General features: G+C 42.6%; 24 protein-coding genes and 1 long non-coding RNA gene across 45 annotated transcripts; 12 read left to right on the forward strand and 13 right to left on the reverse strand.

The window, feature by feature from the left end:
* Positions 1-3,695: 3,695 nt before the first annotated feature.
* On the forward strand, positions 3,696-4,816 carry LOC108612321 (uncharacterized). The gene has a single exon (XM_018005200.2). The coding sequence runs from the start codon at positions 3,950-3,952 to the stop codon at positions 4,688-4,690; it is 741 nt and encodes a 246-aa protein (XP_017860689.1). The 5' UTR covers positions 3,696-3,949; the 3' UTR covers positions 4,691-4,816.
* Positions 4,817-7,107: 2,291 nt separating this feature from the next.
* On the reverse strand, positions 7,108-24,116 carry LOC108614753 (uncharacterized). Of its 3 annotated transcripts, none has more exons than XM_089466978.1 (3): positions 24,005-24,116; positions 7,496-7,957; positions 7,108-7,441 (listed from the first exon to the last, which is right to left on the reverse strand). In XM_089466978.1, the coding sequence occupies exons 2-3, from the start codon at positions 7,925-7,927 to the stop codon at positions 7,169-7,171; spliced, it is 705 nt and encodes a 234-aa protein (XP_089323104.1). In that variant the 5' UTR covers positions 7,928-7,957; positions 24,005-24,116; the 3' UTR covers positions 7,108-7,168. The 3 variants fall into 3 exon arrangements, with proteins under 3 accessions (XP_089323104.1, XP_089323103.1, XP_017864490.1); XM_089466977.1 differs by lacking the exon at positions 24,005-24,116 and adding an exon at positions 15,952-16,015 and having other exon boundaries at positions 7,496-9,251; XM_018009001.2 differs by lacking the exon at positions 24,005-24,116 and adding an exon at positions 8,787-10,001.
* Positions 24,117-28,525: 4,409 nt separating this feature from the next.
* LOC149269154 (uncharacterized) lies at positions 28,526-76,058 on the reverse strand. The gene is made up of 3 exons (XR_016269868.1): positions 73,204-76,058; positions 35,449-35,582; positions 28,526-35,268 (listed from the first exon to the last, which is right to left on the reverse strand). It is a non-coding gene; the product is annotated as an uncharacterized LOC149269154 (long non-coding RNA).
* On the forward strand, positions 62,152-83,842 carry tna (Zinc finger MIZ domain-containing protein tonalli). Of its 2 annotated transcripts, none has more exons than XM_018006726.2 (11): positions 62,152-63,633; positions 76,078-76,633; positions 77,053-77,223; positions 78,434-79,125; positions 79,191-79,309; positions 79,369-79,501; positions 79,587-79,800; positions 79,872-80,665; positions 80,756-80,879; positions 80,961-81,368; positions 81,510-83,842. In XM_018006726.2, exons 2-11 carry the CDS (start codon positions 76,091-76,093, stop codon positions 81,639-81,641), a joined length of 3,330 nt encoding a protein of 1,109 aa, XP_017862215.1. In that variant the 5' UTR covers positions 62,152-63,633; positions 76,078-76,090; the 3' UTR covers positions 81,642-83,842. The 2 variants fall into 2 exon arrangements, with proteins under 2 accessions (XP_017862215.1, XP_017862212.1); XM_018006723.2 differs by having other exon boundaries at positions 62,155-63,215.
* LOC108613337 (ATP-dependent RNA helicase DDX42) lies at positions 83,754-86,656 on the reverse strand. The gene has a single exon (XM_018006731.2). The coding sequence runs from the start codon at positions 86,487-86,489 to the stop codon at positions 84,096-84,098; it is 2,394 nt and encodes a 797-aa protein (XP_017862220.1). The 5' UTR covers positions 86,490-86,656; the 3' UTR covers positions 83,754-84,095.
* A 97-nt stretch (positions 86,657-86,753) lies between these two features.
* Blos4 (biogenesis of lysosome-related organelles complex 1 subunit 4) lies at positions 86,754-87,625 on the forward strand. The gene is made up of 3 exons (XM_018006738.2): positions 86,754-86,976; positions 87,040-87,111; positions 87,172-87,625. Exons 1-3 carry the CDS (start codon positions 86,899-86,901, stop codon positions 87,535-87,537), a joined length of 516 nt encoding a protein of 171 aa, XP_017862227.1. The 5' UTR covers positions 86,754-86,898; the 3' UTR covers positions 87,538-87,625.
* On the reverse strand, positions 87,576-88,431 carry LOC108613342 (uncharacterized). The gene is made up of 2 exons (XM_018006740.2): positions 88,273-88,431; positions 87,576-88,216 (listed from the first exon to the last, which is right to left on the reverse strand). Exons 1-2 carry the CDS (start codon positions 88,282-88,284, stop codon positions 87,713-87,715), a joined length of 516 nt encoding a protein of 171 aa, XP_017862229.1. The 5' UTR covers positions 88,285-88,431; the 3' UTR covers positions 87,576-87,712.
* A 526-nt stretch (positions 88,432-88,957) lies between these two features.
* galla-2 (MIP18 family protein galla-2) lies at positions 88,958-89,769 on the forward strand. The gene is made up of 2 exons (XM_018006741.2): positions 88,958-89,304; positions 89,365-89,769. The coding sequence occupies exons 1-2, from the start codon at positions 89,184-89,186 to the stop codon at positions 89,712-89,714; spliced, it is 471 nt and encodes a 156-aa protein (XP_017862230.1). The 5' UTR covers positions 88,958-89,183; the 3' UTR covers positions 89,715-89,769.
* OXA1L (OXA1L mitochondrial inner membrane protein) lies at positions 89,698-91,655 on the reverse strand. Of its 2 annotated transcripts, XM_089467782.1 has the most exons (4): positions 91,471-91,655; positions 91,296-91,408; positions 90,126-91,167; positions 89,698-90,063 (listed from the first exon to the last, which is right to left on the reverse strand). In XM_089467782.1, the coding sequence occupies exons 2-4, from the start codon at positions 91,377-91,379 to the stop codon at positions 89,843-89,845; spliced, it is 1,347 nt and encodes a 448-aa protein (XP_089323908.1). In that variant the 5' UTR covers positions 91,380-91,408; positions 91,471-91,655; the 3' UTR covers positions 89,698-89,842. The 2 variants fall into 2 exon arrangements, with proteins under 2 accessions (XP_089323908.1, XP_017862226.1); XM_018006737.2 differs by having other exon boundaries at positions 91,296-91,653.
* A 467-nt stretch (positions 91,656-92,122) lies between these two features.
* On the forward strand, positions 92,123-128,936 carry form3 (FH2 domain-containing protein formin 3). The gene is made up of 12 exons (XM_018006719.2): positions 92,123-92,872; positions 113,321-113,724; positions 113,800-113,974; positions 119,213-119,246; positions 122,381-122,528; positions 123,030-124,051; positions 124,127-124,477; positions 124,546-124,925; positions 124,985-125,296; positions 125,363-125,627; positions 125,818-125,951; positions 126,012-128,936. Exons 2-12 carry the CDS (start codon positions 113,542-113,544, stop codon positions 128,117-128,119), a joined length of 5,112 nt encoding a protein of 1,703 aa, XP_017862208.1. The 5' UTR covers positions 92,123-92,872; positions 113,321-113,541; the 3' UTR covers positions 128,120-128,936.
* On the reverse strand, positions 117,712-118,918 carry LOC108613344 (trypsin I-P1-like). The gene is made up of 3 exons (XM_018006743.2): positions 118,596-118,918; positions 118,258-118,531; positions 117,712-118,180 (listed from the first exon to the last, which is right to left on the reverse strand). The coding sequence occupies exons 1-3, from the start codon at positions 118,883-118,885 to the stop codon at positions 117,818-117,820; spliced, it is 927 nt and encodes a 308-aa protein (XP_017862232.2). The 5' UTR covers positions 118,886-118,918; the 3' UTR covers positions 117,712-117,817.
* Positions 128,612-131,144, reverse strand: msl-3 (male-specific lethal 3). Of its 2 annotated transcripts, XM_018006736.2 has the most exons (7): positions 131,012-131,144; positions 130,686-130,864; positions 130,308-130,621; positions 129,968-130,235; positions 129,332-129,831; positions 129,183-129,267; positions 128,612-129,119 (listed from the first exon to the last, which is right to left on the reverse strand). In XM_018006736.2, exons 1-7 carry the CDS (start codon positions 131,111-131,113, stop codon positions 129,068-129,070), a joined length of 1,500 nt encoding a protein of 499 aa, XP_017862225.1. In that variant the 5' UTR covers positions 131,114-131,144; the 3' UTR covers positions 128,612-129,067. The 2 variants fall into 2 exon arrangements, with proteins under 2 accessions (XP_017862225.1, XP_017862224.1); XM_018006735.2 differs by having other exon boundaries at positions 129,968-130,621.
* Positions 131,145-131,212: 68 nt separating this feature from the next.
* BBS1 (Bardet-Biedl syndrome 1) lies at positions 131,213-134,414 on the forward strand. Its single transcript, XM_089467781.1, has 6 exons — positions 131,213-131,347; positions 131,602-131,929; positions 131,995-132,230; positions 132,289-133,123; positions 133,177-133,686; positions 133,750-134,414. Exons 2-5 carry the CDS (start codon positions 131,650-131,652, stop codon positions 133,644-133,646), a joined length of 1,821 nt encoding a protein of 606 aa, XP_089323907.1. The 5' UTR covers positions 131,213-131,347; positions 131,602-131,649; the 3' UTR covers positions 133,647-133,686; positions 133,750-134,414.
* Positions 134,415-134,560: 146 nt separating this feature from the next.
* Positions 134,561-135,164, forward strand: Acbp6 (Acyl-CoA binding protein 6). The gene is made up of 2 exons (XM_018006745.2): positions 134,561-134,716; positions 134,783-135,164. Exons 1-2 carry the CDS (start codon positions 134,708-134,710, stop codon positions 135,020-135,022), a joined length of 249 nt encoding a protein of 82 aa, XP_017862234.1. The 5' UTR covers positions 134,561-134,707; the 3' UTR covers positions 135,023-135,164.
* A 905-nt stretch (positions 135,165-136,069) lies between these two features.
* Positions 136,070-137,433, forward strand: Acbp2 (Acyl-CoA binding protein 2). Of its 3 annotated transcripts, none has more exons than XM_018006744.2 (3): positions 136,070-136,196; positions 136,877-136,909; positions 137,040-137,433. In XM_018006744.2, the coding sequence occupies exons 2-3, from the start codon at positions 136,895-136,897 to the stop codon at positions 137,286-137,288; spliced, it is 264 nt and encodes an 87-aa protein (XP_017862233.1). In that variant the 5' UTR covers positions 136,070-136,196; positions 136,877-136,894; the 3' UTR covers positions 137,289-137,433. The 3 variants fall into 3 exon arrangements, with proteins under 3 accessions (XP_017862233.1, XP_089323910.1, XP_089323911.1); XM_089467784.1 differs by having other exon boundaries at positions 136,121-136,200; XM_089467785.1 differs by lacking the exon at positions 136,070-136,196 and adding an exon at positions 136,294-136,312.
* Positions 137,434-139,009: 1,576 nt separating this feature from the next.
* Positions 139,010-147,893, forward strand: melt (ventricular zone expressed PH domain-containing protein melted). Of its 4 annotated transcripts, none has more exons than XM_018006728.2 (10): positions 139,010-139,110; positions 144,003-144,156; positions 144,225-144,476; positions 144,530-145,346; positions 145,414-146,207; positions 146,270-146,513; positions 146,639-146,805; positions 146,874-147,002; positions 147,074-147,355; positions 147,414-147,893. In XM_018006728.2, the coding sequence occupies exons 2-10, from the start codon at positions 144,052-144,054 to the stop codon at positions 147,669-147,671; spliced, it is 3,048 nt and encodes a 1,015-aa protein (XP_017862217.1). In that variant the 5' UTR covers positions 139,010-139,110; positions 144,003-144,051; the 3' UTR covers positions 147,672-147,893. The 4 variants fall into 4 exon arrangements, with proteins under 4 accessions (XP_017862217.1, XP_017862219.1, XP_017862218.1 ...); XM_018006730.2 differs by having other exon boundaries at positions 146,657-146,805; XM_018006729.2 differs by lacking the exon at positions 139,010-139,110 and adding an exon at positions 139,133-139,994.
* Positions 147,894-148,164: 271 nt separating this feature from the next.
* corn (microtubule-binding protein cornetto) lies at positions 148,165-163,358 on the reverse strand. Of its 2 annotated transcripts, XM_018006720.2 has the most exons (10): positions 162,408-163,358; positions 152,653-153,518; positions 151,486-152,588; positions 151,092-151,431; positions 150,993-151,033; positions 150,664-150,935; positions 150,410-150,610; positions 150,172-150,343; positions 149,410-149,637; positions 148,165-149,345 (listed from the first exon to the last, which is right to left on the reverse strand). In XM_018006720.2, exons 2-10 carry the CDS (start codon positions 153,503-153,505, stop codon positions 149,094-149,096), a joined length of 3,462 nt encoding a protein of 1,153 aa, XP_017862209.1. In that variant the 5' UTR covers positions 153,506-153,518; positions 162,408-163,358; the 3' UTR covers positions 148,165-149,093. The 2 variants fall into 2 exon arrangements, with proteins under 2 accessions (XP_017862209.1, XP_017862211.1); XM_018006722.2 differs by lacking the exons at positions 148,165-149,345; positions 149,410-149,637 and adding an exon at positions 149,660-149,806.
* Positions 163,359-163,767: 409 nt separating this feature from the next.
* On the reverse strand, positions 163,768-168,416 carry Bre1 (E3 ubiquitin-protein ligase Bre1). 3 transcript variants are annotated; one of them, XM_018008610.2, is made up of 5 exons: positions 168,313-168,416; positions 167,909-168,216; positions 166,527-167,841; positions 165,533-166,443; positions 163,768-165,476 (listed from the first exon to the last, which is right to left on the reverse strand). In XM_018008610.2, exons 3-5 carry the CDS (start codon positions 167,694-167,696, stop codon positions 164,369-164,371), a joined length of 3,189 nt encoding a protein of 1,062 aa, XP_017864099.1. In that variant the 5' UTR covers positions 167,697-167,841; positions 167,909-168,216; positions 168,313-168,416; the 3' UTR covers positions 163,768-164,368. The 3 variants fall into 3 exon arrangements, with proteins under 3 accessions (XP_017864099.1, XP_089324887.1, XP_017864101.1); XM_089468761.1 differs by having other exon boundaries at positions 166,527-167,706; positions 168,313-168,415; XM_018008612.2 differs by lacking the exon at positions 168,313-168,416 and having other exon boundaries at positions 166,527-167,706; positions 167,909-168,235.
* Positions 168,417-168,508: 92 nt separating this feature from the next.
* LOC108614229 (uncharacterized) lies at positions 168,509-180,297 on the forward strand. 2 transcript variants are annotated; one of them, XM_089468766.1, is made up of 3 exons: positions 168,509-168,937; positions 178,704-179,957; positions 180,019-180,297. In XM_089468766.1, exons 1-3 carry the CDS (start codon positions 168,880-168,882, stop codon positions 180,186-180,188), a joined length of 1,482 nt encoding a protein of 493 aa, XP_089324892.1. In that variant the 5' UTR covers positions 168,509-168,879; the 3' UTR covers positions 180,189-180,297. The 2 variants fall into 2 exon arrangements, with proteins under 2 accessions (XP_089324892.1, XP_017863734.1); XM_018008245.2 differs by lacking the exon at positions 168,509-168,937 and adding an exon at positions 176,109-177,626.
* Positions 168,985-172,800, reverse strand: Tektin-C (Tektin C). Its single transcript, XM_089468767.1, has 4 exons — positions 171,819-172,800; positions 170,386-170,597; positions 169,801-170,313; positions 168,985-169,741 (listed from the first exon to the last, which is right to left on the reverse strand). Exons 2-4 carry the CDS (start codon positions 170,556-170,558, stop codon positions 169,162-169,164), a joined length of 1,266 nt encoding a protein of 421 aa, XP_089324893.1. The 5' UTR covers positions 170,559-170,597; positions 171,819-172,800; the 3' UTR covers positions 168,985-169,161.
* Positions 172,944-185,744, reverse strand: S6k (Ribosomal protein S6 kinase). The gene is made up of 10 exons (XM_018008247.2): positions 185,043-185,744; positions 182,672-182,712; positions 181,867-181,993; positions 181,676-181,807; positions 181,399-181,532; positions 181,146-181,337; positions 180,972-181,062; positions 180,658-180,906; positions 180,483-180,590; positions 172,944-175,329 (listed from the first exon to the last, which is right to left on the reverse strand). The coding sequence occupies exons 1-10, from the start codon at positions 185,139-185,141 to the stop codon at positions 175,015-175,017; spliced, it is 1,488 nt and encodes a 495-aa protein (XP_017863736.1). The 5' UTR covers positions 185,142-185,744; the 3' UTR covers positions 172,944-175,014.
* Positions 185,745-185,805: 61 nt separating this feature from the next.
* Positions 185,806-187,103, forward strand: kri (uracil phosphoribosyltransferase krishah). 3 transcript variants are annotated; one of them, XM_089468768.1, is made up of 3 exons: positions 185,806-186,153; positions 186,215-186,747; positions 186,952-187,103. In XM_089468768.1, exons 1-3 carry the CDS (start codon positions 185,927-185,929, stop codon positions 186,960-186,962), a joined length of 771 nt encoding a protein of 256 aa, XP_089324894.1. In that variant the 5' UTR covers positions 185,806-185,926; the 3' UTR covers positions 186,963-187,103. The 3 variants fall into 3 exon arrangements, 2 of the variants coding, with proteins under 2 accessions (XP_089324894.1, XP_017863737.1); XR_016270056.1 differs by having other exon boundaries at positions 185,807-186,153; positions 186,215-186,841; XM_018008248.2 differs by having other exon boundaries at positions 185,807-186,153; positions 186,215-187,103.
* Positions 187,017-188,068, reverse strand: mad2 (mitotic arrest deficient 2). Its single transcript, XM_018008249.2, has 3 exons — positions 187,829-188,068; positions 187,587-187,733; positions 187,017-187,516 (listed from the first exon to the last, which is right to left on the reverse strand). The coding sequence occupies exons 1-3, from the start codon at positions 187,899-187,901 to the stop codon at positions 187,107-187,109; spliced, it is 630 nt and encodes a 209-aa protein (XP_017863738.1). The 5' UTR covers positions 187,902-188,068; the 3' UTR covers positions 187,017-187,106.
* Positions 188,069-188,343: 275 nt separating this feature from the next.
* vn (membrane-bound neuregulin protein vein) lies at positions 188,344-224,249 on the reverse strand. Of its 5 annotated transcripts, none has more exons than XM_089468765.1 (6): positions 220,463-224,249; positions 193,504-193,681; positions 193,287-193,414; positions 192,910-193,018; positions 191,505-191,608; positions 188,344-188,562 (listed from the first exon to the last, which is right to left on the reverse strand). In XM_089468765.1, the coding sequence occupies exons 1-6, from the start codon at positions 221,913-221,915 to the stop codon at positions 188,495-188,497; spliced, it is 2,040 nt and encodes a 679-aa protein (XP_089324891.1). In that variant the 5' UTR covers positions 221,916-224,249; the 3' UTR covers positions 188,344-188,494. The 5 variants fall into 5 exon arrangements, with proteins under 5 accessions (XP_089324891.1, XP_017863731.1, XP_089324888.1 ...); XM_018008242.2 differs by having other exon boundaries at positions 191,559-191,608; positions 220,463-224,248; XM_089468762.1 differs by having other exon boundaries at positions 188,354-188,562; positions 191,513-191,608; positions 220,463-224,247.
* Positions 224,250-263,785: 39,536 nt separating this feature from the next.
* Positions 263,786-266,122, forward strand: LOC108614401 (uncharacterized). The gene has a single exon (XM_018008513.2). It carries the CDS (start codon positions 264,333-264,335, stop codon positions 265,761-265,763), a length of 1,431 nt encoding a protein of 476 aa, XP_017864002.1. The 5' UTR covers positions 263,786-264,332; the 3' UTR covers positions 265,764-266,122.
* The last annotated feature ends 1,980 nt before the right edge of the window (positions 266,123-268,102 follow it).

Genomic DNA, 268,102 nt, shown 5'->3' on the forward strand with positions numbered 1-268,102 from the left:
AAAATTATAGAGACATTGAAACATATAAAGATTTCTTGTATTTTAATCTGAGCTTATATTCAATTTTTCGTCTCGCTTATATACGCGAGAGTCGCATAGTTCGGCTTCATTTCTATGCAAGTTTCTGATGTATTTATTCTGTGTTCCGAAAGGAGCTATCATCGATCTAATAGTTGTATGCATTATGCTTAACCCATCAGCTTCCATAACTCCGCTAGTTGAAGGCCGCAAGCAGCTTTACCTCCACATGCGCAAATAAATTAAGTCTTTAATCAAATTCCATTTGTTTTATTAGATCTGCCTCGGCTGGCTCATATGATTGTTCCGACTGTCAAGTCCTTGGCATCGCCCGTTACTGCTGGCCAACGAAATCTGAATGGGTTAATCGCATTGTGCTTGACAATTACGAAGCCAAGCAAATGCTTAACAATAAGCGAATAATTTTTCACATGACATGCAAATTTAAGATCGGCAAGGCAATTGGGCAGCCGGTTTAAGCTTTTGTGCAACATGTTGCATGTTGCACGTTGTATTTGGCCATTCGGCCGAACGCATTTTACCGATCAGCTTGACAACGGCCACGCCAAACGGTCAATGAGCCATGCAAGCACATGCATGTACATGCTAGATACTGCCACAATCACAACAGCAACAACAATCATATATATATATTATATACATATATAACTCTATAAAGCTATACGATTTCTATGCTAATCGAATAGCAAACGCAGACAACTGAATAATGAGTTGGCCGCTTGCCGTTTGACTTACATGTGTTAACAGTATTTACTGTTTGAATGCCCTGTAATTGCTGCGGTTCCAGGGTATCGAAGACTATGGCGGCTGAAAGTAAAGTTGAGTTTTTTTTGCTAATAATATATAATTGCTAATATATATAAAATTTTATATATATTTACATACGTTACACTAAATTCATATAAAGGCACAATTATAATATTGTATACAGGGTAAAATTACAGCTGCGCACTCTCTCAGCCTAAGATAAGCTTGTTTTAGTCAGGCTTAACAGGTCAGCTACAGTGTGTTGTATTTAAATGCCAACTGTTTCCAGCTTGAACCCTATATAAACTATAGTTTAGATCGCATTCATGACATAAGTAAAGCTCGTTGAGGTGCGCATATTTAGGGCTCAGCTATCGCAACAAGTGAATCGTTTGCCACAAATTGTTGCAACAGCAACGTGTCACGATCCTAGCGCCCAGAAATCGCAGAGAGCAAAAAAAACGGACAGAGCGACAGACAAATGAAACGTTTTGAAAAGCTGCCTCACATGTGAGCCAAAGGTGCAGAGTTATGGTTATGGCTATATGAGCTTATAAGTGCTAAAAACTAAAGTTAGACTCGACCAACAGATGCCCTGGAATGGGAAAATTATAAATAAATAACAGAGTTCCAGGCTGTGCAAGGCATTGAAGGAGACAAAATAAATTTCTTAGTATAGATCAAATAATTGCTTATGTATTTCAGGGTATTCTGGTTATCCTCGTGCTATGTTTAATAGGCCTATCAATAATAAGCCCCGGAATAGCTAATGTTAAATATGCAGCAAATATATTTAATGCATCCATAAAGCATAAAGCAGCTTTGCCTGCTGTTGCATTACGGGGTATATCACTAAATGCAACACTTGCCACCTAACAACAATCGCTTGAAAATCGGCCACAAATGAGCTGCGCGAACGACTGTCGAAATTGTGTTTGGCTATAAAACTAACCACAAAGTAGGAGCCCAGCTAGCGAATTGGACAGACTCTGGTGGTGGCTGTCATAAAAGCCTTCAGTCATATGGAAGCTGGGAGCCGCTGGAAGCTGGCTTGCCACAGGTTGCAGCCGAGCCCAGCAACATTTTGTGGCAATTGCAACTTTATTTTGCTCAAACACAAAATATTTGAACGTCGTCAGAAATGTCAGCGTGGCAAAATTTAATAAACAGCAAGCAGACAAACAGACAGGCAGCATTTTTTTTATTTTTTGGCCATGCAACATGTTGCATAAAACACAAAAAAAAAAAAAACTTAAATACATATATAAACATATATGTATATATAGAAAAAAGGCAGTCAAAATCTGACAAGGAAAATATGTTGCACGCGTCGCTGCTTCGATTTTTGTTAAATTTTTCACATTCCCAATTTGTGAGCTGCAACAGATAAAAATGGGGTGGGCAAGCCAGGTTGAGGGGTGTGGCAAATACATATATGTGTGTGTGTCTGTTTGTTGTGCACCCAAATATTCCCACGATTCATTTATTATGCGTGCCTTGCAATATATTATTTAATTGAATTTATTTGCTTGAATGGAAATGCAAAAAGATAATGCCAAAATAAATCATTTATCAAAGTGCTTCACTCTTGCTGTTGTCTTCAGTTGCTGTCATATTTATTGGCAATACAAATTGATTAATTATCGAACCCAATGCGCTAATTGAGAACTTTCTTGCCTGCCCGCATGATCGATCGCATTTCTCATTCGGTTGCACGCTGCGTATGCGCAATGCGCAGTGCGCAAGGACAACGCATGCAGCGTAACTCGCTGCAGTAGCCGTCTGCTTGGGCTGACATCATTAACCATGTCAGGGTCAATCGCAACGGCTCTTCAACTCTTCTCCTCTCTCCCTTTCCCCGCTCGCTATCCACTAGCTCAGCTTAGCAAACACTCATTAATCATCTGCCCTCATTGATCGTCGCGACTGCAGCTCATTCAAGAGCTGTCCGTGCGCCAAAAAGTGATTGTTTTTGCTTATTACATAATAGCGCCGGCTACCCACAAGAAAGTGAAGCAAAACAAAGTGAAATAAGTAAACAAATAAGTGAGAAACATAATGAAGCTGGGAGTACCCTAACCAAAATGGAAGAGCATGTAGCTTTAGTTGAGGCACGATATTAAAGGGAATTTATTTTTTGTAACTGAATTTGTTTCCATAAGAAAATTCCCTGTATTTGAAGTTGTTGATAACATAAGATTTTTTAATTATCAATTAATAAATTATACATTTTTTTCTTTAGTTTCAAATATTATTGGAATAATTTTTGTTGGTATTGAATGGTTCCAATCTCTTATATATCTTGCAGGCAGTATATCCTATAGCATAGGTAATATTAAGCTCTAATTAAATTATTTTATTTTTTTTTTTTATTTTTGACTATTTGATTTTGTTGCTAAACTGTGATTATCTATCGGACTTGCGATACTGTGTAACAAATTGTAAAATTAGCTAATACATTTGGTATTTTTCTCCCCCGTTGCTCTTATATATCAAAGGCACCCAGGCCAGTATCCTACTTCAGATTTGTTCTTGAGAAAGGCAACTTTAAAGCACTTTTCACATTCTCATTCAAATTTTGCCAAGGTACCCCAACTAATATTAGTTCCAACCCCGATCCCATTTGGTATTACCCCAAATAAGCTTCATCTACCATAAAAGCCACTTCACATACTCTTTTATATTTGGTCCCTCTTGCAAATTGTATGACATAATCAAGCAAACCCTAACTCAAATCAAAGCAAGGCCCACTTCCAAAAGTGAACCAAAATCGTAACAATTCGTGCAAATGGAAGCAGCTCAATTGACTCTCTAGTTACGAGATGCGAATGATGCTACGAGTGCGTCTCTATAGATGGGACAAGAGTATCTCTCTCCGAGGGCGATGCTTTCGCTTTGCCTTTCCACCTGCCGTTGCCGTTGCCTTTGCCTTTGCCTGCTGGCCACTTGAGCAAACACCAAAAGCAATCTGTTGGTTGTTGTTGCTGGCGTTTGCTTCCGGCGGCAGCAGCAATAGCAGCTCGTAAACGAGGATGGAGGCGTTTAAGTTGCACATAGCCAAGGCCAGAGGAGCACCTCTATAAAAGCTGTCGATTCACATGGTAATGGCATCAGTTCAGCTCTTTAGTTCATATCAACCAGATCAGATCAGCCAACGATCACTATGAGAGTCTTCCTTTGCTTGCTGGCGATTGGCGCCGTAGTCAACGCGGGCTACATTGGCGGTGGTGCTGGCGGTGGCGGTGCAGGTGGTGGCGGACATGGACATGGACATGGTGACTCTGGCGGCGGACCCGAAGTCAAAGTTATCAAAATAATACACGAATCGTCGGGTGGCGCAGGCGCTGGCGCTGGCGGTTGGGCAGCAGGAGGCGGCGGTGGTGGTGGCTGGTCAACAGGCGGCGGCGGTGGCGGTGGCGGCTATGGAGGCGGCTCTCAAGGTGGACAGGATGTTAAGATTATTAAAATCATTACGCAGCCCTCAGATGGTGGCTATGGAGGTGCCTCTAGTGGTGGCTGGTCTGCAGGTGGTGGCTCCAGTGGTGGCTGGGCTGCTGGTGGAGGCGGCGGTGGTGGCTGGTCGTCCGGAGGCAGCGACACCAACACAGCTGTAAAAATCATTAAAATCATCACAGAAAGCGGCTCAAGTGGTGGTGATGCCGCAGGCTGGTCCGCTGGTGGTTCAGCAGGAGGCGGTGGTGGCTGGTCTTCGGCAGGTGCGGCAAGCGGTGGTTGGTCCTCGGCTGGCTCATCAGGCGGTGCCGGTGGCTGGTCGTCGGGTGGCCCTGCAGCTGGCGGCTGGTCCTCGCCAGGTCCTGCCAGCGATGGCTGGTCCTCCCAGGGCGGCGGCGGTGCCAGCGCCGGTTGGTCCTCTCAAGGCGCCGGCAACGGCGGCAGCTGGTAAAACTTTGCTTAACTTGTGATAAGCTCAAATCTCATGCAATTTCATCTCTCATGCGCCTCAATTCATTAACTTTGTCTTATTGCTCGCCCTATTTGTTGAATAAAAAACTCTTTATAATTTCCACAATCAATATTTAACTGAAGAGAGGCGAAAAATCGTCTCAAACTTTTCCATTTAAGGCATCGAAAAAGAGAAAAGAAAAACTGCATTTGAAAGTCGCAGACAAAGGAGAAGGCAACCAAACTTTGTCTGCCTCTGTCTCACTCCCCCTATTTCTCTCTTTTTGCCATATCTATAGCTTAACTTAAAAAGAGAGAAAAAGAAACACACTTAAGCGTAAAGTAATAAAATTCAAGCAACCAAAAAAATGTCGAAGAAAAAAGCAGAAAGAGCTGAACGAAATGAAAAGAAGAAAAACCAAAATAATAAAAAGGAAAATATGTAAAATATCACTTTGAGGCGGCGCCAAGGATACCAAGGATACGATGGATACGAAGGAGCCTCACACTTAGCCAGCATAAAGGCCAAAAGTGCAAGAAAAAGCTTTTGCCTCGCGCAGAGGGCATCGAGGGGTTGTCTGCACACTGAGCGAGCCGGGTCAGGGGAGGTTGCTGGGGGCCACGAGTTTTTTCTTCTTGTATAAAAATATTTTCCATATAAATCTAACAAAGAACGTGTTCGGGTTACTTGATTAGGCGCCCAAAAGTGTGCAAATTGTGGGGGGCGGGGCGGCAGAGCGACGACGACAATGCCAACAACAGTTGCAGGAGCCACAGCAAGAAGGGAGACAGAGAACGACTAGGAAATACCCTGTATGGTTTGCTCTACACTAGAATAGAGCAGTTGGATATAGAAAAAAGGAAGTATAGACAGTTGAAATAGACATATTGTGAGAAAGAATAAAAGTTAGAAATTCGTACATGTTAATACGCGCCCGTTACATACTCACTCATACAACGGACATACCCATAATCTTCTGAGCGAAATAGGATTGGAGGAAGTGTGTATAGCTTCGACGACTTCTCGGTTTCCTTAACGCTTTCAAAATAAATACTTATATAGAAATAAAAGAGAGCTAAAAAAGGAAGGCGCAACAAATCCAATTTGTTGTTGTCGCACCCAGCACCAAGCCCCAACCCCCATCTCCCTACCACCCACCCTGACGCCCTCTCTTTGTTGTGTGAGTGGGAGTGTTGAGCGCAAAGTGGGCGCCAGCTTGGTTTCTATATTGATTTATTACTCAATAGCCCGAAAGGAAGTGCGCTGTATATTATTTTGGGAACGATTGCGCAAAGAATTTGATTTGTTCGACGAGAAAATTTGAGAACAACAAAAAAACAATCATTAAAGATCGATACACGCCGTTAGATCTCATCCACAAATCCAACTTGTTGCGCTGAATAAACAAACAGGCGCACACAAACACACATAATTTACTTAATATTTGCTGCTATATATACCATATATATCTATATCTACATATATATTTATATCTCTCTAAAAGTGAAATCCGAATATGTGAAATTATTTGGCTGAGTTTATGGAAAATTTTCCGAGCACAAAATGTTCGCAGTTTGAATTGTTTTATTTGTGCTTTGCTGCTTACCAAATTTGTTATTATTTTAATTTTAATTTTGTTGATTGATGTTGTTGCTGTTGCTGTTGCTGTTGCTGCTGCTTTTGTTGTTGCACGTGCAACGCCAAATTGCGTGTTTGCCAAACAACAATAACAACAAAAGCTAAAGTTAAGTTATCCGTGGACTCCTTTTATATTGACACAAACTGTCTCCCTCTCTCCCACTAACTCTCTCTTTCTCTCTCGCTATCTTCTCTCCGCGTGTGTGCTTAGCTATGTTGACAATGGGCGCGTGTGCAGCGGCAGCATCGTAAGCACACTCAATGAGGCAAATGCAAACAGTTTACGCGACCCTCGCTGAAAATTCTTTTTAACCGTAGTCTTAGCCAACCCCAAAGCGAACAACTTGGGAACAATTGAAAACACTTATCTTTATATAATTTCAATTCAGACCGAGAGTTGACAGAGAGATGAAAGAATTAGTTTCGAGTGGCTGAAAAGCCCGACCAAATGATTATATCTCTAAACAAATAATAATCAATCGGTCAATCAGACTGAATAAACAATTGATTACAAAGTGAATATATATATTATATATACATAATAGCTGATTAATTTCGCATATCACTAAGTGGAAATTTGATAGTCTCGTTCAACGACTGATTTAATAATTGACGCAATGTTTGACTGGTTGGAGGCTCTGTACAATCAAACCTTAGATTGCACAAAGCCTCCAACTAGTCTTGTCTTATATGCAGTTCAGTCTGACAGATCAACACAATGACACAATAACTGACAGATCGGACGGAATTTCTGTCGTTGATTATCCCAACAAATAAAATTCTGTAAAATCATATTTATTGATCAATTATATTATCTACAAAATCAATTCAAAGTCTATTTCAATTTGGCATCTTCACCGAATTGAACTCGAGTTTGTTTAGCTGGCCCAGCACCAAAATCTCCTCGATGGCCTTTTTGGCCAGCAGCTTGTTCTTCTCGTCCAACTTGCGATAGGATGTGGCCCAGCCCTCGGCATAGATGGCAGCCTCGTCTCTTGAGCAGTGGCTGACGCTGGACATATGCAGCGGCTGCAGCTGCTCCGCAGGCGATGTCTGTTCTAATTGCGCTGGTTCTACAGGTGATCCACTGGAAGTCTGTAGCACGTGATCGAACTAAGAAAGGAAGTAATCTTTATATATTTCTCACCTTGCCTGTAATATACTCACAACTTTAGTTTCCGACTCGGACCAGTGATCCATGTCCTCATCGTCTTTAAATTCATTCATCGACTCATCCGGCTTATCCCAGATGCCATCCGTGGTTTCCGTCCCAGTTGCTTTGCCTACTTCGTCATACAGAAATGTCAATTCATTGAAGTACCACAAATGTGGCACATACACCTTGTTCATTTCCTCGTTGTACTCCACTTTACGCAGTTCGCGCCTGAAGCAAGTTCGAATCCCATTGATCTTACGCCGCATGGTGTCCATATTGGCTTTCCCATCGATTTTCTTATAGCACTGCAGCAATTTCTCATACGCTGCCTTTCTCTGCCTCTGATTCTTGTATTGCTCGTCCGATACTCGCCATAGCGCTGGCAATTGCCGATATGTATCGAAGAAGTCTTGCCAGCGATCCGTTTGCGGTATGGCGGTCATTGCAATCACACAGCCAGTAGCGTACTAAGCCTAGCAGAGAGAGCATTCGTGAGAGAGAGAGAGAGAGAGAGAGAGAGAGAGGGGGGCAGAAACAGAATCAAACATGTTCATGTTTGACGCTCTCAGCACACAGAGACGCTTCACACACGCATGCAACTTAATGCCAGGCCTGTTTGGCTTGAGTGCAACATGATGGACTGCAAGCCTATGGACGTTGTCAAACATGCTGCAAACGTTTGCTGCTGCTGCTTAAAGAGTGTGTACGACCGTTTGACAACGCTGTTCAATTGTTCGTCTTAAATTCCCTCTTAAATTCCCCTGTTTTTGTTATTGTTGTTGCTGCTGTTGTTATTGGCGTCGCATCGTCGTTCGTTGTCGAACGTAGAGCCATTCCGTCTGGTCGTCGACACTTCCAGCAGCTGAAGCAGCAGCAGCAGCAGACGTGCGTCGCAGTCGACGCCATTAACGTCGCGACGTTCGCCTCATCGATTTGGCGGCATCGTCTTCTTCTTCTTCTTCAACTCTGCATGTTTGTCGCCAAGTATTCAAGCACACACACTCACACGCACACGCACACAAGCAAGGCAAAAGAAAAAGTTACTAAAAAACTATGCACGAGACCAAAATGAGCGCAAAAGCACAAACAAAATATTATTACTAATTCATTTTGTTATTTTGTTTCATTGCACCCTTTGCTTATATCGCGCTGTCGCCCACTAGCGGCGCGTCGTCGCGATGTCGCCTTGCTTCGCCTACCTCTCCCTACCCCCCTATATAAACGCTCTGGCAGTCGATTGCACTTTTGCACTTCATTGCATTAGCCCACACGCCGTGCTGAACGTCTCTCACTCTCACTCACTCTAACGCACTCTCCTCATTGCCATTCGTTGACTGTGAGCTTTTTGTGCTGTTGTTGCTTTTGTTGTTGTTGTTTCTGCTGCTGCATTTGCTTTGTTTTCGTTTATCGTTTAAATTCTTTCAGGTGGCCGCTTTGCGATTCTTGCGCTTTTGCCGCTGCGGGGAATGTCTGGGGGCCCAGGTCATAAGTAATTTATCATCATACAATATTGAAGTGCGTCGACGCCGACGTTGACGGCAACTACGACTGCTACTACGACACCGACAGCGACAGCGACAGAGACAGCGACAGCGGCATCTGTCAATGCCAATCAGTTGTAAATGATATGACTGACCGATTCTTGGGACTTTCCTTTCCAACTATTGTCGTTGCTGTTGCTTCTGCCGTTGCTGTTGTCAGGTGGTGCCAACTGCCAGACACCGAGTTGACTCCACAACAAAGGAAATCGATTGCTTGAGGAAATGTCTGGTAAACAAATTAAGTGACCAAAGGGCATTATTTATACTGGGCGTGTGTTTAAGAACTTTAAAACGATATTTGATTATTTTGTAAATACTATTTGGATAGCTCCTCTAATTACACTACCGAAATTGTTGCAGGATTTACAAATTACACACACACACAGATGCACACACACGCACTCAATCAGAGACGCACATACACTCAATTACAGTGCAAGCTGCCCAGCAACAATGGCTCGACAGTAAAATGCGATTTCCGACCAAAAAACTTACATTCACACACACACACACATATTTATAAAATTGTTTTTTATTTTTGTTTTTGGGTCTGTGCCTTGTGCTTTGTTTTGTATGTGGGTCATGTCCTTATGAAATATTCAAATGTCCTGAATTAAGCATTTCTGCCATTTCCACTCCTTTTTTATTGTTTGTCCAATTTTCCAGGCTAGCCTCAACTCCCCCTGCTCCTGCTTCTTCTCTCTAGCTTACTCTCTCTCTCTCTCTCTCTCTCTCTCTCTCTCTCTCTATCTGCCTCGGTCTCGCTCTGCAGTTCCATTGTAAAACAAATTGTAAATGTGCCTGATTATGTGTGCGTGTGTGTGTTTGCAGTTGTGTGTGCGATTCAATTTATTTATTGAAAATTTGACCAAACATGCTTGGCGAACAGAGCGAATGCAGACAGAGAGTGAGTGAGTGGGTGAGATAGAGAGAGAGAGAGAGAGAGAGAGAGAGAGAGAGACAATAAAACAGAAACGCATAAAAGCAAATAAATTGGTTACATTTGGTTAACACTCAAACACACAAACAGACAGACACGCACACGCACACGTTTGTGTAAATCCGCAACGGAAGTTTGCTTTTAAATCGATTTTGATTGATTTTTCTCACTGCCAAGCAAAAATGCCTTTTGGACAAAAATCAAAATACATGCCCGCATGCTCTATAGGTGTGTATATGCTCTCTCCACATGTGTACGTGTGTGTGTGTGTGTGTGAGTATAAATGAAATCAAATTGTAAATAATCGAGTCGGAATCGTCGCCTGTTTGTATTTCGCCAGCCCTTTGGCGCTTTTCACTTGAAATCCGTTTGGCAAAAAAAAAAGAAAATACAAAGAGAGAGAGAGGCAGAGAGAGAGAGAGGGAAATCAAGAATTTAACAACAGATCGAAAACACGAAATACAAATATTTTTACTAAAATTATATTCAATATGGTTGTTGTTGTTTAACTTGGTCGCTCGCAGCTCGTTATTTATTTATATTTATTGAATGTGTGTGCAACGCTTTATTTCAATATCGTAAAAAAATGTGGAAAAAGGAAAACAGAAAGAAAAAGAAAAAAAATAAACTAAAAGCCAGCACTTACATTTTTAATACAAAATCAATAAATATAAAAATAAATAAATATATACACATACACGCATATGTACGTATGTATGTGAGTCCATATATTAAAATATGTTGTTCCATCTGAGTGCTTGTTTGTGTGTGTGTGTGTAAGACACTTTTTTATGGCTGCGGGCTCATAAAAAGCGCATAAAGTGGCTTTAACATAGCATAAAAAATGCAGCCAAGAGTGCCAATAGTTAAGCCAGTGTCGAAGAGAGGGGGGAAAGTAGGAGTGGCCGAAAGAGATATTGGGCCAAAGGTCAGTGAATAAAGGAAACTCTCCAACCTCTACGAAGCTCTATCTCTGTCCCCCCATTTCACTCTTCTCTGTTTGGGTGGTCCGATTTGAATAAAATATTAAGCGATAAGAAAAAAAATGAACATGTGACAATAGACGTATCACTAGAAGGTGTGAAGGAGAGAGATACTAAGTATATGAAAGTATGGAAGTATATAATGTATACATACTTCCATACTCTCATACTGCTTTTCAGTTATACACCCAATCATACTTTCATGCATTCATGCCCAAAAGCATTCTTCATTTAATAAGATTCGTATAGAAGAGCGAAATAAAATAAATTATCAATTATTAATTATTAAAATATTCTTTCTTGAAAGTTACCCTGGACAAGGCTGACCAATGCAATAGATAATGAACGCCATTCTCAAGAGAGTAAAGAGTTTCTTTGCCAATTGCATAGTTCTCAGTTGCTAAATGTCTGTTGCTTAAATATACATATAAATAATTATTCCCTTTTAAATTTTATGAAATTATTTTCATGACAACTAATAACAAAATTAAGTAGCTTTGATATTAGTAAGCTTTTAATTTACCATTTCCACATGGGAATGAGAATCTTATGAGCTTTCCTTATCTACATAAGAAAGTCAGTCAAGCATGTCCATAGCGACGTGCAGTAAGTCGTAATTAAAATATCGCACCCATGCTAAAAAAGATTGCCAGACAAAATACCCCATCTGTTTCCCTCACGCACAAAATAATCTTTAAGCTTGCTTTTTTGTTTTTAATAAAAAGGTCTTTACAAATATGTTAAGCTGCTCAGGCAACTTCCATCAAGACCTTTTCGACACCCCTGCACCCAGCTTCTCGTCTCCCATCTTCCCTCAGCCCTGCTCTTCGGTTTCATAGCTCAATTCCAACTCGATTCGTCCACGTCTACAAATCAGGAAAGCGTATCGCGCACGTGTCTGCAATATGCATTAGCACCAAGTAATGCCCATTTTAGCCTTTTCCCGCTAGATTCAGCTTGTTCTTAAATTCACTGAGCAGGCCAATGTAAAAACATATTTCTTTACTTTGAAAATGTTAATATTTGCAGTTTGGTTCTATTTCTAAATACAATATATAATTAATATATTTTTTAAAAATATGTGTATAAAAAATTAAACAAGAAGTTTTCATTTAATCATTTATTTATTGTGCATATTTGCACTTTTCAATGCATATTTTACCCTTAACGACCATTTACCGGAGGACACGGTGGCTCAATGCACGAGATAATGAATGCGATCGCTAGCCACGGGAGAAGACCAATTTGCTTGAACTGCATTTTGCTTGATTCGTTGTTTTAACAATAACATTTTCCTCACCGTCTGAGCCTCTTTTATATCAAACACAGTGTTAAAAATCGCATTAAGAATAATAAAGCGATTTTAACCGTTTTGGAGCTTTGCCAATCGAATTCTTCTCAGTTATGTAATTTGTCTAGCTTAAGCGTGAAAATATTTCTTCTCTATCTATTACAAAACACGTAATTTAAATATCACCTATCTGAAAATATAATTAAGTTGCTTCGATATAAACACACTTCTTAGCATCACAGAAGTAGAGTCACAAAACAGAATAATACTCATTTTAGCTTGATAGCAGTTGAGTAATCTTTATTTCATAACTACTCCAAATTTTTGGAATTCTCCCTAACAGTTATGCTATTTCTTACATAGATGCAACATATTTCCTTTCAGCTTTAATCCCTCGCTTTAATCCATTGTACTTGATACTTGCTTCATGATTCTAGCCACACAAGCAGCACCACACACAGCTACAACCACCGAGAAAAGACTATATCTGTTTAGTATTGATTGCAGAAATCGAGACTGACCAACCCTCGAGTGGCTGAAAATTGATTTGGAAATCTTTTGAAGAGTGGTACACAACATTTATTTTCCGGAACATCCAAAATTAGAAAATACAAAGCCTAACCTATGCATACGCATACATATGGTATATATAATCATGTTTGATCCATTTACTTGCAGTCCTTCATGATCTCCCCAATGGCGAATGGCAAAGTTTTGGTCTTGATATAATCCAAATGTCGAACGGCATCAGTGAATTCGCCCATGGATAGTGGGGGCACTGGTTCGATATCCTTATAGATCTTTGATTCGATTAGTATCAATTGAAAATTGATCAAGTCCACAGCTGATCGCATCTCGTCCACATCCACATTGATTCTATTGTTATTACCGACACGTTTATTCGAAGTCTCGATTTTACTTTCTTTCTCCTTGAGCATCTTCTGCTTCCGCAGATTGAGGAGCTTCCTCAAGAGATACAATATTGGCAAGATTATGAATAGCAGCCCATACATTTTGGTTTGACTAATCCATTCCAGCATTTTGGCTGACGTTTAGAAAATATACGAGTACATATGACTGGGTAAAAACTACTAAAACAATTATTCAGCTCCATCGAGCTATGTACTACTAAGATTATAATTATGTCAAAGAGTACTAGATCGACATTATATAGGAAAACAATGCCTGCCGCTTTCAATTAAGTAAAGCGTATTCAATATGATATTCAATAGGATACACTTGTTCCACTCTGACACAATTCTGACTTTTCACATAAGCCGCCCCACGCCGTGTGCTCCTCGCTTCATGGCTCCCTGGCTCCGTACCCCTTGGCTACCCGGCTGTTCGGCTGCTTGGCTCCTGGTGTGCTGCCACTTGCCCCAGTCACTCGCCTGGCAGTCAACCCCTTATGCGACACGAAACCAAATCCCCGACCCATGTCCGGAACGCAAATAAACGATAAAAGCGCAGTCGTTGCGAGTAACACTAACAATAAGTAGCGAGAGGCGAAAATGAAGGGGGCAAGGCGTGGAGGTGAGCCGAGACGAGGCGAAAAACGAGGCGAATGCCGACAGGCGTCGGCTGAGAGCCGAGCGAACGAACGAACTGTCGCACTCGCCGACATACTCACTCACTCGCTCACTCGCTGTTGGGCCGGCTCGTCCGTCGTCTGCTCGCTGTTTGGCTCGACAAACGCGGGAGTTGCCTGGGCGCCCAGCAAATGCAGCAGCTGGATGTCTAGAATTTCACAAGGGATGGCAGTGGCAGAGTGTAAATGACAGAGCGAGAGCGAGAGCGAGAGAGAGAGAGAGAGAGTGCGCGCCAAAGTTGAAAGTTAAATTGATTTGAGCCGGGTGGCTATGGCCGAAGGGTTGGCTTGGCTTTGGGCTTGGCTCCACACACACACACATACAAATGACTTTCAGCATGTGGAAGCCGCTGCTTAGCGTGTTTCCTGCCATTAGATGGCGCCACGTGCGCAGTGAGAGAGCGTTCACTCGATGTGTGCTCTCTCTCTCTCCCTCTCCAAGACACAGGCACACATACACAGACACAGTTTCGCCTGGCCGCTTGGCTGAAAATGAGGCGCAAATTTTGTGGCAACCAAAAAAAGGTTCAACAAATGGTTTGGCTCGATACCAAAACCGAAGCCGTAACCGAAACTCCTCACATCCCCTGTCCCCAGCTCCCAGTCCTAAGCTTTCAGCCCCCACGTGCCACCCACTATTTAGTAATGACACAAAGTTGTAATGGACGAGGGGCAGGCGGACGTAGCTTTTGGTGTGCATAAAAACGTGTGGCATCATTTTTCAGGCTGGCCAGGGGGGGGCGGTTCAGGGTGTTTTCTGGCTTTTTGGGCGCACAGCAATGCACGCAGCTGAGCAGCAGGAATCCCACTGAAGCGGGGCGTCCATTATGATGCCCATGCTCCTCCAGTTGGCTGGCTCTAGCGCTATCTCTGTCGCACGTGCAGTCGTTTGAAAATTATGTCAACGAGCTCTGTTGATTTTCCATTTTGCCTGCTTTCATTTTAGCCTGCTTCCTGCCTGCCGTTCGCCCTTGTTGCTGCTGCTGCTGTTGTTGTTGTTGTGCCATTTGTTTTTGTTGTTAATGCTGATGTTATTTGGCATTTGCCGTTGCCGTTGGTGCTTTTGTTGCTGTTGTTGTTGTTGCTTTTGCTTTTGCTTTTACCGCCGCCTGTCGCTGGTTAATTACATTTTACAAAATTTGCTGTCAAGTAGTTAAGTTGGGTTAAGTCGAGCGCGCAGCGCAGCGCAGCTGACGCCAGCAGCGACTGAGCGACTGGGCGGGCGACTGTGGCTGTTGTTGTTACGGTGGCTGTTGTTGCTGGTAAATTTAATATTCGATTTTATAATTTTTATACGCTGACCTTTTTGCATTTGTGGCATTTTCTTTTTAATTATTTATGTGCGGACCGTTTTGGCTGGGTAGGAGGGGCGTAGCGCTTGTTTTGCTCTGTGGCAAATTAAACGAAAATCGACATATTTAATTATGCAGACAGGTGCCTGTAATGCGGCATTGTAATACAATGCTCGGGGCAGGAGCCGAGGGCATAAAGAATTAACTAGCTGAGCCAAGGCATTAATATTTCCATTTCCACAGCTGAGCTGTCAACCACTCAGATTAAGAATTTAATAGGACAGAAATCAACTTGAGCTGAAATAGTTACATACACACACACACACACACACAGATAGACTATCACACAAGACAGCTTTCTAGACTCCACGTAATTCCAGCAGCAATAAAAACTTTCATATAATTTTTTACTGCTGTATGGATGTGTGTGTGTGTGTGTTAGTATGTGTGTGTGTGAAAAATTCAACAAAAATATTTTTAAAAGCTCAAGGCAAGCAACACAGACGTTAAGTAAAAAACTGCACTCTTACACTAAAGTAAGAGAGAGATGCATTTAGGGACAGAAATGAGAAGAGAGGGAGATAGCTAGAACAAGTAAAAAGGACAAAGAAAACAGTAGATAAAGAAAATGTACAAAAAATCATAGAAAAATAACAAAAGATAAATTTAAATACGACTTGCGAATTATCTATAAGAGAAAAGTAAAGTAAAGTATTCAAAATATATATAATATTTTAAATAATTAAATTATATAATAAATTTAAAATATTCCAATTTATATTAGCTTTAATTAAGTTAAGTTCAGCTTATCTGCTTGCCTAGTCGTCTATACCTGATGTGTCCTGTTGCGCTAGGGCATGAAAGCTTGGAGAGCAAAAGACAAGCAACGAGACAAGCTAAAATGAAAAGAAGGCAAAGAAATAAAAAAAGTAAATAAAAAAGAAGGAGAAAAAGAAAGAAAAAAAAAACGTTAGCGCAAAATGTTACGCTTGCATTTCAGCCGAAGAGAGCTTGAGGGGGCAGCTGAAGAGAGGGATGTACAGCGTGGAGTGGGCTGAGGTGGGATGCGGTGTTATTTGGGGAATTGTTGGCCTGGTGTTGGAGAGCATGTGGCTCCTACAATGACAGCAGAGGCAGCCGAGTTATTGTTGTTGTAGGTGTTGCTGCTGCAGCAGCAACAGCCGGCGAAGGACGACAGCGATGAATGGGAGATGGACGAGAAGGTAGAGCAGCAATAGCAGCAGCAGCAGCAGCGATAGCTTGATGTGGAGCAGCAGCAGCACGATGAAGGCATTAAGCTGCTACACACAAACACACACATACGTGCACCCACGCAGATGGCAGACATTATGGGCAGCAGAGGCGAAGGATGCGTTTGCCATGAAATACGCACACACACACACACCAACACCCACACAAACATACATATACACACCCACACACACATAAAGAACTTGGCAAGAAACTTGCGCGGCTTTTCACAACGGGAGGCAACTGGCATATCCATGCCAAAGCGATAGAAGAAAAACCCAACCAGCCAGAGACACACACTCACATGAATGCACACATACACACACGCACACACACATTGGCACTCACATGCCAGGACAAAATGGCAACATAACTGTAGTGAAAATGTCAAGAGAGAGAAAAGATATTAAAACGTATTTGACTTCTGCGAGTTTGCGGATGAGGCGAAGAAGGAGGCAGAGAGGGAGAGGGAGAGGGACCTGAAGAGAAGACGCAGACGTAGACGAAGGACATGAGCAGGATGTGCGCCAGTGTGGCACAATGAAAAATATATAAAGAAGCCGCACACACAAACACACTCACACATACATACATACACACGCACACACTCGTGTGCACATACAGCTTATGACAAAAATAATAAAAATGGCTCAAGAAACGAAGCAGCTGAAAAGCAAAACGAAAACAGCGTAAAAATATAAAGCAAAGTAAAATAAAAGTGAAGCAAAAGCAAAAAAAAAAATAAAATAAAATAAAAAGCGAAATACAAGTATAAAAATGAATTTTAGATGACAGTCAAAGTGCTTTTGGAGCGCCGGAGGGGTGCGGTGCGGTCCGAAGGTTTGTCTTTGCAGTTAAGCAGACGAGTAAATGTTGTCGTTATTGTTGTTGTTGTTGCTGCTGCTGCTGCTGCTGCTGCCGTTGCTGCTGCTGCTCCTGACGAGGCTGTCGTGGCTGCTATTTTATACCAAAGACGTTGGGAAAAACTGTGAAACGGGGCGGTGGGCAGTGGGCGGGCCTGGGAGCAGCAGCAGCAGCATTGCATAGCAGGAGCAGCAGCAACAGCAGCAGCGGCAAAAAAGTCAAGAGAAGCGACAAAAAGTGGAAAGTTTTATGGGCAACAGCAGCAAAAATTGCAATATACCATGGCGAGGACTACGACGAGGACCCTCCTGACGTGGATTGGCCATGTGCGTTGGTGGGGCAAGAGCCGCTTGGCTAGCCTTGTTCTCTGCGGGGCTGAGGTGATGAGGCAGCTGCCTGATGTTGATGGCGTTGCCACTGCTGAGGCACTGACAACCAACACGAAAGCTGAAGACAGTGGCGCATCGAGAAAAGAGAACTGAAGGGAGTTTGCTCTTTCAAATGAAAAATCGCTAGATTAGCTAAGGTAGCAATCGTATTATTGAGGATGAAGATGAGAAAAACAACAACGAATTAAGCATATTGTAAAATAAGCGAAAAGGCTGAGCATATAAGAAAGAGGTAAGAAAATCTAAGAAAGCAGTCAAGAAACAGTTCTATTGGGCAGATAGAATAGATAATGTTAACAAGTACCCAAGGACGTTCAAGGACTACCCAAAGATACATCAAAAACAAATAAATATAGCCAATATAAATAGCTTTATTTAGCACAATACGCCTACATTATAAATAACTCTATATACCACCTAGCTATTTTAATATAAATAGATTCCAGCTATGTTAAAATAACCCGACAAGTCATTCTCCTTTCTGCCATCCCTCTGCAAAAGTCAATTAGCCTGCGCTCCTGACCTCTGCTCTGGCTGTATATACATCGATACCAACACTCATGCCACACACATAAGCTCTGGCATTCACTCTGGCAAACACTTCCCACACCCACAAAAAAAAAAAAAAAAAAAAAGAGAAAAAGAAAAAATGAGAGACACAAAATGATTTCGTTTCTTGGCACGAGTTTGGGTAAAACTTCGACAATGCTGATGGGGAAACGTTAGCAGAGCAACTTACAAATTAAGGCTTAAATAAGATGCCGTCATCCCAGCCAACGTGCCCCCGCTCTTTCTCCAGGGACTGCGCTGGCAACATATGTTTGTCAAAATCCCTCAATAAGTATATTTCCCAGCTGCAGGAAAAAACCGAGAATGGTAAAAGAATACAACATAAAAATAAATCATACGCCTCATCAGGCCCAGAAACGAGCCAATACCGTAAACATTATTCAACTGCAGCGCACGACTGGCAGCTCCATCCGACCAACTCCAAGTCACCCACCGCCCAGCCGCCTGCCCGCCTGCCCACTTGCCCGCCAGCCCCTACCCCTGGCCGCTCATCCTTGTGCCTGGCGCTAATAAATGCTTATCGAAGACGCATAAAGCGAGTAAATTCGCAGCCATTAAACGAGCATAAAACTCAATGCCCGTTTGGGTACTAGGCTACTAAAATGTGGGGGTCGACAAATCAAAGTACAAGCAAAACAGCCCCATGAAAATCCGTCCCAGCCCCAATCCCCCCTCCCTACTTTGACACTCCCTAAGGCCGCAAAGAGCTGTGAAATAAAACCAGGCAAAGCACCGACAACGGCTACAATGAAACCCAAAGCGGCTCCCAGGCGATTTTAATGCGGGTTTGGCGTTACGAACTGAACCACCCAAGGCCCACCCAGAGCCACCCGAAACCGCCCAACGTTGACAGCATACAAAGTAACTTAAATCGAAACAATAAAGCGGCAACTTTGTTCGAGCAAAAATGCAAAAAGGAGCAAAGCATAAAAATGGGGACAGCGGGCAGTGATCGGGCAGATGCTGAAAGGAGGATGGCGAGATGGTGGCAAAACTTACCAAAGACGGCGAGAAAAATGACAAAAAAAAAAAAAAGACGATGAAGAGAAGAAAAAACATGGAAAATGCGCAAATAAATGAATGAATAAAGCGAGCCAAGGCACAGAGCAGCGCAACAGCAGCAGAAGCTTCTACAAAGAAATTACAAAATTTCAGAGGAGAAAGAGGTCCACAGGAGCAGCAGTAGCAAAGGACTTGCATGATAATAGGGAGAAAGAGAGAGAAAGAGAGAGAGAGAGAGAGAGGGAGGAAAAAATATTAATAAATCGCAGCTACTGGAATGCTTGCAGCTACTCGACAGTGGATATGGCCAAGTGCTCTGGGGGTGCCGCAAAGTGCGCGTACAATGCGGCGTATGCGTAATATGCCAAGTGCTAAAACAAAATAGCAGAAAGCAGCTAAAAGTGCTGTGCAGATAAGTAGCCAAATAGAAAATTGAGGAAAAATATAATAAAAACAAGTAAGAAAGCTCCAGTCGAGACTGCTCGACTAGGAGATACCCTGAACCCTCCAAGCTGATATTCTAATCATTCTGCACTTCTTTTATGCACACATACATACACATGCATCCACACGCACACATAAGCCTGCGCTCTGCTAACTGCGCAGTAAGCAGCGACTGCGCTTGGGCTGCGCTGCAGTGTGGTCAATATTATGAGAATTTATTTGTTAAATAATTTCTTTTGTAGACATACGATCTTAATGAAAGTCTCTAGTATTTGTCTCTAGTATTTGAAATACGCTTTTTACAAAAGTGAGGGTGAGGGGGTGAATTTAAGGGTGGGGGTAAATTTTAACAAAAACCGAAATTGTATAAATTGCATATAAGCATACATTAAAAATTTGGAGACTCTAGCAATAAAGGTGTAGAAGATATAATTTTATAACTGGTTTTCGATAAGGTTTTTTATCGATAAAAAAAGATCGGGATGAGTTAGCGATTTTTAATGATAAACTTGATATGCGCTCTGTAATTACGGACATTTTAAAAAAAATTTGAAGTCTCTAGCTCTTATATCTTCTGAAATCGACGCGTTCATACATACATACGGACGGACGGACGGACGGACGGACGGACGGACGGACGGACGGACAGACAGACGGACAGGGCCAAATCGACTCAGCTCGTCGCCCTGATCAAGAATATATATACTTTGTGGGGTCTGCCACGCCTCCTTCTGCCTGTTACATACTTTTAACAAAACCATTATACCCTGATTTCCCATTTTCAATGGGTTCAGGGTATAATAAATATAAATTCAGAGATAAATGGAAAGATAATATTTGGAAAGATTTTAGATTATGTTAAATATATTTATAATAGATTTTATTTCAATAGATAGATTAATAATCTAATATGTAGATGTTTCAAATAGATACATTAATAATAATTTTATATAAATAAAATATGAAAATAAATAGAGATATAGATATTTTAAGAATATATAAATGGGGGCGATCTGTACAGATAAACAGGAATATAAGTAGACAGTAGATAAACACATAGATTTTCAATAAACCGGTGCAAAATAATCAGATAATAAATGAATAAATTTTATTCTCCCCAATTTTAACTCGCCCATATATATACATATATCCATAGTAATCTATATATAGCTGCAGCTAATCTTACCCTAACTTTCAATTTGATTGAACCACTCAGCTGCTTCATCCCATTTAGCTCAAACCAAACGTTATTCAATATTCCAATTGGTTAAACTGAATTGAACTAAATACAAAATATTGCCCATCTGTGACATTAGTGGTACGTGAAGGACTTGTTCACTATTTCGAGTGCTACAAAAATAATTGATCAAATTTCGAGCCCAATTCCATTCGTGGTGTGGCACTTGAGTTTGAGTTTGAATTGAATTGAATTCAATTGCCGGCCACGCTCGATGGCTCAATGCCCGTGAGCCCAATGACCGCTAATCATAAGGATAACACCTAATCAACCGCAGAGCGGACGCCCACAAAATCGAAACCGAGAGGTTTTGCGCCCAAAAATTAAATGAAACGTTGATAAGGCGCAAAAGGGCGCACTAAACGATTAAATCGAATGAGCGAACAAATGAGTGAGTGAGTGCCCCGATTGCCCTTCATTCAGGCATACACTCGCACACACCCACAAAACACATCAGATATATACAGTCGTACATTCATGCCAACCCCCCCGGCAACACCCTGTGCTTGCGCTGTGGACGTGCCCGACTGACTTTCGGCACAAGTGCGCAGCGATGGCGAAAAGTGAATTTTCCGCCGTGCGGTTGTCAGGCACGCAGCGGGAATGACACTGGTAGGTGGGTGGAGCGGCCTTCTGGTTCAGGAGGTGCAGCAGTGGCGGCGGTAAGAAATTGCTAGCTGAATAATTTCAGCAGCGACGCTAACAGCAGCAGCGACTGCGACGGCAACTGCGAAAGCATAGCTATCAAGCATGTCAGCTGCGAGAGTGTGAGCGTGGCCAAAGTCAGCTTAAAGCGCGACAGAGAAGGAGAGCGCAATCGAAGCGAATGGCCAGACGAGACGAGACGAAGCCGAATGCTGCATTGGGTGCTCGGCACTCGTGTTCGGTTTGAGTGCGAGGTTCGGTCAGGCAGACAATGTTTTTCACGTGCCATTGCATGTGCGCACACACACACACACAGCTAGTCGCACTCATACAAATCACTTAGTGTGTGTCTGTGTTTGTGTGTCTGCCTGCGTGCAAGAGAGAGCAGCACGCGTTTTACTGCTTCTGAGCGCCTGATCTGCAAGCAGCGTGTTGCGTTCGTGTGTGACGTTCTGTGCGGCTAACTGATTGACGTTGACTGCGATGCCGACGCCGCTGTTTTGCTATTTGTTGCCGCCACGCGATGAGTGAGAAAAGACTATAGCGGCAGAGAGGGCGTAGGAGAGCGGGCCAAGGGGGCGCACTTGTAATTGTTGTTGCTCTGTCCTGGTTCGCTCTCTGTTTGCTTAACTGGGCTTGATTAGATTTTCGAGGTTAGATACATTACGAATTATTCAGCGCTCAGTGGGTGGCAGCACCAGCCCCTTGCAGCCGTTGTCCCTCTCACTATGCAGGGTCTGCCACTTGTTTCGCTGGCTGGCTGGTTGGCTCCTGCGAGGGCTGTTTATCGAATTTCTGACCAGAAATTCTTTGATTGTGTTGTAATTGTGTTATCCTTGTTGGAACGCCGGCTGTTGCTGTTGGCTGTGGGCTGTTGGCTGTTAGCTGCCTGCCACTGTGGCACGTAGCACATAATTGTTACTATTAATATTTCATTGGGTGGTTGCTTCGGGACATTTATGGACTGTTTTTCCTCGCCTTTTTAGCAGGGGGGTGTGTGTTTAATTAATCGACTTGCTGGCACTGAGTGCCAAATGTTCCTATTGTTTTTTGCTCGCCAGTCAAAATATTTGACTTGTAGATGTGGCTCTAATTGAGTCCCAGTCTCTCTGCCCTATCAGTGGGCGTAAAAGTTTTTATCGCTGTTGTTCTTCGTGTTGCTTTTGCCCATCTGGCGTTAACTTCACTAAAATGATGTAAACCTAATTAAATTTCCAATAGCAAATGACGCTGTCCGCCCCCAAGCTGCCCCGCCCCTGCCCTAAGATTAGCCAAAGAAACTTTGACGCAGATAATTGCGGCATTGCGTCATGCACAGCAAATTTTCCACAGAACGTTTTCTGAAATCTATTGAGCTTTTAGTGGATTCTGGAAATAAGTAACAAACAAATAGGTGGGCTTCAGTGGGTATAGATAACTGTAAACTGAATTGGCCATAATTCCATGAAATGTATATGAAGATAAGATATAATATATCATATACATTTACAACGTATATCCTATATTCCATCTTATGTCTTCTATCTTCTATTTTCTATCTCCTATCTTCTATCTACTATCCACTATCTAAAATCTAGTATCTACTTTATGCTAGATCATCGATTGCTAACAATGTGAACCAGAATGATCGATATGTGAAACCAAGGGGACAGCTCATTCCCCACTTCACAAACTCACACACACACATACATAGAGAGGACAAAGATGCTGGGTCATCGTCGACTGTCGACTGTCGTCTGTCGCCTCTCGTCGGTTCTCGGTCGTCGGTCGTTATCCTCATTGTCAATATCGAGAAATTTTTACACCCACGCACACACACAAGCGCAAATTGAATTATCCCCAACAAATAGAGCTTGAGCCGGAGTGTGTGTGTGTGTGTGTGGGTGTCTATATAGATGTGTATGGTTGTTGTTGCTGTCGTTGTTGGTGTCAATTGGGTGTCTGTGCGCTGGCATGTTGTGCTTTGTGTTGTCTTGGATTGTCTTGTGCTCTGTGCTGAGTTCACTCCGTGTATCTGCGAAACGTCAAAGTATCTTAATTAAATTTCATCCCTTAGCCAAAACGTAAAAATGTACAACAATTTCACGTAGTCCGGGACTGACTAATAGACAATTTACGCCCACACACATACAGAGACTAGCAAACAGTCAAGACGCGACACAAAATGAAACGTTGAATGAACTGTGCGACAAGGACACTCCCCACAAATGTCCTAACCCATTGGCCGTAGACACGAGTGCACGAAATACAATTTCGCAAACAGTTACACAAACACGCACACACACAAAGGGACAAACAACATGCCGTTTAGCAACACTGCCGGGCAGTGTGGGGCAATGCCAGCCAACCAACTAGCAGTCAACTGTTATACCATTAAATAAAGTTGGCAACACTTAATGCACAACGACAACAAAACCAACAACTGACCCCCCCGCACCCGGCCAAGAGGTTGGGGCTGTAGCTGTAGCTGTCGCTTTACTTACTTGTTGGGGGAGCTCGAAGAGGGCTGCAAAACGTTTACCGATTTGTTGCTAATATTAAGCAGCCAGCCAAAGCGAAGCCTTCACTTTGAAGCACTGACATGAAACTCGACACAGAACCTATAAAATATGTAATGCAACAACAACAACAGCAACAACGACAACTTCACAACTGTTTTCGTTTAGACACGTTTATACGGTTGCCTTGATGCTGAAAACATATTAAACAATTACAAAAGTTTCAAATAAAAGTTTGCTGGCTATAATCGGTTTTAAATCTAAGTAAACAGAAAGCTTCAGCTGAGTAGTTGTGCGGCAACTCTAGTAGATCCCATTGAGACTGCTCTGTACTTATATTTCACTTGAAACCTTACAAATTTGGCACTTAAGCATCTCACTTATTCCTGGCTTTACTCCATTCAGTTTGGCTTATGGTAGAAATGGTTCTTACTCTGCACAGTATTGTATCATGTACTCTAAAAAAGTGAATCAAATCTGCTTAATAATAATAAGTTTTCAAATACTGTAAAACTGAAATGAATCTGGCAACTCTGTTCTTGGACTAAATATTCCATATACACTACAATTTTTGATAGACTATATATAATATGGACAGCATAAATGCAAACAAATTTAAGTTGAATAAATTTACTATAATAATATAAGCAACTGTGGTAACCCTGTTAAAATAGACCCTACCCGTATTAATTATTTTGCGCTTCTATTTGCATACTCAGTTAATTAGAATGCGAGCTAATTGACTTAGATTACATGTAAAGCGTTGTCACCTGGCAGAAAATTGCAATAAGTGTCGCATAAACGAGATAATATTGTTGCATGTATTAGCTCTATATGTGTGTGTGTGAGTGTGCCTATGTGTGTGTTTGTTAGCCATTTGTTTTTGTCGCTCGCCTCTGGCATACGTCTGTATGTACATATAAACATGCCACGTTAGGCGACGTGCCAAGTTTCATGTGCAACTTCGTACCCTAAACAACAGCGAGCGAGGCGAACCACCCGACAGCAACCGACCCAAGCGATCCACTCGAACCACCCAGTTACTGGCTCCATCCAACAATTTACTACATATGCAGCGACAACAAAGCGCATGAATTTGTTGCCAGTTTGTGCCACCCGCAGCTGTGATGGCCACTGCGCTGCCTCACACCCACTCGCTTATCAGCCCCCCACTGCCCCTCGGACACCCTTCAACCCATTCGCTACGCCCATGTCGCCGACTGTCCATGCACCGCAATTTGCGCGCAACAGCAACAGCAACAACAATAGCAACAGCAACAGCAACCAGCAACTGTTGGGCGACGCGTGATATCCTTTACACACAGACACAAGCCACGCCCACCGCTGTCCGACGCCCACAATCCTGCTGCTGTCCGGAGTTTTACTTATCCATAGGAAGCCGGCACTCACAGCTACCGTTCCGAATTGAATTAAACTCAAACTTTTACCAATTTACAAAAGCAACAGCAGGCAACACAGCAAAAAGAAAGGCCAACAGCAGGAGGTGGGCTGGGTGGTGGTGCGATGGTGGTGCTGAGACGACGGTGAGGTGGCTGGTGGTGCAGCCAAGCAGCATAAGTGATGGGCAGGCAAGGAAGGCTGGCAAAGTTTTCGTTGGCAAAGCCAAGTCGAAGCTTATTTTCTGCAGCGCCTTTTGCCTTTTCGTTCTTTTGCCTATTTTCAGACTATTCTTATGCCACGCCCCCATTCCACGTTGTGCTTTCTTGTTGTTTCATTTTTCATATACCCTAGGCATTGTTGAAAGGAGCGCTGAGAAACTGAACTAAAGATAATTATTTTTCCATTTTCTTTATACGGATAAGAATGGATTTTATAGATTTATTTTTGTAAAGCTTATATAGAGAATTGTAGAAAGTATGAAAAACCAAATAGTTCTCATGTGAATGATTCAATTTTTATATATTATATTGCAGCATATATGTATATTGCCTTGCTCCATTTGAAAACTTTTGAAACCAGAACACTTCAATATAATTATTTGCATGACCAGCTCCATTGTGAGCTCAGGATATATTCTAGTCGAGCACTGCCCAATCTGGAGCTGTTATTTGTGTTTTCTTTTTTGTATATTTTTTGTACTTTTCCTCTTGCTGAAACACAATCTGTACCGTAAAAGAGCTTAAACCCTGTCAAGCCACCCATTAAGAGCCAGGCGCACATTTTGCGTGCTGGCATACCAACACACAAGGACACACACACATACACTCACGCACACAGTGAGCGAAAGAGATAGAAACTCTAGTCGGCTGTAGCTATATCCTGGCAAAGGACAACTATGACCGAGCTTTGGGGACGCAGAGACATGGCTAAGTTGTTTGTAGTTGCTGTTGGGGATTGTTGCTTTTTTCGGTTACTTTTGTTGGTTTTGTCCTGCTGCTATTGCTGTTGTTGCTGTCGTTGTTGTTGCTGCTGCTGTTGCTGCTGTTGTTGGAAATTATAGCATGTCCTTTGGACTAGCATTGCTATGGCTTTTGGCTACAGCACTGGGCGCCATTTGGTAGTAGATGGAGCAAATTGTTGACTCGCTTGTGCTTTGACTTGCCCCGGCTCTGTGGCTATATCACTCTCCCTCTCACCCTTACGCTCTCTCTTTCTATCTCTCTCTGCTTTGCTGTCTCTCTCTCTCTCTTGCTGATATCTGTCTCTATTTGTGGACCATGGCCGAAATGAGTGTCCATGATTTCAACTGTGGCACAATGTTTGTCATCTGCTGAAATATAATCGAATCGAGCAGCCAAAAAGCGTACAATTTGAACAAATTTAGTAGCTAAGAGAGACAGAGATATTGAAATGAAATGAAATGAAAATGGCTGTGGAAACCACGAAAATGGGCAAAGCTGAGGATGAGCTGAGAGCTGAGAGACAGATGAGATGAGTGGATAAGATGCGATAAACGTAAGCAGCTAAGGGCTGCGAGCTGTTAGTTGATGACGTAGGTGGAGAAAGAAGCTAAGCGTTTTCAAAGATCTTGATTAAAGCAGCTCATGATTCTATGTGTGTTTATGAAATAATGTTACATATATAAATAATAATTATTATCTTATTATGCTACATATTAAATTAGAATACACAAAAAAAAAAAAAAAAAAAAAAAAAAAACTATTAAAAAAATAAATAATAGACGGATTTCGAAAATTCTAATCTTGAAAATAATCCAGGGAAACCTAAGTACTTAGGTACAGTTAAAGAATCAAGCTAGAGAAAATAACTATAAAAATCCGAATAATTCTTGTAAATAAAGTAAAAAGACAAATAAGTAAAAAATTTATAATATATTTGAAATATAAAGCAAAGGACAATTAATTAATTAATGTATTGTTGTATAATTGAGCTAATTACATAAAAATACGTAATTATTGCTATTACTAGCAATGTCATTACTCTTATAATTCCAAGTACAATTATTATAATTAATTACTTTTATTAGTGTTAATCATTTTCATTATTTATATTACAATTCAAATTGCACTATAATGATAAGTGATAGGCAAAATAATTATGAACAAGTAGAGACAACCTAGAAGAGAAACATAATAATATAAATTTCTATAACAATCATCTGATAGAACTCAATCGCAATATAATTTGCTAGAGAAATAAGAGCTTACCATCGTAATCAGCATTCCAAAAAATTAAATATATGTATATAAATATACAAACGAGCAGCGTTGAGAGACCCTCAAATATCATCCACAAATGTTTTACCCAAACCCTGCTTCCTTTTGCTTTACCGCCCGCCGCTCTCAGTCTCTATCTCCCTCTGTCTCTCCCACTCTCTCCGTTTCACCCACTCTTTGCCGGACACCAAATATATAATTTTCCAGCCATTTTGCTCACACCACGAAACACCGCAATAGCCCAGCTGGGTGGTCATCATTCTGGCGACCAGGTCAGAGTCAGACTGTCAGACGAACAGACAGACAAACAGACAGAAGGACAAAGAAAAAGTAGCTAAAACGAAAAGTTAATAGAGAAAGCAGAAGCGACAGCAACAGCAACAGCAACAGAATGTGGGGCCAAGGCAAAGCAATGGATGGAAATATTGTCAGACTTGGGTGAAGGGGCGATTGGTGTAAGAGGGTCTTTTGGCAGCAGCCAAGTGGACAGACGAGCAGACAGTCAAGGCGAAAACTCACAAAAAGGTCGTATATACAAACACATATAAAAGTATACATACATAGATATACATAGATATAGATGGAAGGACAACGGACATTGGGATGTTGGACGACGGTCAGCCCCAAAGTTGAAAATGTACAAACAAATCGAGCAGACATACGAGCAGTAACCGAACTGTAGTATCGGGCAGAGAGGACGAGCGAGCGACATGGCGGGAGTGGGGCAGGGCGATGACGACGACAGACATCGAGAGCAACAAACAAACAAATAGACAAACAGACGTTGACCCAAAAGTTGAAGTGCAGATCTAAAAGCACCAACAGACAAACCAACCACCGAGCCACCCCAACCACCCTCGCACTAGCAGCGCTGCCCCCGCTACCCCTCGACACAATTCGCCTGGCTAGACCCAAAAGTTTGATTTAAGCTCTAGAACTTTTTGGGTGCGCTACTCGAGTATATCACGCATACGCACTGTGGCCATGATAGCTGCGAGTGGCTCTGCGTGTGGGTGTGTGGGTGTGTGTGTGTGTGTGTGTGTGTGTGGGTGTATGTGTGTTGCTGCGTATTTGTTGAATTTAAACATTTTCCCAACTTTGGGCTGCTGCTAGCAAAAGCCAAAAGTTTTCCCAGCAGCAACAAAACTTGGCCCCAAAAATAAAAAGAGTTTATTGCTGTCGGACTCGCAGCAGAAGCGATGGGCGGGAGGCAGGTAGAGGGGCCGACGGCGGGAGGGGGGTGTGTGGCTGCCATTGCCGCTGGCAGCATAATATTTTCTGCTAACGCAGTCACTTTTCATAAACTTTCGCAAGCAACAACAACAGCAACAATGAAAACTCAAACAACAGCAACAACTTGTGGAAATGTTGGAAAAAGGCAGCCAGCAAAAAGGATTATAGAAAATTGCCAGCAATATGAGCAGAAAGTGTGGGCAGCCAGGGGCTGTTAGACACAGCGGGGCAGGGGCCACTCTGAGTGGGTGCTGGTGTGGGCGGGGGTGTAGATGTAGATGTGGGTGTGAGTGTGGGTGTGGGTGAGGGTGAGGGTGTGGGTGGCTGCTTTAAGGGACGCTCGTCTGCCTGCGCATATTGTCAACTGTTGGCGTCGACGAACGGCAGAGCGAAAACGACAACGCATCAACGTTCTCGTCATTGTTATTACGGCCCTATGGCATATACATCCACACCCATACCACACAAGCACACACACACACACTCATACACAGACTGATATATATGTGTAGATATCGCCAGCCATACCCACGCACAAGCTTGAAAGCCGTCAACACAATGCTTGGCTTGTAGCCGAGAAGCGCAGCCAACAATGGGTGGCACAGTGGGCTGAAAGTTGTAATTGTAGTAATCGAATTTAAGAAATGTATATTATTATTATGTAATAATGGGATAAAGTTGACAATACTTGCCTGCTTAAGTAAGTAAAGACAAAGAAACAAACTAAAATTATTTGACATATTTTTGAAACTACTCTGACATATATTATTTATGCTAAGCTAATGTTTTCTTTTATATGATTTATATGCTACATTTTGCACCACTATGCGCTGACAGCGAAGGTCGTTTAGCGTTGATGACTTGACGGCATCTGACAGAGACGCGAGCAGAGCGAACGCTTCGAATTGTGGGTGGGATGGGGGTAAAGGAGATTATGCCCTGAGGGCGCGGACTTGGCCTGGGCAACCATAGAGTGAGAGGCATGGGCGGGCTGGTTGAGTGGGATTCGTCGGAAATTTTCAGGTTTTGATTGTGTAGTCATGTCAAAATAATAGTCAACTTACATGCCACAGCCGCAGCAGTAGCAGCAGCAGCAGCGGCAGAAGCGGCAGCAGCTGAGTTGGTCGCCAACCCCCGTCAAGAAAAAGCTCGCATTACACTCAAAGAGAGGGAGGGAGCGAGACAGAGAGAGAGAGGCAGGCAACTGTGTGTGAGAGAGGTGGAAGATGCTGCTAAGTGGCTGGAACTTGTGAGTTCCTGTGAGTTCCTGTGGTTTACTTGCTCATTGCTTCCTCCTTGTTTTTATATTTTATATTCGGCTCGGTCTGCTCCTCATTTGCATGGCGTGTGGCTTAAAATGAATTTGCGCATATTTGGCATATTATTTTACAGTTGCAGCCAAAGGACAAGCTCTTGACAAGCTGCTGCGATTTTGACGGGTAGCTCACACACACACACACATACGCTTAGAGGATGCTGCATATGTGTACAGCCCCTGCCTTGTCCTTGCCATCGGTAGAGTCCTTGCAACCCCCGAGCTGAGCTCTGATGCCGCCTGCTACTCACGGCACATCCCTCGCTTGTATTATTTTCTTTTGTCATTCTGCCTGCTGTATTTATACATGTATATGTATATATAGACGATTTTTCCTTTTGTATTTGTATAATTTTTTCTGTCGCCTGGCATCCCCTGCTAAATAATATGCAGCAGCCACCGCCACCTTACAGTGGGACAAAAAAAGCGCCCAGCCATTGTGTGCCGGCCCAACTCTCTTGTAATGCCATTGTGTGTGTGCGCGTCTTTTTTTTTTCCTTGCGTTTTTTCATTTCTTTTTTTTTTTTCATTGCTGTAACTTTTGGCCAACCTCCTGCTCCGGCCTCAGCTCGAGCTCCAGGTCCTGCGTCTCCTGCTACTTTGTCAGCCTGGCTTGCCATTTTTATTGTTCTTTGCACACAACTTCATTGTAGCCCACTTTTTGGGTGGTTTATTTTTATGGCTCCATATCTGGGCCCTCTGCCCGCTCATGCCACCGTTTGGTGTCTCTCACGAGTCGTTGAATTTTTGTGCTATTTGCCGGGCTCACACCCACAAACAGCAAAAAGGATCTGCGCCTGACCCCATCCTGCGTGCAGGACTCACTGTTTCTGCGCTTTCTTCTTGTCTCCCTCTTTGGTTTTGACTTTGATGAGATTTCATTTTTTTTTTTTTTGAGGTTAATCCCTTGTAGTGCCAGGACCAAGCGCGTCAAGTCCAAGTTCTTGCCGTGGCTTTGTCTGCACGTCTTCTATGCGTGTCTTCGTGTGTGTGTGTATGTGTGTGTGTGTATTTGTGCGTGTGGGCGATTATTCTTGGCGTGGAGTGGAAAATTAGTAAATGTTGAAAACCTTGCTGTAGCAGCAGCTTCTCTACTTTGCCTGCAAGCATCCTCTTTGCCGCGCTTGACTGGACAATGGGGCGCAAAAGGTTGGGCGTGGCACGTGCGTCGTTTTTTCATGCCTTTGTTTTCGCTTTCGTTTTTTTGTTACCTTTAACCGTTTGCCTTTGCTTTGTTGTTGGATTGCATGAAAATTAATTTTCCTAGCTATCAACTGCTGCTGACGTTGAAAGCAAAATGCTTTGTTACGAGTAGCTGCAGCTGAATCTTCTTTAAGATGTTTCACTTTGCCACCCCAGCTGTGGCAGTAGCAAAAGCAATCGGTGTTTGAAATATTAATTGTAATTTTCGACTTGGATTGGGTTTTTTGATAGGACTTTTGAGTTAGACTAGACGTAATTATGACTGAAACTTTTAATTGGATTGTTTTACATACTCAAGAGCTTAAGTAAATATATTTACTGATAGATTTGAAAATAATAAAGCTTAACACTGCCTCTGATATACTTTTACAGTCAACAGAGTTCAAGTATAGAGCCTCACGAATCAAATTCCTCAAATCGCCAGCTCTGGCGGATTGCATAACAAATTTGTTATTTTAAACATATCTGGGAACCATCAAATGCATATATACATTACATATCATTGAAGTTTTCTACCAAGTTGCAGCGGTGCAAAAGACCAGCAAAGTAAATGCAGTCAACCCCTTGAGTTGGCTCGTACAACGCTGCGTATACTTAATATGCGACTAAACACGCGCAGCTTGATATTTATGACGATAAACCTGAGCGCTGAGTACACACACAGACACTATACTATACACAAACACACGCATATGCAACCCACACACACACACAGCCATTAAATGGCAGATATCCTTTTAACACTTAAAGCGGTGAAAATATTAAAAACAAAAACCACAAAGCCAACAACAACAGCGCACAACATTTTTATTGATAAACGCGCAGACATGCCAGCACGCTTGCCACGCCCCCTCTCTCTATACGTGTGTGTGTGCGTGAGTGTGTTTGTTTGCCAGTCGTGTCCATGCCGAACCGCAACGCAGCTCAGCGCAAGTGTATAAAATTATGAAACAGCTCGCACCGTTCGCGTTGTGTCCCTTCTCACCAGCAAAAAAAAAAAAAAAAAAAAAAAAAACTTTCCACTTACACACCTAAGCGCCCAACCGCTGCACCACAATACGTATCACTGTGCCTGCACAGTGGTGCTTATAGACTACTTTGTTGTAAATGTTGCTCAACTTCTTAATGAATAACTTTTCAAATGCAGAGTTTTTGCTTTGATTTTATTTTCTTCTCTTAGCTCTAAATTTTTGTCTAAGCATCTCAATATTTATTTATTTAATGTGAATAATTATAATTATTCTTATCAGAGTAGATACTCTCAGGCATTCTCCTATATTTCTCCTGTTTTGCCCCACTGTGCTCCACTCATGTTCGTCCTTGTCCAGGCCCTCGCATACATACAAATGCGCTGCTGCTGCTGCTGCTGCCTTCTGACATGGTTCCGGCTTGTTTGTTTGGTTTATTTTATGACCATAACCGACCAGCACCACCCACACCCAACCGACTGCCTGGCCGCCCAACCGCCCAACCACCAAACGGCCGAGCCAGGCAGTTCCAACTATAATACACAGCCGTGCCTACTATGCAACAACGTGAAGGCACACGAGGCGCTGCAGGCGTTGTATTGTAGATATATATGTATATACAGAGATATGCTTCGTGTGTGTGTGTGTGAATATGTATGCCTGTGTGTGTGCGTATGTGAGTTAGTTTAGTAGCTTTTGCCGCCTGTTTGACTCGGCTGAAGTTTCAGCGCTTCACTGTGTGAGGTTGTTGCTGTTGTGTTTGCGTTTGCCACGCATATAAATTGCGTTGCTCTAGCTGTTTACAAGTATTTGTGTATGTGTGCGTGTGTGAGTATGTGTATGTGTGCAGCTGCGCTTAGCCCGTTTGCTGTGCCGTTTTGTAAGCCAGAGCCAGCTTAAATGCCATTTGTATGCATTGAATGTTGCATGGCCAGCCAGGAGACGTGGCGAGACGTGGTGAGACGAGTCGATGTTGCCGACTTGCCGCACAGTGGTCCATCATGAGCTGAACTCTGGGAGATCTGTCTCTTTGTGGCACATTAGATTATTTTTTCAGTACATTCGGGTTAGCACTGGAGCTGGCAACTTTCGTCTGCCACAATTCTAGTTTCAGCTGTCAGCTCAAATATGTTGCATATGATGTTTGCATTTTCCTTTTGCCATTTATTTCAACTCATTTCAAAATTGCTAAACTTTCGTGTGTGTGGGTGTGTGTGGGTGGGTGTGGGTTGGTGTGGGTGAGTGCTGGACATGTGACAGAGGTCATAAGCTGCTGCATCTGCAGTGAACCTACAGTTGACCTCTCCCTTGCACCTGCCTGACAGCCGTTACTGCAGTAACTTGACATACATGATATACTCACATGAATAAATATTAGAATATATAAATATATATGTACGTAAATATATATATATATTTAAATATAAGAAACAAAGTTAGTTTCTATAAGATTTTTGTAAATTTGTCTTTATGAAAATTTTTCATATATCTAAGGTTAACATGGTGAAAGTAATAAAAGCAATCAAACTGAATATAAGAAATAAAAGCAATACTTTTCTGATTTTTTTCTGAATTTAATAAAAACAACAAAATCTTTCATAGCAAAACGCTTCTTTTATAACGAAAATATTTAATAATATCTTACAAACTTTTCCTATACTTGAATATTTATACATATAATATTCGATAAGCTATTTCCTCTTTATTTTATCAGAGCTGATTGTCAAGAACTCTATTCTTATTTGAACAAAAGAAATAGTTCTCTATACTTTTGATAAAAATCTCTCATCTAAATCCTTGCAGCACGAGTGCTTTACTAGAAAAGGACTGCTGCATATTGGCTGCGTTAAGTCTTTTCCGGGAAATGGAAGTTTCGCCCACTCAGCTCGAAGTTTGGGCAATTTATGATGGGGTTCAATCGGTGAGCGCCTTAATCGACAGGCTGACTCTACTTGGTTAAGCAGGAAACTACGGGAAAGCATGAATTATTGTTATGATTAAACTAAGAGTGTGCCGGTGAGGGTGTGCGGGTGTGTGTGCTTAGCAACCCCCAGAAGACCCAAAAAATAAAACAATCCAATCTGTAGCCAAGATGTAGCCACTACCCCAACCCCTAAGTCGTGTCCATCTTTAACCCAACAGCAAGTCAAGCAAACGAATCTCGTACGTTCCATCGACCATGCCCACTTATTCTATATTTTACTTAATGCATTCTCTGCTTATCCTTATTTTTATTAGTGTTTCAATATTCTTTTTTCACTTTGCCTGGTTGCGTTTCTCTCTGCCATCCGTTCAGCTGTCTGTCGATTCAGCTCACTTTGCTTTGGTTGCCTTCGAGTCGTGGTTCTGGTCCCGGCTTCAGTCCTGGCTCTGGGGCTGGCTCGTTTCAGCCATTAAATGGACAAATGAGGGATATAAAACAATTCGCTTTGGCTTCCTTTTTCGGTCTTCGAGTCCTTACAGTTCTTTCTCTCCTCTCTCGCTTCTCTCTCTCTCTCCTCACCGCTACTCTATTTTATTTTGTTGTTTTTCTTTTTTTTTTTTTCTTTGTTTCTTTTTCTGCTCGCCAAAGTATTTTATTATTATATGTATTTCCTTTTTCTTGTAGACCTTCTGGGTTGGTCACTTTATTTGTACCTTGCCATGGGGTGGGGGTAGTGCGGGCATGCAAAGTGCTGGGCATATCCTTTTTGGGGCCATGTCCTGGCATGGCTGGCGGTCGGGATTTATGCTCAGTTGTTGGGTGTTTCTATTTGCCTTTTGGGTGTGTTTGCTTACACGGCAAATGTCGGTACGTCCTTTCGTGTGTCCTGTTTATGTAATCGCCCACATTAGTTTTTTCGCCTTGCCATGTGCTCAGTCCCGGTGTTGGTTCTACAACATTTGCACTCACTTTGAAGACGCCAAAAGCGGAAAAAGAGAAGATATATATATATATATATATACCCAGCTCAATAACCAAAAGATTTGGCCTAGCTGCGAAGCTCATTTATACTCGCAATACTGGCGAATTCGTATCCTTTTTATTTCCACTTGCCAAGCGGAAAACCCGAAAAAAGAAATGAAACTTACCTTAATTCTAATGTCCACTCTCTAGCTCTCTCTCTCTCTTTCTAACTCTCTCTGTCTCTCAGTGTCACACCTTCTCACTGGCGTTGCTTCATTTTCCGTTTACTATATTTTCTTACTTTACTTGCTGTCCCGCACTGGCGCATGGAAAATGAAATGAAAATAGAATGATACTCATTAATTTGATAAATCGCGGGCACAGCTGAGTGCATGTACCGTTATATATATGTATGTATATATACATATATACTATATAGAAAGTCCTCTCGCACTGTACAGTCAACGCTTTGCTCGCTCGCTTTCGCTTTTGTTGTTTAATAATGCTCGCAGATTTTATAAATGACCACGTTGCAAATGAAAAAGCAAAGAAAAAAGAAAAGAGGAAAAAGCTGACCTTTAGCGCAAATAGGAAGCTCTGCTCAGCTCTGCTCCAGTTCCTTTTGCTCTCCAGTACCTTTATTCTATCTTCGCTTTGTGCGCGTTGATTTCTCTTTTCGTCCTCATCATCATCATCATCATCTTCGTGATGTTTATGATTATCAGCTTGAGCGGGAAATTCTGCTGAATTTTTAAGTAATTTTTCTTGGTTTGCAACGCCCACTTGGAAAACATTTTCCACGGCACGCCCCTTTCCCTGCGGCCACGCGCCCATAACTTGAATTTAGCTTCGAAATATTTCGGTGCCTCCAAGCATTCAGTGTCGTCATGGCCATTTATTTGGGGACCCGAGCTTTTATTAGCACACATTTAATAGGGTCACGCGTGTATTTGTTGGCCTCCCATTGACCCAGCCCCCGCCCGCACCTACGGTGTAGGTGTTTTCGTTCGTTTCTTCTGGCTGCCTTTTTTATTATTATTAATTTTCCAGCAAGTTACATGCACACAAAACAAAATAAAGGCAGGACAACAAGAAACAGTGGCAGGCAGCAAGTTAGGGCTGGGCTCAAGCCGGGCGCGATGGTCGCGGGGGAGGGACTGATGGGTAATGGGTGGGCGGCTGGCACGAAAACAACGCAATGCGAAAGGACACTTCAATATGGAAAACTGAAACAAAACGTTGAGTGTAGCTTCTTCAAATGAGGTCACTTTTTGCTCTGCCTTTGAAATAGATGGAAATATTTGCGGCATTACCTAAATGACCTCTGGCGAGGAAATCAACAGAGGTATAAGAAAGGATGGATGTGCCCAGGATGGATGACGAAAAGGAAGAAAATATCCTAGATACAGTCATTCAATAAACCAAACATCAAATGCCTTTGAATAAACAGCTGAATAATGCCTATTAAAATCATAGAGAGATAATTTTTACCCAGCTCAAGCACATTTCGAGCAATCGATAGCTGATTGTCGATAAATCTATATTCAAATGTCTTCTACTATACTAATGCCTATCCTCCATGCTCTAGAGGGTATCTGCAAGTCATGTAAACTGCTGAGCTGCCTATATGTACGGCTGATTCGTCGGTGCCCATTAAGTGAATACGAATCGAATTGAGTGTATTGCACACTTAAAGTCAAAGTCTAAATGGCCTTGAAAACAGTTGTAGCCATCAGTAATGTCGTCTGCAAACTCGACTCGACTTCACTCGGCTCGAGAATCGCGGCAAGCCTTGCATTCGCTGTACGGCTGCCCGGTGAATCTGGCAAAAGGTGCTGGCGAGCTGTAAAAACAATGTCTGCACAAGCTTATTTGCATAGGCATCGCATTGCAATACAAAGAATTTGGCGTCCATTACGAGGAAATGTAATACGAGCGAGCACATGACGTATACGCAATGGTGCCAGAACCAAAGCGGACAGCGGCACCGCCAGCACTTGAAAGCCAATGGATGAAAGTAAGTCTGCAGAGCGGCTGCTCGTGATGACGTAGTTGGCGGCCAACTGTAATAACTGCTACCTGGCACCGAAGCGATAGCAAAATATATAAAACAAAAATATAAAATAATCACAAAGCTTGGCCAATACGGCCAGACAAAAAAGTTGGCCAGTTGTCCGGTTGCCCACTTTCCAGCGAGCAGTTGTTAACGCGAAGTCATCGCGTTAAGAGCTACTACAGAACCGTCAGCTCCTTAGCTATACTTCAGACAACGTGGCGTATGCGTAACGCGTGCAAGTTTTAGTGCAAACTATGATGCATAAGCCCACTGCTGAGCCAACAGCAACAACAACAGAAACAACAGCAGCAACAACAACGACAACAACAACAACAGCAACTAATAGCAATTTAAAGAGCTCTAGCAATACCAACCTATTCACCTTCGATGCCCATCCCTACTTCAGCTTTCCCATGGAACCCTACACCTCCTCCAAATACGGTTCACAGGTGCGCGAACGCAAAATCGATCGTTGTCTCAAACAGCTGCAGGAGGCGCTCAAAATTAGCAAGTAAGTGCCAGTGCGCTTCACATGGAAGCTATTTTTAAGAAAACCTATTAATTCAAACATATATTATATACAAACATATATTATACACCAGTTGAGGAATATCTGTTCAATAGACGTTTCACACATTTATTTAGAAGACTGATTTATTTAGAGTAAAGTGTTATATTCCATAGAATTTAAATAGTACTGCTGTGATAACTGTTGCGGTGAGCTGAGAGGATTTGCTGAGTAGACTGATTTCAATGCACAATCTTTTATATAGCGTGCATTGCTGATTCTTCGTAGATTCTTAGCTTACCCTAAGTTAATTGCTAATGAGCTGGGATACAGTGCTGCCCTGCAGTGCTGTACTGTATCCCAGCTCATTAGCAGGTTTTACTACTACTCAAGTCTAGTATGTTAACTAATACATTGAAATTAGCTAAGTCACCTTATCATATTATATAGCTGCTATAGAGATAGTCCATTAAATAACAGATATACATATATTGCGCAAGATATCTTATTTTAAATTGAAGCACCATACTACTATATCATATGAATGATTGATCAAATTATGAATTTTCGTATGAGAGCTTGATTTGTTCTTCATAATATAACAATTTTTATAAATAAAACTTTAATAAATAAAAACTTAAATCAGACAATTATATGTGAACGCAATAAGATCAGGTAAATATATTTAATTTTTTTAATATTTTCATGATAAGCAAACATTTCAATTCAGATAAATAAAATATATCATGAGGTCCCTCAGAAAACTTAAATAATAAATTGCTCCACTTACAACCTACTCAAGCAAAGAAACTTATATGCGAGTTACTCTACTATATAACATCGCTAGAGATAATCATGATATCATGGTATCATCATATACATGGCACTAAAATATCTCTAAACACACTCACAATCACTACTCCAATTCGTTCGCATCTTTATCAGAAATGCAGGCTTGAGTTCTGATTCATCTTGCAAGTCAAGCGCTTTAATTGACAAATAATTAAAGCGAAACGCTTGCCAAATATGCCTTTTAAGCAAATATGTTTGGGCTTAAGAGCTTAAATCAATGTTTACATGCGCCTCGGAGACAGCACTTGCAATATAACTAATTCGAGTTGGTTTTATTTAATAATTAATTAATTGTAGTCATGTCAATTGCAAAGAGAGCTGCAGAATGCAACTGAACAAGTGCCAAGCGAATGAGCCAATAAATTATTTAAACAAAAACTTAATTTTTGGTTGCGGCTAGCCAGATAACAAGCATGGCCAAAAGGAGCAAATGGATTAGGCCAGCTCAAGCTAGAAATTTCACTGCACACACACACACGCGCGCATGGCGTATATATATGTATGTAAATGTATGGGTATAAATATGTCTGGCTGCTGGTCTTGTGGCAGCTGCCTGTGGCATTAGCATTGCGAAGACTGTAACTAATCACAAATGATAACATTTGCATGTGCAGTCAACACACGCACACACACACACACACGCACGCGCACAGCTGCTATGTGTCTGTGTGTGTGTGTAGGTGTTTACTATGCATTTATGATTTTCGGCTATTTGCATACTTAAGTGTGCAGTTATTACCTTGTTATTCCGTTATAAATAACAATGGCCATCATGGCATGTGTGTGTGCATGTGCGGGTGTGCGTGCGTGTCCTGAACTATCTGTCATTGGCAATTGCATAAAGCTGCTTGAAGCTGCTCAAGCACTCGGCACAAAAACATCTTGTGCATAATTAATTTCTGTTTATTTAATATGTTTTAATTCATTATTGATTCTAAGGCATCATAATAATAATGCAAACAGCATTTCCCGGCGGAAATGCGATAGCAATGCATTGCCTTCGTTATCTATTTCGAATTTGATTTTCAATATACGCCTTAGAGTTTTTATTTAATTTCGTATTTTCAAATATCACTCATACGCCATGTCTGACTGTCATTGACTTGCTTTAAAGCTTTAACAACTGCCACACATTTGCGCTGTGATACATTGCAAAAGAATGTCATCAAATGAAAAAGAAACAAAAAGCAAGAGAGAGAGAGAGAGAGAGAAAGGGAAGCAGAGAAAGGGAGAAAGAAAAGCGCATAACAAATAGTCACATTGTGGCTTTAATCAGTGGCATTTAAAATGAAAACATTTAATCGCATTTGCATTAATTTGCCATATGCAAAAAATATGCGAGCAGGACAAAAAAATACAATGGCAAATGAAAAAGTAAAGCACTAAATAAATAAATTGAACGAGCGACAAATTAAATAATAAAGATTACACACACACACACACAGTTGTACACACACATACGCATACACCTCAATATTTCAAATGTTGATTGAATTATCACATTCTATGCAAATCAATATATGAAATTATGTTTCTCTTTTCCTCTTTTTGATATATGCAGAGCTCAATATATCTGAAATATATTTCACTTAAATTGTTTTTATCATAAATTGTTTTGGTCATTTTTTGTAGTTGAAAAAAAAAGAAAGTAATACTAAACGGGTGTAAGTGACTGTATAATGCTCGTGCAGATTATAAAAAAGACCGCTGAATGGAAGTGTACGAGGTTGCTGCAGTCTCATGAGAGAGGCAATAGATCAAGAGACTAAAAGTCCATAAGATTTAGCAGCCCATCTGTGTGAGAATTGAGCTTGGATCGTAATACAAATCTGTGTGATCCCAGCTGTCAAACTTGAACACGTTGCACCACTTCCAATAGAGAGGACTCATAAACATTGCGCTCAATCTATAAAATAGCTCAACGGGAATCCACTCCACACTCAGGTACGCCAATGAACGAACGTATATAAACTTTGAAAACTGCAAGCGATATGCTCTCTTTACTGCACGATCGAGCATAAAAAGTGCATTGATCGAATTAGGAATTCCCTGTAAACACTTAATGAGCAAACTCTTAAAACTGAAACGGTGTATATAGAGATGATAAATGTATTAAATCAGACAGATGTCATTCGATTTTCAGACTGTACATTTGATGAAAAATGTGTTCAATTCGAATCTCTCACCCAAATGTCCCCACACGAATTATTACAGAGTAAATAACCAAACAAGTCTATTAAATTAAGTGTGCAAATGTAATATTTTATGCCAAATGCCAAACAAAATTTACAAACCGATAAACCATTAAATTTATGCTGCAAAGTCGCCGCTAATACCTCATAATATTACCATAATTTTCATGATATACTCGAAAAAAAAGTATTTTTAATAAACATTGCGTAAGAGCAGCGGGGATTCCATATTGAAATTAAATGTAATTATTAACTTTGCAAGTATTAATGAATTTTATAACTTTTTACTTATTTGAAATATGTTAATTGCACGAAATACATTCAGTCAAGCAATCAATCAGTCCTTCAATTATTTATGAATGCATAATCTAAATCCTTTGGTTGTGAATCAATCACTCAATCAGTCAGGCTGACTCAGACAGGCAATCAGTCATTTAGTCAACTTTTACTCTCAGTCATTTATTAGTTAAATCACTCAATCAGTATGTCAATTAGTCAGTCCATTATTGGGTAATAGCCCAACAATCAGTCTGTCTGTCAATCCGTCTCCATCATGCAATCAATCATACATATGATCACTCACTCGATCACTCAGCTGAAGCTCTTTGATAAATTCAAATGAATATACATACATATGTACATATGTGCTCCATAGCTGGATAACTAATCCAAATCCAATGGGCAGCTGAGCTGATCCAAAAACTTAAGATTCGTATAAAGCATTGCGCATAAAATTAATGTACTAATTGATGAGGCCCTGATCTCAATACGCAAAATAGCTCGACGAATTATCATCGGCAATGCAAACAAGTTGAAATTCAATTACGAAGAGACGGCAAGCAAGAAGACACTGAGAGAAATAATTGTGAGGCATGCGAATGAAACAAAGCGAAAACAAAAGCGAATGCAAAGGGAAGTGTGTGAGGAGGCGATGGTGGGTGAGCGGGCGAGTGGCGAGGGAGGGCGAAGCAATAGCAAATATAAGTAAATAAATAAACTGAATAAACTGAAAATTTATTGAAGAAATACGCGAGCCACAAGCGCACAAAAGCCAGCGCCACAGATGATGAAGCACTCGATGGGGATTGCAGGGAGAGGTGGGGACGAACGATGTATGTATGTGTGTGTGTGCGGCAGAGTAGGGTATGCGGCGACATCGCGATACGCGACCAAAATCGGCGCGCTGTCGATAAAAGTGACTTAAATCTCGCACCCGCAAGCGATGACGACAATGGGCGATGGCAGCAATTAGAATAGAGTATGTATGTGCATGTATGTGTGTCTCTGTGTATATGTAAGCAAGTGTATATAGGTGTGTGTGTCGAGACAGACGCTCAAGGTTGGCCCAGTCCCAGTCCCAATCGCAGTCGCAATGGCAGTACACGGGCCTATGCCAATGTATCTGTATCTCTAGCCATGTATCTGTATCTGTATCTGTATTTCGCTGTGTGAATACACAAGCCGAGCGACTTGTGCCCATGTGCAGTGAGCGATTTCACAATATTTAATAAATAATTTCATAATTGTTTTGCTTTTGCGTAAAATTCAAACGAAAGAGGCGCTGTACAGACTGTACTGTGAAGCTGCTGTACAGTGAATGCTGCCACAGGGAAGGGGAACAAGGTGCTATGGCACGCACTTTGCTGTTGCTGCTCCTTCTTCTTCTTCTTTTGGCTGCCCTCGTCTGCTACTTTGTGCTTGCTTTTCAATGTATAAGCACATAATTTAAATTTAGGTTTTTTTTTCTTCATTCGCTCTGTGTACTCAATTAAAAGGCAAAACAACAACTACAACAACAACAACAATCACAAAAATGGAAAATTATTCAGAGAATCTTTTGGATTGCCCACCCGAAACAAACGCCACAATTAAAAGATTTCGTTTATTTTGTTCTGTTTTGTTTTCGTTTTCGTTTTTGTTTTTCGTTCGCTTCTGTCTTGGTCAAAGACAAATTTGCTTGTCGCTTGGGGCTGCTCTTGGGGTAGCTAAGCAACCTCAAAGACCCACTAAAACCGAGCCCCAAGCCAAACGGCGAAAACTCTCGACTTTACGCCATTAATGTCTCTAATCTATTACGGCCAAGCGCGGGCATTTGATTCCTGATTACAAGCTAAGCACATTAGGCTTGTGTGTAGGCATTGTCTACAGACGAATTGATTATTTACAACAGACCCAAGCCGAACCAGAACCATTGAAACCAACGAACCACAAAGTCAACTGAACCATATTTAACATTTCAATCAATTCCCAAAGGTTACAAATCAATTCCGAATTTGTAAGGCTAAAAGTTAGTTATAAATAGAGAATCAGTGGACATGAACCGAACTGAAACTTGAACTCGAGCTGAACCAGATTGAAGATGAAACTAAAGGCAATCAGTTAATTTTTTTACTGTAAACTAAATAACAGACCGTAGTTCCTTAATGTTGTAGCAACGTAATAGTTATGAAGCGAACCTATTTAAATGAACAGCAATGTAGGAAAATCCAGATTGGACAATATTTACTCCGAGCTGCAAGAAGATCAAGGCAGACTATATCTATGTAAGTCAAAGCAACTGGAAACTGTTAAGCTTTTAGAAGAAAATATTAGTACTGATGCTAAGCAATTCAGATTTCTGTCAAGTGAACCTATTTATGTGAACACGGCTGTCGATTAAAGCACTGCTCGCTGCAAATACTTTGTTGGCCATATATCGCACTTCTATTGCGTACTATATATATATTATGTGAAATTTATATTAAATCCAAGTATTTTTACCACACACATACACACACACACTCTCACACAGACTCATACATATATGAATTGATGTTTGTTGTTGCAATATGTAGACTTTATAATGGCCCAATTTTATTTACAATTTTCGTTTACTTAACGCATTTAATTGGCTTCGCTGCTCCAAGAAGCAAAAATACTCAGTTTTCCGCAGTCTTCCAGCTCACTGCGAGAATTTTCTCTATTTTATTCATTCAAAAATTTATCTGTTGGCCTCACAAAAAAATGTAAAAAATGCAGAAGAAGAATAAGCGATTTGTTTATGAACATTTTTACTTGCACACGCTTCGTTTTTAATTTTGTATTCTTGGTGTTTGGTTCTTTATTTTTGTATTTTACTTAATTTAACTAGTTTGCATTTGGCAAAACAGAAATTGATTTGCCTTCGCTTTGATATGGAAAATATTTTACAAATAAATTAAAGCCATCTGGCATTAACGCCCACATGTGGGCCCTATATGATCGGAATATCGATAAGATACGTATGGGGTAATACTTTACGAGTACAGGATATGAAAAGAGTCGTGATCAATAAAAGAAAGAGCAAGAAAGAGACAGATACACCGAGAGAAAGAGAGAGTGAGAAAGAGAGAGAGAGACTGAGATGTGGAGAGTCGTAATACCCATTGTAAGTGACTTCCGGGTTATTCTGCTGTTGCCTTTGCTGTTTGTATTTTGATTTCAATTAAATTCCAGGCGCGTAATTTAGTTAATTAAGTCATTTCAATCAGAGACGTTGAGCTTGTGTCAGGCGGGAGCAACAAATCAGACTAGCATAAGAAACAATCAATGAAAACGCTTGCATACCATAAATTATAGAACAAATTATGCAAATCACAAGGCATTTGCCTAAACAAAACACAACAGAAAAACCTCCAAGACGACGGCCTCAAGCCTCAAGCAAGAAAATCCAACGACAACTCGTCGCCAATTGGAATTAACTGCAGCTCACTGCAAAGAAGGAGAGGAAGTGGGGAAGTGGATGTGGATGTGGAAGTAGGGACGGGCAGGGGTCAGCTGGCAGCCAAAGGGTTGCGGAGGAGGTGGCATATTAAAAAATCAAGTAGCAACGCTATGGAGAGAAGTGTTCGACTAACTTAAACATTTCGTTTTTGATTTAATTTGTATTACATATAATTTTATTTTATTAATATATATTTTAATATTGCAAACTTTAAAGATTTCCAAAATCTATAAAGAAACAACACAGTCAGCTTGGAATATAAAAAGATTCATTGATAAAAGATTCATTTACTTTAAAGCATCGACCCCGCCTCCCTCCGCCTGATACACACACACATTGGTAAAACTAATATACCCTACTAGCCCTTGCGTGCTGTGTATGTAAAAAATATGCCCGTGGTCGAACGAATATCATAAACAAAGCATTTGAGGACAGACCGAGAATGGAAGAGCGGGCATTAAACGTAGCTTGAATATATGACGAGTGACTGACTAACTGAGTGAGTGCGTGTGAGTGCACTGCGAATGCGTGTGAGTGCATTGGAAATGAAGGCGACTGCACTCGGCAACAGCTCAGCAGAGCTCAGTGCAGCCCGGCTCACGGCCAGTTCTTATGCATGGCGTCACCCGCTACGAGGCCCAACTATGAGACAGCGCACAGTCGGAGGTCCCCCACTTGTTCATGGTGGAAATTATGTGTTTATTATGTTAATTAATCGATTTAATTAAAGATCAATACAGTTTGACAGTTGACAGCAGAGGGCGTACAAGGCGTGGCGAAGGGGCCGACTGAAAAAACGAACGGTAATCAGCTAATTGCATTAAAATGTGCAACAATCTGATCGATTTGACATAATCTGTTGGTCGGTGCATATGAAATCTGTCAGTAGCTCGATACTATTAGTCTATTAGGAATGAGAAGTAATGCGATTGGAGAATTAATGAGAATTGTATAGAGAGGTGGTATTTCACGAAGGAAATAGAAATAAGGGCATAGCGAATGAAAGGGTGACACTCATACTTTGAGAATTGCATAGAAGGGTGACTCAAGAAAGGAAAAACGAAAAATGTAAAAAAATAAATGAGGAAAAATTAGCAAGGGAGATGTTTAATAAATATAAGTATATAGCTTAAGTACGACGAAATGAAATCATATTTCAAATGAACATAAATCCTTAACTCCTTCGGCAGTTCATAAAGTTATAAGAATCATATAGAAGTGCGACATATGTCTAAATACGTAACAGAAGTTTAAATAAAAACTAATAGAACTAATTTAAGTTGTAAACACATTTCACATTTCAACCCCTTCATTAGACAAGGGCTGTTGGAACTAATAGAATATGCCTACTTATAAGCAATTCGTTGACATAGATAGAGAGAGATATATAGAGAAAGAGAGGATCAGCACTCGATTGATATTTGCTAATCTTAAGGCTCAACCAAATAATTGGCATATCAAATTCCGATTTCTATATGAATCAATGCTCGCAGTAGTTCATAAAGCGCAGCCACCCAGTCGACCCAGTCAAAAGTCCATAAATAATGTTTGTCAAACAATGGCTCTCAGGCTAACGGGAATCCGATGCGCGTAACCCAGGCGCGGAACCCGAAACGAACCGCATAAATGGCAATAAATGCGCACTTAAGGGTTAGAATTTAACCAACTGATATGAGTGTATGAGTGTGTGTGTGTGTGTAAGAGTGTGTGCTGTGCGTGGAGTGTACTCGCCAAACAGATTGCGGCCCGCAGCGGGTGGTCAGCGAGAGAAGAATAAGGCAACAACAACAACAACAAAAACAGCTACAGCAAACACATTAGAAATACATAAATTCAAATGGCTGCTGATGGCAATTGTTGTTCTTGTTAAAGTTGTTGTTGCTGTTGTTATTGTTTATGTAAAACATGCAATTTCGATTTGGCATATAATTTTTTAATACTCGCATACGGCCATATTGTATGCCCACTCGCGCTGTCTCGCTCTAGCATGAGGGCCGCCCGCTGACTTTACGGGTGACAAAAATGTCAAATGCGTAAATGTTAAGACAGCAGGAGCTAAAATAAAAGTAGACACAAAGTGAGACAGAGAGAGAGAGAGAGAGAGAGAGAGAAGGAGAGAGGGAGAAAGGGAGAGATGGTGGGGGGAGTTGGGAGGGGTGGCTGACGCAAGTCAGGCAGCTACAACACTTTGTCTCAGTCATCGCATCCGTCAAAACAGAGACTCAGACTCAAAGAGAGCAGCATGAAGAGCAACAGGGAGGGAGAGGCAGAGGGATAGCGAGAGGCGGTGAATTGAGGTGGGGTCGGCTACCGCTGACGCAAGCCAGGCTACAGCTACAACAACTTCGTCTCAGTCGTCTCGGCAGCCTCGCAATCATCAGCTACTCATGCCCAAAACTTCGACTCAGACAGCAGAGAGGAAGTCGAAAGGTAGCGGGTGGAGGAGGGGCGGTTGAGGGTGCGGAGCGAGTATCGTCGCTGCTCAGACAGTAGCTAGAGCTATTTTCTTAGCCAGAGCATTTTCATATTCATGAGGCGAACGCCGCAGACGCCTGCTCCAACCACTCGTCCCAGTTGCGTTCTCATTATCTCAGCTTGACGCTCAACATTTTTATGCGTCAAAAATTGCTGCGTTGTCTCCTTTAAGATGGCTGCCACAAAGTGCGCGGCACAGAGTGTGCGGCGGGCGGGGGCAGTCGGTGAGGTGGGAGGCATATTTCACTGCACGTGTCAATTGAAATGAATGTCGCCTGGCGTCCCGCTGTCCGGCCCCGCCCCTTGGCTCAGGCCAAGTAACAATACAACTTTGTATGACTAATCTTTGGCGTCGTCGCCGTCACGACGAGCAAAATGCCAACAACATCAATAAACAGCTGAGCGACGGAGCTACGCGAACTTGAAAATTATGGACTCTAAAATACCCTGTGGGAATGCTAAACTCATATAGGAAGATAGTTTGGGATTTTAATTACCTGAAAATGATTGCTGACAGAGTTTGATATTCATTGATGTGTGCTGTTTTTATAAGTAGTTGACTAACAAATACCCTATCTAATCAATCAATCAGTCAGCCAATCAACAAGTTAGCTAGGAGTCTCAGTCAACCAATTTACTTGCTCTTTCAAGCAAATAATCAATCAAGCAATGACCTAGTCAATCAGCCAGTTAGTAACTCTGACTAAGTAGGCTTATCAGTTGCCAATCACTCGCAAAAGGTCAGCCAGCCAGCCAGTCAATCACCTACTCATTCAATCAATCAATCGATTAGCTAACCAGTCTAAGCTCATCTTTCCGCTAGGCATCAATCAGTTTTTACCATCATCAATCAATCAGTCAGTCAGTTTACTATTCAATCTCTCCACTAATCAATCAATATAGTACCCTGCCTAGATTTCAAATAACATCCATTCCCATTAAGCTCTTCCAACTGAGCCCAGAACCCACATACCCCACACAGCCATTACGCAGAGGGCAAACCCAATCATAAACTCAAATAGACTTAAGCCATATGCGAATGGTTGTTGTACCCCAGCAATAATGTCGATTGATTTTGCATGGATGCCACCGGTCAGCCAGAGGCGGGGTGGGAGAGGGACGGGGTGGTCGATTGGTTACGCTCGACTGAAGATGGGGCAGGTTCGGGGTCTGTGCAACTGCAACACCTTCGCACCACCACAGAAGGCAGCAACAAAATAAGTAACGAAAACCGAAAACCGAAAGCCGAAAAACGAAAACGAAAATTGCGTCGCAATATGAGGGCAAATAAAGCCCTAAAGACACCCTTAAGCGAACCTCAAGTATTTACATTTGAATTTCACACAAATAAACTCGTCGCTCGATAGTCCTCGTTGCCGTTATCCTGTGTGTTGCCCGTGCCGTTGCCGTTGTTGCATCCCTTTTTGGCAGCAAAATTAATAATAACAATAAATTGAAAATGGCAGCCGCAGTGGCAGCCAGCCAGCAATAGACTTGCAGCGAGCCCCCCTCAACCCTCTGCGCCCATGCACAATTGTATCTATGTTGCTGTTGTTGTTGTTGCTGCTGCAGACCGAGTGTGTCAACATTTTTGGTGGCTGGTGGTTGACGGCTTGCAATTGCAGTTACATTCACAATAGAGACAGGGCTAAAATTCAACCACCGCCCCACCACCCGCGCCCGCACTCAGCCCCCCCACCACCCTCAATATAGACGGCAGACGGTGACGTTTTGTCTATTTGACACTCTTGTGCCTCAGTTATGCTTTTCATATTGATTTTCGTGCCTCGACTCGCTGCAGCAGCAGCAGCAGCAGCAGCAGCAACTGCGACTTGTGTTTGTGTATTGAATTTCAAATGAATCGATTGCCTTCAGTAAGTGTGTGCGATTGTGTGTGTTGTTGCTCCATGTGCCTTGTCGTGTCGTTCTCCTTGCCGCTACCATTTCCATGTTTTGGGTGTTATTTGTGTTTGCTTTGCATTGCATTTAATTAACTTTTATGCGCTTTTTGTTTCTTTCAAGTATTTTCAACTCACAGATACAATATCTTTTAGAGTCGCGCGTGCCCTAACGCATACGTATTTATCTCCATGCGTGTGTGTGTGTGTGTATTGTTTTTTAATGTTATCGCATTACTGGCTTGAGCTGGCTTCCATTTCAATCAGTGTGACATCATTTAGCAGTTTAGCACACACACACACACACGCAAAGCTGCCTGCCACGCCCACTTTTGCAAAGCATACGCCCCCTGTTTAATTGCGTTTGCTTCGACAATTTCCTGTGCCTCGCAAATCTGTTTCATTTGCCCAAAACTTTGACTTTCGTTACGCTTAATTTTGTTTGGACGCAAATCGCTTCAAAATCGCGCGCCGCAGGCCAAAAGCATTCGTCAACACTTTTTGGTCTAGAGATTTTAGGCAAATTTTATTAGCATGTCCTGAGGCCCAAGCACACACATACACACACAGAGAGAGCGAGAGAGAGAGTGAGAGAGAGCAGCTAAAGCTGGGTCTTCAAGGATATAGGCAGACAGGCGCACAGCAGCCGTGACGAGCGGCACAGAACATGGTTAGAACACAGGAACCGTGAGGTTTGACATTTGTGCTGACGCGCGAACGTGTGCACAGCAAGAGGAAGAGAGAGAGGGAGAGAGAGAGAGGTAGAGATACAGAGGGAGAGAGGTAGCTGCTTGTTGTTTTGCTTGTTGGGCTATTTGCTGGGGTTGAACTTGCGCCGATAATCTCGATAATGAAGTGACTTTGCCTGCATGGTCATGCATCCTTCACACACACGCACATCCACACTCACACACATGCACGCTCATACCATATCCTTGCTTCAACTTTGTATTTGTCTACGCTTTTGATATCCGGTTCGCAGTTTCGCAGCGCCTTTTTGTACCCGCCTTAAGTGGTGGGTTTTATTTTCCTTTTCTCTTCACAATTTTTTTTTCCAGTTTTTTTTTTTTTTTTTTTGTATTTATATTTTTCGATTTGTGATGTATTTTTGCTTTTGTCGTCGAGACTTTTGACCATTTGCACGGAAACTGAATTTAAATTGGAAGTTTTTAACCCCAGCGTGCGATAATCTTGCCCACACAGACCCAGAGCCCAAGCTCGAGCCCGAGCCCGAGCCCGTGTCCGCCCCAGCTCCAGCCCAGCCCGGCCTGGCCTACCCCCTTTGGCAAATTGTCGATAAATATATGTACATAAGGCCCAACCAAGTACAAAACCCAACAAAAAAGCAAAATAGAAACCCCCTAGAAACAACAAAAGCCTCTGCATATTTCTCCACAACAAAAGCGTCGCAAATGTTCTTTTCAGATTCTATTAGCAAACAAATTCGAAGCACTCAACGCACCAACGAAAAATGTCTGCGGTAAACATAATGGAAAACCTTCACTGATAAACATTACCAACACTGCGGTTGCGCTGTCTGTCATCGACAAAATAAAAGGCTCTTTACCAGCACTGATCGCCGCTGAAGATACGAGGCGATCCTCTAAACTGCGCGACGTCAAACTAGTTTGCAATTGAAGGGGCTCCTAACCTAGGGTTTGTTTGGAAACTACCTAACCGAAATCACTTCCTACTATGCCTTTATAATAGCCAAGCGATACCCTGTAAATTGTCATATGTTATAGCGTATACTCATTTTAGATGCGGTTGGGAATAAATGCCGTAGACTTCCCTGATATTCTTTACTAAATACCCTAGAATCTTGAACAGTATGTAAATGAAAATCTTTCTTTCTCTTACTGTCTTAGTTTTGCTAGAGTATGGTAGAGCATGTAAATATATATCTTCCGCTATTGAATACCCTGCAAATCATAAAATCCATTTTAAAGTAAAGTAGAGGGTAAAGCTTGACATATTAAAAATTATATTCTTTTATGTGTTAATCAACCGAAATCCCTGTAGTAATACTACATTAAATTGAAAATTGCTTTCAGCTAAATACCCTGTCAATATAGATGCCAAGGCTAACTTGATAATTGTCAAATGATGCTTATCACTTCATGGAATATTCACAACCAAATACCCCGTAAAATTTTGATTTGCTATTAGTAGAAAACTAATGGCATTCAAAAATTATTCATCTGGTTGTCTAGGCATAATTGAATAGCATAAACAAGAGAATTATGGAGTGCATAAAATTAGCTTTCGTTTGATCTGCTTCACTTTATAATCTACTTAGGCAGTATCAAATATCATGTAGAGACTGAAATCCCAAAGTGCTCTATGGGCTATGGAACCCTCGGGCGAGGATTAGGCCTGCATCACAGACAAAATTTACAATTCTCATTCCATATTGCGCTCCTTTGGATTGTAGCGCACGTTCGATAGTCGTTATAGCTGGGACCTGACTGCATATGCTTTCAGCCCGCTCGTGCGTTGCTGTTATTGCTTTTCATATTTTTGCCTACGTTTTGTTTTTTATATATATATTTTTTTTCTCCATTTATTTTTGTTGTACATATTTTATTTTCAATTCAGTTTTTTGTTGTTGCTGTTGTTATTCTGTATTTTTGTTTCGGCTTTTGCGTTTTGCGTGTTTAACCCTTTGAGGTTACATTTGGCGTGTGTTTTGGGCTTCTCCCCTCCTCCCTCCACCCCTTCGATATGGCTGTTGTCTGCGAAAAGTGAGCAAAAATCAGAAGGAACAACCAAATATGAAGAAAGAAAAAGGTTCGCAGTTTGCGTTTACGCAGAGAAACAGCCCCGGCCAAATAAAAAGGATTTCACAACAACAACAACAAGCGAAGCTGATGAAAAGTAAGAACTCAAATATATATGTGTGTGTATGTATATGTATGTACATATGTATATAGTCATCGTTTGGCTGGCATATTTAATCACAAACGATGACGCAGAAAAGTTCAAAGCAAGGAATTATGTACCCCAAAATAAAAAGGCAGCTCCAGCTACAGCTACTCTGCTACTGCTACAACCGACCAACCAACCTTCCGACGTACCTACCTACCCTATAAAGAGACTATTGTGTGCCGGGGTTAACTCACTCGAGTGTGGGTGCCCGAGAAAAAAGCTACGAATTAACCCTTATGCGACACGTTTTGTGAGTCATATGCACTCGCATTTGTCTCTCGGCTCTTCTATTATGATTATTATTGTGATTATTGTGATTATTGTTCAAAGAGCTGAACTTTGAACTGTCTAAAGGGTTGCAGCAGCTACCTAAGCAGATGCACACAAGATCTTCTTTAGCCGGAAGTTCAGGTAGCAAGATACACTGTATAAGACTACCAAGAGTAGCACTCGGCACTCGGCACTCGGCAGTTGGCAGTCGACAATCGGCAGCGCAACAGGATGCACATTAGAACCACTAAATGTCCGCTAAATGTTCGATCAACCACCAGGCAAACAAGACTCAAGCCACAGCCGGCTGAGGAGTCACAACAAGAAATGCAGCAGTCGAGCGTAAACAACTGTATAATACTCATTCGTAGATGAGCTCTAGAAGATATGATGTTTACCGATGTCCTGCTTAACCAACAGTAAACCTTTTATCAGAAAATCTATATACTCGTTTCTTTTCATAAACGACTATAAAACAGAAAACACATCGTAGATCTTCTAATATGAACATTGCCTCTATATAAGCAGAGTGTTCAAACTAATATTCCCGTTTCGAAACCGAAATGAGTATAACAAAGCGAGCTACAGCATGATCAGCAAACAATATTCTCAGCACATAGATAGTCACCCGAACAGACAGATGAACAGCAAGTACGATCAACACTAATATACCCCTTTGCAGCAAGTGAGCGAGTATAAGAAGTCAAACAACAGCGCGAACAAGCGCATTGTCAGCTCATTGTCAAGTCACAGAGAAACAGACAGCTGGGGAGTAATGCGGACAAAGCCAATATACCCTTTGCTCACGCCGTGAACGAGCATAGCAGCCCCGAAGAACCGCGCGAACAAGCTCATTATCAGCGCATTATCAACGCACAATTATCATATGTAAAGTGATATAGTGACTATGCGACTTGAGCATGGAGAGTGAAGAGAATTGAGGAGAGCTGAGAGCTGAGAGCTCGAAGGACTCGCCTTGAGCTGTTCGGGTTCGCAATTGAAATCCTTGACATTGTGCGGCGTTTCCATTGAAATTGGCAGCAAATTATTTAGCTCGCATCGCTGAATGCCAAAACGTTTCGGTTGTTGTTGCTGTTGTTGTTGTAGCTGTTTCTAGTATCTTGTATCTCTGGCATCGGGTATCTGGGTATCTGAGTATCTGGTATCTGGTAGGTCGGTTGCTCGGGGCGTTGTGTTTGTGCACGCACTTTTGGGCTGCGGTTTATTGGTTTGTAATAAGCTCTTTGAAGTGTTTAATTGAAGCTTTTGTTGTGCAATTAGGCGCTAAAGTGAAGAGAGCGAGTCGTGAGGAAGAGGGAGACGGAGAAAGAGAGATAGCGGAGTAAGGGAGGTAGTGAAACAGCCGAGTCGAGGTGTTGTCTATTGCCAATTGCTACCGACTATGAATGGGCACTTTAAGTGGAACGCTGAATGAGTCGCCGGCTGACGCAGGATGACGCAGGATGACTGCGAATGGCGCTGTGAATGAAGCCAGTCAGTCACAAGTGCTTGGCTACGCTTCACTTTGCTTTGATGTTCTTCACTTTGTTTATTTGGCTGAGCGAACGTCGTAAGCGGAGCGCGGAGGGGCGTAGCATACTTAGTCATTATTATAGTTATTTTTAAGTCGGCAAAATAATGCTGCATGTGATTAACCAAAAAGTCAATAGGCGCCCTCATACACTATGTGTGCGAGCCAAGTTAATGAACCAGACAAAGTTCAAGTGGATGTCGAGCATGAGCTTGATGTGAAAGTGAAAATGAAATGTTAAACAATTGTGATTTCAAAGCACATATGAGAAAGATATAGATATAAAATTTAAAGTAAGGGATGGTAGATGATTGACTGAGGGAAGATTTAACCAATGCGGATTGGGAATTTTAACAGGATATATGTTTCATTTTACAATACCTAATTAGAGCCTTATCCTACTTTACACAATCCAAGCTGACTCAGTCTAAGGCGCTAATCTATTAGAATTCCGATCTAGAAACGACTTTGCTGCTGATCAGGCTTATATTGACTTTCTAGTCTCTATCAAGCCTCCTTTTACCCATTACATACACTTAAGTATAACTAATATACCCTCATTACCCCTGCTCAATAGCTACAGGGCATATCAGCTCACCTTGCAAAACGATCTTCAATTTTTTTCTAGACTGTTCTCGATGGCTGTTCAATGAAATCCCTAGCTGATACCGCATCATTCACTAATGCTGTCTTACTTCCTTTCACAATTCACTAGCTGAAAAGCGGAAAATAGAATTTTCAAGCATGTTGGCAAAGAAAAAACGTCGCTCGACAGATCGCAAATGGAATTTCGCTTTGGTAAATTGGCTGCACACACAAAAAAAAAGTGTTGAATGTGGCTCTATCTATAGCGTTGCATATGTGTGTGTGTGTGTGTGTGTGTGTAAGAGTGTATGTGTGTAGTAGTAGTATTAGTACAAGACTGCTTAAGTTCTTTGTTCTGGAAGATCATTTCCATGCTTTGCCTACTTGGCTGCATTGTCCTATTTCTGTCTGCGGCAAAATCAGTTTTTTTTTTTCTTCAGCTCTGCTTGATGCACTCCGAGATACAAATGTATCTCAACATTTACGTGGAGTGTGCTGACTGTCTACAGGCATGTATGTATGTGTGCGTGTGTGTGTGTATTATTATTTATCATAGCCGCATTTTTATTTTTGTGTATCTATGGAATGCAGCAGGCAGAGGCGAAGGCAAAGGCAAAGGCAGAAGCAGAGGCAGAGGCAGAGACGGAGACGGAGGAAGGCAAGCAGGCAGCACTCGCAATCGGACTGCAACTGCTGGCATTCGAGTATCTTCTGGTTACGCTGCTGCTGTTTGGTTACAGATACAAATACAGATGCAGATACAGATACAGATACAGATACAAATACAGATGCAGATACACTGAGAGCTACACTCAATGCAAGTCCATTGGCCGAGTGCCGGGCTCAACATGCAAACGCCAACAAAACACCATTATCATTGACCGATAATGATCATAATGATCAGCAGCATGATCATCATCATGATGACGATCATCATCTGGCGGCTGTGGCATCTGCGCGTACTTGTGGATCTCGCTCTGTTTGTTGTTGCTGTTGTTGTTGTGTTGTACTTGATTGTGGCATAATTTCTCGCTCTGCTCCCCACACACACACACTTATACACACCCGCTCTCTGCCTCTCCCTCCCTCCCTCTCTCCCTCTCTCAGTTGCTCCATAGCTTCGACCATCAGGCAGCGCATAAATTTTTTATTTGTTTGGTATTCATCTTATTTCGTTTAATGTATTTTTATTTTCAGCTTTTGTACATATTTTTTTTCTGCGTTGCTTCTTCTTCTTCTTTTTCAACTGTTGTTTTTATTTTTTGTTCAGCTTGTTTGGTGTTTTTAAGGTAATTTTTGTTGTTGTTTCTGCGTATAAGTATTATGCGTGTGTGTGTGTTAATTTTGTTGTTGTTGTTGCTGTGTGGTTGACGGGTTTGTTTCAGCTCGATTCAGTCATTCAACTATATAAAGCATTGTCGCTTCTTTGTTGTTGTTGTTGTTCGTATTTCGTTTCGATTTCATTTATGTATGTACAACATGTTGTTGTTGTTGTTGTTGCTCTTTTTTTGTTTGCCTCGACTGGAGTGTTGTGTGGGCATGTGGCATCCACTTTTTTGTTGTAAATGCATTGAAGCAACTGCATGAATAATTATTAAGTTGTATGCAAAGCGTGGGAGAGACAGAGAGACAGAGAGATAGAGAGAGAGAGAGCGAGAGAGAATTAGAGAGAGAGGGTGGCAGGTATAGGGTGCTGAGAGGGATGGACTTGGAGGGCAAGCAAATGAGTCAAAGACTCACAAATTGTCGCTTGACTTTTATGCCCATGTTTATTTACTATCTACTCTAGTTTTATGAATTGAACTTATTTATAGATAAGGAATATATATTTATAGATCTAGCTATGCACAAGAATGGATTTAAGTATGTTCAGAGGGCGACAAAAATCTGTTGGAATAATGAATATTCTCATGATTTAATTTTCTAACAAAAATTGTTTTACTATAACAAAAAATATTTATTATAACATTGTTTTTTTTTTTTTTTATAAATTAAAATAATATTATAATATCATTTTTGTGTATAGCGATTTGATATTTAATTTAAATATAATATAAATAATTTTATAAACTCCTATTTTTTATTTATTAATTCTTTTTAAATATTTATTCTACAAATTTGTTTACAAAAAAAAAAAAAAAAAACAAAACAAAAAACAAAAACCTGCTCGTGTATGTTAAAGTATTGTTTAATACTATTCATAAATTTCATCAACCTTCAAGTAAACTAGAAACCTAATCTCAATTAGCACAGCTGACTTAAAGATACAAATGTATCTAAAGCAAATGAAGTTCATGTGCGCTACGCCACAGGCAAAAACCTTCACACTTAAACTGACTTAAATAATTGTATTTAAGGGGCTTTTAAGCAGTTCAACCACAGCCTCTATATAAATAATTATACTTATCAATAGAGCTCAGCTACGTTTCTTCGTTTTCCATTTTCCAAACTCCGATTCGTTTACCATATCAATTTACCCAGCACACAAAAATCCGTTTAAAATGGAAACAGCAACAACTGAACATGAAATGCAACAACAGTAGAGGAAATCTTCCACACACACACACACACGCACACAGACAAACATACAAACACACACACATACACAACAATTCATTCATACCCGAAAACCCAGAACGCTTGCAGCTCGAGCAAGATAGACCGAGACGAAGAGAAAGAGAGCGAGAGGGAGAGAGGGAGGGTAGTCCATGGCAGACAGAGAATTCCTTGAGACTCGCTTCTTCAGCTGCAGTTGCTTCGGTTTTGGCTTCTTTTGTTGTTATGCTGTGTGTTGTGATATTTATGTTTTCATCAAAAGGCAGCCAACAATCAAAATGCGCTGCACTTCGCTTCAACAGACACACACACTCACACACACACAGCTGCAGCTATGAACAGATACAGATACAAATGCAGATACAGCTACGGCTATGGCTGCAGATACAATGCGCACAGGTACATAAGGCAGCCACATACTTGCATATGTACATACATACGTATCTATATCTGTAGGTATGTACAACAGATACAACTACGACAACAATAACAACATCGGCCGACAGAAGGCAACGCTTTAACCTCATATTTATCCAACAGATACTTATAGCGCAAAAAAAAAAAGAAAAAAAACGTTGACGACGAACAACGACGACAAATGCAAAGAAAAAAAAAAAACAGAAAAAAACATAAGCAAAAGCAAGAAATGAAGGCAGTCGTCGCTCCACCTGCCCCGCCTCCTGCCACACTGTTTCGCTCTCCCACTCGCTGGCTTTTGTATGGCAACCCAAAAAAAATAAAAGAAAAATTGTACAAAATTATTATTGTTGTTGTTGTTGTTGCTGTTGAGCATTTCTTCAGAGGCAGAAGAAAAGAAAACAAATTTCAATAAAATATTATTACGCTTACGTTTATCGAACAGGCCAGGCCAGGCCAGGCCAAGCAGCTGGCAGAGGGACGAGAGCGGAGGCGTTGTGTATCTTACAGATACTCATAGCCAGAGTCTCGCACAGGCCAAGTGTTCATTCGATAGTCGCCAAGCGTTATAAATAAACCATATCCATCAATTGCTTAACTCAAAACAGCGCTAAAAGATACAAAGATACGTGTGCGTGTGTATCTGCTTGTGTATGTGAGATACAGATACAGATACAACCAAACAGCAACAAGAACAACAGCTAAACGCCAAACGGCACCCAAATAAAAACAACAGCAACAGCAACAACGTCAAGAAAATCGTCAGGCAGCTAGCTACGTCGACGTCAACGCCGACTTCGCCTCGACTGATAAAATGTATGAAAGCAACAACACAAAACGTACAAAAAGTACAAAATAAAGCGCACAAAAGAAAAAATCTCAAAGTATCTGCCGACGCCACAGTCGACATCGCTGCCCCTGTAACTGAAACTGAGCGAACATCGAACATCGAACCACCGAACGTTGGCAACGTCGCGTCGCGTCGCCCGCTGCTGTTGCTGCTGCTCGTTGATTTTCTTCTGTCGTTGCCTTTTTTTTGTGTTATGCTGCACACACTCACACTCACACACACACACACCCATACTCATACACTTATACACTTACAGAGTGTGCTGCTTCTTTCACTTTGTATGGGCAGGCAGCCAAAGCACTCAGCATAATTTTTTGCACGCTCTTTTCTCCAACGTCGCTCGCTGATTATTTTGCCAAACATCTGCGAGGCGGCAGCGACGCTAACGTCGGCAGCGGTAGCAGCAGCAGCAGCAGCAACAGCGATGCTCTCGACTTGCACGTGGAAAGGTGTTTGCCTCAAACCTACCAAACCTACAAACGAACGGCAACAAGAACAACAAGCATCGTCGCATCGTCAAGCAAAGTTCATCGTTTACTACTGCTGCTGCTGCTGCTGCTGCCGTTGCCGCTGGCATCTCTCTTCACGCTGCTTACGCATTTTACTATCCAGTCCACCACCCCACAGCAGAGCACAGCGCAGCAATAAAAACAACAGTTACACAGCAGCACTCACTCACTCGCTCACTCTCTCTCTCTTCGTCACTCTCTGTCCCCCATGCTCTCTCACTTAACCGAGGCAAAAATGCGCAACATATTTGTGACTGACCGACGCGACGTAGAGAGCGTCAGGCTAGCTGGTCGACTGACTGTCTGACTCTCTGACTGGCATTGCCACCCACCACCCTGCGCCTGCTGCTGTTACCTCTGCCAGCGTTAGCGTCAGCGTCAACGCTAACGTTGTCTGCTTTTTCATTTTACTTTGCCATTTTTTTCTCGTTCACTACTATTTTCACGCTGCTGCTACCAACTGCAATAGTAGTTGTTGTTGCTGTTGCCGCTCTTGCTACATAATTGATTTTAGTGCTGCGCTCTCTCAGTGCTGCTGCTGCTGCTGCAGTTGTTTGTTGTTGCTGCTGCTGGTGCTGCTGGCAGTTACTTTTAGTGTAATCTCAACAGTTGCTGTTGTTGTTGCTGTTGCTGTCATTGCTTGGCCTGTGAGTGTTCTTCCAGCAGCAGCAGCAGCAGCAGCAGCAGCAGCGACAGCAGCAACTTCTTCCTCTCCTACGCCGCCTACTCTCTTCCTCCTCTCCCACCCATTGCCTCCTCCTTTAGCGCTTTCGTCGCTTGCTGTTGGCTCTGGGTTTGGTTTTGTGAAAACCAGATTTTTGTCGTTTTATGCATTAAATTGTTTTTACAGCCGCGTTTAATATACAGGGTGATGCAGTACGGGACCTCAACATTTGATGAAAAGTCAATAAGACAGTTAATTTCAAGTGCATTAGTAACATATTAATTATGATAGTATTCACATCAATTAACTAAATAATTAAAATCGAGCTTTTTAAAATTAATATTAATTATTCGGCATGAATTTTGAAATCACCCTGTACACTTCCACATCTGCCTTGTTTGAGAAGTACCCTGTATATGAAACAGTTTAAGCGCTGTTAATCTTTCCACCCGGCATGCTCTCCCCCTGTAAATTTCCATCTATTCTCTGCTTGAGAAGCAAAGTTTTTTTTTGTGGACCGTCCTATGCACCCTGTATGTGAATCGGCTCGGCTCAGCTCGCAGTCACAGTGACAGGAAGGCACAACAGGAACAACACAGCGCACAACGCATAAGCAGCCCATGACACATACACAATGACAGAGGGGGGACCGAACAGGCCAACAACCAGCAGCAGCAGCAGCAGCAATAACAGCAACAACAACAGCAACATCGCATTTACACAGATACGGATACAGATACTCGAACCTCCCTCGCCCGCACACGTGCATAAGGCTGACGACGGCCTACAACGCAATACACTTCCTTTTACACACACACACACACACACACAGCCATGGGCACGCACGCACACACACAGAGGCAGGCCGGCAGAGGCATAAGCATAACCCAATGAAGCTGCCATCATCGCACAACTGTCGACGTTTATTGTTGTTGTCGTCTTTGTTGTTGCTGTTGTTGTTGCTGCTGCTGGCTCTCACGAAGACTTCCTGCGCCAGGACGGGCTGCGTTTCCTTCTCGCATTGAAATTATGACAAGGACTGCCAAAAATCGACGCTGAGCGGCAGCAGAGAGCAAAAAGTAAATGGAGAAAAAAAAAACACCATGTTAAATAAAATAAAACATAATTTTATGCCAAAGCAACAAACACATTAACACTGCCAGCGGCAGCGACGTCGTCGTCGACGTCATCAATAAATCGCACGGCCAACCAAGCGAACGACCCAACAATCCACCCAACCACCCACCCAGCCAGTCAACACAGCACAGCACACAAAAGCTTACAAGCAACGCACACAAATATACAACGTTCGTTCGCTCTCTTTCTGCTTGCCTCCCTTTCTCGCACACACACTTGTTCGCACTCTCTATCTCTCTCGCTCTCACTCTCTTCCTCTCTTTCTCTGTCTGTTTGCCACCTCCAACAGCGGCGCTGCGCTCGTTTGTGTTTTGAAAATTTAATCTCGATATGGCAACAAATATGCTACAATTTCATTGAGATGAACACCCGATACGGCTACGCCGAAGCCGAAGGCAAGAGCTGAGCCGAAAGCCGTTGCCGAAGCCGAGCAGTAGCCGAAGCTTGGCTGCTTGGGTATGCATTTAATTCGCAGTGAATTTCTCACGCTGTGCAGCTGCTGTTGCTCTCCGTCAGTGTGTATGTGTGTGTATGCGAGAAGTGTAGTAAATACACTACTACATTTTTCTGTGCTAATTGAGTGATAAATTGGGAGTGGATTTTGGGCATGATTCGACGTTGCTGAGAGCGCGACGTGAGCGTGAGCGCGTGAAATGAGAGTAACTGTGAGTGAGAGAGAGAGAGTGTGCACATGCTTATGTGTGTATGCCTGTATGTGTATGTGAAGTGTTGTGTGCGGCAATTGATATGCTCAGATTAAATTGTTAAATGTTTTTTTATTCGGGTAATTAAAGTATTTCAATTTTGCGGCCACTCGACGAAACGATTGGGCGAGTGAGTGTATCTGAATGAGTGTGCTTGTGTAGTTAAGCAGATGGTTTGTTTACTCACAAATATCTATATATATTTTTGTACTAAATTGGTTAATTTAATTTGCGAATACAAATAAAAGCTATAAAAGCTCAATTACTAAGTATAATGTCAACGTTTAAGAAACAATTAATTTGCATTTAAATAATGCACAGCCAACACTCAATTTGCATATGTAAGCCGCCTATCGAGTGTCGCCAAAAATTGCGCCCCTGGCTGCCGTAAATCATTCAAATATCAACCACAAATCACAACAATTAAGACAAATGTGCTGAAAAATCTACTTAACGCTACCCACACACACACGCACATAAACAGTCATGCATATAGACGGATAGTAGCGTGCTCACACAGATACAATCATAAACACACTCGCAGAGGCTTTCAAAACAAACCCAATAAATGTCAAAGCACACAAAAAAGTAGTAGATTCTACTACGCTTTGCGCTTTTACGCTAAACGTAGCAATAAACGCACGCAAAGAAGTCAAACAAATTGACATACGTATAATTATTATTTTACTTAAGTGCTCGCGCGTCGTCGCCCCTTAACAGTCAAATGAATACCAAACACAGCGACCTGAAATAAATCAAGCGCGCGCGAGCGAGCGAGCGAGCAAGAGAGATGGCACAACCCGAGAGAGAGCCGTCAACTGTACCACGCGCAAATGCTCGCAAACATGTTCGCTCTCTCGGGCAATGCAAGCGTCTATGGCTGTGCACGAGTGTGTGTGTGTGGGTGCGAAGGTAGCGCCGCCATAGCAGCAGCGACAGCGAACAACGAACAGCAGCAGCAGCAGCAGCAGCGAACAGCAGGCAGCGAAACCCGAACAGCGAGCAGCGACAGCAGCAGCAGCGGCCATCGCAGTTCAGTCAGTTTCGAGTCGTGCCACGGTCAGCGTTGCCAGCCCAGCTTCAGTTCCTTTCTGGCTGCCGTCGAATGTTGTCGTCGCTCGGTTGAAATACGCGCAAGCATCAAACGCGGCAAAAAGTTAAAAAGAGAAAAATACGTCAAAAAGCGTTCAAAAGCAAAATAAACACAAGAATTACGTTTTTTTCCACCAACCAAACAACTGTGTAGTATTTAAAAGTGTATTAAATATTGTTATTGAAAATACTAATGAGAATATTAAAAAAAAAAAGAAGTGACACAAACAACTTTCAGAACAAACACAAATTGAACAACAAATAAACAAAAGCACATTTCTGGATTAAGTGCTCAAAAAAAGGAAATAATTAAATAAATATAAAAGTTCCTGTTGCAAGTCAGTCAACAACAACAACAACCAACAACTACAGCAGCAACAACAACAACTTGGATTACTACAACAACAGTATTATTAAACAAACAAACAAACAACTAGCACAAACAAACAACAAGAAACAAATTATTTGCAACAAGTGCAACAAACAACAACAAATTTGTTTCGAATAAAATTAAGCAACAAGTGCAAAACAAACAAACAACAAAAGTTAACAACAAATTTTGCTAGCAACCAAAAAAAGAAAATTTTTAAAAAGAGTTCAAGAAACAACAACAAACAGACGCACGAAATGTGAAAGCGTAACAAGAAAAACAACAACAACAACAAAAGTTAAAAACAAAAAACCAGATTTTAATAATCAAATCATCAGAAAAAAAGTGAAAGAAAAAGTGCACAAAAAGTTAAAAATAAATAAAAAGAAAACAAAACAACAACAACAAAACTTTTGCCAAAATGTCGCTGAACCTTTGAGCAAAGCAAACAAAAACAACAAAAAGTAACAGTTGAAAACAAACAACAGCAAACAAACAAGAAACACACCGTGTCGAGTGTGCTTAGATGTCCATGTTATTTGTTTGATGCCATGCAATTGATTGTTGACAAAATTCCCATGTATTCCAAACAAACAACGAAGCGCAATTCCAAAAAGTAAGTTCAATCAAAACAACAATATCATCCGCCCCCCTGACCACGCCTCCACGCATACAAACACTCTAAGAACAACTCTGAAATCAAGTGAAAAGTGAATCCAAAGTTTAAAAACAAAAACAAAAATTAAAAAAAAGAAAGAAAAGCAAAAACAAATACAAAAAGCAAAAGTGAGCATAAGAACAGCAACAACTACAACAACAAACAGTTAAATCGTTAACAGTTAGCGCTGATAAGCCGCTCAGCGAATACAGCAATAGCAACAAGAATAAGAACAACAACAACTACAACAGAAGCAGCAGCAGCAGGCAAAAGCAATCGCTGGCTGCGCTGCTGCTCTCCTCTGCCGCCACAGCAACAACAAGTGCAGCAGCAGCAGCAACAACAACAACAATTCGCACAATAAAGCAAAACTTAGGTAAAATGTCTAAAAATAAATTCCATTTAAAACAACAAAAATAAAGAAAAAAGTACTTAAAAAACTGAGCAAAGACAAAAATAAATAAAAAATATTTTACTTTACCTTTTAATTGTATTTTTGCCAAAAATAAATACCTTAAAAATAAATTCACGTAGTGTATAAAAAATATTGCTCGAAATGATAATAATAAAAAGAATAAATAAACAAAACAAAATTTGCTCAAATTTTTGTTAAATAGATAAAAACAAAATAAAATAAAATATATATTTAATTGTTGTGCTTTGAAAGGAATGTGCTTTTGTTTTTAGATATTTTATGTAAATTTTGTGTGACTTTTTGCTTTAGTTGTTGTAGTTTAAATTAGCTTTAAGTGATAAGAAAAATTAACAAAATTAAGTAATCTATATTAGTTGTCAATATGTATGTGTATATTTAAAGCCTTTAAGAGTTTTTTGCATTCAATGGATTTTTCCTTCACTCAAACAAAAAACAAAACGGTAAACACACATAGAGGGAGAGAGAGAGAGCGGCAGCTTTACATCAGCTGTGTGACAGGCATAATGCGTGGCTTTGCCCACTCTTCGCCCACTCTCCCTCTCTTTATTTCGCCTGCTGCTGCTATTGCTCTCAAACTCACGCACAGCTGACCCATAATTGACTCAAACGCACGCACACACACACACACACGCACACAAACAACTCAGCTTGCACGTACGCCAAAGAGCGCAGCCAGCAGGCAAAGGCAGTATGTATGCTATCTCTCTCACTCGCGCTTTCAGCCTTAGCAAACATTTGCCATTGAGTGCACAATTTGTAGCGACCTACTGCTGTTGCTTTGTTGTTGCTGTTGTTGGGCTGAGCATTTTTTCTAAGAGTTTTCCATTGAACTATTTTCGTAGAAAGAAGGCAACACAAAGTTGCCAAGATAGAAAATTTTCCCAAGACGCGACGATCCGCTTGCCTGCCCGCCTCTGCTCAGCGCAGCGCAGCTCCGCTCAGCCCTTGCAACAACAGCAGCAGCAGCAGCAGCTCGGCAATGTTTTTGCCCAAATTCAGTTTATTGTATCTTTTGTAACATGGCGCGGGGAGCTCGTGAACAAAACAACAGCAACAACAACAAAAAAGGTCACTCGTCGAAGCATTACACACTCGTCCCGTCTTCGTCTTCGTCTTCTTCTCCGTCTCATCTCGTTTTGGGTCTGCCTTTGTTTCTATTTCTATTTCTCTTACCCACTTCCATATCCAATCGCCTACCTACGCCTTTCTCTGTGTGGCTCGTTTGCCGTTTTTTCTGCCCTCGTCTTCGTCTTCATCTTTTATTTTCTTCTCACATGCCACGCATATTTCATACACACACGCGCACACACTCTCACACGCTTGTAATTCATCATCGTAAGGGTCTTTACATAGCGATCTTATATGTAGCTGGGAAGTGCAGGCAAATGCCGGCACAGGTAAGACAGAACCTTAACCCATTTGCACGCACAGGTAGCCAATAGAGAAAGAAAACAGAATAAATGGAAAACAGTTGGAGAACCAAGCAGAAAATGGCCAGCTTAGCCAGAAAATCGCTGAAAAGTAGCACAGAAATAAATCACTTGACGCGTTCACTGGAATGCAATGGAAGATTCTTGGAAATCTTATGAAAAAATACCCAAAAAAAAAAAACATATTCACAGTTCTTACAAATAATCAAAATACAGCAATAAAAGACAAATAAATTTGACAGATTTGATTTAGTTTAAATGGTAAATTAGGATTTAAAATAATTAACAAACTAATTTTAGTGGAATACAGTGGAATATTCGAGAGAATATTTACTGAAAAATATAATTTATTTATTTTTTATAATTTAAAATATGAAGATAATGAGCTAGAATTTGGATATTCATCAATTATTAAAAACTGGAAAGTAATATATAAAAAATATGTGGAATGTGGTAGAACATTTTGAAACTCTTTAGGTTGCGTTAAGCAATTTGTTTGCTTAACAAAATTTATGGACTGTAGATGATATATGTATATATTAATTTAAATAACTGAACAGTTAGGCCATAATAAATAACTGGGAAATGCTTGATGATATATAAGCAATTAACTGAGAATTCCTGTTTGACTATCAAGATTTAGAAAGGCATAAAAACCAGAGATTATTAAAAGCTCATTGGAAACTAATTCAGTGCAATGCACTGGAAAACTCTTCAAATTATATCAAATTAAAATGTACTTGAAAATTGCAAAATTTCTATTGAAAACTGTGAAAAATGAACTGAAAAATTGATCTCAATTGTAAGCTTCAAAAATCTTGTAAAAGTCTCTTACAACAATTAACACCCTGTTAATGCGGCGCATGCACAACACCCCCTGATAGTACCCGCCAGCGATAACAATTTAAAAAACAAAAAAAAATAAGTGAAGAAGAGGAAGATAAAAAGTAAATACAGCAAACTATGCGACACATCAATCAACCACCAAGGCAACCAAATCACAACCCATCAACAATATACATAAAGCCCATAAACCAACCACCAGACGGGCAGACGAACCGAAAACCGAAAACCGAAAAGGACGCACAAAGTAGCTGTTTTTACCTTCCGACTTCCTGTTCGAGCCTTTGGCAATTTTCACACGGGAAATAAAAATGCGATACAATTGAACGAAGAGCAGAAAAACAAAACCTAAACGCGGAAAACCATTTGCAAATCGCAAAAAAAAAAAAATACATATATATACTTATATATGTGTGTATAATATAATAATAACAAACAACCCCCATGGGATATTGGTTAGATGCAAAGCGAAAGATCAGCAGAGAGCGAACACACACACTGGCTCTCTCAGAATCCTACTCTCTCTCTCTCTCTGAGATGTCTCATTAACCCTAGAGAAACAAACATTCGGTGCGTTTATTGCTTTATCGAGTCCGCTTGCACTTATAAAAGTGCCTTTAATAAGTGCGTGCTATTATTAATAAACCCATCAGTGAAACGGGGGCTGAAGCGAACAGCAACAACCCTCAACAACAACACACACACGCACACACATACACACACACACAAACAAACAAAGACAGGGGAAAGCTCGAGTCCATGACAATAGTTACACGTGTTAAGCAAAGCAACCCCTGAACCGCTGTGAAGGTCAACGCTTGTCTCGCATATCTAATTGCGAAATTTTTTGATTGCGCTTTAATGGGTTAAGAAGCTGACTTTTGACTCCGACTCCAATTTCCATTTACAATTCCAGTTCCGATTCCGATTCCGATTCCGTTTTCAATTGAGATGCGCCGTTTTGATCACTTGATTTGTCGTTTTATCATCGCATACCCATACGCCTAGTTGGCGGCTGTCCCCAAAACACCTTGAAGAAGTCACATGATAAAAACTAAAAACACAAACCATATTTAACGACCCAATTAAAAGGCAGCCAACATTGATATCAGCGCAGCGCAAAACAGAACAGAAAAGAAATCTATATGTATGTATGTATATGTGTATGCTTAAAATGGAAAAACAGCGAGAAACCGAAATATTTTCAACATGTCAGCCATAGATAGCACACGGTTCCAGTGCTCTAACTTCTCCGGTTCACTATAGCTAAAATCAAAGGTAACCAATTCTTATCAGCGAACGACAACAACAACAACAACAAATTATAGAGCAAAGTGTTGTTTGTATACCCTGCGGATATGTAAATGGGCGTTGATATGTTGTTTTAGTTTTCGTTTTTCTATGAAAGAACTCCAATATAAGTTTCAAGGGTATCTATAGTCAAAAGACTATAGATAAGAAGCATATACCTAAATTACTATAATCTTTATCTATAAGTTACCCAAATGTATAGGGTATCTGCTGTACAATCATTACCTTCTATCAGTTCGAGCTGTTTGCCTTTCTGTTGACAGCCAGACAGAAACGCGTTCCAGACAATGGAAATTTTCTATGCATTCTAAACCTTAGCCTTGCCCCCACCCCCTTGCGAGGGGGGAAACCCATTTTCCCACTTATAGTTCCACTTGTCGGCCTGACATATTTCATTTTGTTTTTCGCTCAGGTATGCAGAAAATTTGTTGCCTTATCGTAGCGCTTATCGCCGTCTTGCCGTCCGTAGTTCCCATTGCCCATGCCCCATTGCCATCGCTGCGTCGCTCTTCGATTGTCAACGGCTTTTTGTGAATGGAACTTGAAAGCATTTATTGCTGCTTGGGCGATTACATTACGAAATCGGAATGAACTCGAACTCTGATTTACGGCCGGCGAAATGAATGAAATTGGCCAAAGAAGTGCAAGACCTGAAGAGGTTGCCGAAGGTGATCTTCAGTCGAATCTAAATTAGTCAGGTGAAACAGATTGATGAATTGAGTCACTGTAATTTATAATAGTTAAATAGTTTTATTTCAGATATATAGCCTGTATAATATTGATACTTATCTAAATTAATTCCTCTTAGCTTCCGCATATTTGCGCCTCTCTTTGCGCTTCTCACATATGCAATAATACGGCTATGCTACTTCAAGCTTAGTTTAGTCTAGGCAAATCCAATCTTTCTTTGCGCTTCTCTCCACCTTTGCTATGCAGCCCTCTCTCGGCGCTTCTCTCTTGGCATATGCGAGGCCTACGTTTCTCATGCCTGTTGTCTGTTATCTATGCGCTTCTTCCAACTGGCTGCTATCTATGCGCGCTCTTCCTTGCGATTCTCATGGCAGAGCTGATAGCTCTGCGCGCACCGCTCTCTGCGCTTCTCAGCATGTTCAGTCAACACGCTTATCAGTTGATTTCCTCATGCCACACAATTTTCTAGCTGCTTCGTTTTGGACTATCTTTAAATATTTAGTGTGGTTATGCGAGCAAGTTTTGTGGTTTATTTTCGGAATTTATGGCACAAATTTTTGACTTGTTTCGCTTTGTTTCTTCATTTTGTTGTTGATTTTAGTTTTCTGTTTTTGTTTTTTTCTTGGATTTTTGGGGCTTGTTTTGTTTGCTGTGTTGCAGTATCGGATTGTTGTTGCTTTTTAGCTGTACTTCAGTAGACATTTTTTTGTGTTGCTTGAAACTGGTTTTCAAGTACGACGCCAGCGTCGGCAGCGACGTCAACGTCGCCAGCTTTGTCGATTTATGCGTTGAGTTTTTCGTCGTTTTTATTTTGCGCTGTTGCAATTTTTGCTTTGTTTTATTTTAAAATGTGATTTATGTATATTGTTTATGTATTTTGTTGTTATTGTTTGTTGTGCGCAAAATACTTGAGCAAAAATTATTGCAGCTTCTTTTTTGTTGTTGTTGTTGTTGTTGCCATTTGGCTTGTCGCTGACAGGCTTCAGCCTTCGATTTATTTTTAATGTTTATGTGTCTCTAATTGTTTATGCTTTTTTTTGCGCTAACTCTTGTACAATACGCGTCTGCTATTACCTCGGCTTCATCATCTGCTTCTTCTGTCGATTGCATTTAATTAGCGATTAGATAAACAACAAAAGTACAAAATACAAAACAATAAACTTTGCTTTGATGACGTTTGACGTATTATCCAATTCATACAGAATTTGTCGTGAGCCACAAGGCTGTATACATACAAACACACACAAACGCACACACACACCTACACACCTTTGCCCTGCAACTACAACAACAACAACAACAACAACAGTTTGCTGGCATAAATTTTGTTTCAGCGAAAAAACTGACAGATAAGATAGGCAGCGCGTATAACTAGAAACTAGAATTATAAAAAGAAAAAAAAAAAAAAAAACACGAATGGGAATATAAAAAACCAAAGTAAGGTGTGCAAAATTGTCGCTGATTGATAGTTGAAAACAGGTGAGGACAGGTGAGACCCGGACCAGGTATGGTTAGTTGAGCGCAGAACTGGCAAATGGAACTGCCGCAGAGCCATGGCGACTCTTGACTGTTGACTGTTACTGACTGATTAGCGCGCGTTACAAGGCGTTCTTTTTTTTTATCGCAACACGAGCAGACGAGCCAGCCATTTGGGGTTACAACACAAGGACAACAACAGCAGTAGCAGCAGCAGCAGCAGCAGCGGCAGCAACAATAACCAACAACAACAGCAACTGGCAACAATAACACAAACACAAACAACAGCAGCAAAATGCAATTTACAAAGTTTTGCGAAATGCAATTTTGTTTTATTTATGCGTTTGCAACTGAGCAAAACGGCGCAGTTTTAGATATACATTTAATTTATATGTAAAGTACAGTAAAAAGAGTCTATAAAGACTTTGTATTCAATGACAATTGGGCAAAGTTGCAAGTGAAAGCATTGTTCAGGCTTTAAAAATGAAAGGAAAGGTAAAGAGAGTTGTATGTTAAACAGGCAAATATTTAATGTAAATACAGCTACAAAATTAATTGGAAAAACAATTTAAATAAAATTATTTTTTATTTTTTTTAAATATATTTATATATTTAAAATTTAAAATTAAAAAATATGTGTAGAAGCATTTATGATGCAACTAAATTATCATCTTGGCTCCCAGAAGTATGTTATAATTTTTAAATATTATATTATTTGAATATATATATAATTTCTTACATATATGCTTTTATTTTGTAGTTCTGTTCATTTAAGCATATTATATATAAAATATAAATATTTCTTTTATATATAAAGTTTGATCAGAAAGTGATTTTGTGCCACTGTGCACTCAATACGTTTAACAGTATTCATATACGATCACAATTGAAAGCTTAAACATGCTAATTAGCTCACTCACACACATACACACACATTGGCGCACACACATTCACAAACTATTGCCTGTCATAGAAAGCAGCTCACATTGCGTATACGCAGCGTGCAACATGATTTGTTGCTAGCGTATAGCCATTGTTTAAGCTAATGTTGCCGTTGCTGTTGTTGTTGTTGTTGTTGCTTTTGTTGCCGCTGCCGTTGTCTACAGTTGCAGTTGCCAGCAGCTGCTGACCAAAGCATTCAAATATTGCTCATACCACATGTGTAACACAGCCTGGCTACAGTGCGAACAAAAGGCAACAGGCAAACAAGCCGGCAAAACATTTATAAAAATGAATTTAAAATCGACAGGAAAAATGCAACAACGCACCGAAATTTAGAGCCAATATTTTACCATAGCAAGTGGAAGGGAGAAAAAGAGAGAGAGAAAGGGGCGAGTGTGCAGGGTTACATATGAATATGCTTTTCAGCTTGTGTTGTTGTTGTTGTTGTTGTTGTTGCTGGGCTGTTGCATTATTTGCATTGGATTTTTAATCAAAAAATGTGAGCCTTTTTTCAATTTCTTTCTGTTCGGAAGTTTTTCCTTTTAAGCCCCCCCTCGACCTCGGGTCGAACAAATAAAAGCCACATGGCATTTGTATTTGTGCTTATGTTTGTGTTTGAGGGTTGCTCTGCGGTGGTTGCTGCATGGAGTCTATTATGCTGATTTATTTTTATTTTTATTGCAATTTATGATGAAACGATGAGCGCATGAGTGTGTGTGTGTGCGACTGTGAGTGTGAGTGTGAGTGTGCATGCGGGCCTCTCGAGTCGAATTCATTGGCAAATAAATCATAAGACGGAGAAACTTTATACGAACGCAGCAGGCGCTTGGGCGCCAAGTAATTCACTCAAAATGAAACCATAAAAGCGAACCGGCAGCAGGAGTAGAAAGAGAGCGTATGGCGATTTCTGTAACTCGAGGCGCCTGCCAGCCTTATGATGTCCTGCTGTGTGTGCCACCCAAATAGTACTTTAAGGCGATGGATGTGTAGCAGCGGCTGCAAAAAAAAAAGTGTTGCATAGCTGCAGGCGCCGCAGGCAAATGCAGAAGGGGGAAAGTGGAAAGGCAGAGTGGAAGAAGGCAAAACTATGTAGAAGCCAAGGCAACCTGAAAGCAAATCCACAACAATACCTCGCCGCAGTGACATGCAAAAATTGCAAACGTAAAAAGCTCCTGAAAAAAACTCCACAAGCAACAAAAAGCAAGAAAAAAGCAAACAAATTTCAGCAAAATGCAATTCGATAAAGGCAAAAAGCAGAGAGGGCAGAGAGACAGAGACATGGATTGGGTTTTCGGGATTGCGATGCGGTTCAGTTTGGGTTTTACTGGCAGCTCAGCATTAAACACCCTTGGAAACAACTGTCAAACGCATTTCAAGAGGGTATCGGATGCAGCAGCAGCAACGGTAACAGCAAGGGTAGCTGGCTATCGGTTATGAAATGTGGAGGCATTGTATGAATGCTTCCCTTCCCCTTCCCCTTCCCCTTCCACTCCGCCCACTCCATGCACTCATTCACTTTGCTGTCTGTCGTTCAGCATTTCGCATATGATTGGTTTTTACACCAAATACAGGGCATAGCTCTCTCTCTCTCTCGTCCTCAGTGTGTGCTTGTGTGTGTATGTGTGTGAGCTGGCTTTTTTAATTGCCTTACGATGTTTTTCTCTGTGTCTGCTGCTGGTGCTGCTAGTGCTGCTGCTGCTGCTTCTACTGTTCTGATGGCATTCCACATTCCAGATATATATCCCCTTGTTCGTCATCTTTCATTCAAAATTTATCGAATATTGCTCATACGTCGCGTAGTACACGCTCGAACAAGCTCTGGCTCCACTCTATTGATAGCAGAAACTTACACACACACACACAGATACCGAAATATGTATATGTGTATGTATGTATGTAGCCTCCGTTCGTTTGTTTCACGCACGTGTCTGTCAATTTTTTACGGCTCTCTCCCTCTCAATCTATCTCTCTGTCTCTTTTGCTTTCCTATTTTGTTTTGCTTTACACGCGCCAGCAAATGTCGTCTATAAAAAGCGCACGACAACAGTCGCCGAATCACAACAATACGATAAATAATACAACAACAAAATATATAACAAAAAACTTTTGCACTTATTTTTCTACATAAACATACATACATGATCACACACATATGTATGTACATACATATTTTTTTCGCATAACAAACATTTGCCAATCATGAACTCGAGCCAGACAATATGTGACTATATATTGTGCAATATTTCCTCAGCTCCCTGCTCTATCTCACTCTCTCTCTCTCTCTCCCTCTCACTCCCTATTTGTCTGTCTCTTTATCGCACTCAGTCCACTAATTCATCTAAGCCCCCAAACCCTGTTTGGAGCATATAAAAAACACATATTTCATTTGACTGCTGACATAATCAACCCTCTGCTCAGACAAGCCTCCAACCACAGCCACAAAAAATGAAAATAATAAAAAACAAAAAACAAATTCGCATTTAATATTGAAAATTCGCTCAAAATTCCGAAAAAGTCGACTGAAAAAAAATCAAGCCCAGCTTTTGTCGTTGTACTTTTTTTTTTTTTTTTTTTAACTACGTCTCGGAAAACACGCAAAGTTTGAGCGCTTTATATGGACGACACCTAACATCCCGCCCCGCCTCGGTCCGCCCACTTTGGCAGCCATCAAACAACATAAACACGGAAATCAGACGAAAAAAAAAAAAAAAAACAATTTTATGACCGCCGCAAATTGAAATGCGCGCAATTCACAATTAGCTAAGAAAGAGCGAGTGCGAGAGTGAGCGAGCGAGAGCGAGCGAGCTAGTGGGATCACCTCATGCACAGATTTCCATCTGTTCGCTTCTTTGTCTTTTTTATTATCTATATATTTTCGGTTTATGTTTGTCGCGTTCTTTTTATCTAATCAATAAAGAAATTTATATCTAATCAACGTACGAAACAACTACGAAAACTGAACTGAAACAAAGCACACCAACAACAAGTGCCAACGGCGTCATCAGCTACACACACACATATTGACTCGCTCATATATATATGCATATTGCGCTCTCACACTCTCCTTCTCTCTCTCTTATTTACCTCTCTCATGTAATGCAAATTGTAATTCACATAATGAGGCAAAGCGAAATGACGAAAAGACGCGAACTTGACGATTATATGACAAAGCAATGTAAGCCCAACCCGTTCAACCCTCAACTTTGCGCGCTCTCTTTGCCGCGCTCTCTTCTCTTCGCATTGTTGTTGATTTTACATTTGCACTATTTGTGATCGCTGTCCGTCTCGCTCGCGCACACTATCTGTTGAAGGTTATGCTGTTTGTATGACAGCAGTCAGCACATTAACAGGAAGTTATAACTGTAACTAGATATGTGCATAGATAGACAGACAGACAAACAGATAGATAGATAGATAGATTGATAAAGAAGCGACTAACACGAAGCGCACGAAATTTAGACGAAATGCATATTTTGATGCATTCGACAAACAAGTGCAAGCGTTTCATTGAAATTAATCTAGGCTAAATAAATGCACTATTCAAACAACATAAATCACAAAGAAAGCTTTTCATTGGAATTTCTCCGGTAGCATTTGGAAAACATGCTGTCGTCTTATCTCACTCACTCACTTCTTATCTGTCAACTCAGTCAGAATATGAAGCTTTTTAGTGGTTTAGAAAGCGAACTATGTCAAATGATTTCCATAAATAATATTGCAGCTGAAAGGAACCTGTTCACACGAGCGATGAACCAATCCGACGAGTAAACCGGCTTCTTCTTCATTTACTCCTTCTACTTCGGACTTTGACTTCAATCGCTACTTCTACTTCTTCTACTCAGTCTGTCAATTATTCAACTGTAATTTGCTGCTTTGTCAGCCTTGAAGCATGCCACACCAAATCCCGGCCAGCTGCAATGACTTTAGCTTGGCCTGCTGACCCGCATTCGCTGCGTCTTGGGAGCACTTGGCTTGGCTCATTGCTGTGGTTTTGTTTGTCCCCACGTCTGGCCCCTTCTCTCTCCGCGTCCCTCTCCCCTCTCTTCACCCGACTGCGCACAGCTCACACGGCGATTAGTTGAACTCAATGCTAATTTATCGTCACAGCCACAATCACAGATCCACTTGACTAGCCAAATGCCCCCACACTCCGCTCACCTACATCTAGCCCACTCTCTGTCCCTCTCGCTCTCGCTCTCGCTCACATCTAGCTGCTACCGGCAAAGCGCTCGTCATGCGATTATCAGCCAATCGCTTAGTGTGCTATTTATTTACATTTGCTAAGGCGCGAGTGTGTGTCTATGTGTGTGAGTGAGCGTCAGTGTGTGTGCGTGTGTGTTCTTTTTTTTTTTTTTTTTTTTTTTTACTGTATTTTGTATTTGCTTTTGTTGTGCGGCGCTGCTTTTTGTAGATGCGCAATTATTGTGAGCGTGTTACTTTATATATTTCTGTATTGTTTTCACTTTATTTATTTATTTTGTATTTTGTACTTTTCCAATTCGCATTGCGTTTTGTGTTTGTGTTCTCGTCGCTTCATATGCTCCATGCTGTTGCTGTTGTTGTTGTCGGGCAAATATGCTTAATTATTTTTACCTTAAACGTCGCTCCATCAAAACGCGAATGTGAAAACAATTTCAAACGAGAGACGTTGCTTAGCCAAAGGTGTGGAGTGGGAGCGAGAGGGTGGGAGAGCGAGGGAGAGGGCGTTGAAGCGAAGGCAGACGTCACTCAGGCCCTGAGCCCATTTGACATTTTAGGCTTTAAATGTCAAAGAGACGACAAAGTAAAAGAAAGAGAAGCACAAGAAGACGAAACGGCAATGCAACTGAGCGACAAGTGAAGCAAACCAAATGCAATGCGAACAGCAGCAACAACAACAACAACAGCAACAACAGCTGCGAGTCAAATGAATGACAGACAGTGTTTGACAATGATGAAATATACATATGCATGCATGCGCGCTGATGACGATGACGATAACGATGACGATGACGATAATCATGATCAATGTGGTCGATGCAATTAATGCAAGCATTAAGCTGACCTCATCGATGAGCCACAAATTGCAATCGACTTGACAATTGCAAGCGTAGCGCATCTGGAGGCACGCTCCACAGGAAACATCCAATGTATTCACAATGTAGAATTATAACTGACTGACTGACTCACTGTGAACGATAAATAATATTCAGGGATATTTATAAACTTACACAGAATAACTCGACAATCAGCTCGCCCAGAGAGGTACTTGGAATTTGTAAATAAAATATTAAAAAAATAAAAATAAATAAATAATATTTATGTAAACATGATTCGCTGTGAGCAATCACATTCGTACGATTATGCGAGAGCTTATATAAAGTATAGAAATAAACGCGATTATTTACTTTATCAATTGCCAATATTCTTATCATCTCACCTGTCTACCTATTGCCTACCTGTCACATTTCATTTGGCTTTTGCTCTCAAAATTTGTCAAATTTCTCGAGATTTGTTGTAAACAAATTCGCTTTCGCGTTTTATTCAAGTCACGAGCTCCTGCTTTTGACCGATTCGTATTTATATCGATGGCCATGTGGTGGCAGGAGGTTGATGCAACAGCCGTGCCCCAATGGCATCTATACTACTATTACCTGCCGCTTGATGTGATCCCGATTAATGAAGAATATTACATTTGCTATGATTGTTGCAGAAAAAATGATGAAATGAACCAGCAGGCGGGCTCCTCAAGGGCGCCAGCCACAGGGGGCCAAATCTCACCGCCAGGTGGCAGCACCAACAGCATTGTGGATGCACAGCAGCAACAACAGCAGCAACATCAACAGCAACAACAGTACTATACTCAACAGCAGCAGCAGCAATACCAGCAGCAACAGCGCGAAAGTTTTTTGGCCTATCAGCAACAGCAGCAGCAACACCAACAGCAGCAACACCAGCAGCAGCAACACCAGCAACAGCAGCGCTCTGTGGGCGGAGGCAACTTTATGCTAGGCAATGAGCTCGTCGGTGGCGACAGCCTGCGCAGCCTAAACAACACCTTCGGTCCCAATTCGGAGTTCACATCGCTCGGCGGCAACAGCTCGGCCAGCTCACTGAGCGGCCTGAGCAACTCCAGCAGCCAGAGCGGACAGGTCCAAACGGGCGTCGGCGCTGGTTATCCTAATATGGTGGCAGCGGCCAGCCAACAGCAGCAACAGCAACAACAGCAACACATGTCCAATATGGATGCCATGAGTGGATACAATCAGGTGAGCTAAACACAGCTGAGCTAAGTACAGCCAGAGAAACTGTTCTGAAGAGAGTGCAGATTACATCAACATATATAACAGCAACATAGCAATTAAACACAGCAAGAGAAACTATTCGCAGAGAGCTAATCTAAACTAAACACAACTAGCATGCTAATCAAAGCTCTCTTAAGGATGCACACATATAAACACAGCTAGAGTTATGAGAGCAGCTTGTGTATACTAAACAAAGCTCTTTCAAGAATATATAATAAACACAGCTAGAGAAAGCTCACATAGCTGAGAACTAAACACAACTATTTAACCAAACAAAGCTCTAAGCTCTCTTCAGAATATCCACTAAACACAGCTAGCACTCCAAACTCAACTCTCTCAAGGATCTCTACTAAACACACGCTTATCTCTCACTTTCTCTGCAGATGGGTGGCGGCATGCATCCGGTTGGAAATGGCGGCATGATGGGCAACGGCAATGGCCAATATATGAATGGTGGCGGCCAGGGCAGTTACAATGGCGCCCAAGGCGGCATGGGCATGGCCGGCATGGGCGGCATGGGCTATGGCAGTGCGGCCGCACAAAGGCATCATCAGGTGAGTGGATGAAGCGATGACATCATCGTCATCATTATCATCATCATCATCATCATTGTGAGCACTGACTGCAGCAGCAGCAGCAGCACTAGTAGCAACAGTAGCTGCAGCCCGGCTTATGGCCAGCTGTTGGCATTTGAAATTCATTTGTGGCCATAAACAGAGTTTTTTTGTTGCTATTTTTGTTTTAATGCCCGCCTCCCCCATTTACGTGCAAACGGCGCACAAAACAGACGCAAAAACAGAACAGCGAATCGAAATCTAAATTGAATTTCTGATGAATTTCTGAATGACAATTTCTGAATGCAAAAGGAAAAGAAGACGCGGAGTTGGCTATAAAACCGCTAAAAACGAATTTGTGGGAGAATTTAGCTAAGGCTAGCTAGAACAATTTCTTGAAATGCTGTATGGGAAGTTAGCTATAAAAAAGCCAGAGAAAGGGAAAGTATTTATAGCTAACATTGACGCTAGAATATTCTAGACAAAATACAGCTAGATTCGACTTGATCATATATGTATTTGTCGCATTTATGATCAGCTTTAAATGCGTTTTCTTAAAGGTTCTCTCAGCACGGTTTGATGAGCTTTTGTAGGTGTAATAAAAAATATATATATACATACATACATAATATAAATATATATATGCATGGTATATGGACAAGGTCACTCTAGAATATAGCTAAGGCTGCTAGAGCAGGAGGAGGGGGACGCGCTAGGGCTTGGGTGGGTCTGTTAGCATTGCGAAAGCTGTGACGACTTAGTGAACGACAGGTAATTCTTTCTCCCTCTCTCTCTCACACACACTCGGTTCAATGCGGTTCGGCTGAGCTCGCTGTAGCTGGGCTCAGTTCGCTTTGGTTGGCAACTCAATTGGTCTGCGACGCAGTTGGCAACGCGCGTCTTTCAATGCGCTTTCAATATCAAATTTAATTGTTGGCGGGCAAAGTGCAGGCAACCGTTGTGGTAGGGAACTGGATAGCGAGAGAGAGCGGCAAAGGGGGTGGGAAAGAGAGGGCGACACTGGGGCTCGGTTTTGGTATGGTTTGGCTAATTACAGCTAAGCAGCTGTGTGACAACAACAACAACAACGTGTTGGGCAATTAGCAGCCACAATTAGCCCCACAAGCCACAAAGCGAGCATTCATGTAGATTAGATGTGAAAAGCCGGAAAACTAATCGAAAATCTGTATCTGAATCTGAATCCTTGCAGATGACGCCAATGAACCAAATGCAGAGCATGTCAATGGGACCGGGCGGGGGAATGCCCGGCATGCAGCAGCAAATGGGCGCCATGAATCCCATGGCCAAGATGCAGGGCATGGCCAACGGCGGCTATCCGCAGCAACAGCCGCCGCAGCAGCAGCAGCGCCGCATGGCGCCCTATCCCCATCCGCAGATGCACATGGCCCAGAAGCGCGCCGGCGCTGGCGTTGGCGTTGGCGGCATGTATCCCAATCCTGCACAGCAACAGCAGCAGCCGCCGCAAATGTACGGCGGACAGCAGATGCATCCCGGTGCCGGCAGCGGCTCCGGAGTGCCCGGTGTGCCACTGCCCATGCAGGCGGGCGCCGGCAATGGCTACGGACGTGGTGGTCCGGCGGGCGCCGGCGCTGGCGCAGGCGCCTACGGGCGTATTTCAGCCGGCAACGGGCCAGTAATGGGTCCCGGCGGTGGCCCCATGATGCCCATGGGCGGAGCCGGCATGGGACCCGGTCCCGGCTGCATGGGCCAGCAGCGCTTTGTGCCGCAGCCAGGTGGCGCGGGCGTTGGCTACGCGCAACAATCGCAATTCTATCCCGGCGGCAATGGCGGCGCCATGGGCGTGGGCGCCGGCCAAGGCGGCATGTGCCCGGCTGGACCGGGCGCCGTTGCCAGCACCGGCAATCCCTATCAGAATCAAGGGTAAGCTAACGACACTCCCAGCTGGACAATGATGCAGTGGCTCATTCTCGCTATCTCCCTTGCAGTTTCCAGCAAAACTATCAGCACAGTCCAGTTCCTGGCAATCCGACGCCGCCGCTGACGCCTGCCTGCAGCGTGCCCTATGTCAGCCCCAATCCGGACATCAAGCCGCCAATGGATAGCAGTAAGTCCATACCTAATTGCACTCTCGTAGAGCATCCACTAATCCCCGACTCTGTGCAGGTGAAGAGATGAGACTGACATTCCCGGTGCGCGATGGCATCATCTTGCCACCGTTCCGCCTGCTTCACAATCTCTCGGTCAGCAATCACGTGTTCCATCTAAAACAGAATGTTTACAACACGCTGATGTGCCGGTAAGTATATATCTAAGCTACTCCAATCCTCGCCAGAAACTAACTGCTCTCTCTCTCTCTCTCTCTCTCTCTCTCTCTCTCTTAGCACCGATTTGGAGCTGCAGCTGAAATGCTTCCATCAGGACGATCGCCAGATGAACACCAATTGGCCGCACACGGTCACCGTCTCCGCCAATGCCACGCCCCTCAACATCGAGCGCTCCGAGAAGAACAGCACGGCGCTGCGTCCGCTCTACTTGAAGGCCGTCTGCCAACCGGGACGCAATACGCTCCAACTAACCGCCAGTTCCTGTTGTTGTGTAAGTGAATCAGATGTGGATCTGATGATCCTTGGCATCCTTAGCTAACTGTCTCTTTTCTCCCTCTGCAGTCCCATCTGTTTGTGCTGCAACTAGTCCATCGACCATCGGTGCGCCAGGTGCTGCAGACGCTGCATAAGCGCAATCTATTGCCACTGGAGCACAGCGTGCAGAAGATCAAGCGCAACCTGAGCCTGCCCAGCGTGGGTGCGGACGGCGTGGCCACCGGCAACAGTCCGGATGCCGCCCAGCAGTGCGCCAAGATCTCATTGAAGTGCCCCATCACGAAGAGCCGAATACGGTTGCCGGCGCGCGGTCACGAGTGCAAGCACGTGCAATGCTTCGACCTGGAGGCGTATCTCATGATCAACAGCGAGCGCGGCTCCTGGCGCTGTCCGGAGTGCAGCAAGTCGGCCATCACAGACACCCTGGAGATCGATCAGTACATCTGGGCCATACTCAACACGCTGAGCACCTCCGACGTGGACGAGGTGATCATTGACTCGTCGGCCAATTGGCGGGCCTTGCAGCACAACGGCGGCATGCCGAATGCACCACAGTCGGGCGCACCGCCGGGCAGTGCTGTGGCCGCCGCTGGCACCGCTGGCAGCGTCAACAACAGCAACGGCAACAACAGCACCAGCAGCAGCAACAACAACAGCACCAACAGCAGCAACAACAACAGTTTGCCAGCTATCAAGCAGGAGCTGTGCGACGACATTGCCAAGGTGATGTCGCCGGGCTCCACGCAGCTGCCCACCTGGGACAACTCGCAGGCCATGAGTCCCTACAACATGCACGACATGAATTCCATTGCCAATGGCAACATGATGGGCAACAACAACGCAGCCAACGGGGCACAGCTGTAAGTACTCAAAAAGGAAGAAAATCCGCTTGGAGCAGTCGCTCACCTTCTCTCTCTCTCTCTCTCTCTCTCTCTCTCTTTCCTTTGCAGTGGCAATCGCAGCAGCTATGATGGCTTCAATGGCAGCCACAGCGACAACAACAGCCTGGCCAACAGCGACGGGGTCAACTCGTTGGATCAGCTCAATGCCATGGAGAAATCACTGAGCGATCAGGTGAGTTCACAGCAAGCAAAGGCAAATGCTCAAATAACTAATCCTCTCTCTCTCTCTCTCTCTTCCTCTCTATCTGGATAGATGCCACACACGCCGCATACGCCGCACACACCTGGCGCCGCCAGCCATCCCATGACACCTGGTGGTCCGCCCAGCGTCAGCTCCTCCCACAATGAGCCCATTAGCGGCGGCACGCCCAATGCCTCCAATGGCGGCAACAACGCCAACAACAACAACAGCACTGGACACAATTCACCACAGACGCCGGGCACGCCCAGCCGCAGCCTGGGCAGCAGCACCAGCATGTCCAACACGGACAGCCAGCAGCAACAGCAACAGCAGCAGCAGCAACAATCCCAGCAGGAGCAACTGCTCAACTCGCTGATAAGCAGCCAGGCGCAGCTGAAGTTCGAGAACGATTTGAGTGCGGATCTGCAGAACTTTGATCCCACCGCTGCCGGACTCGATAATACCGGACACGATTTGAATGTAAGTACCGAGTGCAAGCAGCTAAAGAGTTGCTTAATGCCGATAGTAGTTCAGCAATTGTCTAGCATAACTGCCCCACCCACTTTTAATAAGGATTAAGTCAACCTGAAGCTAACCTCTCTCTTCGTTTTCTCTTTGCAGCTGTTGCAGGATATGGATCCAATGGAAATCTTGTCGTACCTGGATCCGCAGCCAGATTTGAATACGCCACCGTCCAGTGGCAGCAGCAATAACAATGCTAGCGACGATTTGTTGGCCACGCTATTCGATTGAAGTGTGCGCCAGTGTTGTGCAACGCCTGTGGTTGTAGTTGACAGTTATGAGAGAAGCATGATTGAGAAATTCCTTAACAAAGAAATTAAATGAAAGTGAAAAGAATTAAAACAAAAAGAAATGAAATGGATTCAAACCATATTTGTATATAGTATTATTAATTTTAATGAATTGTGCGCTTTAGAGAGACGCATAATTCACAACAAAGAAAACAAAAACCAATTTCGTTTCATCACACACACACACACATACACATACACACCTACACACACACACACACAACAACACAAAATCGAAGCAGCAAATGCAAAAAATTTTGAATTTGCAGTGTTGAAAAACAATGAAATGTGATTTAAAAATTAATTAATTAAATTAATTGGCATTTAATTTAAAGCATAAAAGAAAACCAACAGCAACAATAACAAAAACAAAACAAGTAACAACAACAACAAACAGTCATTATACCGTTAAAAAGAAGAATTCAGTTTGAAAGCAAAAACAAGAAAAAAATTCCTTCAATGAAATTTACGAATTTAACTAAAAGGAAAACTTTTATTTTTAATATAATTTTTTCTCGTTTATTGGAAAGAAGAAGAAAACACAATGTAAGCAACATATTTTGATTTACATTTTCCTATGCGAAATCTGTTTCTTGTTTATTGTACAAAGTATTAAAAAGAAAAAGAAAAAAAAAAGAAAATTAAAAAAAAAACTAAAACAGAAATGATAAAAAAAAAGAAAGGGAAACATGAGCAAACAAAAACAAAACGAAAAACATGAATTAAAATGAGCATAAAAATCCCAACAATTTTATTACATTTATAAAATGAAAAACATTTACATTTTAATTGTTGCATAATTTTAATTATTTTTTAAAACCTATAAAATAAAATGATTTAACATAAAGATAAATTTAACGAAAACAAATATATATAACAAATACAGCAACAGCAAAAATATTAATTGTAAAAATTAAAAAATATATTATTATATATCTTAAGGCAGTTTAGAGAGCGCAAACAAACTATTAAAAATTTAAATCAAATTTAATGCTAGAACTTAAATATAAATATTAAAATAAAATATATGAAAACAACAACAACTTGTATATATCGGATATGTATGTTATATGCGGCAAAAAAAAAAAAAAAAAAAAAAAATTAATTAATACATATAAATAAAAAAAAATACATATATATATATATACAAAAAAGTATTGTTTAAAAACAATTTGAGTTTGGTTTTATTTTGCTTTCAGTTTCGTTTATGATTTAAATATTTAATTTAAATTTTTCAGTTTTTGCTGTGGTTAACATGGACCAATTTTTATACATATATACATATATGTATATATATATATGTATATATATATATATACATATATACACCCACACACCGAACGATTTTTGGGCAGCATAACTAAAAAAAAAAAACGAAAACAAAAAAGTTATATGATAATTATTACAATTATGCATATATATATACATATATTTAAAGCAAAAAACAAGGAGAACAAATATTAAAAAAATTTAAAAATAGCAAAATTTTTAAGCGAATTAAATGCTTCTCGAGTCAACAAAAATAAATGCTTACAACAATTATTGCTAAACAAATCTCGTCAATGTGTTAGTTAAATGAATCTCAACTTTTCTCAATGTTATATCAAAAACAAAACAAAAAAACAAACCATATGCTAAATTATTATATAATGCTTATTGTATTCTTATTGATAAAAACAAAAAAGGAAAAACAAAAGCCCCATATGATATATAAACAAAAGAAGAAAAAAAAAAAACAAAAAAAAATTGTAGTGGTTTCATTGTAAAACAATATTTCATAAATTTACGATTAGCTTCGACATTTTTCTCGCTTCTAAAAAAAAAAAAAAAAAAAAAATAGAAAACAAAAGAAAATGGAAACAGAAATTTGCAAAATGAAAACCTTAAAACATAAAAAACTTTAAAATCTAACAACTCGGTCACTTTGTTTGCGCAGTGCATAGCTAACAGCGTTGCCAGATCGCTGCGATGCGTATGTTGTTTATGCGCTGCGAGAAAGTGAACCATAGACAGTTCTTTGGAACCGGTTCGGGGTCAGTTTAAGGCCATGGAATATGCGCAAATGTGATTTTATTCAAAATAAAATACACATAATAAAACAAAACAAAACAAAAACAAACAAAAAAATAAAATAAACATTATTACAATTAATGACATTTTTATTGAATCGGCATCGGCTGAGAGTGTGTGTGAATGGGAGAGTGTACATACGAGTATTTATCTAAAATAATACATAATGGATATATATGTATATGTATATGTATATATATAATTATATATATACATATATATATTTAATGCTAGCGTTTAAGTTGTAATTTTAAATGATGAAACAAAAGCAAATACACAATTAAATTATATGAAATTAAATGGGGATTGCTTTCGATTCAAGTTTTCAGTTCCAACGGCTCTTCTTGGCGCGCTTCGCATCCGCATTGCTACCTGAGGCTGTGGAGGATGTGGAAGAGTTGCCGCCTGCTGCTGGCGGCGGCGGAGGTGGCGGTGCGGCAAAGACGCCCGTCTCGGGCACCGTCTGTTCCCAGGTGCGATCGCTGGAAGCGCGGAACTGCGAGGAGTATTGCGAGCGGAAGGCCTGACGTATGGCCGAATAGCGATCAGTGGCGGGTCCGCCGCCAGACAGCGACTTAGTGGACTCGCCGAGGGGGCCTTTGGTTTTAGATGCAGCGCCAGCAGATGCACCAGCTCCGCCACTTCCGCCGCCCGCATTGCCCGACCGCTCGCGATAGCCCAGACCCATGAAATTGTTGACGGGCTTGCGTCCCTTGCCCTGCTTGAAGCGTGAGCTGCGGAACCAGGAGCTCTTCATGGCCAGCTCCATTAGATCGTCGGGCACCGTTTGATCAGCACCTTCCAGGTTGCGCACCAGATGCCCAGCAAACTCCTTGTCCTTGTCGGTGACCAGGGTATAGGCGTTGCCCTTCTCGCCAGCACGGCCCGTGCGTCCAATGCGATGCGTGTGCGTGTCAATGTCCCGGGCAATGTCGTAGTTGACCACGTTGCGTATGTGGGGAATGTCGAGGCCACGGGCGGCCACATCGGTGGCCACCAGGATGTCGCATTCCTTGCGCTTGAACTGCGTGATGACCTTGTTGCGGTCCGCCTGGTCCATGTCGCCGTGCAGGAGCAGGCAGTTGTACTCCTTCACCAGCAGATTGTTGGCCACCGTCTCGGCGTCCGCCTTCTTGGTGACAAACACGAGGACAGCGCCCTCAGAGAGGAACTTAACCAGATGGCAGAGCAGCCAGTTCCACTTTTGTAAGGGATTGGGAAACACGTAAACGTGCTGTGTAATGTCCTGGTTGGCTTCATTCAGATCACCCTGGACAATGCGCACCGGATCTGTCAGAATATCGCGAGCCAGACGCTCGATGCGTTTCTTGAACGTGGCCGAGAAGAGCAACGTCTGTCGATCCGGGCGCACATGGTTGCAAATGGAGCGCACCTGCGGCTCGAAGCCCATGTGGAACATGCGATCCGCCTCGTCCAGCACGAGAAATGTGACGCGCCTCAAGTTGGTGGCCTTCATCTTGACCATGTCGATCATGCGACCGGGTGTGGCCACCACAATCTCACAGCCCTGCTCCAGTGCCTTGCTCTGCTCCCACTTGGAGCCGCCGCCGTAGCAGCAGACCACGTTTATGTTGTACACCTTGCCGAACTTTTTGGCCTCGTTGTAGATCTGGAGAGAGAGCTCGCGCGTGGGCGCCAGAATCAGCCCAATTGGTCCGTCTCCCGCACGGAGCTCACGCTGATCCATGAGATGGGTGAGCAGCGGCCAGATGAACGCTGCCGTCTTGCCGGAGCCCGTTTTGGCAATGCCGATGATGTCGCGCCCGGACAGAGCGGCGGGCACCGCCTGGGCTTGAATGGGCGTGGGCTGTGTGTACTCCGCCTTACGCACGGCCTTCAGCAGCTGATCGTCGAACCCGAAGTGGCCGAAGGAGGTGACTGGCTTGGGGGGCTGGGCGCCGCTCACCTTGACGCCCAGCGTGTGGCGCAACTCGCGCACCTGCTCCTCGTCCAGCTGGGCGATGTCCTCGTGCGGCGTATAGAAATTGCGCTCGAAGGGCTCATACTCGATCTCCGAGTGATATATGGGCGGCAGGGGATCGATGTCCTTCTTTTTGGGTGGAGCTATCGGATTGCCATCCTCATCGTAGTCGATCTCCTGATCGGAGCCTTCGTCGCGCATGCCGGCATTGGGGTTCTCTTCCATGTAGCGGTAGTAGCTCTCCTCGTCGTCCTCATCATCGATGTCACCGCGCACTCCCTTCTTCTCGAGCGGTGCTACATTTGTCTTTTGCTGCGGATCTGTGGCACGTACTTTCTCCTTTTCCACCTGCTGTTTGATGCCGGCCATGAACTGTTCCAGCGGATCCTCGTCCGAATCCGAGTCGTTCTTGGCTGGCGCACCCGGGGATCCGGGCGCTGGTATATACGCCTGCTCCGGCGGAGCTTTCTGCGGCGGCTCGTCGTCGTCGTCGAAGTAATCGTCGTCCATGTGTTGCTTGCGCTTGCCCACGAAATTGGTCGAGTTTGTGTACTGGCTGATGGACTCCAGCGTCGAGTAGCCATGCTTTGATGTGTTACCGGCTGTAGCAGCTGCAGCAGCGCCGCCTCTGGACTGATTAAAGCTAAATCGAAATCCACCGCCTCCACGATTGTTGCTTAATGCCGGCGGCGGCGGCACTGCGCTCATATTGTTGCCTGCGCCGGGCTGTTTCTTATAGGGGAAGCCGCCGCCTCCGATGCCACGGTAGTTGCTCATGGCTGCAATAGCTCCTAATATGGCTCTTGCTCTTTTCGAATAAAGCACCAATCAATACAACATACGCGAGAATAGAATTTGCAATATACACATTGTTGCCAACCTAATCAGACTTGTCATTACCCAGCACTGAATTAAAGAGTGTTTCGAGTGTTAACGATTAATCGCCGATAGTAATTGAATTTTTCTATACAATATTATTTTCACTTTTTAACAAAAATAATGCTTTTTCACAATTCATTACTAAATTGAGATATTCGTACACCAATTATTATATGTTTGTAATTGTTCACAATTTAGTGAGTTTATTCGGAGTCCAGTGCTGTCAATTGTGAATTTACAATCGATTATTTTGTTGTGAGTTATCGAAACTGCATTTTGTTGATATTTCGTCTGTTGGCAGCAACAGATGATAAGGAGAAAAATGGTTGAACAAGCGGCGGAGGATTATGCTAAAATTATACAAAGTGCCAATCTGGAAAAGGAGGTATGTAGACACATCAGTAACAACGATTTCAACTGGTAATAGCTCTGCTCTATCAATTGACAGATAAATCCACTATGCAACAACATAGACGACATGCTCGCACGATTGGACGAATTCGAAACGGTTTTGGCCTCCGTAAGTGTAATTTGAAGTACAAATTTTAAATAGCTTAATACAATTATTAATATATATTAGGTACGGGCCGAGTCTAATGGCATAATGGCGAACCATGTATGCAGCATACTCAGCTTTAGCGCCAACTTCGATGAATTGCGTCAGCGAATCGACAAATTAGACACGTTTGTGGCCGCCGTAAATGAGAACTTGAATGAAGTGGAGAAATCTGTAGACGTCGCAGAGCAGGAGCTCAATGTTACCGACTACAGTATAAAGGGCCTGCTACTGAAACCCCTAAAGACTAGGCTATCCACCGCAGAGACATCTAGTGCAACCCCTAAAACTAATTTGATTGATGGCGAGTTCCAAGCGGTTCCTATCTTCAAAGCCGATGAATACTTTGGAACTAGGGCAGAGGAAGCCAATGTTAGTGACTCCATATAAACTTTTAGTTGTTATTTAGTTATTAATTAGCAAATGGGTTTTGTGAGCGTGTAAATATTATCGTTTCTATTTATTTATTTGTTTACTACTCGCGAGTTGTTTTCTTATATTCGTAACATGACGAGCCAATTAGCGGGCTTACATAAAAATCAACAGTTGGAATGGGGATCGTGGCTTAGACCTTGCCCTCCTTGCTTTCATCGCTCTCCTTGCTTTCCTTATGCTCAGCGGAGCTGGCGGCGGGTTGGGCCTTGGGTTTGTTGAAGAGCTCTGCAACGGGCACTGGACGGTGACGCAGTGGACTGTCTGGTCTGCTGGTACTAGTTTCCTCCACCTGGGGTTTCTCCTTCTCCTTCTCCTCCTTGGGAGCGCTTGTGGTCTTCACCTGTGTCGGCACGGGTATGTCACGTGTATGACGAGCGCCCTTTTGCGGCTCATCATGGGCAATTATGATTGAAGTGGGCTTTGGATCGCTTATGACATCTGGATTAATCGGACTGGGCCGGTCGAGACCACTTGAGCGATGGATTTTACCATCGTGCTGCAGTAATCCGTGCGCCACAATGCTGTCAGGTATCTCTGGGTGACTCTTGATGCCGCCTGAACTCAATGGTTCATCTTTAAGCGGAGGGCTCGTTGGAGCTGCACTGCAAACTGCGCACAGGGTCACAAAAATCAACTGTAAAACAGTTAAATTATAAATGGGCTTAGAAAAAAATCGCTCATGCGACTTACGAATTTCCTCATTGTTCCGAACTGTAGTAAAGTTAGTTACCTACTGTGGGAGTTGCTACACTGCTCGGTGCATTATATGGATGCGGATCTCTCCAGACGAGAGCGCCAGTGAGATGTTTAACATAGCTGTTAACTAGTTCGTAAGCTGGTGATAATTGCAGTAAAGTTTCTATATCAATATTATTGTGTGTGTTTATACACAATATTTTTATTCATTGATACTAAATCGATAGAGCTAGATAATTAAAAGCTGCGAAAAATCACCGTAGCATCAATTGACACAGATATGTATATATATAACCAGTTATTGCTATATGTTTATATATATACTTAATAAATGTGTCAGATTTGACTTCGAATCAAATGTGGCCCAAGGCGGAGAGCTCTTGTCAGGTGGCTAGAATGTGATTATATATAATACCTGTGCATATATATTGGTATTGACCAGGTAGTAGCGGCTTGGATACCCGATTTATATTAGTCATCTATATTTAGCACCTTGTTGCGAAAAAGTTGAGTTGGGCTTCGATGTTTGTCTAATGGGCGCAATACTCGGAAAGATTAATTAAAGTGAACATAACTATAAATGTAAAACCTTTTTTAATTGCGTTGCTTTACGTAAGGCGATAATAATCATTTTCTGGAAATTTTTCACTTGTACAAATGCTAGTTAATTTTAATTGCTACAGGCCGTTTTAAATAGGGCTAAATTAACAATTCAAAATGGTAAACGTTCTAGAGCAACCAGTGTGTGCCTACCCAATTTGAGCATAAGTATTCTGTGGCAAAATGTGTTTATTAGGTAGACAACAAGAGTGTGCACACTGTTCGCAAGCATTGTGCAAATTTATAGTTGAATAAATACAATAATAATAGTTAAGTACGTAAATTAGCCGTAAATAATAGTAATAATGCCTACAGAAATTGAGAATATAAATCCAAGCGTTTATGGCAAGATCAAGGAGCGCTTGATAACAGCTAACGAAGAGAACGACAGCGTTGCCGATCCTTTTGACAAACGTGAGATCTTTGGTGAGCATATCAACACTTCGACAAATAACATTTTTATTAGTAAAAGCTTTCTCAGAGCAGATCTCATACGAAACATCAATGATCCTGAGCACCCGCTCACATTAGAAGAGCTGCATGTCGTACAAGAGGAACTCATTAGCATCAGTGACAAACAGAATTCGGTACACATCAACTTTACGCCCACGATTCCCCATTGTTCGATGGCGACGTTGATAGGTCTCTCCATACGGGTGAAGCTGTTGCGATCACTGCCTCCGCGCTTCAAGGTCACCGTCGAGATAACGCCGGGCACGCACGCCTCCGAGTTCGCTGTGAACAAGCAGCTAGCAGACAAGGAACGGGTCGCTGCAGCACTGGAGAACAAGCATCTAGCCGAAGTCATAAATCAATGCATTTCGGCCAAGGGTTAACTTCGTTTCTGTATTTCTTTGTTTTAATAGAAAATATATTATATTTTAGCATATACATATGCTTCAACTTCTGGTGAAACTACTATATCTAACATTAACAACGAGCGCCACGGTCGAAAGGGCTACAACTAATGCTTGGAACTGGACTTCAAGTTACTCGTGACCTGTGTTTCGATTTGATTGGGATTGGTGCTTGGACTTGAATTTGTATTGACTGGGCTTGAATGCGGTTTGGTGGGATCATACTTGAACGTCTTTACCAGCGGACCCTTGCCGGCCTTGGCAAAGCGTATCTCGTCCAATCGCTGACGCTCTTCGATCTCCTTGGTGATCTTCATGTTATCCCAGGCTGCAAGAGCACAAATTTAGTTTGATTAAGACTCACTTTTGACTCGATTTGAATCAACTTACATTCCTTCATGCCCCCCACAAAGCCCTTCTTCTTGGCTGGCAGTGCACTGGGCGGGTGGGAGATCATTTTTTCGATCTTGAAGTAATCCCGCACCTTGGGAATACGCAGCAGGGCCACCTGCCCGAGCGAGATGAAGTTGCTGCAGGCCCAGTAGGTAAGAATGGCGGCAGGGAAGTTCATGGTGAATGGGAATATGACAATGGGCAAGGCACGTAGCACGTACTTCATGGTGTTCATATTTGCAGCCGACAGACGGGCGCTGTCAGTGCCCAGTTCAATGGTGAGGTAGAGCGTGGCACTGGTTATAACCGGCAACAGATAATATGGGTCGGCCAGAGTGAGATCGGTGAACCAGAAGAGGCCACCGTCACGCATCGATTCGACTGGCGTATTGGCCATCTGACGCAGACCCATAAAGAAGGAGATGAAGAGTGGTGCCTGAGCCAATGGCACAATCATATTCTTGAGAGGATTAACGCCCTTCTCGCGCATGAACAGCATCATTTCCTGGGCATAGCGGGCCGATTCGATGGCATTACCCGACTGTCGAGCCTCAGTCATCTTCAACTGCAACACCTGCATCTGTGGCATGTTGTTGCTCATTTTGGCGGAGTTACGCTGTGCCAGGATGACCAGAGGAAAGATTAATGTGCGTACGCAGAGCGTGCCTATAGCAATGGCGCCCCACCAGGGAATGTCCCATGTACAGTGCAAGAACTCCATACAGTTCTGAATCATGCCAGGCGGCGACCAACCACCTAGTCCGATTGAAGCAAACGACGGTTCGCCGGCTTCCATAAAGCTTTCCGTGACTAAATTGGATGGCGGAGTTGGGGCATCCGGTATGGCAGGTAGGTCCACAATTTCCTTGCTGGGCACCGATTCAACAGGTATATCTTTCTGACTGCTCGCAAAGCGTATTGCACCGGGCGCCGAGGCATAAAGAGGGATCAGAGGTGCAGCAATTATACGGTTACTTAGCTGGTTGCTCCAACTGCTGCTCAGGTGCATGTCGCGACTACTGCCACCTAAAGAAAACATCTGCAAAGAGTTTCCTCTATACAATCCATGGATATTCATTGCCATTTCATTCATAACAAACCGCTCTTTGCAGGTTATGTCATAGGAAGCTCCCGGGAAGATAATCGCCGGCTGCTATTCCTACTTACCTGTGTAGAAGCTCTGTTGCATGTTGAGTTCAGAGTGAGCACCGCTTGGGTTGCCCTCCAAATTTGCATTCGTTTAGACATCATCTTTCAATTTTATTTGAACTTATAAATTTCTAAAAAATGTACGCATTTACGCTTTGACGAGCAGAAAGGGATAGCAACTACGTTCGCTTACAGATGGTCAGTTCAGAACATATGTTGTGCCAGGGATGGGTTAACAATAAACTTTTGGACAATTTTTGGTACGCTTCAACTTCTGATTTAAATTTTAAAACAACAGAATTTATTTTGATGGGTTAAAATTGTTGAGTTTGATCACGAACAAGCTGGCTCCGATCTTCTGCTCTTTAATCAGTATTATTTTATGTAAATTGCGACACTAACCAGTGATTGCGATTAAAGAATATGGTACTAAAAAATACCACAAATACCGAAAAACGGAAACCGTTACTTTTGTTACTATTGCAAATCAAAATATTCAACAATTAGTTTTCGTTTTAAGTAAACACAAATACTTGACTAAAAGGAATCGTAAATTAATCAATATTTGATTCAAAGTATATTTATTTTAAATATTTAATATATCAAAATAAATTATAAACAGATTTTTAGTATTTAATGAGATATATTATTTAATATAAAAATATAAAGAAATGTAAAGTGCGCCTATGATTGAACTGTTGTAGAAATACGCTTTTTTATACGCTTTTTTATAATATAAGTATATCAAAATTAATCATACGCATCGGATAACCGAACACATGTAAAGAGAGAGCGGTGCTATTGGAGCGAGTTGAGTTGTTGCACTCTTCTCGATCGTCAGCAACGAGCGGTCGGTGGCTCTCTTAACTTCAGTCGTTTGTCGATGTCCGAGGCGAGCAGTTGTGGTGCGCACGCGTAGCACTTGCACACACAAATCGGGGAAGAAAGACAGACAGCAAGAAGAAGACAAGCACACTGAGCGGCCGACGGGTAAATTTGAAATTCTGTCAGTTTTCAGTTAGTCGCGAGCACTCCAGCAAAACGGTTAAGTTCGAAATTAACAAAGTTGCACTTTTGTTGCATTGCAATTTGATTTGTTTTTTCTTCGTCGTATTTTTTTGGCTGCCGCTGCAATAGCTGGTGCAGCCCACAAAAGTTCTTTGCGCAGCTGACGCTGCTGCTGCTGCCGTCGTCGCCTGTCGCAGTTGCATTTTCAATAAACGCGTTTTCTTTTGGCACGTTGCGTGGGCGCCCCCTGCCATGCGCCTGTCTGCCACGCGGAGTTCGTGTGTGTGCGTATGTGAGCGAGCGCGTGTGTGTGTCTGTGTTAGTTAATGTGTTTGTGTTGCTAATTAAAGCAACAACAACTGCAACTGCAATAGCAACAACAACAATAACAACAGCTAGAAACCAGAAACGATAACTTTGACGCAAGCCAAACAAAGTGCTATCGATAAATGCAATTAAGCTCATTCACAAATTGGAGCAGCAACAACAACAACAACAACAACAACGCCACAACAACAACAGCAGCAACAAGTGCAACAGGTGTTGGGCTGCCTTGTTAAATACAATTTCTGTTTTTGTTTTGTGTGGTAAGTTTCCTATTTAGTTTTTATTATTATTTTTAATTGAAAACATATTACTGTTTGCCATCTTATTAGCGTTCAGCATCTGCTTGCATAAGTTGCCAGTTGAAATAATATTTATTGGCTCCGCGACGCGCCCCAACTAGATCAATTACGCGGAACAATAATTCCGATAAGAATTGGGTTGCCATCCCTTTCGCACCCACTGCATCAAGTGCAGCTCATTAAATGCTTAAACTATTACAAACAACTTGGTTTATGAGCTGACAGAGAGAGGTTGGTTGGGGGCAGGGGTAGGTGTAGGGGTGACTATGTGGAGCCCGGAGAAAATGAATATTCTTATCAATAGGGGGAAAAAAAAGGAAAACCAATTGCTATGAATGTATCATAAAATCTTTCATTTAAGCTAGTTACGTTGCTTGAATGACCCATTTCTATAGATTTATGATACGAGATTATATTTTATTTAGAACACTTTGAGTTTGTTAGTTATAATTAGCATACAATCGCTACTCTATCTATAAATATAATCGTTTATATTCTCAACGCGAATCCGCTTTAATCACTAGACAAACAATTAATTAACGTGCTGTTGGGCAAACATAATTCGTACTCGAGGTTCCATTTCTCAAGATCAGAGATTCGCCTTTGGGCAGTTCTTGATACGCAACGCCCCGCAGCGGCATTAGATAGCTGTGATATTTAACTGTTAGATCTTTGCCGATACAAATCAGATTCGACAACAACAGCAACAGCAACAACAGCAGGTGGGGCGGCTACCTGGTTTGGCAATTCTGAGAAGTGGTTATGCTTAAGTTTATGATATATCAGATCCCGCGTTCCAGACAAAACTTCTTACGGCTGCTGGCCCTTGGGGGCAGCAAATCTCAACGAGAAACGGGGCGGCTTAATTCCAATCGATTTCATGCTTTTTGCAAGACTTTTTGTCGCTCTTTCTTTTTCGTTTTCTTTTGCTGTGCTTTTTTTTTGGCGAACAATTTGAAGTGTCAATTTGTGTTTATAAAACTAAAATTATTTATCAAGCCAAGCAAATCAAGTGGGCAGCGTAAACAGTTAGCAAAAAACGCAGGCTTTTACATGCATATACATATATATAAATTGATATATATATAATGTAGATATGTGTTTGTGTGTTAGGCAAATACTGCGTCCAAACGCGAGCAAAAAACAAATAGTTATTTCTGACTTGGCCGCAAAGTCAATTGCCAAATATGGCGCACTTGTTTGTGTGTGGCTTAATGTCACACACACACACACACACACACACGCACACACACACACACATATATATATATACAATACACACTCAGCTGCACAAGTTTAAACTCTCTGTCAATATCTAAGTTTTTGAAAAAGGAAATTCAACTACTTGTTTCGCCAAAAAGACAGCAGCGAAATAGTCACCAGCTTCGATAAATACTCACAGTTATATATATCTATATGTATGTATGTATATATACCCTGGCTAATGTCTAGCATGGTATGCTGTTTTGATTCAAATATATGCAACAGGCAACAGATAGACTTCACCGATCCTCTAAGAGAAAATATAAGTTCTAGGTCTGTCCATGTTTATTTCCGACTCTTTTATAGACTTAGACATTTTGCATTTCCATAAAATATATTAAAATTTATATCCATCTATGATGGATTGAGAGTATATGTATCAAATAAATTCATCAAAATTATATTATTATAATATTCTTAATTCTGTGTCACTCAGAAAAAAAATGTTAAAGTTGTAGGGCAAATATAGGGTATCTCTAAGTCGCTTCCTCTTAATAGTTTAAATGTGATATGGCCGCCTAAATTTGTTTGCCAAATGAGTGCGTAGAACTGCCTCTGAGTGAGTCTTAGGAGTTGCCCTAACTATTTGTAGAAACGTTTCACATTTCCATTTGGTTCAATTTATATATTCCAATTTGCTGACGAATCCATCTTAAATCGTTGACTAATGCATAAGCGAATCGACAAGGCTCAATGAGATGCCTGATAAAGTAAGTATCAAACTATGTATATAAAACAATGGGAAATGTAGTAGACTCATAAAATATAATTATAAAATATAATGCAATTTTCCTATTATTGAGCATATATTGAAAGCCTTAATTCAAAAATTTGAATTTTCCTTGAGTAAAATCAAACTCTTTACTAAATATTTAACAGTTTTTTGTATTAGCTGAATTTTCATGAATTTATTCGCTAGTTTATTTTCAATATTCATAAAGTTGAAGATCTTATGCAAACAGTTTTGTATTAAAAAAATTAACTCCCAGATGACACCTCATTAAAACAAATTTAAATAAGCAAAACAGAAAAAATTGACCAAGTGCTTAATGAATCAACTGGTCAATGAATCACACGTCTTCAATTGTCAACGTTCGACAGGTTTCACTGTACACTGTATACATGCTGATGCGCTATAGTTCTGTTGTACTATTTTGATATACTCTGTAGCGTTGCAAAGGGGTATATAGCTTAGATCTGGGTTTGTTGAGAAATCAAATAAAATATTATTTTACAAAATTATAAAAAATATATATTTATTAAAAAATTTTGTTTTTTAAATTTTACAATAAAATAATATATCAGGGTATCTTTCAGACAGACATTACCCACTCTTTCTCCAGTTGTAACTTCACTTTAATATATTTTACACTTGCTGCTAGCTGTATGCCCTGTGGTTTGCATACGACTGTCGCGTTTTTTCTTTGTTTTACGTCAACAAACCAAATCGAGTAGACGACTTAAAAACAACAACTGCAACAACAACAACAACAACTGCAGCAACAACAATTGCTAATAAAATAGCTGGAACGCGTAATACGCTGGCCAACCTACAAAGACGTCGACGTTGGCGACGTTCTTTGCATTGGCAGCAGCAGCTGCTGCCGCTTAGAAACTAACCACACAGCAGCAACAACAATCAGCAGCAACAACAATCAACCAACACAATTGCAGCGTCTCAGTCTCAGTCGCTGTCGCAGCAGCAGCCGCTGGCGCTGCCTCTGCCAGAAGCGCAGCCGCTTATTTAATATGCAAATGAGCGCATAAAAGCAATTCATTGCAGAGACAGGGCGCACACAGAGAGGAAGAGAGAGAGAGAGAGAGAGTGAGTGGCGGGAGAGGGCGTCTTTTATTTGTTAAACAATAAATAAAAATGGCAAATGCAAAATATATAAATATATATAAGTAAACACACACACACACACACACACACACACTGAGAAATATAGCTGCAAGGTGGCTTAAGTATATAATTGCTATTCAGCTGCTGCTGAGGAGGATGCGCTCTTGGCAACTAAGTTGTTAGCCAAGTTTGCAATGCTTTTGTTTTTGTTGCGCCCACGCTGAAGCGATTTGATGTGGCAATATAAGCGATAATTATGCGAGCGCATATGCGGCGTATGAGTAATTTTTTGTGCATGCAATTAGATGTTAGCGCCGACCGCGACGCCAACGGCGACGGCGACTGCGGCGTGTGTTGAAGTGTGCAAATTGCAAGAATTAATCGCTACACAGCCACACGAAACCACAAAAAGTAATAACAAACGCGGCCAGAACAAAAAAAAAAAGAGAACAGAACAGATTGAGTGAGAGGGCGATATGCAGAGAGAGAAAGAGAGAGGGAGAAAAAAATTTAAAGAAATAAAATAAAATCCATGCAGCTTGACAAAAGCTGTGGGTGTTCTAGATGTGTGTGTGTGTGTGTGGTGCTCGTGGCTTGTTATTGTTCTTGTTGTTGTTGTTGTTGTAGTGGTGGTGCCCACGTTTAAAATTAATAATAAAGTACGCAGCAAGAGCAACAACAACAATTTAAGAGTTGGCACTGAAACAGCAGCAAGAATTCTGTTTTTTTTTTTTTCGTTTGTCTTTTTTGGAGCAGCAGCAGCAGCAGCAGCCACCGCAATGAAGCGGGTGTGCACTCTACTTAATGCGCCCATCAAATAGCCATAAATCAGCTCATTTAAATGTGCACTTTGTGCCAGCACAAGCTGCTTGTGAAAGGTGTAATCGTCCGTAAATAACAATTGAGCAGCAGTCAAAAATAATTTCGGCTCCATAACTAAGGAAATGAAGAACAAACTGAGTGACTCAGCAGTTAGTTAGAGGCTATGAAAGAAGTGTGTGCTCTAGGCTCGTATGCAAATGAAATCATAATTCGATTGTCAGCTGGCTGTCTTGAGACGCCCACGTGGCTCAATTGATTCTAATCGTACAACGCGTCGTATGCGTAATGCCAAACGCTGACCCAAAGAGACGCCCACATCCGAAGCGGGGAAGCAGCTAGGAAATAGCCCAAACACACAAAAAACCAAGACGTCAGCAGCTCACTGCTTGTCGATTGTGTATTGTTGTTGCTGTTGTCTGATTGCTGTTTCAGTTGTTTGTCATGTCCATTTAAGCCTTGCCAATTTTGGCAAGTTGCTCGGCCACTTGGCTGATGATTTTACGCCTTTCAGTAACGCTCGCCGAGAGCGAAGCCATCGAGCTGTGAGTTCAGCCTGAGCTGTTTGAGACCGCCCATACGAATTGCTTCCCATATTAATTTATCATTTAGAAACGATTAATGTTATATAAAACAAATTCAACTAATAATAGGAAGCGCTTTTCACGCTTTTTTTTAGCTAATTATTGGCTCTGGCTTGTTTGCCTTTGTCCATTTGCCGACAGATAGCCTGCAGTCCCTCAGCCTGCCTGCCTGACCTCTCCGTACACTGTTCAATTTTCCTTCTATTTTCGGTGCACTTCCGCCATGCGGTTAGCCAACTTTCTAGGCAGCGTTTTGCCAATTGATTTGCCATGCCATTTCTAGGGCAGCTCTGACCATATTCGACCGTGAAACTGATTGCCTTGGCCCGCCTTGTCAACAGGTGAAATTTTTTATGCGCCCGCCTAATTTGCTCGTCGCGCCATTTTTGCATAATTTTTCAATATTCCACACACACACACACACACATAGAGATCGATTTGCATTCCCTCTAATGTCGCAATATTATGTCAAATCAACGGCGAAGGCTGCCAAACACACAATTGAGCACAAATAGGTGGAAGAAGTAAAAAAAAAAAAACAAATAATTTAATGTTATTACCAATTCGCGCAGAGAAATAAATTATACAATTAAATAAATTTATTTGTTTTTTTCTCATTCAGCTAGCGTCAAATATTGATTTATGTTTAAACTTGATGATCCGAAAAAAATTGTTAATGATCAAGAGATTTGCATCTAGTTTGTTGACAGTTGCAAATATCTATAAGAAATTAACTGATTTGATTTCCAATAAAAATATTTATGCTATGTTCGTATTATATATTCCAAATATTTTGTTCAATCTTATATATTTCTATTTCCTTCTTAAGTCTTTGGGAGGCAAGAAGAATTAGGACAAAACAAACTTCATGCTTAATATAGAGCTATAAATAGCAACAGCGATAGTATCGATGGAAGAAGCTATCGTGTGAAGCAAATATCGCAGTTTCTTGAAGCTCTAATTCGATATCAAGACATAAGAGTATTTTCATTTGTATATATAGCTATTGCGGCTCCGATGACAGAGATTCCAATGCTGACTAGATGATAAATGTTAGTCTGACAATCACCTGGTTAGACGCTCGCCACTAGATAACATACTTAGCATTTTTATACACAGCATTCATGCATTTTATTGAGATAAGCCAAAGCAAACAGCTTCATAAAATTAGATAATTATTTGTTTGCCCTTAGTAACTCGCATAGCAATCAAGTTAGATATAAACCTACATAAAGATCTCTAAAAAAGCGTGTTTTTATTAAGTTCATTTTAATGATTTACTTCAGCAATTCGAAGAGCGCACGTAATTGTTAAGTAGCTCATTAAGTTACATAATTATGTGCATGCCATATATCATAGTTATTTTATCTGCGTCAATGATCGATTCAAGAGATTTTCGAGATATCTTTCGAGAATTGTTTGGCTTACCTGCTATGGCAATTTAAGCGATTCACGTAGAAGTTGGCTCATTCAATTACATAATTATGTGCATGGCTTCAGATTATCTGATCAATTTGAGAGAGCACCCAGAATAAGTAGAAGAAGAAGTAGAAGCAGAAGTAGAAGGAGAAATCGCTGTGCCATGCATAGCTAATTTAGCACATTCTTTATTGCCCAATTGTCGAGCTTTATGGCGTATAAATATTTATGCGATTCACTAGAGACAGAATACAGATGGAGAGAGAGAGAGAGAGAGAGAGGAAGGGGCATAGGGAGAGTGTGTATAGGAGGAGCTGCACATGTCTCCCAAATTGTGCTCAAGGTCGACATCACTCAGAATTGAATTCTTGGAAGATCATCAGCAGCAGCAGCAGGAGCAGCAGCAGCAGCTGATGTTGTTTTTGTCTTTGAGTGCATTTGGCGTTTTTATTAAATTTTGTTGAAAATTTACGAGCTCGTTTGGTGTTTGGTGCAGAGAAACGGAAATTCTCAGCCAAATGCTGCCGGCGTTAGTTGTAGCAACTTGTTTACAAATGCGATTCGATCGCTCAATTGCCATCGATTGCTCTCTGCGAACGTTTGCGGCGGCGCCTTTGGCCCAAAGTCGTTGTCTGATTTGCGGTTGAGTTTGCGGTTTATTTTGCTTATATATATATAAATATATTTGTATTTTTTTTTGGCTTTGCCTCGACTATTCTATTAAAGCCCAAAAAATGAGAAAAAAAATCGATCGTCTATTGATTTGCATCTATATAGCCAGGCACTTAAGCGGGGAACTTGTTTCACCTACATTATTTTCGTTTCCGTAGCTGCGTGTGCGGCTCCCAGTGCCATTTGTATCTGTATCTCAGCTTTGTGCTCGCATCTGTGCGCTACACTGCGCGAAACCGAGCGAACCGCTACGAAAAATGGAATTCGAATGTATTTCAAGAGCGTGGACTGAATACAAATTCGAAATTAATTATTATATGGGCATTAATTTTTTATTAATAAAACGGCAGAATGTGTTAAATGATTAGCCAAATTATGGTTCATATTGGTAAGGATAGTGTAACTCAGATCATTTTAAAAATTTAGGATACAGGGTCAGGATACCCAATAATCCCTAAGCAAATTATCGATAGTTTTGTTTGTGGCTGTACAGCCCTCGTCAAAGTTTTCTAAGTAATCACAATACAGGTCCAAGGTTCAGCTGACAAATGGACTTTGTAACGGACGACCAAAAACCTTTTAGGTTTTCTAACGGATTAGCGTTGCGTAGCCGACGCTGTCATCAAAAAAAACTTGCGCCTCATTAGAAATTGTCATCGATCACGCAGCAATCGCTCAGTGTGAACCACCCCACAGAGTGGAAGGGAATCGAGGAGAGGCCGCTGAGCTGAGGGGCAGGGGGGAACGAGGACAGTTCCAATGCAACGGTACAAACACAAAACGAAAGAAAGAGAGACAGAAAATAAAAATGATAATAATTTATGCGTTTGCCACATGCGAATTACAATAATTCAAAGTGCTGTTTAAATAATTCACAACAACAAAGCACTTCTGGCTTAAAAAGTGCGTAAATTTGTTGTTGTGGCTGTTGTTGTTGTTGCTGTTGATATTACTTATTGTATTTGTTGCTTAACCATAAATCGCCAAGTGAGAAACAAAGCAGAAATTGGCAAAGCCAATGCCGTTTTAAGAGGTGTTCGTGCGTGCCTGGGATAAGTCTGCGATCGCCAGACAAACAACAACAACAACAATAGCAACGACAAAGGCAACAACAACAATAACAACCACTCATAAATTCATTTGTTTTCATTAAGCCAAACCATGTTGGATATACGGCAAAAGGGTCTTCAAACTATAAAAACTCCAACTGAAGGCTAAATGCTCTGCGTCGCAATTTCAACAGCTTTGTAGCTCCATTTAATTGATTGTTAACATGCAAAGGTGTCAAATTATGAATGGAAACATTTTGTCTCCTATTCTCGAAAGGAATAGAGGAGGGTCTATGACGTGTGAAGCGATATGGCAGAGATTTAGAACATTTTGGCTACATTTATCTACGTATTGCAAATTTAGTATTATCATATATAGTTGCTCAACTTCTCATTGCGCTCAGCTAAGATAACCATAAATAATTCATTATCCGTAATTTCCGATTCATGAGCAGTAAAACTTCTCTCAGTTTTACTAATGACACAGACACACACCTCTGGGCCGGCTCTGTACGGCTCTGTAAATTGAAAAACAAAAGGGTAGTCTCGATCATCTCTCTACCTCTATTGGTTGGGGCGTTTATGGGTCATGCTATCCAAAAACAGGCGACAGCTGCAGCTGACGTCGAGTGTTGTTCGTTCAATTGGTTGTCTATGCGCAACACGTACGCGGATATCCGTGCTCAATCCGAATTCCAAATCCCCCCAATTGTAATTAAACACGCTAAGCGATCGATAGAGAGATACAGACGGAGAGCGAGAGAGCAACCGAGAGGGAGAGAGAGGAGGGAGAGAGGAGGGAGAGAGTGGGGCTGTGGTTTGGTTGTGGGAGTCACCACCACTAGCCGCAGGGCAAGTCAGTTAACGGCGCCTATCAACAGGCCCATCTATCGCCTCGTATGTGCTACATCAAATTGAAATTATGCACAGCTGATCGACAGGCCGACAGCTAGACAGATTGGAGAGGGAGATCACTCGCTTATGCAATGGCTCGAGCGGTCTGGGCATGGGCCTGGGAATGGAAATGGGATTGCGACTGGGACTGGGATTGGGGCTTTTGAATTGGGAATCAGCGCTGCTGACAATTGTAGACAGCTAATAGCTTTGACGAACAGTGAGCAAAACTCAATCCCGCTGATCACCGATCGCTGTTCACTGCTCGCTCTAGCTAGCTCTAGCTCTCAGCGAGATGCAAACACTTCCTCGAGCTACAGCCACCATCCATGTAACAGCTACAAAAATAATTTACACAAATAAATCAAAGTCATAAAATGCATGGAGCTGCAGCTACAGCTGGAGCAGCCTGACGATCGACGTTGCGACGTCGCGTCGTCTCTTGATGGGAGTTTGAAGATCAGCAAAGCGATTTGTTGCTGCCGCAATTGGTTAAAGTTGTGTTTTATCGTTTTCCAGGCTTTGCTGCTCATTTAACTGTTTGCTATCGCATAAAAGAATTTAATGAAATTTAATGAAAAGTTACACGATCACAGACACGATCCGATCGTTTGTCTACACTTTGTTGCAATTGCAATAGCTGTTGCTCGTAGTGTTGCTGTTGCGATATGAATATGAATTTGTCTCTAGGATATTTTCGCAATTAATTGAATTATCGTCGTGAATGGCAAAGGCAGCCAAACGATTTGCGATTTGCTGGACGGCGATGTGCAATCAAATATTGAGTAGCCAACAACAATTTTTTTCTTTCAACTTTTTTTTGTGCATTTTATGGAACGATCGGCAGGTCGCTCCGCCTGCACCCGCAACTCTTGGGGCTGACTTATGCGCGGCACGTTTCATGGATGCAAGAACTCTGTTATGGCTCTTAGCATTTAATATTGGTAGTCGATGGTTCGATAGCTCGATCACTCGATCGCTGGGGTGTGGCATGAACACACACACATACACACATACGGCCTGACAGACAATTGCGATTCACTTGCCACACAGCTCGTGTGTTAAGGTTAAAGCAAAAACTCGGCAAAAGCTATTAAATTCAGCTACGCTCCATTAGATGCGGCGGCTGCGCAGTCAGCGTCATTTACGCCTAATTAAACAAATTATTGCATGTTTTTGCAGCAAGTGCCAGCAAACATCAGCAGCAGCAGCAGCAACAACAAAAACAGCAACGTGTTGCGCATACGCCATGTGGCCCAGGAAATCTAACAATGAAATCTTGATTGTAAGACAATCGTCATATGCAAAAAAGAAGAAGAAGGGGGAGAGAAACACATTGTTTATAAATAGCGCAAAAAGCCAAGCAACAAACAATGCAAAACAATAAATAGCAAACAAATTACAACAAAAAACGAGAAAGAGAGAGAGAGAAGCAAATATTAAGTTACAAGTTGGCTTACAAGTTCACGAGCCAACAACAAACATGAATGGCAACTAATTTTGTTAAAGGTTAGCTTAGACGACGTTCAAAGACTCTATAAAAGTGAAATGCGATGTAGACCAGATATTAGAGATATATCTACCTGATGCCAACTGTCAGCTGAAGGGTTCGAGCGACCTTATATAATATATGATATGATATGATATATGATAGGAATTCTTTCTCCATCTCTCTCTCTCTTTTGTGTTACTCTCTCATATTTCGATCTTACTTTGTCGTTTCCTCAACTTTCTCTCATTGATTTCTGACAATAACTGAGCTCTATCTTATGTTGCTCTCAGCTATATGAAAAAAAAAAAACTGCCTTCTATTATTTATCTCCCATATACTAGTGCAATAAAAATTTATTATTTTAAAGTAATTAATAACACTATTAATGCTATTTCAATTACAGTTTGTTAGCCAATGCTAAGATTTTAACTAGGAAGGCAAATAATTATTATTATTTTTTTCGCTCCGACTTAATTACTAAATGAGCTCATTAGGGTTCAATGAATGAAAATGAAACAGTTAATGGCCATATAGCAGTTGTTTCTGAAAGTGCTTTGCAAGCTGCATGCTCGACTCAAGATGCCGCTCGATGGGGCTGAAGATACTTTTGCAAAAGGCAACAAAAGCCAAGCGAAGCGAATGGCGCTGTGGGCGATGCGGCTGCCTGGAGATCGCTGTCCTCGCCTTTGTGTGTATGTGTGTGCGTGCCCCAAAAAGCCAACAACAATGCAACAATGGCGGCCAACTAATTCGCCTATGTCACGTGGCGACGCCTGCGCCGCGCTCTCCTCTCTCTCTCTCCCTTTCTCTGTCTCTGTCGCTCTTAAAAAAAAAAATGGGGGCAATCTGCACAGCTAATTTTCAATGTGCAGCTCATGTAGTTCAAGTTCGAGTTGCGCAAGCTTTTAGCCAGGCCAATAGGTAAAAGTAACATGCCAGGCACACTCCCTGCTTGCCTAATTGTGACAGAGACCTCTTGGCAGTGACTGCTCTTGACTGGCCTCTTAATCTCTGGCTCTGGCTCTGGCTCTGACTATGAGTCGCTGTCAATTTTCATGCTTGTCATTTGATATCTCATTTTTTTCCTCTTCTTCTTATTTTGTTTTCGCATTTAATTTATGCATTGTCTAAAGCAGCAGCAGCAAGTGCAGCTCTTGAACTTACATAAAAGGCAGCTTGTTTTTGCCACCAGTAGTTCTAAGAGAATTAAATATACATATACATATATATATTTCTTCAGCTTGAAGTTCGGCGGGTAGTGAAAGCAGCAAGTGACCCACAGAAGCAACAAGCGACAGCTAAGCTTAAGTTCTTTATAATTATATATGCACTGACTCATCCGCATCGTAGGCGTTAAGCTCGCCTAATCTGTCGGCTAAATATAGTTAACAGATGTTTAGAGTCGATAAGCTTTGAGCACATGATGAATGCCGCATGCGGAAGTACAAACTTGGATGCGCCGCAGAAACAGTCGCAGTCGCACAGACATTCAGAAAAGATACAAAATACAAATGTAGCTGAAGGACAAATAGCTGAGCGTGAGTACCACGCAAATTCAAACTGTGGCAAGAATCGCACCCAAATTCAAGTCTACACAAAAACGTCTTGGCTGACTAATCAGAAACAGAGACCTGATCTCTGCTCAGCTGCTGCATGAAGTGAGGAAAACAATTTGTGCTCTAGCTGGCTTCGAGCCCACACACAGCTAGAAGAAGAAAAAAAAAATAGAAAAATAGAAAAAAACGTGGCAACTGAAACCACAAGTCAATGTCAGCACAGTGGCGGCATCTAGCGGCCTGTAGATCAAATACTAACAATTACTATGATTTATATGAATCACATTTAAAAGTAACTGTGGGGGCACATCTATAGAGACAGCGAGAGAGGAAGAGAGAGGGGCTATATCGTTGAACTTTGATGTTTTGACAATTCAAAGTTAAGGTCAACTAGGGATTTGAAATGCTGCAGTGCGTGGGCCATGCTGTTGGCCAGTGCATTGAACTCGCATTGGCTTTTCGTTTGGCCAAATTGTGGTGAACCGATCTGAGCCGAGCATAATTAGCGTTCATTGTGCGCAATTGGCCCTGAGAACCGTTTGATATTTTGTTTTGGCATACCGCAAGATTTTGGCACACGATATTTCATTAGTTTACTATCTATGCCAGGTGTGTGTGTGTGAGTGAGCATGTGTGTGTCTCTGCAATTTGTTGGCTTGTTACCTGTCATAAGACTCGAACATATTTATGCACTTTACAAGAATTTTCGAATTTCAAACAAGTGGCTGCAGCAGCTGCGCTTTAACTCCGGCTCGATCTTTTATATATACATGTACACATTCATATATATATATATATATATATATATATATATAATATATAGACTGCAATATAACTTTCGCTTTTCCGTTGTGTAACCCTGCATGAAAATTAGCCTATTAGCGCCTCATCTTTTACAACACTCACAAATCTGTTCCACTTTTTGTTTCACGCTTACGCAAAAAATCACCCAATATTCCCCTTGAGAGATAGGAAAAGCCTAAAGACAATGTCTATAGTCGAATATGATTCAATGAAGTTGCTTTTCACACATTTTGACGGGTTTTTTCTTTCCACTTGGCAAGTAACAAGTTTCAAGTCTATTTAAACTATATGTGAGCTCATCTATGGGAAGACCATTCATAAATTCTCATCAAGCCAGTTGCAAGCAAACTACCCCTGCCCCAGCCCCTGCCTCTGCCCCTGCCCCTGCCACTGTCCCATTCCTCTGTCAAATGTCAACAAGCGCCACGCGGCGTTCTGAATGAGCTCTAATGAAGAAGCTGTGGATATATCAACAAAAAAAAGGGACAACCTTTAGAGCGCTTTCTATATGTGTGTATGGGAGCGCTGATCTCTATCTCTGAGATGACAATGTGACGAAAGCAGGTTCTTATAATTTATGTTAAGAGCTATTGTGTAACGGTGCCCAAATTAACTATTTGATTAATTAAGCCATGGTTCCCTACTCATGTCAACATCAATTGTATAAATTATTTGAAAATAAAAGTCAAAGTCCTATACTTAAATATAGATATATAGAGAGCTGGAGGTTGAGCTTATGGATAGTTAAATATTAGTATTTGCCATTTTGGGGAAATAAAGTTATCTGAAATTAACTTTCATATAATATTTATTTGGCTAAGTTAACATAATATTTGTTATCTAATGCGTGACTTCAGATATGGTTAGATAGGTATAGTTATGGATAGGTGAAGCTCCAACTCACATATGCCCATGTCTAAGTATAGCTTAACTTCTGCTACTAGTTTCATTTTCAGTTCATTTTCAACTCCAGCCGCGACTCGTGCTGCCAACACGTGCTCATCTCTGCTGCATTAGAGCCATGTCGAAATGCATAGATATAAATATATTTATTTATACGTACATCTATACTAAGTTTAGTCTATGTAGCTGTTGCTGAATTTATCGTGATTTGTGGTCAGTCGGAGTCGCGGCTGAGGCAGACGACAAAGTCCGCATCATCAAAATGCAAAACCTACGCATATTTCTTCTTCTTCTTCTTCGCTCATTTACCTTTATTTATTTCTCTTGCTAGGTTTTTTTTTTTTTCGTTACGTGGGTTTTATTTATATTTGCTATATAATTTGTGTAGTCAAATGTTCTTTGTTAACCGCAGGCAACAACAATAAAATCATTTAATATTAAGTATTTACCTTGTTAAATTCGCCTTTTCGTATTTATTTGGGCAGCTGTCGAAGACGCCTACAGCTTGACCAGCTGTTAATTGAGGCATTAATCGTGCCACAATGGGCGTACGGCTGGGCCACGCCCCCTCCCGAAATGACTTAATATAGTGGCAGGCAAACTTGACCTTGCAATCGGGTTGCAGCCTCCAACAGATTGTGCATCGGAATTATCCTCAAAACAAAATCAAAATCAACAACAACAAGCACTCAAGTGCAAGTGAGTGGCATGTAGAGTGGGACAGAGTGAGAGGGAGAGAGCGATCGCTAGGCGTGGCATTGGCTCTTCGCATCGACTTGCATTGAACTGCATTGCGTATGGCAATTGCATAAAATATAAAAATCAAAATGAAAATGAAATATAAAGGCAATAAAATGTATCCCAATTTCAAGTACGCAACATCTCGACTTAACTTTTGTATTTATACTGAAAACATATCAACAACAACAACAACCATCGACAACTGCCACATGGAGCTGTAAAGATGTTTTTACCGATTTTAGAAGTCATAAGGTCAATGCTGAGTGCGCCAAGCGCCAAGATCGTGTTTTGATTGGGATTCGATGTTGTTGCTCTAGCTGTTGTTGTAGAAGTTGTTGATGTTGTTGCTGGCGTCGCTGTCGTCGCTCTCGTCGTCTGTTGTCAAGTGTTATGACTCGTCCAATGCGCCTGTCCATCTGTCTCTGCGTTAGTTTTAAGCTGCACCAAACAAAGCGGCCTCTCTGTGCGTTGACTCTGGTTCCCAGACAGATTCAGACCCTGTTGTTGTTGCTGTTGCTGATAAAGCAGCCATCAGACGCATCTCAGCAACTGCAATGAAATTATGCATTAAAATGAAGCTGCTTTCAGTTTAGACGCGCATTAATTAATGAGCTGATTTAGATGGATTAAGCATAATTTGCAAAAGGGAAAACAACTTTATGCTAAACAGAAAAGAAGAACGACAAAACGGAAATATTAATGGAATGATATTATAATATATGTAGGTATATACACTGCGCGTCATCAGGTTAGCGCCCCCCTTTACACTCAACCTCAAAGCTAAATAAAATCTAAACCATCAGAGCTCCATCTTTGAAATTTTTTTACTTTATACTCCGTTTATTTCTCTTTAAAATACAAAAAGAATGGCTACTGTAACATTAAGGATTATTTTTAAATAATTTTTTTTGTAAAATGTACAAAAAACATGTAACAAAAATTTGGTCATCAGATTAGCGCCCCCTGCGCTAAATTCAATTTATTTAAGCTAATGACCAAAAATAACACCGTATTTTAAGCTATTATTATTTTTAAGTAATATTAGTAGTGCGTAGTGCCGTTTTTTGTTTGAAATTACTTCAAAAATTCGATTAGGAGTGGAATTATAAAGTTGTTCAATAATATTCAAGGATATGGTTGGCCAAGCGTGTTCAATACCTTCGATTAACTCTGTCTTTGCACTATAATGCTTTCCGGACTCATATACTTCCTGACCAACCATCCCCAGACGTTTCCAATGATATTAAGGTCGAGTGAGTATGGTGGCCACTCCATGAGATCAATTTTTTGGCCCTGAATCCAGGACTTCAGGGATTTGGATTTGGATTTGGAGCATTATCATGCTGGGAAATCTAATGCCGGTTTTCAGACAGGTTATAGAAATGCGGAACAGCAGTTTTAAACACGGTGTTATAGTCCTATGCGTTCATGCGCGATGTCAAAAATTGAAGTTTACAAGCGCTGTAGTAAGATATTGCACCCTACATCAATGCCACACCACCCCCCCGCCGCAACGGCTTGGAAACCGTTCCAAATAATGTTCTTCTATGCGTAGGGTATGGATATAATAAAATTTAGCCATCAGTTCTTTCCAAATTCAATTTTTCTCATCAGAAAAGACAACATGCTGCCATTGGATAGACCACGTCATGTTCGCCCGGCCAAAATTAATGCGTATTTCTTTACTTAGCATATCAACTGGTGTCTTTTTTTTTACATACTGTTTGTTTAGGTAATTAACTTTCCTTATTGCTCTTTGGACCGTTGAGAAGCTCGTCTTAACACCGATTTTATCCCTAATCTTGGTGGTCGATTCATGGGAATTCGAAGCTTCCCGAACTAATGCTCTTCTATTTCCTTCTGAAATCGCTTGATTATTGCCGCTTATATAGTTTTTTCCATAGTTTTCCCTATTTGTAAGAAAATTGCCACTTAGTTTTCTGTTTTTTCCTGTTTTTTCAGCAATTTTATGGTTTCATAGTCTAGATTCAAAGTATGCCTCAATCTTTGATTTTCAACCAAAGATAAAATTGTTTCTTTACCCATACTATAAATATATTGAATACTTTGAGCTTCACAAAAAATTTGGTGAGTGTAATTGCCAAAATAAGCAAGATAATTACAATTGCATTTGGGGGCGCTAATCTGATGACGCAAAATAAGTGCACACATTTTTTGCGAAAATAGAAAAGAATAGAAAATAAAACATAACGGGTTTTCACTCGCGCTTTTTTTTTTGGTATGAGAGACATCTCATATGATGATAATGAAATAAAAAAAAAACCAAGAAGTTGCGTGCAATGGGCAAAGAGAAAAACGTAAAAGAAAATGAGTGTAAGGGGGCGCTAACCTGATGACGCGCAGTGTATAAGCTTACTTGTCTTTAACACATTAATCTTATAAGCACTGCTATGATACACATATTTATATGCAAAATTAATATTGCCTTGAGCAAGTTAGTTTAACAATTTTGCTTTGTTTATTAAATTGGTATTTTTTTATTTTTTATTATTATTATTTTAAATCTTTTAAGTCTGCAGCTTCCTATTTATAACTTCTAATTATTTTACTATTTCATTACTTTCTACTGCTTTATTTTTAACACTTTTACTTCTACTCCGTATAATTGCTCTAAGCTTACTATTCTTTTACGTTCTACTCCTTTCTTTCTTTCTAAAATTCCTTGCGTTTCTGCTCCTTTATAGACTACTTCATTTTCAATTCATTTAATTTCTACTTCTCATTTTTCACTCCATTATTTTCTACTACTTTATATGCTACTTTTTCCGTAGGGTTCTCTTCATTAATTTGATAATATTTTGTTTTGTTTTACTGCTTTATGTCCTCTCTTGCTGCTTACTCCTCAGTGCCTTATATCTAAATTGTGTTTTTCTTAATATTTATTATTTATTGTACAACTTTATTTACCTTTTCTATTGCCAGTCAATGTTACAGCTCCTATTCTCCAATTATGATGCAATTTTTAATATGTCTAAATATTTAGTCAAGAGTTTTGAACATATCTCGAATGCCATTTAACTGGCCCCCACTGCAAAGACCTTCCCGGTTGATGTATGTATGTTGAGGGTGCGATTTGTTGCCATTGTGTCGCTCAATGTTGCAGTTTTATGTTTTTTACACATCTAGTGTGTTGTTCAATCAAATAGACTTCAGATTTATCAGTTAACAGCTAGTTATGGCCATTGTTGAGTACAAACACTTTGCTCAATGACCGTTTATTTAATGCTTTATACACATATACATATTTGTTTCTTGTTTGTTGTGGGAGCACAAATCAAAATGCTAATTCGCAGCGGCTGCCGGCTGCAGCTCGTAAAAATTCAATAAAAGATTATGAAAATTGTGCAGTCAACAGCAGCAGCAGCAGAAACAACAACAACAACGGCAGACACCAACACCTGAATTGGAAATAAAATAATAATAATAATAATAAAATGCTTGGGACACACCCGTAGAAAATTGTTAATAGAAAACGTTCGACGGCCGCTTTGAAGAGGCTGCAGCTACCCAATTGCTACGATTTGCTACAGGCGGCAAGCGGGCGGCAACAGCAGCAGTAGCAGCAGTGACAACAACAACAACAACATCGACCTTGCGCTTATTGCCACAATTCTGCCAGCTGCGCTGCTGCAGTCAACGTCGCTGCTGGCGTTTGCTGTTTATAGATTTATTTAACTGATCAGCATTTTTTTTTTTTCGGCTTTCTGTTTTTCGACCAGACTGTTGTCAAGTGTGCCACGTGGCGTATGCTTGATTTGTGGACAAGTCCCAACGACGACATTCAGATATCCAAACAACAAAAATAAATGCACTTTGCACAACATTTAATCACATCAAGCAGCAGCCGTGTAAACGTGTTAAAGAGCCCGAGCATAATTTATACATAGCATTCATTATTAAAATGTCGCTAGACATTGAAAGCGACAACAGCCACACACACTCACCGAGGGAGAGTGGGAGAGAGAGGGAGACATACTGATAGATCGACATACAACAAATGTTCGTTGAGCATTTGAAAAGTTTTGAAATTCGTGAATTATTACTTGCACTTTAACTTGGCTTCGAGCGAGGCGATGACGATGAAAATATTTTACAATCTCAGCGCCTGCCAATTTGTATGTGTGTGTGTGCATGTATATGTGTGGTTGACATTTTATAGACGGGCGACGGCGACACCGTGTCGCCACCTGTCGGCTGTTAGCGGCGCAACAGGGAGGAGATACGAGGCGAGGCGCGCTGCCTCAGCGGCAACCGCTTCACAATGACAAAAGCCATTTGCGCCTGTCAACGCCCCGCAATTGTCTCCAGTCGAGCCTTAAGCCAAGACAAATGAGTCGAGGCTAAGACTCCAAAATAAAAAATAAAAATATATATATATATATATTGAGCACAGAAAAAGAATGTTGGTGAAAAAAAGCAAAAACTCCGCACGGCAAACCAAAAAGAGAACCGACAAAGGAAAAGATCTTTGCACCTTTGACAAAATTCTAATTAGCGTTTAGCGCGCGAGTTCATTAACATTTTAGTTGACATTTTCTAAATGGTGTATGAGTGAGTGTGTGAGAGTCTGTGTGTGTGTGTGTGTGTGTGTGTGTGCTGTTCCCATACATTTCCGTTGCCCAACTCTGTTTACAGTTCAATTAAACACGCACTTTTCGCTCTGCTCTGCTTTACATAAAACAAATTGACAATAAATATTCCTGCAATCTGACCACACTCGACCGGCGAACTACGTCGCTGGGCCTAATGGAACCGGTTGGACCGATAACCATTTAATTTATCGATGTATCAGACATAGCTGTATAAACATATATACTCTTAATGCATATTTATAAAGAGAGCATCGGCTGTTGTGCGGGTGTTGGGCTAAATTGACTAGCCTATTAGTCTGTACAAAATTTAAGCAACAGGTTCACTACACTGTACTACATAATTAAGAGATTTTTTTAATGAATAAAAAGTCTCTGACTGTAAATTGAATCGTATATTTGAGTATTTCCTCAGCACATTTGCATTCTGGAAATAAAAACTCCAAAATATGTAACAATTTAAGATGAAAATGAAAAATTTTCCAAAGTTGATGTTTCTTCAAATATGATCTATATATCATTATGTATAAAACAGTTTAACTGAAAGCGCCCCTCATTAATATATCTCTAATATTACGTATTTTCATATTGTATTTCATTTCCTTGCCCACTCAATTGTGTAGCACAGTGTATGCTTTTAAATATTCATTAGAATTTCAATTAGAAAGACAGCCAAAGAATATGACAGTAAAAGATTGCAAAAAAATCAGGCATTTTAATTGAGAACTCGTTTTCAATTCTGTTTTCAGAATCTTGTCTCAGATATAATGTATCTTTTAAGGCATTGTCAGGTATTGGATTATCGTATCGGAAATGTTTTGCGTCAAGCACTTGGGATTTCAAATGGGCATATCTAAAGGATGTCATGTTATAATATCTATCCATTTATTTTATGACATTTCATTTGATTTCATTAGCAACGCCGTTCCCAACGTCAATCGCAGCCTAAGCTTTCATATAATATGTATAATATACAAACAAAAAAGTAACAACAACTGATTTAATAACAAATAAAAAACATGAGCATTTAGCGCACATACAAATTATAATTTCAAATAGCTTCAAGTGCCACTCGAGATCGCAGCGCTTAACAAAAATGTTAAACATTTTATCGGCCTTTTTTGTTTGTTGTTTGCTGCTGCTGTTGTTGTTATTGTTGTTGTTGCGGCTTGAGCTTTCAGAATATGTTTAATATGCGAGAACTTAAATGGCAGACTTTGTCGGCGATTTGTGCACTTTTCGACTATATCATTTGGCAACTAATCGAAGGCGTCGCATGCTTTAAGTGTAAACAAATTAACAAGATCATTTGCCGTAATTGAGATGCCGATCTTGAAGGCGGAACCCAGGCTTAGATTGAGAACGAGAGCCCCAGTGGCCGAGTGACGGGTGCCCCGCTTTGATCTTGGCTTTTGCCTTTTGCGCTTACTTTTTTGGCGGTCAATATCGGGGCTGGGGGGAAATCAAAACAATTGGCAGCGCCCTCTGGCGGTGCATTAACCAAAATGAATTTATGGACTTTATGCGCCCGGAGGGTGTACGGCCCAGAAGTCAAGATCGTAAATTAATTAAGAGCGCAACACTGGCGGCATTTAAAGCAGACGGGAAATGTGGAGCCGGGAGGGTCGCGGGCCGGCAGAGGGTTTTCGACCCACAATTGATTACCCCATCGTGGGGTGCAGGCCCCTTACTCAATGTGTCTAATGCAATCAGAAATTGATTTTTCATGGGCAACGCTTTTTTCCCGTCTATATTTTCAGATTCAGCGCACGAGAGGCGTTCGGCATGACGGAAACTGTTTAGGTATTCAATGCGGCTTCAGACCCAGTCCAAGTCCAAGAACCGAGAACCTTTGTAACTAGCCGCACAAATCAATCGATCGAATTGCGTCCGAAACGGCGTGACAAACGGCGAGCAACGCCCCGCCCAAAACTCCCCCAAGTAGCCCACCGATTATATAGCCAGATAAACCACAAACAAAATGGACTCACGCATCGGCCTGGATTACATAGTCGAAAATCGTGACTACATTGCCAAGTTGGGCTCTGCCCTAGACACGCAGAATGCGACGGTCAAGAAGCAGGTCTTCGAGCTGCTGTCCGCGCTCTGCGCCTACAGCCCCGACGGCTATGCCCGTGCCATCGAAACTCTCGAGTTTTACAAGGTAAATACGCTGGCTGAAGCAGCAACATAGCGAAGACCTTTTCATATTATTCACCGCCATTCGATGTTTGTCTAGAATCTCAAAAAGGAACGATATCGCTTCAAAATCGTCATCAACGAGCTGGAACAGTCAACTGCAGCTGCAACACCGCCTCTGGACTATCTAGCTACTCTGCTGGCCTTCATCAACTGCGTCATCATCTCGGAGCCAAGGCTGCAGGATCGCATTCGCATACGCAACGAGTTTATAGGTAAGTTGTTATAGACTATATAGATACGATTCATTTGCATGCTGCTTTAAAAAAAAAAAAAAAATTCTATAGATGCAACTCTCTCATATAGACAGTTCTCTTGTAGGTACATTTTAAGTAGATACTGCTTTAATGGATAGATTTAGAACTCTCTTTAGAACTCTTTCTTTATTCAGTGCTTTCTTCGGCTTTTGTTTTTATTTTACTGGCCGCTAATGCTGATAACCAAAAGGCCATCATGATAAACACATTAGGCCAACCACAAAAAGTCATCAGACGACCTCCTCCAGGTGCCCCTTCTCTGCATTGTTATTGTTTTTGTTGTATTTTGTTGTATTGTTTGTGAGTCAACTGTTTTGCCCTCTTGTGCTTTGTTAGCTGTCTTCGATTTCATTGATTTGATTGATGTGCCCGCTGATCCGCTGACGGCGCCGCTGATCGGCACTGCCCTTGACCATATGCCATATGCCATATACCTTATACCACACTTGGCAAATGCCCAAACGGAGTTGGTTAACTGCATGTCACAGCCACGCCAGCGACCCTCGGGGCTCTAGGTTCGAGCGGTTGTTGGCTCTGGGGGTCGTGGATAATGATAGTTTCGGCAGCGGGTTTGCCATGCCGCATATCGTCCAATCGTCAAATCGCCTTTGTCGCTTGACGCAATCCAATTGAGTAACCTTAGCACGTGCCGGCGATTAGAGGTGCGTCTCCAAAGTTGTTGACCGACTCAGCTTTCTTCGCCAATGAGAATTCACTCATAAAAAGGGCATAGACTAGAATCCAACTAATTGGAAAACGTGACAAGCGTGACTTGGGTTATGCTAAGGAAATTCGTTGTAAATCGAAATATCTTCATTACAAGCAAGTCAGCAGCTTTGGCTCTGCGGCACCCCCGAAAATTCCAGTTTTTATGACTGAATATTAAACAGAAATATGTGAAATATTCTACGACTATGTCACATAAAAATAAAAATGATATTTCCAACATGTTGCTATGCATGTGTGCATATATTTCGGATCAAGGGTCTGCACTGCATGACGACAACAAATTGTTATTTAATTCCACTCTGTCCGAGTAGCACTGAAGAGAGCTGCTGTGCTATGCCAACAACATAGATACGTAGTTAAAATGTAATAAGTCGCCTCTGTGCCAGTTGTTGACAGACAAGGGACGCGTTCACATCCTGTCAGCCCGACATCTCGAACCGCCCCTCGCGACGATGCTCGCCGGCCTGAGCAAAGTTCATGAACTGTGCCCGCGCCGTTAAAGCAAACTCCCAGCTTCAGTTGCAGCTCCAGCCCCATCTCAGTGTGCTCCGAAGGCCCGCTTCTTATGACTTTGATTGAGCGCAGTTGTGCGTGAGTGCGCAGGCGCAGCGCCAAATGTGGGGAGCACTCGTTGAATGATGAGCGCTGCACTTGCCAGCGACTCCGAATGGGCAGACGGTGGGCAGCGTGAACGGGTGGGAGGGGGAGAAGGAGCGAGGGGCTTTTTATTGTTCTTAATTAAAATAAATTGAGCTGCGCTTTTTCAGCATTACAAGAATATAATAATAAAGCGACTGCGACAAAAACGAAATCTCAACAGCAAAATGTAAGTCACGCACTTCAACTGCTCCGCTATCTCTCGCCCTCTCTCCCTCGCTCCCTCTCTCCCTCCCTCTCTCCATCTCTCTGTATGTGCAGGGAGGGGCTTTTGTGGTAGGACACTTCACACATGCAGTTGCCATATCGACATGTACATTCCTCAGCGACACATTTGACAAGCAACGGCCGCATTTTGTTTGGCAATGAGCCGATGTATTCAGTTTCAAGGCCATTGGCCTCCATGCTCCACGCCCATATGCCCTCCCACACCGCCGCCACGTAAGAATCTTAGAGTTTCCATGCAAATATTTGCATATATACAAGTATGCGATTCAAAGATCTTGCGAGTTCTGCTAATGCCATTTAAGTGTCCAATTATCGGCTCAGTAGATCTCTCTTTCTCTCTCTTTCTATATCTCGCTATCTCTCTCTCTCTCTGTTGAAAACTAGAGTTCTTGAGATCTATTTAAAGGCGGAATCCGTGCAAGACCCGGTCAGAGTATGGCCAGCATATCTGCTGTATGTCATCTGTCAAGTTCATCGCTGCCGGCTGTGCGGCATTTACTGATTTATGCCCCATGATTTTCCACTTTGGCACGCAAAGTTTTTCATAGTTCGAAGTTGTTGCGGCTGTGAACGCGCCATAAATTTATTTATTTAACAATTTTCTCATTTAGCTGGCTGGCGAATTTCAATTTCAATTGATTTATAAAACGTCAACAGCTTATAACAATATATATATATATATATATATATGCATATATATATGCATGTATTTGAGCACAAAACAAACACAAATATTCAAATCGAATTGATTTTAATTTCAATTTCTGCTTTATTATTTGCACTCGTGTGTAAAGTCACAAGAGTATATTAGTTCTGGGAACAGAACGGTTTAAGATTTATTCGTCTCTCAATCACAATACGTTTTTAAATATAAAACTCCCGCATTCAGAACTGTGATTCGATTATTATATTAAATAAAAATTATTTATATACTAATTAAAGAAATATATAAAATAAAATAATATGAATATCAGTTGAGAAGATGAAGTACCACTAGAGCTGCAATACATATCGATATAGCTATTCTAATTTGAATTATTAGAGATCTTCTATCCGCCTCAATCTTTCTATTTGAAAAATTCAATGAATTAATATATTTAGAAAACTCTTTGAGCAAGTATTACGCAGCTCTTAACATCCAACTGCAACATTTATTTCGGTTAGTCTTAAAGTTTTGACTTGATTTCTTGTTGCATGGCATGTTATTAAACAATTACGTTTGGTTATTTGGGCGTGTTTGGCGAATTCCTTGGCTGTAGGGCATATAAGCAATGGCAGCTGAATTCGCTTAGATCGGTTCTCTAGATCTCAAGAGACCTCCAAGACTTTCCAAATGCTTTAACAATGGCCGGACAAAGAAACTTTTCAACACATCTACACAGAAAACAGAAAACAGAAACACAGGCACTCACATTTTAATTGTGTGCCTTTTATGGTTTTCAATTTCAAATAAATAAAACGACAACGAAACAAAGTCGTAAAATAAAATTATGAACGTCAAGGCGCCAAATAAGGCGAACATTGGGTGGGCAGACCAACCAGGGGATTGGGTGGAACAGCAGCGATACACAGAAGCTACAACGAGGCGACTTTCACGAGCATTTTTGTAATTAATTTTTTATTATATTTATTTACAAGCAGCCACATATCAAATACAACAAAATAACGTCTGTGCGCAAATAAAAGCAGGAGGCGAACAAAGTGAAACAAACAAACAGCGCACAAAAAACAAGCTTGACCGGAAGCGACTCTTGCTGCACACTGGGCGGCTAGATCAGGTCCCCAATACCCCCAGTGACCAGTCAGCATTGGGAGTTGGGCACGGGCTAAGAACTGTCTTGCTGACAAATTCAATTAGCAAAGTTCAATCAGCAAATGCCAAGTTGTTCATGCAAATTCTAATTGTTTTTGCTGCAAGGGCATGCAACAGGCGGAAGGAGGCGTACGCGAGATAAAGCTCATATACTTATGTATATATATATTGAATTAGCATCATTAATAGCAGAGTTTAGCTGTCTTGGCTCAATTCGATATATAGATCTCTGCTGAAAATACATATTTCACTTAATTTCAACATTAAATTAATATTTTGATATGCATATTTATAACTGCAATTCTCACAAATGAAAAATTATGTTAAGAAACTAAAAATCAAATATACGAGTATATGTAATAGGTTCTAAACAATTACCCGCACATATAAAGCAAAAGTAAGAGCCAAACACGGATCAGATGATATTGGATTTTTTGACTACTGCCACGTGACATAATCGCCCTGATCCAATCCATGTGATACCAGACATTCGTATACACGGAGGGATATTTATCATTACCGCAGCCTAGGCCATAGGTAGCTACGCCATATACCGTGTCGTTCAGCATGAGCGGATCGCCCGCATCACCCAAACAGGGATGCTCGTCCAGATTGCGAACGTGCAGATTGCCAACGCATAGCATGTCCGGTGTGAATGGGCCAATCAGTCGCTTGCATGTGGCGAAATCCTGCAGCATCACATCGATAAAGAGGATGCTAGAGGCCATAGCGCCGCCCTGCAAACAAGTGATAGATAAAATGAGATGGAATCAGCTGAGATCCCATTCGATTGGGATATTATTTGGTGATCTACCTTCAGGACGCGTCCCCAGCCCATGGATCTGTAGTAGAGACCTTCCACAGCCGGCCCGAGGGGCAGCCCTATTATCCCAATGCGAAAATTATTTGTGGGTAGCCTCAAGCCGGTCTTCAGCAGTGCTATGTTATTGGTATTGAATATGGTGTAGTTCTGGGGCACATATATCGTCTTCACCGGGACATGCCGGCTCTCCGCGAAAATCTTTAGCCGATTGGGTGCTCCAGCAACGATCAGCATCACGCGACTTCGACGCAACACCTTATGAGTGCTTCAACGAAAGCAAATATTTGGATGAGTACGTACTTATATACATAGATAACTGGATTATCCACCTCATCACGCATTTCGCGGCAGTTAGAATAAATATGGGCGATATGATGCAGCCACCACAGTAATGGTTATCCCCAAAGTATTTGTATGGAGTGCGCGATCTGATGGACACCACATACTTGCCGGTACTCCTAACGGACTGAGCTGTGTAAGTGGGCGTGGCTAGTCGTTTAACACGTCCAACATCATTTAAATCCTTCAGGCCGACAGCTATTGACACTATTAAAAAAATCTGTAAAACAAGGAACAAATTTCTATATATCATAATAAGTACAAAATATTTGAATGACATTGATCGAGTGGGTGTTTGACATGGAAGAATAGTTTACTATATCAAAATAAATATTCAACTTGTATATGAATAAATGCCCTGCCTGCAACTCTGATAGCCTATCAAAATATCAAAGAGTAATTTGACCCCGTTCTATGCAATAGATATAAGTGTTTCTCGACTTCCTCTTCTGTTTCATTCGCTCTTGCTAAATGCCTATCATTCTCTCTCTCTTTCTATGCAATTTTCATTCATTTCAGCACTAAATACCTTTTTGCTGATATATAATTGTATATCAGCTTGATTCACTGAATACTACTTATTATTCCCATGTTGTTTTCATTGCAGGCCTCAAATTATTGCCGCTGCTCAACAATCTAAGGTGAGTTTTTAGGTTTAATGACCACTTAACATAGCTCTAGCGGATGGCAAATGTTAGTCAAAGACATGGCCAGGCACCCACACTATGCCTATGTGTGTGTGTGCTGAATCTAGACAATTTATGCAATGTTTGTTAACTGAAACCCTGAAACACACCCACTACAACAACAACAACAGCAACAGCAACAACAACCTCAACAACATAGTCCAAATGAATATCACAAACAATTTAAAATGTCTTGCTTGATTTTGATGCGAATCCAATGTGAATACGATGTGAATACACTCGTATTTCGGCAATCGAATGGAATAAGCATTTTAATTTGCATGCAGCTCTCAACTAGGCAAGATCAAGGTCTAGTCGCAAAAAAAGAGAAATAAATGAAATTCACATGGGTATGCGAAGTGGAGCTTCGCTTGGGCATCTCCCGGCTGGGCCATTATTAGCGGCCGTTTAAGTGTGATGGCCAAGTTGCGCCGATTTGGACGCTTGTCAAACATCCATCAAAATCGACAACAATCCGAAAACTCTTCTTCTTTCAGTTTTTTCTTTTTTTTTTTTTTTTGCTTGTGTGTTTGGGTCTTATGCAAATAATTTGCGCCGGTTTTTTGTTTTTTGTTTTGGGTTTTTGTTTTTGTTGAGTCTGTCAAGCAATTAATTCAATATTTAATTAGTCAACAATAAATCAATTAGTTAGCTGCTAGCTGCCCCCTCGCCCCCCACTGCCTTATCGAGCCGCACAACTGGTTTATAAATGGGGCCTGGGCCCAAGTTGACAATAATTTGCCGCTTCGTATAAAGCTTAGACAAATTCAATTAATTCTTTCAAATAGTTCAGGCCCAAAAATGAACAATAACAATATGGAAACCCTCTGGCTCACCCGATCGCAGCCCCCTCCCCTCTGCGGTTCCACTGTGGCAGCTTCTACAGCTCTCGTCAGAGACAAAATGCCTAATTGATTGTTCTGTGCCATTTGTCTTGTGGCTCTGCGTCTGAGGCCAAGTGAAGCCCATTTGTTTTGTCTTATGGCAGTTGACACGCCTCTTTTCCCATCGCCCCGCTAGCGCCCCTCTATTGGGATGTGGCATTGTTATGAAAAGTTTTTTATTAAATGCGTAGTTTCTTTCGCGTTTTAATTTATTTCAAATTTACAAATCGCTTTAAACGTTTTCATTCAGCCGAGCAGCGCTTTGATTTCAGCGACCCCTGCCCCCCACTAGCCCCCCTCTAGCAGCGTCTTCGAGAGGTGCTATAAATAAATAGATATTCATTTGAGTTTTCGGATCTGCGTAGCTTGGAAGCTGCTGTGTTTCTATAAGCGGATTTTAATTGCTGTCGCCTCCAATGGGTTCTAATCAATCTTAAGTTCAATCAATATTGAATAACAGCGATTTTCTATAATACCAATAATTTGTGAGCATATGAAATGACAGTCAGGCATCAAATGGAAATAAATTGCTGAGGAACATAAGAAGAAAACGGCAAAGCATTTACATTTTAAAGCGGCTTTTAAAGACGGCCTAATCTGTCTATCGATTTAAGAGGTTTTAGTTAAGAACTCTAGCAGAGGCATTAGTGAAGAATTAAACAAGAATTTTAAGTATATTTGATGTAAGTTTGGAAATAAAATAGAAAATATGTAGAAAAGAATTGAGTAAAGGAATAAATAATGTAAATGTAAATTTGAATTTACATTATATATACTTATATATGCTATCTGTGTATACCTCAATCACGAATTTCAACTGAAATGTTATATTAGCTACCTCCACCGTTTCATGTCTTTAATTTGCCGTGTTAGTTCGTTTAACTTCCTTAACATTAGTTCGATTTTTTTGTTTTTCCGCTTTTCCTTTTGGCTTTTCGTTTTATTCACACCGACACTTGGCACCCGCATATCGTGTCAGCCGGGTAAAACTTCCGCGATGAGCCAAAATAGAAATAGCTGCCAAAACAAAGCACAAAGCGCATCACGCAGAGCCGATGTTGTTGACGAAGTGTCTCGTCAAAATAGAAGAGACCCAAACAGGGAGGAAAAAAAGAAGAAAACAAAAAGAAGAACGGAAGAGTTTTCAGCTTTTTGGCCTGGCTCTCCTAGTTGCCAAGCCAACTTTTTCTTCATGCAGTTTTGTTTTTGTTCTTTTGGCTATGGAGAAATCAATGCGCGCGCAGCACGTGGCTGGCAAGGACAACAATAAAAGCGAATTGCTCTCGCAGTCCAGTTTTTGGCTCCGTCTGGTCTGAGCTCCGTCAGCCGTCAGTGTCCTGTCTCGTCCTCGCACATTGCCACTTGCTGTTTGCCATTTGCCATTTGCCTCGCTGCTCGCTGCTCGCTGTCACGAGCAACACAATTGAAAAGCAATTAAAAAAGGTGCCACTCAGTTTATGGATATCAATTGACACACCATAAAAGGAGCAAGGACACGAGTGCCTAACAACAGCTATCAGTCTATCGAATATGGTCGGAACTGGCGGCGCCTGGCTATAAACGTCGTCTCGTCGAGCCTCGACTCACCTCGCCACGAGTCGCCTCGCCGTGAGTCGCCTCGAGCTGTGTTGGATTGTGATTGCCAAGGCTGCTGCAAGGCAGGCAACGTGGAGTCATCACTGCCAGCCGAGTCCGAGACCGAGTCAGAGTCAGAGTCAGAGACAGAGTCGGCGTCCGGGTTGCCACTGCCATTGCCCTTGCAGCTGCAGCGACGGCTCACGTACTGCTGCTCGCTGTCCCGTTACAGTGGCGCCGCCTTGCAACTAGTGCAGAATCTCAAGTGAGTGTGTGTGTGCGAGTGTGTGTGTGTGTGTTTTGGCAACCTGCTGTGGCTATGTCACTGAGCAGACACTCAATGTCAGGTCACACAGATTTGGACTGTTGCTGCAACTACTTGTGGCCCACTTGTGCCATAAATCGAAAACAAATATCACATAAATCACAAATCAATTAATGCCCCCTACAATTGTCGCGCGCAGGCAAAACAAATTGCGAATGGCGAATTGCTAATTGACACTTGAATAATGAACCAGACGACACATTAGCAATGCATTTCGCAATAGCAATTGCAATTCCCATTCCCATTCCAATTGCTGTTCCAATTAGCATAGTGGCCAGAGATTAACCCATTATTCTACATTGCAGAAAAGTCGTACAGGGTGTCGGCGATATCATCGTACAATTGGACGTGTTCGTGGAGCAACAAGAATGCGACGAGGCCCAGAGCCTGCAGGCGCCCGATGGCATCAATCTCAATTCGCATCTTGATGTCTTCTATGCGATACTGCGACAGGTGAGTGCCAGCTTTAATTAATTTCTCTCTCTCTCTCTCTCTCCCTCTCCCTCTCTCTCAGTCAACTCTGCGCTGTCACATGCCTCGTATACTTATTATTCATATGCATATGCTTAGGCACGGGCATGAGCATGGACATTAAGTATACGCAGCGTATGCCCAAGTTGCAGTTGAACTAAGTGAGGGTGCATTGTCAAGGTGCTCATTGCACGCGAATCGAGGATAAATGTCAACTGTCATACGGAAGGGAGCTTATTTGTAATATAACCCAATGAAATTGAATCAAGCTAATGCCTGTTGGCGCCATCTAGCGAAAGGCCAGGGTATTTAAGCCGGAAATAGAATTTAAATAATTGTTGTCCTTATACACAGCTTAAAGTAAAGAAATTCTTCTTAGAAATTCTCAAGTTCAGCTGAGCAGTAGATTTATCATTAATTATATTAGTTCCACCTTCATCTACTAAGCTAAACCCAAATCTAACTATCTCTTCCGACTGCCAGGTGGCGGATAAGCCGCAGGAGGGGCCATTTCTCAATATATTGCAACATCTGCTGCGCATCGATTCGAAGGATCCGCTGAGCGACGTCATTTGGGATACGACTGAGCGGCTGGTGCATCGCGCCACACTACTCGAGGATCCCGATGATGCAGTGCGTCTGCTGCGCCATCAAAGTTCACAAAAATTCACCTGCGCCAATTGTCGGTCGAGCGATGCCAGCAGTCCGACAAGGAAGCCCTCACAGCCACACGCGGCCGTGGCCGTGGCGAAACCACCAGCAGCGCCACCAGCAGTGCCACCAGCACCAACTGCACCAGCTCCGCCGCCGCCGCCGCCACCCGCAACATTTACAGTTAACGGAGCCGCACCACCGCCGCCTCCGCTCCCCGCGCCGAACGGCAATGCGGGGTTGCCGCCGCCGCCGCCACCGCCATCGTTGCGTCCGACAACTCCGCTGCCGGAGCAGCCGGCGGTGTCGCTGCTGCCACAGCAGGTTACGCCCGAGTCCAAGTACAAACTGAGATCCATCAATTGGAACAAGATACCGGACAACAAGGTGCTGGGCAAGGAGAACATCTGGAGCAAAATGGCCAACGTGCACCGGGACAATAATCAAATGGAAATCGACTTCAGCGAGATGGAAGGTCTCTTCTGCCAGCAGCCCACCAGCGGCGAGGGCTCACCCATTCCGACCAGAAATAAGAATGGCAAGCCATCCAGCGCCAATGGCAAGGACACATTAGATCGCAAGGGCAAGAAGGAGAGCACTGAGATCACTCTGCTGGACGGCAAGCGCAGCCTGAATGTCAACATCTTTTTGCGGCAGTTCCGCAGCAACAGTCAGGACATCATCCAGCTGATACGGCATGGCGCGCACGAGGAGATTGGCGCTGAGCGGCTGTTGGGTTTGCTCAAGATACTGCCCGAAATGGACGAGCTGGAAGTGCTGAAGAGCTTCAATGGAGATCGCACGCGTCTGGGCAGTGCCGAGAAGTTTCTGCTCCAGCTGCTCGCGGTGCCCAAGTGAGTGCTTAATCCAACTGAAATGGAACCTTGCAACCTGATATTAAATACCCTCTCTCTTTTTCTCTCCCACAGCTATAAGCTGCGCATTGAGAGCATGTTGCTCAAGGAAGAGTTTGCCGCGAATATGGCCTATTTGGAGCCCTGCATCAATGCCATGCTCTTCGCTGGCGACAATCTGCTCAACAATAAATTGCTGCAGGAGGTGCTCTACATGGTCGTCGTTGCTGGCAATTTCCTCAACGCCGGCGGCTATGCGGGCAAGGCGGCCGGGGTGAAGCTATCGTCGCTGCAGAAGCTAACTGACATCCGAGCCAACAAGCCGGGCATGAATCTTATACACTTTGTGGCCATCCAAGCAGAGCGCTGCAATCCGGAGCTGCTGCAGTTCACCACACAGCTGAGCAATCTCGAAGATGCCAGCAAGTAAGTGAACATCTAAATCCATTAGAGGAGGCATACTTAAATCCTGATACCTCTTCAATTGCCCACAGAACCACAACGGAGCAAATTAACAGTGAGATTACCACGCTGGAAAACCGCATCAGGAAGATCACCAAGCAGATTGAGCTGCCCACAACGGATGCGGACATCAAGCAGCAGATGTCGGAGTTTTTGCTGGCCGCGGAGTCTGAGGTGGCCGTGCTGCAGGCCGGCATGAAGCAGGTGGAATCATTGCGTCTCAAACTGGCCGAGTTCTTCTGCGAGGATGCGGCTACGTTTAAGCTGGAGGAGTGCTTCAAAATCTTTCAGAGCTTCTGTGATAAATTCAGGCAGGCCATCAAGGAGAACGAGCGGCGTGTGCAGCAGGAGAAGCTGGCAGAGGAGCGCAACAGAATTCGAGCGGAACAGCTGGCCAGAAGAACCAAGCAAAGTAAGCTGCCGTCATTCATATAATTTCCTCTTCTTATAACAGTTGCCTTTCCTTTGCAGTGGGTCAAGCGGGCACGCCCGTCTCCGACTCGGACTCGTTTCTGGGCGATGGGCTGTTCGATCCGCGCGCCAGCCCCGCGCTGAGCAGGCGCCAACTGGGCTCGGGTGAGCTGAACAACGGCTTCATACGGATCGAGCAGGAGTACAGCGCCTCGCCAGACATCACGCCCAATGGCAGCCTACGACGTCGTCCCAGTCGCGTGCTGGCCGGTGAGGATGACCTCATGGAGTATTTGCGTAGCTCCGGCCCGCATGGCCACGACGGCCTCGGTCATATCAGTCGCGATCGCAAGGCAGCCTACGGCAGTCTAGGTAGGTCTCCATTCTCTCTATATTTGCTTCTACTTGCGATATTGGCTAACTCTACTATTCCAACAGATCGATCCTGGGCACGCCGTGCACGCTCTGGCAGCTCGAGTCGCAAGCGTCCGGATATACTCAACATTGACTTTGGTGTTGATCGGGAGCGTGCCAGCTCACCAGCTCCACTGCTGCAGCAGCAACAGCAACAGCAGCAGGACCGCATTCAATCGCCTTTAGCCAGCAGTGGTACAGGCACGCCCACAACGGCAGCCAATACGCCCATCAGCAACGGCCCAACGATACCGCAAATGCCCGCAGCGCACGAGGATGCTAAACCGAGGTAAGCATTTCCTGAGACTTAACTAAACAAACTAAAGACTAAATCGATATAGCCTTCTATATAAAAGCTAAAGTAATTTATACTAATAACATTTTAGCAAATTTTTCTTTTAAATTTTATAATTAATTATAAATTTAATAATTTATCATAATAAATACCAAATAAATACCAATAAAATACCATTCAACAGAATATCCCGTGAGTGGCGACAGAAGATCGAAACTTGGCTGCAGTCAAACGAAAACGATGAGAAACAGAACGAGGAATACAAGCGGAAGCGTCGCCTGGTTAATGCGAATCGGCGATCGCTCGAGAACGAAACTGGTAAGCGATATCAACTCAAGTCCAAGCAGAAACTAAAACTCCAGCTTCAATACTATACAGAAAACGAACGAAAACTGGATCCATTGCCAGAGGAAAAGATAATGCCAACAACAGCAACAACGACGCCAACGACGACGGCGTCAACGCCAACGACGACGATCACTAACCCAACTAACAACCACAGCCACAGCAGCAGCTACATCAGGCGAGCGCCGGAGCAGGAGAAGCAGGAGAAGGAGAAGCAGCAGCCAGCGCGCTATCAACGCGTCTATGCAGACTGGAAGCCAAGCCAAACACTGGACCACACAGACGTGGTGGGTAACATTGAGGCCATAGCGGATGCGACGACAACAGCGCAGACTGCTCAACCACATCTAACCACGGCCGAGGAACTGCGTCAATATCGGCGGCAACGCTCGCAGGAGCAGGCGCAGAGTACCAGTCCTCTGCAGTCGATTGCCGAGGAGGATCGCCGCAAGTCCATTATACAAAAGCTGGGCGACAGAAGTGGCACTGCAGATTGCCTGAAAATCTATGTCCGGCGTCCGTCCAGCATGGATCTGCAGCCGGAGCCGGTGAAGCGTGTTGAGTCGCCCAAGTCGCCCACGCAAGATGACACCTTTGCTAATCTGCTGGATCATCACAAGAGTCACAATGAGTCGCAGTATGTGACCGCCTCCTCCAAAGAAATCGATGCGGATAACATTGAGACGCCGCCAGTGACACGACGCGTCCTGGCCACGCCCACCAGCACAGTGGTCACGGTCAGCATGACAGATAAGCCAAAGCATATGCCGGAGGAGAAGAATAACACCAACGCAACAGCCAATGAGCAGGATGCGCCGGGTCACTTTGATCGCTATGCTCTGGCGAGGCGGACGCGTCGCTACAAGCGACCCACGGACTACAGCAGCGGCAATGAGGAGCTCATTATGCCTACGCCGGATATCAAGCAATCGGCCAGCGCTAGTGAAGTGCGCCGTTTGCCAAAGGAGGAGCCGCAGCCGGAGAAGGCGCGCACCATAACCAAACTGGAGAAGGTGGGTCGACACATCAGCTCCATCAACCAGGAGGATGTGCGAGAGGCCATACGCAATCTGAAATCGCCAACGGGCACACCAGAGCGACCTTGGAGTCCGCCACGTGAGTTGACGCCGAACAAGCTGAAACTTAATGCCAGCGGACATCACGAGCTCAACGACGAGGGCTTCGAAGAGACACAGAGCTTGGTCTCGGACACACCCTCACATGGCAAGGGTGAGAGCACCAACTCCTCCTGCAACGAGGCTAATGAGGCGCCCGCCCAACGTTCACGCCCGCTGTCCAAGCAAAAAACCAGCACCACCAGCATCAGTGCAATGGGCAGCCGCCTGGCAGACCGACTGCAGCAGGCGAGGCGGCTCGGCAGCTCCACCAATCCTTCACAGTCCCAATCTGGCAACAAGTCACAAAACCAAATCTCAGCCACGGCAACGATCACAGCTGCTCTGCCCAAGCGTAGCCTCTCGGCCAGCCGGCCACTGCGTATGCCCAATGGCAGCCACATGCCGAGTGCCACGCCCACTGCGGTACGTTCATCCTCATCGACGGGCGTAAGGCGCAGTCCACACGAGCCTCCACAGTTCACGCCCAATTATGCGAAACAGCGCGATGTGGAGCGAAGTAGCTCCCGCAACAGCTTACGCTCCTCGCGATCCTCCATCAATAGCGGCGCATCCACACAGACTGTCGTGCGACGTCTGCCCTCAGTGCAACGTACCGCCACCGTCTCGGTGGACTCATCGCCCAGCAAACGTCCACTGGCGGCGCAGAATGCGCGACCCACAGCCAGTGGGCGTGGCGTGCCCGCCAGCCGCAGCAGCAGCAGTGGCTCCAGTGTGGGTCCCAGTGTGATACTCGTGCGGAGCAAGCTGTCGGCCGGTCCCCGCTCTGGCCAGGCTCAGCCGTTGGGCAACAGCACTAGCTTCAAGGAAAACCAAACTGCAGCCCCAGCCACAGCACCCGCCTCTCGTTTGACAGCCGCACGCAGCGCGATGCTGGTGAAGAATGTGATGAATCAACAGGCCAAGAACAGCAGCAGCTCGAGTAATCCCCAGCAGCCGCGCAACCGATCAGTGAGCAGCTTTATGCGGCCCACGGCCAGCAGCGCTACCAAGCGCCAGAAATAAGCAATTTCATGCAGGAAGAGTGAGGAGTAGGAATAGGAGGCATCGTCCAAGTTAACGTCCCAAGTTTACAAAGTCAGAACAAAGACAAGTTACAAAATGCATATAATCTAAGCCGTCCAAGCAAACGACATCAAAAACAAAATATAAATACACAAGTAAAATAATTCGAATTTCTAGGCAGGATTTTGCACAAACTACTCCATTTAATTGTTAACGTAGCACAACAACCCGAAGCCCTAGCTCCCAGAGTTATTTATGAGCAGTTGTTATACACCAAGTAGTATCTAGTTTAGAGAGGGTCCAGCACAGGGTCCGATGATGATGATAATGATGATCATTTTCAGCACATTCCAAAGGTAAACAGAAACAGGTGCGCCGTGAGCTCCGTCACAAAATGTGTTTCAATGCGAAAGTTTTCTTTTTGCACACTTTTCATCGTTTCCATGGACCTCTTACATTCTAATTCTTAAGAAAGACAAAAGATTGTTGAAATCCTTAAATATATATCTTTATTTGAGCACAAAAAAAAAATTGAAGAAATATACTAGTTAGTAAAACTACTCGACTAACTTAGAATTACAAGTTAAAATTCTCTATTCCATATTAAAATTAACATCTAGTTTTAGACACTATTCGATTATACATGTGTAGAAAAGTTCTTTTTATAGAAGCGCGTTTATTACAGATGTGTAGTAAAAGAAAACAAACAAAAAAGACAACCGAAATCGTAATTGATTTAGGTATTGATATTCATACTGATGAACAAATGACAATTAAATTCTTAAAAGAAAATACGAAAAAAAAAAAAAAAAAACAAGCTTTAAGTGCATAATAAATAAAATAAAATATTTAAATAATTATGTCAATGCCGTGCCTTACATTTTACTTGTGAACTAAACAAACTAGAAACTTTTCTAATATTGCTTGGCGGGATATTTCTCTTGGACATTATTTACAATAATTCTGCTTATCAAACCATTCCTTGTGGTTCTCCAAGTAACTGAAATAAATTAGAAACAGTATTAGTAACTGTTAACAAAGCTGTCAAACAAATGTTCATTACTTGATTAACGAGTTGAGATGTGGTATCAGAATCTCTAGTTTCTCATTGGATATGGGCGACTCATTGAGCCATGCGGGCAATAAAACTGCAGTAGGAAAATAATTATTAAATTAAGGGAATCTGCAATGTAAATTAACTCCACCACTCACCCAGCATTCGCGCTAAATGTGGTGCACCAAATATCATAGATTTCTCAGATTTATCTAAATATAGTGTGTCTGTTTTAGCCAACAGACTCCAGCTAAAAGTCTCACAGAGGAAGCCACGCATTTCCATTGGCAGTTTGTAGGCAGCAGTATAGGGGGAGGTTCGCTGATCATAGGCATGAGCCATATTATTCTTTCCACTACATTTCACAATGTATAGAAGGCACTTTTGTAGCTGCTTCTCGTACTCAATGCCACCTAAAATGGTGCCATCGGCTCCATTTGTGCCATTCATACTGCCATCCATTGAAATGAGTTCATTGTCCATGCTGGGATTAATATACTCCTTGGCTTGGGCTGCGAGCTTGTTTGAATACATTGATATGTCGTCATGAAGTTTGCTAAGAACATAGTCCCTTTCCTCTTTGTACAGCAGGTGATCTTCTAGATGAAATTCAAAGTAGATCCGTAAGCCATCCACGACTTCCTTGAGCATACAGACACTGGAGAATTTGGTTAAGGAGTTCAATGAGTGCTGATTAAATAATACAAAACGGAGAACGACTCACAATTGGAATCACACAATCGACTGGGATTCTCTCTAGTTGGGAGTTGATTCAAGCCAAACCTAATACTTACTTGGACATTACCCGATCGTACTCACGCTCCATGCGCGCATTACGACTCTGCGTGTTGCGTGCCCTCGAACTGTCCTGCTTGATTCCAATGGCCAGTTCGACGGCTCGCTGCTTCACAAAGTTCTCCAAGATGGTGATGATGGGCATGCGGGCGGGCAGATCATGCTCCTTCCCCAGTTTGCAAACCATATTATAGTCGTATTCCATATACTCGCGCAGCCGTTCGCTGATGCGCAGCATTACACGATCCTCTGGATGGACGCGTTTCTCTGCATCAGTTGTATGCGTATCTTTAGGTGAGACTTGCAAATCAAACTGAGACTTAGCAGATTTTCGCTCACCATCCGTACGGCCGGATTTGCGTATGTCCTTCATGGTCACATCAGCACCACCTCCGCCTGTGCCAGATTTGTCGTGCTGGCCTTTGCGACCACTACTGTTGTCCCGCGAACGATTACCACTACCATCCCGCATGCGGGCGCCACCTTTCTGCTGTGCCGGCAGTTCGTGCTGTGGAGTCGCCGGCTGAGATGCCAACGATGTGTTCAAGGATTCTGATGTCTGATCTTCAGCGTTTACACCTCTGGTCAAACGCTTCTTCTTGCTGGGTGGCAAAGTCGGAGTCTTGGTGTCTTTATAAGAATAGCCACCAATTCTGCAAATTGTAAACAAACAGTTATTCACACATAAACACACACACGTGCGCACGTATCACTCACTTTTGTAACTGTGCGGCTTCTGCCAGCTCACGTTGAAGCTTACGATTTTCTTCGTTGTCTTTTAGCAAAATGTCGGCGCGTACATTTCGATCCCAGGATGAGTTCCAGCCTTGAAAATGGATTTTGTAGTCAAAGTAGCGTTTATTATCGGCGTCCTTGCGTTCATACACAGCTAAAACCTAAAGAATAAACAATTTTTTCGGTGTGAAAAATCGAAGCAATCACCTCGCGTTCTCGCATTTGTGTTTGACGTTTCGAAACGTTGTTGGTGTATGCGTGAGCGTATCTGTGTGTGTGTTTGTATGTGGGTTGTGTTCATGGGTTACCTTACTATCGTACAAGACCCTAGCATTCGATTTGTCGGGCTCGAAACACAGGACTTTCTCACCCTTGTTGAAAAGCTGAACCTCGTCTTCTCGCGTCGTCATCACTTTTGAATAAATGACATCAACTATTAAGTTATGGCAAAATATTATTATTTATTGTTTGCATTCAATCGCGTCGCTCGCGTTGTTGCCTCTTTCTGCCAATCACACAAAATACGCTACAACCAGGGCTGCAAAACTTTTTGTAGTGAACTAGCAAACACCAACTCTTTTTGTTCCCATCAATCATGCTGTGCACTTAGAAAAATAACCAATGTGATGATTGCAAAATTTGTGGTACGTGCAAGATGAATGCCATTTTGGAATTTATTGAACATTATTAAAAAATACCTATTAAAGAGGTTTTCTTCCAATTTATATTGTTTCTTAACAAAATGAACATTTTCCGATAACATTTGTATGTGCTCGCTGTTACTGGCATGTGCCGCTATCATTTCATAATCGATAAACAGCATTGGCGCAATTTAAAAACAAACCGTTGCTAAGGAGGAAAAACCAAAACAAATCATTGTATTGTAATTTTTCTACAGGCTATAAACGTATTATTTTTAAAATAGAGAAAAAATAGATTTTATAGTATGGCAACATCGTCGGCATCTAATTGGCTGCATGTGGACATCGAGGAAGACACCCCCAAACTCTGTTCGACTTTATCCAGTTGCATGACACTCAGTGACGTGCAATGCGATGGTTACGTGCGGCTATTAGTAGCTGACATTTGTCTAGAAGATGAGGAGGAGCCCAGTGCCAAGCTTAAAGTGTTTCGTGGACTAACACTTAAGCATGAGCAACCACTACCTGGAATACCAACTGCAATTGAAAGTCTCTACACAGATGAAACAGAACCTAAAACGCCGGGTGAGCATTTTAGGATTTACCAGTTCATAAAAACTTTATATAACTATGCTTTTTTTATGAAACAGTCATTGCAGTGGCCATTGCTGATTCCGTGCTGTTTTATAGGCATTTGAAGCCCTTCTTTAAATACACAATACCAGCCACGGATGCGGATGAGTTGGAGTTGGAGTTGTGGCGCAAATTACCTGTGATGAAACCGGAGACTCATGAAGGGCTGTTGCAGTTACTCAAGGATGTGGACCATGCCAAACTATCGCGTAAAACTCAACGGCTTCTGCAACTAACGGAGGAAGAGCGAGCTGTGAGAGAAAAGTTTTCTAAATTAAATAATATTATATATCCACTTAATTTCTCTCTAGGCATTTATCAGCACACACAAGGATTCGGTTGTGGGTCGAACCGGCAATATTGTGGCCATGTGTTGTCTGAACCGAGTTTCCAGCAACGTGAGTCCCCCTTCACATTTGGTTCTGGCCACAGACACGGGTCACATATATGTGTTGGAGCCGCAGGGCTTCAACTTGATATATCAGTCAACTATTTGCAACTATGAGACAGCTGTGCCAAGCCTTATTTCGGTACATGGCACCTATGAGACAGATTTCTCCATTGTGGTGGGCACGCGGAATGGTGGAGTTTACCTGCTGCGCAAGTCCAGCAGCGAGGGTCAGGAGATTTTCAAGCTATCCACCCCATTGACTGGCCTGCTCCTGCTTCCCATTGATCAGACAATCGTTATAACCACCATGGAGCATCGCTATATGTGCTGCTCGAAGCGAGGCAAACAGCTTTATCAGCTGCACTTGGAGTCGGCGCCGGTCTGCATTTTACCCCTACCACTAACCCACCTGGGCGTCACCTTGGTAGCCGTCGCTCTTCAAGGTGGAAAGGTGGCCTTCTATTTGAATCGCTATATGGTGGATGAATTCGTGGTCCCAGAGACTGTGTCCGGCATGCTATATGGACGTATGGGAATGGAGGATCATGTGCTCACACTGATCACAGAAAGTGGCGAAATTATTATAAAGATATTGCGACGCATAACACGTTTTGAACCAGACACGTCAGTGGCTGCACTAACGAAAAAGGGTTTGGCGGTGCCGCAGAAGATCGGAGATGCCTCCATACTGGACAAGTCAAAGAAGAGCTCAATATTCGTAGAGCAAGCGGCGCGTGAGAAACAGCAGGCCAAGTGTAAGTTGCGTGGATCTTTGAGCAAGCCAGTACTAATTTCTACCTTAATGCAGCTAGCTACGGCAGCTTTCAGATGGAGCTGTGGCGACTACGCCACACAGCCGCACGTGCCACAATAGATGCTATTAACTCCTCAGAGAGCACCATTTCAGGAGACCTAACACATGCACCCGTAAAACTAGCCGCCGAGGTGTGCGGCAGTGGACCCGCTTTTCGACTCTACCTCACCGTACAGAATCTGTCCACGTATAAGATGGCCTCAAATCTGGCTGTACTGCTGCATGCGGATCGTCGTCATTATACCATACAGCAGTCCGTGGCCAGACTGCCCAGCGTTCTGCCTGGCATACCGCTGCGCGTAGACTTTGAGGTGATGGCTGTGCTGGATGCAATGGACAAGCTGCCGCCAGCCACTTTGACGCCCGACAATTCTCAGATTCGTGTTATGCTAATGAAGGCGGGTCAGGCGAAGCCACTTATAGCTGCCGTGGTGGCCATGCCACAATCGGAAGCAGCATTCTAAATGCTGTTCAATATAAAGTGATTAATATTTGTTATTACGGGTAAGTTGCTAAATTTATTTGCCCATAAAATAAGGTTAGTTGCTAACGCTCTTCATCATTTAGGGCGCATACTTCTCGTAGACCTTGACATAAGCCTCCTATGCGGTTCATACATGCTCTTTTTTAAATCGAATAATCCGGTCTTATCAATGTTGACATCTCTAATGGTGGCCTGTTCGAAGAGTCCATAGAACTTCAAGAAGTCAGAGACTTTGGGCTTCTCAGAGAACTTATTGGCGAGTTCAAAACGTTACTCAAAGGCTGGCCATTATGCAAGGCAACTGTGTGGAATGTTGCTTAACTTTAAACATCTGGCTTCTACTTATAATAATCTCGTCCAGCAATATGCAATTTAATTAATTTAAATTTAGGGAAAGTCTGCTCAGTATAGGCTAATTTCAGTTGGGTTTTATATTAATTAATATTGTGGAAAAGTACGATAGGTGAGCGCCGTTAGTGTTTGTCTGATCTAAGATAAGTCTGGACATGAATCATTCAAAATTAAATCAAAGTGACTTTACTGTGAACTGTGCGCCATAGCCAACATAAATAGGAAGTCAGGTTTATCTTCAGTTGCTGGCAGTATTAACCTGTTTTATATATGTATTTACATAAATGTGATAAAACATATTCGATGAACACTCATAAAATATTCATGCTAATCTTATCGATTCAGTGCATAACGTGACTCCATGTCTATCTCTATACTTAGCTCTACGATTGCGATTATACGTATATGAATTGTCAATATTATTTCCAGCAAACTGCAAGTGCAAACTCATACGAACTATTCGTTATTGACTCAGCGAGATCCAATCAGCATAGCAAATCAAATATGATGTATGTGCTGAGTGTGTCTATTTTTTCAGGTAGCAGGGAATAGGAGTCAGTTTTGATAAGATTAGCTAACAACAAAATTGGCTTTTAGGCTTCAGACTATTTTATATATAACTACGAATTGAAACAAGCAACCACAATTTGTTTTCGTTAACCCGACACAACAGACCAGCTAACAGCCAACATGGTGAACGTAAGTTAAAATATAAAAACTACGACTAAATCAGGAGGAATAACTCTCTCCTATTTTGCGCTGCAGTTTGAGGAAATCGTAGAGAAAGCAAAGAAGTTCAGGGACACTTTAACCAAGGAGGATTTCCTGGAATTCTATGGCTACTACAGGCAGGCCACAGAGGGCGATTGCAACATTGAGGAGCCAGAGGATGAGGAGGAGAAGGCTCGCTACAATGCCTGGAAGAGCAAGGCTGGTCTGACTCTGGAGGATGCCAAAGCCCACTACATCGAGGTGTACAAGAAGCTTGCTGCCAAATACGAGTAGAGAATGCATTTAAAGAACTTTGCTTTAGCACGCAAATTTATATTTTATTTATGCCACTAATGTCCTTGTTAAACAAATGTATTTATACTATTTTTATATGAACGCTAATAAAACCGTAAGCATTTAGAAAAAATTACCAAAACATGATTTAGTTATGTTAAAGTTCTATTATTTGCAGCAAACTTCGATACATTTTCAAATCATGAAACTTTAATGTTCATGTACTTGAGCAAATTATCTATTTAAATGTATATATGTAATAATCATAAATACACATAAAATGATCAATTTGTTTCAGCTGTCTCATCATGATAGCAGTTTGCCATCTAATTCCAACAGTCAGCGCAAAAAAACACAGACAACACCAATCATTTCAAGAACGTACTTCCTCTAGTTACAAATATTGATGTAGTAATTTGAGAAATTTTGAAATTAAAATTGAGATCAACGAAGATATAAAATATGTCGAATTTAAAATATATATTTCAATATACACTATTCAAATAATTCAATAAATATATTAGCCTCACTTAATACCAACTCAATAAATTTGAGCACCTAAGAGTATGCTACAGTTAAAGATGGCAACTTTTATATAAGAAACAACTGTCTGTATGAGCAAAAAGCTTATGAGCATATGAGCATATGAGCATTTCAGCAAATAATCAGAAAAAATGACTAACATCCAATCAAATTTTCTAGAACTATACGGGCTGTCATAAATAATCAAATGAAAGAAGCAATTAAATTATATATACGCCGAGTAATCTTCAGGTGTTTAGAACTGATTAGAAGTATACTGAAAAGTCGTGACTCCGCTGGAAATATAATATTTTATATATTTTTAGCTGCAGTTGCGATTAGATGGGGGCTGCACTTCGCACCCAGCTTATGATATGATTAAAACGACATCCACATCCGAAAATCTTAATCCAATGCAGCTCAAAGCTACGCTAGCCGAGCGAAACTTTGAACAGCTCGCCAATCGCCCATTCAGAATGTATTGCCATGAGGCGAAATAGTGGACGCTCTCAGTTTCACGATTTTTGGAGAGCTTTGGAACGATGTCGCCGACGATCGTGAGCGACGCGGAATCATTTAAATTGAAAGTCAAATCGAGACTCGGATTCAGACAGTGCCGAGTTCTGAGACCGCCCAGACAGCAAAAGCCATCGTAAGTGCGTGAGCCGAACATTCAAAATTCAATGGGTGCCTGAACACGTTATCAATATATATTACAAGAAACAACAATTTACACATGTGGCAATCAACAATCAGAAAAAGCTCATGGTCAGATAGCGGCAAAGTGATTATTTTAGCCAATGAGCAATAATATATGATTCGCACGTACTCGATCCATGCCAAAATTCCATTTCTGACGGGATTCTATGACACCAAAATTTTGCAATTACTGTGCTGCTGCTGTCGCTGCTGATGTGTCCGTCAGATACATTTGTATCTTTTTTAGCTACCGCAATAATTTTCATAAATGAATTTCTATTTTTATTACGCTGCTGCCTGCGCCGGCTGCTTGGTGAAAGTTATGTCTCTCCTAAGTGCTGCTGTTCTCAAAAACATGCGATAGATGCCAAAGTTCATCTTTCCAGGCAATCTGGCGGTGGTCTTTTATTGCAAGGCCCTTCAATTAATGGTGATCAGCGAACTGGTTTTGTCATGTCATCAACCAGAGCAACAGTAGCGGCAGCAACAACAACAACAACAACAACAGCATTAGCAGTAACAGCAGCAGCCGTAGTTGTAGCTGTAGCCGTAGCTCCCCATCAAGTTCATTGTCACATTTATAATTTATGTTGCGTCATAATATATTAAACTTGCTTAATTTGTTACTTGCAGATTAAAATCTAAATCGAGATGTCCCTCACTGAGGTAAGTGGCAGGAAATAATTTATGGTGATGTTGTATGTTATTTATCTTATCGCAGCTGTTCTGTGATAAGCCAATAGCTTATCAACATGTGGACTTGGGGTAATCGTGTAATCTGTTAACTCTTTCACAGCAATTCAATGCCGCCGCCGAGAAGGTGAAGACGCTGACCAAGCGTCCCAGCGATGAAGAGTTCCTCGAACTGTATGCCCTCTTCAAGCAGGCCACCGTTGGCGACAATGAGACCAGCAAGCCCGGCCTTCTGGACCTGAAAGGCAAGGCCAAGTGGGAGGCCTGGAGCAAGCAGAAGGGCAAGTCCACCGAGGCAGCACAGAAGGAGTACATTGCCTTCGTCGAGGGTCTGGTGGCCAAGTATGCCTAAGCTCAAAGCCAGAGCCAAACTGAATTGATTTTACACAACAACCAGAGAGACTAAATCTATTTATACACAAATTGTAGATAATACGGAACAAGATCTTCTTAATGCCTAATAAAACTTGATTACTAACTTTGTACACACAACGAAACGAACTGCCCTGCCCATTGCCCAAAGTGCATTACACTCTGTTGGTTCAGCACGCTGGGTTGTTGGTTATTTGCAAGGCAAATAAACATATTCAAATATCGGCTGGGCAATGAGTCCGGGTTGCGAATACGAATGCGAATCAGAGTACGTACCTTTCAGCTAATAATGCAATTCGTTCTTTGCACGCTCGACTTTCCATTAGCGCCTAACTGTTAATAGACTCGCCGAAAATTAAGGTGTTTTAGTGTTGCGCGGACGACCTTGACGCTTTAGCTACAGCAGAGTGCAGCGTGCAAAGGTGCAAAGGTGCAAAGGTGCAAAGCTGAAGCAAATAATGGATTTACTCTGTTTCCATTTCCTAAATACTGAAGTATTTACAGAGTTACGGCGATACGCTATGTATAGAACACATGCAAAGACGAGAGAAAAACTAAATATTAGTGAAACGTATTAGTGGAACAAGTTTGTTTAACTTCCGGGGTTGGAGAAAATGTAATTTTAGTGCAAGCAGAAAATTAAATCAATAAACAAGTTTTACCAAATATTTAAGGGATTAGAACTATTAATTAAATATGATTATAAAACTATAATAAGAAAATTTTATGTTATTTTATTTATTTGATAAAATTAAAATAAGTAAATAATTTTATGAAATTAATTAATTCGCGCTGGGCTTGCCTAGGCTAAATAGAGATATGCCAAGTACATACATATATATTTAATCATTATATTGAGGCCCAGAAAGCTTTTAAAGCTTAGCCAATTGTCCAATTAATAAAATAATAATAAAATGGTTTTACAAACCATGTCAAACATTAAATTAAATCATATATACATTCTTAGATTTTCAAACATTTTATATATATTATTTTTTTACTAAAATTGTATAGTAGTATTCAATATAATATTGAATATATGTATACAAAAGAAAATCAAATAAAATTAATGTTGGAATATTTTTAGATATTTCATACTTCTTGCCAATATTAGAAATAAAATTTTGTAAATATTGAAAAGATTTGAGAGTCGCAGTCAGTAAATGTGTGGGCATTCATACTAAATGTAATATATGTGCATCTCACTTCCATATTTGCACCATACGAAAGTTGTTAAACTTACCTTTTCAATTAGCAAATCGTAATTCAAATACTTTTCTATTTTTGCACAACTTTCCAAACTTCTTTCGTGCGGCGCAGCAACTCTGTCAAAAAGTCGTTAGAAATTCAAAAAAAAAAATAAATAAAAAAGGCCGATAGCAAGAGTTGTAATTGCTGCTGGCAACATGCGGCTGCTGTTGCCGGCTGCTCAACAGGTGAGCACAGGTGAGAGCCAGACAGCCAAACGCGAGCAAAACAACAACAACAACAACAACGCGCGCTGCGCTTTTTGTTTATGAATGAAAAGCGCATAAGTAAACCGTGATAAATGTGTGGGCACGAGCGAAACCAGCGCAGAGATCGCTAGCCACAAGAGCGCGAGAGTGGAAGGAGGGCAGCCCACGAGAGAGAGACAGAGAGAGAGAAAGAGAGAGCGCGCGGAAGGAAAGAGAGTGTGTGTATGCGAGAGAGAAGTGACTCGTTCGGCAGCAATGGGCAACTGGCAACTGGTGCTAGCTGTTCAGTCTACGTTTTGGCCTAAACGCGTTTGCTTGGACTTGGCCAGCGCGCATGAGCCGTCGGTTAGTCTGCACTGTTTACCCTCCTTCTCTCTCTCTGTCTCTCTCTCACTCTTTCTCTCCAAGTGTGTGCATGCGTGTGCGTGTGTCGGTGTCGGTGTGTGTGTTAACAAAATGTGATTAGCAAAAATACAAAAGAAGAAAAGAAGGCAACGCGATATAAAGCATTGTGGCAAAAAAGAACAGAAAGCGCAAAAACTGTGTTAAAAATAACAAAAGATATCAACGAAAACAAAACAATTTTTGCTTAAATTTTTATATTTTGAATTATAGTTGCTTTGCATAAATAAGTAGACAAATTAAATATGTATATAAATTGTATGTATGTATATATATAATATACGAAAGCCGCACAAATATATATTGTTAACAGCAATGCTGAATTTTGTGCTTTATCGGCAGCAGCAGCAGCAACAATAAAATTCATATTGAACTACACCCAAAAGCCAACAACAACAGCAACAACAATAACGGCGCAACGGCGGCTGTGCGGCTGACTTGGCCGACAGCTCACCACCAACAGCAGCAGCAACAACAGCAACAACAAAAACCATAGTCAGCGTCGTCTACCTTTTTCGTGCCTTTTCAAGTGTTTTTTATTGCTGCACAACCTCCCCTTTTCCCCCCTAAGCGGAGCATAGAGCAAGCAAGCAAGCCAGCGTGTGAGCGAGCGAGCGAGAGAGTGACTGACTGTCTCTGTGTGTGTTTGAGTGTGAGTTAGTGTGAGTGTGAGCGAGAACGTGTGTCTGGTTTGGCGCTGTGTTCAGTCTCGGCTTTGCGACCAGTTTCAACTCCCTGATATGAACCAGCTGTGTCTGCCTGGGCCACACACACATGAACATACACACTTGTGCATGTGTGTAGCTACAACAGAGTATGCAATTTTGGTAAGTCCAACGTTTACCGTTATAGCCAGCTCCCAACTGATCGCAGCTCGACTAGCTGACTTAGCCCAGCTTATCTACCTGTTCCAATGGCCTGGTCAGCAGCTAATTAAAAGCGCCCTTTCGAGTAGATGTGCCAAAAGCGCTTTCTATTTTTAGGACTTAGTTCTTTACCTCGTTTTCTTTACTCTTGCTCCTTCTGTTCCTTTGTTTTCCTTGTATTTCGCATATGCGCTGTGATTTGTTGTTTTAGTTGCTGTTGTTGTTGTAGCGCTAATTCGCAGCATTTCATTTGCGGCTCTTTTCATTAATAAGTTTCACGCCGCTCATTTTTCAACACGTTCTCGCCCCGCACCTCCAAGCAGCCCCAATGAACCCCTTTCGGTTACCTATCCTTTGCTTAGCTTGTGTCTGGCTCGGATTACCATGTTGATGTTGTATTTACGTATGTACAATCGTGTACATATGTGTGCATATATGTATATGTGTATGTACACATGCAAAAGTATATTTGTGTAAAAACACCAACTGTGAGGGCTTAACATAAATTTGGTTTCGGCTTTTTATTTTATTTCTGCTAATTTCATTTTATTTGGTTTCTCACGCTGCGGCTTAATAAATTTGCTCAGCAAATTTGTATGGGAAGCTGTGAGTGTAGGTAGACGACATGATTCAGCTAGGTAGACGACTCTAGACAGATAAATGTATGATTAAAGGTAAAAGTGTAAATAAAATTGGCTTAGAGTAATGTCTAAACATATTCAAATGACAAAGCGTGAATGGGATAGATGATGACTGAGACGGGAATTCTGTGACAGATATACTATGTATAATGATAGGTACATATACATACATACAAAGAAGAATGAGAAAGATGATACATACATATAGAAATTCATCTACAAGTACAGCTTAGCAGATAATCTATATACACATATGTACATAATCTATATAGCATCATCGATATACCTCTAAAATCGATTGGCTTGTCAAGTTGTTAATCTAATACTAATCAGCAATGCACGAAGCGAATGAAAGCACATGAGAATTGCATAGAAGGACAATATTTTTAACAGTTATTCTAAGCTTATTTCTCTGTAAAGATCTCTCGACTGTCGACTCAGCTGCTGCAATGAACGTCGCCTGCGCCTGCGTAACTTAGGGTAGACATAAACCATAGGCAGACCAAAAAACTTGTTTCAGCCAGACAAAACAACAACAATGGCAACAGCAGCAGCAGCAGCAGCAACAACAACAACGACAGCAACCACGCAAAATACTCGATTTGTATGTGCGCCCAAGTGAAGCTTAGAGCAGAACAAAACTTGAGCTATGACCGAGACTGACGGAGACTGCAGCATGCCACATGCCACATGCCGCATGCCACATGCCGCATGCCACATGCCGCATGCAACTTGCAACCTGGGCAGCCGCTCGACACTTGACGCTCCCTAAGGCCAGGTATTTGCAGCAACAGCAACAACGGCAAATAACTGTGACCAGGAATGCGCAAACAAGAACAAGACACTTGCCTTGCACGCAATGCGAGTCGCTATCAAAATATTGCCATTGCCATTGCAATACGTATACGCACCGTATATCCGCACCGAATATTTGAATGTGAGACTGCAACTGGGGCTGGGGGCGTGGCAGGCGTGGCATGCATTGCTATAAACCTTGTCACTTCGCTGAGCAGTCGGCCCTGCTTGTCAGCTTGAGTTTCTATTCCCCACCACCCCCCCCCCCCCCCCTCTCTCTCTCGCTCTCTCATTATCAGTCTCTCTTTATTTTTGTCGCACTCTCCATCTGGCTTTCAGATGCAAATTAAGCCATTTGCGTGTGGAACATAAATGTCAACGGCTACGCTTCTCATTTGAGCCAATTTGAACTCTGTCATTTTGGCTCGAAAACTTGAGAATTGTTTGTGTCCAGTGATCTATGTGATGTTGTTGTGTTGTTGTTGTTGTTGCTGCTGTTGTGGCTGCTGCCTTCTCTCTTGACTACGAGATCCGTTTCGCCTCGTCTTTGTGTTTGTGCTTGTGCGGACTGACTGGCCAGCTAGCTGGCTGGCTATCCGTCTGTCTGCCTGGCTGACTGGGCCTGTGTATTAACCTGCCGCACCGGTTTCGGTTTATGTTTTAGCCAACGCCATCATCATCATCCATTACTTATGCTCATATACATGTATGTATGTATGTATGTATAGGTGTATTTCTATTTCTCTTTTAATTTTCTTTCGAGCGCGCGCAAAGTTGTTGTTTTTGTTGCTGCGACTTGTTGCTGCCTCTTTATTTATTTTTTAACCAGTTTCTTTGCTGCAACCTGAGCGCGAATGAGCCATAAATAACAAAAACAGCAACACCAACAACAACAACAACAACAGCAGCAGCCAAAGTGCTGCGGCTGTCCCGGTTTCCAGGAAGCAAATGTCCGTCCCGACTGTTGCTGTCTGCGTCTGCAATTCGCGTGTAGAGAGAGAGAGAGAGAGAGAGAGAGCTCTTTGGCTTGGTTGACTGCCTGACTGGCTGCGTGACTGCCCAGGCGTCTATGGATTATGCAACTTTTGGTTTTTATTTGAAAATTTAATAATCCGCAGCGCGTTGGCGTCGCTTCCTTGATGGCCATAACAACAAACAAAGACAGAAACAGAGATAGAGACAGACATAGAGAGAGAGAGAGAAAGAGAGAGAGAGGCAGAAACTGCGTCAATCATGTTGTGCAGCTTTTCAGCGCGCCCACAAAGCAAATTCCATTGTGTGAGCCGTGTTAAGGCTTAAAGTCTTAATCCCCACGGCTGTGGAATTTTGCGCATCTAATCAAAATCTAATTCGCCGCGCAGCAGAAAGTGCATTCCGCACCCGTATGTGATGTACTTGGCCAACAATCACATTCGCGACAGCCGTCGAGTGGTCTGCTCCGATAGCTCCGAGCAAACAAGAGTTAGCATGTGTTTTGAAGAGACCCAGGGCGCTCTCTCCCTCTCTCTCTCTCTCAGTCTGTTTCAAAACACTCCCAGGGAATCCCCACATACGAAACAGCAACACAAACATTCAAAAGCAGCAGCAGCAGCAGCAGCGTATTTCATTACCTTCTTCAGAATTGCTGCATGTGCAAAAATCAGTTGAATATACAAATGCATATAAATATATATTTATATATATGTATATATATGTATATATGTGTGTGTGTGTGTGTGTGTGTGTATATGTGTATGTCTGTTTAACTGTACCGTTAACCTTGACCAATAAGACATCTTTCAAGTGTGTTGAAATCGAATTTATTTGTCATACTTAATAAACATGTCTAAAGTTTCTGGTTTTCCGTTTCTCCCCTTTAAGCCCACTAAGAGGTCAGTTACAATGCCTATAAAGCCCGCCGCTGATAAAGCCCAATTGCTGATAGGGCGCTACGGGCGAGTGCAGTTGTTCAATATCATTTATAGTTTTTCGCTAGAATTTTAGTCAATAAAGTTGATCGTATAGCGAGGGAGAGCGCCAAGTGGATATATTTTTTATTTGTAAATTTTTTGTTGTATTTTTTGGCGAGCTGATTTTGCATGGAGACAATGCAACAAGTATTCGCTGGCCATAGTCGTGCATCTATATATACACACATCTATCTATATTTGTATACATCTATATATAAGCCAGCAGACGTGAATGCAGCCCAGACGCCAGGCTGGAAATGCCAGAGCGAAACGGCAGGCAGCGCGTGAGAGTGAAAGAGAGAGAGAGAGAGAGAGAGAGAGAGAGAGAGAGAGAGTGCAACAAATATTTAGTCAAGTGGAGAAATTTCTGCTGATGGCTGCATCTGAGTTGGCTGCTTAGGCACCCTTCGCTCCGCCAATTGCATTTGCCTTGGCGATAAGATAAAAAATCGCTGCGAGCGGCGCCTGAACTCTGGGCACGCTGCCAAACGCAAAGATGGCAATGAAAATGGCAACGGGAAAACGAGCATAGCAACCCAGACAGCAAGCACTAATGTCCAACTCTGTGTCCGATTCCATTGCAGCCTGCCCAAGGAAATGATTGACTAGACCAAGGCAGCCCGAGGCCACGAGATGCACGAACTGTTTACGAAAGTGCTCGCCAAGCGCGATTTGTCGAGAGCGGGAGATCTGTTCTCGGTGCCCGATGCGGACATTGTCAACGACATCACGGAGGTGGTAAGTGGCCTCACATGCTGCCCTCTCGATACCGAACTGAACTCATGTCTCATATCACTCACCTGCAGCTCTGCGAAATAAATCCCATCATCTCGCACGCGGATTACGTGAAGAACAACAATGATCAGAGCGTGGTGGAGATCTGTGTGACGCGTGTGCTCTCCTGCATCCGGGAGACACGCAGCGCGGAGCGCTACTGCGCAGCCCTGGTGGACTTGCTGAAGACCTGCTTGCTGTGGAACCTGCAGCCAGTGGCTGCCACCAAGGAGGAGCCGCCACATGCCAAGATCGCCGCTGATATAATATCCAGCATATTCCTGGTAGGTACTCCTCGACTCACCCTGGACTCCTGCTGAACCCGTTGCCCTTGCAGAACTATGATAAAAAAGAACTGATGAAGATAGCGCTGCCCATTGCGGTGCAGTTCCTGCCCAAGGGCAACAAGGAGCTGTCCCGCAACCTGGCCAGCTATCTGTCCCTGGCTGCCATTGACTACGCCTACTTGCTGATAGACATCATGGAGCCCATCATGGACTCCATTCTAGCTGGTAACTACGGCCTGCTGCGCGTGCTCTCACAGGTGTACGAGGTCTCCCCGGAGACGGTGACGCCGCATGCGCCGCAGCTCATCCCACTCTTGCCGCAGTGCGACGCCCAGGAGCGCATGGCTGTCTTCCAGCTGTATCTGCTCATTGTGCAGAAGTCGCCGGCGGTGCTGGAGTCGTGTGTGCCGCAGCTGTGCAACTTCCTGCAGGACAGCGACACCTCCAACATCACCATGCAGATTCTGCTCAAGCTGGCGCAGCATGCGCCCCATCTGCTGGTCGAGCACTTCGAGCAGCTGCGCCTGGCAGCCAAGGCCAATCCCAGCACGGTCACACTCTGCGCCCAGATACTGACCACCGCAGGCATTGGCAGCAAGGAGACGGCACAGCAGGCTCTGGACTTTGTGCTGGAGCACCTGCCCGCCCAGGCGCTGCTGCAGCAGGAGGCGACGCGCCTCTGCTCCGCCTATCCCGTGCTCTTCACGGACAAGGTGCTTGCCTGTGTGCGACAGAAGAACGCGGCGCTCAGCTCGCAGCACGACGTGGGCAACAAGATCTCTGGCGGCGTCACCATTGTCAGCCTCAACAGCAGCTCCACCCCCAGCCCCAGCCCCAGCGCCAGCACCAGCACGCAGATCAAGCCAGGTACGTGGCATGGCTCAGCCAGCAACAGTTGCTCCTATATTCACCTCATGCGTTTCTGCTTTCACAGCTGCTCCAATTGCCACGCCCCCGAGCAGCAGCAGCAGCAACAACATTGTTCAGCAGCCAAGCTCCGTTAATGCCATGCCCACGCCCAGTGCAGCGCCAGCGCCCACGACGGCGGCTGCAGCAGCAGCCGCAGCAGCACCCGCGGCAGTTCTGCCCGTTGCCACGCACACGCCCACGCCCACGCCTCCGCACACAGGCTATACGAGGCGCGTGAAGCTGGGCGACTCGCGCAGCACTGGCCGCCTGCATCCGGCGAGCAACACCCACAGGAGCGTCACTCGCCTCAACGTGGCCAGCGGCTCGGTCGGCGGCCTGCACAAGAGCATGACGCGGCTGAGCAACTCACAAATCAATCAGCAGCCCGGCGGCAGCTCCAATGGCAATGTGATCGTGCAGACAGGTGCCATGCCCAAGCAGCCAACGTCGCCGGCCAATCCGCCGGTCACGCCTGTGCCGCCCTTAAGCAACGATGTGATCATCACTGGACACAACAAGCACGGCATACCCGTCACCTCGGGCGGAGTGACCGTGACCACGTCGCCGTCCAAGGTGCGCCCGCACTCGCAGGGCCCCTCCACGCTGCTCAACTCCAGCTCGGTGCTGATGAAGTACAGCACGGATGCACTGAACCAGTCCGTGGGCTCCATCTCCATACCACCATCGGTGGCCGCATCCACAGCCGCGGTGCAGCAGTCGCAGAACGCCGTCTCCGTGCATCATGCGTCGCCAGCTGTGCCGCCATCGTCTAGCAACGGCAACGCCAAGTCTGTCATGAAGCTGCCCGTGAATGGAAATGTGAGTATAATCGAAATGCTAGAGATTTCCCATGGTTTACCTTTTGACTTTATCCGTTGCAGAGCGAGGTGATCGTCTCGGGTCCAACAACCACGACGAATGTGGCGCCCAGGCGCAGCGACAACACCAGCCGCACTCTGCTCAATGCCAACAGCGTGATGGATCAGCGCATGAGCACCTTCGAGCCCTACCAGATCATGCGCGATCCCGTGCAGCAGTTCTGCGAAAAGAACTTCATCTCGATTAAGTCATATATGGACGAGGTCTCACAGCATCTGCCGCCGCCCACACGCTGCAGCATCGAGGGTAGGTCCCTCCTGCTCTGCTCTCTCTCACTGCTCTTTACTGATCTTTCTCTCTCTCTCTCTCACTCTACACACATTCCGCTTAACCCACTCACACTCACACACACACACATACACATCACACAGTTTCTAATGAATTTGCAGAACGTCGCAAGAAGGTGGCGAAGCTGCATTTCGCCTGCCAGATTCGTGGTCCGCATTGCCTCTACTCCAAGACGTGCTTCACGATGCGCACGCGCAACCCGAAGACCTGGATACACCTGATCTTTCTCGACTTTCAAGTGCGCCATTTTGTAAGTATGACCCGGTATTGATCCTAGAGGAAGTAAACTCAATGAAATTCCTTCTCTTCCCTCTTCAGGTGAAGGAGAAGTGCGTGCTCAGCACTCGAGAGCCGGGCATCAGCAATCTGAAGAACATCTGGCAGATACTCAAGTGCGAGAATCGCAGCTTCACCGAACTGGTCACCAGTCAATTTCCCCAGGTCAAGGTGCGTATCCATTTATGACTCTCAGAGCTTCTCCTGCTAATTGGACTCCTTCCGTCTTGCCTCTGCTGCAGGACCGCGAAATACTTGTGAACGAGCTGCGTCACTCGGGCTTTCTGGATGTCTTCGAAGTGTCCAAGACGGACAAGTCGAATCCCAACTGCAATGAGCTGGAGTATCAGTGGGGCTGCTTCCTGTGCAATCATCCGGACAAGGCGGTTGGCTTCCTCAATGGCAGCAATCAGCCCATGATCGAGGGCCAGCTCAAGGAGAAGAAGGGCAAGTGGCGACTGTTTAGGCGCTGGCGCACGCGCTACTTTACGCTCTCCGGCGCCCATCTGTCCTGCAAGGGATCCGTAAGTGTGCACACAAATCCTCTGAAGAGATTTTTATAGAATCTCTGACATTTTCTAGAGCGGCGGCGAAAGCATCGATGTCAATCAAATACGCTCCGTGAAAGTTTCGCGTGGCGCTCGCAACATACCCAAGGCATTCGAGATCTTTACTGCCGATCAGACCCTAATACTCAAGCCCAAGGACGGCAAGAATGCCGAGGAATGGGTGCAGTGCCTCAGCATTGTCGTTGCCCACTCGCAGGCGCGCGACAATCCCACTGTGAAGACGAACAGCCTGCCCGCCCGCAGCATTGGCAGCAGCAAGCCCTCCTTCTAGCTTGCCACGAAACCCAATCCCCCGAACCCAATCGCAACCTGAACCTACATTGTGAGATTATCTGTAATTGTAAAGACCACAAACAAAACACATAAAAGACAAAATGCGGCGGCCGCAACATATAGCTGTCTATATATATACATACATATAAATATATATACATATACCTATACTATTTTATATATACCATATACGAATACATGTTATATATATATGAACGTATTTATGCCCATACTTATAGACTTATCTAGCAATTAGTACCTACCATTTCAAGGGATTTTTCAAAAATTTTGCGAAATTGTTTTTACGAAAGTAGTTGATTTTTTATATATTTAGTTTATGCTTATTTATTATTGTATTATACAAACAACAAAAAAACATCTTTCTATCGAAAAAAACGGTTTGAATTTGATTTATTTATATTATCAAACTAGCGGGGCTACTAATTATATCAGATGTATATATTTATGCAAAAGTTGTGAGTGAGAGATGAAATAATATTAAGATCAGTAAGAGATCATGAGGCTAAAGTATAATTTCAGCAGCGACAACAACTAGATCCCATAATCAAATCCAGCTGGAAATGAGGGACAAATTTCTTACAAGTTTCTTCTGGAAATCACTTTGTTCTCTATATATTTTTATTTCCGCAGATAAAATAAGCAATAAAAGCCAATCATATTCAATTTTGCAATTTCTTTTTAATATTTTTCTATAATACATTTTTAGGAGTTGTTTTTTCTGCTAAACGTAAATTTGTAAACTAAAAATGGCTGCGTTATTTAAGCCACAGATCCCTGACTCTTGTGCTTAGTCGATAGCTAAGCATATGTCAAAATGGCTCTCATATGGCATTTTTATCAACTTGCCATCAGCTTTGCTTAACATGTAGTTCACCGTATGCCAAAGCTCGTCTTGTTGCTAAATTTGTTCTAAAAATTATCCTTGGGCTCTTAACACTTAGGCTGAGCATTGATCAATCAGTCAGTCAGTCAATCAATCAGAACAAACACCCATATAAATCTATATAAGTATATTTATAGACCTCTCAAATGCAGTTCAGGCAAATACATTTTTCTACCACCTGAAAGTATGCAACAAAATCTTTGAGAGAGCGCTCCGAAGCAAGCAGCTTGAATTTCAAATTAGAAATTTTAATTAAAGACTTTCCATAGTAAATTTGGATTTGGCATAATACTAGCTTGAAAGACAAAGATTTTGTTAATTGAATTCGAAACAGTTCAGATTAGTTAAGGACGCTAAAAGTATTTAATATCGAGCTAAATAAATTGTTGTTTGCAGCGGCTTTAAAGCTTCCCACACTTGCTTCGAGTTGGACGTAAACATTTCTAACTAACTACGTGTTGAACAACTCTTAAGTACTATTAGTTAACTAGAGAATTAACGACAATTTGACACAGTTCAGGGCCGGGACGTGGGCACATCCGCACCGCCATTGGCATTGAGATCGCATTGCTGCTCGGTTAGCTCCAATAGCTGAGTCCAATTGGCATTCAGCCGCACGATCTCCATGTCACGGCGTAGCTGCTGCAGCGGCGCATGCTCCGTCAGGCACTGGCAATCGTCTAGGACGCGACTGACATGCTCCAGCTGGTTGGCATAGATGCGCAGACGCTCCACATTGTTGTTATCCTGCTGGGGAGCACCATTGACCTGTGGATATGAATCCGGGTTACTCAATTGCTTGCCATGAATAGTTGGGGATAGGATAGCTCACCGTTAGCTGATTGCCGAACACCTTACGCAGATAGCTGCTGACACGCTCATCCAGGAGCTGTCCGTCCGCATGCCACATCTTCAGCAGATTCAGTATGCCCAGGACGTCGCCCTGCTCGGGCATCTGGTTGGGCGAGAGCAGCTGCATGGGCGGAAACTCTGTGGTGGGCGACAGCTTTTTGTAGCTGCTGCAGAGCGTGCTCAGCGTGCAGATGTCCTCATTGAGACGCTGTCGTCGAGCCGCAAATAGCAAATATCGAACAGCAAACCGAAGCAGCAACAACAGCGAAAGCAAGTCGAGAATCAGGACAAGGAGCATTATGGGCATTATGGCAATTAGTTAACGGATTTCATTTCAAACGAAAGAGTGCGCTTCTGAACTTGATTTGTGACTGGGACTGTCCATTGACGGTTACGAATGAGTATTTTACAAATCGTTGGCATGAGAAACAAAGTACAAGAAATGATATAGATGACTTGATCTGAACGATGATAATGATGTTGATGATGACGATGGCAAACTGAACAAGTCAAATAATTAACGTAAATTAGGCCAAGAGTTCGGTTTATTCTAACTCAAATAATACGTATGACTAAAAATACGATTAACATATAAGATAAGATCAGCTGCAACGCGACTGTTTAACATAAGATTATATATCTGGCGACTAAACGATATAACGATATATAGAAATGTCTTCGAAGGGTGCGCAACACAAAAAATTAAAAGTAGTCCATGAATTAAACGTGGCTAAAACCTTACGTCGATCTCGTTGCGATGTCGCTGCATTTCAGCCTTGGCGCCGCTCAGGTCGCTGCCCTTAATCATCAGCTCCTGTGTGGCATCCATCAGCTCATCCTGCAGCTTCAGGTTGTCATCCTCCAGGTCTTTTAGTTTCTCCAGCATATCCTCCTTATGCTGCTGCAGTTTATTTCTGCAACCGAAGTGAAAGTTGAGCATAAATTCATATAAAGGCAGAGGTAAATGGAATGCCACTCACTTGTCCACGATCAGCTGCTGTATGCAATTGTCGTTGTCCAGCTGAACGAGTCGCAGCACCTTGAGCAGCTTGGTGACCAACGTGTCCACCTCAATGACCTGGTCGACCACAGCCTGTGCCGTGCTGTACTCCATCAACGAGGGCAGCTCAGCCAGCGAGTCGTGGCAGCTGAGCTCCTCCGTATTACATTGCTCGCGATTGCTGTGGACGAGGCAGTTAGATCAAGCTGATATTTCATTCGTTCTGCTACTCACTTGCTGGGCAGCACGCTGAGCTTGTGCACATGCAGCTCCATCTGTTGGCGGTTGGTTATGGCCTGCGACAGTTGCTGCAGTGAATCGTCGCTATTGCCTGCAGCTGTCGGCTGATGCTGCTGCAGCTGCTGCTGCTGACTGCATTGGCTGATCAGCTCTGTGGGTAGCTCGATTTGCGAGATCATGCCCGTGCAGGAGGACACCATGTTGTGCGAGTGCGAGTCTGGCTGCACCACATCCTCCAGCACATTGTCCATCATGAGCAAGCAAGGCTGCAAGCGGGAATATGTGAAAAATTTCAGAGACTGAGCAATGCCTGTCAGACTTACCTCCGTCTCAGAGTCCAGCATCTCCGTGGAATCGGAATCATCTGTGAATAGACACATACATATGTAGCTATTGCTCTTATATAAGCTGATCTGTCCTACCTTCGTTGCCATTGTGATTGGCCTGTTCGTTGTTGTTGAGCGCTGTCGCGGCATTTGGGGCGCCTGCTCCTGCAGCTCCTGGGCCATGACGTTTTCCCGCCTGCCGCAGCGAGAGTCGCTTTCCCGAGTGGGTGGTGGCCTGACGAATGGCCCCAATGACGGCAGCTATAAAGGATTGATTGCGCTGCGGCGACAAGGAGCCGTCGCTGGTGAGTACCAGGGTGTTTAGCCCATCGCCAGCCATTGCTGGACTCAATGGCAAGTCCAAGCCGTTGGGCTTGAGGCCATTCTGGGCGTGCTCCGTTTCTGCGGCCAGCGACTCTGCCTGGAAGCGCGTGTCCTGCAAAGGCAAATAATTAGTTGATATTTGAGCTTGATTGGTTTTCCAACTCACCTCCAAATCCTGCTCGGATATGCTGTAGGAGCACACCAGCTGCTCCACCAGGTTGTCGAGTCGCGCGTGCAGTCCCGACAAGGCAGTCGAGGCGCCCGCCACCGCAGCGTTCTGCTGATGTATTAGCTCTCGGGACTTGTTCTCCAGCGCCGCATACTTCGTTTGCAGCAGTCGATTCTCCTGGCGCCGCTGCTCGTTGAGTCGCACCAGATGCCGGCACTCGTCGCGCAGCACCTTGGACTCCTCCTCACGATTGGCCAGCTGCGCCTTGGCCGTCAAGTGCTCCGTCTCCAGCTCCCGCAGTGCATCACACTGGGCGGCCTTTTCATGCTGCAGGAAGTCCTGCAGCTCGCTGGACTCCTGCTCGATGGCGGCCTTCTCCTGCAGCAGCAGCTGCTGCGTGGCCAGCGAGCGATGCATCTCCTGTTGCAAGGCGCGGCACAGCGCACGCAGCTGCCCAATCTCTTGCTGGCGCTCGATCAGCTCATGGCCGCTCATCTGAATCTGTGACTCCAGCATGAGCAGGCTGTCATGTCCGCTGCCATCCCCGCTGTCCTCCGAGGTGGGCGTGCCTGCGCTGGCGCTGACCACGCGCGCCAGTTCCAGCATGCCCATGACACGCTCCGTGTTGAGATGCAGCTCCTGTTGCATGGCCAGCTTCTCTTCCCGCTCGCGCTGCAGCTTGCCACTGAGCTGGCGCACCTCCAGGCGCAGCTGCTCCAGCTCATGATCACGCTGGTCCGGCTCCGCCTGCGTGCTCTGATCCAGCTGCTCCACGGCATCCAGGGCACGCGTCTGCAGCACACCACCGCCCAAAACCTGCTCCAGGTCCTCGCTGGTCAGCGCCGTCTGCACCGCCGTCTCATGGTAGATGCGTGTCCTGGGCGTTGCCAGCTGCTGCGGCTGTGGGCGACGCAGCGAATTGACCTTTGCGCTGACTGTGGGCGCTGCCAGACTGCGCCGGCTTGTGGGCATCACCATGACCGACGAGGTCATCCGGGCATCCACAACAGCTGCTCGGCTGATGGAATTGCTGCGTGATAGACGCCCAGCACTCAGATCCTCCACGGACTGCTGCCTGCGACGGCGGGGCAGAGTGCCTCCTGCAATTAAGAGGGGCATAGTCAGAGAAGTTGGAGAGAAAGGTAGAGAGTTTCCGAAGCTCACCTGGTGCCGGACTGCCCCGCATGCGATTGGCCATCACATCCGGAGTCACAGACATGCCACGTCGCTGTCCGGCGGCGCCGCGATTCGCCGGCCAGCGTCCGTCGTCGGAGGGCGTGCCCGGCGTGCGGGCGCGACTCAGCGAAGGCGTACGCTGCACCTGCGCGAGCCGCTGCACGGATTGGGCGCGATTCAGTGCGCTGGGCAGCGTGTCTGGCTTCTGTGGGCGTGGCGTACGCACCGGCGTGACCGAGCTGGCCGGCGCACGGAACGAACTGGAGTTGGCAAGGCGTGGCTTCTCCCTCGCCGCTGTCGTGGGCGCCCCGTTGCGTGGCAGACTGGCCGCACGCTTCAAGTTGGCCACGCGCCCGCGCAGCTGCTCCTGCGTCTTGGCTGTGCCCGACTGCAGCTGCTCCGGCTCCGGCTCGAACATGGCCACCTTCTTCTTGACGCTGCCATTGAAGCGGCGCGGCGGCGTTCGCTGCGAGCACTCGCTGCTCTGCTCACTGGGCGACACGTTGCTCGCCAGGTGCAGCTCGCAGCTGTCGTAGATCTCCTCCAGTCCGTTGCTGCTGGTGTAGCCGCCGCTGGTGCTGCTCAGGCCGCGCTGCAAGGTGATCCGGGACTGGCAACAGCTGCTGGGCACATCTAAGCCGCTGTCGCTGCCATCGCAGTTGCTCTGTGTGGTTATCGTGCTGGTGGTGGTGCTGCAAGCCACCACGCTCAATGACGTCGTCTCGCCCAACTCCAGGCTGGACATGCACATGGCCAGCTGCTGCTCGGCATCGCTTGCCAGTTGCTGCTGTAGCTGCTGCTGCTGCTGCGGATCCTCCATCTCGAACAGCGTGCCTGACATGACAGCTCACTACCTACAAAGAGAGTGTGAGTGAAAGAGAGAGAGAGAGAGGGAGAGCGCATTTAGTCGTATGATTCACTTCGTGGCGACCCAAATTTTGCATGCTGCACGCGCGTATTTTGGGATAGTGGCATTTCGGTTGCACACACTCCTGCCTCACCTCCTCCCCTGCCAGCCGCCTGCCTGCCTGCCTCGCTGCCCGTCACCTGTAACCAGTTGCACACACGCCAACGACCTTTTGGCAAATGGGGAATGCCACATGCCACTTGTCGCAGCGAGAGATCCCGTTGCTGCCCCTCGGGCTGACGGACTGCCGGGCTGCCGTGCTCGGCCTTTTGCGGTCAAGTTGGACATGCAACATTCTGTGTCCACATCTGCCAGCTACTGGGACGACTCTGGACAGCTGCTGACGACCAGGTGGGCCAGGCTCTTGATCGACTTAAACTAGTTCACACCTGACAACCCAACGGGGACACGACATACGGCCATAAATTATGAGCCAGGCGGGCTGCCTGAATTGCCAACATTTGTTGACCCATAGAACTACATAGCTACGCGCTACCCTCGCCTCCTGCCCCCAAGTTCGTGCCACATTTCGTTGCAGTTGCAACTGCGTCTGCTTGCATTTCCAATTCACATTTTCGCATTGTTCTGGGCCACTCAATTCATTTCGCAGCCCATCATCATGCATCATGCATCATGCATCATGCAGCAGCATCAACAGTTGTAGAATATTTATAAATCTGCCATGTGGCATTTGCCACTTGGCCAAGATGTGCAAAATAGATTGAGAATTACATTATTTCAGCTTGAATATGTGAGGCATGAGGTAAAAGATGTGCCAACTGAACCCTAAGTCAAATAAGTTTGATATAAAACAAGCTAATTATATCAGAAAATAATAACAATAATGAAGCCCCATATTAGAAATACATAAGAAAATATATATTTGAAAATATTTATATGCATTTGAATAAAATTTGCCACTACAAAAAAAAAAAAAAAAAAAAAAAAAAAAAAAAAAAAAAAAAAAAAAATCAGGATATAAAAAGTATAAAAAAAAACTAATATATATTAATAATAATAATTTGATTTATAAAACTAAATGTAGCTTACATTTACATATGTTATAATTATTTTTACAATGGCAAATTTCATTTCTCTTTTAACTTTACTTGAACATGGCTTACTCTTCAAGCTACCCTCGCATATTGTGACCTATTATGATTCAAGCTAGGGCATTTGAGCTTCGTCTTAAACTACCTACACCCGATTTCCTATTGTTTTCGTAGCTTCAAGCATGCATCATTAGTATCTGCTTTGTTATGCGCACTGCCAGAGACTGTTTATTTATTTCTTCTCTTTTTTTTGGCAACTTTTCGAGATTTCATCATCGTCCATCGGCAAAAAGCGAAAACATAATGAAGCTGCTCCAATTTGTAGTTAATTGGAATTTCATTTGTGGCTAATTGCAATTGTGAATTGCGTTGGAGCAGCTCAAAGCAATTTTCGGATGGCTGTGGATGCCATCACAATGGGCGAGGAGGCGGGCACACATGGGCACTGAGGCTGCCAAACCCGTTTTATGCACGATCCTGTTAAACGACCTTGGCTAGAACATGTTAAAGGCTGCCTAGAAGAGGCCTTAAAGCTCGTTTACGCCATGAGGCTGATGAAGTGATGCAAGACGAAGAAGAAGAAGAGCACACTCTGAGCCGAGTGGATGGCAGCGGTCTAATGAAGGGCACTTCAAGCGCGTCGAGCAGAAGGCGACAATCATCCACCCAGCCAGGCGAAGGCAGACTCTGAGTGTCGCACAAGGCGGCGACTTTGTAGCGAAGCGAGGCAAAGCCAGGAGGAGGCGAAGCAAGAAAAACGTAGCAATTTCCATATACATAAAGCAGATAAGCACACACACACAGATAGAGACACACTCACACACACACAGCTGCAGATGGGTTGTTAAAGCTTGAACAAAAAATGAAAAAGAAAAAAATTGATGTGGCAGACAGCGCGGCAGTAGCTTGCCATCGAACCCTTCAAGTGTCTGGCTGGAAATGAAGTTGTCGCTGCGCATCGATCCACATGGCCCTGGCAATGCGCGAGATTGAGTTGTCGATGGCAACGCGATTCTATGCCAAGGCAAAGAGGCACAGAGTCATTTGCATAAGCCGGAAAATGGAGCTCGAGCTGCAGCAGGCTGGCCAGGTTCAAGGCGAGCGTCGCCCACAGCAGCAGGTGGCTGCCGAGATGGTACATACCAATATACATATACATATATATCAATTTGTTCATATGTATTGCCTCCACGGCTCATTAACTCCAATCAATGAGTGCAGCAAGTGCTGAGCTGAGCTGAGCTCAATTTGTGGCTGCGAGAGACACGAAGTGCGCCTAATTCGATTAAGGCGCTTCGAGGCGCAGAAATAAAGCCAACGCATTCAGAGTGGCTGGCGGCGACATTGCCAAGTTAATTAAAGCCAGAACACCAGAGTGGGCTATGACAAGCTGCATGATACTCTGCATTCAATGGAAAATTTAAGAAATGAAATATAGCTGAGATATAAATGAAACAATTTTGAGAATTTAAAGAGATTTGCAATTATTTGTTGATTTATTTTGATTTATTCTATATAATTAACAAAATTATAAGCATATAGCCCCGTTCAGTTATTCAAACGGGGTATTGCAACAAAGACTGCAATTAACTTGGCTGAAAAGGCGCGTTGATGCGCAAATGCGAAAACTTAAAAAAACGCAAAAGAGTTGCAAATTCTGTGCTGCGTGCATTTCCCCCCATTAATTCGCATGTCGAGCAATCAGGAAGGGGGGAATTACATGGGGCTACTAGTTGCAGGCACTGCGGTCAGGGGTTGCAGCCATGACACTGCGACAAACGAGCGACAGACGCATTGCGGCTAACCCATTTGACTTCACTCTTCGAACGGTTCAGCGGCCAGTTAATGCACCGCACATTAGCACCACAATTCGTATATGGCATGGCATGGGATGGGAAACAACGTATTACAACATGAAATGAAAAGAAAGCTCTCTGATGCTTAAGATTACGAATGATTAATGATCTCAATATTTAGAAGTGTATTTAACATATTCGAAAATTAACATCAAATTAATAAAGCCCAGCATATTTTTAAATGATAATATCATTTATGCGAAGCCTCTATATATATTTGTGATAAATTAGTGTACTGATGTACATTTTACTTAATGATATTATGTAGCTTAAAGACAATTTCAATTTTTAGATAGTTGAATAGGCTTTCTTTTTGTATGAATAGATCATATATCATATAAATAAGGACTGTAAATAAGCTATTCATATACACAAAATGCTATACTATCGTCACTAATTTGGTAAAGTACATGAGGACAGCATAATCAGCTAAACAGCTTGTTAGGGTAGCTCCTTAAACAAAAATTAGTTTCACTTTCTACTCTAACAATTCGTGTTATGATATGATATAATCTCATGAAATCTATGCTATTATACCAAATATATTATATATCACAGCCTAATAAATAGTATAATATAAAAGCATAGACAATAGATTTATGGGCACTTCAGGACCAGAGCCCATTGCTCATAAAGTACATCCCACGACAATCAGCTAGCTCCAACTCGAATTAGTTCTACTTTAAGAACTTGTCCATATTTTAAGAAATATGTTTATGCACTCATTTGGCATGCATTCGCTCTCTCTCTCTCTCTCTCTCTCTCTGTCTCAGTCTCGTTCTCTCAACTTAGCTCCATAACAAATTCTGTGCCATATGTTGGACAGCTCATATACATACATATATCTATACGAGCATATATCAAAGAGGGAAATATTGTACGTTCACTTGCATAAATTTCTCTCCACTCATTGTTGCTGTTGCTGCTGTGGCAGTTGCATTGAAAACAATTTATTTCCATGCCTCGCATTTATGGCAATTTATTTTGTGCTGTCTAGTGGAGGGCAGCAGCTCATGTGTGTGACCCCCTCTAGAACCCCGAAGCAACCAATTTGTTTGGATTTGAATTGTTCGTACGTTCGCTTCTTCTTCTTCTTCTTTTCATTTTACTTTTATTTTCGGGTAGGTGGATGCAAATGTCGCGACTCTTTTAATTGATACCAAAAATACTCAAATACGCTGGCGAATTCTCACGCTGCGCTAAACAGGTGGACAGCTGTATGTGTGCGTGTGTGTGTGTGTGTGTGGGTAGCTGCCACGCCCCGTTTTGGGTTTATTGAACACTCCTCTTCCTCGGCTGCAGCACTTCCTGTGCACGACGACCCACGAAACACAAATGAAGTGAAACATTTGTGCCGCGAATTACAATCGGAGGGCCAGGCCCGCATTTGCTGCCCCCATCCCTAGCCTCCGCCTCCGCCCCTGCAATATGCCCCAGCCACGTTTCACAGTTATAATGAGCTGCAGTTGCAAGTTGTGCGCCCAGTTTGTGCCTCTAGCTGGGGACAGCTATTGAAAACTGCGCAAAGAGTTTTTTCGGTTCGGTTCTGTTCGGTTCGGTTTGGCCTGGGCTGGGGGCCGAGGCAAACGAGGCGCACTATCTTCCGGGTTCTGTTTGCTCCCCTCGCTCAGTCATGCTCGCTCTCTTTCTCTCTCTCTCCCTCACTCTTTCACTCTGTCTCTCTTTCGTTGTTTTGGAGTTTTTATTTCGTTGCACCTGCACAGCCCAGGCATGATTTCTAATTTGTTTTTTTTTTTTCGACGCTAGACGCGCCTGCTGCTGCTCCTCCTTCTGCCGCTTCTCATCATTTTAGTTGTTTTGAATGTACATTGGGCAGGGGCGGAGGCGTGGTGCGGACTAGGGGGCGAATGTTTAATGAATCAAAGAGAAGGCAGACGGCCCAAGAGACAGAGTGAGACAGCTAGAAAGAGAAAGAGAGAGCGCATGGAGAGGGGGCGGTTGGGCGGTTGTCTGGCATGACCAGCTGGGCTGTCACGAACGCGGCTTCGCCTCTGGGTATTGGGAAGCAACAACAACAACAACAATGGAGCTAAACAACAACAAACCAAGCAGCAAGTAGCAGGAAGAAGCGACCAACTGAATCGCTGCGCTTTTTGAAGTTTCTGTTGTTTTTGTTACTGTTGCCCAGTGCCATAAACTATAAACATTTTTTTCGGCGGCTTCTCCGTCAACAGCGAATGCGGCACGCAAAAGTTTCGTTTTGCATCTGTTGAAAGTCGAAGATTGAGCAACCGACGAACCAAACGAATAACCAAACGAAACTCGAGCCAAAATGAACTTGCGTTGAAATCGTCCCAAGTCATAGAATCATGAGCAGTGTGCCACACAGATTACACTGTGCCACACATTACACTCCAATTAGCTACTCTATTTGGATGCCAATCTATAGGCTCCCAACAATCGGTAGACATATGTATTTAGCGCTGAGGTAATCCATATGCAAGCTGTTAGCTTTTCAACAATTAGTTAAGTGATCTATTTATACTCATATCAGTTATGTATATCAGTTAATTTGCTGTTTACGTAATCTATACATCTCTGATTGCCTTATGAACAGCTTGCAATTAAATTTAGAGCAAGCAAGCGTTGGAAGAGCTCGGCTAGGAAATATCCTATACTAGATTTTCAGCACTGAAGCTGAAGATTTTACTATCTAAATTTTAGTACAAGAAATGTAGAAAAGCGGATGACTTAAGATATTAAGGATATATATAGATATAGCTGTAAAAAATCTATTCTACTTCCACACTAAATCGTTCAAGTTTTTCTCTCAATTTCGGCAGCAGCTAAACAGTTGCTACATTTTTTTTTATCAATAGATAGAATATATTAAATCAAAAATTGTATCAAAGTTGTTCGCTTTACTAGCTTTTAACGCATACAAATGAAAGCTTAGACTATTTGCTTCCTCAGCAATAACAAAAAGTAAGCAACATAAAATGATTTTCTCAAAACAAAAGTCCAAAATTGTCTCGAGTTTTAATGGTTTGTTCTCGAAACCCTGTAGTACAGTGTGGTGTTTATTTAGCTGTTGTTGTTTTTAGACCAAAAATAGGCAAAGCAATGAAAAGAAGTCCGCAAAAAAAAAATGAGAAAATAATAAAAGAGAAGAAAAAACTGTGCTGTTGCTTGAATTTTTCTTAAGCTGCTCCGAGGGCGGATCGTTCATTGGCCTGGCCGAAAGGGGCACAGTTCGGATCATATTGGAATGACGATGACTAGTGTTAACTCTCCTAGCCAAGCAACTGGCTGTCCGTCCGCCCGTCCGTCCGTCCGACTGTCTGTCTAACTGTCTATTTGATTTCATTAACAGCTCATTGCTGTGGCAATTACGTCTAGAGCCGAAATTGTTTGTCATATGGCAGAGAAAGTCTTTGGTTCGCTTCATTTTTCTTTTAAAGCGCGGCAAGAAAAATAAAAACTCTTTTATGACATAGACTTTATATATAACGATGCCTGCACTTACCCATCGTCAGCTCACATATAACTAAATATATAATCACAGCAACAACAATAACAAGAGCAACAACAATAACAACGACTATGGGAAGCCCACTTCACGCTTGGTGGGGCTCCACAGCGGCATGCGCCACATGACACTCAAGCCAAGAGGCGTCCGAGGGGGGCGTGGCAGCAAGTGCGGAGCCATATAATGGCCACGTCTACAACTGACCAGCTGACCATTGACCAGTCTCTTGGCAAAGCGAAAATAGAAAAGCGTTTTTAGAGGCCACACACTTGGATAACTTGTTCGAGGGGCGGCCTAAAGCGGAGGCGTGCCAGACGCCCAGATGTCTCGCCTGAGAGCCTTTGCCTTTGCCTTTGCCTTTGCCTTAGCCTCGGCTGTTCATTGTCAGGAGACGCAACTTGAAATGCAATGCCACAAATCCTTTTGTGCAACGTAAACTGAGACCCAACAAAAGCTGAGCCAAACAATATGTTAAATGAGTGTAAACAAGTGAGAGCACTGCGGTCGGGCTTAGCTGACTGCGCGTTACTCGTTCAGGGTTGACAGGCATCGAAATACGACATCGATATAGACACACAAGGCTCATATGCCCGCTTCACTCTGCGAGCGAGCATTGAAACTTCTTTCTTCAGTTGTTCTCAGGGTCTGCTCTGCTTCTGCATCTGCTTCGATTCAGCGGGTTTTTGGGCTGCGACCTTGAAATTTTGGCAATTAAAAAACGAATCCAAGCCAGTGCTAATTTATGTATATGTGAACATACATTTATATTATAAACATATCAGCATAAACAAAACAAAAGTTGACAAGTTTTACGCTTTATGCTAATGGGTTTTATTTGATAGCAGCTCTATCAAAGCAAAAAAGAAAGAGACAGACGGAGAGGGAGGGAAACAGAGGCTGCCAGACAAAACGTCAATTATTAAAAAATTCGCAAACTCTCGAAAAACAAGTTCCAATGACTGTGTTTTTTTTATCAGAATCAAATGGCTCCGGCGAGGAGTGCAGTCAGTGGAAAACGAGTCTACAGAAATAATTTAGCTATACAGAACAATCATGGGTAATCGTTCATGCATATATCTATTTATAAGACCCGTTATCAGCGTCGATAAGACAAACAGGCCACACACAGAATGCAGCCAGAAAAAATAAAAACATTAAAAATAACTAAAAAGGCTAGCAAAAACTCGGATCGTTCTGATAAGATTTCATTATTGAGAAAATAGAAATGTGTCAGACATATGTTATATGAGAAAGGTACACATAATTTAAACTCGTAAATGAAATGTATAATATAATTGATAGAAATCCCTATTAGCATAGGGTTTAGGCCAGGTATACCCTCACTTAACCCGAAGAGCTTACGAGCTAATTAATCTCAGCAATTTACTTCAATTTACGCAGTTAAATAATTGCGATTTAAATTACTTGTAAGTTGATTAATTGAAATGGTTTTAGTGCAAACAACTTTCCTCCTTATTGAATCGAATGTTAAACTATTAACTGCTCATATTTTATAAATTTTATTTGATGTATTTTCTTTATGGCAGCATCCTCTCACATTTCTCGTCAAACTGTTAATTTGCCAGCAAGCAACTCCAAACTTCCATTTCTTTGCTTTTCATTTAATTCACTCGCTAAACTGCGTCGCCACTTCGAATTTTCTCTATTAATTCCAACGTCAAACGGATTAATGAAGCTTAATTAGTATTTTCCTGAAGTAAATGCAAACTCTCTTTTAGCTGACGCCACTTCCCCTTGCTCCGCTCACCGCCAGGTGGCGCTGCCAGTGCGCTTTTGTTGTCGTTGTTGCTGTCGCGGATGCGTAATTAAAAGCACTTCGAACATCCGTTCCTCATCATTAGCCCAATCATTAGCTACTGAATATGTTAAGCAAAATATATGTATATGTTTAATAACCGGAGCAATTGACTGGCTCACTGACTGACTGACTGACAGCTTGACTGATTGACTGATTGATTGACTGAAATTGCACTCTTCCTGATTGCTGACGTTTGCTTTTTGCTTGCAAATCGATTATAGCTCCAGTCATGCAACAGACACACACACACACACACACACACACACATGCGAAATTTGTTTTGACGCTGCATAAACGAAGTGGCAGCTGGAAGGAGCGAGCGGTTGGGAGTGAGCAACATGCAGGAAGCGCTGACTCGACCTTTCAACCCGGGCGCTAACCAAACGAAAGCCATTAGCAGCGCTCGCCTGTGCGACGCCAGCTGAAGCCAACCGCAAGAGCAAACAGCTAAAGTGACACCCAAAGCCTGAACGCCCACCCACTGTCTAACTCAGTCGCAGTCGCTGTTGCAGTCGCCATTGCCGTTCCCAATCCCTGTCGCTCTTTTGGCCTCCCATCATATTCGATAACAACTTTCTACCCGCTACAACGACAACTGTAAAATAAAATTGTTACTCACCCACAGAGAGCAGCAGGAAAAACTGTGCCAGCGACGTCGACGTCGGCGTTGATACTCAGTCAATGCTGCTGTTGTTGTCGTATTCAGTGGTGTTGCTGTGTGGTTGTTGTTGCTGTTGCTGCTGGTTCCTGCTGATGAAAATGTCAGCGGCTCCCCCAAGGCATAATTTGCCTTCACTCTATCTCTCTCTTTCTCTCTCACGCACACGCTTTGCTGGACTGTGTTTTGGGAAGTTGATGTTGGAGTTGGACGTCTGTTAAAATTCTATTATTGCTCCCGTTCGCAGTCGCGATGCGGCGCGGTGTGTGTGCGAAAAAAATAATAAAATAAATTTGGATGGCGAATTGCGTTGTTTTGTGGACGGTCGATCTTGGGATTTGCGAAAATGTGCAAATTTAATGCACAAATATCACACACACAGGCCTATACAGTTATACACGCACACACATTCAAATATTCAGGTGAATGGGCATTGTTGCTGCTATTGTTGTTGTTGTTATTGTTGTCGTTGTAGCCTGGCAGCTGCTTGGACGGCAGCTGAGCAGCAGTTTTCAATGGCGCGCTGCTGCGACCAGGATCTTTGTTAGCCGCTTGCCTGAGTTTTATAATTATGTTCGTATGTGTTTGTATTTACAAAAGGTCCTCGCACACTCACGTACCACACATACACGTACACACTGAAGACGCGTTTTAAACAGCGCGAAAAATCGATGGCTTGAACAAAAATTTGTTGTCTTGGCAATACACAAGCGACGGGACACACAAGCAGCAGCGGCGGCAGCTACAATAAATACAATTTAGATTGGACGGCACATCGATTAATTTGAAAATATTGCATTTTTATTTTTGGGGCCGTATTTAAAGGCTTCAAAGCAAAGAAAACCCGTTCAGCTAAAAAAACACCTTAACACACAGCACACCCACGAAACACGTCCGAACAGGCCAACGACAGCGACGCTACTGTTAAATTACTCTCAATTGTGAGCGACGCCACTGTTAAATGGCTCTCAAATTCAACTATCCTCTTTATTTAACAGAGCTGTTAATAGAACATGTTAACGAACTGCTTGAGAGCGTAACAGTGCCGGTTAGCCGGTAAACAGTGTGACCATTACATAGGTTGGGCAGAAACAACGTACAACTTCAATTTGCTAGTGCTGCCCATTAGGCGCAGCATTTAAATTTCATCACTAACCAGAGAACACAGACTAGACATGTAGTACAATTTTTTTTAATGACGAAAAAATGCTCTGAAGGGACCAGACAACTTCGTGTTTGTGTTTTCTGGTTGGTTATTTGATTTAATGAGGATCGCATGGATAAAATCATTATCCTGAACTCTCTATATAAAAACAATCAATTTTGTTTTTATTTTCTTAGTTTATTCAGTGAAACTGTTAGACAAGAGTTTAGTTGCATTTTAGTTTTATGTCCTAATACAAAATGTAAACCTTCTTTAACCAATGCAGAAGCAATTCAGTTTTTAAATATTGTTTTAAGATTGGAAGTATACATCTAAAGTTTGCTTAGAACTAAACATCTTACGAGAATTGATTGATCAGAAGTGTTTCGAATAATACACCTTATATACAAGAAGCTCAAAAAAGATTCTGAATTTATTATATTTTCTATTTGTTGCTGCTATTGAAAACAATTGATAGCAATTTATTAATTTTCGTACGATTTAGTTTCAATCTAGAAGCTACATAAAAACCCGGGAGAATATCACTCGGAACTCATCAATTGAGATACTTGGGACTTGGATAATCGAAAGTGGGGCTTCAAATAATTGCCGCAAGGTTTACAATGGATACAATTGGGAAAGTCGCCCAGATGGGGGACACTTAAAAACAATTCTATATATATATATTAATAGTACATAGATAATATGCTCGTAATGGATTAGCTGGCTGGTATGTAGACGCTCGGTGTTCTGTGGATCGCGCACTCATGCTCGACTTCTACTGCAGATATAGCCTATGATAATCGTTGGCGCCGAAGGCGCAGTTACATTTGGGGCACTTCCTTTGCCTCGTCTCGTACCGCGTTCGCAGACAGTCGTAGCAGAAGACATGGAAGCATTTGGAGAGCACGGCATCCTTGCGCTTCACCTTGCACGAGGGACACGTGAGTGTTTCCTTGTATTCGCGAATCTCTTCGATCATCACCTCATCGATGGTTGTGCCCGACATTTCCATCTTCTTCATGCGTTCCGCTTTTCGTTTGAACTGCGCGAGCTCCTCCTGTAGCCGCTTCGTCTTGTAGGCCTCTGCCTCCAGGGAGCTAGTCTTCTCGGCGACCACCTGTTGGGCCTCCTTCATTTGGGCATGATACTTTTCTAAATGCAGCTTCAGATCTGCAGCCGATTGCGCGGACTCGATAGCCTTTCGCTTGTGCATCTCCATGGCCTGTTGTCGCAGCATAAGCTCCTTCTCAATTGACGCCACGGTTGCCTGCAGACTGCGCTCTTTCTCCTCTAGCTTGCGCAGCACAATGTGCATTGCCTCGATCTGTGTCGTCGCTGTAGTCATTTGATCCTCCAGCACCGTCTTCTCCTCGCGGAGCAGTTTGTGCAGCTGGTTAGCCTTGATCCGCTCGGACATTAGCTTGAAATTCGCATCGTCCTTTTCCCGCAACTGCTGGATGAGCCTTGAGTTTTGTTCCTGCATATCCTCGAATGCCTGGCCCGTCACTTCCATCTCGTTGAGCAACGCCTCTTCCTCGTGGGAGCCAACAAACGGGCGTGTGTAGTTGGCACCTCCAGGTCCACCCCCAGGTGCAGCACCCCATGCATTCTCCGTGGGCTTGTGATTGGCCACCTGCTTTTGCAGCTCGTATTTCTGCTCCTCCAACTGCTTAATCTTGCGCAACGCCTCCTCATCAGCTAGTTTCTTCCGCTCCTCCCGCTTGCTCTCCTGCAGCTTTTTCAGCTGCTGTCGCAGCTCTTCAATCTCGGAGCGCAGCTTCTTCTCGGTGGCCATCAGCTGCACCTTGTCTCGCTGATCCTTCGAGACCCCTTTGTACATGTCCAGCAGCAGCTTCATCTCCTTCTGATCGTTCAACGCTTTTCTGTGAAGCAAATGTAATAAGCATATGGAAGTCTACAGTTTCAGTTTGACACCTACTTGAGTTGCGCTTTCAGATCCCGAACGGTTTCGCTCTCCACGGCCTTGAGCTCCTTTGCCTTGATGCCTTCCTTGGAATCCTTTTCGGATTTAACAGCGTTCGCCGTGCCAGCTGCTGCTGCTGCAGCATTCGCTGGTCCGGGTGAATCTTTCTTCTCTGCTGTTGCACTTTCGCTGCCAGATAGTTTCTCCTGTTTAATGTTTGGATCCTTGACATCTTTTCCGCCTGCTTCGTCATCTAGGTCATCCTCGGCCGAGGCCGAGTTCTCCTCTTTGATGACCATGTTGACTTCGCCACTGGCATTGCCTGCTGTGGTGGAACACGTTGTGCCACCGGTTGAACTATTGTTAGCATTCTCCTCCTTAATATTCGCAGCTGATTCCTGTTTAATTTCCTCGCCCGATGCCGCAGCTGCCGATTGCTGCTGCTGTTTGTTGCCCTCGAGCTTGGCTTGCGCATCATCCAGTTCTTTGCGCAGCTTTACGATTTCTGCGGAAATATCCTTATACTTACGCTTGTACCTCTGCACCTCACCCTTCAGCTGTCCGTTGTGGTTCTGCAGGGAGGTAATCAAATGCCTCATTTCCCGATTGATAGGCGCCGTCTGCTCGTTGGCGGCCATGTTCTGCTCGAACTCAATCCGCAGCGCCTCATACTCCTTGCGTATGAGCGCCAGCACGTCCTCCATTTGTATCATCTCGCTGCGAACCTTCTTCTGGGCAATCAGCTCCTCACTCTCCATCACCTCGATCTGACGCAGATGCTGATTCTTGCTTGTCTGCAACTGATTGCGCGTCTCATCCAGCATCGTCTTGATCTGCATGGACTCGTTATATAGCACAGAGAACTGCGATTGCAAGCACTTATACTCCGTCGTCTCCACGATTACCGATTCGGGCAGCTGTCGGATCTACAAAGAGAGAATGATTAATGGATAAGTTAGTCGCTGAATTATACTGTTGTGCTCTCTCTCTCTCTCTCTCTCTTTCTTACATCCATTTTGAGTTTCTCGACTTCCTTGAGTGTTTCGCGATGTGTGGCATGCAGCTTATCCAGTTCCTGTAACCGATTGTTCGCCAGTTCTCGATGCTCTTCCAGTTCCTTTTGCAGCTCCTCCAGATGTTGGCTATTCACATTGGTTGTTGCACTGCCACCACCGCCGCTACCCCCACCGCTGCTGGGCGTTTTAGCACTGTTGTTACTTTTGTTGGGATCACCGTAAATTTGGTGATAAGCCTTCAGCTTTTCAATGGCCTCGGCCAGATGATTCTCCAACTTATCGTTCCGACAGTGGATCTTCTCCAGATCATATTGCAGTTCATCAATTTGGTTCTTCAGTTCGGCATTTTCTGTTTCCTTGGCGGTGAGTGCATCCTGGTATTCCTTCATCTTCAGTGACATCGTGTGAAATTTCTCGTGCAGCGATGTGTTCAGATTTTGCAGGTTGTGATTCTCTGTCATGATCTCAATGTGCGTCTTCTTTAACGTTTCCTCCAGCGCATGCACTGCTGCACCCGTTGTCGACGCATCCGACTCAGCTCCGGCAGTGGATTGTTGCTCCTCATCACCGCCAGCTGTTCCTCCTTGTGCTCCTGCACTGGCCAGACCATCACCTTTCAATACATGCGTTATCTTCTCGTTACGTTGCATTAACCTATCAATAACCTGTACGATCTTCGCCACCGCACGCTTCGATACCTGGACACGATTCGCTAACTTCTCGTCTAGCTCCTCCTTGTCCCACGTGGAGAGTTGTGTTAGAAACGAGGTCGTCACCTCGTTCTCATTCTTATTCTCTAGCTCATCAGCCGTTTCCGCATCGAATCGCTGTAGCAGCACCCTTATATCCTCATTTAGCTGATTCCAATACCTATTTACCACGTTGAGGACTGCATCATCCTGCGTTTGCCGCTTCTCCAGTTGTTCTATTCGATGCCGGAGCTCGGCCTCACAGCGCATTCGCTGTTCGATTCTCTGGGCGAGTTTTTTATTCTGAAACTCCAATACCTTGATGTCCATCTCTTCTAATGTTGACACCGGCCCAATTAAGTGCGGCTCGAAGTGCACCTTTTTGATGGGCGGCTGGCCAGCGGCTGCTGCCACTAAACAGCTGCTGCCGCCACTGCCGGTGCCACTGGCATCGTCAGCGCTACGTTTTGACATAATTTCTAAACTGCAACAACAATCAAATGTAGAAACGAAACGCAAATAACTATTAATTTAAGTTTTCTCTATTATTGATTTTCAAGTTTCGTGGCTGTGGCTGTACTCCATTTTGCTGTGTGTGCGGCTCGGCGGACGCTGCCAGCTGCAAAAATGCACACATATGTGAAATGGTTGAGCGGTTGGGGTGACAGACGGACTGTATTACTTACCTTAATTTCTGTTTCTACACTTTTTAGCTTAACATTAATTAATAACTCGGCAAACGGCAGATTTCTAAAGGAGTTTTCTACTAATTGCTAGCTGTGTAAAGAGTTGCATTATAGACGATATATTGTGGCGGCTAATCGATAGACTGTTCTAGATTTCAATAAGCCAACAGATTCGATAGCTGGCAGAAACTAGTTCAGTTCACATAAAAGTTGGCAGCACTCAACAAGATTATCGATGCCACAAATTTAATTTATCGATACTTTGATAAAACGCAAGTCCAATCTCGGCTGTTAAATTGTAAATAATGCTGAAAAGTTGAAACTTGTATAATAAGCTATATTACTACTTGAAATTGTATTTTATGGCAGATGAAAATGTTAAACAAAAAAAATTTAGCACTCACACAATAAAATGCTTGAAATACACGACGAGCAACCAAAAATTCTGAACGCTTTTTATTCAGCAGCCTGTTTATTTATAAGCAGGTCAGGAATGTTATATTGGAAACGCTTACTAGGCTTAAGTTTCGTCATTCAACTCCAAAAAACAGTTGTAAGTTTGTGTTGCCAGTTCAGCCTATTTCAGGCTAGATCTAGCCTATATGAATGTGATCTAGCCATTAAAGGAGTTTGTCTCCCTCTCTATTGACTCTCTGTCTGTCTCTATGCCTAACAAAAACAATGAACGGAGAAGAACTACAGAAGATCATTTATGCATGCAGCAATATTCACTTGATATCTACATTTGAGTAAAACGGAGCTAGAATGCTTACGGCAGCAGAGCGTGCTCCCATTGGTCGACTACAACGTCCTCTCTACCTGACGTCGGGCTCTCTGCTCTGCTTTGAGCGCTTTTCAGTGTGTTAGTGAAAGTCGCCCTATATAATGGGCAGCAGCTGCAGCATTTCTTCAGTCATCCAGGCCTGGTGGGGGTCAGACGTGCAGTGCAGTAAAGCGAAGAATAATATTAAATGATGGTTCAGCTAAGCTCTAAGAATTTAGAGAAAATACTTGGAAGGAGTTCTTCGAGTAAACAGAGAAACCATTTGAGGAAATACGTAGAGAAAAATAGCTGGTTTTTTTTCCAACTTGATGTGAATTTTCGATTTATTAACCATCTACAAGTAAATAATTTAGTATTGAACGGGAAATGCACATGTAATTTGAATTTGATTAAGTAGTGTTACATCGAGCACAATGAGACTGGCTGGTGAAGCTCGCTCGCTCGCTCGCAAGCTTGGAACTGGGGACGACTAGAACGATGTGTATTTGAGGGCCTGGCGCAGAGTCATGCAGTCGACCTCATCAATCTTGCAGCTGTTCGCCTTGATGTTGATCTCCTCCTCCTGCATGACCTGAACATGCATGAGATAGCGCATCGATGCCTTGTTCTCGTTCAGCTTCTGGTTCAACTTGCAGACCGAGGCCTTCAATGCCTGGAGCTCATTGTAGAGAGCGTCCTGGACCATGTCGCAGGTCAACTCCAACCCAGGGCGATGAGCGCGATTGCTGAGACGCGTCTGGCATAGGGTTATGGCCCTCTGCTTGTCGGTCATCTCGCGATCTAGCTCGCTCATGTTGCGCTGCACCTGGTGGATGTGGTCCATAGTGTCCTTGTGCTTGTTCTCCAGGCACTGCTTCACATGCTTCGTCTCTGCAATGCGACGTTCGAAGGCCTCATTGGTGCGATCCGTCTGGTTCTGCATATCTTCGCAGACCTGCTTCAACAGAAGATCAATATAGGCACGCAGCTGCCCGGCGGACACCAGAGCCTTGGCATTGGCCTCCAGATTCTCATAGGTCTGCGCCTGCCACTCAGTCAACGAGAATTGGCTTGGGAGATGGAAATACGGAACAATTAAAATGAAAAGTGAATACGATTGCAGACCTACCAGTGCTGCTTGGATAGATCCTGGCCCTTGCCAAGATCCTGCTGAAACTCCTTCAGCTTCAGATTCTTCTCGTCGATAGCCAGCGACTTGTCCTTGGCTGAGAGATCCTGATCCAGCAGGTACATCGCAGCACGCAGCTTGCGAATCTGCTCCTCGGCCTCCTTTAGAGCAGCGTCGGCCAGACCTTGACAGCCCTTGATCACCTTCAGCTCGCGACGCAGCGAGCGATCCACCTCATCGTCACAGAGATCCACACCAATGCGTCCCTCGCGTAGGATCAGGCACTGCTTGCAAATAGCCAGCGACTTATCCTTGAGGAACTCAATGGCATTTAGCACACGATTGCGATACGTGTTGAGCGTCTCATCCTCCAGCATAGCGGTCTTCTTCTGGCGGTTCAGCTCATCGACTAGAAAACGGATCTCACTGGTGCGCTCACGCATGTGATGCTCCACCTCACGCTGCCAATTCTTGGTGGTGTCCTTGGTCTCATCGACTACGCGACGTGACTCCCTAAGCAGGACAACAGAGCAACGGCCAATGCAGTTGGACAGACTATAATCTGCTGATCGTTGGGTTACTTACTCGACAATGCGCTCGGCTAGCTTCTCCTGGTCGCAGGTGATGCGGAACTTGATCTTGTTGTTGTAGTCCCAATCCTCCTCAGAGTACCTGGGCGGGCACTTGGCCACTGGACCCAGATGCTTGCTTGCCAGCTGCAGGCCCGTGATGCGACGCGCTTTTAGGTTCGGCAACATGGTGACGCACTGTCTCACAATCTCGTAACTCAATGTAAACTTTAGGTTGGTTTAATATAAAATAGATTTATATTATATTGCGTAAGATTTAATCAAACGAGGAAATTAACTGTTACGTATGCAATTCTGTATACACATGTACACTGCTCTAGGAGGTATGTGAGAATTTCTCTAAATTTTTTTTTTCCTAATTTGAGCAAGTCCTGGCACACTTTGGTTTCGATTGAGCTTGGGAAATTGAGTACCTGACGACCTGGCTGACTGGCTCCGAATCTGTAACTACTGGGCTGCAGCTGCAGCTGCTGCTTCTCCAGCTCGAGGGTTAGTTTAATCGATTCATGCTAGGGAATTCAGCCGTTGCCTAGCGGTATTTATTATTTTTATGTTGGTATATGCTCCATGTGGACCTCTGTATGTGTGGTAGCCAGGGCAGCTGCGCCTCAGTGTGTGTGTTGCCTTGTGTATGTCACCTGGCAATCCAATTGGGCACAAACGCAACCCAGGCCCAGGTGAACTTCTTTCTGCTGACTTCGGTGGCAGGCGCGACTCGTCCTTGCGGTTTTCGCCAGGCTGCTTAAAAATAGCTATGCCTGACTTTCAAGCAGCTACCTCGATCGATTTATGCTTAACATACTTTCGCTTTTTTACCTTTTTTATTTGGCAATTGTGCAAAACTTTTTGTTTTTGCCATTTACTTATGCTAATCAGCGCCAGCTGCGTGACTGACGGCCTGATCGATTGAGGGGGAGGTGGATGGATGGGCGTGGCACAAAAGTGTGCAGCTCTTTCATTCGTTAAAGACGCAATATACCTACATATGGGATTGTTAAGTACCATTGATTTAAGTAATTGCAGGAATGCAATATTTTTGGAAGTTTTGTTAAGAAATTTCACAAGAAAATGTTTCCTAAGGCAGAGCTTGATTATAATGGAGATATAGTTTATCTGAGGCCTTTTAAAGAGGAGGACAGTTATGTAGAGCTGTTGAAACTATATTTGTATACAGTTTTTAAGAATATGTATTCCTATATTCTACATATATAACAATATGCAAGGCTATCGGGCAGCACAGTTTGAGAGGAATTGGAGAGTAATTTAAATAACGAGGTAAGGTTTTGTCTTTATACAATATGTGCTACCAAGAGGCTCAAATCTGTTCATAGGAAAAAGATTTATATTGATATTTCTAGGTTAAAGCTTTCATGATATTATTACGGCATTAGATAAGCTGCTTTTCCTATATAATTTTGCTTTACTTACCTTTCAGTTAATTTGACTGCAATTAAGTTGACATTATATTTTAGTTTTTTTTCTTTTTGTAAAATTTAGTTTGAATTTATTACGATATACATTTGTTGTTGTTGTTGCCATCATACATGAATGCATGCATATACATATATGTGTTTGTATATATATTATATATGTATGTATGTGTGTGGGTGTGTGTGTAGTCAGATGTATGCATATTTATATTATGCACTGCACTTAAATCTTAATGATAATAAAAATGTACAATTTAATTAACTAGGATCTGTAGATGTTTCTTGCATTATTAGTTGTCAGTGTTTTGTTAATATGTTTTATTTTTATTTGGACAGCGCTGTCTCTCTTTTCTGTTTGTTTCTTCTTCTTTTTGACTTTTGTAGATCCAGCCATCCGTTCATTTCTGACCCCGTGATGCGTCTTCCGCTATGGCCTTGAAGTTATTCAGAACTGGTTCGCTCGTGTCGCTCGGACTTAGTAATTAGACTCGCTTAATGTCTGGCACTTATAAAATAACTGTTATTATTATGACAGAGTTGCCAGTGCGATCGCGTGTTTGGCGTAATTTTTGTAATGATTTATTAACAATGAACTTGTATTTGAATCGTTTCTTTTCTTGTTTCTTTTTGGTTTTCTGTTTTTTTTTTTTTTTTTTTTTTTTTTTTTTTTTATAATCGCTCAGCCAAAACCTTTTAATTTATTTTTGTTTTTTTGTTTTTTTAATTATTGGCTCTGTGAACTGTACAAATGGCTAATTGCTAGAAATGTCGCATGCAGATCGTAACTCTAGAATTATTTGTGTTTTTCTTTTATTTCAACTACAATTTTTGTTTAGGCATATTCTTTTCAGTGGACCTGGTTGTTTTCTTCAATGTATTGCTGGGCTTTTCAATTCAATTAGTTATTTTGGCTATCTACGAATACAAACTGTAACTGTTTTTTTTTCTTTTTTTGTGTTTTGTAATTTAATATTTTTTGTAAATTCATTTATTTGCTTTTTGTTGTTTTTATTGTTTTGTAATTTGTTACTAGTTTCTTGTTTCTTTTTTTGTTTTTGTTTTGTTTTGTGTAGGCAGTGTTTTTCCTTCCTTTAATATTTGTTTTTGGAGCTACTTCAATCTGTTTTTCTTTTTTTTTTTTTTTTACATATTTTCCTTAGTTTAGCACGTTTTTTTTTATTTTAATTTTCTTTCTACTTCAACAAAGAAAAATAAGACATTTCTTACTCAATTTTTCATTTCAATTTCAATTTGTTATTGTAGCATACAATTAAGAAATAATAATTCAAAATTACATAAGAAATTAATAAACCATAAACAATAAACAAGTAAAGTTTTACAATTAAAAAAAAAGTATATATATATATTTATATATATATTATTTATATTTATATTTATGTTTCCCTTCCGTATTTTTATCGCTTCTCTTTGCTTTTGTTTCGCTTATTAATTTAGTTTAAGTTGTGTTATCATTTAGTTGGTTTTTGCTGTTTTCTTTCTTTTCATTTTTTAACAAAAATAATTGCTTCTGAGGTATTTTCATATTTTTTGTTTAGTTCATATAAATATGTGATTTTGTTTTATACATTGTAAGTATTTAGTTTTTTAGTCGTTCTCGTTTTCAATAGTATTTTGTTTTTGTAGTTGTCTTGTCTTTTTTAAACAATTCAAAGCACCTTTTGATTATATTCGACATTTTGTTTTTTTTTACTTTTTTTCATTTTTTTTATTTTATTATTATTTTTTTTTTTAGTTTTATCAATGTTTGCAAGTATCAATATTTGTAAAAAAATAAAATAAAATAAAAACAACTGAAACAAAATATAATCAAAGTACATACACATCTATTATAATATTTTATTTTTGCTATTTCTTTTGTTTTTTCTCTTTTGTTTTAAATATATATTTTATTTATTGTTGTTGTGGCAGCGTTTAGCTTCTCAGTTCACATTTAATGTTCTTCAAATAATATGTATAGCATCATTTATGTCAACTTTTGTGGTTTATGTTGTTGTTGTTGTATTAGTCATTGTTTTAAGAAATGCCTTACTTTAGTTTTGTAAACGTTCGAACAACTGAACTGCTTAAGAGAAAATAATAATTGCATAATAGTAATAATAATAGAAAGTTGCAGCAACCGAAAGCGAGTTTTCTTCATTAGGACAAACTATTAAATAAATAGAAAATCAAAAATAGATATGCATATATATTAATATATATGTATATATATATATATATATTGGCTACGACTTTCACACACTGGAAACCTTTGCATTTAGCTTCATATATTCAGTTTTATTATGATTAATATATATTATTAATATTAATTTTAATATTATTATCGTTCTTCGTTTTGTTGTTGTTGTTGTATGGTGTTTGTGTTTGCTTTGCTTGCTGCTGCTGTTGTTGTTGTTGTCCTCTACTCTAACACACAAAGGTTCTTTCAAAAAAATGCTAAATGGCTAAACAAGAATTTAAAGCTCGAATCTAAACAAAACATTATTTTTAAGAATAGTTAAGACAAATAATAATAGAACTCAAAACGGGAAATTTTCAAAAGGAGCTCAATTAAACAACATAATTATAATAACAAGTGTAATAGTTGTTGTTCTTGTTGTTGTCGTTATGTAAATGTATATGTTTTTGCATATATATAATTATTATGCTTTGTATGCCTGTATACATGTATATATGTATATATGTATGTATGTAAAAAAAAATCAAAAAAGTTTGAAGTGTACATTTGAACTAAATTGTGTAAACCTTTACCTATATTAGCATAAAACATAATCAGTAATTGATAAATATTTATACACGATCCGGAACTCGCTCCAGCTAGCTAACTCTCTCTCTCTCTCTCTTTCTCTCTAGTGTCTCACAATCTACACACATGTACATATTATATACATATACATAAACACTCATATATGTATATATATGTATATGTATCCTTTGTTATTCTATATAGTGGGCTATAGCAATAGCATTTGTTATGTTATAGTTATATAGTATATATGCATGTTATCTGTGTATGTGTCTAACTTTAGTATTTATGTATATCCAAACAAATAGGGGCCACTCAATCTGCCCCTCCCTCTCTTTTTCTCTGTGCCAATCTCGCATAACAAAAACAATTTCCGCTCGTCCTTCTCATCCGCCTCCTCATGATCTGTACGTCAATGTAGTAGTAACCTTTAGACCATTGGCAGTCCCTGCTGCACATCCATCATCTCGTCCTGCGCTGGCGACGGGCGTGGCGCGAATGTTTGCATATGATGCGGATGCGGCTGCTGGTGCTGATATGGAGGTGGGGCGGCTCGTGCATATATCGTTGATCGCTGCATCGCCGGCACATTGGGAGCTACATTCGCATTGGCGGACGGGAACTGTAGCCGAAAGCTATTGTCTGGATGCTGGTGCTGTCGAAGCATGCGTCTTGGTGAGCGCGCCGGCATGCGATTAGCCCGATGCATATCCTCCAGTATCGATGGCGCAACGTAGGTGAAACCCTGCAAAAAGTAAGAAAATGTTGCTGTCAATAAATATGTTTGCATTTGCCATTTTGTCTCTCTCTATCTATCTGCCGCTATTTGTCTCCCCCCTTGATTGATTGGCAATGAATTGGGAGCACGCCTGGCTGCCAGTGGGTTACCCGGGCGCATACTAATGCCCAGTCATACGGTCAGCACGAATTATGCAAGAAAGTGGACTGACCCAACTGCCTATGTAACACATTTTGCATAATTTTGGTTTGCAGCCAGCGTGAGAGACACTAATTAAATTTTGACGAAAGCCAAAAACCAAAAGAAATATAATAAGTCAAAATAAAACAAGCCAACAACAATCCACAAATGCAATAAAATAATTAAACATGCCGCCGGCTCGCGTGTAAACTCATCCGGCACGCCACAGAGGCTGCATTGACTGACTGACTGGAATAAAACTGTACGTGAGCGCAATAATATAATTGAAAACCTCGATTTGGGAGCTAATCATCATCACCTTATAGCGTGCTGACCCACTAAAATTGTGGGCGAGTCGCGAGAAAGTTTTTGTACCAATACAATAATTGGGTTCTAAGTGCAGAAAGAATTTTCCAATTAGCAGCTACCGTTTGAGAGCCACTGTGGTCAGAGATATGAGCACAACTGCTCTCTGCTGTCTAATTGGAGGCGTAGCGAGCTCTACTTTTCATTGTAGTAATATATAAAACGGCTTTTAAAAGTTACAGCACTATCTGCACTACTCTGAGCAATTAAACCGTCCTAAACAATAATAAAACACAAAACAAGCGAAAAGCAAAGCGTAACGAATTTTATAAACAAATAGCAGCTGACTAGCTAAGTAGCGAAGCACCAACAACAACAGCACAGTTTTGGCTGCTCTCATCGCAGCTGCAATTAGCAGCCAGCAGAAGAGCAGCAGCATAAATAACAGCAACAACAACTGTTAACGCAACTCTCTTCGTCGGAGGCCAGGGCCACTTCGTCGTCATGTTCGTTGGCCAGTCGCAAAGAAACACTCGAACTGAGTGCACGACGACGGAGCCGAAGCAGTGGCAAACGCAAACCTCAAACCAACTTTCGTGTCTTATACCAAAAAGCCAACAACATTTTTAAGCGCACTGTTTAACATAGAGCTCCCTTCCCTCTCTCTGCTACACACTTGCCAGTTTTTTGTATAAGGCGTTGTCGTGCCGTCTGGAGAAAGGCTTAGGCTGAAATTTGCACAAGAAAGACAAATAAAAGATAAAAAAAACTCCACGTTTAGTTTCACTATGCAAACACATTGACATTAATTCTTGGACTCAAATGAGCTGAGCTCGTCGCATCATTCGCCTTTCAGGGCTATCGGGTTCGGTGAGACAAAAGCGCCGGAGCCCAAATATCAAACCAGTTCAAGTGATTGCAGTTACAACAACAACTAAAGCAGCAGCAACAGCTGAGTTAACGATAGCCAGAGAGAGAGAGTGCGAGACGCAGGCGCACGTGCAGAAAGCGAGAGCGCAGCAACGTTAGCGTCGGCGTCGCGTGCTTCGAATTGGGACAAGAACCGTTTTTGGAAACAGCGCAGCAGCAGCAGCAAAAGTTAACGTTGTTACAGTGATTGTCAAACTGCGAGGGCTGGCGACAACGTGCGTGCGTATATGCTCTAAAACTGTGAAATTGCATCATTTTAAATAATACATATAAAAGCGACACAAAAGAAAAACAAAAACGAAAACTAAACCAATTGCCAACTAACAACAATGTGCAAGAAATCGGTAATCAAAATTGGCAAACAGTTGAATTGTGTGAAAACAGCAAAAGCACCAGCAACAACCATAAATTATTGCCTGCTGCTAAAATAAAAGCGCAGCATTGTTCGCCCGCAGCAGCAGCAACAACAACAACAATAACAACAACCACTATACATAAGAAGACTGTTTGTTTTGAAAAAATGTCCAAACTGTTGAAAATCAATTCACTCTCGTTGCTGCTGCTGATGGTGGCTGCGATGCCCCCACAGCAACAGCAACTGCAACTACAGCAGCAACAACAACTGCCAGCAACAATTGCTGCAATGAGCAGCACGGCAAAAACAACAATGCTTTTAAATGCAACTGACAGCGCTGCCACTTTCATCGATAGCAACTACAGCAGCACTAGCAGCAACAACAATAACAACAACAACAACGTCATGAGCAACAACATAAACAGCAACGAAGCTTCCACCGCCATCTATGAGCAACAGCAGCAGCAACAACAACAACAACAGCAACAGCCTGTGCAATATGCGCAAATAACGGCATTAGATAAAGAAGTAGGTATGCATACGGTATCTATTAGCAGTAGCAACAACAACAACAACAACCATAAAGGCAGCCGATCAGCTGTTGGACGTACTTCACATACCCTTACTAAGAGAGTATGATTAGCTTATCATGTCATTGGTTGGTTATGTACATAGGTATATAAAATATACAATTAATAATTTTGACATGATTTTATTAAACTGCAATTAGGATTTGCTATTTAAGAACTTTTTTCTTTTTTCTGTAGTAAGAGTTGATAAACTGAACTAAGTTTCGCTATTCTCTATTCCTGTCTATTTACCTCCCTCTATTCTACATGCGACTCTCTATATACTGCACTGTAAACACCGCCTCTCTATGTGATTTTCAAGCATCTCAGATATTGAGCAGGTAAATGCGAGCGCAAGTGAGAGTAATTCAGCAAGTTTCAGCGAATGAGCGAGAAATATGCATATGTGAAAATAGAGAAAGTAAACATAGTTTTACGCTCTTGAGCTTGAAGTCGACTAGAATTACTGCAGTAGCTCGGCGGTTTTACTTGCTATTCAAGTGAAATTTTCGACATGATTTACTTGGATAACCGTAGGCCAAGTTTTCGGGCCTCTGCGACAGGCGGGGCTCCCGCCAAAAGTGTTGTTATACGGAACACAACAATCAGTGGCCAATAAGCCAAGCAAACGAACACCAGCCATGTCTTTGGCCAAGTGCTTAAACTGCAAATTAGCCACAATAACAACAACAACAACAATAACAATAGCTAACTACGACACGGTTTACGATTGAGGGCGGAGGTAAGGGCAACAAATTGTCGGTACGTTAACGTTTTGTTGTTTTTCTTTTTCTGTTGTTTTGTTTTTTTGGGTGGTCACTTCAAGTGTGTGAAAGTGAAATTTATTACACCTGAATTTGAAAACGACGAATTTAGAGCTAACCGTGGAGCAGCTGCCCACGAATGCAATGGCCGGTTTCGATCGCGTTGAGTCTGGGTTGAGTAATAGCCGGAGCAGGCGAGATAGCTAATTAAAAGTGTGTTTATCTTTTATAATGAATCTCGATTTTTACCACTACGATTTTTACTCTCACGTCTAGTTGAACGGCTAATCAGGCAGTGGGCGCCAATCGTGTGGCTAGCGCCAGAGGAAAAATTCATGCCGCTGGGCGTGGAGGAATTCCTGCAGCATGTGCATCCCATGGACAAGGATAGTAGCTTCACACCTGGCATGCCCTTCAGTGAATACTCGACCAAATCGCACCTGGTGACCAATGGCGAAATGGAGGACCTCTTGAAGAACGAGCAGTCCTTCATCTACGGCCGCAATCCCAATGAGGCGCCAGTGCCCATTTATGGCGTGGTCACGTTGTGTCCACCTCCGCCCAAAAGGGAGCCAGAGCCAGTACCAGTACCAGTACCAATACCAATGCAACCTTTGGCCAGCACACGAGGTCCCTACATCCCTGTGTCCATTGATCCGCTGGAGGAACGCAATGAGACGGTGCGACGCTCGTCGCGTCTATTTCCGCTGTTCCAGCGCGTGAAGCGAGAGGCACCTGGCAGGCTGGATTACGGCCCAAGGCTCGACTTCGATTTGATGGAGCAGACCAAGTTGACCGGTGAAGCCTTACCCGTGATGCCAATGGTAGAGCACCAGACACAGCAACAACAGCAGCAGCAGCCAGAGCCCGAGATGGACAATGGACTGCCAGTGAATAATTTTATAGCCAATCTGGCAGACAATGTGAAATTCAGCGGTGGCGGTGATCTGGACGACAATATGGAGGACAACAACATTGGCGACTCACAGCCCCAAAACACAAAGAGAATCAAGGGCCAGCTGCCTAGCTTCCATGTCACCTATTGGATGTTCTACCCATACAGCCAGGGCAAGACGATGTGCACGCTGAGTCTGGGACCACTGGGCCACATTCCCTTTCCAGCTGTCTATGGATACTGCCTGGGACGTCGCCGGGATATTGGCAGCCATGTGGGCGACTGGGAGCACATGACATTGTACTTTAATGGCAACTCCGAGCCACAGGCCATGTATGTCTCTGCCCACGATGCGGGCGCCTACTACAGCTACAGCCATCTGACGGGCGCCTTTGAGTTCCGGCGACAAGAGACGCGCAAAGGCATTCTACAGCGACCCAATTTTCCCAAAACTGTAACAACATTTAATAATCATCCGGTACTGTTCGCTGCCAAGGGCTCCCATGGCCTGTGGACGGCGCCCGGGAAGCATCGATTCGTTAAGGTCGCTCGGCTATACGACATCAATGGCTTCGGCACGCCATGGAACACTTGGAAGGCCGTCGACATAAGCTATAAGAACTTGCGCTCGCATGGTATGTAGTCAAATACCTCTCTTAAATGTGTATCTAATCTAATCGAACCTGTTTTAAAAAGGTCGCGCTTTGGTTCCCGACTGGCTAACCTATCGCGGCAAATGGGGCAATCCCAAGAGCAAGTGTCATCCCTTCCGCCGCATTGGGCTCAACTTTTGCGAGTTCACCGACGGTCCCACGGGCATTCCACTGAAGGAGCCGCACTTTCAATGCGGCGCCGACTATCGCTGATTGAGTTGGCCCAACTAGTGTTAAGATTATCTCTAGAGAAATATTTATTGTGAAAGTCCCAGCCCGCTTCTTACTCCCAAATTCATTAAAGATGGCCTGAGAAACGTAATTAGCTTTTGTTTTCTATGAGTTTTCTGAATATGGTATAAAACACGCTTATCTTCGAATGTCGCAAGAGATTTACGTAGCTTTCTATATAACTACTTTCAACTCTATAATTAATCTCCTAATCATTCATAATCTGAAACCCACATAAAGTGTTAGGTAAGATTTCGAGGCTCGATTAACACTTACTTGAAAAATTAAATTGACACTTTCGCTGAGCGTTGTATCATCCGGTGAGTCCACGGGAACTTGTCGTGTGAATCTTGTATCAAATTGGGAGACATCATCCTCACTTCGCTGTTTAGGTTGAATAGAAAACTCTTTCAGTCGATTGCTCAGCATTGATGCCGATTCGTTGGCTTACCAGCAGCGGCTTTATTGGTGGCTCTAGACGGCGGGCCAATACATCGTTCCAGTTGACATGCTTGAAGAATGGATGTGACTGCACTGCTGCAGCATCCTCAGGTCCACTGCCGAGACGTTGCGGCTCCTGACGCTTCATCAGGCGTCGAACCAGATCTCTGGCTTCGGGTGTGAGGTAGGCTGGCAGATTAAGCTTGGCTTTAAGTATGGTCTCAATGGTTTTCTTGCGGTTATCGGCGGTAAACGGTGGCTGTAATACGAATTTAATTATACTTTAGTTTTAAGCGATGATAAATAATTTATTATGACACCTACCACGCCCGTGAGCATATCATACATTAGTGCGCCCAGGGACCACCAATCGACGGCTTTGCCATGGCCACTTCTGGTCAAAATTTCGGGTGCCCTGTTAAGCAAAAGAGTTTCGGTTTTAGTTATAAATACGCCCAGACTTGGCAATAGTTCATTAATTGACGGGCGTGCACGCACATGTACTCAATTGTGCCGCAGAAGGTGTGGGTGACAATACCCTCTTGTATGTGCTCCTTGCACAGGCCAAAATCTGTTAGCTTTACGTGTCCCTGTGCGTCCAACAAAATGTTCTCTGGCTTCAAGTCTCGATAAATGATGCCCAGATTGTGTAAATGGCCCAAAGCCAAGATGATTTCACTCAAATAAAAACTGCAAGCACATATTAATTAATATTTAATTCGAAGAAGCGAGTCAATTTGCAATCGCTTACCATGTGGTGTCCTCCAGAAAGATGCCCTCGCGTTCCAAATGCATAAACAATTCCCCGCCACTCAAATACTCGAGTATCAGATACAATTTGCCGTCTGTTTGAAAGGCATATACCAATTCCACGATAAACGGATGCTGTCAAGGTGAACAAATAATGTAATCAACAATAGTGCAGGTAGATCAAGTTCAATGAATTTGTATAGCATGCTCAATGTAGCTTCCACATCTAGCAGCTAGCTTTTCAGCCGCTATACCTGAGCAATAGCGCTTCCTCTTACCTTGACTGCCTCGAGTATGTTGCGCTCGGCTCGTGTGTGCGCCGTATCCTTTTGATTGGTCACAATGGATGCCTTTTTCAGCACCTTCATGGCAAAATATTTGTTAGCATCACGTCCAGCGGTCTTGCGCACCTGTTGAGCGAAAGATGAAGAGGTGTGAAAAGATTTCGCATGGATTTACAGCAACATACCTGAAATACTTTGCCGTAGCCACCTTTGCCCAGCACTTTCTTCAGCTCGAAATCCTTCGGGCCCAATTTAATTTTGCCTGGATTGACATTCTCCTCGGAGAGCTGTATGGTTTCCTGGCCTTCATTGCTGTTTTGCGGTAGATAAAGATACAGAGGGCGAAAGGTAGAGAGAGAGGAGCAAATTTACAGACACGATTAGTTTAGTAAATGTGTTTTAGATTTAGTGTGCATCGCCGCTAGCGTGGGAAATGGACAACCCACGCGTTCTATAAATAAAAACGTTGGCAAACACGCGCCAATTGGCGCCCCCAAATCCCATAGCAGTGCCCACCCCCTCTCAGCTTGGCCAACTACCAGCTCACTCCATCAACATATCAAGTGTTTGTACGCTGACTGGCTGACTGGCTGGCGGCCTGGTGGGCTGGCACGACTGGCATATTGCCCATTAGAGGAGCCAACAACAGCTTGTTCGTAGGTAGTCAATTGCCAGTTGTAAACACTTCTGCCACATGACAAAGCTAGCCGTGTTATCAGTCGCAGTAGCTGCCGCCGCCTGTCGCCGCGTCAGGTGTGCCTTCTGCCCCGATCGTAATATGAGTGCGTGTGCGGCAATTAATACATTGCCCAGCCCAAGCAGATTATCATCCAGTCGATACTTGGGAAATGGCTATTGTAGGAATGGGTATTCCCCCTCCTCCTTCCGCCAATAACATTTACTCGGTTGTCGTTCTCAGAAGAGAATTACGTCGCGTATCGAAATCGCAGTCCCATCCCCGCCAGCGGACATAGCTTTCGAATTACTCACTCTTGGTGTAGGTTTATGCTCAATTCCGGTTCTAGATCGACCTGCAAAACAGACAGAGAGAGAAAAAGAGAGAGAGAAAGGAAGATAAGAGAAGAATCAACAATATGCAAATGAGTCACAGACATGTAAAAACTTGAACGATTAGTAGTAAATGACCAATGTAAATAGTTTTAAGATACACAGACTGTAGATAAACGGAGATAAATGAGAATTACGGAAGTTATACCTAAAACTGGTCCGATTTTCATATTCGAGATTTAATATTGCCTAGTTAAGGCTGTTAAATCTATAAACTAAATGAAGATCCTTTCAAATTATATGTAGAGCCCGCTGCTCCCAATCACTCGAAGCTATAATAAATATGTCTGTTTCTTATTAGATCACTCTCCTATGAGATCATTCTCAACTTAGACTTAAGAGAAACAGCATCCACATTCAGTTAAGTTTAAAGCTTTTAGGGTTTGGGTAAATGATCTTTGAGGAAAGTAGCGCCTTCCGGGAGCTGGGCGAAGTGTCTTAATGACAGAGACAAATTGTGATGCGCTCTTTGTTCAGAGAAAGTGTTTTGGGGCAGAGAAATCGTTAATCGCGGCAACGCCGACGCAGAACGGCGCGTATAAAAATTCCCTTTAGCCTCGGGCGTAGCGTTCGCTGTAGATCGCCAATGTATACATGAGTAAATATGCTTGTATCTATATGTATATGTATGAGTATATAAAGCCAGACACTTCTCCACACACACGAACACCTTTTCTCTTTAATGACAAACTAAAATTAGAACTCGGAATAATGCCAAATACTCTGCCGGCTATTCAGCGGCTGCGGATGCTGCCAAGACGTTTGTTTCTCCGTTTAGGGGCGAGACTTGGAGACTTGCTAGGCAGCATCTCAGTTTGGAATCGCAAGGGGAACTCGTCATGATATGCAATCTATATATATATAAATATATATACACAAATAATTACAAGTGATATATGTGTGTATGTATATGCGGGTGTTGCAAGTAAATCCATTTTACTGAAACGACAACTGGTTCAAGCTTCGCAATGCTGGCGCCGAAATTCAATTAACAAATCAATCATAATTTATAATATCCACATTTCGAGGGCGTGCGCCTGCTCAGACTCGGCAGTTACAAGTACTTATGACATTTGGTACAAAAGGCAAATATTGCAACACATTGGCGACTAGTACATACCCTAGTTAGAGCAGGAATTGATAAAAAGACTTAAGAAGCCTGTAATATCCACTTTAAAACGTTTTCAATGGGTATATACCAAGCTCCCCAATTGCATTTTCAATTGACACGAAAATGAATACAAAATAAATAGAGCTGCACACGCGGCCGATCGACACGATTCCATCCGTTTTTTTCGTTCTTTTCTCTGTTTTTTTGATTAGTTGCGCCTTATCAGCAAAGTACAATGCCGTTTTATTTTACTTTTTTCGTTTTCCAATTTTGTTTTATACCCTGATAAGATTTTTCATTCCCTTTCAAGTGGGAGTTTAGCTTTAAATGAAGAAGAACGAATGAATGACTCAAGACCCAGAGGCAAATTTAGACATGAAACACGCACAGTCATGAACATTCTTTTGCAACGCAAATCAAAGTTTACTCTATTTAATGACATCAAGATTTCATGAACAACAACCCCAGAAAACCCTTTTATATAACAACTTAATAGCGCTTGTTTGGGAATGATCCCAGGCGAATTATCTCATAGTATGTCAAGTCAAGACAAGGTTAGAGTATCTAATCTTCGACAAATAAAAGATAACTGTTTTTCCCTGCTCAGCTGACATACATATTCATATATAATATGAATATAATTTCCAAGAATTTGCGTACTCAATCTATGAAAATGAGACCATTCTACTGCCAATTCAAAACAAAAGGTGTTGCACATGGTACGATTGATACTAGTCTGTGTGCATTTGTGTATGTATGTGTGTGTGAGTGTGTCTCAATGTGTGTGGACGTAAGTAATTGATACTGATTATTTTTTGAAGGACATTTGGTTATAGCGCGATACGATTGCCCAATGTTGCAATCGAATTGAGCGATAATTGCTGAAGAATATATTTCACAAAGAATATATGGAAAACTTTGCTGACGCCGCGCTTGGCATCTGAGGTGGACTTTTGCGCAGCAGATAAGACGCAGAGTTCAGTGCCCAAAACAGAGGAAATATTTCCTTCTGTTTTTCTCTTTGTGCGGGGGGAAGGGGACCCAGACAAAGCGAAGAAGGTAAACAAAGAGAGAAATCGTGCGTGCAGCACTTGTATGGGCGGGCAGGCAGCGGGGTTGGGTGAGAACAGCAGGGTACAAGGGTGGGTGGTCTGGTGCTGCGTAGTTAATTCTGTTACTCACATCATCTAGCTCGATCCTGTCGTCGTCCGAGTCTCGCGCTTTTTCATCCTCGTGCAGCTCGAGATCGAAGAGTTCACTTGTGTCGCTTACGTCCGCCATTTGTCGTTGTGTTTGTCGTCACGCACACGCACACACACACACACAAGCACGCACACAAGCGCAAACACAGCCAAACACTATGGTTTTACTTTTTTTCTTTTTTGCTTTTGATTTTACTTTTTCAATTGAATTTGTTGCTGCCTCTGCTGCTGCTCAAACAATACGGAAACAGACCAGAGCAGCGGCTGTAAGGGAAACGACGAGACGCACTTTCCTGTCAATGCTGTGATTTGATATTAATTTTGGCTTACTCGGACTGATGCGATGCGGCCCCGAAGGTTATTTGTTTATTAGTTAATAGAATATGAATGGAAACTAAGGCGCAGCAGCAGCAACAGCAGCAGCAGAAGCGGAGCGCCAATGCCACAGCCACACAATGCCAATACACACGCACGTACACGCACACGCACACACAGAGACGTTTACGCGACCATGAGACGCATATAGAGGCGCCCGTAAGTTGCTGCTCCACGCTAGCCCACACGCGCGCTCACGTAGAAATGTTGAAATTAAATTAAATGTAATTTAATAACAATTAAAATGCACTTTTTCTTTGTTTGCAGCCAGAACACGAGGTAAGTTGGGACAGCGATTGCACTATTTGCTCCTATCGATAATTGACAAGCATCATACCAGCGTTATCGATGCCTATGAACAAATTGTTTCGATACGAATATAATCGCTGCGATGAATCGATACATCGACACACTTATGCTGGCACGCTAGCAAAACAAAGCTGGCAAATTGATTTCCAGTTTTCAATTGCAATTTTTAGTCAAAAAGTAATGTGCACCGGATCGCCCAGCAGCAATGGCTCGCAAGCTGAAGAGAGCAGTGAAAATGATAACCAACAAGAACAGCGATCATCTACGGAACAAGAGCCAGAACAGATTCAGAGCACTGCAATCGTATCGTGCACTCCCGAAGAAGTGCTCGCCGATTATGGTGAAAATATAAAACTGCTTACATTAAACTCCCAAGTTGCCGAGCTGCTCACTATTATACGCGACAAGTAAGTATCTGTTAATCTAAATTGGAACTCGATTAACAATTCATATTTACATTATACACAGAAATACTACGCGAAGCGACTTCAAATTTTATGCAGACCGGCTAATACGGCTCGTCATAGAGGAATCCCTCAATCAGTTGCCCTACACGGATTGCGATGTCGAAACTCCAACGGGTGCCATCTATGAGGGTCTGAAATATCGCTCCGGCAACTGTGGTGTGTCCATCATACGCTCCGGCGAGGCCATGGAGCAAGGATTACGCGACTGCTGTCGCTCGATTCGAATTGGAAAGATCTTGGTCGAATCGGATGCCAATACACATGAGGCACGCGTCGTCTATGCACGGTTTCCCGATGACATTGGCAGTCGCCAGGTGCTGCTCATGTATCCAATCATGTCCACGGGAAATACTGTACTGAAGGCTGTAAACGTACTGCGAGAGCACGGCGTGCCAGAGAAATGCATTATATTGTCGAATCTGTTCTGCACGCCCGCTGCCGCTCGTACCGTGGTTACTGCGTTTCCCAAAATGAAGATTCTCACTTCGGAGCTGCATCCGGTGGCGCCCAACCACTTTGGCCAGAAATACTTTGGTACTGACTAGACTACGTAGCCACAACATTAAAAAGAAAGCAGAGGCAGCGACAGCTCCTAGAAAAATTGACGACTAAGTTCTGCTTAGGATAGGTAGAGTTGGTTATCTTGTCCATCCCAACCAAATCCTATTTAGTCCTACTAACCTATATTTTGTTAAATATGTTTAGTTTTCTTACTAAAACTTCTCTCTCCTGCTCTAGATGTCATTTAAATCGGAGGAGGAGAAGGATGCGGAGCTCAACTACCATTGAAATTATTAGCCCCATTTCATAATTGGCTTTTGATATAATTCGCAAATATGTGACTTAACTTATGTAAATAGAAACAAAATAAATATTAAAAATTTATCATATCACTAGGAGCTCATTTTATAATTGACCACCGTGTCAACCTTGTGCAAGCCCGTGGAGAACGAACGCAACTGCACCGCCTGTGCGTTCTGTATAAATACAGCGCCAGTCTCGTCCCACTGTGCAGGTATCTCAGTGTTTTGTAGGGTATGGATCATCACATCGAAGGTGCAAATGCAATCAAGCAAAGGTAGATAGCTAACAGTTGCTGATATCTGCCGCATCACATCTCTAATCTCGTTTTGTATGCGGCTCAGCTGTTTTGATGAAGTCTGCTTGCTGGGATCCTTGCCATCGCTATCGCCATCTCCAACTTCCGCTTGCATCTTAAAGTCCCAACATTCAAGAACTTCCTTAGTATGCGCATTCGTAATGACCATTGAAATTTTGTTAAGCATATTCTTCGAAAGCCATTCTACAGGTTAATGATAATCAGTTGTTGCTTCAAGTCGTTATAAATAAATATAAAATTTAATTAAGCTAACCTTCAGTTTGTTTCAAAACATTCTGCAAAAATGTTGTGATCTTCGGATCCTTGGACATTAGTATAGTCAAACCATATTGTTGCGTGCTATCAAAGTTCTCGGCTGGGTAAATACCACGTTGGAATAATATCGAATTGATGCCGTATTCTAATTTTGCAAATAAATAAAGGCAGGACGCCATTTAGATCGCGCTTTTTTATAAGCGTCGTTGTTGCTCTTGTTGTTGGTGTTTCTATACTTACTTAAGTACTCGACTATTATTTGGGCTGAGCCTTTGAGCGTGATACAGTTCTTCGTTGCTTGAGTTGTTGACATATTGGCCAGCGATCTTTATTAGAATTGACAATATCAAACTTTTTATATTTTAGCCGCTATTTTTTGAAGATCTCTTTACAGTTCGTTCTTGAACTAACTAGCAGGGTTCACAGAATCAGTCACGAAGCGACACGTTTAACTTGTTCACTAGTTCGATATATATGAAACAGTTGTCAAAAAAATACCAAAAGTACACTTGATATTTGAAAACGCTACATTTTTAGCGCCAATAAAACTAGAATGAAAATAATATTTAATAGCCCCTATATTATATTAAGAGATCTCAAATGATTTTATTGTATTGTATCGCAAAATATATATTGTCAACAATTTCGTTCTTGAATGAATCAGTCAGTTTAGCAGTTCATAAGCACGATAGGCGAATGATTAGACCTAGTCGATAAGTTTAACTGGTACCGAAAGTATCGAATTTAATACCAAGCTTTTGGCGCAATACAAATATAATTCAAAAATAAAATTCATAGCCAGCGTTATTCTTGCAACAATTATATGTATTTTATTAGCCATATTTAAATTATTTTTAATCATGAGATCCATGTTTTCTACAAAAATGAATTTTTGCATGACAGAGCTTATTTCGCATTGCTTCTCATCCAGCGGTTGCTTTGATTATTGCCAAAGGCCATATTGTAAGTCGAACCTGTCGAGAAATCAAGTATATTCTTAATTGCGATTTATTTTATTCCATTTTTAGAAACAAAAGGCCGAAAAAAATAAAAATCAATAGTATTTTTGTTTTTGTTGTTTCATAATTGTTGTAATTGTTTAGCTATAAATAAAAATTTAATAATAATAAAAGAAATAAATTTGTAAATTGTGAAGTGTTTGCAAATTTTTAATGACATTTTTTTCTTACGCATCGTTTTTTTTTTTTTTTTTCAATTAAAATTAAACTTAACATAGTATTTTTGGTATAAATCTTTCAATAATTAAATTAAAAATTTTCACTTAAGTTAACTAAAAATAATCTCTTCATCCAACAGAATTACAATTTCTTTTCTCAACATATACATAAAAAAATAATTAAGCTTGCATTTTACATTACAATTAAAAAGAAACTATAAAATGGGAAATAACTGAAAGTTTCAAAATTAAGTATTTATGTACGAGTACTTAGATAATAAAGTTTTAAATTATTATTTCATAAAATACAAAATAAATTATGGTTAAGCTCTTTTCTTTTTTTTTTACGATTTTATAACTTAGTAGAAATGTACATGAAACTTATTGTGAATTATAACGAATATAGAAATATATATATAGATATATAAATATATGTATATGTATATACATGGTTTATTACAAGTTCATGCTATATATGATTTATATATTTATATATGGATATTATATATATATATATATTCATATATGTCTATGGTACAACAACAAAAGCGCAACAATTTCAGTGTCAGGGTCAATCGCTATTTTTCTTATATTTCATTATGTAATTTGTTAATTTTTTTTTTAGTTCTCACAATACAAAGTAAATAAATTCCGATTGCAATTTTCATACAAAAAATTCTGTCACCGTGCACAAACGCCAAAAAGTACAAGAAATTTTCAGTCTGCAGCAGTTTAATTTGTATTTGTTTTGAAGTTATTAAATTTAAATTTTCTTTTTGTAGTTGCAAGTAATTTTGGTAAATTTTTATCAAGTTTCAAAGTCTTCTAAATTTTATGTGTATATGTGTGAGTATTTGTGTGTGTGTGTGTGGCAACAAATTGTAGAATTTTTTAAACATAATACTAAAAAAAATTACATTTGTCGGCGTTGGAGTGCAGGGAGTTTTTGTTTTTGCTTTTTTACTTTATTTTAATAAAAATTCTATGCATTAAAATAGTTATTATTTAAGGTATGTTTTTGGCCGTAGATTGCAACACATTATCTGTGAAGAGATTAAATCATAAATAAAAATTAAAAATTAATTCATTTTTCTCTTAATTGTCGTTGTTGTTTTTTTCATAATTAACTGCCCTAATACCAAACAAATAGACAAAAATACTAAAATGAACTAGCGCTCAAAACAGATTCCGTTGCGAACCAAACAAGTTTATTCATGCATGATTTTTAAATAAAGCTTCTCTTTTGCGTTATGTAGAAGTAATTAAATTAAAAAGTAGGAATACAAATAGTGGAGCAGAGGTAAACCAAAACAAAAAACAGGTAAGGGGAAGAGCGCAAAAGATTAGTTAATAATTATTATTGATAAACAACCACCAGATAAATAATATTGTAAGGAGAGCGTATGATATGTTTTTTTTATTTTTTATTTTTTTTTTGTTTGTTTTTTTGTTTTTTTTTTTTTTTTTTTGGGGGGTTTTGGTTTTGTCAAAATCTACAGCCAAAGTGTTAATATATTGTTTCATAGTAAAAAAAAAAGAAAATAAAATCTATGTACGTGTACTAATGAACTAAATTAATTGCAAAGAAATAATTATTGTTATTCAATGAAGTATCATGTCGTTACATCGCATCGAGTTTTTTTTTATATTTTTTATTATTTAAATTTTTTGTTTGTATGTTGCAAACTACAAAAAAAAAAAATTTAATTTATCGAAAACAAAAAAAATTTCGGTGAGTGCTTTTTCGGTTTTTTATTGCGGTGACTGTACTTTGGCGAAAGCTATTTGATAGGCTGAATAGGGTTGCCATATGTTGCAAAGAGTAACTAACTTAAGAGAGCCTCTGTTTACTGTTATATTGTTATCGTTATCGTTATATGTATATAGGTATTCCATATGAGTGTAGGCTGCGCCAATTGAATGATTCGACAAGTATATTTCAGTATTTGGTAGGTATTCTGTTGTCTATGTAATTATTGTTGACTGATTTTGAGTCAAGTGAGTTGCATTCTAATTTAATTTTGTATTGATTTGTTTGGTTTTGTTTTTTTGTTTTTTGTTGTTGTTGTGTAAATGGAAAATCAAAATTTGTATTTCTTTTTAACATTTACTTTATAGAGAATATTTGTTTAAGCTTTTTTCGTTTAAATAAAAATAGTTTTGTCTATATGTAATAACTATTTAAAATAAACCTTCTATAGCACCATTTGTTTTTATTCGCATTATAATATATTAATTGTTTATTTTTTTATCAATTTTAGTTTAGTTTAGTTTGGTTTTTATATAATATTATTTTCATTAAAAAAAGAACAAACTTTTGTTAGATTAAAGACTTTGCATTGTTGCTTTTTGGAATGTTTTTTCTAATAAAAAAAAAAAAAAAGAAAATAGAAGATGAGCTCAAGTACTGGATAAATGTTATGAAAGTGCCGTAAGGAGGTAATGAGATTTTGATTTTATTGAATCTTAGGATTTGATTGAATTTCCTGGTATACTCTGTATTTGTACTTTGCGTGTGTATGCTTGTGTGAGTGTGTGTGTTATCAACTATATTTGGTTTATACATGTATGTGTTATTCGATATACTATAATCATTCTCTTTAAAGATTTGGTTAACTGAAAAATATTTGTTTTTATTTGTATTTTATTAATATTTTCTTAGTTTTTATTTGTTTTTGGATTTGGTTTATCTGTAACTCGGTCTAAAACAATCGATGCTATAGAAGTGCCTATTTTAGCAGTAATACCCTCCATAATACTCGTTGCCACATTTGGGATTATTGATGTACGTACTGTCGGGATCAGCGTACTCGCAGCGCTCCCCATGGTATCCATCCGCGCAACTGAAAGTTCAAACACACACAAAAGAAAGAGAAAGAAGATGCATAAGTTAAAAATTGAATTGTATTATTATTGATATTATATGCGATGCAAACACTTTAGATCTTTGCCAAAAAAGAAAGCGAAAAAAAGACAGAATTAAGTATACAGCACATTTAGATGGCCATGAACCTTGTTCCAGCATTTCCCTCACATAACTTAAGTATAAACAGAGGCAACAGGGAAAAAACAGCATCAAAAACGAAGCCAGCAAATTTAATTAACAATCTCTTACTCTTATTTTTTTTTACTCTCTCCTATATATATATATATATATATATATGTTTTTTAAATATATTTTTGCAAGTCTAGCACTTAAAACGAAAATGGTTTTCCACCGACCAAAAACGAAGGAACAAAAAAAAAAAAAAAAACAAAAAAACAAAAATTCAGAAAAAAAAAACTAGACAGAACGTTGCAGTTGGGCGTAATTGACTGCATAATACTCGTTCAGGATATTCAAAATCTATATTTTCATTTCAAAGAGTGTTTTAGGATGATCCTAAATCTAAAGGAGAGTTTATTAAAGGAGCTTAACTTTTTTTCTATCTTGGGAAGATTAACTCTAAGCTGTAATTGATATTGTTTTCTTTACTCAAAGTGATTTGACCACAATATCGCATAAGAATACCGTCTCGCTCAGACAGACAGTTAGCAAGACAAACATTGCTTAAAAGGCAATATACTCTTTTCACTAATTGAAGGAGAGGCGCCGAGTACAATGCGCTTTTTGGGGGCTGCGAGTGAATGGAATTGGATTGGTTTACATATACAAGTAGATATATGCGTCTTGCATACTCACACATACAGAGACGCACACAGGCACATACACACACACACACGCAGAACGTGGATAATGTATAAAACGAGGCGCCGAAAGACATTATTCACATTGCTAAGAGTGTGTGTGTGTGTGCGAGTGTGTGTTAGTGTGAGTTCGTGGAGTTCTGATCCTACAGTTGAGAGAAATTTTCACTCGTTCGTGTAATGCGATGCCAAAATAAAAAAAAAAAAAAAAAAACAGTTTTACTCAACAGTTTCTCAAGTGCTGCGCCTCAGCAGATCTCTAAACGGACTTTATCAGCTGTCACAGGTTTTATCACAGTGCAGCCACTTGACATTGGGCTCGATATAGAGCGAGCGAGAGAGAGAGAGAGAGAGAGACAGAGAGAGACAAAGAGGAAGGGGATAAGTGCGGGAGAAAGCAGATGTATGGGGAGTAAAATAGATTTTAGGTCAGTCGATGTTACAAATCTCAACTTACTTGCAATATAACTGATTTATTTCCAATAATAATCTGCAGCTGCCGCCATGAAAGCAATAATTCTCATCACATGGTTTTCCCTGGTTGTGATAATCCGATCGAAATGGAACTATAAGAGAATATATGAATATGAATATGAATATGAATATGAATATATAGATATAGATATAGATATGTAATCAGAATTGAGTCATCCACTCTGTTGCTTTACAAGACAACATGCATGGTTTGTCGCCTTCGAATGTGGCCATAAATTAGAAATGAATTGGAGCGCCAGCCAAAACATGACAGACGCACATCAAAAAGCCAGAAAGATCGACAGAAAGAGAGAGCGAGAGAGAGAGAGAGAGTGTGTGATAGGCTGTTGAAGGTCTTACCTGGATGGGCATTGATCATGATGCGTCGCTTGTCGATCGTATTGCTAACTTTGTTCTTGGCACGGCATTCGTATTTCCCCGCATGGATGGAGCTGTTAAAGTGGGGCACAATCAGCTGGGAACGTCTTCTGCAAGGCAAACGAAAGATCGAAAGACACATATATAGAGAATTATTTAACACGCACACACACACACATTCGACAGAATTGTGGCTCACTTGTGATGCTTGAATTTATAAACTTGGTGTTTGCCATTTATTGACTTGTCGTCCTTGAACCAGGTCACCTTCGGGGGCGGCTGGCCCTCCACTTTGCATGTGATGCGCAGCTTCGCGTTGTTAGCTATTGTCGCATTATTTGGCTCAGTTGTTATCGATATGATCGATGCGTTCTGTGCTGTAAGAACAACAAAAAAACCCATAACAAGTTTAAACATAATTCTTTGAATTTTACCCAATATTTAGTTTATATTTAGCTATAGGGAGAAAGAGAGAGATGTCTAGTGAACGTATCTTAAATTCTAATTAATTCGAGATTGTTTATGCGAAAAAAGTTGAAAATCGTTTGTGCCGAGCCGCCATAAACAACATATCGTCTTAGAAATTAATGAAATTCTTTTTCCACTCTTTGCTTTTTATAAGTTCTTTTTATTTGCATTTTATGGACGTCGCGTCTGCACAAATTGTTCAACATTTTGTTGTTAAACGTAAGTTGTTTATGATGAACTTTGCGATCGTAAATATCAGAATATGACGTGAAATCATTTTCAAGGACTTACCACATGCACTAGATATACATAAATATATGATGTATATAATTTGAGTTTAGTATGGGGTAGTACTACACAAGTGTGTATAGGGATATTGAAAGAATATTTTCATATAGGCAAGGCTCGAGTGGGATATGCAGATAAGAAGTATAATAGAAGATATTAAAATAATCTTATTGTATGATTTATTTAAGAGTTCTTTTGTATTGATTAATGATAGTAAATATTTTATTATATAACTGATTTACTATATATACATAAATATATATATTCATTGAAATATATAATATATAGTTGAAATTGTTTCTTTTCAGAATCATTTATTCGCTGCACGTGCTCGTTGCATTGTTAGCTCATACAATTGATGTATGCATGTATATGTTTTAGCATTCGATTTATATTTAAGTTTTGCCTAATTAACGCATGTTGCACAAATCAGCCAATTGCAGATGGGCCAATCGTTCAGTCGGGGAGCGATTGCCAAAAAGTCTCCCTCGCACTCTGCCGACGCTGAGTCATAAGTGTCGACAATTTGGCAATGAAACTGTTGGCCCACTTGCCACGCCCACAATACAATGTGACAGCAAATTGGCTTTACTTAAATTAGCCGGCATCTCACGTGTCTGGGCGAAAGGGCGGGGGCGGGGGCGTGTCTGAAGGGGCGTGCATCACATGATAATTGCGTATTGCGTGAATGAATGAATCATTTGAACAACCAAAAAGAGAGACAGGGAGGGAGTCAGATTGAAGTGAGAGCGAGAAAGAGAAAGAGAGAGACAATTGGTCAATTACCAAGTATTTTCTAACAACAATTTTCTATTTTCTATTCTCAATTCTGAATTCTTTTTTTAAATGCATTTTTTAAGCATTGCATGAGAACAGAATTTCTTATTTATTTTATTTTTTGCATGATTATGCAACTCACGCGAATTTTTCCAGCTAAATGAATAATCATAATGATAATTATAAAGAGAGAGAGAGAGAGAGAGAGAGAGAGAGAGACGTCTGAATATGTACGTATATACACATATAGATATATGCTTTCTACTATATATACGATATATAATATCTGCTTAAATCACTGAGCTCTATTTATATATTCAACGAGAATTTTGATTTGATTTAATGCTAAGCGAATGTTAATTTATGCGTCTCTCGCGTGGCTCGCTTGAAAGGAAAATGCTGCTAAATATTAATTCTATAAAATGTTGTTATATATTTAAACATAATTTATTGTTTATAATTTATGAATTTTTAGCGTATTTTTTGTTGTGGCCAATGCGACGGCCCATAAAACCGCATTTTAATTGTGCGCGTCACTTTCTCACGCTCCCAAATCGGTTGGCGGCGGCTCTCTACTCTACTCGTCTCTATGCCCGTCCCTCTCGCGCGCTCCCTCCCTCCAGCAGACGCTGTCTCTTTCGCGCTGAGCTGTGAAGGAGCTACATGCCGAATAATTCGACAGAGAAAAAAGCAACTCACAAATGGCTATGGACAGAAGGCGATTAAGAATTGAAGGCAGCACGCAAACAAGTTGACAATTGTCATGCCCAAAAGTACCCCGCCTCATCGAAAAGGGGGCGGAGCGGGGATGGGCAGTGGGAGGGGAGCGACTGCCCCCTCTTCGGCACGCAGTTGCCGGTCGAAGCCTTTTCAAGTTTTTTTTTGCTTTGATTCACACACATATATATATTTTGATATTTATTAATATTTTTTCTTCATAATTTTTTTTTTTTTTTTTTTTTTTTTTTTTTTTTTTTTTTTTTTTTGTGTATTTATTTTGGCATATCATTTCAGTTCTTTGTTATTATGTCTTAATTATGCGCTTAAAAGATGATTATCGAAGTGCTTTGGCGGTTGAGTATGCCATGATATGGGGGCAATCCATTGTGGAATACACTGAGAAAGCTAGTTAAAAGTCAAGCAACTCGAAGAGAGGCCGTGCAACCTGATATGAATATAAAATACATATAAAGCTGTTTAATACCTTTCTCTAGTTGTAAACTCTTAAAAATTAGTTTTACTCAAATTCAAAGTTCTGTATTTCAAATTGCTATAATTTTTAACTGCACGTCAAATCTATGAGAACCACAGAGAGAGGCCATGAAACTTGATATGAATATTAAACAGTTCATTTCGAAGTGTCGATTGCTTCTATTGCTAACAACTGTTAACTGCCTGTGAATTGTAGCCTGAGATTTGCAAAGAGAGGCCCTGAAATTGGATATGCGTGCAATTATTATTATTTTGTTTTAAATTATTTTGCTGGCAGAGCTCATTGGCCTCTTAGGAAGATGCTGCTGGGTTGTTTTTTGGCTGTCTGTGCGTCAACACTACGTCAAAGCCGCAGCTGCTGTCGCGCCGCGCTTCCGGAAAAGTCTGGCATAACAACTGCGACAACTAGGAATCGAAAATAAACGGAGAGGAAACGCTGCCAAAGCAGACGCAGGAAAACTGTCGTCGTTTTGGCTGCTGCCTGTCGACGATTTTAGCACACAGGAGATGGCGGCGACGTACTCGCATTAAAATAACTTTTCACAAATATGTATATATGTATATGCTCATACATATATATATATGTATATATGTAAGTGTGCATATGAAACATAATAATTTTTCACGTTTGTTTGTTTTTGCTCAACTCAAGTTTTTGTGCGCTTTTCCTTCAAGCGTGACGCCTCAATGATTCATGCAAATCCATCAAAAAGGAACAGACCGAGAGAGCGAGAGAGAGACAGAGAGACAAAGAGAGAGAGAGACTGTGGGCGACTGAGGGAGATAGACAATGGCGACAACATGTGGTTTTAGCAATGGACCGGTGCCAGCAGAGAGGTAGGGTGACTGCGAATCGTTACGTTTATTAAGATTTTATTGAATTAATAAGCAAATTGCATGCGACACGCTGAGTGGCGCCATCTGTCGTCCAAATTGCATTCAATTTGCATACACGAATGTACTTACTATGTATGTATGTATGTATATGTTTGTATACTACTATATCATTGTTCTCAGTGAGCTTAAATTCCCAAAGATTTCACTTAAGCCAAATTAATGAAATGTGCAATGTGAAATGTTACTTATTTTTATTTTATTTTTTTAGCTCTTAAAAATATGAATTTCGAATTTCGTTGTCGTGCGCTGAAAGACATTTTATTTTGGCAGCCCCTCTCCTACTCGCACTCTCTCTTTCTGTCTGTCTCTCTCTTTCTTTATGTTTGACCCACATTCGTTGGCAACAGCAAACGGAAGTTTTTCTTGTTGTTCTCCAACATTTTACGTTGTTTTTCCAAAAAGTAGATGAAAAACGAAAACTTTGCCCGTTCTTCTGCATTTTCTTAATGTATATCTACATATTTATATATATATTTATATTTATATTTTTGTCAACTTTTGGTTATTTATGCTTTTGTGTGCGAGCGCTCGTTATTTATTTGATAATTTTTGATTCATTTTTATTGGCGTTCGGGCGACATTGTGTCATTCCTCGATGCCTCGACTAAATAAATAGAATACAAGTCAAGTGATTTATTGCATTGGTCATAAAGCGGCGTTTGTATGCGCACATTATCTTATTTGAATCGGATATCTTTTACAATTGCTGGCAGCGGGTCTAGCACGCGCCTTAAATAGGCGCTGGAATTTCGGGGGAACTTTTGGTTCAGCTAACTGAGACTTTATGGGGGACTGAATCCCTATCTCCCCCTCTCTCTCTCTCTCTCTTTCTAGCTTTCCCAGGTTGTCCATAAAATATTATGATATTTGCATATGAGTGTGCAATTGCTCTGATAAGATCCACTTGAGCTGCGAGCATTAAACATTATGTATACGCCCAGTGGGTCGGGGACTTGAGTGAGTAAACTAATTATTTCATTTGTTGTTGTTGTTGTTACCGTAATCAGGTTTGGGTAAACATCGATTATTTAATACAATTAGTGTATTGGGGTATCAAAAAATAAAACCAAAAGCAAATACAACAGTTAGATTAGATAGCTATTGCTACTATAGGTAGCAGCAGCATAGGTATCGCAGCTCGACTTTGATTTCTATGACTTGTCATTTTGACATAATAAAGCAATAACAACAGCAGCAGCAAGCAAATTATGTTGTAGCCAATGCGAAATTCAGGCCAGAGAAAAGAAAAAAGTGAACAAGTTCTCGCGGATGGCCTGGCAAATGAATGGCCGGCACGTGTGGCCAAATGTTCGCAGCGGGCAAAACTAATAAAAAGAATGAAAGAAAAATAGCAACTGAAGGGAAATAGCAAACAGCACCAGCAAAAGCAGCAGCAACAACAACAACCACAACAACAACAACGAGAACTTAATGTATGCACGATGATTGTCGCCCGTTGAGATCTGTCGATTTTTCCATGTTTGTTTGGCGCATTTGCTTGTTTATTTGCACGTTGCGTATACGCAATGTGATTTCCTTTGAAGCAACGACCGCGACTTTCACGTCGAGGCTGCGCGCTGTCAACGTCTGATTGCTGCTGACAACTCAAGCAAATAGACAGCCATAGAGACAACTAACTACGGCAAGTGCTGGCATATGCAAAAATTGGTAAGCCCCATTGGCATCAAGGCTGGCATTTACCCAGTTAGACCATTTAATCAGTGTAGATAAGCGATAAGTCGCAGCAAAGGCAAATACTACTGTTATTCCTATTCTCTTTTTCGCTGGGCCACCCTCTCCCTCTCTCTCTTTATATTTATATCTGTCTCTGTTTCTGTCTGCGCTGGCACTTTGCTTTGAACTTCGTCTCGTTTTTTACGCCTCGTCTTCTTCTATAGACGGCCCCATATTTACTTTTATATATATACTATATATGTATGTATATGTATGTATATATTTTTATAACACTGGCTGCCCCGTTTAATTAAGTCAAGTGAGTGCCGCAGTTGCTGCCTCTAAATGCCAAGAAAATCAGCGCAGCTGCCACCTTCTCTGCCTCTGCCTCTGCCCCTGTTTCAGCCTCTGCCTCTGCCGCTTGCAGCTATTGCAGTTGCAGTTGCATTTGTTTTGTTTATTTGATTCGATTTGATTTGCTTTGCCTTTTGCTTTGTTTGTTTCTTCCGTCCCTCAGCTGTTGCTCTTTCTCTTTCTCTCTATCTCTAACTCTCTCGCTCTATATTTTTGCAGTGAATTTGCTGAATCTTTACTCCCAGCTGCTGCAGCTAACTATCTATTTACAAGCCATACTAAGCATCATCATCATCACCATCATCATCACCTTCGTCGTCGTCATAAGCAGCACGCTCTATACTTGAGTTTTCTAGCGGCATTTGTTATCTTGGCGCATAGTTTCTCACGTTCTGCTCTGACTAATGCCAAGCGCTGCAGGTGGCTTATCAAAAATCGCAGCTGCCGCTGATAAGCAAAGAAGAAGAAGAAAAAAGAACTTGTAATAATAATTATGCTCTGCTCTTTATACTAAGAGTCGCTGCCAATGAATCATTAGCTATGCTTCACAATATCATTCATTACTCCCAGCTATCTCGTCGCCAAATAGAGAAAACAAATTCTAGATACATTCGAGTGATACTTTATACGCTTATATCTATCGTGAAATTCTTAGCATGTGAAACACAGCACTCAGCTTGAGAAGAGAGAAAGAAAAACAAATGACAAGTGAAATTGGAAAAGCGCTGCCAACAAATCTTGAACCTGAACATATAGTATCTGAAGCACTTACGAGTGGTATAATAATTGCTTAATATTCCCCTGGCGCAATATTTGCGATGAGTGAAGCACGTGCTCAACATTTTGAGTGCCTCAGGCAAACAGTTTATAGATTAGAGCCGCAAGCACCTCAGTTCACCTCACCACATTCTATAGGGGCGAAAATTACATATAAACAGCCTTTTCTTTGAATTCAAAATTTGCAAAATATCTACAATTTGAGTAAAATTTATGAGCAAGGCAAACAAACAAATTCTATTCAATTTAAATCAAGTTATACAACTAAAGAAAGTCAGAGACTAAAGTGGAATTTTGATTGTTTTTGACTAGAAATTTTATCAATTAAATTTAGATAATGTAAACAAATAATATATATTTAGTTAGGTCAAATAGTTTTTATATGAATAGAAATGAGGATGAGAAATTAAACTAAATAATAAATATAGTTAATTTTATGAATATTTATATAGATATAAATATATGAATGAATTTATAATTAAAATTAAAAAATATATATACAACATATAATCAAATATTTTATATATAACTATTATATATATTTATCTGATCACGTGTGAGTACAGCTTAATTAGCTTGTAATTAGTTGCATAGCGTTATCAAAGTCAATTGGGCTCTGACGCTGGCGCTCAGGCAAACAATCAGACAGACAGTCAAACAAACAAACAAACGAACAAACAAACAAACACAGCAGCAGACAGGCAAAGTGACAAATCCAACAATTGATTTATTCTCGCTGTTTGCTGTAAACGAGTTTTGATAAAAAGTTCAAAAACCGAAGAAAATATCCGACACAAATTTTCCGTGACGTGATTTGAAAGTTTGTCAACTGCCAAAGTCGATGACGTAGCAACAGAATTTACCGCTACTGTTTGTTCTTTCTGCTGTTGTTGCTGTTGTTGTTGTTTGTACCCACCTCTTGGCATGTTTTTCCACAAAAACTGTCAAAATGTTATGCAAATATTTGATGGTATTTTATGTAAATCCTGTAGATATTTCTGCTCATGCATACATCTCTGACGAAGATATTCTAGCTAATGTGTAACTGCATGCATGAGTGTGTGTGAGTTTGTGTGTGTGTGTTTGCGTGTGCCTGTTGGGGGCGTGTGAATAAAAACAATGCGGCAGTGATAATGCTGATAAGCGCCGTACACATAAAAATTATGTATAATTGCTTGTTCGATTTGAGCGAGGGCTGCAGCAAAAGTTCAGGGGAATTTCTCTATGTGTGAAATACTTTAAATTTAAATTATTTAAATTATATTAAATTATTTTATGTACAAAATTCCATTTGTTAGTTATTTATTTCCCAAGACTTCTTAATATAGACAAATACATTTTAAAGGTATTGTTGTTATTTTTTTTAAATTTATTTATTTATTAATTATATTTTCAATTTATACCTTTTTATTTGTATTATTTTTTCTTCTAGTTATATTTTTATTATTTAATTTTTTAATTTTTAATTTTACTTATTTTAAATATGTTATAGCGTATTTTAATATATATATATTTTTTTAGTTTTATTTTTATTATTTTCTTTTATCAGCTAAATTCATATTTTCCTTTAGTTTATTTTCCGGCAGCCCTGTTAGATAATGGCCTTAACTACGTCACCAGCATACCAACCCATATGACATTTGAGTATATGAGCAAACACACGCACACACACACACGCAGACAGTCACTCGTACACACACACTCACTCGTGCACATAGACAGCTACACAATCACGCACTTGTTGGCGACAGCGTGTGAAAATCTACACAAATGCATTGAAAGAGTTTTATTTTTCATACATACATATATATATATATATATATTCTTTTGGTCATATTTAACATCTTTGTTGTGTTTATTTATTTATTTCGTTTGTTTGGCTAAAAGATTTGCTGAAGGCCACGCAGCTGTCCAGATATTATTTTCATCTCTCCCACTGCAGGCGCGTTGCGCTTATCTCGCATTGTTGTTGCCGCTGCTGTTGTCATGAGGTTTTTTTTGATTGCATGGGCCTGGGCCTAGGCCTGGGACTGGGACTGGGCCTAAGCATGGGCATGGGCAATGCCGAAATGCAACTGGGCAAAAGTCGTTTTATGCCAATCGTTTGCCACAATTTAAATGTCTGCGGCGGCTGCTGCTCATCAGCTTTGCTGTTGTTGTTGTTGTTGTGGTTGAGGCTGGCGCACAAAGCGCCTGATTGCTGATAGCCATCAACAGCAGCAGCAGCAACGGCAGGAGGAGCAGCAGCAACATGGACAACAACGACGACGACGACGACGACGACGATTGCAATTGTTTGGCAATGACAGAGCGCACCTCCCAGACGGCCGTAAAGCAAACAAGCCATAATTAAGTTGCACTCGAGCAGAGGCGAAAGGCAAAAGGCAAAAGGCACAAGCTGAGGAGTTGCAGCTACTTCTGGCTGTGACTGTGACTGCGACTGTGGCCTTTGCTGGTGGCTTAGTCGTTCACTAAGTCAGTGAGTCAGGCTGAGCGAGCGAGCGAGCTAGAGAGATAGAAGAGGGAGAGGGAGAGCGAGAGGCGGTTGTCGATGATCTTAATTCCATTTAAATCGATCAATTTCCACTGACGACATTATTTTTGCATGCCCAGCCCAGCCCAGTTCGGTTCGCAGTCCACAGTCCACAGTCCACAGACAACAAGCAGGCAACGTCTTGGCCGGTTTGAGTCAGCGTCTTGGGTTACGTGGGTGAGCTGCCAACAACAAGTGGAATGACTAAGCGCTCTCTGCAGGCTGCAGTCTGGCTCTGTGGGGCTTATCGCCCGTTTGTAGATCGGGACGCGCCCTTTTTGTTAGTGCTGCTCTAAAAATAGCCGCAAGGCTGTTAACTTGGCCAGAAGCCCATGAATATCATCATTCAGAGCAACATCATTATGTTCGTCATAATCAACAATTGTTAATCTAGAGCAAGTCCATTGCCAACAACAGCAGCAGCAGCAGCAACAACAAAGGCAGAGCCAGAGCCAGAGCCAAAAGCAAAGTCAAACTTAACCCAATTTTCCCGGCCAACTGCCGCATAAGGAAAATGAGCACATTACAAGAAAACGAGCTGCTGCTGCTGCTGGTGAAAAGTCGCTACCAATGTCTTCACACACACACACACACACAGGGGCACTGCTCTAGGTGAGCATCATCTTTGGACACGTTGTGGGATTCGGGCTGACACTGACATTTGTCAAGCGGCGCATCCTTTTTGGCCAAACGCTGCAGCAGCAATGATTCTCTCTCGCTTTTCGTTCGTAATCAGCGTGGGAAAATCAGCGCAGACGCGCCCAGCTCAAAGACTTCCATATCAATTGCAATGAGCGAGAGTCAGAGAGAGTGAGAGAGAGAAAGAGAGAGAGAGAGAGAGAAAGACAGGGGGTGAGAGGGGGGGGGAGAGAGAGGTAGCGAGGCGGCGATATACATATACAATGTGACCTTCAGCTGGTGTGGTTCACACCCACTGCCAAAGCACCGCTAGGTGGCGCTGCAATTGCTGCGGCTGCAGCTGCAGCACCTGGCAACTAAATAAAAATTTGGTGCATGTTCGCTGATTGAACACAAATGATACGGAAGTCGGTCGGTCGCCAAGCGGGGCCAATTCGCGAAAAACAAAAACAACAACAGCAACAAAAACAAAACTAAACTAAACTGAACCAAGCCGAGCCGAGCTGAGCCGAGTTAAGCCAATGAGTAAAATTCTCACGCTTGGCCACTTGAATTACCCGCCAGATTACATGAAACGCGCCTACACAACAGCAGCAGCAGCAGCAGCAAAAACAACAACAACAACAACAAGCGACACCGACGATGTCGAAGAAGGCGCATAAATCAGCTGCTGGCTCGACTCGCACACAGAGACAGAGACAGAGCTGAAGCTGGAGCTGGGGAGCTGTATCTGGATAGCAGGAAAAAGCCGCCAGTTGTACGCATGCCAAAAGCGGCTTAAATGTCCAAAGTGGGCAACAACAACAACAACAACAGCAGCAACTGGAAAATGTGAAAATGTGCAGTGAAAAGTCAGCTGGCCAAGTTCTGCTGCTGCTGCGGCTGCTGCTGTTATGGGAAACTATTCCGGCCACAGCATAGAGCCACAGCTTGCAGGCGCTGTGAAACAAAAATTAATCATACGCCCCATTAAACGGATGACGCAATCAAGTGTTGGCCTTTTGCAGCAATAATTCGAGCGCCCATTTTGCAACACAAATTCAAAAAGCACTCATCGCCAGACTTGTCAGAGTCTAGGCATGCCACACACACACTCACACACACACTATATATATGTGTGTGTGAATGCGTTGACTTCTTGGAAATTGCGGCAATGTGCGCAAAAATAAATTTCTTTGACACGCCACATAAAATGCTGCTGAGGATTCCAGATGAAAAGCCGGCAACTGGCAAGCACTTGGCTCACACACACACACCCACACACACTCCCATATTGCACTGCCAAAAAGATGAAGAAGAAGAGGCAGCAGCAGCAGCAGAGATATTCGGCATATTTTGACTTCTGCATTTTAATTCACTTGCGCTTATTTATTTGGCTCCCTTAATGCATCCGTTTTTATCTTTGGCGGCTGCTGCTTCTTCTTCTTCTTGTTCTGTATTTTATTATGCCCATTACTGTTTACTGTTCATTTCAGGACGCTGAAATGTTTATCGCTTATATACATGATATTTTTGACTTATTTATTATCTCGCAGCTCCATTTTATCTTAGTTTTGTAATCAATAGAAATTTAGTTCTAATTTTGATATTTGTATGTCCATATACAAACTGCAGCCACTTTTCGCATTATTGATAAGAGACGTATATCATAATGGAGGCAGTGCCAAAAAAAAAAAAAAAAAAGGAAACAAACAAAAGCAAAAATGTTTTCCTATTCCGAGGAATAGTTAGTCTAAATTGTTAAAAACATTCGATTTGTTATCTTTTGGAACATATGTCAAAATTCTTGGAACTGGACAGACAGCAGTAATTTTGTTGTTTTCATATGGGGTATTCCCATTTCTATAATTTCTTGTTTAGTTTTTTTCCATTTGTCATAAAAATGTTCTGTGTTTTCACTCTGTGTGTGTGTGCTTGTATTAATTAACGATGTGTTGAAAATGTGATTCCCGAAAAAATGGAATCGAATAAAATTTAAATTGTTTCACATTTACAGTTTTGTACAGACGGTGCTGTGGGGCAATGCGACGTTTACGGCTCAACGCACTTTGATTCCCAATTCGATCTGAATTGGATGCGCCGCAGCCAAAAGGTTTGGCCATGCCTCTCTGGTTGCCACACCCACTAGAACGCAATTGTGTTGCCAGTGTTGCACAACGGCAATAGCAACAAGCAGCAGTAGAAGCAGAAGAACAATCATTTGTTTAGACAACTTGTAGGTAGCAGTTCGTCAATCAACTGACGCCTTAAAATACAACACAAAAAAAAGAAAACTCATTGCGAAAAATCGCCTGCACATCAATAAAGAAATTCGAACGATCAACTTCGAAATACGAAATTCGAAATCAAAATGTTTGCTGCACAGATAGAGAGAGAAAGAAAGAGAGAGAGAGAGAGAGACCGTGAGCATAAGCTAAATAAATAAATAAGCTGCCAAACTACAAAGATTACAACATTTGTGATGTTTATTAATACGAATTTAAGTAGCCACCGTTAACAACAATAACAACAAGAACAAACACTACAACAACAACAACAAAAGAAGCCACCAAGGTGTTTTTGGTTTGGGTGGGCCGGCGGCTCTACCGACCAGAGCGCAGACGGTGCGGGGCGGGCGCACCGGGTGCCCAAGTAGCGCTTTCATCTTTTTGTAATTAGGTGTGCGCAGAGACTGATAGATAGCGCGATAGATATATACAGATTGGACTTTGAATATGCACAATACACGCACACAGGCACACACGCACACACACTTGTTTAGCATAGGCACACTCTCGTATATGGGCCAAAGTGTAAGAAAGATGAAAATTAAAACAGCAGCCCCACGATATGTTTACATATTGTAATGCGTGCAGCAAGCGAGCAGACAGCGAATGTGCTTGGGCATTACAGTTCGATAAAGCCATTCGCAACGTAACAGTCATCGATAAATATCGAGCTGCTAAGGACAGCACAGGCTCAGTTTCATTACTTAAACTAAATATCCGTGAATTGATTGAAAGTTGATGGAATATCATGTTTACATAGGCAATTAGCCAACAAAACAGTGATTCAATTAAAAGTTATCGATAAAGTGGAAAGGTATTAATAGGTAGTTAAGCACTCATGTGAGATTAGATAAGACCTATAATAGTAATTACTAATCAATGTCTTAGCCGATTTCAGACAGGAAACTGGTGCAAAAGTATCTATCTTATTGTTGCTATCGCTTAAATTCAAGTTTATAGCCGTCTATATGAGATTAGATAAGAATTAAATTTATTTAATAATTTATAGAGTCTAAGGTAATGCATTTTTGTTGAATGAAAGACAAATTGTGGATTGTTGAATATATGTTTAAATAAAATGAGATATATATACTTGGTTTTCCATATGAAATATAAAAAATAAACTTTGATAGAGCATTGAAATGTTACTTTGATTTGTTGGCGACTTTTATTGGATCGAGTTTTGAAACGCCACACGCAGACGGCGTTCAACAGCTGTCGATACACACACGCACACACACACACACATACACACGCATACATACAACTTGCGCTTTGGCTATTTGAGTTTCAGTTTGCTGAGTTTCATTGCGGCCGATCCGGCGGGGGCGTTTATAATTAATTGTAATTGTCGTTGAAAGATTAATTTGGTTGCGCTTCAATGGCGCTTCATTGTCGGCCATTGCGCGGTTGGGGAAATCAATTTTATATCGCTTTTTCTTCTTCTATTATACGTGTATATATACATATATGTACATATATAGTTTGTTGTTGTTTGTTTTTCGGCTACTTTTGTAGAGTTTTTCGTTTGGGCTAGCCACAGACATAAATCTATATTTTATGCTGCGAAAAGTGCAATCAAGTGGTTAGCCGCGCAGCAGCGCCAAAGGGGGCTGGCCTAGGGGGAAATCTTCAAAGGGGCGAACGCGCGCGCCGTCTGCGTCGGCCCATCGAAATGGAGCATAAAAACTATGGCTATAAATAAGACCCTGTAGGAACTGTTTTCGTTGCGCTTGTTGTGCGTGTGTCTGCTCCGCTGCTCTGTCGCTCTGCTGGTTTGCTGGTTTGCAGGGTAGGCAGCTCGCTAGCTAGGTAGACGGGCTGGGCTGCCTGTGTTTTCAAATCAAATTCAAAGTTGTTGCTGCCGAACATTTCCGCAGATCAAAGTCACAGCTTGACAAAATTCTATGGAAAGGGGCTGGCTGGCGGCCCAGCTGGCAGCTGGCTGGTTAGCTAGCTCTGGGTCGCTCTGGCTGCTAATTGCTTTCATATCAATATCAATTGACGTTCCTGATAACAGCTTACAATTTGTTGTTGTCGACACCTATAATGGCCCGGGGGCATCTTTCGCACAATCTCCGACTGATAATTATCAACAGAAGCAGCGGCAGCAACTGTGGCCGGCAACTGTTGCAGCTACTGCCCCACTGATTGATATGCAAAACGCAAATGCCAGCAGCGCCCCCCTGCGGCTGCGTTTGCCAAATAAATGGAAAGAACTTTTCGTTATTACCAACACACAAACATGTTTGCATACGTATGTGAATTTAGCTGTTGTTGCTGCTGCTGTAGGTGGCGGCCTCTAGCGTTCGCTTTTTGCGCAATCGACTACGGCGCCGTCGCGCTGCAGGCCCTTTGATCTCTTTTTTGGCCAACAAACGTGGCGCCATCTGTTGTTGTTGCAGCTCTAATTAGGCATACTTCATGCAGGGGGCAGCGCCAGCCGATAGGGTGCTGCCCCAGCCGCCCCTGCCACCCCTGTGGCCCCTTCGGCGTCTGCGCGTCTGTCAGCGTTGTCAGCGTTGTCGTCGCGACGTTGTTGTTTTAAAAATAAATTGCACATCATTTTATGAAACATGAAAGATTTCAAATAAATATTTCGTCATTTTGTCAAAAAGGGACGCCCCACAAGTCAAATAAAGAATTTAATTAGTTTCGGAGTTGAATCAGTGCCCTCTGCTGACGTGTCATGGCGCAGCATCATCCGATTGGCGCGTGCTATATAAATACGCCAGCCAGAAGCCATAAAGCTCGTTGCATGTAGTTTCTCAGTAAGAGAGTGGGCGGCAACTATTTCGCAGAAAAATATTTAGTTAGACGTGCAATTGTTTTCCTATTACCATAAACAATATCACACCCACACACACGCACACACACACACGCACTCGGACTTGAGCAGAGTCAACTACTTGCAGTTATAACAGCAGTAGCAACAACAACAACAAATTGCCAATGACATATAAACAATCGCTGGCAACAAGTTGCTGCCGTTTTGGCCAAGTGCAGCAACAAAGTTGGCTCGAATGTCTGCCACTCAGGCAGCAGTATGTGGCACTGGCTGGCTGGCAATCATCATCATTAGCCACGGCCATTTTTGGGTAAATAGTGCAACCCTCTTTGCATAATAATGTGGACAAGGTGCGCATTTGGTGAAAAGCGCGCAACATGCAACATTTTTGTGTCTAAATAAAGATGCGATGCAGTCCGACAACAGCAACAGCAACAGTAACATCAGCGGCAACAGCAGCAGCAACAATAACAATAACAACTTTTGGCTGTTGCAGTTGCAGCCTGTTTGGCTGGCAACCCGGTAGTGAGTACTTGGTGCTTGCCAGAGCGACTGCGATACCTGTTTATCAGACAACGGCATATATCGATATCGATAAAATGACCAATCGATGTCAATATGAAATTGCTTATATAGGATTTACTCACTACAGTGGTTAGTGGTTTACTAGAGTTACTATTGAGTTAGCCTCAGAATTGTTTTGACTGTATCGATAATTATCGAAACATCATTCGATTTCATTTGCACTCTTAGTAATTAATAATCGAAAACTAAAGAGATGACTTTCCTTATTGTTTGTAATCGCTTCGATAATTATCGAAATATTATTCGATTGCATTTGCACTCTTAGTAATTAATAATAGAAAACTAAAGAGATGACTTTCCTTATTGTTTGTAATCGTTCCGATAATTATCGAAATATTATTCGATTTCATTTGCACTCTTAGTAATTAATAATAGAAAACTAAAGAGATGACTTTCCTTATTGCTTGTAATCGTTCCGATAATTATCGAATTATCAATTGATTGAACTTTTACTCTTACAAATTAGTAATCGAAAACTAAAGAGATGCCTTTCCCTATCGTTCGTAATCGTTATATATAACTTATCAATAGCTGTTGGGCCAGATTAAGAATCAAAGTACTTCTTTCTATTATCAACCCATTTTTGATTGGAATTCTTAATATGCTGCCAATTTAGTATTAACTGCAATAAACTCATTAACTCTGACGTCGATTCTTGTCGATAGTTATATCAATCGACTTATAAATAAATAAAAACATTCATTATTTGAAAAGTTATTGATTCATTGAGTTAGGTTAAGCATCGTTATCAGTGTGAGTGAGTAATCGATAGATGCGACAAGTGTTTCGTACCCTATTATAATTACAGCACAATAAATATTGTGTTGCTGGCTACGTGACGCTCTAATGCTTGGCTCTGGCAGCACGTTACGCATACGCCACATGGTACATACGTCATTGGCCACTGAGATTCTGGATAACTCTGCTTATCTGAGCCGCGCAAGCCGATAGATAAGTTCACACTGACACACACACACACATACAGACAATCGCGATCATTTTGGGGCACCCAGATTGAACGGCTTTCGCATTGGGCTCTCCCTCCCTACAGAGGCGCCAGCTCTTGCTTTCTTAGCAGCTCATTTGCAGTCACGTCAGAGGCGACAGGCGTCAGACGCCGAGCAATGGCCCCCAAGAAACGCTAACGCAAACGCAAACGCAAGCTTTGGCGTCACATTTTGGGCCACAAACTGTCATAGACTGGCGCAGATTTATAATGGGGCGCCTATCCAACCAAAAGTAGCAGCAGCTACAGCAACTACTGCGGCGACAAGCGAGAAAATTGTGCGGCTGTGCGACCGTGCGGCGGCTTCAAAGTTGTTTCTTTTTTGGTATTTTTTTTTTCTTTTTCTTTAGGTTTTGGTTTTCTTCCTCTTCTTTCTTTTGGTCTTTTTCGTTTTTCGTTTTGTGCTTTTGGTGGCATCATTAAAATGTACAGAGGAGCGCACAAATTTTTTTTTTTTTGAAATTTATTTCATACGCAGCGTGGGAATCGCGCCGTCAATTGTTTAAAAGGCGCCAACAGTCACAAAATATTTGACTTCAACCCAGTTCAGTTCATTGCTATTGTTGTTATTGTTGTTGTTGCTACTTTTCGCATTATAAACGCATTAACTAATGTTGGAATTATAAGATGCCGCGCCGCATAAATAAACAATTAAAAACTGCTAAGACGAACGGCCAAGAAAATGGAAAGAAGAAGGGGAAAAAAATGCCGATAAATGTCGTAGAAGCAGCAGCAAGACATAAGATAGAAAACATTGATAAGTGGAGCCCATGAGTTTCAATTTGGGGCCACTGACAGTTGACAAAATGCCAAGCGAAAATCTATTTTATATATGGACTCTAGACTCTAGCTGCCATTTTGGCAAACAAACTAAGCGAAACGGCTAAGATCTAGAGAGCACTACTCATAATTTTTCAACAGAAATATTGGAAGAAGACGGAAAAATAAAAAAAACAATATCGCTTTGTTTGTTTCTAACCGCTATATATAGATATAGCAATGGACTATAGATAAGATTAGTGTCGTAAAATTATCGACTCGTTACTCGTTCATTCATTTGTACGATAGAAAATTTATACGCACAGGGTTCAGCTGTACTTAAAATAGGGGTAATAACGTATTCCGGGAAAGCCTACACAATTTCGGGGAGCACTCGATTTCAATTGATTATAAAGATAATTGATTGTATCTGGGATATTTATGATTATATTGCACTATGATTATGACGTATGAATTTATGGCCTACAATCAAGGAAGCTGTCGATACTAAATGTACTTTCTGTTTTTATAAATGATGATTCACGCACTGCTTGACCAATGCGTAATGCCTTCCCCAAGTGTATCAGTACTGGGTATGGCTATTTATATAGATTGTACTCCCAGTTTTCAATCTGTGTTATACAAACTCTTCCTTTCTCTGTCCTTCTGTTTCCTTATTTCTCTCTCATAGTTACTGTTTTCATTTCTATCCCTTTCTCCCTCTCTGTGACTATCATCAAGGAGAGATAGTAATAGAGAGAGAGCATCTATCATATGCTCTCTCTCTCTCATTCCTCTATCTCATCCACTCTCACGTCTGCCCGCTCACTCCGCCATCCAATGTTCTTAGCCAATTGCGCTGGCTGCCTTCTATCTATCTAAATGCATATTAAAAGACATTGCTCATACGCACCGTTTGCTTTTTGGCTGTCTCGTCATTTGTGGGCTAGTGAGAGCGTGGCGAGCGCTTTATGGTCTATGAAACGAACCAAATTTCTACGCTTTGGGCTTAATTGCAAGCGGCAGAAACCGTAAAACAGTTGCCAAAACGCCGTTAACTCAACTGCCAGACACATTTTCCATTTCTTCTTCTTCCACTGCTTCTGCTTTTTACTATCTCTTATTATTAGTTTCATGCTGCCAGCACGTGCAGGCGCTGAAGTGCAACCATGTGCTTAGACTGCTCATAAAGACCCCAAAACTAAAGCAAAAGAATACAGAACCGAACCGACTATGATCCATTATCAGAAATTTTATCAACAGCAGTAAAAGCAACAGCAACAGCAACAAGTTGCAATTTAATGACAACAACAACTTGAGCTGCAGGGCAATGCAATGCAAATTGAATTGATGTTGCGGTTGTTGCTGCTGTTGTTGCCCTTGCCTTGTAGCTGAGCTGCATGCCTGAAATTATAGCATAAATAGCTAAAGCCGAAGACCAACAGGTGCCCAAGTGCCAGTTGGTAGTTAAGAGTTGCCAGTTGCCAGTCAGTTGGCAACACGTGCCCAGGGCGATGCTGCCGTGGCTAAATAATTACGTAATAAGTGGTTGGCAGCCAGGCAGTCAGCAAGGAGCCCAGGCAAGAGCCAACAGCCAACAGGCTGCCAGGCAGGCAGTCAGCAGCGGCAGCAGCAACGGCAGCAGCAACGGCAGCAGCAGCTTCGCCTGTCAGGCAAACTATGCCAAGAATTTCATATGAAAGCGCGGCCAAAGAAGAAGAAGTGAAAAGTCTGTTAGTCAACCAGACAGCGAGACGACCAGACGGGCTGGCCCAAGCAGTCGTCAGTCAAGCAGCGGGCAACATTGTGGCAAAATATATAGAAACGCAAACTTGTTGCACGCTTCGCATTCAGCTGTGACACGTGTGACTAACAAACAGCTCCAGTTTTAGTTGCAGTTTAGCTAGCTAGTTCCTTTAGCGAGTAGTCAGCCCTAGAGCTTATTAAATCACAAGGGATTTCTCTTTATTAATGCCAAAAAGATTCAGTTGGTTTTAATTGCATTTCAGAAAGCGAAACTGAAGCTATTATTCTATTATTTCCAACTCTCTCGCTCGCTCTCTCTCTCTCTCTCTCTCTCTCGCTCTCCCTTGTGTAGCTTAATATTTGGAACTAGTTCCAGTTGCATTAAGCAGCGCCGCATTGCCGCATTTCATGCCTAGGCAACATGTTGCTAGCGCATGTTGCTGCTGCAGCTCATGTTGCCGTTGTCATTGCTGCGTTCCAGCAACAACGCAGCACACAATCAATAATCGCAACGATAAAGATCGTTATTTTAGACCGATGACGATGACGACGACGACGCATGTTTTGCAGCCAGCTGCAGCAGCAATAGCAGCAACAGCAGCAACAGCAACAGCAGCAACAGCAGCAGCAACATTGCTCTGTCGACGCTGGCGACTACTTGGACAATTGCAACGGGCGGCGCATGAGTTATGACGACGTCCTCGTCCAGCTGCGCGTTCGCACGCCACACATGCGCAATGGCAATGGCTCATCTGACTGCACCCCTCCCCCTCTCTCTCTCTCTTTCTCTCTCTTTGCGGCTGTGGTGCGTCTGGCGCGCTGTGCGGTAAATTCGCTTTATGGGCTCCCGACAACGACGACTGCGAACTGCTCTATGCTAATTACGTCATGGGGACGACGCTTCGTACCTAATTTTGCATTGTGGGAACCGAAAACTGGAAATCCAAGACACCCAAGACACCGCACAGCGACTTTATTTTTTTTTCTCCTCGCTCTTACTGCAGCAGCCGTAGCAGCAGCAGCAGCCGGCTCTTGGACAGCCCCCTGCTCCTGCGCCCCCTGTGTATGTACCTGCTCTGGCCTGACTGCTTGCATTTTCCAACTGCGGCAATAAAAAAAAAACTGTTGCGGCGGCGGCGGCGGCAGCCAAACGAGCAACAAACGACAACAACAGCAACTGTTGCAGTTGCTGCTGCTGCTGTTGCTGCTGCTGTTGTTGTTGTTATTTAAGCAAATGTGTCGCAGCCAAAGCCAAAGACGACGTCGACGCCGACGCCGACGCCGACGTCGCATATAATGACTTTTTCGACTCGGACTGTGTTGGCTTGCGCTTTTTATGCTTATGCTTTATGCGCTCGCCCGGGCTGGCTGGTCAAGCATGTGGACACTGGCTGCATTGCTATTTGCTAGCGTGCCTCATCTGTGTTGCAGGAGGCAGCAGCAGCAGTAGCAGCAGCAGCAAAAACAGTTGCCGTTTGTTGTTTGCAATTGCTGTTGTTGCTGCTGCTGTTGCTGCTGCTGTGTGTGGCATGCAGCAATAACAAGTTGCTGCTGGTGGCAAGTTGAAATAATTGTGTGTGTGAAAATATTTTGAAATGGGCGCGAGGCAAGTTCGCCAGCAACATGTTGCCAAAACAACAATAACAATAAAACATAACAAGCAACCAGCAACATGTTGCTGTGTCCTTGAATCTAGCATTTTTTCGCCGTTTTGTTTTGTGTTCCTCTTTCCTTTTTTTTGTTATTTTTTTTTTTTTGTGCATTTACAAATGTTATTAAGTGCAGCAAAAATGCGAATTAAAAGCACAAAAATTACATTAAGACACATTTAAATACCATTTAAATAGCTTTTTGTGCACAAGGTGAAGCTGCAAGCAAATTTTCTGCCGCACAAAAATGCTGCTAAGAATGCAACTTCAAGTTGTGTGTGTGTGTGTGTTGGTGTATTAACAAAGCCTGGGAACCGAAAAGACAAACACGCGCTCGACTTGCCCCAGTGGCAAAGTGGACAATGTGGGCCTCGGGGCAAATTTGAACAGCTTTTTATTTGGGCACACGGTCAGCTCGCCGGCCGGCAGATGATTGGATGCAATTTGGTCAATTTAATAATATACATTTTATATAATTTCCATAAGCGATTTGGCTGCACTCGGCGACTGTTGCTGTTGGTGTTGCTGCTGCTTGAGTTGCCTGTGGCGATTGGCCAGTGGAATTTCCGCCAGTGGCCGGAAAAACCCGCCGTGCTCACGCCAAGTGACAGCAGAAATTCAACATAAAAGGCTGACAGAGCAGAGGCCAGGGTAGGAGCAGGGGCTTGGCAGGGCGGACGGGGAATTTCCGGCGCACAAACATGTGGCATGCTGTATGCATTTGTGTGCAACGCACTCGATTGCCACTTGCCTTTTACCTGTTGTGCCCACCCAGCAGCTTAGTATCTCCCTCTCACCGTCTCCGTCTGTCTCTCTGTCTCTCGCTCTCAAGATATTTTCCCACGCAGGTAGCGTGAGGCGGCGCCCTTGACTGGCGAAACGGCCAAGAGCAGAGGCTGAGCTGAGCTTCTATCAATTCCATTAACAAGTTAAGAACTCAATTGAATCGCGCCGATTAAGCGATTTAAGTGGCAACAACATCATCAGCGGCAATGCGATTATGATCGTGAAATCGGCTAAGTCGTCAGCTAAAAAGAAAATATTGCCTGCCACAAGTAGCAGCAGCAGCAGCAGGAGGAGGAGCAGTAGCAGCAGCACATGTGGCATGCAGCAGGGGAGAGCAAAAGTGGAATGCAGAACTTGAATCTGGCAATATCAAAGGCAAATTTTTCAAGCGCAGACGTTGTCGACATTGTTGAAGCTGTGCCAGTGGCAGAGGCAGTGCCAATAGCAGGTTGCAGGTTGCAGGTTGCAGTTGTTGTTGCATTTGCAGCAGACCAAGCGATAGCCAAGAAGGTGTTGCTGCCACTGAAGTAGATAGATGAGCCAGCAGCAGCCGGCCTCAGCCTTGGCTCTGGCTCTCGCTTTGGCTCTGGCTCTCGCTTTGGCTCTGGCTCTGACTACGGTCATGTCGCATTATTAATGTTTGATGTAATTAATGCGTAATTAAGATGGCCAACAACTTGCAATCTGCAAATTGTGATTTGCGATTTGCGAGCTGCGAGCTGCGACTGGCTGCATCTGCCACACTGAGTCAGTGAGTCAGTTACACTTCCATTTCCGCCAAAACAAAAATAGTTCAAAAGCCAAATATCAAATGCCGCCAACGCAAATTGCAGTCTTGGCCAAAAAACGAAAACCAAATGGAATCATTAATGCGGCAACTATCATGGGAAACTAATAATGAATCTCCCTCTCTCTCTGTCTTTCTCTATCTCTGCTAAGAGATCTCAGCTCAAATATCGATCAATTTTGTCCAAGTTGAGCGCGATTCATTAATCTTGGCCGCGTGCGCAACTGTTGAAGCGTTTTTCCATTCCTAATGGGCAGCCGACAGAGATACAATAATAGAGAGACTGAGAGAGTGAGAGAGCGCGAGAGGAAGAGAGAGAGGTGGGCAGGCGGGGGCTGATTTAGTGGAGCAGAAGTTGGCCCAGGGCAATGCGTTTATGCGGGCACAAATTAACAGCAAGGCAAAACAATTAGTGGCAACAACAACAACAGCAACAGCAACTACAACAACAACAGCAATACGCACCTTATCATTTATCTTAGCTGCGCTGGCTATTTATTTGGAATGTGCCGCAAGTGCCGCGAAAATTAACGCAAAAATTTTGACTGGCTAATTGAGCGCGGCTTTTGGCCATAAACTAAGCATTTAAGCCAAACTGGAGCTCACGGGCATGCTGCATATTTCAAAAGCTTTGTGACACAATCAAAAAAGGGGGGTTTTAAATTTAAGGAAAATATCATTTCTAAAACAATTTACTGGCCTAATGTCTAGGCAGAAGCCTTTTTATATCTCGACTCTAGGGGAAGGAAATAAATTGAAGAGAATTTATATGAATAAATGAAGGTCCATACATAGTCTAACAAATTCACACAAAGCCATTCACAATAGCTTTATAGATATTATAGATATACGGGGTATGGGAAATTTTAGGTAAACAAGAAAAACCAAAATAATAATTTATTTCATATTTTTGAACCCACATATTAATCTTTACTCAACTAGTTATAGACTAGACTTCTAATCATAATCTTTGGTTTCAGCACCTCCATACCTTGATTAGGGCATTCAGAGTGCGCTGTTCTAATTGAGAAATCGTAGTTGGCTCAGATTTCAGTTCGGATGCGCCACCTGTGGGGCGTTTGGTGGGTCTTTGATATCGCCGACATAGATCTGAATCTGTTGACTAGATCTTATGAATGGCATGCGTTATATGCATTTGGGTTTGCTTGGCTAGGCTAGAGCATGGCTGGCTGGCTGGATGGATGGATGGATGGACCGGCGACTGGGTCTGGGCTGGGATTATGTCACATCCGCTTGGCCCTGCTTAAGACGGATGCTTCACTGTGCTGAGTGCCTGGCCATTAAGATCGAGTGGGCCGAGCACTTGAGAGCCGAGTGAGAACAGTGGCTGCCATTGATGTTGTTGCCAGCAAGTGCAATGCAATGCAATGCAATGCAATGTAAAGCGGCTCCATTAGCGCCACTCGAGGGGAACTTAGGTGTTTTCGGTCGGACTGCCAGTGCATCGCATCGCACTGAGATCTCTCTGTGCAGCATCTCTGATTTCCAAATGTGCATTACAGACGCTCGTTAGGTTAGCATGGGCAGGCGGGACAAGGGCCAGAAGTGTGCTTCGGGTCTAACAAGCATAATATTTTTGGCAAGGCGGCGTCGGCTGATGACGATGCCGACGACATCGACATCTTCCTATACTCGAAATGCTTTTCAGCTGCGATTGTTGCTGTTGTTGTTGCTGCTGTCGGCGGGGCCAGAAATAGCGTAAAACTCATAAACGGCTGGCGACTGTTGCTGGCGTGGGGCAAGTGGCGAGTGGCGAGCAGCAGCAGCAGCAGCAGCAGCAGCAACATGCGATGCCATTTGAAAATTTCATTTCATTTCGTTATAATTTTCTATTTCCCGCATGGCGAACGGCCCCTAGGTACCGCTACCACTGGGTCCCCCTTAGCTGGTACCCCCGCAGCAATCTCACAGAGAGCGCATAGCAGCCCTCGCTAGTTGTTCATTTGGCTTTAGCTGCGTCTAGCGCCGGCATTCATACTTAATTACCAAAAACGAAAAGTCAAAGAGTCGTCGCAGTTGTCGTTCGTCGTCGTTGTTGTTGTTGTTGTTGTTGCTGCTGTTGCTGTTGCTCTTGTTGCTGCTGCTGTTGAATCTTCTCTGGCGTGACGCTAAATGAGCAGCACCAAGTCTTCTTCTGACCAGGTAGCCAGACGCACCAGCTATGATGAATTGTGGGTGCCGTTGAGTAAGTTCGCCTCTCTGCAACGTAGGCGTTGACCTAAATAAATAGTTGCTGCTGCTGTAGCTGCTGCTGCTGCTGCTGCTGTTAAATCGTTTTCCGCTTGTGCAATCGCTTGCTAAACATTCTATGGCGACAAGTGCAACCAGAGTAGATATCAGAGTTTTCCACATGGCTTTTGTAAATGGAAACTCACAGTCAAGGTTTGAGCAAAAGCTACAATATATATATACATACTTACATACATATATGTATGTATGTATATATCTAGTTGAGCTATTGAAATGTATATGGTTGCTTGGTGTTGGCGCTGTGACAAAATATAAAACCGCAAATTGATTTTCAATGCTGCATTTGTCTATTATATAATATTGTAAATGGATAAAGAAAGGTCTCATTGTGGGCTGCACTGATTGAAGGTGTTGCTGTCGCCACAGCTGCTGTTGCTGTTGTTGTTGTGGTTGGTGCTGCTGCTGCTTCTGGTCTACGCTTGGCGACATTTCGAGTTCCGCCAGTTTGTCTCCGCTTTTAACCAAAACAAACAACCAGAAGCACCGACAACAACTACAACAACAACAACAATAACGACAACAACAATCGATGCTGCTGCTGGTGGTGGTAACGACGAGCACACAAAAGCAAATGATGTTTTATGAGCAGCTAATTTACTTAACACCTCAGCAACAACAACAACAACAACAACAACAACAACAACAACAACAAATAACAGCAGCAGCTACAGTAGTCACATAAATAAAGATAAAGAACCAAAATTTCAACTATAATAGCCCAATGCCAAAAACAATGACAACGACAACAACAACAACAACAGCGAGCGATAGAATAAAACATTTATACATATATATATTTTTTTTATTTCAATTTTTTCATGTGCTGGGATTTTATTTTTAAAGTCAGCTTGGAGCCGTTGCGTGGGTGCAAATTGGACAATAATATTGGACCAGTCGATTCATGAAAATACCGATTCAGACAAGTTCGATTGCATTTTAATCAGTTTCAAGCAGAGCAGGGCGGAGCGCTCGGTTCCGGCTATGGCATATGGGGCATACGGTGCGTATGAACCGGTTCGCGTTTGCCCGTTGTGGAATCAGCAAGACACAGCAGCTCCTTGTAAACGGTTTATGGTTTTTTTTTTCGTGTTTTTTCAGTTTGGGATTTTTAATTTCTTCATTATGCTAGATCTGCGTTTGTCGCTGACATTGATGGGCTGCGGGTTTTATGGCCGACATTTGATTTGGTGCCCATTGATATGCAAATGCCGAGGAGCGCCAAGTGAATGCTGCTGGCAGGGCGTGGGCGGAGGAGCTCGATGGATTATGTATGCATTTGGTGCATAAAGTAGCTGTTTAAATCGTTCGTCAATCAGCTCAGTTGGGGCAGCGAAATTGAGGCACAAATAATGGAATGGAGAAATGGAAGCAACTGAAGGCAGATGCAAATTTTTCGCTGCGTTTGCAAACAAAGAGCCCAACAAAAGCCGAAGCCGAAAGCAAAATAAATCAATCTCAAACGAAAAAGTAAATATCCTGTGCGCCCCCGCCGCTGCCACGCAGCCGCTTCACACACAAACACACGCACACACACACACACACACAGTGCCCCATTCATTGATGAAGCTGAAAGGAACAATTGGCAAGGCGAGCGTGCGAAGAGAGAGAGAGAGAGAGAGAGAGAGAGAGAGAGGCGGCTAAAAGTAAATAAACACAAATTAAGAGTGGAGAAGCGTCAGAGGCAGAGAGCGAGACAGAGAAGAAGAGAGTGAGCGGGAGGGAGAGAGAGAGAGCGAGATAGTGAGTCTAAGAGGGGCAGCAGCAAGAACAGCTGATTGCAGCTGATTTCTGATTTCAAACAAAAAACGAAGAGGAAGAGCTGAGCAGAGAAGAAGGGCTGCCACTGCCGCAGCCGCGCCCTCGCTGTGTGCGACAGGCATGACGGAAGCCAAAGAAGACGCAACAGCAGCAGCAGCAGCAGCAGCAGCAGCAGAAGAGGCAGCAGAGGCAGCAGCAAAAAATGAATTAAAAATCTAATTGCGACCGCGCTGAAACAAAGCAAAGACGAGTAAAAGACAATAAAAAAGACGAGCGAGGGCGGAGGCGGTGATATACAGCATATATATATGTATCTACTCTCATATGGTTGAAAGTCGGCGTAGCTTGTTGGGCGCACTTAGTCGCGTTACAGACGCAAACGTCATGAACCGCAACGCAACAATAATTACAACAACAACAACAACAACAACAACAACAACAACAACAACAACAATAAGAACTTAGGGCTGGGTATGGCAAACCGCAAAGGTCGACTGCAGATGCCAACCGGTGAAACGAAGGCCAGAAGAAATGAGTTTTCAAAGTTTTTCCAACTTGGGGAGCAGCACAAAATTAATGCGAATTTAATTAAAATGTGCAACTAGCAACAGCAACAGCAACAGCAACAGCTGCAGCAGCAGTAACAGCAGCAACAATCAATTCTAGAGCTGAGCTTTGCTTGTTGCTGCCCAGCCGCCAAATTGTGGAGGAAGCAGCAACAGCAGCAGCAGCAGCAGCAGCAACTGTTGCCTGGATGCAGAGCTGACTTGGAAAATTGCAATCGTCGGCGCATGTGCGACGACTCCAACTAAGTGTGTGTGTGTGTGTGTGTGAGTGTGTTGCATAAATTTATTTCGGTCTGGTGGATATTAGCAGAGCGTGAAGTTGGCAAATAAGAAATTCAGCATAAAAAAAGGTAAATTTTCATTAAACAGCAACAGAAAAAAAAAAACAATAAATAAAAAATGAAGAAAAAAGGAAAATAAAGCGAGATAGAAAGCATTGATAAGTGTCTAACAAAGTTCAACTCTAACATGACTCAGTCTCTCAAGTATATATTCAAAGGGATCTTTGATCGGAATTGTACATATACATATATATATGTACATATAGTATAGAATCTCTTTGGGTACTCACCATAATTTTCGCTCACAGCTGCTTGGACTGACTTGAGCACTGGCGCCGTCGCTCGGATGGGCTGACCCAGTATGGAGAAGTTGCCGGGATTCGTTTGCTGGACAAACATGATGTAGCGTATGTCGGAGGATTGCTCCAGGTTGAAGTGGATCAGGCCGCGCACCTGCAGCCGCTCGCTGTAGATGTCGCACTCGCCGCTTCCGTTGCGCTGCGCGAACTGAAACCGAACGAGCTGCGGCAGCTGCAAGTCCCGCTGCTGCTTGAACACCTGCAGCACCTTCATTGTGGCCGAGAAGTTGGCCGGCCGATTGGCCGTCCTCGAGATGAACACGCCCATGATCACTGTGGGCGCCGCAAACGCCAGCTGAGCGGGATCCTGAGCGGAACAATAGCGACCCGTTCGCAGCTTATTCCGATGCTTTCGCGGATGTTTTCGTCGCTGCTGGTGTTGATGTTGCTGCTGGTATTGCTGCTGCTGTCGCTGCTGTTGTTGCTGTTGACGCCGCTGCTGCTGTTGACGCTGCTGCTGCCGTTGGCGGCGATACTCGCGCTTTGCCTCCTGCTGCTGCTGCCGATGGCCGTGATATTTCCGCTGGCCATTGCCAAAGTCGCGACGACTGCGCGCCGCCTGCTCCTGGCTGCTCGCTGGCACTTCATAGGACTCAATAAAATACATTTGCGCTGCTGCTGTTACTCTGCTGCTAAAGTTAAAGGCGGCAACATTTTGCTGTTGCAGCTGCAGTTGCCGCGCATGGCTGTTAGGCTGCAACTGCTGATGTTGCTGCAGCTGCTGCTGTTGCTGTAACTGTTGCTGCTGCTGTTGCAACTGCTGCTGCTGTTGCTGCTGGAGTGCATGTCGTCGCGTTTTACTACTCGACGAGATGCCATTGTTTAATAATTTATATTTTTGACTATTTATTAGCGTATTTGGAACTTGTTGATGTGACTGCTGCTGCTGCGTTGTCACCGCAGCAATATGTTGCTGCCGTTGTTGCTGTACAGCCGCATTGCTAACGCTGCCTGCGTCGAATACTGTTGCTGGCCTTAACTTAATGTTGCTAGTGCTACTAAGACTATTGCTGGGCCGGCTGAGCAGCCTACTTAAGATATTGTTGTTGTTGTCGATGTTGCTGCCGACGCTTTCACTGCTCCCGCTGCCATTGTCCGCCAGCTGTTGCAGCTCTTGTCGCTGCTGTTGCTGCTGCTGCTGCTGCTGCTGCTGTGGCAGCGCAATGTAGTAGCTGCTTTCTTCTGATTCCCATGATCTTTGCTGTTGCTGCTGGTGTTGGCTTGCGATTGCTGTTGCTGTGGCTGCTGCCGCTGCAGCTGCTGTTGTCGTCGGCACACATGTGATCAATAGCAACATGTAGCTGACGTAGATTGCTAGCGATATCAATGGCATTAGTTGCGGTTGCGTTTTTAGACTCCATTTGCGCACATGTTGCGCATACATGGCGTCCTCCAAAGTTGTTGTTGCTGTTGCCCTAGCTTTATTTACAAATCAACTATCGATGGCTGTCTATCGCTTATCGTAGCTGTTGCTGCTGCTGCTGCTAGTTGCTGCTGCTTGGCGGTCTGTTGCTGCTGTCTCTGCTTTTCACTGTCTATTGCTGGCAAATGTTGCCGTCGCTGCGTCGTCGCTGTGCCTTATCGTATTTTCGTTTATCCTGCAAATACTTTCGATAATTTCGTAGCATTTTGAGGGACAGCAACAGAGAGACGCGACACGAGAGAGACGAAAAGAAAGAGAGACACGTTGAGTGAGTGGGGTAGAGACAGTAAATGTTTAACAATTTCTAGCATAATATTTATGAGCACTTTGGGAACATTTTTGGCTGTTGCTGTTGCTGCTGCTGTTCTTGTTGCTGTTGCTGTTGTTGTTGTTGGTGCTGTTGCTGCTCTTGTTGTTGCTGGTGACTCATTTTGGCCCGATCGTCTGCTTTGGCAATGCAAAAAATGTATACGTATATCTTTAAATAAATAAATTGCTGTTTGTATTTGTTATTGTTGCTGCTGTTGTGGTTGCTGTTGTTGTTGCTGGTCTGCTTGTTCGTTCGTTTGCTGTTGTTGCATTTATTTTGTTTAGAATTTTATTTGATTTTATTTTATTCGTTCGCGTTCGCGTTCGCGTTTCACTTGAGCGCCTTGGAGTCGACGCACTGAGCTATGGCCACGCCCACCCCCTACCTCTTGAGTAGACGTAGACTTAAGGTCGTCGCGTGGCGTTTGATTTAAAGTTTTTATGCTGTGGATCTATTTTGCTGTTGTTATTGTTGTTGTTGTCGCTGATTCGGTTTGCTATTTGTTGTTGTTTTGCGCGTTTTTCACGACGTTTTTCACGCGCGCGCGTTTCGTGCGCGACTCGTCAAGCTGCTCGGCTGCCGTCGGCTCTTTGCCGATTGGCAGCTTCGCCTCTTCGTGCGTGCAATGCGACGCTTCGTTCGTGTTGCTGTTGTTGTCGCTGCTGCTGCTGCTGCTGCTGCCGCCGCTGTTGTAATTGTAATCCTCGCAGCGTGCGTATCTGTGAGATACACTTCTTTTCGATAATGTTAATGTTTGTCTTGCCGTATACGCGATCTGTCTATATAGACGTAGTCCGTAGTCGTTGCCGTTGCCGTAGCCCGTAGCCGTAGCTGTTGCCGTAGTCGCTGCCTGATTCACTGTCGAGTGTTTTCTGGCACACACATACGCACACACACTTGCACTGTCTCTGTTGTCGCTGATGACGCTGATGATGATGATGATGATGCTGCTGATGATGATGTTGATATAGCAGACACACAGACACAGAGTCAAACAGACACACACGCACGTACAACACACCCGACGAAGACAACACACACGTTTTCTAATTTTAGACAAAAGTAATTATAAAAGAAAAAAGCAGAGCAGAGTGCGCCGCGTTCAGCTCATACGCATATATCTTCTACTCTGCCTAGATATATATATGTATATATATACATATATGTTTTATATATATATTATCATATATATGTTGTGTGTGTTGCCGATTATATAGGAGGATCGTCGCAGCAAATATATATATTGCACACGCACACACTAAATCGATCCCGATCGTTTTTTATATAGACGCATATGCATATATGTGAATTATAAGTATATGTATTTGTGTATCAGATGTAGACAGACGATGTCAGTTGTTTGCTGGACGGAACAGTTGATGTTGCCAGTGACAATTGCAGTTGTTGTGGTTGTTGCTGTTGTTGTTTCTGCCGCTTTTGTTTTTGTGGTTTCTGCAAAGTTGATTTTCTCTTCTTTTTGTTTTTGTAACTCAACAAATTGTGCGCTTGGCTTATCAGTCAATAAATATCAGTTCGAAATTGATTTGAAAACTGAAAGTCCTTTCACGATAATCGCCATCTGATGAAATACTTAAAGTTTTCCACCTGCACACGGCAATCGATATTGATCGTAATATGCGAAAACAATTGTATTATTCATAAAGTCGTTGGGCTTTATTTTTATTTAAAGATTATTGTATTTTTATTTTCGTGAATATTTTTGTTGTATATTTTTTTCAAATTTATTTATTTATTTTTTTTATTTTAATTTATTTGTTGTTTTTGTTTCACGCACCGCACAGAAAATGAAATAAATTTAAATTCAATTTGAAATTCACATACACACGATGCCTCAGTGTCTCGGTCTGCATTTGACTCGACTATATTCTGTATATTCTCGGGATTTCGGTTTGCCGACACGCGCGTAACTGACCCGTTGCTGTTGAGTGTTTGCCGCGGACTAACAGCGAAACGTTACTCGGCACGTAACGCTTACGTTGCGCTGCACAAAACGAACCCGCCAACGCATCGTAACCAGCCGAGCAAACAAGATCGCTAGCAGTTTGTGTAGCAATTAATTATTTAGAGATTTTGGCTCATTTTTGACCAAAGAAAATTTTCAATAAATATTCGAATGTTGTACTTTGATTATTTTAATAGCAACTTGTGAAAATTATGATTCAAAATAAATTAAAAATTCGAATATAAACTAACAATAACATTTACAGTAGTATGTTGTACTCAAAATGGTTATGTTAAGCTCAGATTGGCACTGTTAGACTGTTGTGGCCTTAGTTGAGTTCGACGTCTAGGTTTGATGTTGCATGCTTGTCTGTTGCGCGCACGCTTCACACGTATAAGACAACGCCACATACGTATAAGATAAAGAGTTCGAGTGTATTGTATTCCAACAATTTGAATGAAATAATGAGCGCGCATTTACGTTTGAAAAAGGGGAGCTCTAATTATGCAGTAATTATGCAATATATTTTAGTTAGTAGAACATTTTTAAGCAGTATTTGAAACTCCATCATGTTTGTCATTTGATATTTTTATTGACTTTTATTTCCGTTAAAAATTTCATTAAATTTTTTTTTTGTGAAGGACTTTACATATATGTAATACGTCTATGTATATTATATCAGTCAGTTAAGTATCAGGCCAAACCGTAACGTGTTACGCTGTGCATGTAAATATTTTAACTCCTTGCGTAAGCGCTATCAAATCTTGAGTGAGTACCCATAGTTTATCAGAGTGCTCATACATGAAAATATTTTATAATTCTTCACCATTACTTACAATTCTTTTGATGAATTATTTTGAAAATAAGAGCTTTTGCAGGATATGCAGGACACGCTGTCTGATTAAGCACAAACGCTTGAAGAACTGAGCACGCTTCAATGGGCTTTCCTCTGTTTAGTGAAATATTATTGCGAGGGTTTTAGCTATTTATGCGAGCGATCATAGCAGCCGTTCCTATCTAAAATGTGATAAGCAATATATTGTATGCTTATAATAGTTTGTTGAAGTGTGTGATGGTTCGATATGGATAAAAAGTTGCTAATAAGATTTTATGAAATAATAAAAAGTGCTTGCCAAAAATTCCTGTTACCTGTAATTCGATTATATATTAAATGGGAGATCATGGTGGCTTAACGCATAATCTTTTGGGCAAGATTAGTTTAGAGTTTGCGGTATTCCACGAAAATCGACAGACTAACACATACGCAGCTGCTCTTAGAGTAAGCTGGCAGCTCGGCTCAGCTTTTTCCCATGATTATTTGCTTGATTGTCAAATGTCAAGCCCCCAACACAGAAGAAGGAGACCAAGTCGTCAGGTGAAGCTGTCGCTGGTTGGAAGTCGTGTAAACTTAACGTTTTTACCAGTTGCTGCTAATGCTGTTATTGTTGTTATTATAATTGTTGTTCTTGTTGCTGCTGCTGTTGCTGCTGTTGCCGTTGTTGTTTTTGTTGTTGTTGTCAAACAAAGCTTCCACTTGTTCTACGCATCGCGCATAACAATAAAAGAAGCGGAGCCAAGCGGGAAATAATAAAGAAAAAAAAAAAAACAAAACGAAAAAAAGATCGCCTCGCCCCAAGCTGGTGACAAGTGCGGCATTGTAAGAAAACCTGAAACCTCAACGCTGGCGCTTCATGAGCCAAAAGCCTGACTTTCAGGGGGTTGGCGGAGGGTGCTGAGGATGAGGGAGAAGGGCATTGGAGGAGAGGAGGACGACTGGCGAATAGGGTGGCAAAACGATTAACCATATAAACCAAATTACCTATTGAATTTAATTTATCCATGTGAAATACTTATCTATACCCTCATCTGACGATGACAATTGTAAATTGCATCGGGAATACGCGAAAACTTAAAGACGGTGCTTCCCAAAACAAGTTATATTAAGGTCAGCAGGAATAATGTCATAAAATTTGTTATTGCTTAGTAGAAAGATGTGTATTTGGGGATGTCCGAAATACATACATTACTAAGAAATAGGATCACATATTGGCAATCTGGCGCATATCAGCCTATTCTCTAAACTGATTAGATGCCATATCATTGCTGAAGATAAGCAACACAGTTGTGGGACTTTGTTGGAGCAGTTGCTAGCTTTTGAAAGCATGAAAAAATGTGTATATGTATATCTAATCGGGCATTCAGTGACTCTAATTTTTTTTTGGCACCGGAAGTATTTGAGGAAGTGAAACTGTGACCGCCAAGCACCTGTCGCTCAAGCAGGTAGACTGCTAGCTGAACTGAATGAAGCGTGTTTGAAAAGCTGCAAACTGTGGGCAGCCAGACAATCAGATGGCATTGTTTGGCCACTGGGAATCAACTGCTGTGCCGTGGCTGCTGCTCTGCATCCGAGAGTTGCGGAAGTGCAGGAAATACTCGAACTCGTGGGCCTTATAAACAAACCTCCGAATCCCGACAACGGCAGAGCCAATGCAACAGAACCAGAAACAGAGACCAAGACTGAGAGAGACACGGACGGACGGCACAGGGACAGGCACAGGCTGACGGCAATAGACAACAGCTGCCAAGCGCAGCGTCATTGCATCATCAACAAACAAACACATACACACACACACACACACACATGCATACACCTAGTAAGTAGAACAACAATAACAACAGTAAAACGCACCACTGAAAACCCACAACAATAACAAACATATAAAAACAAATTTTCCAAAAGCAATTTTGAAATGCGCGCAGGCGCAACGCCAACACCGACGCTGACGCAGACGCCAGCTGCGCAGCCAGCGTCAACGTTAAGAAAATAATGAAAATTAAATGGCTAAAAAAGCAAAACAACTGAAATTCTCTGGCATATTTTCTTTTTTATTTTGGTAACTACTTGAGAGCCACGAAAAAAAATAAACAAAAACAAACACAGAAACTACACAAATGATTGTGTAATTTTCGTAAATGACTTTTCACACACACACACACAAACACACACAACTATATATAGAGACAACCAAATCAAAGTAGTTTATAGCTGATATAGATGTATGTGACTTGGATTCATTTGCTAGAGAGCCAAGCGTAGAGTTTTTATTTAACACAGGACAGCTATATACTTGACTAAAAGAACATTCTAAAATTATTATGAAAAAATGGATATCTTTTAGTAAAATAATAATAATATAATATTTAATTTATTATATGCGTTAAATTTAAGTTATTAGATGCAGTTTTAAATACATTTACATACTTTTGGAAAATCATGTTTTTATACATGTCAAATTCTCTTTCCCTCTCTGACTCACACTTCCTCTCTCTCAATCTCTCCCTGTTTCTAGCAATAATTAGTTTAGCTCCGTTCTGTTATTTGTAGTGGTTATTATTATATCATAAAATTAAAAAAGTACAAAAATTTACTTCTAGATGAATAGAAATCCCCATGTTTGCTTAAAGTAACTCAAACTGGAGCGCGGCCAATAAAACCTATTGAAACCGAATGTGCTTTGATTGATCGCTAAGATGTTGGACATTGTATTATTAGCTGAAACAAGTTTCGACAAGATTAGATTAACAATGATTTAGTCGTGATATCATTTCTAACGTTAGTCATCAAAGCGGTAAGAATCATTTGGAATGACACGCGCCTTCAGTAAACTTTTTTTCTTTTTATCACAATTTCGAATTGTCGAAGACAATTGTAAGAGGAGCAAAGTTTAATCCGGACCACTAAATGGCAACGTGATTGTTTAGTCAGCTATAGTCGAAATGCGGCGCTATCTATCTCGGTCCCCGAATATCCAAAGATCTATTGCTGTTGTGGTAATTGCAATGAAAGTAAATGAAATTCAAATTTGTTTCCCTGGCACTTTTTAGTTGCTGTTGCAAGTAATTCAAGACTACGAAGCTCGTGGTACCAGTTGCTCGCTGCGCTCAGCTCTCAGCTCTCTGGTCTCTGGTCTCTGCTCTATGCTGTCCCCACCCCATCCCCCTCGTGCTGCACCTGTGTCACTTTTTCTTTAGCTGTCTCCGGGTGGCACCCTTGCGATCATCATCAGCCGCCACAGCCACTAAATTGTGTTAAAAACTTGCCAGCCAGCCAGAAATACAGAACGCAGAAACCTCAAGATCTGAGCGAACAGATAAGCGAACTGTGGCAGGGGCGCGAGAATGGAACGGATCGGAACGAAGTCGAGGCTCAGCTCGGCAGCTCTACAGCTCTACAGCTCTACAGCTCTACACTTTGGTTCGGTGCAATCTTCCGCATTATGAGTAGCAGCCAGTAGCGAGTCCGAGGAAATGGAAATGAAAATGCACTTGGCTTACACCAGAAGCAACAGCAGCAGCAGCAGCAAGAGGGAGGGCACAGGGGACAGGGCCATTCAGGTTGTTAGCGGCGACATGTGGCTCGGCCTGGCTTTGGCTCTGACTCTGACTCTGAGTCTCATTCTGGGTCTGTTACTGAGCTCGGGCTCTAATTTCAATTGGGTTTCGTGGTCGTGGAAATTATTCAACAGTGCTAAGTACGCTCTGAGACTGGGACTAGCTCTGAGGTCTGTCTCTGCCTCTGTCGCTGGCACTGTCTCTGGGTCTGGCTCTGGGTCTGAGTCTGGGAGTGGAACTGCTGGGCACCCACGCGTGACGTGACTCTTTGGTTTGACTTTCTGTACCTGTACCTGAGCTGCTTCCGTAAAAAGTTGCCGCCGTTTGCCCTAACCCCTTACATCCATTACCTCTTGCCGGCTTACTCCGGAGTTAGCCCATTCCACCCGTCCCCTGGCTATTCCCTCTTGCCACAGTCAGTCCGGCTGACGTCCACCTTGCGGTTGGCTCTCTTCAAGTGCATTGAAGCAAACTGACGGCTATTTTTCAACTTCAAATGTTTGCTAAATGACTTTTGATGATTTGTGGCGAGCTGAGCAGCTCAGGAGCTCAGGAGCTCAGAGGTTGGACGGGGGTTGACCCGTCGTTGAGCGCAAAATAAATTAATGAATGTATTTATCTAATTTCACATGCCTAAGTGTTGACTTGGCGTCTAATTGGCCCATCGATGACGCTAGCTGCCAGAGAGAGAGTGAGAGAGAGAGAGTGAGAGAGAGAGAGTGAGAGAGAGAGAGAGTGAGAGAGAGAGAGTGAGAGAGAGAGAGTGAGAGAGGCAGAGAAAGTTGAAGAGAGATGAAATGTTCGTTGATCAAGCCAAACAGTGAGTAATAATTGATCTATGTTTACTATGTTTGATATGGACACATTGTTCATTCCAGAATTTTCCAAGTGTGTTGACAGCTAAAGCCAAAGTGTGAGCAGTAATTTACTTCTGTTTACTCTCTGTTACTATGCCAGTCTATGGGTCGTTTGAAAATTCGGAAGTTTGCCGGCCGATAGCAACGGTGGTATCCAGCAGTAGACGCGATAGAGATATGATGTACGGAATGAAACGTCAAGAAAGGGCAAACACAATCACACTGATTTGATTGTGTTTAATTAACAATATCACGTTTGGCCAGCAACATTGATCTATTCGGCACTTGTGGCGTCACTTGATTACTGCCTTGCCGTTGCTGTGACTCGTGCTCTGACTAATGGGTTATTAGATAAGTTGGTGACCTAGGCACGATTGGTGCTCGAACATCGAATTCCATGCAGTCGCATGACCTAGCTAATAATGAGACGTCTGGCAAGTCAAATATCTGACATTTTTGGTAAAGTTTCTCTTCGTTTTCCTTCCCTTCTATTGCTCTTGGTCCGCGTCGGGGCAGTGCGACACGTGCATTGCAGATAATCAACGTTGTGTCTAGGCCTTAAAATAAACTCCATGTAATTAGCCCCGCCAAGTGTCGGCGATGTACCCTATACCATTTAGCTAGCGGGTATTGCAACTAAGTCAAGTGAAATGTCGCTGGAAATCGAAGACTTCGATTGTTGAGCTTGGATTAAAGAGGTTCAAGGTTTTTGGGCAGGGAATATCAAAAATGGCATTTGGATATAGATGACCGAAGGAATATTGTAGGACTATCGTACTGAATAATTCATTTTATATTATCTATGTCATCTAATTACCAATCATCTGATATGCTAAGCAGCCAGACATAGAGCATATAAAATTTGTTGATTCTCTGGCAAATATGTTCGCTTCCAGTTGCTGCAATGTCTGGAGCAAAAATAGCCAAAAACGACGCGAGTCGCGACAGGCGATGGATGGGCTATAAATAAGCCGTTCGCAGACTGAACCGCACAGAAGTGGGAACTCAAATGCAGCCAGACTTTCAAATCAACTGAGAGAGTGCGAGAGAGAGAGAGAGAGAGAGAGAAAGAGAGAAGATGCTGAGAGACAGAGAGTGTCCAAAGTGATATAGCATAGACTGACTCACCAACTGCTTTGGCTGCTGCTGTTGCTGCTGCTGCTGCTTCTGCTTCTGCTGCTCGACTAATATTTCAATTAGGCGAGAAAAAAAATCAAAAGCCCAAAGGCAATAGCAAAAGCTGATGACATGCCCAACGTTAATAAAAAGCGGCAGAAATTTGTGCCGTGCCGCGGACTCGGTCTGAAGCGAAATAAATTCCATGGGACCCTAGGTGGTCGAATATTTTAACACTACCGGGCACAGGGCACAGCGAACGAGGCGGCAGCAACAGCTTCCAGCGGTCAGCGAGTGGACGGCTTCAGTTGATCAGTGGGACGGTGGCAATCTCTGGCGCTGGCGTCTGCCTTTTAATGTAGAAAACTAGTCGAGGCGCATAATTTACGACAGCCAACTCCGACCAAGGATCAATCCGGCTGGCAGCGGGGGCGGTGGGTGTGCAGCAGCCGATGCTGAGCAGCGGCGTTGACTTGACTTATCAATTTCACGGGAATCCAATCGATTTTTATATGAGAGCGCGCAGATAAACCGCAAAAATCAAGCAATAAAATCGCTGCCCCAACAACAGCAAACACCGATGCGAGGTAACAACAAGACAGTAAAGGGAGGCGGGCCAGGGGCAGGGACACACAGTGCAAAATGAAGAGCAGCCACACTGAGACTGAGACTGAGACTGAGACTGGGGCTAAGGCTGAGACTGAGACTGAGAAGGAGATGGAGACTGAGACTGAGACTGGAACTGGGGCTACGACTGTGGCCGGAGACTGAGACAAAGAGGCAAAAGGAAAATACCAAAACGGCAATAAATGGTGTTGATATCCCGCGAAGCGTGTGAAGACGCTAACGATGCCGCCAAAACTTGTTAACCACAAAAATTATTGCATGAGATGAAATAAATTAAGGTGGCGGCGTCGACTGCAGCAGCAGCAGCAACAGCAGCAACAGCAACAGCAACAGCGGCAGCAGCAGCAGCTAAAGTCCAGCCGAACTATTCACATTGCTTCCTATTGCTCGCATCCTTGCGCCGACGGCGACGGCGACGTTCTCTCCAGCCAGGCGTTCAGGCCGCCAGTGGCGACGTCCTCCTCACCAACATCGTCATCGTCTGCTGCTCCACTGCTGCTGCTGCTGCCTGTGGTTGTGTGTGTACTTTTGGTGAAATGAAATGACAGACACGGCCCAAGATGCAAATTTACCTATGGAATGCTGAGCAGACCATAAAGAATCTGGAGCACACTACAATAAGCTGGAGCAGAACAACTGGGCGAGGCAGATGTTGATATTAATCTTGCCCATCAGCAGTAGTTTAATGAGATCTCTATATTAATTAATATTAATGATCTTTATATTAATAATATAATAATATTAATCAATATATATATAATATAAATCATACAAGTTCCTCATACTAGACTGCCATTTAAACCATGTTCCTTTATAGATTAAGTAATTAGCTCTAAGAAGCATATCAACTGTTAAGATCTATTTTAATTGTCATAATTATTTTAAGGAAATCTTTTACCAAGATCTGACTAAGTCAAGTTATTAAAAATATATGATGCTGTTTTAATAAAACTGTGTTTCATACGACTGAATATTATTTAATATGGTATTCTTAAACATGTGGAATAAACACAAGGCAAGGGAACGAAAAAGATAAAGCAAATATATATAAATGGTAAAGGTCCAAAAATGATCTTATGAAACGACAAAATCGATTTAAAATATTATGTTTTATGTTATATAAAAAATAAAAAATGTAATTAAACAACACCTGCTCTCACTTATATAGAAAAATCATATCACGATAATTGCTGACTTATATAGAAGGAGCAGATCATGAATACAACTACACCATATAGTAACGATTCCAATGATTTCAATGCCTGGTTTTAGTAGAAACCGACAAACTCGAGCTCTTCTGTCATGAGTCTTTTGCTATGCTTCACATAACTCACTTTATAATGATCCTGCACTCATTATATAATCATCATTATCCCACACTCATCCAAACTCTCTAGATCTTATATGATCTACTTTCAGACACTTGCTGTAGCGCAGCGTAGAAGTCGTTGCAGTGCGATTGCTACACATATGAAAACATTTGCACTGACCAACGTAAAGCTCTTTCAGCACTCTGTTCTGGCTCTGTTGGCTTGCCGCCCGGCCCCCTTGTGACGCAGACATTTGCCGCCCCCTCCTCGGCTGTTGGTGCTGTTGCTGTTGTTGCACTCTCACAGCAGTCGGCTGTCTCTCGCCGCGTGCCCCGCGCTCTGCCGCGACGGCGCTGCCGTTTTAGCAACATTGCAATCATCTGAAAATTCCATTCCAATCAAATTAAAAACTGGCGTCTACCTTTTTATCATTTTCTTATCAGATCTCAAGATCTGCCGCAGCGATGCCTTCTGCTGTGCGCCTTTTATGCGAGTCTGTGTGTGTGAGTGTGTGTGGATGGGGTCTCTGCAGCTCTCTGGCACCGACTCTGGCACTGGCTGTGGCTCTGGCTGTGGCTGTGGCTGTGGCCTGGGCACTCGGGCGGCGGCCGCGGGCTCTGGTGCGACTCTTTTTGTTGCTGTTTTCGTTTTTTATATAATAAGCAGATCTTTGTCCCAAAGAAACCGTGGCCATAATATATCAATATAAACGCATACAAACACATACACACACACACACATATATACATATGTGAGCGCCTGGGAAGCAAAGCACATTCATGGCTGGAGCTGGAGCTGTGGAGCTGAAGCTCTGCAGCCGTTGCTGGACATTGACTTCAACTTCCACTTCAACATCAGCTACAGCAACAGCAACATCTACGGCTACGGCTACGGCTACAGCTTCAGCTTCAGCTTGAGCGCTTTTGATGGCTGGCTGCGAGGGCTGCGGCGGTTGCGGGGGCGACGTTGGCGGGCAACCAGGCAAATGCGGCAACGATGCGAACGACGATGAAATCCATTAGTTTTGCACCTTTGCAACATGTTGCAGCATCGCCATTGCCAACGCCGTCATCGTCACCGTCGCCGTCGCCGTCGCCAAGTCGCCAACTCGCCAAAATTGTTGTTGCTGGCCATTGGTGGACCGCAAATTGGTAAAAATTAACACGCCGCTTTGCTCTTGACCAAAAACGGTCACCACGAAGCCCATTTTGCTTTTAGGCGTCTGTCGCCAAAATTCCTTTCATGACAAGATCTCCCCATCAGTCGAGGGGGCAACCAAAACAAAGCAAAAAATATAATACCCACCCTGCCCGCCGCCGCCCCCGCAGCAAGCCAGCGTCCGCCGCAGCTACGTCCTACTTTTTAGCCATTGGCCATCTCATACTTCAATTTAATAAATTAATTGGCTTTGTGTCGGCTCCGGTTCGTTTGCCATTTATGGGACAGGGGGCTGCAAGGGAGTAAGGGGCCAAGGGGAACGGGGAGCTGCGACCGCGTCGCGTGTAATTTTTTGTCGTAATTTATTTTTTGATTTCTGCGATTTGGAAATGTACAATATCTGCCATGAAGAGATAGAAATCAGCTTCAGCTCCAGCTCCAGCTCCAGCTTCAGCCTCAGCCTCAGCTGCAGCAGCTGCTGGCTAGAATCGAACTCATCTCGCTTTGCCTCTCACGCATTCCTTGCGTTCAGCTCTGCTTCCTTTTCGTTTGCTTTTTGTTCTGCTTTATCTGGGTTTCAGTTGATTGGGGCTGCCTTTTATTATCTTAGGTGTTAATGATTTCATTTTTGGCCACCCAATTGCCTCGGCATGCCACGCTGATCGTTCGTTATCTGCACCGCTGCGCATGCGCACTGCGCAGGTCCCCATGCCATAGCCCCAGTCTCAGCCTCCGTCTCAGTCTCAGTCCCAGTCTCAGTCTCAGTCTGAACCTCAATCTCATCCTCGTGCTCGTTTTCGTTTTCGTTTTCGTCCTCGCCTCGGCTTATCGCTTTAATCTCTTCTGACAGTGATTATTGCTGTTTGCGGATTGTGCAATTGATGTGCGAACTTCGACACCGTCTCTGAAATGAAAAGGAACCAGAAGGCAATGGCAACGGCAACGGCGACGGCGACTGGCGACCGGCGACTGGCGATTGGCAATTGCAATTTCGAATCCAAATCAGAATCCGTATCAGAATCCGTATGTGAACGAGGCAGCAGAACGAAATTGAGCCCAGGATCGAGACCTCTACCATCTTGGCTGTCAGCGCCAGGCAGCTTTTGCAGTCTCTATTTACAGCAGGGCGGCTCGCTTTTAGCACCCAAATATGATGTCATGGCCGCGGCCTGAGGGCTCAGGATCCGAGTCCAACTGCGACTTCTCCACTACCACTCCGGCTCTGGCTCTCGTTTGGCTGCCCTCCTCTGTAAGTCGAAACCCCAAAAAGGGCAATTTTTGAAATCATACGCCAAACATGGCGCGACATAACTGCCGAGTTGTGCTGGGTAGGCCGCTGGGTAGGCCGTTTAGCTGGGAAGCTGGGTATATGGGTAGCTGGGTAGCTGTGAAGCTAGCAGAGCAGTGGCAGGAGCCAGGTCCAGGGAGCATTGAGCATTGTTCTTTGCACTGTCGCTTTCGCACTTCACAAAGGGATAGAGTTCAATTTGGGGTTTGCGTCTGCATTCGAAACAAAAGACTTAAGCAACGAACTTGGCTTTTGCTTTTCTCTTCTTTTCCCCCCATTTTATTTGTTGTTTTTTTTTTTTTTTTTGTGCTGCGCTGCTTGGCCAGAAGCTGCTTGCACTCGAAGTGCTGCCACTGCTGCAGCAGTGAGAGTATTTTGGACCAAAAAGGTGTCGCTGATTGTCTTTTAAGAGACGGCATCGGCGGCGCCGCCATCGCCCGGGCGCGTTGACAGTTGTTGTGATTGTGATTGTTGTTGCCGTTGCCTTTGGCTTTGGCTTTGGCTATGGCCGCGGCGTTGGCTTTGGCTTTGGCTTCAGTCTCCGCCATGCGATGGGGATTGCAGCATTGTTGTTGCCGTCTGGAATGTGACCGTCGCCTCCTTATGCCGGTGCATTCAATCGAATTCAATTGTTTTTGGCAGTCGCACCGAAAAACCCAGCAAAAATTGCAAAACAGCCGGCCGCATTCCCACACAGATCAACGCCAGACCAGACCAGACCAGAGCCGAGTCGAGCAGAGCCGGCAAAGGGGGCGGGGTCGTCACCATGGTGTGTGGAGTGGTGTTAAGCAGCCGCGGCACCATCCACCCAGAAGTGAGTAGCAATATCTGTGTTTTCCTCTTATTTATTTTATTTTATATTTATTTCTTTTCTTTTTTTCCTCTTTTTTTTTTTTTTTGCTGCTTGCTCGGTGTCTGTGTGTAAAGTTGCGCCTGCCGCGGTAGCTGCCATAATCAGGGCTGCCCAGCCTCCGAAACTGGCGCTAAAACCTCAAGCGATAATCGCGCATCAATTCGTTTCATAATGATGACGAGCACACATCCACACATACATTCATCCACACATCCATACAGCCACACAGTCGTACATCCACGCGGCACACACAGGCGCAGGGAGTGAAGCGAAGACAAGTCGTCGTCGATGCTGGTGGCAAGTTTATCTAATGCCGGCAATCTCCATGCCCAGCGCCAAGTGTGAGCCAAGCCAATTGGTTGGCCGCAGTTCCCAGTTTGTAGCTGTGCCCCCCACCGTCTCTCCTCCTCCTGCTTGGAGACCTTGAGCCGTTTAGAATCTGGCCTGGGCTGGCCTGGCCAAGCCAGGTCGCTATACGCTTTCACAGTGAATGCATATTAGCTGTGCATTAATCTGCAGTTCACAAGCTGCTCAGCCCTAACAATCTAGCTTGATCTAATCCCTGATATTTAACTATGCATGCCTATGCTCTATTATATATTTTATTGAGAAAAGTGATATACGGTTTTCATAAACTGATTTGATCGTACTTCAATTGAGGATTGAGGATCAAACAAGTTTATGTGAGAGTTAGGCTTGGCTATGTAGCTGTTTGAGCTTAGCTTTGAGATAATGTTGTATATGTTCCTTTATATTCTGGTACAAATTCTTGGCTTCTTAAGAATAATCATAATATTAATGGAGTTTAGCACCCGCATTGCTAGTTATTCAAAGAGAATTTCATTCATTGAGTAGATTCTGAATGACAAACATATGCAATGTAAGTATATATATACTCGACTAAGAACACATATGCAATGTAAGTATATATATACTCGACTAAGAACACACAAATCGGATATCAGAGCGCACATGCGAGTCATTTAATATTTAATAAATACGAATTATAAAATATATTGAATCTGTATATATTTTTAGTAAATATTTTTTATTTAATTTAACTTAATTTATTTATTTTATTATAAATTATTTAGATTAATTTATTTTTATTAATATTATTATTATTATTATTATTATTTTTTTTTTTTTAATTCTGGATACATTTTTTTCATCATTTCCGTTTATGAATTTTTATTTCTTTAGTTAAAAATAATTCAAGTTTATTTTTGGCAGAGTAAGTAATGTTCTAATAATGATAAATAATCAACTGCATATTAATTTTTAAAAATCAATTTATGAGTAGAACATATACTCTCACATATTTTCATTAATTATATTTTAAATAGTTTAATTATATATAATTCCAAATGCTCAACTGACTTTATATAGCAATGGAAATTACAATAGAATTATAGCTTTCGCGTAGAATTTTGTAGCTAATCAATAAATATCAGATTAATGGAAATTCGCTCAATTCAAACTGAAAAGGGTATTTCAAGTTCGATCTGCCTTTCGAGTGGTGCTGCCTGTTGTTGTTGCGTCATTAAAATTTGCTGGCCCCAGTGGACAGTGGACAGCGGCCAGTGGCCAGTGGTTAGTGTCCAGCCGGGCAGACAAACCGGCAACCGGGCTGAGTACGAGCAGCAGCTCTTGTCCCTCAGCTGTGGCAATAGAAATCATTAGCAGCAGCCGCAGCATCATCGGTGCCTCTTCGTGGTGCTATCTAATCTGCGGTTTCGGGGGCTGTGGCTGGCGCTTGCGCTGGCTACCTCTTGATTTCTGTTGATTTAAAGCGCTGATTACTAATTTTATTAATTTTTCAACGACCAGGCAACCTGGCTGTGGGCTATTGAATGTTTATCGTTGTTGTTATTGCCGCTTCTGCTGCTCCACTGTGGCCATGGCGGGCTGTGACTGTGGCTGCTTGGGTGCTGTTGTCGCTTTTGATTTAGTTGATGTCTTTATGAAGCATTTGAAACACGACACTTTTTTTAGGCACCAGTCGACCTGGAGATTCTGAAATTAAAAGTGATTTCATTTAACGGTAAGCCGAGGCAGAGGCGCCTTTTGAAGTGGCATCAAATGATTCAGGGCGCTGATGCTGCCGATGCAGTTGACTTTTCGACGCAATTTACAGGCAGCAGCCATGAATATACATATATGTATATATGTATATATATACATTGGGAAGCTGCTACGATTCATCGCTTAGCTGTACAGCTGTACAGTATTAACCCCTTGATGACCGACAAACGGTGTTAATCAGATCATTTACACAAACGACACGCACATTCACGTGATGGCAGCTGCCCCTGACCCTGACCTACAAGTGGGAAAGCCAGCCAAAGAAAACCAACATCAAGACCATGGCTAGCTAATAGATGTGCCCACAGAGAGTGAGAGAGTGAGAGAGAGAGGGAGGGAGAGATGAAAATCTACTAAATATGAATCAATGTCAGGGCAAAGCGTGCGGCACAAAGACGCAGCTTGGCTGCGCGCCCTGCCAGGACACCAGTGGCTAGGCTACCGAAACGGCACGGAGAGACAAATTGAATGCAAACAACAACAGCAAGCAGCAGCAGCAACAACAACAACAACAGCAACAAACAACCAACTAATTCCAGGAACACACACAGCAGACGAGCCGAAGAAAGGAAGCAACCAAAACTGAGACTCAATGAATGAAAAATGTTCAGAAAAAAAAAGAAACCGAAATGAAAGAACTCAGATCGTGTACGCAATATCAGCGGATAATTGAGCCTAATAGGATTTTAAGTGCGCACACATACACACACAGGCAGTGGGAAATGTGTATGTGTGCTCCCACTGTGCCTTAAGACCTTAGGCCTCAGGAAGCTGCGTGTGTGTGTGTGTGTGTGCGAGGAGTGCGCGAGGATAACGGCTGACGGCTGTAGCGTTGAGGCGAAATCCGTTCCGGTCATTAAACGTACCGCCCTAGCCAAATGGTGCCAGGTTCCAGTTACCTCTCGGCACAGAGCTGAGAACTCAGGTTTCTAGGCTCCAGACAGCGCAGTCAGCGCAGTCAGCGCAGCCAGCGTCTGCATGAGTCAGCTGACTCGGCTAGGCTTTTGTTTGTGTTTGTGTTTCTGTTGTTGTTTGTGTTTGTGTTTGTTGGGCAGCCGCCGAGCTAAATTGTGCGTGTTGCGGCATGAAAATATCACAGAAAACCAAAGAGCTACACTGTGTGTGCGTGTGTGAGAGAGAGAGACAGAGAGAGAGAGAGAGAGGCGTAGAGCGAGTGCTAGCGAGTCAGGAAGGAACGGGCGGGCGGGCGAGTGAGCACAGATAAACAGGAAGAATGACCTGCTGCTTGGTATACAATGAGCAGCCGTTCGACGCGTCGTCAACGGTCAGAGACCAAAGCCAGAGCCAGAGCCAGAGCCAGAGGCAGAGGCAGAGCAAGAGGCAGCTCTAAGCCCAAACCCAAACTCAGAGCGAAGACCAATGCGCCACGACGTCGGCTTATGACGCTCGCACAGTCAGACAATTAGCGAGGACAATGAGATTGAGATGCAGACGAGCGGCTTTGTGCCTCACCCTTAATATCAGACATGTGTGTTTGTGTGTTTGTGTGTGTTCCGGCAACGGAAGCGCGCACCACACACACAGCAGCTAGATAAAGTTGTCAGCTGATCTTTGGCCAGATGAAATTATGATGCAGCAGCAGAGGCAGCGAGGCAGCGAGGCAGCGGCAGCACTCGGGGTTTGGGGCGTGGCATATGCAGTCATTACCCGACTACCGAATGATGCGGCAATTATGCAGCCAAGCCGATGTTAATTGAGCCCAAGAGCTGCCACAACTGGACTCTGGCCAGCAGAGCCAGAGCCAGAGCCAGAGCTGAGACGAGGCTCTAACAATGCGCCGCCAAAGGGCAGACACAGGCGAAGATTTATAGGCGAAGGCTCCACAATGATCAAGTGAAATTTCAGCAATGCGACAGACAGACAGAGACCGAAAAAAGAAAGAAACAAACAAATGAAAAGGAAGGAGTGAGAGTGAGAGGGAGAGGGAGAAAAGAAATATGCCAGCGACATTCAATCAACGCTGACAAACCCATGATGAACTGCCCGGGCTAATCCAATTGAAATCGAAATCGAAATCCAAATCGAAATGGTAACTGCGCGCTGCAAACAAAAGAAATTCCAGACAAGTTTCGTCTGCTAAATTTATGCAGATGATTTATGCATAAATCAACAGGGCACACACACACACACACACATATATATATACAAACGAGCCAAGTGACTCAGAAGAGATACAATTTTGCCCATTAGCGTGGCCAAAACGAGGCAAACTTTTATGATGGCACAGCGGAGCCATCGCGGGCCAGGAACAACTAGGCAAATAGTTGGCATCAACTCGTCTGCCCACATTGTAGAGCGAAACAACTCAATTAGGCAACGTGTTGCCAGTGCTCCCACTCTTTCGCTCTACTCCCTCTGCCTCTGCCTCTCCCGCTCCTCGCCCGTTCCCTCTCCCACTCGCGCTCTTGCTGCATGCCAAGCTCATAAAATTTAATGACAACGCTTAATTATAAAATCAATAAGAGACGCCGCACACGCCGATCAAGAAGTGATGGGCAGAGCGCGTTAAGAGCGGTGCTTGAGGTAGAGGCACTCGGGCTGGAGGATCTGCCCTCGCCTGCTGTCCAATAAGTTTGTCAATTTATACGCGAGGGTCTACAAAATAAGAAAAAAATGCAAAAAAAAAAGCAAAAAGCAACAACAGAAACAGAAATCACGTTAAGCGCAATAAAAAGCGCGAAACATTTTAACGCGTCGCTGCGATAAAGTATCTGAAAACATTTTCGAACCGACAATGTCCAATTGGGGCGCTAAGCCCCTGGACGGGAATTATCTTAAGTAGCTGCGAGCCGGCCACACCGAGATAATTTTGATGAAATGATGTCTCAATTAGCCCTGACTCAAAATATATATAAATATATATATACATATATGTATATTGGTACACATATGTGTATTTGTTTATCGTGTGAATTGCGGCATGGCGAATGCTTTGATAGCAACGGCTTTTCCACACACTTTTCCCAACCCCTAATCAAATCTTTTCCAATAAAAATATTTTGCCAATTCATTATGTGCGCGCTGTCCAAATATTATTGAACTGTGGGACTGGGGGCGAGGGTCTACAGACAGCGGAAAGGAGAGAGAGAGGGAGAGACCCTTAACGAGGGGTTGTTGAAAATTTCCATGCATAAATCGTAGTCGTAATCGTAATTAAATTAAAAACGAGCCAAAATCCATACAAAGGCCAAACAATAATAAATAATGACACAAGCAAAAAAGAAAAGAGAGAAAAAGGAGCACAGACGAAGGAGAAAGAAAACGAAATTCAAGCACAAGACGGACACAAAGCACAGGCCGAGGTAGAGGCTGAGGCAGCGACAGAGTCCAAGGAATAGGGCACAGGGAATACGAAGCAGCTGTCGCAATTTGCTGTACACAATGGAGGACACACAGGCCACACTTCCCGAATGACCTTTTTTTTTGGCAGGAGCCACAGCAGGAGCAGTCCTGAATGACTGGCTAGCTGGAGCAGAGAGAAGGAGGGCGAGAGAGAGCGCGAGAGAGAGAGAGTGAATGCGAACGCCACATGCGCCACGTGCTAAGTCGTTGATCCTGCCAATGCCACAGCAGAACAGCTGCCAGCTGCAAACACACACAGGCAATCGAAACAGGACACAGGACCTGCAAGTGTGTGTGTGTGAGTGCTGTAGCACCTGCTCCCTGGCTTTGGGCGTGTGCTCCGCGCTCTCAATCAGAATGTCACTCCGCCTGGCAACAAATGGGCAACAAGGTGCCAAAAAAAGAGGAACACGCGCTCCAAATAGAAGGAGTCTGTCCGACTGCCTAAATGCCTAACTGACTGCCTAACTGGCTGACTGACTGACTGACTGAGTGAGTGAGTGAGTGAGTGAGTGGCTGCCTGCCTGCGCTATCTCTCAGCTCCGTATCCCGCTGCCTGGCTCCGTGTGCGGCTAATTAATGAAGGTAGCCGCTTTATCAGCAGCAGCATTTCAGACGCCGGACCACACGAGCTGTTTGCCTGTCTGTCGCAATTCGGCTCGCATGACTCACAATCTGAGGAGCCACCCCTGGCTTGCCAAGCGCCAAGCTTGTCTCCCGATGGCTGGTTCTCCTCCTTTAGCACGTGGTGCGCAAGTTTAGCCGCAGCTGCAGCCCCTGAAGCGAACAGCACCTGCAACTGCCCATTAGCCGCACTGATCGATAGCCTTGCAACTTGCAATGCGAATGCGAATGCGAATGGGACTCGCATTTGTATTTGCTCAAAAAGCCGCTTTATAATTTGAAAGAGGTTCGCGTCCGCCTTCTTGTCGCCAGCTAACTGCATTTAACAGTTGCACAGCTGCCACAGACACATTTGGGGCGAAAGGACATGCAACAAGGGTTAACAAAGGATCTGCAGACATTTGGGCTTAGTCGAACAGAGGCAGGTTCAGCTCACTTTTTAATTAAGTTACGCGAGTTGCCAAAAAAATGGGAAATATACAGAGAGAGATAGAGAGAGAGAGAGAGAGAGAGAGAGAGAGAGAGAGAGAGAGAAATACAGAGGAACGGAAAAATTTGAGACATAGAGATAATGAGAGGAAATGATGAGTAGGATGATATAAAGGCATTTTGAAGGAATTGTACAACGTTTCTCGTTGTGAGCGAGTGAGATGGTGCTATGAGAGAAAGAGAGAGAGAGAATGTGTGTGTGTGTGAGAGAGAAAATGAGAGAGAGTGAGAGAGAGCGAGTGAGAGAGAGAGAGCTATATAGATAGTCAGTAATACAGAGCTTTCATTATATATATCAATATTTGTCTATATATCAGAGAGAGAGAATGAGTGCGGAAAGAGAGAGAGTGAAAGTGAGAGAAAGAGAGATATGGCTATCTTTCAAACTCTTTCTCTATATTAGAGAGATATAGAGAGAGGAAGACAACTTTTTCACTCAGTTATATATGCCTTTCTCATAGGCCAATTATATATAGACTCAGTTTATTTCACCAAAAAATTAAAGACAAAATATAAACTCGAAAACTTTACTCTATGCTAATTTATGCTAGCTGAGAGTCTAGGCTAGGCATTGATTATGGAGTTGAAGGCTTTACGGCAAAGATTTCAGCTAAATACACGTTGTCAATGCGCAGAGAAGCGAGGCCGGGACAGAGGCAGGCAGAGGGTATGGGAAGTAGTTGAAATTTATGGTTAAACTAAGTGATATATCTAGCTATTAATAGGTCTGGCCTGGGCACTGGGGGCAAACCTTTGTGTGTATGTGTGTGTGTGTGTGTGTCTATGTGTGTGTGTGGATACCATTTCATTTCATATTTGTCTACTCCACAAAGGGGAAACTAAGACGACGTCGTGTGTTGGCGTTGTTTGCTGCTGCTGCTGCTGTGTGTTGTGGCTAACCGTGGCCAATGCCAATAAACAATAATTCCCATGACTGCCACTAAGGCGCAACGTACACAGCGACTTCCCAGACATAGCGACGACGCAGACGATGATGACGACGACGACGACGACGGCGGTCGACTAGACTTGTGAACTACTCACGGCAACAACAACAGCAGCAATAACAGGTGAGATGTTGTTGTTGCTGCTGCGCCACACCGAAGCTGGTTTTTTTTACCACTTTACGTTCATCATCATCAGACAGCAGCAGCAGCAGCAGCAGCAGCCGAGCATCAACAACATTTGCTATACACAAACACACACATACACAGGCACACACACACAGACACACGCTTAGCAGACCCCGAGCTGGGCCAGTTGATCTGCGCTTGATCTTGTCATTAAACGCAGCTCGTAATGATGTTGCTGCCACAGCTGTGGCTGCTGCATGCTGCTCGCTGCTCGCTGCTTGCGCCAAGTTGCATGACCACCGACTAGCCAAGCGATTGCTTATTGAAATTTGTCTGCATCATGTTGCTGGCAACATATTGCTGGCAGGCAGGCAGGCGGCAGCAGCAGCAGCAGCAGCGGCAGGGACTACCAGTTTTGTTTGCTTCTTTCTGCAACGGGCACTTCCTAAACAAAATAGTTTGCTTTTCCCATTTTCACGCGCGGAATGCGGGCAGGCTGACCGTCCTTGAGGCGGCTGTTGCACATTGCAGTTGCAGTTGCAGCAGCCATCATCATCGTCATAGTAAATAACTTGTTATGGTCAAATATTTCAACGTTGCCAGCCATGACATGGAGCGGCAACAGCAACAGCAGCAACAGCAGCAGCAGCAGCAACAGCTCCTCGTTCTTTGCTTAGTCAAGTTGACAGGCTGGGCGATTCGAATGCAGTTCGCTTCTAAATATCTGTCTGCGGCATTTGTTGATAAGCATGCCACAGCGCACCGACGGCCACTGCCCGGCAAGGCTGCCCCACAGACCAGACAGCCTTCAAAGCAATATGGAGCTGTTGCTGTTGCTGCTGCTGCTGCTGCTGCTGCTGCTGTTGTTATTATTGCACTAGACTGCACGGCGTCCAAGCAGCTCAGCTCCTACTTCTCGTTGGCCTGACATCTTGTGTCTTGGAGCTGCGAGCTGCAAAATGTCACTGCTGTCAGCCAAGGCAGCCAGCTGCCCGATCTTCAAGTGCCAGCAAATTATTTCAATTGCTGCGTGGAGCACAAAACGACAGAAAAACGAAGAAATAAATAAATAAAAAAAAAAAAATAAAAAAATAGAGACTATCAGATATTTTTATTACTCAAGCTAATCAACTAGAGCCAAAGAATTTGTAACGCTCGCTGGAATGTGAACTTCTTTGAGGCAATTATCTGCCAAGCATTCTGGCTTAATTAAATTAAGAGAAAAGCCCAGTTAGTTTGAAAACTCTTTTCTCTAACCACTGGAAATTTAGTCAATACATAACATTTTTATAGGATTATAGGATTATAGGATTATAGGATTTTATAGGATTCAATTTGAAAAGATTTCTGAAATTTAGATTGCTAAGTTCTGTTTGGGAATATTATACATTAATTACTAGAAATCCAATTTTCTGTTAGTACATATTTTTAGTACTATACATTACTTTATAATTAATATTCCTTTAGTACATATTTTTTCTACAGCTTAACTAATTCATAATTCGTTTAATAATTTATGAACATAAAATTTAAAATATTCAAATAAAAAAAAAAAAATTAATAAAATGAAATTAAAAATAAATAAAAATCACATATAACATTCGTCTATTTTATCTGATTTTTTTCTTTCAATAAAAACATAATTATCATTTACATCAAAATATGATGCATATCTCTGATCTCAAATTACTTTATAGCTAAAGCTGTATAAAACTCAAAACAAATTAAAGGCTCCAGTCGCTAGTGCTTTACCTTAAGTTAGTTTTAATTTAATATAAACTTAATACATATATTAGAAATACATAAAAATCAAAGATAAGTCTTGTAGCAATTTCTTTACAAAATTTTATATATATTTTTTATATTTATTTCTAGTTTGCCTCTTTCCATATCTAAAACTCATTAATCCGTTCTGTTCAACATTTTAAAAAAAATTTTACTCCATTTTACTCCATTATCTAGCATTCTCCTCATCTCAAATCTTAGGATCTAGTTAGAACTCTCAAACACCAGTCATAGCTTAGCATAAAAATTTGTCAATTACCTAAACTAGCTATACATTCCATTTAGCTTCACCAACTTCTACCAGTTGCCCAAGATGCCAAAAACTAAAAGAAAAGAAGCTCAAATTAAAGAGGGGCAAGAAACAAAAAAAAAAAAAAACTGCAATCAAATCAAGCCAATTGCCCACACACTGCGCTACTGTTCAGAGAGTTGTGGCCAGCAAGTGCTGCATTTCGAGATGCTCATGATGCTGATGCTGGGGCAATGTCTCGCTGGCGTGGACCAGAGCAGGGCTCGTCGCTGTGGTCCGCGGTCCGCGGTCTGTGGACTGGGGATCGCGGATCGCATAGCATAACAATCTCCAGCGTCACGTTAAAGATTTCACTTGAAGCTCGCGAAAAATCACCTGATGACTAAATTAAAGTGGCGCTGGTATGCTTTGGGCAACATCAGCAGCCCCTTCCACTCACCGCCCTGCAGCTGCTCCGCCTCCCCCCACTAGCCCCTGGACCCGTTGTCGGCTTGTGAACTAATTTCGTAAATTTTTCGAGCTGCTCTCATTCCATGCACAATGTTTTTATTTTATTTTTTATTTTTTATCATTCTCGTGCTGCAGTTGTTGCTGGATTTTCAACCGGCTTTTTGGGCAGGCAACTCCCAGGCACACTCGCACACACACAGTTGAATTTTTAATGAATTCCAATGAGCGGCTTCTTCTTCGGCTGTTGCCCAAACGCGGTGTGCGGTCGCAGTCCCAGCCGCAGCCCCTAAACGGGCGGGCGAGCACTTTACTTAACTTGCTGCGACTTGTTGCAAGTTGCAAGTTGTGCGCTTGCTTGGCTTGACTGCGATTTGGTTAGTTAGTGGATGGCGCTGTCGCTGTTGCTGCTGCCGTCGCTGCTCTGCTGCTCTGCTGCGCTCGGCCAGCGTCGAGACGCTTGCATTTTGTGCGCCTTGTTAAGAATTTCATTAAAAATGAAGACCTGAGACCCAGAAGAATGTATGTTTCGCCCTCTCGCTGGACAGTGTATGTGTGTGTGTCTACAGCAAGCTGCGACCAAAAAATGCTGCTGCTGCTGCTACTCCTGCTGATGTTGTTGTTGTCGCTTTTTGTTACCTTGCCACCGTGGAGGCTGTGCGCCGGCGTTGCGCCTGCGCTTGCATATCTCCAAGACAATCAACAGGCAACGGCCACAGCATTTACTCCAACACAAACACATAGCACACACACACACACAGCACACGCATACACCCAGTGGCGCTTTGTGGTCAGTCAATGCCCACCAGCGCAGCCGCATCTTCGTTTTTGGGTGCAACGAAACATTTTTAATTGGTTTTGTTTCATTTTGCGCCGATGCCGCCTGTTAAGGCGCAGGAGGCGAAGCAGGAGGAGCTGTAGCGGCAAGCAGTGCCTCATGCCCGCCACAGTGGCTAGCATTTTGGCATGGCCATTGGGCATTGTCTCACAGAAATTGACGGACTGCCTTAAATAAGCAACTCAAGGTTGGCTGCCAGTTTTCCCTAAAGACAAACGACAGCAGACGATCGAGGAGCAGCCCCAGCACCAGCACCAGCAGCACCAGCAGCAGCAGCAGCAATCGTGCTGCAGTCGATCGGTGGCCACATCAAGTCAACAAAAGATTGAAAACTCAATATAGCACCGAGCCAACGGGAGACGAGCACAGCAGACGGCGAACGGCAGACAGAAGACGGCAAGGCTGAAGAGTGAAGATGGTAAGTAGGAGATGAAAGATGAAGATGGAGATGGAGTTGGAGTTGGAGTTGAGGTTGCTGATGATGCTGGAGTTGAGAGCGCGGGCACAGGGGCAGGCACGCAAAACATTCGCCAGTTCAAATCCCAAAATTGGCAATTTATCCTTTATGAACTTACAAAATAGCCGCCGTTTATACCAAAACAAGTTAATTCGTCGTCAGTTGGAGTTGGAGTTGAAGTTGGAGCTGGAGACTCCAATTGGAATTGGTAGTCGCAGACGTTTTGCGGAGTCTCTTGACGATGACGAAGGGCCGCCAACGAAAAACAATGAAACTTGACTAGGTCTGCTAAGCAGCAGGCTGTGCAGGCAGCGAGGCATGGCGGCAGGAGGCAGGAGGCGGAGGCGGAGGAGTAGGCAGGCTACGCTGCGGCGTTGGCGGCGCAATGAAAGCCAAGCCGAAAATGCAACGCTTTGGCTCTATGTTGTTGTCCAAGTGGAGCCGTCAGAGATGGCTTTAAATAGATGTGCCCAAGTTTAGACAATAAAGCCATAATTGTGCATAAGTGCGGCGCACACACACACACACACTCACTCACATACATATAAAGGATGGAGGGCTAAGCGAGCTAAGTTCCCACAGCTTCAAGATTCGCATTTTGTATGCAAGCAAAAGTAGTTGAAGTTGCTCATGAAAGTGAAAGAGATTTGCGTAACGTAACGAAATGAATATATACATATGTGCTCATATATAGTATCTATACACTCTAGATATCAGCTAGATGTTGTAGATGTACAATAAATGAAGTCTCAAGCCAAATTACAGAGCTACAGCTCTTAAAGTATTTTGATATTTACTTAAAACTATTTTCTAGTTGTTATAGGTTTTTTGAATAGAATAAAGCAACGAACTAAATGGAAAATATGTGCATGACTTAAGAAAAAAATACAAATAAAAATAAAAAATAAATAAATAATTAATAATTTTTATATAATTTATAAATAATATATGGGGGTTTATTGTTATTGACTCTTATCAGTTTTTTAAATATGATATATGTTTCTTATAATATTGCAAAATATTTTTAAATTCTGATCTATATAAATGTCAGTAAAGTGTTCTACCTAAAAGCTTTAGCTAAAAGCCTAAAAGGTTTAGATTATAATGCTTTCTAAAGCTAAGTAGAATTATGAAATCAAATTTCAAGTCGAGTGCTATAAACAGCATGTCCAAGATCTTTGCCCCGAGCCCTTATCCTCATCACTTTGGACAGCACATCAAGTGCCAACTAATCGTAATTTATTTTAGTTTAATTAATACTTCATTTTATGCGATAATTAATTGGGGCTCTGCCGTAATGTGTTTGATAGCTGTCGTGCTGAATCTCAATGCCTGCGCACATTATGTGTGGCTTATCTGATGTATTCACAGGGCGTCAAATTCTGTTCTATACGAATGTAGCTGGGACCGGCCTGGCAATCAGCCGAGTATATCTTTATAGCACTATGCTCGACTGCGCTGGCCGCGTGCGTTGGTCAGGTGGTTAGCCGGTAGATGGTTGTACTTAAGTATCGAAAGTCCCAAATGGCATCGAGCAGCGGCTGGAGTGCTCCCCATGGCCTCGCCTGGGCGCTGGCTTGGCTAATTGCGAAAAATCTGTTAAGGCAACTACCAGCTGCTGCTGATGATGATCAGCAGCGAGCTGCTCGACGTCGACGTCAGGCCAGACCAGACCAGACCGGGCCAATCAGCCAACGAGGCGCACACGACAGATAGACAAATAGACAGACGGACAGGCAGATAGAGAGACACACAGACAGAAGCAGACGACAGGTGCCACACGAAAGCGCCAAAAAGCAGACAGAACAAACAGAGATGGGGAAAAGCTGCAATCGCAGACGGCGCACAGTCAAAAGCTGCAAAAGCCCGTTTCAGCTATGATAATGTATATTTTATGAGTTAATTTCGAGTCGTCAAGATCGCGTGTTGCAGCCACAGCAAAGCAGACTCCCAGTCACCCGCTTGCCCCTGCCCCTGTCCCTGCCTCTGCCACTACTCATCACGCTTCACAAATTCGCAGCTTGTGCAGTGCTCATAATTCTCAATGCAGTCCCAGTTCCCTGTTCCCTGTTCCCTGTTCTCCTGCTCTTCTGCTCTCCTGTTTCGCCTGCTGCCCCTGGCCCTGTGGCTCTGGGTACAGGCCATTTGCAGTCCCTAACAAGCGTCATCGGCAGCTTTGTTGCGGTCTGTTTTCAGTTTGTCTCTGTCGGCGTCGCTGCTTCAGCCTCTCCATTTCGATTCGCTTTCGAGTCTGACTCGGAGTTTGACTCCGAATTGCGACTCCTCCAATTCGCACTTTGGTTAAATTAGTTGCGGTCTGGGAAGTTTGGCCACCATAATTTCCCGTGGCGTTTGCCGACCCGACAACTTTAACAACAACAACAACAATAACAACACCACACTCCACTTAGCCGACAGACGCCGCCAAATGTGTGACCGGGCGCGCTGATTGAAGCCGCCTGCATCAACGCCATCAGCAGATCGCAGATCTCAGATCTTCATCGTTGCTGTTGTTGTTGTTGTTGTTGCTGTTGTTGTTGCCGCCTTCTGCTCACGTTCCAAGTGGGGGCCCCGAAAATTGCAGCAGCTAAAGGATTAACCTCAAATTTCTGGCTGGCGGTGTTTGGCTTTCAACGCTTAATTGGTTGTGAAATCATCATTATCACATGGACATGCAAGAGTCTCAGGCTCAAGCTGAAGCTGAGCCGCAGACTTTGAAGGGGACAACAGCGTTGGCGGCGTTGGTGTTGCCTCCCTTCATCACCTTCGAGCTGTTGTTGTTGTTGTTGCTGCTGTTGCTGATGATTGTTTATTAAGCAGCGCCAGTTGCTGCGTGTCCTGGCCGTTGGCTGCCGTTGCTCCTCCAGCTGCTGCTGCTGCTGCTGCTGCTCCTCCAGCACAGGCCATATAATTTGCGCGTGATTCATTTATGATTGAGAGTGAGACTTGTTTATACAGCACGGCACGATCGTTGCTGATCTCCATCTCTCTCTCTCTCTCTCTCTGTGTCCCTCTCTCTGTCACTCTGTGTGTGTGTGTGTGTTTGTGTGCTTGTAGCGAACGAGCGGCGATTGCAAATCGTCTGGCAAATTATAGGCCAAGACCACCAAAGCGTTAACTGAAATATTTAGCAAGTTTGTTTCTTTGATTTCCAGGAAGCACTCCGCACATCGCAGTCAAATGAGCGCCGAGCACTCTTTAATTAAGCCCAGAGCCGCCAGGAAGTGCATCAAAGTGACCAAAAAAACGAATAAAGAAGCAAAGTGAAGGCAAAGGCAACGGCAACGGCAACGGCAACGGCAAAGCCCAATCGAAATGCTGCTAACAATTGCCAGAGGGTAAGACTCAAGCGCAGCGAAGCGTTGACAAGATCGGCCGCCCCTCCCCCTGCCGCCCACTGGCCGATCGTAAGATACAAAGCCAAAAAACTGCAATCTGAAACACAACGGGAGGGAGCTTGCCAAAAATGGTACGCGCCGATTTTACCCCAAAACAACATCTCGTTTTGAGTCGCCTCTCCGGCACTGAGTTGTCGACGACTGCGCAACATTAATCATAAATTACCAGGTCGTTGAGAGTTGAGAGAGTTGGAAACGAAACGATGCAACGCGACGCGACGCGACGCGGCCAGACAGAGACGCCCCAACGTGTGGCGAGGTGTTCGCACAGCGCGTTTATAAATTTTGCCAAGCGCCAGGCTCGCAGCTCCGAAAAACTCCGCAAAGCTGCCCAATGGTTACCAAAATGATCATCTTCATCATTTGCCGACCACGAGCATACAAAAAGTGAAAAACAGGCGGCGAAGAGACGAAGAGAGCAAAAAGAATGTGAGATATGGCGGCAGCAGGCCAAGGTTATAATTGGCCCAAAGCGGGGCGCTGAGACAAACGAGGCGGCGCAGCTCGTAAAACGCAAAGCCAAGAGGCGGCAACCACAGCCACAGCCACAGCCACAGTCACAGTAAGAGCCACAGCTAGACGATGGAGCACAGCATCAACCTGTGGCCAGCCCGTTGGAACGCACGTGCTTAACCTCTGACTTTGTTTTGGCAGCAGCAGCAGCAACGGCAACGACAACAGCAGCAGCAGCAGCGACAGCAGCAGAGACAGAGGCAACATCAGCGGAGGCTGCGGCTACTTCAAGTGGCCTGCCTGGCGATTAGCCGCGGATTGTTACCGGGAACTCTGAGTGGTTGTTTATGGGCCCCCCAAGACACGCCCACTTGATGTGGGCATGGGAATGGGCAACGCTTATGCAAAGCCTCCCCAGACCGCAGGCTAAGTCTTAAATAGTTGAAGCTACCTAGGATTACATTATGCTGGACAGATCCTTAAGATAACTAATATATATAGCAGACATACAGATGCATGTTATACCTATATATATGTATATACGTTACATGTGTATGTATATATCAGTGAGTGTAGTAAATGGGTCAGCAATGAAGGTTTGTGAAAAGTAACCAAATGGAATTAAATTGTGAAAAATATTGGCAGATTATAATAAACTAGAGAGAGAGAGAGAGAGAGAGAGAGAGAGAGAGAGAGAGAGACAGGGAGAATGACAGAGAGAGAAAGAGGAAGACAAAAATAATCAGTTGATAAATGGAGAGAGACAGAAACATATAGGCAGGTTGAGAGAAATAGATAAGGATAATGAAAGAGAGAGAGAATGATAGAGAGTTAGAAAGAAAGAGAATAAGAAAGAGAAAGTGAGAGGAAGAGCAATGAAGCGAGTGGGAGAGAGAGAAACCAACAGATTGGAAGAGACTGGAATATATTGAGAATGAGAGTAATCAAGACGGAGATATTGATGTCAAGCCTATAGAAACATATACACGATTCAGTATAAATATGAAATATTATTTTATGCATGACAAATCTCATCACATATTAATATTGCCTTTTTCAGTGGCACATATTGATAATTTACATGCTGATGGGAAATTCTCAATCAAAACGCGATTATCATACTGATGAAGTCTCCACAGCGCCGATGACGCAAGTTGGCTGAAAAGCAAACCTAACGTGTGACAGCCAAGTTTGTGTCAAGTCAGTGAACTCGAATGCGAGCTGGCAGCAGAGTCCTTGCAGTCCTTGCAGTCCCTGCAGTCCTTGCAATCCCTGCAGTCCTTGCAGTCCATGCAGTCATTCGTGCAGTTGCCGCCCACACGCGCTGAAAGGACATTGGCGCAGGGCGCAATCAATTTGGCCGGAGCCGTTGACAGGCAGCGGACATTGCTGTATTGTGCTGCAGCCAAAAGGACAGCGCAGGACAATGCTGGACATGTCGCCGCGCTGGCTGCTCGCCAGGCATATTTACTGCATTTTGAGGACAGCTCATAAAACAGCGAGCCGGAACTTTAATTGCGCCGCAAACTGCGCCACAAATTCAATTTCAAGCAAATTGCATTCAGCTGGCGGAGCGCTGTCTTCTAGGACGCTTCCAGACGACATGCGAGACACTTGCAATCTGTTCGTTGCATAAACATGCAAATTTCTCATCATCGAAGCGTTCGCAAATATTGTGCCAAGTCATTTCCATTTAACCAAGCACTTGGCTCACAGCAATCCCTAACAACAACAAGAGCACACACACACATATACACATATATATGTATAAAGGAGAAAGAATGGAGAAAAAACACAGGAACAACTGGCGTCGCGTTTCAGTCAGTGCGGCGCCAAAAACTACTAAAAAATAAAGTTTGCATTTGTTTCCTGTCGCCTTGTCCCAGTCCCGATGCCCCAACCACTCGTCCCATGTCCGTGGAGCGCGTTTAACCCATTCGCAAGCGAAAAATCATCCACCCAAACAGACAGAAAACGAAATTCGCTTTAGGGCAGGTTGACAGGGTAAAAAAGTTATAAAGAACTACCAAAAAAATATATATAAAATCAAGAAATATGATTTTAGTATATTAGAGGGAAAAGAGTCCAAAAAATATTTCTCAATATATAATAAGTAAATAAATAATTGTGAGATGTACAAAACAAAATGCAATAAAATATATATTTTAAATTAAAACCAATAATTCATAAACATAAATTAATATTTCAAATTTAATATCAAATAAACAAATGCTTGTAAATTAAACATTACAATATTTAAGCTTCTTATTCAAATTCAAATTATCGTTATTTTTCGTTTAGCTACTCACCACAAGAGAGCGCTATTTGCTAGCGCCATCTATCAATGCAAGTCATACAACTATCACGCACACTTGTCCGCTAGAGCGCCATGCGATACGAACCCACATTAGTTGTACTGCAACATGTTCGCCGCTAGGTGGCAACTTATGCCAACGCCATCTACAACATGTTCGTCATACTAATAACAGCTTACGTTACGTTTAACGTAACAACAAATTTAAACTGCAAACGAATTAACAGATTTTTCCACAAATCTTTGTTAGCTGAGCACTGAAACGTGATGAACATGCCGAATAACTGCTTTTGCAGCAGGTCAGTTTCAGTAAATGCAATTTGGAATTAATTACGCCAGGCCACTTGCTAGTTTTTCAGCTAAAGCTTAACATGGACTACACGTCTCGACGCCCAAGCTGCAGTTGGGCCAAAGTTCGACCAGCTTGTGCTGAGGTTACAAATTCTCATATGTCGTCGCAGAGAGAGAGAGAGTGAGAGAGAGAGAGAGAGGGAGGGAGGGAGATAGTCAGGATTGGCAACAGTTGACACTGAGCATTTAACGCTTCAGCACGTTTTCAATTCAATTTACACAAGGCTGCCAAATGAGAGAGAGAGAGAAAGAGAGAATGAGTGAGAGAGAGAAGGGGAGAGAGTGCTGCTTGGTGGTCGAGCGCCAAGGAAGTTTTAGGCGTCGAAGCGTGCAAAAACTTAAGCAGACGCACAGAGCATGACAAACGAGGATAACAACAACAACAACAACGGCAATGCATAATAATAATAATGAACACTAACGGTAAGCGAATTATACGAGTGGTAGATAGAGAGAGGTGATGAGAGGGAAGTGCACAGAAGGCGTAGTTCTAGGCGTAGTTCTATGGAGCCTGGTCAGGCAACTGTGAAGTGAAGGAAATCAAAGCAGAATGCACAATAAATCAACAAATTACGCGTGGCAGCAGCAGCAGCAGCAGGAGCAGCAGCAGCATCTTAGCATCTCAGGAAGGGTTTGTATTGTATCTGGCTGATACTTGGATACTTTTAGGCCGTTGCTCAACCATATTTATGGGCAAAAACAATAAGCGAAACGCTTAAAAATGCATAAATCAAATCGCAAACTCAGCCAAGGGAACTCAAACAAAACAAACAAAAAAATATATATATTTGCGGAGAATGAGAAAAACAATAGACGAGAGAAATGAGAAATGGGAAGCGAATCTCAAAATGATAATCGGCAACAACTGTTGAGAATGCGTGTTGACAAATGTAGTTGACTGTAGCGAAAGGGCGAGAGGAGCTGAAGCTGTGGCAGGGGGGGTAGTCCTGGCAACCCTGACCAATACGCAGGGCAGGCCGAAAACACATTTCACTTATTAAGCAGCAGTGGGGGTGCCAGTGGCCGAGGCAGGGGCAGGAGCATGAGGGCAGCCGCATCATCTTGACAATGATCATAAAAACAAATGTAAAACGCAAATGCCAACAGCCAACAGGCTGACAGGCGTTGCTTAGGGTTAAGCTAAGCTCTCCCACTCTCTCTTAGCCATCCCTTCTCCTCTCCTCCCCTCCCCCTCTCTGTGTTTCAGTCTTGTACAACCCCTTAATCCACTTGTTTCCAAACTCTTATTAGAAGAGAGTTGGTCGCTTGGTGGTTGCGCAAATATTTATATTTGCGATATGTTATTGAGTGTTTGTTATGGCCGAGCGACATGGCCTAAATCACACAATCTGATTACGGCTAACAAGGACTGGCAGCATTGAAAAGCAAACCCATTTGCCATGCAGGAGAATGTTTAGTAAGCGAATTATGTCTTGGTAATTAGACCATGTTAATTACCAAGACATAATTAGACCATATTAATTACCAAGACATAATTCGCTTACTTAAGTGAGAGTGTAAATGAATGGGTTGGCTAAGAGATATTTAAATGTGCCTACCGGCTTATAATGGTTTATCAATATGGTTTAAAGAGTCTTATATATTTAATCATATTATCATATACGACTAAGACTTAAAATTAAAACTTAAACTACAAATTCTTAACTCCGAGCTTGAAAGAATAATTCTAAATATATTCAAGAAAATTTAATAACACAGGGCCTTAGAATACTAGGAAATGTCTTGCCTGTAAAATATCATGTAACCAATACAAATAGTTTCCCATTACAAAAGTAAACAGAGTTCATTTAAATAGATCGAATTAACAACTTAACATAAAGATCATAAAATATCCATTTAATCAGATTTACGAAACAAAGACGCATTCATTCATTTTATGTGCACAATCCCAAAAGAGCTGTGACCGCAAAGCCGAGCAAACCCTCGAGGCAAACTTTTCAGTGTAAAATATGCACATATGTGACAAGCCCGCGAAACACCAACTGCCCCGACCCTGCCTACCACTACCCCTTAAACCATTCTTAAGCCACTTTCAAATATCGTTTAACACTTCGTACAAACTGTGACCCAGTTTTGGCAAGGCATTCGACGCAAGATACGCAAAACATTTGCGCTAATAGCGAAAGTCCATTACAGACATCCAGACGACATCCTTGCGAGTGACACATATGCGCGAATCCTTGGCCATAATGGATGCCATAAGTGAATTGCTAATTCGGCGCTAATGTTGCAAAAATCCAATGCGCGACGACAACAATGCGAAACTAAGCTCATAAATTACCATGACAATGGAATTATGTTTTAATCCACCCCGATCGACAGAAAAAAGTTATTGAACTTGGCCAAATCGAATGCGAGTCTGAATCCGAATCGAAATGCCGCAAACGTAAATCTTTCCAAGCTGTCATAAATTTCACTGTTTTTGCATTCGCATATTATTTATATGCTCGAATGCTAATGAAATTGCAATTTTAATTCAATTAATAGAAACTTTGGCGAGCAGAAAGCCGAAATATAAACACACCGAAATCTATTTGCCACAAATTTTTCGAGCCACACACCCACCCACCCCACACTGAGAGCCTGTCTGTAAATGTTGAGTAAATTTATTCCGCATGATTAATTCAAGATTCGATTTTGTTGGAATCGAACACGAGGAGCTGCTACACTCCAGAAAAATTGCCATAAAGTAAAATATTTGTTCAAGGTGTTTGGACTTGGACTTGGCAAACTGAAAACGAAATCAGCGAGGCTCATTACATATGATAATGCTCCAGTTCCCCCTAGCCCTTCCCACTGCCTCTCTCTCCCTCTCTCCGTAAGACAATGGAGCGTAGAAAAAATTGAAAATCGAAAACGAAGCTAAAATAAATTGCAGCAGAAAACTAATGATATGAAAATGCGATGAACACTCGCTGGAATCAGCGAAATCAGAGAAATCATCGATTGCCATGGGAAATAAGCTGAATTTGTGTTTCAAGCTGAAGCTTTTATGCTCTTACAGAAGCATTCAGCAGGTTGGCTTTAAATGGATATGGATGAGTTTTAGGAGATATGTTTATGGTAATAAAAAGTGGCCCATCACCTATACACATATATTTATTTACGGACTATATATTTTACAGACTTTTCATATTAATTCAAATTTATTCTTCAATATTGTGAACAAAGATTGAAATACGCATTTATCTGCTCGATGAAGCAAGTGAAGAATTTAAGCCTGAGCAGAAAACATGAAGAGGGAAATGAAACGACATAGGAGAAATTTGAATTGTGAGTAGCATATTTCCTTTCTATGCGATTCTCAGGAGTTTAAGCTAAATTTCGGAATGACAAGAGAGATTATAGAGGAGAGAAGGGAGTAGAATTATTGAGAAAATTAGCGAATGAGCAGAGTTTATAAGAATCGTTTTACGATGCACCCTATGGTAAAAATTCGACTCTACATCGTTAAAGGCTTCGGAAATCAATGAAAATATTGTTGAAATACTACTTAATATATGCAAAGCAAAGAGAGAAGCAATGGAAAAAATAATAATAATTATAATATAATGAATATCTATGCCACTTTCGAGAATACAGATCTCATTCGATTGCATTGAAAAATGAAATAGCAAGCAATAGATCAAGTAGATCTCTTCGACAGGTAGATTAATTAGCCCACATTCTCTAATATAGTTAATAAGAAATTTAATTCACTTGCTTATAATTTAATTGGATAGACCTGCTCCTCCCGCCTGCTAATTACATTTAAGCCATATTTCACAGAAATAACCTCAATACAGAATACTTTCAAATCAAAAGTAGGCAAACCCCACATAATGAACATTTTTCCAGCTATTCCACAAGGAATTCCGTTTTAGACAAAGGCACAGCATGCCACAGCAATTTGTGTTGCTTCAAAGGGCAGATGGCAATCTAAAATGAAGTCAATTTCGAATAGAGCTGCATTGGGATAGAATGGAAAGGAATGTCTCAGCACTGCAACCGCAACTGATGGATGCTTAGAGGGCTGGCACGGAATAGAGCATATGTTGATGCCACATTAGATGTACAACTCACTTGTCAGGCCGTCGAGCCTTATCACTGGACCAGTTCCAATCAGAGAGTCAAACAGCGAAAGGCACCCGCGGGAACTGCAAGTCCCAGTTGCAGCGTGGGTTGGAGTGGGGGGCGCCAACCCGTGGCGAGGCACATTTTTCTGCGCATATGTCAGCATTTCTCGAATTGGAAACGAAAAATGCTGCTCTAACAGCATTTTGTGGTTTTCAGCATAATTAAAGGCAGACTGGCAAAAGCAGGCATATAAAACCCAAGCCCAGGGCAGCCCTCGCTGCCAAGGCCCGCCCCGGACAGATCGAAAATGTCGAAAAACGTAAGGTGCGCGAGGGGTTGCAATTGAGAAACTGTGAATCGAGCATTGAGATTCATGAGTGCATGGCGCAAACTGTTCGGCGAGTTAACAAAGCCATCAATGGACCATAAACTAAACACTTTTTAAATGCTGAGGGGGTGGGCAGCACGATCCTTCTCTCGCTCTCTCTCTATCACTCCTGTTGCTCGAGTTGAAATCGCACAGATGTCTGGCCAAAGACAGCGAGCGAACTGTGTAGTTTATTAAAGGGTAGTTTTCATCATTTGCTGGGCACAGTTGGACTCAATCGCAATTGGAACCGGGGCTGCATCCCACTCTGATTAGATCACAAAACTGATTGCAAGGACAGCGCGCGCAATGCGAAACAGGTTCGTTTGGCCGGGTCACAATTTATGGCACCAGGAAACGTATTGAGCAACTTTAAATGCGGGTCACTCGGACCGGGGGTCTGGGTTGGACTGGCTGGCAGTCGGAGTCTGGCAACTGGTGGTAATGATGGTGTCGTCTCTCGGCTCGTCGTGGCGGTGGTGACTTGGCGGTCGCTTCATTTGTGCAGCTTCACTGAGCATACGCTGCACATCCGCATACGCGCACGCAGTCGAAACAGATGAAGGACCTACACTTAGCAAATGTTGCCCACTTGCCTCAGAATATGCTCGTTATGAATATGATTAAACGTCGCAGTCTGAATACCCTAACGGGGTGGCTGACCTCGAGGGAGAGTAGAAAATATTGCAGGTTTGACTGAGTTAAGGAATATAGGTATTAAGGTGTAGATCCTGTTAAGGAAACCCAAGACATAAGATAGCAATAAAAAATGTAATTCTGATCTTGAGAATTAAAGAGAAAGGACAATGTGTGATTTGCTATAATAATATATAATGAAATACTCCACATTTGAAGATAGGTAGAGCAAAGGTAAACAAATATAATAAAATTATATGTTAATATATTTTAATTACGGATAAATTCGATACCGATAAGAAAACTTTACACAATTTAAATCACTTTTTACCAGATACTTTTTATTTAAAAACTAAATATAACATTAATTATTATTTCTAATATATATCTCACTTCACTTTGAAGACAGAGTTGCATAAAAAATTAACTAAAAATGAAAATCATAAAGTAAAATTTTGATAACTCGAATAACCCAATTGTAACCCTTTGCATCAAATGAAAACTTGAAGTACCAAAAATCAAAATAACTGCAACTATTCTTCACTTCCTAGCAGCTATTGCCATTCATATCCTACACAGCCAAGCTATAAATATGTGTTTTCATATACACATAATAATCACCATGGAATTATTATACCCACTTCACAGCCAAAGTGGCCAGAAGTTGCTTTTCCCTTTCCCTTTGGCCTTCCTGTTTCCTGTTGCTGTCGCTGCTGCCGCCCATTGCCTAAGCTGAAGTGTCCTTGACATTCTGGCCGGGCTGCTTCTATGTGGAATTGAACACTTTGCAACTGTTAACTGTTGCAAGGATTGTGATTGCTTTGCTTTGTTGGTGTTGCTGTTGTTGTTGTTGTTGTGGTTCGAGCGCATGCAGCTGGCAAGTATTTTTGGGCAATATACTAGAGTCGTGTGTCTGCCCGTTGAGCACAAATATTTATGCGCTCCCCACTCGATTGAAAGCTTCTCGAGCGTAAGCATTTTAGATAAAGCCCGCAGCGCCATTGAGGTGGCAACCAGGACACACGAATGCAGCGGCAGGTGCCGAGTCAGAGATTGTTCGTTGGCATTTTGCATATGACAGCATAAAAATGTTTGCCGTGCTTGATTGTGACTAACTGCTCCGTGCTGATTGAACGCACACGACGACAACAGCAGCAACAACAACAACAACAACAGCAGCAACAGCAGCAACATTGAGTTTTTGTCGTCATGAGGCGATTTGGTAACCAAAACAAGGGCTCTAATCCGCAGAGCTCAGTCGCTTAGCGAACACCAACTATATATAACTTCTGGGCGCTAAACCACAAGAGCCGCCGCCACCACCACTAAACACCACCGAGCACCACCGAACACCATCCGGCTGTGGTAGAGAGCGGCCCTCGGGCCTTGTTAGCGAACCCCCTTGTGCGGGGATTTTTAATCCGTTTAAATGAATGACAGTCTAATTGGAGGATTTGAACGAGAACAAGGACAAAGCAGACGGCCGTCTAAATAGTGACAAAGTCCTTGCCATATGCTTCGAAAAAACCACATGTTATTCACGGTATTTAAACAAACAGCAACAGGGGCAGAAACCACCCTCCAGTCACCATCAAATTAGGTGCTCTGCCCTGAAATCCAATTCGAATTTTTATATAATGCGCGAAAAGCACTTGATTGAGCCGAGGCCATGCTCTCGAATTGGAAACCAACACAGACTCCAGGGATATACATACGTCATACAAGGGTTGCCGCAGCAAGTGCCAGAGCCAGCTGCAATCCTGCCGGAAACTTTTCCAGTCGCCAACTTCCGACAGAGCCAAGAACGACGACGCCAGGCAGCTAGAAGCTGTTTCATTCCGGCAAAACATAATCCCGCAAAGAGCGCAGATTACGCGACAGCAGCCAAGGCATTAACATTAAACAATAACCGTAAGAAAAGGTGTCGGCTGTCTCCAGAGTTTACTAGCTTGCCAAGCTCTACCAGCTCCCTCTGGCAGCTACTACTAGCTCTCGTCTAGAAACAATTACCATTTACATTTTACTTATCTGCTTCGGTAATTAAAGCCGCCAACGACACGGCATAAGGAGCACGTAGCGCTCTCTAAAACTTTGTCCTCCGATTGTCATCTTAGTTATCTCATTACTTTCTTTTCGTTTTGGTAAGACGCAGTTGTATTGCGACACCAATTGGAATTGGTCCCAAACCATTCGCGTCCTGACTTAATCACACAAAAGGCAATTTCACGCCTTTTTGCCCATAACCCAACAGGCTCAGGCCCTGGGAATCACTTTGTCACTTGGCAGTTTGATGTATCGACACCAACAACAACAATACCAACAACAAGAACCCGACTACACCCCTCTGCCAAAGTGACAGGGCAAACACAGCTCGTCAGATTGTTTTTAGTCGAGCAGATCTTGAGGGGTAGATTAGCAACTGCTTTTGGCCTTAGCAAATTTTGTGCTCGATTTGTATAACCTAGATTTGTGTTAATTTCCATTGAATATATTGAAGCTTATTCGTCGAATGTGTCGAGATTTACACTACACACAAATTGCAGTCACGTGCCACATGTGTGCTTGAGTGTGGCAAGCGGCAAGTGGCATGTGGCATGTGGCATGTGAGGGTAGAGCAAGTGGAAGAAAGTTCGGAATATGTAAGGAGTCGGAACAGAGGCAGTCAAAAAATTATAATTCGATTAATAAAGGAAATTAATAAGAAAAAAAGATAAATTTAGTTTAACTATTAAATACTCTTATTTTAAAAATTTTTAATTCTTTTATACAGTTTTATAGAAATAATTGAAATTTAATCCAATATTTCTAATAAATTTGTAAATAATAGTATATATGTAAATAGCATGTATAGCAAGTTCTTTCATATTTAAATTATAATATATTTATAATTTTATATAATTTAAATTAATTTAACTGTTAATCAGCATAAAGATTAACAAAGTTCGGTTTTGTGCAATTAGGCTACATATTTATAAATGAATTTTAGTTTGAAAATTTAAATATGAATAATTTTTTATCATTATCATATCATATCATTTTTAGATGTATATTATAAATTTTAACTGCATATTTATAAAATAAGTTTATTTTACAACTAATAGCACGATTGCCTAAATATTTTACAGTTAATTAAATATAAATCGATATGTTTTTGGTTGAATTTTGCTTAATTGTTTTGTAGAATTTTTTAGTTGTATTTTAAAAATATTATCATTATTTAATTAAAAATAAATTGTTTATTGATTTTCATTTCCCTGTGAGCAGTAAAAATCGGATCAATTCTCAGCTTGAAGCGTTGAATAATCATTTTGGCTTGGCTTTAATAGTTATGCCGGCAAATAATTAATTATAAGCTAAACAATATTTTTAATGAAATGCCATTGCCGAAGGCAATCATGTGTTAAATATTAATTTTGCGGCGACAGAAAACATGGCAAACAGTCGAATTATTGGCATCACCAAATGCACACACACACACACACACACACACACATACTCACTGAGTGCCGATAGTGGCCAGCTATAAATTTTAATTAAAAATGCAGCTCATATGGCAAGTGGAGCAATTAGCACCTGAAAATATGCAAACATTAAATTGCCAACTGCAGACAAACAACAACAACAACAACAGCAACAACAATTGCAAGAACTGCAATAAAAGGCGTGGAATTTCAATAAATTGAGTGTGTGTTGGTGCATTGTTCAGGGCCAACATAACGTGGCCATAACAAACACATATTTCGACCCAGCAGTAGCCGCATCCTGCCCAGAGAACCTCGAGTTGAAGTGAGATGGCAAAGCGAACGGAAAACATTGCACAATTTGTTGTTGTTGTTGCTCTGGGCATTGTTGCTGGACAATGGACAGACAGTTTGCTTTTTTTTTGTTGCTGCTTTATTTCCTCGTTTTTTATTTAACATTATGCACACATACATACACATATATATACATATAGAGAGAGCGAGCGACATGGCAGACGGATAAATATTTTAGTTTGCGAAATCTTTTTGCGCTCAACAGTCGCCTACATGTAGAGCCCCTCTCTCTCTCTCCATCTCCCTCTGTCAACGTGTGTGTGTGTGTGTGTTTATGTGCTTGCATACAATATGTAAAAGCTACGCGCAGCATATATTCAAAATACAAACAACAATAATAATAACAACAACAACAACAAGGACGTGAATACATATTCAGACAATCTCGCTGCTGCTGCCAAAAAATCGACAAAAACAACCTGTTCGGAAACACTTGCAACAAGGACATCAAGGATGTATATCGTGCGGCAGCCACAAAGCGAGAGAGAAATACATACAGAGGTGGGTAAACGAGATAGACAACAGATTGCTAGCCCACCCGAAAAAAGGGGATGGAAGCGAGAGCCAGAGAGCTAGAGCTGGCATCTAAGCGCCGCCTCTTTTCGAAACTTGGCGATAGACTAAATGGCACAGTGGACTGAACTATGATATTATAGTTGTATAAATGTATTATAATTGAAGAATATATGTTAAATTTTATGCAATTATGGCACTTTAGTTGACAGAAGTCTAATTGGTTTTCATATATTTATTTATAAAGTTTTATTTTTATATGTTTTTTATATAATTATTTTTAATATATTTTTTTTATTATTATTAATTAAAAATAAATTATTATTATATAATAAATTTTATTAAATGTTTTCTAGATTTTTTATGAATATTTATATAAGAATTAATTCATCAATTCATTTTAATTTTATATTTTCATTTATTTTTAAATCCAATCTCCAAAGCTAATTCTCTGCTTAATTTGATTATTTATTTATTATTATTATTTTTACCACAATTATCGGCATTTTATTAAAAGCTATAATTAAATTATTGATCAGTTTCATTAATTATTTATTTTTATTAATTTCATCTCTTTTATGTCAATTCAAAACTCTAAAGCAATTGGCTCTCTCTTCAACCACTGTGCTCTATATATGACATACTTACAGTGTAGACTGTGTCGAAACATAATAGGAAAGTCTCAGCGGGCTGCCAGTCGTCGGCCAGCCAGCCAACCAGGAGGCGCGCCCAGGCGCGCTCTGCACACAATAAAACCACAGAATATGTTGGCAACTGGCAAAGCAGATGGATTGTCGAGAGAGCGGGAGAGCAATAGCCGTGTGCCAGCAACGGCAGAGCAGAGTGCCGAGCATAAGGGGTGACGACGATTCGAATTGGAAGCTCTCTCGCTCTCGGAGTCCAACAACAGAATCAGGACAGATGTGCGAGTGCCGCGAGTGAGCGGAGAGTTTCGCGTTTGAATGGGACAATATGAAAATTCCAAGTGGACTCGCTGCTCCGGTGGTGGCAAACGGCGACTACTTAAAGAGGAACAGATTGCGTGCGGGCAGCAGTCGAAAACAGAGCTTCGAAACGAACGGTGCCACACATTAGTTGACAAGTGCATAGCAATCCCAAAATAGAACTCCATAGAGACTACGCCAAAAGTATAGCAAGTGTCCAGTGCGATGAACTTGCTCATGGATAGCCTGCCGTCGCATGCGAATCCCGCCGTGCGTCGTACAACACCGCCACAACAGCAAACCGAGCTGCGCATCTCCACCAGCCCCACGGCAACAGCAGCAACAGCAACAATGACACAGCAACAACACTCCAACAACAACAACAACAATGAGCAGCCCAGCGTCAAGACCACACTGAAGCGCTCCTTTGACGTGGCCTTTCTGATGATGCCCGATGAGCGCATCAAGCAGAAGCAGGCCGAGAAGCAGGCACGCCTACAGGAGGCACTGCAGCAGCATCAACAGCAGCCGCTCCAATTGAATCACTATCCCACGGATTTGTCACCTCGCGCTGCCGCCTCACAGCCGCCCTCGCCGGCGGCTCTGGAGTACATTAGTTTGCTGGAGGCGCGCCAGCGCTATCCGCAGCTGGCCATACGTTCGCCCAGGGTCTACGATGATCCCACGCTGGTCATACCGTTGGTGGACTCGCCAGAGGCAACAGTTTCACCGCCACCGCCACCCATGCGCAGCGCCTTCACCAAGGTGGCCTCCTCGCTGTCCAGCTCATCGTCGCCCTCGACGGTGTCGCGGCTGGAGTCACCGGTGGATGTGAGTGCTCCGCCACTTAGCCCCGATCAGTTGAGCTGCCACTCCATGAGTCCACCGGTTGCCACGCCCCCACCGCGCACAAACAGCGGCGGCGGCGGCAGTCTTGGCAACAATGCACCAGCAGGAGCAGCAGCAGCAGCCGCGGGACCCAACAGTTTGCCCAACGGCATGCCAGCCAATCCCATCATGTATCACAACTTTCGGCCAGAGTATCAATTCAATGGTGCTTTCCAGGCTGTGAATCCGATGCAGGCGCTTCAAGCACAGCAGCGATTGAAGCAGCAGCTGCTCTACAGGCCGCCAATTGCACCAAATGGCCACAGTCCCAATAGCTGCTCATCGAATCCCTCGTCGCCGCCAACGGGTCCGCCGCAAGAGTTTCTGCATGCCTATCCAGGATTTGGGCCGCCTCCGCATCCGTTCGCAGTCGCTCAGCCCCTGCAGAATCCGGCCGCAGCCGCCATTCTCTCCACGCTTATTCCACCGACGCTGGCGTCCACCTTCACGCTGACCGCGCAGAATGTCTGCGCCAAGTGCAACATTAGCTTCCGCATGACCAGCGATCTGGTCTACCACATGCGCTCCCACCACAAGAGCGAGGTGGCCTGCGATCCGAATCGACGCAAGCGCGAGGAGAAGCTGCGCTGTCCCGTCTGCCAGGAGACGTTCCGCGAACGGCATCATCTCACCCGACACATGACCGCGCACCAGGACAAGGCCAGCGATCATCAGCCCACGCCGGAGGAGTCCAGCAACGACAATGAGATCATCAATGTGGTTGGTGGCACGCCGCCGGGACGCCGATCTGGCGGCGGTGCCAAATGATCCAAGAATTTCTTCGGATACTTTTAAGCTGCTGCGCGTTTTGTTAGGCTAGAGTCCGTAACACTTCCTCCCAACCCCCTGCCCCAGAAATGTTTCCATTGTGATATTAAGTTTAGTTACAGCCCCAACCTAAGTTAAAGAACCGTAGCCATTTACCTTATATAGTGCAATTCTTATCGCAACCGACCAAACTTTGTTTCCCCCATCCCATTAGCGGTAGGCCAGGCTGAGCTCGATCAATCCTGCCCGTTTTATCATTGTAAAATACTAGAACTAAGTCACATGCTCATCGGAATTAAGTAGTTGATGTGCGTCTTAATGTTTACAAATAAATATCTAATTGTTATTTAAACTAAAAATATGCAAATTATTTAATGGTATGAAATGTGGGAGTACATGGAATACAATGGGGTCAACTATTTTGTATGAATCTTAATTGACATATGAGAGTTTGTACTTTTATTAATCAGATGCATTTTTGCTCTTAGCAGTAAAAAAAAAAATTCTTTTAAGCAGAGAGACGAAGCTTTATACCCTATTCTAGTGCTACTCTATTCTAAATTTATCCTCAGTTCATTTACAAAGAATGAAGAGAGGGCTTTTTTTGTTTTATAAAAATAAGAAATTTATTATTGAACCTGAAGCAACATGAGTCAAATTCTTCTGCATTCAATCGAATTCTTGATGAAACATGATAAAGAAAAGGAGTAACTAAGCCTATACGGCATCATATATTGCTTAAGAATCAAACCTTTTTCTTTTTCTCATATGGCTCAAACGGTATGCTAAGCTGAATAAATAATGAATAACATATAAATATGCGAAATTACTATACAAATTTGAATTGCATAGCTTTTTAAAATAGTTGGAGGTGAAATTGTATACAAATATTTTTTTTCTGAATTTAATTCGGGAAACTGCTGGATCCTCAAGAACTGATAGAAGTCTCCTTCTCTATATATCTTATCATCAAACTTTTGTTTGCAATTTGATTTATACACACTTCAAAAACTCCTCAGAATGTTATCAGTAATAAAATAATAAGTACACACTTCAAAAATTCATCAAAATGTTATAATAGGTATTCCTAAAAATACCCCATATATTTCTTTAAAATATGCAACCTTTTCACAGCAATTTAAATTGAAAACCCTTTTACAGTTAATGCCAAGCAATTGTCAGTTGAGTGAAAAACATAGGTTCCCAGGCTTAGAAAAAGAGCCATCAGCCGGATGCACTGGCGCAGCATACGTCATATGAGTGGACGAGAATATGTTGGCCTCGTTAGCGCAGTGAAGCCAAAATGCAGTGGGCGGGGATGCATCCGTTCGCTCAGACGTTTGCTGGGTCGCTCGCATGCCGTCCACAAGTCGAGCAGTCGAGCAACGTATGCAGCAATTAGATGCGCCAACAAAAACTGCGCTGGCGACGCTAATGAGTTGCAACTGAATCTGCGAATCTGAATCGGAGTCTGAAGCTGGGAACAGAGCTGTAAACAAGATGGAATATGAATGAAGGGTAGCCGTACGGCATTAGACAGCGCAACTAATGTGGCATACTGCTGCCAAGTTATTTGGTATTTGGCAAGCGCTGCTCAAGTGCTTTTTGGCAGAAATGATATTCGAATTTCAATAATTCAAGGCAAACGAATGGCAACCCTTGGGATTCCCATGAGTCAAAAATTTGTAGCATGCCGAATGCCAACAAAGCGCAGCGAATGTCTTGGGTGGTGGATGCCTCGTTTTGCTGCACTCAAATGAGCCACAGCGAATCGCGTTGATTTAGCGTGGCCAAATCCTGTTAGCCCGTGCCAGTGAGCCACGCGATTCTCACAGGATCTAGCTCTTCTCTATGGCTTTCTCAACTGAGATGTATCAATTGATGGCGTAGCTAAACGCAGCTCCTCCCCGCACCTCAAGCCAAATCATGACTTGTTCGCATTGTTCCCATGATGGGATTAGCGTTTTATAGCCTTGTGTTCACAGCCACAGCCACTTGATAAAGACATTCAATGCGCCAGTGTGGGAGAGACATGAGAAACTCTGCTGTGTTGTCGAAATGATGAGCAAATTGAAAGCAGCAATTGAAGTTTAAAGCGTAGCGATATGCTGGAGTTCGAGCTGCAGGAGGTGGGAAATGGGAGCTGTCTTTAGCAGTTGATTGAACTGAAACAAATTTTGGTTTATTAAAAGTCGAGCCTTGACTAAGAAGGTAATTAGGAAACGAGGTTTGAGCTTAGCCCAATTTGACTTTGAGGTGGCAGACTTTAAGAAAAGAAGGAATAAAATTTCAGATAAACAAAAAAATAATTAAATACTATAAAATAATGTAATATAATT

This window comes from Drosophila arizonae, chromosome 4 (assembly GCF_054131065.1).
Source record: "Drosophila arizonae isolate 15081-1271.41 chromosome 4, UAZ_ARI_1.0, whole genome shotgun sequence".
Lineage (NCBI taxonomy): Eukaryota > Metazoa > Arthropoda > Insecta > Diptera > Drosophilidae > Drosophila > Drosophila arizonae.

Excerpts from the sequence above, each read along its gene's own strand:
- melt (XM_018006728.2), top strand. The coding sequence starts at position 144,052 with ATGCACGAACTGTTTACGAAAGTGCTCGCCAAGCGCGATTTGTCGAGA. Across the intron at positions 144,477-144,529 it reads TAATATCCAGCATATTCCTG|AACTATGATAAAAAAGAACT; the intron begins GTAGGTACTCCT and ends TTGCCCTTGCAG. Across the intron at positions 147,356-147,413 it reads ATCTGTCCTGCAAGGGATCC|AGCGGCGGCGAAAGCATCGA; the intron begins GTAAGTGTGCAC and ends GACATTTTCTAG.
- galla-2 (XM_018006741.2), top strand. The coding sequence starts at position 89,184 with ATGCCTACAGAAATTGAGAATATAAATCCAAGCGTTTATGGCAAGATC. Across the intron at positions 89,305-89,364 it reads TGACAAACGTGAGATCTTTG|ATCTCATACGAAACATCAAT; the intron begins GTGAGCATATCA and ends TTCTCAGAGCAG.
- BBS1 (XM_089467781.1), top strand. The coding sequence starts at position 131,650 with ATGGCAACATCGTCGGCATCTAATTGGCTGCATGTGGACATCGAGGAA. Across the intron at positions 131,930-131,994 it reads AACAGAACCTAAAACGCCGG|TCATTGCAGTGGCCATTGCT; the intron begins GTGAGCATTTTA and ends TTTATGAAACAG. Across the intron at positions 133,124-133,176 it reads TGAGAAACAGCAGGCCAAGT|CTAGCTACGGCAGCTTTCAG; the intron begins GTAAGTTGCGTG and ends ACCTTAATGCAG.
- Tektin-C (XM_089468767.1), bottom strand. The coding sequence starts at position 170,558 with ATGTTGCCGAACCTAAAAGCGCGTCGCATCACGGGCCTGCAGCTGGCA. Across the intron at positions 170,314-170,385 it reads CTAGCCGAGCGCATTGTCGA|GGAGTCACGTCGCGTAGTCG; the intron begins GTAAGTAACCCA and ends TGTCCTGCTTAG. Across the intron at positions 169,742-169,800 it reads GATCTATCCAAGCAGCACTG|CCAATTCTCGTTGACTGAGT; the intron begins GTAGGTCTGCAA and ends CCATCTCCCAAG.
- corn (XM_018006720.2), bottom strand. The coding sequence starts at position 153,505 with ATGTCAGGCACGCTGTTCGAGATGGAGGATCCGCAGCAGCAGCAGCAG. Across the intron at positions 151,034-151,091 it reads CAATCACAATGGCAACGAAG|ATGATTCCGATTCCACGGAG; the intron begins GTAGGACAGATC and ends GTCTATTCACAG. Across the intron at positions 150,344-150,409 it reads CAGCAGCTGATCGTGGACAA|AAATAAACTGCAGCAGCATA; the intron begins GTGAGTGGCATT and ends CTTCGGTTGCAG.
- vn (XM_089468765.1), bottom strand. The coding sequence starts at position 221,915 with ATGTATGCGCAACATGTGCGCAAATGGAGTCTAAAAACGCAACCGCAA. Across the intron at positions 193,019-193,286 it reads CATGATCAATGCCCATCCAG|TTCCATTTCGATCGGATTAT; the intron begins GTAAGACCTTCA and ends ATTCTCTTATAG. Across the intron at positions 188,563-191,504 it reads GTATTATGGAGGGTATTACT|GTTCGACTTACAATATGGCC; the intron begins GCTAAAATAGGC and ends ATTTCTCGACAG.
- LOC108614229 (XM_018008245.2), top strand. The coding sequence starts at position 177,260 with ATGTCCAAACTGTTGAAAATCAATTCACTCTCGTTGCTGCTGCTGATG. Across the intron at positions 177,627-178,703 it reads GGCATTAGATAAAGAAGTAG|TTGAACGGCTAATCAGGCAG; the intron begins GTATGCATACGG and ends TCTCACGTCTAG. Across the intron at positions 179,958-180,018 it reads TAAGAACTTGCGCTCGCATG|GTCGCGCTTTGGTTCCCGAC; the intron begins GTATGTAGTCAA and ends TGTTTTAAAAAG.
- Bre1 (XM_018008610.2), bottom strand. The coding sequence starts at position 167,696 with ATGTCAAAACGTAGCGCTGACGATGCCAGTGGCACCGGCAGTGGCGGC. Across the intron at positions 166,444-166,526 it reads TCGAGAAACTCAAAATGGAT|ATCCGACAGCTGCCCGAATC; the intron begins GTAAGAAAGAGA and ends CTCTCTTTGTAG. Across the intron at positions 165,477-165,532 it reads GATCTGAAAGCGCAACTCAA|AAAAGCGTTGAACGATCAGA; the intron begins GTAGGTGTCAAA and ends TTTGCTTCACAG.
- Blos4 (XM_018006738.2), top strand. The coding sequence starts at position 86,899 with ATGATAAGGAGAAAAATGGTTGAACAAGCGGCGGAGGATTATGCTAAA. Across the intron at positions 86,977-87,039 it reads GTGCCAATCTGGAAAAGGAG|ATAAATCCACTATGCAACAA; the intron begins GTATGTAGACAC and ends ATCAATTGACAG. Across the intron at positions 87,112-87,171 it reads TCGAAACGGTTTTGGCCTCC|GTACGGGCCGAGTCTAATGG; the intron begins GTAAGTGTAATT and ends AATATATATTAG.
- form3 (XM_018006719.2), top strand. The coding sequence starts at position 113,542 with ATGGACTCACGCATCGGCCTGGATTACATAGTCGAAAATCGTGACTAC. Across the intron at positions 119,247-122,380 it reads CCGCTGCTCAACAATCTAAG|AAAAGTCGTACAGGGTGTCG; the intron begins GTGAGTTTTTAG and ends TCTACATTGCAG. Across the intron at positions 124,052-124,126 it reads CAGCTGCTCGCGGTGCCCAA|CTATAAGCTGCGCATTGAGA; the intron begins GTGAGTGCTTAA and ends TCTCTCCCACAG.
- OXA1L (XM_089467782.1), bottom strand. The coding sequence starts at position 91,379 with ATGATGTCTAAACGAATGCAAATTTGGAGGGCAACCCAAGCGGTGCTC. Across the intron at positions 91,168-91,295 it reads GCAACAGAGCTTCTACACAG|ATGTTTTCTTTAGGTGGCAG; the intron begins GTAAGTAGGAAT and ends AACTCTTTGCAG. Across the intron at positions 90,064-90,125 it reads TGTGGGGGGCATGAAGGAAT|CCTGGGATAACATGAAGATC; the intron begins GTAAGTTGATTC and ends GTGCTCTTGCAG.
- kri (XM_089468768.1), top strand. The coding sequence starts at position 185,927 with ATGTGCACCGGATCGCCCAGCAGCAATGGCTCGCAAGCTGAAGAGAGC. Across the intron at positions 186,154-186,214 it reads CTCACTATTATACGCGACAA|AAATACTACGCGAAGCGACT; the intron begins GTAAGTATCTGT and ends CATTATACACAG.
- LOC108614401 (XM_018008513.2), top strand. The coding sequence starts at position 264,333 with ATGAACTTGCTCATGGATAGCCTGCCGTCGCATGCGAATCCCGCCGTG.
- LOC108612321 (XM_018005200.2), top strand. The coding sequence starts at position 3,950 with ATGAGAGTCTTCCTTTGCTTGCTGGCGATTGGCGCCGTAGTCAACGCG.
- tna (XM_018006723.2), top strand. The coding sequence starts at position 63,151 with ATGCAATTGATTGTTGACAAAATTCCCATGTATTCCAAACAAACAACG. Across the intron at positions 63,216-76,077 it reads ACGAAGCGCAATTCCAAAAA|AAAAAATGATGAAATGAACC; the intron begins GTAAGTTCAATC and ends TGATTGTTGCAG. Across the intron at positions 79,126-79,190 it reads AATCCCTATCAGAATCAAGG|TTTCCAGCAAAACTATCAGC; the intron begins GTAAGCTAACGA and ends TCTCCCTTGCAG.
- LOC108614753 (XM_089466978.1), bottom strand. The coding sequence starts at position 7,927 with ATGACCGCCATACCGCAAACGGATCGCTGGCAAGACTTCTTCGATACA. Across the intron at positions 7,442-7,495 it reads CCGAGTCGGAAACTAAAGTT|TTCGATCACGTGCTACAGAC; the intron begins GTGAGTATATTA and ends TTCCTTTCTTAG.
- LOC108613344 (XM_018006743.2), bottom strand. The coding sequence starts at position 118,885 with ATGTCATTCAAATATTTTGTACTTATTATGATATATAGAAATTTGTTC. Across the intron at positions 118,532-118,595 it reads GCCGCGAAATGCGTGATGAG|CACTCATAAGGTGTTGCGTC; the intron begins GTGGATAATCCA and ends CTTTCGTTGAAG. Across the intron at positions 118,181-118,257 it reads GCTGGGGACGCGTCCTGAAG|GGCGGCGCTATGGCCTCTAG; the intron begins GTAGATCACCAA and ends ACTTGTTTGCAG.
- S6k (XM_018008247.2), bottom strand. The coding sequence starts at position 185,141 with ATGGCGGACGTAAGCGACACAAGTGAACTCTTCGATCTCGAGCTGCAC. Across the intron at positions 182,713-185,042 it reads ACAGGATCGAGCTAGATGAT|GTCGATCTAGAACCGGAATT; the intron begins GTGAGTAACAGA and ends TCTGTTTTGCAG. Across the intron at positions 175,330-180,482 it reads GTGTCAATTTAATTTTTCAA|GGTTTCACCTACGTTGCGCC; the intron begins GTAAGTGTTAAT and ends TACTTTTTGCAG.
- mad2 (XM_018008249.2), bottom strand. The coding sequence starts at position 187,901 with ATGTCAACAACTCAAGCAACGAAGAACTGTATCACGCTCAAAGGCTCA. Across the intron at positions 187,734-187,828 it reads AATAATAGTCGAGTACTTAA|AATACGGCATCAATTCGATA; the intron begins GTAAGTATAGAA and ends TTGCAAAATTAG. Across the intron at positions 187,517-187,586 it reads TGTTTTGAAACAAACTGAAG|AATGGCTTTCGAAGAATATG; the intron begins GTTAGCTTAATT and ends ATTAACCTGTAG.
- msl-3 (XM_018006735.2), bottom strand. The coding sequence starts at position 131,113 with ATGACGACGCGAGAAGACGAGGTTCAGCTTTTCAACAAGGGTGAGAAA. Across the intron at positions 130,865-131,011 it reads GGGTCTTGTACGATAGTAAG|GTTTTAGCTGTGTATGAACG; the intron begins GTAACCCATGAA and ends TTTATTCTTTAG. Across the intron at positions 129,268-129,331 it reads ACATTTAGCGCGAATGCTGG|TTTTATTGCCCGCATGGCTC; the intron begins GTGAGTGGTGGA and ends TTCCTACTGCAG.
- LOC108613337 (XM_018006731.2), bottom strand. The coding sequence starts at position 86,489 with ATGAGCAACTACCGTGGCATCGGAGGCGGCGGCTTCCCCTATAAGAAA.